At 51.0% G+C, this 280733-nt stretch overlaps 4 protein-coding genes across 10 annotated transcripts; 1 reads left to right on the top strand and 3 right to left on the bottom strand.

The window, feature by feature from the left end:
• Nucleotides 1-660: 660 nt before the first annotated feature.
• Nucleotides 661-24064, bottom strand: KLHL12 (kelch like family member 12). The gene is given in 13 exon segments (XM_075775723.1): nt 661-2253; nt 2597-2783; nt 5821-5919; nt 7117-7275; nt 8513-8708; nt 9651-9757; nt 12166-12280; nt 14103-14252; nt 16829-17046; nt 17850-18003; nt 23530-23727; nt 23980-24024; nt 24026-24064. Coding segments are annotated over 13 exon segments (1794 nt in total). The 3' UTR covers nt 661-2126.
• Nucleotides 24065-48964: 24900 nt separating this feature from the next.
• On the bottom strand, nt 48965-200199 carry LGR6 (leucine rich repeat containing G protein-coupled receptor 6). 3 transcript variants are annotated; one of them, XM_075775859.1, is made up of 18 exons: nt 199757-200199; nt 144407-144478; nt 133751-133822; nt 121635-121706; nt 98182-98397; nt 88621-88692; nt 74456-74524; nt 72911-72982; nt 71624-71695; nt 70407-70475; nt 69376-69447; nt 66299-66364; nt 63752-63823; nt 62064-62135; nt 61218-61343; nt 58944-59104; nt 53403-53483; nt 48965-51548 (listed from the first exon to the last, which is right to left on the bottom strand). In XM_075775859.1, exons 1-18 carry the CDS (start codon nt 200119-200121, stop codon nt 50311-50313), a joined length of 3039 nt encoding a protein of 1012 aa, XP_075631974.1. In that variant the 5' UTR covers nt 200122-200199; the 3' UTR covers nt 48965-50310. The 3 variants fall into 3 exon arrangements, with proteins under 3 accessions (XP_075631974.1, XP_075631976.1, XP_075631975.1); XM_075775861.1 differs by lacking the exon at nt 98182-98397; XM_075775860.1 differs by lacking the exons at nt 70407-70475; nt 71624-71695.
• A 9522-nt stretch (nt 200200-209721) lies between these two features.
• Nucleotides 209722-245335, bottom strand: LOC104633534 (receptor-type tyrosine-protein phosphatase V-like). Of its 2 annotated transcripts, XM_075775744.1 has the most exons (39): nt 244792-245335; nt 243606-243669; nt 241089-241355; nt 239781-240050; nt 238960-239226; nt 237199-237471; nt 236291-236551; nt 235445-235717; nt 234703-234972; nt 233862-234131; nt 233151-233423; nt 232581-232853; nt 231848-232117; nt 231199-231471; nt 230132-230404; nt 229339-229611; nt 228196-228465; nt 227459-227737; nt 227089-227223; nt 226778-226988; nt 224382-224449; nt 224096-224222; nt 223720-223767; nt 223190-223283; nt 222174-222264; nt 220970-221046; nt 220014-220148; nt 219335-219457; nt 218687-218847; nt 218192-218327; nt 217508-217587; nt 216651-216738; nt 216060-216150; nt 215431-215507; nt 214936-215070; nt 214297-214419; nt 213613-213770; nt 212810-212945; nt 209722-210367 (listed from the first exon to the last, which is right to left on the bottom strand). In XM_075775744.1, exons 1-39 carry the CDS (start codon nt 244864-244866, stop codon nt 210308-210310), a joined length of 6828 nt encoding a protein of 2275 aa, XP_075631859.1. In that variant the 5' UTR covers nt 244867-245335; the 3' UTR covers nt 209722-210307. The 2 variants fall into 2 exon arrangements, 1 of the variants encoding a protein (XP_075631859.1); XR_012838901.1 differs by lacking the exons at nt 209722-210367; nt 212810-212945; nt 213613-213770; ... (5 more) ...; nt 217508-217587; nt 218192-218327 and adding an exon at nt 220571-220628 and having other exon boundaries at nt 218821-218847.
• An 18501-nt stretch (nt 245336-263836) lies between these two features.
• On the top strand, nt 263837-274265 carry PTPN7 (protein tyrosine phosphatase non-receptor type 7). Of its 4 annotated transcripts, none has more exons than XM_075776006.1 (10): nt 263837-263963; nt 265408-265636; nt 266077-266260; nt 266708-266792; nt 267490-267566; nt 270338-270475; nt 271338-271448; nt 272065-272222; nt 273061-273174; nt 273721-274265. In XM_075776006.1, exons 2-10 carry the CDS (start codon nt 265506-265508, stop codon nt 273812-273814), a joined length of 1092 nt encoding a protein of 363 aa, XP_075632121.1. In that variant the 5' UTR covers nt 263837-263963; nt 265408-265505; the 3' UTR covers nt 273815-274265. The 4 variants fall into 4 exon arrangements, with proteins under 4 accessions (XP_075632121.1, XP_075632124.1, XP_075632123.1 ...); XM_075776007.1 differs by having other exon boundaries at nt 263924-263963; nt 265480-265636; nt 273721-273961; XM_075776009.1 differs by lacking the exon at nt 270338-270475 and having other exon boundaries at nt 273721-273961.
• Nucleotides 274266-280733: the final 6468 nt, after the last annotated feature.

A 280733-nucleotide genomic window follows, 5' to 3' on the forward strand; every position in this document is an offset into this window, starting at 1 on the left:
CAAATGATGTATGAAATCAGTGAGTGCTTCCTTGTGACTACTGTATTCTCCCAAACGGGGCCTTTTACCTTTTTGGTTCCTCACATACTTCTCGCTGGCTGAAGAGTGATAGAGTTGTTCATGCTGAGGGAGATGGGTCAGGAGAGGTTACCTGAAATCCAGAGTAACGGCTGAGGTGTTTGGGGGGGACCAGGCAGTGGGGAGCACATCCAGTCATCGAAGGCTGCTGGGCAGGACGCTGCAGTTTACCTTGAAATCAACAGAAGGTTTGGGAGAGGTATTTCTTAGCTACACCATCGACAGACGAATCAATACTGGGCTCCATTCATCCCACGTTTCCACAGTGGACAAAGGAGCTGTTATTTTTCACAACTGCGGGCTCTATTATAACAGTATTATTGCGGCCTCTTCCTCCTCTCTGCTGCCACACTCTTCTCAAGCAGATCTTGCAACGAAGTCAGCCCCAGTTAGCAAGTCCTCCAGGCCTGACAGGTTTTTGTGCCGTGGATCTCAGCAGTTGTTTTTTACTACCACGCCGAAGCGGCAGGGCAGAGGCACAGCTGAAGGTGGCTGCCTGGCCTAACATGGGGTTGTACAGAACCCACCACCCAGTAGTCAGACAAATGCCTTCAGGGTAGAGAACAGAAGTGAAATTCCCACTGGCTCAGGAAATATTTTATTCTTTATATTTTCATTAAAAAATAAACATAGGAAACAAAACCACAGAACACTTGTGTGATAGAAACAAACGCAGAAGGTCAGAGCATTGGCTGAAAGTGCATAATTAAGTCATGCTACCACGTCCCTGATCCCACCCTGTCCCCCAAGCAAGGAGTCAGCAGTAAGCTCAACGAGCAGCACTACACAGAGCCCAGGCACTGCGGGGGCCAAGCTGACGGCAGAGGAGAGCCCGTGCTCCCACAAACACAGCAAGGCAGGAGACATGCTGAGGAGAGAGTGCGCTAGCGAGCCAGCGATGAAGCTCTCACTCGGGGTTCACGGGGCAGGCGAAGGATAGCTAGTGTAAGAGGGTGTGGAGTTACAAGGCAGGGGAATAAACAGCCGAGAACAAAAGGGCAAAACGGAAGCCTGGATGTCACTCCAAAATGGCCCTGGAAGCAGAAAAATCCTAGATAAATCGAAAATCAACACAATGAACTTGACTGAAAAGCTGACGTGGGTGCGTCGGACAGAGGTCTGTCCAGGGACGAACCCCAGTCGCTCACCAGCAAGATCTACGTGGACAGGAGCAAGTGTGTCCCTGCTTTCAGGGCCTCAGCCTCTGCAAGGCGACCTCCCCACAGGGGTGGGAGCAAAGGCACCGCTGCATCACAGCAAGGCTCCTGCTGCCAGAAACTGCGGCGCTTTGCAGCTGGGTCTGTCAAGCTTTTTGAGGGAAATACGATGTGATGAACCTTGCTGAGCCCTCTGATCAGAGCACAAATGCTGCAGACCTGCTTCTACACGAGGCAATGAGCTTTTCCCCCTGCAGCCTCAGGCTTTTGGGTCTCAGTAGTTGACAGCTTTAATCTGCGACTCCTTTTGTGTGCAGACCTGTGAGGAACCTGCAGACGCAGCTACAGTGCAGGACCCCTTTATACATGCTCACTCAATTTGGCTCTGCACTGCTGTGCGCTTGAGGAGCATGTTTCAACATTCAGTATGTACAAGATGATTTGAAGCTGGAACATAAGAGCAGCTGGATTCACCCTCACACATCCACATGGCTGAGAGCAACCGGAGGACCTGTGCGGTCCTGCAGTGACTGAAGAGACCACCCAGTTGTATGTACATGTCCTTGGAAGCATTCACCAGGCTGGCTGACGCCAAGGCTGGGGCATCTCTGCTCTGCCGATAGACTGAGCCACAGGAACAGCAGAGAACGTAGCTTCTCCTGACCCACTTCACCACCTTTCTCCAGCTTCACACAGAGCCCCCGATTTCAAATGACTGCTGAGAGAATACGTTTATGCACATGCTCTATCAAAAGCAGCACAGAAAGCTGCTGTTCTGGTGCCTATTTCCACAGCATCCACAACTCTCAAGAACAGTCACTGCAAATCACTTGGGACTCTTCCACCAGCCGAGACTTTTTAGGATGATGTTCTTTGTAAGTTCCCTCCAGATCACTTCTCCCGAAGGACGCAGACTCCAGCGTCACAGCGCTGCATTCCCAGGGAGGTTACCACTTCCCAGTTGTCAATGATGGGATCATAGCACTCGATGCTGCTCAGCAGTGAGTTGCCATCGTATCTGCAAGGACAGAAAGTGACAGGTGAGGGACGCCGCTGAAGGAAGAGGCTGAGGCGTTCAGAGTGCTTCCTGGGAGGGTGTACAGCAGGAGCGGCCTGAAATAAAACCACTGCATCAGGCTCCCTTTTGCTGCTCTCCTGCCTGTCTCGGCCCTGGACCACCACACTGCCTATTTAGGGTGGGCACAGTGACCCTGTGGGCTGCCTCCTCTCATAAAGCTTGAAATGTAAATGTGAGGAGAGGCCACCTGAAACAGGGCAGCAGGCTGCGTCACCTAGACTCACTTGTTCCAGGAAACAGACACGCAGGGCATCTCCCTCGCCAGCCCAGGGCAGCCGCTTACCCAGCGATCGCATACAGCCTTCCCCGCAGCACGGTGGCCCCCACGTAGCAGCGGGGGGTTGTCATGCTTGTTACAGTTGTCCAGGAATCAGTGCGAATATTATAGGCTTCCACGGAGGAGAGATGTGCCGTCCCATCAAACCCACCGACCACATAAATATGGTCATTCAGCAGAGCCACGCCAGCCCCTGGAGAGAGAGAAGGCAGCACGGTTACACCCGTGAGCGACAGAGTCAGCACCGTGCAGGGGCTTGCTCGAACACGGCTGAACTAGGTCAGGTCCTCCCTCTGCAGGGGACACTTCCTTATGCTTGTATCTCCCACAACAGAGCTGTCACAACCCAGTGTCTTCTGTTGTCGTTGTCTCCAATACGATAGATGAAAACCTGTAACTCTACCGAATGCTGCTGAATCTCTGGCATAAGGGGGACTGAGCAACACTGCAGCCAGGGCAGCAGCACCACGAGATGTTCTCCTTGGCTGAAAGACAACCCGAGCCCCTGAACAGACCGGCACAAGACTCGCTCTGCTGGCGGGTAGCCGGCTGGGACTCTGTCACCACAGAGACAGGTTTCTCCAATGTTTCTGGCTCCCTGGTGTCACCCAGCCCCTGGCTGCTACAAGGAGAATGATGCTGCTCCATGGGGAGCTGGAGGAGGGATTTCTTTGACATTGGGAAATGAAATCTTTGACCAGGGAAATGAAAACGGCTGTCCACTGCACAGTCACAGACGCATAAGTGGCCAAAGCATCTGTCTGAACAGCTGTTCTCACCTGCCCCAGTAAAAGCAGTCACTAATACAGTTGGCCCAACTGGGAATTTATGACAACAGCAGAAAATAAACCTCTACCAGCCTCTGTTCCTCATCTGCAGCCCCCTTCAGGTAAAGCACCAAAGAACGCAGTAAGATAACAATGCACGTAGTGGCCTTAGGTGCATTTGCCAACAGCTGCTGCTGTTTCAAGCTGCATCTCGAAAGCAGAGTGAACCTTGTCGCTGTTACCATCAACATGCTGCACTGATGAATATCCCGAAGGAAACAAGCCAGCTACCCTGCAGCTCCTGGGCAGGGTTCAATTTGTTTCTTCTGCAAACAGGGTAGAAGAGACTTTCTGTTCCACTAAACCCAACCTCACTTTCACTGTCTGTCCTTGCCGAGAGCACCAAAACCACTGGGAATGGCCAGGCTGCCCCGATGGCGTCTCTGATAGCTTCAGTGAGGAAGACTTTGGCTGAGAAGAGAGACCAGACCAAGGCCTAATCAGGGAGGTTGGGTCTAGCAGTGCAATATGGCCATGATTTCTGAGGGGTGGCCTGCCTCCAGAATTTGTCCTAAGAGATGAAGAGAAAGAAGGCAGCGACAATCTCTGTGAATAAAGGCAAGATTACTTTTAATCCTGGTCTTTCTTGGAATGCAAAGACTCGCATACAGACAGTTCTATAAAGTGTGTCAAAGCCTTGGGGCAAAAGAAGTCCTACAGGGTCCGAGGTCATCCGGATGGATGGACTGGAACTGGTACCAGCATGGAGGTTGGAAGTGCAACTGGTATCTAAGCTACTAGTAGTTCGGGGTGTTTGTACCACAGCATGGCAGCACAAAAACCTGGGCCAAAAAATATTCTTGGGCACATCCCCATTTCAGACTTCAGTGCTCCAGGTCACAGCACTGAGGAGGGAACCAGGCTGAGCCAGTGGTGGCCAAGAGCCTCACAACATTCCTGCTTGCTGGTGGCACTGAGGAGCCTGCTCCACGGGTGGAGCCACTGCTACCAAAAGCCTCTGAGTCTTGTGGAAGGCTAGGATGGGCCTGGGAAATGCTTCCTATAAAAGGCTTTCCCCTTGAACCCTTTGCTTTTGGTCTTGCCAGAAGCCATCTTCTCTGGTGCATACAACAGACCCCTAGGGGAAAGCCGTCTCATCCTTAAGCTTTCTAGAGATCCACGGATAGGTCTCGCATGTTGCCTCTGATGTAGGAATACCCACAGATTTTATCGCGTGTTTGTATGTGGGGTCTTCCTGGATGCGGAAAGCGATCAACTTCTACATCAAATCTATTCTTGGCATATGGGAAATACTTTCCAACCCACACTTAACAGGAATAGCCCTGTCACAGGAGTAAATATTTAAAGCTTGGGGTTTTGGTGAAGGCCACTGCAGGCACAAGAGAGCTTAAATGTTTTTAGAACAGAGACCAGTTTTAATTGCGTAACCAGCACTTGTACCTAAATGAGACCATTGCAGCAGAGAACAAACAGAAGGAATGTGCCTAGGCTAATTGTAAAGGACATTTATTGAAAGAACTAGAGAAAAAGCAACTTCAAAAGGGATTTCAAAAAGGGCCTGTAAGCACAGCAGAACTACTCTATCGAGAACCACAAAGCTGTAGAGACCCCGAGCATCCTGCCCATCCAGATGGGCTGAGCAAGGCTACGGCTGCTGGCCAGCCTGGCCATGAAGATCTGGGGGAGGTGGCCTGAGGCACAGCGTAAGAGCCGAGGGCCAACATTTGAGCACGCAGGAGCTGCACAAGCGCCACAGGAACTCCTTCAAGAAATGAAGGAGAGCTGAGACAGAGAGTTACTCCAAAAGTGGGATTTGAACTATATTTTTCTCCTAGATACAGCTGCCAAACGTAAAGCTCAGATAGGGCGCCAAGCAGGAAAGAAACTAAATTGGTGGCGGGTAATTAATGTTGCTGCACTGTGTTTCAAGTCATTAGCGTTAGCCTGTTGCAGCATGACACCGCTCTGGCAGCGCTGCTCTCTGTGTTAGTGCTGCCCCAGGAGCCAGAGTGCAGGTGAAGGAGGGTCTGCCAGAGCACTCCTGCCTTTGCCATGTCCTGCGCAGCTGACAAGCACCAACTTCGCAAACTGTCCCATTATCTTGCACTACGGTCTGCGGTTTGTTCCTTGCTAGCTTTTCTCCAAGCTGTGTGCTGTTCCTAGTTATGGAAGTCACACAGGACTTCCTCTCCCTCCCTGTAACCTATAAACCCCCCCAAACATTCCTCTCTACACATTTTGGCATGGGATGGAGACATCAGGCATGGGAAAATAAATCTTTCTCTTGGGGAGTTAGGTCAGCGTGTCCTAAAATCATCCCAGTGAGCCAAACCACTCACTGGGGCCAGTCAACATCCTCCAGGGCAGCAGGACAAGCCAGCAGTGACTGCTTCCTCAGCGCAGCACAAAACGTTTTGACCTCAAGGCACTGTGGGCTCTTACCTGAGCGCTTAGTGGCCATTGGGGTGACATTCGTCCAGTGTCCAGTGTGGGGATCATACCTCTCTACAGAATTCAGTATGTTCAGCCCATCATAGCCACCTGAAACAAAATACAGGAGCAAACCATGGGTCTGACTTCCAGAAAATGTTTTCTGCGTAGAGAGCACTAACATGTCTGGTTCATCCTCAGTACAGCGCTGCACTGCAATCAGCACAACTCACAGCGCGCCTGGGCCGGCAGAACAAAGAGGATCTCTGCAGCTCACAGTGTCAGACTGGAGCCAGCTCAGAGCAAGCTCTGCCCTGCACTGTGCAGGGCTGTGCTGGGAGAGCATCATCTCTCCAAACCAGTACAACCAGGTTAGCACCGCACTGCCCAAAGTGGCCTCTGAGCACGCTGATGCCAATGTTGATGTCGTCCCACTAAAGCAGGTGTACGGCTTCCAGGCCTGGTGCTGGCTCAGGGTCTGTGTACTGCAGCCACCAGCTGATGCTGTGAGGCTACTCAGAGTAGGCAGGGATGTCTCAAAGAGCTGTTTCACGAGAGGATACCAAGAAATCTTATTGTGCAGCTTCAGCAAAGGAGCAGCGTGCTAGCATCTGCCTCGTGGGACAGCATGAGGAAGAGGAATTTGGGAGACGGAAGCACAACCCATAAACCAGCGTCCAATATCTGTGACTTCCCGGAACAGGACTGCAACAAATGTGGGTACAGTGCTGGACCTGCCTCTTCTGGGGCCCAGAAAGTCTATCAACAGGACAAGCTTACTGAAGTCTTCAGAGTGATTTGCCCTCAAGCACTCTCACCGTATTCACGGCTGGTGTAGGTCTCTGAAAATGAAACGACTGCTACAGAAAGGAGCCGGAACACATACAGCTCGGGACACATTTCTGGAGCACTACAGCCAACACTGCTTTGTGTGAAGCAGATGCACCCTCTGTCCTGTGGCTACTTGCTTCATCTCTAGGGCTTCTTAGCCACTGCCTAGTCCCTGCAAACCTCAGCAGGCACTGCTCATCCCCCGCGCTTCGGCCGTCCCTCAGCTGTAGGCTGATTGCGTCCAAGCTGTTTGTGACAGTGTTTACTGTAGGTATGTGGCAGCTCCATCGCGATGGGAATGGTGAGAACAGGCTGCAGTTGCTGGCAGAGCTGTGCGGCGCCCACCGCAGTGAGCTTAAATCTTCTCTTCTAACCTGGACATGACATAGTTGGTGCTCCCCACAGACAGTGTCTGCACTGTCATTTCTATAAAGAGCATGTATTTGCAGAATACTTAGAGGTCCTAAGGGCACCTACCGAGGCAGTAGATAACTCCATTAGCTACAACAAGCCCTGCTCCTTCCCGTGCCGTCTGCATGTCTCCCAGCATACTCCACTGATCAATGTTCGGGTCGTATCGTTCCATACTGGTGTGACGTCGGCTTCCATCAAACCCACCGGAAACATAGATCATGTCTGCAACGTTAGACAGAAGTTGGACTCAGCAAGCCAAGTATTGAGCATGCACATGGAGCAAGAAAGCCCTCACAAACAGAGCAAGCCTACAACGTGGACTGCAAAATACAGAAACAATTACAGATCTTGGCACATCTGAAGCCAAGACAAACCCAGAGTCCTCACCCTAGCTCACTGCATTAGCCTGCTCACAGACCCAACAAACTAAACAAACATAAAACCCATCTGGCCCTTAAATCTGCTTCATGCTGATGGATGAAAGAGAACATGTGCACCCAGTTATTTTTTTCGTGCTGCAGAACCTACTGAAACACTGCCTTGCCCAAACCCTGCCTATCACTAGCATCCCGAAGTAAATGTTTACAAGGTAGTAAACACACAGGTAGCAAAAGGAAAGAAGATCCAAAAGACACGTCTGGACCATCAAGATCAGTCCCTTATACTGAATAACCTAATTTATGCAACGCTTTCACAAGTCTGTCATCTTCAAAGCAACTGCATTTTAAACAGAATTTTCATTAAGAAAATAATCTATTAAGAGAATAGATTATCAATCTAAATAAATAATATTTAACCAATATTAATTATTAAGAAGACATTCTAATATAAGCATTAAAGCACCGAATATTCATTAGAGTAACTGCTATTTTAATGGCTAGAAAACATCCTCTCATTCCACACCAAATTTTTCCTGGCCTGTTTATAACCATTCGTTCTTATTCAATTCTTATATTGCCCATTTCCTTCTCATGCCAAGTTATACTCCTAGAGAACAATCATATCCCCTCTCGGCCTTTGCGTTGCCAGCGTAAGCAAGCTGAAGTGCTCTGGTTTGCTCAGTAAAGTAGTTTTCCAAGTCTGTCCTGAGAATCCTTCTCTGCACATGCTCCAGTTTCAGCCTCTCTCCAGTGCCGGATGGTTATTGCTGTACTTGGGGTCCTGTGCTCAGTAATACACAACACTGTCACCACCCCGAGAGCTTCCCACTTCATAATCCCTCACAGAGTTCCTTTCCCTCAATGCACAGACACATGCTGTAAGAATGAAGCGGAGGCAGAGCTCCTCTCAGGATACGTGGGCAAGTTTTCCATTTCTACATCCAAATGATGATAAGACAGAATTTCAGACTCACCTCCTCCCTCGGAGCCATCCCACTCTGCACATACCAGCTCAGGGCATTTCAGGGCGAGGACTGAACAGGCTGTACTGCCCCGTCCGTACAGCGAGCAGGACATACCTCCAAGGGTTGTGGCTCCCGCCAGGCCTCGCCGTACGTTCATCGGAGCCACGGAGTACCAGATACCATCCTCATCTGATGTATAATCCAAGCATTCCACCGAGCTGAGACGAGAGCGACCGTCGTAGCCCCCAATCACATAGATCCGATCATGCAGGGACACTGTAGCAACGTAGCGCCTCTTACGGGTGATGCTCTAAAACAGTAAAAAGAATAAAAAGGTCAAGGAGAGGAAATAACACGATGGAGACCAACCGCTCTTCTTCCACCCTCTTTTGCTGCTCTTGATTTAACGGATACAGGTCTGGCTAAAATAATGCTCTAACGACTCCGTCTGCCTTTCTTTGCCTGTACTCTGTCTCTACCATGCTCTCTTCTCATGGCCAGACCTCTCTGCACTCAAATATTTTGCATTAAATGCCATTTATCTTATGCCGCTACTGAATCTTTGATGCATCTCGGGGGTTTGCGTGCCTCCCACTGGCTCCCTGCAGAGACTGTTAATGGGAAAATGTGGAGGCTCGGAATATCTGGTGAAAATACCTGAAGCTTTAAGCCTCCAAAAAAAGAACAGAATTTTGGGACACCAGGTGATACAGGGTCTTCTGTGATTAGCAATATTAAAGAAAAGGCAGTTCTCCACCATTTCACACAGATAGAGGTGATTTTAAATTTGCGTAGAAATAGTCCTCAGTGCAGGAATTCTCTTCCTTACTATCTCCTGTTATGCTCAAAAACAATGAAACCAGAGACATCATGCAGCCTGGCTGAAAGCAGGACTGGTTATACTATTCCTATTGACATTTCAATTATCATCACTAACCTTAAAGCTTAACACCTCTTCAATAAGAAAAATGATAGCTCTCACTCCCACAACAAAGATGTGGGTCTCTGTAGGCTCATCTGACTAGAAATATGACAACCACCTCTTACACAAAGCTTACTTAGCAAATCTACAAACGTGAAATGGTTTCAGCATTCGCTATGTAAACCTCAGCAACTCTAAAGAATTTATGGCAGAAATTCTAAGCAGAATGCAAAAGACAGCCCACGGCGGAACGTTATATAGCTGATGCCACAGGATCAGTGTTTGGTCACAGCCTGTTCAACCCAGTGGTGGTCAAGCATGGTCGCTTACTGGCAAGAAACTCCACTCCTGAGTTTTCGGGTCGTATTTCTCCACAACATCAATAGGTGACTGCTGGCTGCCAAAGCCGCCGATCACAAGCAGGACTTCATTAGCTCCTACAGCAAAGAGGGAGAGCAAAGTCAAGTCAGTCCCTTCACAACCAAAGGGCCACCTCAAGAGAATCACCTCAGGAATCTCAGAGCCTTCCTTGGTGCCTTAGTCACCTCAAATCCCTGTTTCCATCACCACTCTGAAGCTGGCACCTAACGCTGATACAGTCACCCCAACTCCTTCTATCCTCGGTGGGGAGGAAGATAGAAACTCTTCAGGGTGCGTGGCAGGAAGACTAACAACTCAGGCGTTAGGAGCTGTGTGCTGTTCCTCCTCATGTTAGAGGGACTCTGAGGAGACAAGCTGGCTAAGTTAGGTGCTGAAGGTGGCTCGATAGCATCTTCTTTGGTATTCTTTTCTTTTTTTTTTTTCCAAACCTCATACCAGCCCATGAAAGCTGAAGGAGGATGGCTGCCTCCCTGCAGCCTCCTCACAAAATAGGGCATTCTCCCCTCATTCGCAAATGACATCCAGACCAGGTGGTACCTTTGTTCACCGTTTCACTGAGAAACAAGTCAGGCTGACTGAAGCCTGAAAAATTAATGAAGTATTTTCAGAGGAATTGTCTCTTAAGTCTTATGTATTTTATTTCAAAGTTGCCTTCCCTCTACTTTCTTTTGTCTGAGATTGTCTGAATTATTCTTATTTTCTCCTGAAGAGTTAAATAAAACTTGCGACCTGGAGACTTTTAACTTCCCTTGTAACGATTGCCTTAATGGCAGGTTTCTATCATAGTTTTAAAAATAGATGAGCATCCCCTGAATCCCCTGGACCCTTTCTGCAACAGGGAGTTTTACTAGAGTTTTGAACTGTCCAGCTTTTCATTGCAGAACGACTGAACACCGAGCAACAAAGTTTAACAAGACCCTGTCCGTCACAAAGCAAAACAGCTGCCACCTCAGATGAAGGAGAATAATATCAAAAATAACTGGGAAAGTCTGACAAAAGAGCTCCAACAACAACTTGGAAAGCCTCCTGTACAGTAGGACAGCTAAAAGTGCAATCGTTTCAGTTTATCCCACAGAAAGTTAATACACAACTTCTTCACAGTTTATAAGTGACACAGGATAAGAGCACTGCTGGTAGCAGATGGTACTGAATCAACTGAAAAAGGTAGGGCTGAATCCAGATAAGCTGTAGCAATAAGGTGCACAGTTTTTGCCTGTATAATTAAACAATAAAAGTTTTGTGATGTCTCCTTTATCAGGTGAAGCATTTCAACTAAGAACAAAATGAAATGTGTCTTTCTAAAATGACAGGTTGAGCTCAACTGCATGTCATTGAGACTGATGTAGGATGCTCCCCCCAAAAACACGCTGTGGCCTGGACCATGCTGGAGGTCAAACCACATCATAGTAACATTCCCTTCGGGCCAAAAAGTCTAAGCAATGTACCTCTCTGACAAACCTAATCTGCCCTCCTCCTTTAGTGGATAAACTGCTTTCTGTCCCTTAAAACAGTGTTAGTAACAGGAAATGGCCGTGAAGGGTTTTTCTGGGTCCCTCTCCGCTACACAAGCGGCAGCCCTGGAGAGAACGCGGGGAGATTTGCTGGCAGGAAAAGTGGTCAGTGGCAGCACCCTGCGAGCGCGCCCGGGATAAAGCCATGGCGGAGACAGTCCAGAGACGTGAGTATGAAAATTAGAGAAGGGGCATGAGGTGAGGAACAGCCACAGTCATGAGGAAGCCAGTAAAATACTCTTCCTTCTTTTGCAGGTCAGTCCTCCTGTTTATGTTGCTCTCAGTGCTTACAGCCCTAAGCCAAGCATTTTCCCAACAATTCAGTGACTGTGCTTGGTGGGAGTTACTGAAAGAAAGGAAGAAATCATTTATGGTTGGACTTGATGATCTTAAAGGGCTTTTCCAACCTAAATGACTCTATGATTTATTTGCCTTAACAAGGCTAGGGAGAAAAAACCCAGAAGGACCTCTGAAAGTAAAGAGGGACCTCACCATCTCCCTCCTTGTGCCTTCCCCTCCAAGATTCCCTGTTGAAAATTTATCTTCACTGTAACACAGCCGTCTCTCACCTCGCAGCTCTTTTTGCTTCTGACACTGATACCTGCCTTTTTAGACAGGAAGAAACTCTTCCCACACTTCTTGGACAGCTGCATGCTGAGACAAACATATCTGGAGGCACCGACAACTCAGGAAACTGGTTTTATGGTTACAGCAGAGGCCTGGGATTAAAGGCAACCACCTAGTCCCTGCGCTGACACTAAGCAATTGTGCTCTGAAAAACTGTGCCTCTGTCCTTCACCCCAGTCCCCTTTCTGTACCACTGGGGACTGTGGACTGACAACTTACTACTGGGAAGCACTTCAGTGCCATTACAAGGCACTAAACATGATGTATAATACAACCTGTCGATGCCCCAGACAGGACTTCTCGGTGTCCCTCCCTTTGCTGCTCACCTAGACGTGCTCTTGTCCTGGGTCCTTGCATCTGACTCCGGAGCTCGGGCCGAAGGTGAAATTTCTTAGCTTCATCGACGAGGTCTCTGCACTGCAGACTGCATCGTATAAAAGGCTGAGGAAAAACATGAGTCACGGGTACATGCAATGTATTTTAAGATCCCTCATAAGAGCTGTTCTAAAGCCAACACTTGTCAGTTCAGACAGCATTAAAATGACTTGTGTGCAGGCTGTGGCTAGTAGTGTCCTGGTGCAAATACTGCACGCAAGGAAATGCAAAGACGGCTTAAGACTGGACCGCAGCTGAAAAGATATGGCTCAGTTCTCATGCAAAGTCTGGCACTGCAGGTTCCACAATGAAAATAATTATATTGGAAAACTAAGGAAAAGCCACCTCTGCTACATTTGAGCCAGCAGAAGTACATCTGAGACGAGAGGCTGGCAGTGAAATTACACTCGATATCAGTTTGGCTGGACCTGCCCCACATAATCCACTCTCAGCATGCACCTGCCATCAAAGAAGAAACAAGGAGCACTGCACAACAAAGCAGTTTGGCTGGATCCTTGTGCACATGGGACATGGAGCTATGAAAATATTACAGAAGCAGTGAGGTCTTCTTTAAAAGAAGCAAGTGGCACTGCAGCCCACGGACAGTCTCATCTCCTCCTTGCATAATGCCGTGTAATTCCCCTCCCTGGCTGAGGGCCTGGACCAACCTCCCCTGAATGCTCAGTGTTCAGTTCCCTGTGGGTGGTAGGTGCTACATGCTGCTACAATAAGTAAAGATTTATTTTTATGAGTTCTTGGTGTTTGAGCAAGAAGGCCAGGGTGTTCAGAGCAGATGATACCACACAGGGCCACCACTCCATGCTGTCCCAAGATGATGATGTCCCACCAGTGTGTGTCACCTCCAGTCTGGAGAGGCCATCTGTGCAGTAAGAAAGCTGCATACAGAAAGTGTATACACACTATCTTAGGCTGGTTTTGGAACAGATCTAATTTTTTCGGTACCAGTCCCTTCCACATTACCTTCAATTTCAGTCTAAGGTGGACCATAACAATCTGACTAAACACATTTTAGCCCTGGCACAACTTAACTGCCTATTAGCTGCCCTTACTTAAGAACATCCGTAAAGGCAGCTACATCACGTTAGAGATGAATGTTGCTAAATCAGCCATTTCTGTACATAGAGAACTCTGGCATTCCACATTCAGCACTTGTCAGGTGACAAGGGCTAGTAACCACCGATCACCTCACCATCAAACAAGAATGCTGGTTTGAACTTCTCTGTGCCTTCCTCTCAAACCTAGCATGGGGTCAGCATCAATTCTTGTTTGGAATTAAACCTCCATTGCAAAAGCTTCACTAGCTCTTATCATCATCTGCTTTTTGGTTTCCCTCTGCAACACCACACACAGAGCAGCAGCATTAGATAAGGCTCCGAGTTGTGTGGTGGCCCTGGACACACACAGCTGCTGTCCTTCTCATTCAAAAGGTACCCGCTTGTCATCTGCACCTAAAACAACTTCTGAGGAGCCACTTTCTCCCTAGGATCGCGTGACAGCGGCTGTCAGCCTAACGAAGGAGGCCTGCTAGCACTTATGAATGAAAGGCAGAAAGCGCTTCTTAGAAACTATAACAGATGACAACACAAAGGTGCCACACGTATCAGGAGACAACCGGCTAATTGCTCTGGATGGGGCACCCTCCCAGCTGAAAAGCAGGATGTTGTAACTGCTGGCACAGCAAACTACTTCTCAGTGGGCACTCCAGCTGAACAGGGACAACTCCATAGTGCCAGCATCAAAACGTATCAGCAGAGAAAGCGGCTTTCAACATGTTCTGTTAGGACAGCAGGAGTCAAACGCGGCAATCACACACACACACACGCTGGCTCCCAGCTGTTCCGTGTCCACGGACCCGTGCTGCCGATACCTCAGTGTCGATGACATCTGTGATGTAGCGGGGGGTGAGAAGCGGCATGCGCACGTACTGCAGCAGTTCTGGCAGTGATGCTTCCCGCTCCTTTTTTGAGTGCTTCACCCAGTTTATAACTGCTTCAAAAACCGGCTCTTCAGAGTCCACCTGGAAAGAGGAGAGACACACTGATCAGACCACAGGATAGTATTTCAGCAACTGCTGTGGAACAGACAACTTCCAGGCTGTTGACACTGCTTCACAGCTAGCAAGAGAGCAGGGCATTTCAAGTAAGAGTTTGTCATGGAAAATCCCAGGAGATGTATTTACAAGCACTATGAAACTCCCTCATTTCCTTTTCCTTAAAGCTGCATTTGTTTTTTCCTTACAGCTGGGATCAACAATTGGCAGGACGAGTGCCAGAAAAGCAAACTTTATGGTAGGCAGCAGAGCCAGATGCTGGAATCCACCACTTTGGAGAGAGCCCAGTGACAGGCTGTAACTTGCAGGGCAGCTCCCCCGACTTCTCAGCAGAGCAGGAGTTACGGTCCTGCAAAACGCAGAGTAGCAGCATAAAGATGATCAGAATCATGTTTCCTTTTTACAGAGCAGTGTTTCGCTTAACCCCCTGCAGCCCCATGCCCACGCACTGCCCCTTTAACACCTGAGCCACACCAGGTACATTTATGGGTTTTTTTTATTTCAATCCACATTTAAGAAACTATAAACAACCGGATTTCACAGTGGAGAACCCCAGAGTGTGAATGTTACTGTTCTGACTAGTTTCTCTCGCTCTCTCCATTTAGGACCAGCACATGCTGGTGCTTACACCACTTCCAGAGATTATTACACTGAGTAAACCATCTAAATTTGATACTTTCAGAGAACCTCAGGTGCTTTGGACATCTATGACTACTGAAAGAAATGTAAAAAGCTTTATAATATATTATTTAGGCTTGGTTTTCTTTTTGCATGTCTTCAGGTCATCCAACATAAAGGCAAATCAGACATGAGTTTACTATCATGAGGTCTGTTAACTGTTATTAAAAATGAAGATAAAAGGAGATACTGTAAGAAGACCACTGAGCCTTCCCACCAATATATGACTTGTACACTTTGAAGTTCAGTTTGAAGCTGTCTGTTGCAGAATGTTCTGAAGCAGGGAGCCACAGAGGTTAATTACGTAAGGCAATTCTTCCAAGCCACTGATTTATGTTTGTTACAGTTTAATTTGAAATGGCCTCTTTCTATCTGAATGACAGGGGAAGGACAATTAGAGCTCACAAAAGGAAAGCAGAGCACTTTATTGTTTCCAATTTTCCCCACCTCCTCCTCAAATGCAATAATCCCACACCCTTTTATCCCCTCCTGAATTGACTGTCCCCTGACATATTCAACAGTTCCGTTGTTCGTTTCTGTTTTCTGATAAACAATGAGTAACACTAAACACAGTATCACCCTCTGATGCAGTACATCACCTCTGCACTGGCACAGAACCGCTCAATCTGCTTCATTCACCTTCTGAAGGTGTTACGATGACCGCACACCTCACTGTGTGTCTGCAAGGCCTGAATCGGTCCTTCCAATCCACAACAAATTTTACTTTGCCTGTGTGGATCATCTGATTAGTCTGGCTGGGTCGTTCTTGAGTTCCTCATTATTTCCTCTTCAGTGTCCAGAAGTGTTATGTCAGTACTTGCCACAACCCACGCAAGCTCAAACCCTCACAGCATTAAAGCTGCAGCTTGTTAAACACCAAACACACTCAGCCTTTCTCCACTGCTGATCTCGGCCTGTGCCAGGGTCTTTTACTGCTATCTTGCATGCTCTTTGTCAAGCAGACTTATTAACAAGAGGATGTTGGCTTGGCTGAAGGCCACTTTCAAGGCAGACTTTCATGGCATACATCAAGAATTCTCCTCTGGCTACCCCTGTATTGGCTTTTCAGGAATTCCATCAGAAATATCACTTACACTGGTTCGCTTCTAAGAGCTCATGTTACTGTGAACTCTGAACAGTGATCACTTCAATCACTTCTTTTGAACAGAAGCAAACATCGACTCTTGACAAAGTCCATCTCAATAAAAAAACCCCACCACAAGTCCCCTCCCCATTATCAAGGAATGTTCAACTTATTTCAGTTCTCAAGAACATAGATATTCCTAGGAAATTTGGAAAAAAATATTTGACAGGTTCCAGCCAAACAGTAAAACCTCCAGAAACCAACCTGAAGGGAACAAAATCTGCATATAACTCCCTGGAGTCAGAGTACCCTGCACCATCTGCATTCTGCTGCTTGTACAAGTGGAGGACACCCAAATGCCTGGGATGACACATGCATTCCTTGTGCTGCTGAGTAGCATGGAAAGGTCTACAAATAGAAGTTAAAGTCTTGGGGATAGTTCTGAAATGTAGGCATTGAGACAACTTGTCTTTGTAACCTCTGAAAGCTCCTCCAGGGAAAGGAGGAGACAAGGGAACAAGAACTCTGCAGAGGTAACTGCCTGTGATTGCCTTCCTTGCAGGAAACGCTCATGTGACAACAAATTCTTACACAGAAACTATATGTTACTGATCAAATGGAGATTACACTACTAAAAAAATTAGAAGCAGCTTCTTGGAAATTAAATTTCAAATTCAGGAACTGCATGAGAAGTCCACCCTAGACCTATGGACTAATTTCTGACTGGTGTCAATGTTTTACTTCAATGCTTTGCACAGTAACAGTACTTTTCAGGTTTTACCTGAATTTCATCACACTTGATGAGCTTTTCAACCTCTTCTTGATTTAAGAGGATAAACTCTTCATGCTGAACCACCTCTGGAAAATGTTTCTGGCTGAAGACCTCTGCAGCTTGCATTAGATCAACACAATTGTGTGTCTCAGCAAAATCCCGAATGCCCAAACAATTTGATGGATCCAGCTGGCTTTCTAGAAACTCACAGCAAGCTTGTTTCACACCTACGGAAAATTGGAGGGGTGAATGAGCACTGCATGCTTACTATCAATCCACTGCTTTGGAAAGGGCTTCAGAAAAGAAAGTTCTAAACAATAATGAAAATCCAACTCAAGTAACAAACTTAAAAACACCACAGAAACACATACATGCAAATATTTCTTTGGAGGGATGTGAAAACACTAAGCAGTACACCATGTGTTTGGGCTGTTTTGATCTCTGGCTATTCTATTTAAAAGCAGAATTTAAATAAATCTGATTCTAGGAAAAAACTCAAATGTGAGTTGTCCTCAGCTTCACCGATTATAAACAAAAAGTGTATATGCTAGTGCATATGACTACCAGATTTCTAGGTTATCTCCAATGTCTTTTTGATAGTTGCCTGGGATTTGGGATAGTTGCCTGGGATACCTCCACAGGTGCACGTACAATGACATCAGCCAGTTTGTTACGACCCAGACATACTATGATGGCAGGTCAAACGACATCAAAGGTTTGCTTATTATCATAAGTTGACTGAGCTGTAACATTAACGTGCTATACAGCCCACAACTCCTCCTGTGAATTCTCATGCAGAAATACAGTAGCCCAAAGCATGGAACAATAACCTGTTTCATCATCTTTTTTTCCACCCAAGGCAGTTCTTCTACCAATAAGACCACAGTACACAAGACAACAGAAGAAGTTTGACATAAGCACTTATAAATATCATGCCTCCTACGATCTGTCTTCCTTTTACAGAAGGTCAGACAAACCAAATCTCCAAACAGCAGCAACTGGGCAATTTGTGCTGACACTTGGCAATTACCTTTCAGCTGAAGCAGACACGCTGCTGGGAGCAATTCTTGGACATTTTCTACTGTCACATGAACGGTTTCTGTATACACAAAGTCTAGCAGGATTTCCATGGTGGAAGCTGTCAGTCCCTGGATATCTACATAGGGTTTATCTTTCTCCGAGAGCTGTAGATTAGAAGGGAGACAAAGGTTTATTTTTCAGCAACATGATCAAAAAGCCAACAACGCTCAGCAGCTTTTAAAACTGTGATGCAGCAGAGAGGTTTCAACAGAGATTTGCCCTTTCCCTTCTGGTGCTCACTGAAAGAATAAGAAGGAGGGAATTTCCCCACACACTTCATTTACAAGGTGAGTAAAAGAGAGAAAGTTCATTATGGATTGGGAGGACAGTCAAACTGCGTTGTAAAATGAGCAAGCTAAGATTAGAGATAGCAGAAATTACATGTGTCATTTGTGCAAGACAACTAAACTCTCTCCTCCCTGCAGTAACTCCAAGCTTTGCTACTAGGAGCAGCCTGGGGGGGGGGGGTCCTCCCTAGGCTGGATGTGTATGAAACACTGCAGGTTACATGGAGTCCCCATCTCCCCACTCCACTCTAAAACCAAATAAAAATCTTTCCTAACTGTTCAATTCCTGATCCATTCTGCAAGCTTATGGTGAAGGTCCCTAAAAAGAATGACTACTTGTAGGCCAGAAATGTCAGAGTTAAAGGTTAAATGTAGGTTTATCTTAAACATTTGAAAGTAAAATGATAGTACATACCATACTGTAGTACTTACACAATCCTGACTTTGTCCCCTGACTGTTTTATCACCTTTAAGATACATCATTGTGGAATAATTATTTTTTCCAAGGAATGTTGCCCTCTCAACAGTCAGTCTTTGGGAACAGTAAATTCTGCAAATCCACCAAATTTGCACCTCTATAGGTACAAAACTGAGATTTCACAAAGCATCAGCTTTGTAGTTTAACACATCCATCACGAAGCTGCTGGTGCAGCATCTGATGATTCACGAACAACGGGCTAGCGGTTGGAACTAGCAGTTGGAACTCACTAATCACGCCCTGCACATAGCTGCAAGCTCTTGTCAGCATGAATGGACCTCAGCAGAAGATCTCCGTGCAGCATGCTGCAAACCCAACCTTTTTTCCCATTTAATTTTGAAGAAGTATCAGCATCAGTGCAACCATGATTCACATGAAAGCCCTTGACTTTTCTTGCAAAAATGAGACTGAAGTTGGTTACAGACAGATTGAGCAGAGACTCAGTGAACAGAAAGCATGATCAAAGCATGATCACTTGGCTTAGAATCTACCACAGTTGGGGAAAAAGATGATACAGAAGTACAGAAAATAAGAGCAGTCGAGGATATTCCTACAGAGGCATTTGATGACACAGCAGCAGAAGGGAAGAAATGTCTCTGCTGAGACTGAGCCATTTCTATGATGCAGAGAGATACACTTCACAGTAGAGAAGAGAAACACAGGACGTAATGGTGATACTCAAAGTAATCTAAGGGAAGAAGCCCTTCAAGTCTGTTGACACAGTGAACAAACTTTATGGCATCCAGAGTCAGAAAGGAACAGCAAATTACCTTGTCTGACCTGCTGTATGACGGGCCATGCATCACCTTTAGAAGCTGAAATGACTTCCTAACTTGGGCTAGACCAAACATTCCCAAAACAAGACTGAGCTGTTTGGTACAACGGATAAAGGACACAGATGTCACCAAAGGTCGGAACATTCCTATGATTCCAACAAGCAAATGGAGATTTAGACTATACATACTTAGAAGAAAGAGGATAAGAAGATGACAGATTTCAAGGGCACTGGACCTCCTGGTAATGGATTACACTGCATCAGGTAGAAGCTATGGACATCTGTTCTTCACAGATTGGCCTGGAACTAGTAAAGGAGCTTCTGTCCCCACAACCAATATCCAATAATCACCCATGCACACACTCTCTTTAAACTGTTGACGAAAAAACAAACCATGGGGACAACACTAACTTTATAGAGATGATCACCTCCTGCTTCCCTTGTACTTCTGCTACAGTCCACTACGTGACTGTTGTTTGGCTCAGAATTTACTCGTGCTAAGATTGCTTGGAAGGAAGAAAATATTTCAACTAACTTCACATGCTGTGATGCAGAGTTACTTGGGATCCTACCTTCATCATCACACCTTAAAGAAGAATCTCAGAGTGGAGACAACTTGATTCTGAACATCCCATGAGGACTCTCAGCTGCATATGCAGTGTTCAAGAACTGTACACAGTTCTTAGTGCTGCGCTGTTGGGACAGAGTCCCTCTTTTTATCAATACGTCCACTCGTTGGACTCAGAAGCAATGCAAAATTATGTCATATGATGCTAATCAAAACACAGTACAAGCAGCTTTCCTTTCACAGGTGCTTAGTGGAACGAGACAGAACTCTGCAGCTCTGCTGTCAGAATTTCCTGTAATTTGTCCCCTTTGTTGTTTACTATCGAGTTCTGCTAACCAACAGGAAGTAAAGCAGTAAGGGATTGATACTCCCTGATACAACCCCATCTCTAACACTTCAGAAAAAGTATGCAGCAGTACAGATCCAGAAATCAACTGGAGCATCAAGGAAAACACATTCCCATAGTTAAGAGGAGTCACTTGGAGACATCAGTTTTACCCCAGGATGCCTGAGCTGCTGAAAGCCTTAAGGCAGGGGTTGCAGGTCATAGGTCTGTTGTGAAACATAATGTTGCTGTCTCCCATTCCACCCATAAATCATGCAACTCACTCCACAGAAGAATGGGTCTAAAACTTTGGAATCACTTTCTATCCAAGGCCACTTCTTGGTTTTGCCTTCACTAATGCAGATACATAAAAGTGTATTGTAATAAATCCCTCCAATTTCTTCTCACATGTAGGGGAAAACAAATGGTGGCACGACACGGCTATGTGACTCACTGCATCCTGGAAGGTGTTCACAGTACAGTGAGGATGACCATGTAAGAACCTGGAAACCAAAGTTGTTTATTTTCAGAGTAATATTTCTCCATGTTTTAGGGGAAAAAAAGCCCTTTGATTTCTAGAACATACCCTCCAAGAGAAGACAGACTAGTCGAGCCAATGATCAGCTCTTAACACATCCTGAGTTATGCTAACTTGTCCAAACAAAGACAGAAATGCCAGTGCAAAACTAGGATCCAGGGGAGCATTTGCTAAAAGTGCTCTTCAATTTTCACTAAAAGGAAGAGCCCTGTAGGTAAAACTGATGGGCGTTTCAGTTTTCCCACACTATGCAGCACAGGGGCAGAGAAAAGTGTTGTCAAAAGCCAGTGGTTCAACAGGTGATCAGTGACTCCTCCTCATTCAGGAAAACAGGAACAGAAAATGGGAAGAAATTAATACTAAGTAAGAATGAGACCTTTTCAAAATAGATGTTAAAGTCAGAAGTGAGAGAAGGAAGGAAACTAAAGACACAGGGATTGACAAATGCAGTTCTTTATGATAATCTCTGATGACGGTCTTGGTGCTACACTGGCCACGCACAGATGTAACATCATGAGTGACACCAGGCATAACCCAGGGATCAGTTCTGAACAAAACCTCATGTAGCCCAAGTCTGACAAAAGCCACACATTACAGCTAGCCAAGCAGTCCCCAGATTTGCAGGGGGCGAGTGATGAAATGCAAAGGAAGCCCTCACAGAGACTGTTAGTCCATGATGCAATCCGGCATTTTGAGTTCCCTCAAGTAACAGCCATGGCCAAAACACTCTGTACCCACAAGTGTTTGGAGAGCGACCAAACGCTGTCCCGTTACACTCACCAACATAGTTGTCACTGACACACATAGGAAGCAGGTCCAATTTGAGGCTTACCAAGCTGTCATTTCCTGGAAAGAATGCTCTCCCACAAATAGTCAGTAATTGCGTGTGACACTTGGCAGGTTTGTCATTTTGGGGTTTCCATCCAAAAAAGCAAATTTGGAAGAAATACAAACTAAGCAAAAGAAGTAAAAACCCTTAAAGCAGCGGCTTGGGAGTGTGAGAGATCGAGCAATCATGCCCACTGGGCACTGGATGCACATATTTTTCTAGGAAGAATTATATCTATGAATTAAGGTCGCTACAACGTTACAGTTAAAATGAGAGTATAAAGAAGAAAGGAGAGACGATCTCAGCTCAGATCCAAAGTATGCCAATCTTCAGCCTTTGTTAGCAGCCACAAAGAATGTTCTGTAGTGCACAGAGTCATCAGATCTCTGTGGGCTCCCTGATAAAGTCCAGGAAGTCAAAAGCATTGACAGGAACGTAGGGACACACACAAAGAAGCAGAGACGATCTGCTATACTGCTGTGCACCCTGAAGCTATTGGTGAACAGAGAAGTTCAGCCTCTAGGGACTGAATTTGCTTTGTGTATATTTTTTAATTACATTCCCTTTATGCAGAGAAAGAGCATAAACCTGACAAATTTACAAATTTCATAAAGATATGGACAGAAAATATATTGGTACGTGGTCAGTCCACATATGTTTTTTCCTGGTTGCTTTGCACAGGGCTATAAAAACTGAGACACCTGCTCACCCGACACAGCACGGAAAGAAAGAGAAGTAGGCACACAGACAGCTCTACCAGTGTTCATTGCTGGATAAAACAAAGAAGAAAATTACTCCCTCCTGCAAGGACTACTGGGCTAGCAGGGAGGTCTTTAGGACCATAGAGCTACTTAGTCATTTTTCTCCCTGCTAATGGGGAAGAAAGCATCTTCCATAAAAAAAAGCCACTAGGATGGATTCAAACTTATGAAAGACAAAGCCAGGCAAAGCATCTCATATTTAATAATACGTATGAGTGCTAGCTTTAGCTCAAATATTACCTGCCAGTGATGCAGAAAAATAGCATGCAGGTTTTGCGAGTCAGTACAGTACGTGCTGTGAGAGCAAAGGTCCTCACAAGCGAGATTTGCCGAGTACAGCAACAGGGGCTTACGGTCTCCCCCCCCAACCCCACTGCTGGAGGTTGCATCCTCTTCGCAAGAGCAGCAGCACAACCCAACACGTACCAGCTGATCAGCCAGCACAAAACAGAGACCAGAACACGAGTTAAATACCCTCCATTTCAGTTTTAAAGGGCTGCTCTAATTCACCACCCGGTCTAAGGTGCACGCAACGGCTCTCACAGTGTTGCACCAAGGCTGGTACCCTTGACAAGAAAGGTGCCCAGAAGCATGAAAACCATAACCCACTGCTAGAAAAATCAGTAAACATATCAGAGCCTTCTGGTTTGCCAGCTCAGCCTGGCAGCTCGCTGGTGCACACGTTGGTCATGCAGCAGACAATGATTCAGGACCACGGCTTCAACTGCAGCCTCTAACTCCCACCATGCCGCGATAAAGGGCTCTGGGGCCACCATGAGGAGACCTACAATCACCACGAAGGGATCCAGGGCCACCAGGAGATGATCCAGAGGGCTCCAGGCCCACCACAAGGGGCTCCTGGGCCACCACGAGGGGCTCCAGAGAGACCCAGTGCCACCACGGGGGGACTCTGGGCCACCACGAGGGGATCCTGGGCCACCATGAGGGGATCCCGGGCCAGCTGCTGAGCAGCTTGACAGAGAGCAGCCTGAGCATTGGGCGGCCCTGCCTCCTCCACCCGCCGAGCACCCAGGGCCGGCGGCAGCCCGCGGTCTCGGGGTGCACCGACCTCGCTGGTGAACATGGCGCAGAAGTAGTCGCTGCAGGCGGCCAGGACGATGCGGTGGGCCGGGAAGTCCTTGTGCTCCACGCGCAGGGTGACGTCGCAGAGCGTGTTGCTCTTCCGCAGGGCGTTCATGGCGTTGAGGATGGACTTGGCGTGCGAGTTGGTCATGATGTCCTTGGGGGGGGCCATGGCGCCCGGCACCTGCGGGCACAGCCAGCACGGCCACATGTCACGGCCCGCCCGCCGCGCCGCCAGGGGGCGCCCTCCCGCCGCGCCGCACCGCCCCTCCCTCCCTCCCTCTCTGTCTCTCCCACCCTCTCTTCCTCCCTGCCCCGCCCGGGTCGCCCCCGCCCTGCGCCGCGCCGGCCACCACAGGCCTCCCGCAGCCCCGCGGCGCGGCTTCCCCGCCGAAACGCGGCGCCGCCAAGCCCGGGGCGGCTCGGCCGCACTCACCGCCGCGGGGAGAGGTCCCGGCCCGCACACCTCGCCTCCCCCCCTCCCTTCCCTCTCCCCGCGCGGCGCGCTCTGATGGCGTCATTGCGCCGCCGCGCTACCCCGCCCCGAGGTGCCTCGCGGTTGCCGGGCAACGGGGCTCCTGCCGCCGCCCCGGCCCGGCCGGGCCCCGCGTCCCCCCCCCCCCCCCCCCCGCCCCCGCCCCGGCAGCGCCGCGATCCGCCGCCTCGACTGCACGGAAGCGGGAGGAAGCGGGAGGAAGCGGTGCTGAGCGTGAGCCCGGCGGGGCGGGTGCCTGGGCCCGCAGCGGCAGGAGCGGCTTGGGCTTGCTCAGGTCGGGGGAAGTTCGAGTGAAATATTAGAGTTTAATTGACCGTTGTCTCGGTGGGGGTGGGCCTGGAGGCGCGGGCAGGTTTCCTCACAAAGTGCCGGACACGGGTCATGCTCTGCCTTCCCATTTTGTCACTCCTCGAGGGCGAACACCCGGGAATTGGCCCTGCTGGGACTTCTGGAGCCAAACCAGGAGCGAGGCCCCAGAATACTGCTTTAAAATCCCAGGATTGTTAAACGAGTGCTATTTTTGAGCTCATCCCACACACCCAGCTCACGATCTCTGGGAGGTTGCCTCCAGCTGACAGCCCGGAGCTCGTGGTGGCTGCCGCCTCCGCTCCCCCCCTGCCCTCAACTCATTTCCCTCCTGTCAGGTGCTGGGGATGCATTTTAAAATCTGAAGCTATACATACAGTCAGTCAGTATAGAGTCATCGTTAGTGACCTGAGATAAATTCTCAGCTAAATGTAGAACAAATTCTGAGTTAAGAAACCTGTACATGGAGGTTCAGATACTACCTCGGCCTGGAGGTTGATCATTAATCCACAAACTTCCTCCTCAGAGAGGCAGGGTCAGTCTGTTTTGAGGCTGCATGTGGAACAAGAGTTTGGAGGATTTGTTGGACCTTAGTTGTACTAGTCTAGCAAGCAAAGGATTGGCAAGATCTAGCAGCTGGAGATGAGAAATCTCAGGAGGGCAGTTAAGCACTGCCTTCAGAGCTGGCAGATACTCTGCTGTGTAGGATCTTTAAATCAGCATGCACTGCCTCTTTCTCCGGATCCAGTTCAAGCAGAAATTATTGTACTGGAGGCAGGTACCAGTAAGTGAAATTTTGTGCCAGACTACATCATCATACAATCCTCTCGGAGCTTAAAATCAAAAGGATGTTTGACCAGAGTGTCAGAACAGACTCAGTTCACGAGAGATGCAACCTGGAATAATGGAGATAAAAAGCATATGCCCGCACAGCGCTTACCTTCATGCTATGCGCTTCTCATCTCCCAACAGACACATCAAATCAGTCTCTGCATCTACCTCGTGTTGATTTTCCAAGGATATATAAAATCTCTGACAGTATTGAAGACCTGATTAAAAAAATCCATGACTCCCTTTATTTTTTCAAGATGTTCTTTTACAGCCGGGAAAATCTAAGGTAGCCACAGTAAAAATTGCATATTGAAATCAAACTTTATATCACAAAGGATGAAAAATATTGCACGGAAAGTACTGTTATACTGTATCTTTATGAAATAGGTACACATTCTTAGTTTTTGAATGTTGACAGGTATATTGAGTTGCTCTCCACATTAATGTTCTTCATATAGTTTTCCTTTTAAGTACATGTTTTAAAATAGGAAAAAGGATTTAAAATAGAGAAAATAAAAACCATCAACTTTGTAAATGTGTAAACAAGAGCAAGGTACATTGTCGGGCTAAGAAATAGTGTACAAATAAACTTACCACAGTAATGCTGTTTCAGAATAAGCTAATATTTGTAGAGCAGAGGCTTCGAAAATGAACGTGTCATCCCAGTGTGTGAGAATGTGCTTCCATCACACAACGGTAGAACACGTGGCAAGAATGCACCATGCTCTCACAGATACCCACAATGCACTTGGACAAGGCCCTGAGCAACCACATGTAATGTGGTGTTCCCTCTGCTTTGAGTGGGGTGGGACTAGGGACCTCCAGAGGTCTCTAGACCTCTGATCTAAATTGTGCTTTGAGTCTATGTTAATGTCCAGAGAGCTAAATTCCTTGACCTGACTTGATGGGATTTGTCCTGTCCTCGGAGTGTCCCCTGGGATTCCATAAAAGGTCCCATCTAGAACAGTATGGGGAAGAAACTTAGGAGAGACTTATCCATAGGCTTCCTTTTGCGTGGCTCCCTTAGACCTCTTGCCACTGGGACAGTGCCCGGTGAGTGGGAGGAGACACATGTGTTGTGCCATATTTGAAGAGGCAGTTGAGATGTGGTGGGATGGGGCCTGACACTGAAGTAGTGTTGGTGGTCTGCGTGGCTTGACTTTTGGGGTAGATGGTGCTGAACCTCACGTGTGGCAGACCTGTTCAGGCCAGCCAGGGCCTGGCTCCTTGTGCCCCCAGGACTACCCCGCCTGACCGAAACACAGCCCTCCTGGTGGCTGAGGTGTTCTCCCATCACTGTGCTAGGATGGCAGAGAAGCAGTTTCCCAGCAGATGCACTGGCTTGGCTCACCAGAGCTGCAGTATGTCCTAGCTCAGGATCTTCTGCACAAGCCATGCTGGGAAAGCTGCTGTTACGCTGCTGCTTACATGCAAAACAAATCTAGTTTGCCACAGAATTAATATACAGAGACTGTCTCAGGTCATGTAGGTGAAGTACGCTAGGACGAGATCCCCATGAAGCCCAACATCTCAGGCTGTGCTCCAGCCTTTCTTCTCTAAAACCTACTCAGTTTTTCTCCTTAGAAAGCCATTTCACTTGGGACCAACAGTGCAGAGCCCAAATTCCCAGCCTGAGACACTTTGCATTTACTGTTTCTTGTGGATCGTGGTTGAAATCTCTCCTGTCCCTTCCTTACTGTCATGTACATCACAGTGCTAAAAGTTTTCAGAGCTGTCATTCACAGATTCACAGATTGGTCGGGGTTGGAAGGGACCTCTGGAGATCATCTAGTCCAACCCCCCTGCTAGAGCAGGATCACCCAGAGCAGGTCGCACAGGATCGTGTCCAGGCAGGTTTTGAATCTCTCCAGAGAAGGAGACTCCACAACCTCTCTGGGCAGCCTGTCCCAGTGCTCGGTCACCCTCAGAGGGACGAAGTTTTTCCTCATGTTCAGATGGAACTTCCTGTGTTCCAGTTTGTGCCCGTTGCCCCTTGTCCTGTCGCTGGGCACCACAGAGAAGAGTTTGGCCCTCTAGACACCCACCCTTTAGATAGTTATAAGCATTGATCGGATCCTCTCTCAGTGTTCTCCAGGCTAAACAGCCCCAGTTTTCTCAGCCTTTCCTCATACGAGAGATGCTCCGGTCCCCTCATCATCCTCACAGCCCTCGGCTGGACTCTCTCCAGTAGTTCCCTGTCTGTCTTGTACTGGGGAGCCCAGAACTGGACACAATATTCCAGATGTGGCCTCAGCAGGGCAGAGCGGAGGGGGAGGAGAACCTCCCTTGACCTGCTGGCCACGCTCTTCTCAATGCACCCCAGGACACCATTGGCCTTCTTGGCCACGAGGGCACGCTGCTGGTCATGGAGAGCTTGTTGTCCACCAGGACTGCCAGGTCCTTCTCTGCAGTGCTGCTTCCCAGCAGGTCAACCCCTAACCGGTACTGGTGCCTGGGGTTATTCCTCCCTGGGTGCAGGACCCTATGCTTGCCCTTGTTGAATCTCATATGGTTCCTCTGCCCAACTCTAGTCTGTCCAGATCTCGCTGAATGGCAGCACAGCCTTTCAGTGTGTCGGCCACTCCTCCCAGCGAATTTGCTGAGGGTGCACTCTGTCCCCTCGTCCAGGTCACTGCCCACCAGAGTAATCTGAGAAACGCAGTTCTTCCACAATTGGCTGTGTGTTTTGGGAAAACAACTGATGTGGCTGAGATGAGCATAACTCCATTGTAGGGAGGCCCAGGGATTTCAGGGAACAGATAAATGGATTTTGGAAGAGCTGAGAGTGCATTGAAGACAGGTTGGACAGAGCCATGCTGGACTTGTCTGCCTCCATATACACCAAGAGCTTGCAGTGAGTGTGAGTCGCAGGCACTGGTCTGAGGTGTCAGAGATGTGCAAGAACTCTAGAGAGACAAAATAGATGTGCCCAGGACAGATCAATAAGAGTTTAGGCTAAGTACGGGCAAAACATTACAAACCAATTTTGATTTGGGAACAAACTGATCTTATTTGAAATACCTCTTAAGTTATAAAAAGTCTTTTAGAGGATTAAATGCAACAGAGCTGATATACTGTTAAACATCAGACTGGTGTCTTTCATTGTTTATTCTCAGAGAAAATATTTTATGTTAAACATTCTTTTGATTCCCCACACCCTCTCCAGTTTTGCATACCAGATCTTCAAAAAAACCAAAAAACAAACCCCAAACAAATCCAAAAATGCAGCATTTTTGTTCTTAAGAGCTTCCATTTTTTTCTGGACTCTCATAACTTTGGTCCCACGGTGGACAAATTCATCATGCTTGCTGGGCACACAGAATTGTTTTGTTGTTGTGGGAGGAGGAATGATTTGGGGAAGGCAGAGGAAGAAACATTGGAACTGGGCTGACTGTGAGTGACAGAAGCCACCACCAGATTTTGGAACACTCTCTAGAGGATAATCCTCTACTAGCTAGAGGCATGCAAAGTGCCTACTGGCTTCAGCTAGGCATTGCATTGAGCTGCTCATCTGAGGACACGTGAGTCTATTTTCAATCCTTCTGCTGCAGTTTCTAGGAGAAAAATCCAGTCTCTGCATTTTGGTTCTTGTTACAAGCCCTGGATTAAGAAATGTCTCTATTCTTTTCCAGTCCAGCTGCCTGATGGATGTTCTTCAGTTGAAAACACGGCAAGGTTTGCAGGAAGAGGTGATTTCTTATATCGGAGCAACTGACATTCCTGGAGAAACAGGCCAGTGTTTGGGCACTCAAGTTCTCCTTCAAGCCCAGAGCAGAAGCAGGCCACTCCAGATTCTTCTTCAGCAGTGGTTTACCAGTTTGGGATGGGCAAGTTTATTGTGGCTGTGATCATGGAAGAACCAGACTCTTTGATCCTCCACTTCTTGCATGATGATTTACAATCTGGCTTTACTATGGAGCAAGCCAACTGGATCCCTGGGTGAGAAACTCATGCTCGCTGTCAGGGGAGTGGTGGAAAAGGGAACCAGACTGGGCTCTGCCTTCAAGAGGTAGCAGGGTTGTGGCTGTCACTGTTGTGATCCATGTTCATTCATAGCTCTCCCTAAAGATTCCACAATACCTTCCACTATTCCTTTCATGCTCTCTCTGTTTCAATACAAAATACTACAAAAGTCAGTGAAGAAAACATGACCACCCCCCTCTACTTTTCTTCTTTTCATGGAAGCAGTTTTGTCATCATTTTTCATGTCTGGAAGAGTCTCACTGAAGCTGTGAAGAGAGCTGGGAGCCATCCGGATGGTAACGTATCAGTACAGCAGCACAAGGTCACTTCCCTGGATATTGGCCAGCCTGGATACACCTGAGGGAAATGTAAATATAAATAATATTAACAACAACAACAACAACAACAATAATAATAATACGACTGAGAAAGCTTAGTAAAAAGACTGCCACTGTCCTTCTGGGGCAGCATGTCTTTTCAGGACTGCTATGTGAAATCTGTGGAAGGGAGACTTCCAATGAGCCTCTGGTGATATTTCATAAATGTAGATCCAGAGGAAGAACCTCAGGCATGGGCCTTAAAAGTCATTGGTGCCTTAGGCTTGGGAGTCCAACAGGAGCCCTCCTGCTAGACAAGTGTAAGGTCTTTGTCAAGGCTGGGATGGTTTCCATGATCTGAACTTTTCAAACGTCCATAAGGACATGCTCAGGTCTGGCAGGAGAGGTTGTGTGTGTGTGGGCACTAATAGCATGAACAGGGAGGGCAGAGGGCAAGGATACATGACTCAGTCTAGGGCAGATGTGTTGTTGGAGGTGATGGTCACTGTCTGCAGCCCTGAGAAGCAGTCAGAAAGATGCACGTCCCCTGACTGAGCAGAGATCCCCACACTGTCATCTCAGAGCTTTGCCTTCTCTGGTTAGAGAAGCAACAATTCAGGGCAAGACTTATGTCAGGGACATCTCCAAGAGAAGCTGCACCTGACCCATCATGGCTGGCTGTCTTCTAGGGTTGCCCCACATCTTCCTTTGCTGACATTGTTTTCTGTAGGGGACCGATAGCTGGCAGGGAGTCAGTGTTGGCCTGGCTCACTGATGGACCATGACAGATGATCAGTTTTGGATTGTTGCAGTCTGTAATCATGGAAAGATTCATAGCAGATTAATTTTTTTCTCCTGCATGAACTGCAGAGTGGTGTTATCTTCAGCTGTTCTAGCCCTTCCCCTGAAACTGGAATCAATAGTGGAAATCCTGTGATTATGATTGTCTTCTCTCTGCTCTTCATGGCATAAAATGGGGGCTGTGGTCCAATGAATGCAGACTTAACAGGGAAAATACTCGCAAATCCAACATCACTCAGACAGTTTAAGTCAAATCTCTGATCCTCCCCCAAGACACCATTACATAACCATTACGTAAACTGTCTCAAAAAATCTATGAAATGCCTCTTGTAAAAATACCCCACCTCCATCATGGAGCTATTGTGAAAACACACCAAAGAGACCAAAAATACTGCCAAGGAGCTATCAAGAGTAAGCCCAAATCCCCACAAAGGAGCCATTGTAAATAGAACCATAAAAAATTGAGGGATCATTGTATAAATCCCTTCAAAAGGCCCCATGAGAATGCTTCCAAAAATCACACAAAAGATTTTTAATACTGGATGCTTCATGGGATTTTTTTGTTGTTTTTTTTTATGGTCCTTTTAATGGGCTGTTAATGGCTACGCTTTGACATTACAGATCACTTCCAAAATGGCTTCTATGTGCTGTTATTTGGGGCAATTTTAGAATCACCAAGATATTCACAGTAAATCCATATGGTTTAACTCTAGGGCAGCTTCACAACTGCCTTGACGATTTTCACGATTGTTTCATCAGTAATGCCCTATGGGATCACTGAGACATTTGATAAATTGCTTTGGTGGGGCTTTGGATCTATATATTTTCAAAACTGCTTTTGGCTGTGGTTTCTGGTGTGCTGGATCTGCAGTTCAGAATTTTTTCCAGCTTTCAGAAGAGTCACAGAGTGGTTCCTGGGCTGGGGCTTTGGATGATTTTTCAAATTCTTCTTGGCTCTGTCCCTTAGGTGACATCTTTGAGACAATTTAAAATGACTTTTGAATATCAAGGTTCCAGCGTTGGGGAGTGTCTTCAGGAATATTGTAAGAAATGTCTCACAAGTGTGATCTGAGAAGCGCGTTAAAAAGCACCCGATGACATCTTATGCTCATCTTCAAAATGTCACGTGTCTGTGGGGTGTGATTTAGATGTTTGTTGGATGTGATCTGTCAGGTACTTTCAGAATGGTCCGTGAGCCCATGTGCAAATGAGTACAGCATCTTCTACAGACATTGATAAGGATGCTACAGTGGTTAAGTTACGAGGTTGTGGTATAGTGATAGGCATAAAGATGCAGCAAGGTGCGTTACTGCAGAAATGTCCACACACCACATGAGGGCAGAGTAGGTCCAAGTCTGCTCTAGCTGAGCTACAAAGAAAGGATCTTCCTAGCTTCGGTGTTGCAAGAACGATATAGATCTGTGCGTGTGTATGTGACAGTGGCTGGAAAGATCCCTGGTATTTCTTCTGAAGTACCCAAGTAGGAGCTAATGGTTCCTCTTGGCTTACCAGCCCAAGCAGGGAAATATTTGAGCGTTGTCAGGTTGTGTCTGATATAAGGTTACTCAGCGCTTTATCCAGTCTAGATCTGAAACGTCAAAGGGTCACTGTTTTGACATCTGAACATGGTAGCATGTATGGCACACAGGCTATACCATCCACTAAGTGGGATGGCTGTGGAAGCGTGTCCTTTCAGCTGTGAGAGTCCTGTGTCCCTGACCTTGCCCCAAGGTTGAATTCCCAGGCATCAGCAGTAGAAAGTCTGCACGCCACAAGGGAGTGGTGATCCCCAACAGCACCAAGCAGTACTGTGGGCGCAGGATCTGGAAACTGTTCCTGTGCCTAGGGCTAGACACAGTGCTCTTGCCGCTCACCGAGGAGCCCACCTGCTGGCTGTCACAGCATGCACTGGAGGTGCTGCCACTGGGAATGGTCTCCCTTCACCTTCTGCCACACATTTAATACCTGATCCTGTTTCCTAACCCATTTTACCTGACTTTGCTCCCAATGGCCATGCAATTTTACCTTAGGGGACATCTACTCACATCTGCACTACTGGTGGCTGGGCACTGAGTGGAGACCATGGCTTTGATGGCTTGTGAGGAAGTGACTGTGAGACCCAACACATCTCTGCCTCTCTCTTGCCTTCATCTGTAGAGAGTGGGTTTTCACCCAAATCAAGACCTTCAGTTTCACACACAACCTTCAGTCTTTACCTCTTCCCTAGAATACCATGACACGTGTATAATCTGTGCTCTTTCTCTTTTCCTTGGTGTATCTAAAAGGCTAAAACAAGAGGACCAGAGTGGAAGTAGTGCACAGAACATCCCCAGCTTGCCCAGCACTCCTTGGAGGGGTCTGGTACGTGCTGCCCAGGAGATGTCTGTCCCCAGATGGGAGGACACACAGAAAATAATTAGATCCTGCAGTTGTGAGAGTTTTTTGCCCCCCTTCCCCTGCTACTGAGCTTCATTCTTCTGGTGTTAGGGTTAGCCAGTATGATGAGGGTCCTGGTGCAGTTGATGCAGGGGTCCCATGATTTTGTGAGGCTTCAGACAGGGATCTCATAGGCCAGAAGATGAGGTGGGAAAAAGCAGAAAGAACCTCACCATAAGGTCTAACGGTCATTTCATTTTTGGTGAAAGTGCTGGGCAGGCCAGCAGGTGATGGATCTGCTAGTTATGCATAAGGAAGAGCTGTTTGGGAATGTGATGGTTGATGGCACCTTCGGCTGCTGGAGTCACGACTTGGTGGATTTGAGAGAAGTGAGAAATGCAAGCAGCAGAGTAACAGCTCTGATGCCGGGAAGTCAGATTTTGGCAAATCAGGGGTTAGGTGAGATTGCAATGGAGGCTGCCCTCAGAGGGCAAAGCCACCCAGGAAAGCTGCTAAATTTTCAAGAATAACCTCCCCAAACAGAAGAAGGGCCCCACGTGATCTGCAGGAAGTCAAGCAAGCATGGCAGGAGGCCACATGGATGAACAGGGAACTCATGACTAAGCTCAAATTAAAAAAAAAAAAAAAAAAAAGTGAAAGAAGGGTTGGGGTGTCCAGAAGAAACATAGACACATTGCTTAAATGTGCAGGGGTGGAGTTAGGAAACAATGTCCCACTGCTGAATGGGTTGGCTGTCCTGTTGACAAAGGATATAGAAAAAGCCCCAGGCTTCACTGGCATGGCCTCCCTGGTCTCCCTGCCTAGTGGCAGAGTTCGACAGAGAGAGGTGCGTTAGAAGAAGATAAAATTACAGGTCATTTAAGGAAACTGGACATACACGACCCTGTGAGACCAGACAGGATGTGCCTGAGGGCACTGAGGGAGTTGGCTGATGTCATTGCAAGGCCATTCTACATCATCTTTGAAAAACCTTGGCAGCTGGGGAAGGATCCTGATGACTGCCATGAAAGAGGCAAATGTCACACCCATCTTCAAAAAGGGCAAGAAGGCAGATCCAGGAAATGACAGGTCTATCAGCCTCACCTCAGTCCCTGGAAAGTTTTGGAGCAGATCCTCCTCGAAACCATGTCCAAAGATATGAAGGCACACAAAGGACAAGAAGGTAACTGGGAACAGTCAGTGGTGGCTTTACTAAAGGCAAGTCTTCTCAATCACCTTCCAAGTTTCCCATACATACTTGTAGCGATGCTGCTGCAATCAAGGTCAACCACATACTGGACTGCATTAGTAAAAGTGCAGCTAGCATGTGGAGGGAAGTGTTTGTTCATCACTATTTGGTACTTAGGAGGTCGCACCTGAAGAACTGTGTCCATTTTGACATCCCCCCGATAAGACAGACATACACATATTGGAGAGTCCAGATGAGGCAGTCAGGGGCTGAATCACAGCACACATGAGGAGAGGCTGAGAGAGCTGGGTTTCAGCTTGGAGGAGAGAAGTTGAAGGCAAGATCTTGCTGTCTGCAGCCACCTAATGTGTGACCATGTCAGAGGTGCACAATGAAAAGGTCGCGGACACAAATTTCAGCAAGGGAAGTTCTGCTGCAAAATTTTTCCACATTTGAGTGGTGCAGCCCTGGAGCAGGTACCAGGGAGCTGGTGGGATCCTCATCCTTGATGGGTTTCAGAACTTAACTGGACAAAGTGCTGAGCAACCTGATCTTGCTTTGGGGTTAGTCCTGCTTTGTGTAGGGAGTTATACTGGAGCCTTCCAGAGGGTTGGTCTGACCAAAATTATTTTAGGTTTCTTTCATCTCTCTGCATACAGGGCTAGTTTAATCTAAACATCTAGTTTAATCTAAACATCCTATTGAAGACCATAAAACCTCCAGCATTTATTTTTAATTTTTGTATGTTATATTATAGGGAGAGGTGTGTTATATTTAAGTTTTCTCTGTCTAGAAACTCTTGTGGACAGTTTGGTTGCTGTTATAACATATCTGGCATAGTATAAATTATTTCAAAATCATAAGTTGACATTAAGAGATTTTCTGTTTGGTGGTGTTCTGTTTACTAACATGTCTTCATGTTTTGTCTACAGGCTTTTTTGTGTAGGGGTAGTGCTGCAGAATCTTTATGTAGTTCACCAGACCAAGGTGAAACTTCCTTTAGCTGTGTTTTGCAACTCAGAATGCTTTACAATGTTGTTTCTAAACCAGTCTGTGTTTTGATGTTAGATAACAAGGTTCAGGGCATATGGAACTACGTCAGTTCAAATTTTATCTGTTCATTAACCAAAAGGCCTAGATGGAAGTGAAGGAAAACTGAAAAGGCAGATGTCTCCATGACTATGCACACTGACGAAAAAGCTGATGCTTTGAGAATCTTGCCTAGATATGTGCAAATTTTTTCTGTAAAGACTTCTCTGTTGATATTGCATTCTGGACACCTGTTTTCTCTAGAATAAAAAGATAATACCCACCTATCTCAAGTATAGGTTTAAATATGACAGCCATAAGGCTTTTTCTTTTTACTGTAATAATGCAGTGGGGCTGTTGATGTGCTTTGAATGATGTGGTTGCTGGGGTGGGAAATGGATAGGAGGCCTTTTATGCAGGAAAGATTGCTGCCATAATGTGCTTTAAAGTTTTATGGAGCTATGTTTCTATAAGCCATATTTTGTGTCCGTGAAGTTCTTGTGAATAAGAGATCATGCTGAAGAGGAAAAATGAACTCACCAGAAAATGAAAGTTCCTCAATATTATGGACTGCCAGAAATGTAATGGAATTTATTTCTTTTTTTCTTTTTTTTTTTTTTTTTTAAGTCCTCAAGGTCCATCACCTGTATGTGTGCACCCAGAGGCCCTAAGCTTTGCCAGACAGGTTGAACATGCCTGTCTTTAATGGCTGTCTTGCTTGTGGGGTTGGCCTGCAGGTCTGAACCTCTCCTGTCTGATGCAAGGAGATGCATTGAGAAAGGCTGCAAGAGGCTTAGACTCTTTCCAGAAAGATTATTGTCACCTTGAAAGTTACCTGTGCCTCACTGTGGCCCTAACTTCAAAGTGATCCATAAAAGATGGCAACATGATCTGGGAAGGGTCATGCAATATGCTTTGCAGTCATATCAGCTGTGCTGGATGCAAGGAATATTTCTGCTGGTGGGATGGACAATCTGGGGCACAGGACTCAGGTAGCAGTGGACCCATGGTGCAGTCTGGGATTTTTCTGGCTGGCGAGAGGCAGAACCACACTGGAGAGGACAGAGAGTAGATGCACCAAGCTTGCTGGGAAGAGTGTGTGCACCCAGCAGGAGCTACCTGGGTGCTTTGAGTTAGCTGAGGTCCAATTATTTTTTTTTTCTTTCCCTTTTAAATCTGGAAACTCTCCAGCCTGCACCGAAACGGCCCAAACTCACTAAGTCTGGTAAGATGAATCTCATCCAGCTAAGCAGCCATTATTTAACCTCTCCTTTCCCCATTTCTGACTGAGTTCTAACCTCTGGTAAGATTTGTTTTGTTTTGTTTTGTTTAAGAAATTTTCACTGGAGCAAAAATGTCATGTGAAAAGGGCATTTTCAGCTTGGAAGGATTTGTTTCTGGAAGGTGAATTGCATCTCACCCTATAGTATGCACATGGTGAAGAGAGCTGTAATTTCTGCCTTCCTTTTAAGCATGTGGGAGGCATTAAGTGGTGAGGGTTGGTTCCCTGGACACAGTGTTTGGAACACAAACCATCAGTTTAGGATGAAGAACTTTATATGCTGATTTTTTCCTCTTTTTCACTTGGTTGATACAATTCACTTTGCTATAAACTCCCAAGGCTTTGTTAACAGCAGTCATTAAGGACTGCTATGAAGGAGAAAAAGGGACTTTGAGGATGGATTTTTACTCCTGATCACAGCTGAGACAATGGCATACCTGATATTTCACATGGAGGAAGCTGCTGCTAAGTACTGGCAAAAAGATGTCTGATGATGGGAAATCTCAGAAGCCAACTGCAGGCATTTGAGGGAGGTAAGTCAAAGGCTTTAGTTAAGTTAGAGATGGAAATATGTCCTGCCAGAGCTGCTGTGTAGAGGGAAGTAGGATTCTATGAGTGACCTGGGGGCAGGATTTAGCATCCGTTACTTGTCATCTGGAACACAGACCTCACGAGGTCTGCTGCTCAAACACCTCTTCCTACAACGTACCTCTCCAGACTTCTGTGGCTTTGCTCTCTGCCCCCCTCTCCTGATCCTGACTGCTAAATATATCTGTGGGCTGTCTGCAGATAAGGGAGATTAGGAGATACTGAATTGCCAAGTGTCTGCGTGGTACAACTTCTCTGATGCAAAATCTTTCTACTGTTTCTTGCTCATGTGGGAGTATGAACAAAGTGATGATGCAGCATGTGCCGATGTCTGACTGTGGCTTCTTGCCTTTGTGTTTTGCTGTTCTTTGAAGACTGAGATTTTCAGATAAATCCGAAGGAGAAGGGGCTCTCCAAAAATCCCAACCTCAATGCACCATTTCAGCATAGGTCTGGAGGACAGATGAGGGATCCTGCTGTCCAGTATGTGATGGGAGTGAAAGCCAAAGGACCGTTGCTGTGCTTCAGCCACAGGAACAGTCAGCACTGCAATTGACGGGACCATCTCAGCCTCTGTTTGACGGGCAGGTGCTCCCCTGGGAACTGCAGGTTCTCTTCACATTGACCAAGCTGCAGCCTTGTCAGCATTCCTATCATTGCTCATGCTCTCTGTAAAGCATGCAAGGCCTCAGCCTGTGTGCCCTTATGGCATGGATCTCCTCAGCCTGTTCCACTAATGCTTCTGCCTCAAACAGGCTCTGGCAGGATGGACTTCACAGTCAGATCAAGACCCTTGTCCCCCTGCAAGCCTCAGGGGCTCTGGGATGTTCCTGATTCACCAGCATTTGTCAAAAGAGAGTGTTGGACTCTTCAAAGCTTTGCTCACTTGACTTACACCTGGCAGCTTCAGATCTGCAGCACAGTTTTATTTCTGTTTTCTTATAATTTATTTTATTTTGCATGGGGTAATGAAGAGGTGTATGTAGGAATCGGTTAACAGAAACAAGATTGAGATGAAACAGGAAGAGAAGTGGTGCAGCGAAGTGGAGATAGAGAGGTGGTGGTGGGTGAAGGATATGAACAACCAGCCAGTCACAGCAAGGCAGAGAAAGGCCAGCCAAGATGTAGAAACTGGACTGGAAACTGCTTTGCCTTCTTGTCTTTTTTCCCTTTGTGCCTAATGTAACTGAACATGTGTGTGTCCAGAGTGAAATTCACTTCACTCTGTTCCTCAGATGTCTTCAATGTGGTGGCAAAAGGAAATGTGAAACTCTGACTATGTAACTTTTCCAAACTAGAAGTTAAAAAAAACCCCAACAAACAGAGGAAAAATAAAGATCTAAATGTGAGAGTGGGAGAAGAAGGAAGAGAAGAGGTGGGTTGGAGGAGGTGGGAGAGGAAAATAATTCAGTTATTTTACTTGATTGATTCAATTGGCAAAAAAAATCAGGAAAAACCCAAAAAATTAAAAGCATAAAAGGCTTTTTCCTGAGGGCTTGGAGCTAAAACAACTGCAGAATTTTTGGTGCAATTGTTTTTCTGTTAACTGGCTCCGTTATGGTGGGGCAGCAAAGCAAAGGAGAGGAAGAGCCTGGCTGTGAAACACTGTGTAGGAACAAGGACTCCTTTTGGGCACCCCTTTAACCTCAATGGCAAATTTGGATTCACCTTTGCATCTGCTTTTTCCTTGAGGATTAGGGGCACTGTAGCTGGGTTGCTGAAGGCTGTAGTTTCCTGAACAGCTGATAGTATGAAAAGTTAGCGCTGCCACCAAAACAATTCATCTGGCTCCATCCTCCTGTCTTCCCCGGTTCAGGAAATCACCCATAATGAAAATAGCCTGTTTCTGCTGTTGTTCAGAATTAACCTCGAAGAGTTCCTAGGTGGTGTGGAGCAGCTGCTGGATTTTATCGCTGGACTGGCAGCAATTTAGGATCAGTTCTTTCCACACATCATGGTGTAAACATGAATGTAGGATGTTTTTGAGAGGAGGAGCTAGATTTTGCCTCTACTCACAAAGTTCCTGGCCCTTTACTCTCTCCTACATCTTGGTGGGGAAAGTTATAGTAATAAGTTTTAAAAAGTATGTTTGGTTATATGCAAACAACAGGTCCCCCCAGTGTTTCTGGTCAAGTGTTATGCTAGGACGAGGCCACCCGTGCATCTCCCCCTGCTTCCCTCCTGTCCCTCTGCAATGTGATAGGAAAACCTGGACATGCAGGCTGCGAGTGTGCCATGGTGCATAAGGAGGTCCCCAAGCTGGACAATGGGACAATCAGGACCATTGGTCGTGTCTTACAGGCTCCAAGTTTTCTTTGTCTCTGAGGCTATCCCAGGCTGCTGGATAAGGAAGGGAGACAATACCTCAAAGAATCCAGTCTCTCCCCAAGCAAAGAAAATAGTGTCATCAGGAAAAGGGGAAAATGCATGTTTAGTTTGTAGATGGCTTTGCTGTCAACTTGATTTACACTTTAGGAAAATCAGCTAATTACTTTAAAGAAATAGATCTTATAATATTTATGTGTGATGCTGACTGGTTGGCCAATCCCCTCTGGTTTTAGGTTGTTGTCTTTGATGTGGTGTTAGTAATTACCTTCAAACACAGTGCTTTATTCCTTATGAAGAATGTGCCCCTCGTGTCCCCTGGTGGGTCTTGCTTTTTATTTTGTATTTTATTTTATTTCAGAACACTTTGAAATAAAATAAATTAAAAATGGATTCTGATTGTCCTGATTGTCACCATCCACTTGTGATGATACTCATAAATGAATGAGCCGTTGCTTAATACTGTCAAAGGAAGTACTTTGGCAGCCTGGCATTTCTGCTTTTTTATTTTTGGGTGATGGAAACTGCATCGAGTAATGAAAGAGCATGTTTGATTTTTTTTAATGGGGAAAAGATGTCCCATTACTCTCCATGTTGTGGACACCAATATGCCTGTCTAGAGCATGCCTTGTTTCTCTTCCTTGGAGTTATGACCTGTTATGGTATTAGCAATAGTTCAAAGTAGGTGACATTCATTGCATGATATACATGAAGAGCACTGCTGCATCCCAGCCTTTACCCAGCCATTGCCACACTGCGCACTCAATAATGAAGTTGTAAATCCAAAGACAGTTATTTCAGCATGTTGAATAAATGTCTTAATTGCTTGCTGTTAAGTCCCGGAACAATCTTCTTGCCATAGACTTGATTCCTTGTATTGTTCTCACAGCAAAACTGGCACCTTTCAACTGTCAACTGAAGCTTTACATGTTCCTCAGCTTGTCATGTGCTCCTACATAAACATTAGATCTGACTTTGGACACTGAATGTGTCTATGACTCTCTGCTGTCTTAAAGGAAAAAAAAATGGCAAAATGCTATCAGATGATTCAGGACAGGATGCTGTAATTTAAAGTAAGCTGTTCTGTTTCCTGTTTCTTATGATTTCCTAACATTGAAGTTCCACCAGTATAGCTCCCTTTACAAGTTAATGCATTCTTGTAAATGAGATATTGCCATCACTGGATTTTGATGCTTCACAGTGCTGAGATACCAGTCATGGCAAGTGGAACCGGACTTACTGACCTGCTCTGGATGCCAGAAAAAGTCCAACGTTTTGGCCAAAGAAAGACATGTATCATGGGTTGACCTGGGAGGTGAGAACCACAGCTCTGGAAAGAACATAAGATTGCCATGTTTTGTGTCCTCTCACTAACAGACAGTGTTGGATGCTGTAGAGAAATCCCTAATCCCCTCAGTCTGTGCCGAGAAGGCTGGTTTACTGCTCTGCACTAAGGCTGGGAATAAGCCCAGCTCTACACACTGCAGCAGCAAATAATTTTCTTCATTTCTGAGAATGATGCACAAGGCAGTTTAGGATGGCAGTTGCAGGACTTTGGGGTGAGGTAAGGTGTTTTTATATAGAAATAAGTGAATAATGTACACATATTCATGGTTACTGGATCTTTGTGTGTGTATGCATGCACATGCCTGAAATCAAATATACATAAAATAGCATTTGCAGATTACACAAGACAGAGCAGCCCATGTAGAGTCTTTTCTTGACCATGAATAGCCTTACGTAGGAATAGAAATAATGCCACACATCAGTACAGGCTGGAGGCCAACTGGCTGGGAAGCAGCTCTGCAGAAAGGACCTGGGGGTCTGGGTGGACGACAAGCTGATCATGAACCAGCAATGCACCGTTATGGCAAGGAAAGCCACCAGCATCCTGGGCTGCATTTGGAAAGCCTTGCCATCAGATGGAGGGAAGCGATCCTTCTCCTCTACTCAGCACTGGTGAGGCCACATCTGGTGTATTGTGTCCATATCTGGATTCCCCAGTACAAGAAAGGCATGAACTTAGAATCATAGGATCATAGAACCATAGAATGGTTTGGGTTGGAAGGGACCTTAAAGACCATCTAGTCCCAACCCCCTGCCATGGGCAGGGACACCCTCCGCTAGCCTAGGTTGCCCAAAGCCCCATCCAACCTGGCCTTGAACACTGCCAGGGAGCCAGGGGCAGCCACAGCTTCTCTGGGCAACCTGTGCCAGGGCCTCAGCACCCTCACAGGGAAGAATTTCTTCCTAACATCTAGTCTAAATCTCCCCTCCTTGGGCTTCAGGCCATTCCCCTTGTCCTGTCACTCCCTGCCCTTGTCACCAGCCCCTCTCCAGCTTTCCTGGAGCCCCTTTAGGGACTGGAAGGGGCTCTAAGGTCTCCCCGCAGCCTTCTCTTCTCCAGGCTGAACAAGCCCAACTCTCTCAGCCTGTCTCCATAGCAGAGGTGCTCCAGCCCTCGGATCATCTCTGTGGCCTCCTCTGGACTCACTCCAACAGCTCCGTGTCCTTCTTGTCCTGGGGACCCCAGAGCTGAATGCAGCACTGCAGGGGAGGTCTCACCAGAGCGGAGCAGAGGGGCAGAATCCCCTCCCTCGACCTGCTGGTCACTGGAGAGAGTCCAGTGAAGGGCCACAAAAATTGTTAAAGGCCTGGAGCATCTCTCATATGAAAAGAAGCTCAGAGAGCTGGGATGTTTAGCCTGGAGAACAGAAGGCTAAGGGAGATCTTGCCAAAGTGTATAGATACCTGATGGGAAGGAATGAAGAAGAGAGAGTCAGACTCTTGTCAGTGGTGCCCAGTGACAGGACAAGAGGCAATGGGCACAATTTGAGGCACAGAAAATTCCATTTGAAAATCACCTCCTACATTTTTACTGTGAGAGTGGTCAAACACTGGAATAGATTGTCCAAAGGGATTGTTGAGTCTCCATCCGTGGAGTTATTAAAAATCTGACTGGACACAAGCTGCTGTAGCTGACACTGCTTGAGTAAGGAGGTAGGACTAGGTGAACTTGAGAAGCCCCTTCCAACTTCAGTGATTCTGATTCTGTGATTTTGTGATTATTCTTGATGCAGATTTGGAATAGTGTGGAATTATTCTTAAGAATAAGCGATAAGAATTATATAAATACTTCACCTTTAAAAGCAGACTATGCCTGATAGGTTCTTACCCGCACCTAGAACAACTAATATAAAAAAAGTATGATATTTAATAGTGATATTATTAAAATTTAGGAGAAGATAAATGACAGGTGCCCTTGAACAGGCAGAAGAAGCTTATCTGGAGTATAAAGAGGGAAAGAAGATGATGATTTGGAAGTACTTGCCAAGAAAGACAAATTGATACAAAAATACAAAAACTTCTGGGTGGATTTGAATTCAGATGCCCTCTTGTGATGGGATTCAATAGAGGAGAAGTGTAAGACATGCTAATTAATCTCACTCAGATTTACTGTCGTGAATAGTTTATGGCACTGGAAGCTGAGAGAATAAAAATGTTCCCCTAGCTTGCAGTTCAGCACAGCATATTCACACTGAGGCCTTACTAGCAGTCATACAAATCCCAGTTGTTCATTTCCAATCATAAGTAAATACCAAAGTGCTTCAGAAAACATCTCTTTCTGCATCTTTAAGCACCTGTGCATTGTTAATGTCTGTCCCCTGGGAGCCCTTTAGGATAGGAGATGATAGTGACCATTACTCAGAGACCCTCTGCCCCAGCAAAGCCTGAATTCTTTAAGCCCTGGGGGTCTCGGGGGAGGTGCCACAGAAGAGGTCAAGGTGTTTGACTCAGTTTATGACTGGCCAGTATTTGAGCGTGATTCTTCTTCCTCACTAAATGCAAGGAGGTTACTCCAGTTTTGAGGCATTCAGGAAGCTGGAGCTTTTTTCTTTTTTTCCAGGTTGGCTTTTCACATTGGGAACTCAGCTTTTCCTGTGAATTTTCCCAAGGGTCAACTTGACACTTGCTTGTACAATGACATCCTAGATAGATCTGAAGAGAAGACAATGAGCAAGGATCTCAAGTGTATTGGTATACCTTGAAGCATAATTGGAGAGTCTTTCATCCAAGGTTTAAGAAATCTCTTAGCAGAATACTTCCCAGAATAGTAGTGGGAGCATGTGCTGGCATTCCCAGAGGAATCAGAAGAAACTGTTAATTCCCCAACCCCTTGCAAGCCTGCTCCCTCTGCACCATGGTCCTGCCTGTCACCTTTCAAAGCGGTGCCTCTCCCTCCCCTGGGTATGGGAAGCATGCAGCTGGAAGCAAGGTGGATTGCAGACAGATCTGTGGCTTTGACTGCATTCCTAGGAACACCCAGTTACCAGACTCATGCCTGAAGGCTGTAAAGTGCTTAGGACAGCCAGCTCTCCGCTGCACGAAAGCAGTGTGGCCTTTATGCAGCAGAGGAGTGAGGCAGTTGCTCTGTGGTCTGCCCTGGCTCCCTGCTCTTTTTGGGGTTGTCGTGGTTTAACTCCAGTTGGCGACTGAGCACTACGTGACCGCTTGCTCTCTCCCCCCGAGGTGAGATGGGGGGAGAGAATAAGAAGAGTAAAAGTGAGAAAACTCGTGGGTTGAGATAAAGACAGTTTAATAGGTAAAGCAGAAGTTGTGCATGCAAGCAAAGCAAGACAAGGAATTCATTCACCGCTTCCCATCGGCAGGCAGGTCTTCAGCCATCCCAGGAAAGCAGGGTTACATCACATGTAATGGTTAGTTGGGAAGACAAATGCCACCACTCCGAACATGTACCCTGCCTCCTTCCTCTTCCCCCAGCCCCTTATAAGCTGAGCATGACATCATATAGTATGGAATATCCCTTTGGTCAGTTGGGGTCAGCTGTCCTGGCTGTGTCCCCTCCCAACTTCTTGTGCACCCCCAGCCCACCCACTGGTGGGGTGGTGTGAGAAGCAGGAAAGTGTAAGCACTGCTCAGTGGTAACAAAAACATCTCTGTATTGTCAACGCTGTTTCCAGCACAAATCCAAATCATAGCCCCATAGTAGCTGCTCTGAAGAAAATTAACTCTATCCCAGACAAAACCAGCACAGAGATCAAACCCAGTGTCTCTTGTAGTTGAGAATCCTCTGTGAGGTTGTCCATCAGATCTCCTCTTTTTCTGTGTCAATCTGCCCATCTTTGATGGTTCCATCTGGAAACTCTGACAGACACCATAGAATGCAGCAGATACAAAGGCAACCTACACCATGGTCAGTGGAGATCGAAGATCACAATGCCTTTCACTTTGAGAACAAAAGCCAAGATGTTTGGTGTCCCTGATGCGCCAGCTCTGGACTGTCTGTGCCTACACCAGCCAGCATCCCCTTTCTGGGGTCTGTGATGGAAGGAAGAGCTGTGTCGCAGGGCTGGGAGCACAGTGTCCATATGAAGAAAGGTTGGGTCTGGATGGCAGGGGAAAGATCACAGCAGGAATTAGAGTTAACAAAATATTCACAGACAAAAAGTTGAGATTTAATGCATCAGGTTTGCTTCCAGGAGCTCAAACCAGCAAATTTTGTGGGAATGAGAGAGCCTGGAAGTTCCCAATCAGATCTTGAACAGTAATGGTTCTTGGAGCATGTTTGATAGAGATTGTCTGAAAATGTGAATATGGTTTTGTATCACTGGAGAGTAGGGAAAAGGCATCAACCCTTTGGTAGCTCAGGGTATAACCTGAAACTGCTGAGGTCAGCTGCCAGACCTGACGTGTGGTCTATCTCAGTCTTGAAAATGAGCTTGCATTCTCCAACATGTCTCTGCTTTTCTCTGACCTCCTTGGCTAGTACCAGATATTGCAATCCCATGCAGAGCTTGCTTCTCATCGTTTGCATTCTCGTGGCTGTGGCAGTGTTGCCATCCCAGGCATTCCAAAGCATGGCCCAGGCTTCCAGAAATCACAACATTGGTGGAAAAAACAATCAGATAGAAAAAATAATACTGTAGGGTGCTTGCTTCACTGGCTTTATTTCAGAGGAGTTGCACATCTACAGCTGTGAGGGCTGGACAAATGAAACATTGACATGTGAGAGTGCCTACAAACTATCTCTACATTGTCCTGTTAGACAATGCTTCCGGGTCCCTCAAGGCCAAAATCATCCCTGAAACATGCTGTCTTTCCCCTTCAGGGTGTCCTGGCAGTGCCTCGCTGACATGGAGGGGAAACCTCAAAGGTGCCCTGCCCTGACAATGGCTTCCAGAGCAGCTCCGCGTGTCAGCCAGCGACCCAGAGGGCCTTTGCTTGGAATAGGCCACATCAGCCAAGATGTAACCCACAGGGCAGTGTGGACTTGTTCTCCTCCCTTTCAACATGTCCCACCACCTCTGTGCCCTCTTGCTCACTCAGGCTGTTGCAAGCAGTGCCTGCAAAGTGTGTGGCCATCAGCCCCTGGAAACCTCTGGTGTGTCGAGGGGGGGGTGAGCACCACAACTGAGTGGGGGGATTGCCAACCCAGTCTATCACACTGATAGAGCTGCAGCCTTACCGCATTGGGACTCATGGCCCATCTCCACTTGTCCAGCCACGAGGTGCAACTTGCTGGCTCCTGTCTGGGGCTATTGGCAGCCAAACCCCTTCCAGCCAGGAGCAATCTTGCTACAGGGAGGGGGGGCCAGACTTAAACTTCTCTCTTACTCTCTTAGTTGCATACATCCCCTTCCAAAGGCTGGAATCTAGGAGAGCCCTGTCTCCAGTGAAAGAGCTCACAATGCCTCAGAGACCTCTGATCGCTGTTGGGAGAACCATGCTAACACTTGGTGGCCTTGAAGAGGATCATCTGGAGGGGAGGTATGCAGACAGTGTGATATCTCACTGCCAAAACTTAGTCCAGGAGGCAGAAGAGCAGCCTCATGAGTTCTTGCTTGTTGAGGATGGGGAGGAAGAACTTCCCACTGTTCTGGGCTAGCTGAAGTCATTTCACACCTGTTGTTTGACCAGCAGTGGTTTACATAGGCCAAGCTGACTCCTGATTGCCCATGGGACTGGGTTATCCAGGCTGGATATGTTGCCTGTGGACCAGCGGGGTTACCCTCAGTTACCTAACGACTGGCAGGGGACTGAGCTGCCCGAAGGTGGTCAGCCTGGCACCGGTAAGGGCCAAACCAGCTGCAAAGGAGGAGATGGAGTGGTGTAGGTTTGCTTTTCCTTTCATTTTTGATAATTATTTAATTTGGTGTTTGGTTGGGTGGAAAGCCACCTGTACACTGTTAGAGATGTGATGAAAGGCACTTTAATGAGCATTTGCCAGCAAGTTGATGCTCTGGATTCATGGCCTGCAATAGCAGAGAGAAGGATGCTGGTTCTGTTTCCTGCACCTCTGCAGATCCACAAGCTCACACTGTTTCTCAGGCACCTCTGTGAGCCAGGACAGGACGTGCTCTGTGTTTATAGTGCCTTCTTTTATCTTGCTAATCTTACCAGGGCCACAGCTCAGAGAGGGCTTCAGGGTCCATTTGCTCTAAATGGGCTCTGAGGGGCTCCACGTGGCTCTGGGGAAGCAGAGGGGACAGATCTTTTCCCTGCTCCACAACAAGCTTATACTCAGTTGAGCAAGGAGACTAGCCTGTGCAGAAGTACCGTGAGGAGGGGCTCTGAGCCAGAGGAGAGCTGGCTCTGCAGGGTAGAAGAGAGGGTGCTGACTGGTGCATTGCACGTGATCTGTACCCAGCAGCTTTCTTCTCTTTGAGGCAGACAGTTCCTGGGCTGCCATGAGATGGCTTGAAGGGGTGACTGTTTCACCAGAGCTTCCCTGGAGGCAGCCTACAGACCCTCGATGGGAAAAGGTTCCACCATGAACAGCAGTGAAGTCCTTCTGTGCTTTACAGCTTGTCTGCTTTCTGGACTCAAAGCCCTTTGGCGTGGCCTGGTGCTCTTTCAGTCCCTCCTTCCCCAGAGATGCCCTGCAGCCGTCCTTGGCATAGGCAGTGTCCCTCTCACAGGGGACACCCTCCAGGCATGTGCCTGAAGACACAAGTGAGGTAGAAGACAAGGGCGAAGCAGGGATTACGGATGAGCAGGGGGCAATGGTCAGAACAGGCAGCATCTACTGTGGATGCCCTGAAGGATGGAGGGAGGTGCCGCAGGCCCCAGCTGGGCTGCACTGGGCTGTGCTGTAGCAGAGACAAGACCAGCAGGGCTGCTGGCCATGGCTTCATCTGTGAGAGAAGAGGTGGGAAGTCCCATATTGACTACTAGGGGTCCACATGCTCCGGAGGGCTTTTACCCAGTCCTGCAGTGAAGTTTTCCACAGCTTCCTGGGGAAATGCTATTGCTCTTGGGAAGGACAGTGCCTGCGCCTGCGTCAGCCCTGTCATTACCTCACACTTTTCCTGGGTTGGGCACTCTCAGATGCTCTTTCTCTTCTTCATCCAGCTCCAGAGATGATGAGTATGAGCCCTGGAAAACTGGCTGTGCCAGACTCCTACCAGTCTTGAACTCAGACTCACCTGTTCCTCTGTGTTCAGTACCATGAAGGATGTCTGTAACACTGTTTGCTCATTGGTCTACCCCATGGTGGTCACCACCTGAGACATGTATGACAACATCACAGCGGGATGTGCCCAGCTAGGCTGACTGTATAAGGGACAGGCAGGTTGGATGAGGGCTGCAATTCATGTAATGCCAAGAGGAAGCTGTTGGCTCTACACCACAGTCTCTCCAGCCATGGCAGCCTGTCTATGCACACTGACGTGTGTGTAGGAAGTATGCATAACAGCCATACATTTTGGGAACTCTATCTACCTGCTGGGACAACTGGGGATTCAATTTATGCTACGTTGACCATGCAGCATCCTGCTTTTGTTATCCCAAGTACTGCTCGGCTCCTGCTACCATGATGTTGTGTGATTGTTCCTTGATGGCCCAGTGCCCATGGAGACCTCATGCACTCCATCATTGGGGACAGCTGCCTGTCAAGAGGTCCTTTGGATACCTTAATGCATGCTAGCATGGCATGAAAACTCCCCACAGCAGTGCTGTGCAGGGGTTTTCAGGCAACAGAGCGTTGCAGTTAGTCTGTGACTTGCAATGATTCTCATTGCATCAATGTCAGTGGGGTTTATTTTGGGGTGTCTTATAACTAGGGATTTCCTTATGGATTTAGGATACATACTGGGAAATTTGGATTTATGCTGGGGATGTATAATCCCACTTCTGAAGGAGCATTTTTGCAAATCAAACTAGGTATGAGTCTTTCCTAGTCATGTGCACATGAGCAGCTGTAAGGAAATGGAAGAAAATGGCTCCATGTTTTTAATAAGCCAAGCATGAGAACTGATTTTAAGCATCTGTAGGATATCAGAAGTCTAGATCAGGATTCAAGCATTACAACAGGGCTAATTTTTTGTAGTTCCCACCCAGAGTGCATAGCAGAGCTTTGGATTTGTCACTAAATTTGGGGTTCCCATCTAATCTTTGGATCTCATTCCTCTGATTTCCTGCTGATCTCTCAAGTTTTTCTTCTTGAGATGAGACTGCAGGGCTCACATGAAGAGAAGGGAAGCAGAGCTAGTCTCTGGCTGGGAGTCTCTCTTTGCATGGGAGATCCTATATATGATGACCCTAAACTTTTATGCAGCAGACTCTGTCCTGCTTATGAACCTGGACACTAGATGCAGCCGAGCAGCAGATCAGGGGTGCAACCAGGTGAGTCTGGTCCATGGGGTCTGGAGGTGGACACTGGTGATGTAATTCTGCTGCATAAAGGCAGGCAGTTTGGCTCTTCCCTCTGAAGAAGAGGGGTGGGGAGGATGGCACGAGCTCATCTGGACACAATGCAGTTTCTCAGGCCTTGCTCAGGCAATACAGGCAACATCCAAGCAGCAGCAGCCTGGTTTGGCCGAGAGAGGCAGCCAGCCAGCCACTGAATGAACCAACAAGGTGCTTTTCACATGCAAGAGGACAGAAGCCAGCCACTGGTCAGCAACGCGGCTCATTTATTATCTCACAAGAATGAACGACTTTTAACAGCTGCAGTAATGTCAGCAGAACCAAAGCTTTGCCCAGGACCTGAGCTCTGACCACAGGCTCCCTGCTGCGTTGGGCGGCAGTGGGAGGGTTTGTGATGGAGAGGATGGATTTGGGAGATCCCTGAGCTGCAGAGAGTGAATTTGAGACTGTTCCCAGTGGCCTGTGTCCTCCTGATGCCATCATCCCACAAGGCTGATCGCTGTTTCCTCCTTCTACACGAGCTGCCCTTGAAATAGGGGAGGGAAAATGCAGCCCCCAAAACAGCTATTCTGCGTGGAGGACATGTACCCAAGAACCAACAGCCTCTTTCAGCAGTGAGGTTTGGGGGCAGTGGGGGAGCCAGACCCCATTTCCACTAAGCCTGATCAGGAGCCAGGTGGCTGTAGGCAGGAGTGGCCCAGGTGTGCTGCAGTGTGCAATGGTGGAGGCAGCGATGAAGGTGGAGGGAGCCCGGTGTTCCCTTGGGCACCCTGGCCAGGCACTGCCGAGTGGCCTGAGGCAAAGCACATACATTTCTCTGGGGAGGTGTTTGGATTTGGCTGCCTCAGGGTTCAGAGACCCCTTGTTAGACACTGTGGGCCAGACTGAAAGATCCCCAGCTCCTGGTATTATCTGAATGTGGGGGTCCTGCCCAACCCATGAGGCTCCCAGTGAATAGAGCGAGGCCTCCCAAAACGGAAGCGGTCCAAACCTCAGGTGCACACACGGATACACTGCTTTTAACCCACTTCCTCTGCTCTTCCAGTTGATGGCGTAGGGTGGACACAAGCCCATTTCCAAGGGTCTGTGGGACCTGCGGAGGACGCTGGAGGACAAGGCCTGAGGTCCCTATGGGTGGCCATGTCATTGCAGTCAGCCATTAGCATGCATTTCTGCCAGAGGGCTGTTGCTTGCTAAGATGTCTCTGCCTTGAGAAGACGTTTGGCTTTGCTGCAGGCTCCTCCCGGCTTACGATGATGTAGGATGACAAGAAGGATGGTCTCCTTGACCCATCTCCTGAGCTGGTGGGGCTCTCTCCCAGGCAGTCCCTAGCAGGGGAAACACTCATGCAGGGGGTTTATCTCCTCCATGGCCAGCCCTGAGTATCTGGAGCTCAGTCAGAGCCCTTCCAGGCGAGTGGCAGCTGGCAGAGTGGTGCCGGTTGCCCAGGCAGATATGATGGGGGGGTGAGGGTAGACGGGTTGTACTGGTGCTTTACATGGAGCAGCCTGCTGTCACCTTGCTGGCCACCCGGCGCTGGGGCTGGCCCTCAGTGTGTGTTGTGGGGCTGTTCGGCATGGCTACTCAGAGGAGGTTTATAAGTGAGATGTGTAGGGTGGCGTGGGTGGGGAGGGGAAGAAGGCTATCCGGAGGCTGCTGCCGGATGGATCTCGGCTCTCTGAAGCGATCAGCACCTCACTGTCATTGAGGCAAGGACAATGCTCAGAGAAGCCCCTCTCCTTTCCCCTCGTGCCCACCATTTGCTGGCAGGGGACAAGTGTCATGGAGGGGAAGCTGTAGCTGTCGAGGATGGGGTGTACTCCCAGGGAATCAGGTGTCTCAAATATGTGGTCAATGTCGGAGAAGCTCACCAGAGCCTGGGTGGAGTCATAGGAGCTTTTCTCCATGTCATCGACCCCGCAGGACTGGGGGTATCTTCCCTTGTCCTGGCCCTTCTGCCGCAGCAGGCGGAGGTCATCTCTGAAGTGGGGGTTGAAGAGCAGGTAGAGCAAAGGGTTCAGGCAGGCAGGGAGGGGCAGGACCACAAGGAGGACAGATTTGATGACCTCTGGGGTGATGAGGAAGAGGTTGAGTGTGGAGGAAAAGGTGAGGAGGGCCACTGGGCAGTAGAGGAGGCAGTTGGTGAAGATCAGCCAGGCCACGTGCTTGACCATGGCACAGTCCCAGACAGCGCTGAACTCCCCCTTCAGCAGATTGCAGTAGAGTCGGATGTAGGTGCCCGTGATAGTCAGGAAGCAGAACATGTTTGTCATCACCAAGGCCACAGTGAAGCCCAGGGTGGCGGGTTTCCCATCCGGGATGGGATACGGGAGACAGAGAGGGGATGCTCCATATTCCCCAATGGAGAAGAGAGGGAGGACGGCAGCCACAGAGGACAGCAACAGGCAGCAAAAGGCAGCAGCCTTGACCTTGCCTAAGGAGGGTGACTTTCCATAGCCCCGCACACAGGAGACTGAAATGCTGCACTGCACGGCTGCCAACGTCAGCAGAAAGATGGCAGCCTCGGAGGCAAACACCGACAGGAACCCTGTCACCCTGCAGCCTGCGCCGGTCTCCCATCTGGCACCATATTTGGCAAACTGGCCGTAGGTCAGGGCATCAACGAGAGCCAGCATACTGCAGTAAATGCCAGTCAACATGTTGGCTCCAGCTATGGAGCCGATGATGAACTTAACTGGAGAGAGGTAGCTGGGAGAGGCAAAGACAGCCAGAATGACCAGCCCATTGCAGAGCACTGAGACCAGAACGATGACCCAGACTCCCAGGCGGATGATCCAGCTCTCAAACAAGTTATCACAAGGCTTGAAGGGACCTGGAAGAAAACAAAACACAAAGTTATACCCAGAATATACCACTCTGCTCTAGTGGTGCTGCTCGGAGCAGTGGCCAGGTCCCAGCCCTCTCCTGGTCCCACCTGCCCCCTGTCTATTGAATGTCGAGGGCTGGAAAGGAGCATACAACATTGTCTGCCCTCTTCTGCAGCACGACTGCAGCAATGCTGCCTCTTGGCTCTGTCCCAGCCCCCCTGTGCTCCTGTCCGCACACTGAGGTGGCACGCTGACCTCTCAGATCTTGTCCAGGGCAGAAATGAGGTGCAGGGAGAGGTCATATGCAAAATGTGAGAAATGGCACACTTCTCAGAGCTCCTAAAATGTAAAAAAGTCTGACATTGCCACCCCATGATGTGGCAAAACCTTTTTGCTCTCATGTCCCACCTGCCCTATGCTGTTCAATGGGGCAGAGTCTGAGCTCAGGGTGGGCCTTTTTCCAAAGGAACTCATGACCATAATGCCCTACATTTCTGTGGGACTCCACACCCACAAACACTCCTGGCACCAGCCTGGCATTTGGGCCGCTCTGCCATTAGCTGCTCCTTCTCATTGTATCCCCTGGGATCTTGGAGTTAGTGGTGTGGAGACGTGTGAGAGATGGCAGGGTGCTGTATCCAGCTCTGACATTGCCAACCTCTGCCCTTATATTCAAGACCTTGGCTAAGCAGTGTCCTATTGTTTCTGCATGAATGACCTCTGCACGCAGGGGATGGCCAAGATGAGATAAGTGTTAGAGCGGGAGGGAGAAACAGCAGGCGAGGAGGCAGTTCGGGTGGCAGGGAAGGGATGGGCAAGGAGAACATGGGAGGATGTCAGGAGAAAGAATGGTGGAGGATGGACATGAGGAGGAGTGAGTAAGGGTGGGTCATGGGGAGGTAAAAAGGGGACTGGTCGTGGATGCTGTTTGCCAAAGGAAAGAGAAGAGAGTGGGGAGAGACGGTGTGATGAGAGAGAGTTGCCTCTGGGAGGGATTTGGATATTACAGTGAGGGGCTCAGGGCAGGAGCTCAGCAAAACCAGAAGCAGGATGGGTCAAGTTTTAGGTGGTAGAGAGCAAAAGAAATTAGAGGAAATTAAGAAATCTTGTTCAGCTCAAAGGGGTTGGAGGTCTTTGGCTGGCTTTCCTCAGAAAGCAAGGCATGCCGTCTGCTAAAATCTTGTTCCTTCTTGTCTCTTTTGCAGCAAACTCAGTGGGAAAAGTGGCGAAAACTCCATTTCTGCCAGTGTCCCACAGCTGCCTGGATGGAGCCAGGCTTCTCCAGCCTCCAGCTGTGCTTGTGTAGGACACCACTGAGCTGTGAACGGGACAAAATCAGAAGGCAGCTTCCTGGTGTTCCAGCCAGCCTGTGCCCGCTGGCATATTTTTGATGGAAGTAAGGAGAAAGTGGCTGGGTGCAGCCCAGCACCTCCCTTCTCTCCCTTTCTCAGGAAACAAAGTACCCCTGCAGTTTGCAGTGATCAGGAGATCAGGGACAAGGTCTTGCCATGCCATATTCTGGGTTGGCTGGGACAAAGCAAAGTCTAAGTCTTGCATGGGAACAGGAACTTTTTGAGAGCCAGAGTCTGACTGTGGGCAGGTTGGTGGATGGAGGAGCTGGTGATACCTGGGACTCCTGGACAGGGATACCATGACCTTGTCCTCTCCTCATAGGAGGGCAGCTACAACTGAGTGGGAGAAGGAAGCTCCTCAATTGTCCCCAGTTTGGCCAAAGCCCAACCATTCAGGCTTCTGATCTGCATGCCTGTGAGACACCGCAGGAAGGGTTGTGGGGGCCCGGGGATTAGAGAACCTCAAAGGATCCCAGCTGTGTTCAAAGGGTTTCCCTGGCTGCTCACCAGGGCTTGGCGTGCACTGAATAGTGGGGTGCAGCTTTGATTCCTCAAGGTCTGGCTGGAGGTCATCTGCATCTAGGTCATCTGGGGAGAAAACAACGAGAAATGGTGCTCAAAGAACAAGTAGGGCCATCAGGACTAGCTGGGCCAGAAGCTTTTCCCACTGCCTGTCCTCAATGCAGACCTTCCCAGCCATTCCCAGCCCACAAGTTCAAAGTAGCTGCTGGTGTCCAGTTTGTCCCCTGCAGTCACGGCTGTAGAGGGAGAAGGTCTTGAAAACATTGGCGGCCAACCCCTCTGTTTTTAGGTTACTCCCAACACTTGAAGTGTAATAGCCCCAAATCCCAGAGCTGTGTGACTGCAGATCCCTCCTCCCAGCGTGCTTTATTAAAAATAAAGAAATACTTCAGCCTATGTGGTCACAGAAGACAAAGCCTTCAAATGCATCTTCTAAATGCAAGCTTTCTGGGCAGGCCTTGTCCAACGTTAGTTCATCAACAAGGACTTTGGAGCTTTGTTCAAAGAGAGCTGTTAGCCTCTACTTGCAGCACAAATTCTTTGTCAGCAACCACCACCACCACCAAACAGTTCAGAAGCAAAAAGACAAGAGAAACCAACATTTATTACTTTATGTCCTATGATTTCTTGGGACTGTGGTGCCTCATTTTTCACCCTGGAGATTCCCAGTCTTGGATTTGCTTAAAGGCAGACTGATTGCCCATGTCTGCAGACTTTGGATCCATGGGGTTTATGCAACCCGACTGCACCGCCCTCAGAGATCGGCCTGTTGGGCCAGCATCTCCATCATGCTGGCAGCTACACCCTGAGCCAGGCTTGGTCTCTCTAAGGGTCAGGCAGAGACTCTCTGGCTGAATGAGAAGTTGCTGGAGGAGAATGGGGCTGAGACCTCAGCTGTGTTTTTGATGGCCTGTAGGTGTAGGCCATCACCAAGGAGAATGGCATCCTCTTAATCTAATCCAAGACGTGCTTTTCTGCTTTGTTCCTTGTTCCTCTTCTCAAACTACCGCTGATTCACAGTGCTGGGACACAGTGAGGACAGCTGTTGTCCCGCTGCACCTTCCCCACCCATGGCACCTGCATGGCCTTCTGCTCCCACATGAGATCTCTGGAGGGGTTTCTGCAGGCGGGAGGAAGGGGAGAAGAGGTGTTTTGTACTTGTCACAGCCCAACAGCCAGGGAGCTGGATCTGTGGCTGTGGGATGAACGCTCCCTTGGATGATATGGACTGATGCTGGTGCCCAGGTGGGCGCCTGGCAGCTGAGACACTGGCCAGGAAAGCAAGTTTGCACAGTGCTGAAGATATGGGATTTCGTTGCCTAATCTGCTTAGAAATGGTGCCTCTCATGAGGTCTGCTTCCCGCCTGTGTTAGAAAATACAACTAGGATTATTTGATTAAAGAATGATGACAAATAATGTGCTATCTTTAGTGCCTCCTGAGAAGTATTGTGGCTTTCTCAGCTTCAGTGAGCTTTGGAAAAAAAATGCCATTTTTTTTCAATCTGTCTGTATAAGAGTTGAAATATTACTGCTGCTTTGGAGTCTGGCAAGAAAACACTCACAGTGGGATGGAAAAATATTTCCTCCTTGTATTTTATAGTCTTATAAATCTCCAGTGTCTTTTCCATCCACAGTGCAGAGGCTGTGATGTGCAGTCACGATAGTCAAATCAATGCAGAGACTTGCACTTTCTGTGCCCCCCTGCCACCCAACCCATGGAAATGTTAAAGTGTAATCTGCTCCCATCCCTTGGCTCTTCAAAGGACCAGAATGCACAAAGGCTGGTTTTAGGCATAGATTAAACATCTGCATGAAGTGAAGGAGCAATGTTTTGTTTTGCCTGGACTACTGAGCTAGCTGTGAATTGCAAAGCAATCCTTGGCCAGCACGGTGGGATTCAAAGCAGAAAATGTACCTCTCTCTGCTGGAAATCAGTACTTCTCCCAGCCTGGGAACTGTAGAGAAAAATGGTTGTTGTGTTCTAGCAAGGCAGACTGCATTGTTTTTGAAGGAGCCCTTATTTATTTGAATTTTGCTAAGGTGCCTCCACTTTCTGAGGCCTTATGGACAAAACCCACTTTGCTAGTAGTGCCCTTTCCATGGAAAATGGTTCCCAGCTGTCTGTACCAACACCAAAGTGGGAGGAAGAGGAGGAGAATTGCTGGAGGAGGGGTAGAACAAAGAACATCGGGCTGGATGCTTCTTCCCCTTTTGTACTGTCTCCCTTAGCCAGGGCAGTCGCCACGTGGGGTTTGCAGATACTTGGTCTCTCCCTCAGAGTTAGGGCATGGGTGGCTGCAAGTGGCCCCAGGCAGGTGCTTTTTGGGGGACTCGAGTAGCCTTCTTGAATGACAGAAGCAGTAAAAATGTAGCTCTAAGGGCCCTCCTGGACTTGCTGGATGGTTGCAAAAGTTAGTCAGCTTTACAAGCTAATGGGGGTGCTGGACTGGGTAAAGCAGTGTCCTATTGTCAAGGATAATCATACAAGTGAGTTCTCTTCTCACTTTCTATAGCTTTGTTCCATTATTGCAAACATGTGCTTGTAAGTAAATACATCCCTTTCTATCCTCAAACCAATGACCCCGAAGTGGGTGCTGGAACTGTGGTGGAAGTGCCCCGTGGCAACGGTAGTACTTGCACTTTGCCTGTCCTCCCCCTGCAGCCCATTTTGGGAGGGTGGCAGGAGCCACATGCGGCGAGTGTTGCGTGGATGTCCTGTGTGACAAGCCCCGGAGCCATCTTTGGGCTGCTGCCCAGCCAGACAGGATGGGCTTGGGGCAGGGGGTATCTGCTAAACGCTGCCAATTATAATTCAAAAAGGCATACCCCAAGCACCAAAAATTTTGGAAATATTTGTCATGACAAGGTGACAGAGTGATGAGACATGCACTAACCACACTCCTTTGGGCCTTGGGTGGCTGTTACTCAGATGAGAATGGACACACTTGGGTGGTGTCTGGGGGGTTGCTGCACATCTGGGGCCCTGGGAGGATGGGAGAGAGCTGAGCTGGCCCCGGGATCCGTGGCACCATGTGCACTCTGTGGCTGATCCCTTGGGTGCTGGGCTCAGCTGAGGGATGGGTGGTGGATGCGGGAGTGGGACATGCTGTGGGAGGCAGCATTGCCTGGCTGCTGGAGCAGCGCTGTGCCACCAGGGAACCATTTCTCGCCCCTACGTGTCTGCCTGGGACAAGTCGCCTTTCACCACCCGGCTGTGAGGTTCTGCGACTTGTTTGTAAAGGGCTCTGCAGTCCCTTGCTGGAAGCACTACACAAGGCTGAGAGGACATGGCCATCTGGAAGCATGCCCCATCCCTCTCACAAGTTCTCCCACAGCATCCAAGTGCCCTGACAAGCCTGGCTGTACACTGCAGGGACAGAGCCCCAAGTTATTTTCTGTTAACGAGACCGCTTTATCTCTTGCATGGAAGGAATGTTGGGGAGCTTTTTTCCTCTTTAATGAGGAAGTGTTACAAGATTCATATAGCACAGTTAAATACCGCTGGTGGCCACCAGAAAGGAAGCACTGGGAACAGAAATAAAGCAACAATTAATTAAGTAAAATAGCACTATCACAAAACCCTCATCATCAAGACTAGACCACGCATTGCTGAATGGTAAGGAGAGTCATCTGCAAAAGCTGCACATAGTAAGGAAAGACATTCTTGTGCATTTCATGTTTGCACCTCTGTGGTTTGATATTTCAAGACAAACCCAGTGCTTTAACATCTGAAAATGTGAGCCTTTATGAGCTGCTAATGGTCTCATCTGGCACATCTTAGAATCAGTCAGCATTCCCCTCTGGTCCTAATATCTCATGAGGCTGAGACTGGCTTGGAGGCCTGGGAGCCTGTGGGAGGTATTGGTCTGCTGACAGGGCCAGGAGGGAGTATCCTTTGAGACATCAAATATCTTAGTGCCCAGCAAGAGCAGGTCTGTAAGCACTACTATGGGGCCTGGCCGCAAACCAGGTCTTTTCACAGATGCTGTAATTTGCTGGGCAAACACCCCAACTGTATGCACAAAGACTGTTAAAGTATGGGCTGCATTAATGATGGAAAAACTGACCCAGCTGAGAAGAAATTCCTGCAGCAATGACCGTAACATATGGCTCCTCTGTACTCTCTGCCCAGTGTAACCACCAAGTCTACCATGCTTCCAGGAGCCACATCATGCTGGTAGGAAACACACTTGCTAGCCTCTGGCTGGACTTTTTGTATTGCTAAAGCTTATTCTTAGTCTGTGAAGGATCAGGGCAGGGCAGATGGCAGGAGCAGGGACACAGTACTCGTGACTCACTTGCTGGCTGTGTCATAAAGTGTTTGGGTGATCCTGCCTCCTATCACTGCTGTGACTGCTCTGGGTCAGTATCTGCCTCCAGATCGAGTCTTGCCTGCTTAGGATGCAGGAGGAGATTCTGCAGAGCCCCTAGTGATGGTGCATGGTGCTCCCGGGAGCAGGTGGGTCAAGTGCTCCTCAGGGACTAACCCTCTCCCCATCTCCTGCAGGCACACAGCACCATGTGGTTTTGCCTACAAGGCGTTTCAGACCTTGGAAGTGTATGTGGCCTCTGTATTTACAGAAACATCTAAACAAACGCAGCATCTGAACTGTGTCCTGAAATGCTGTTTTCACTCTCCAGCAGTTACAGAGGAAGCAAAGGGACTCATGCTTTTCTTCACATTATTCTGAGATTCTCTTGCAAAGGGATCACACCAGCTTTCCGCCTGGAGCTGCTGTTGTGCTGTGAGTCTGTGGGTGCTGGAGGTGTGCTTTGCGCACTCCTCTGCTGGCCTCGTGCAACACATTTCATGCAGAAGTGCATTTTGAAGCACAGAATAAATTGACTCTTGAAAAGAAAGCACTGCTCGTCTTTAACTGTGGAGCCACTTCTGCCCTGCATGGACTAGACCCTGTGCTGAGCTCATCATATTCCCCAAACATGTCCTTTTGTTCATACCTAACCCTGACCTTTGCTGTAGTATCAGGGTATGTGCACAAATGTAGCACAGACACAGGTGTGTCTACCTCCAGCCAGCTGCACATTCCAGTTCTTTGAGTTCTTTCTCTTACTGAGATTAATCCTAGGGTCCATCCTCTGTATGTTGTAGCAGCAAAGACTGATGTGCTGCCAAAGGCTCCGTGCTGCCCAGAAGTCTAATGGCCGAGCCCAGAAGCTGTCCCATGTAACCTCAGTCACCTTTCATGGCTTGGGTAGCCTCCCTCTGCAGTCAGCAAGGCCAAATTAGTAAATGTGTCCATGCTGTTGAGGACTGCTAGATCTTGCTCTTAGATGGTGAAGGTTTGGATGTGCCAGCTAAGCTTTTTCTCCAATGCAGTGACACTAATTGAAGTCCATTCACAGCGACTGGCCACCAGAGCTGGAGAAGGATCACTCTGCCTTCCCTGAAGCAGGTGTAACTCCATGGCTGGCAATGGGACCACTCCTGCAAATGCAGGATTGCATCCTAACTCGCAGCATGGCCCTGCCCATGGATTGATCACCATTCAGCTGAGTTTACTTACAGTGATTATCAGCATGACCTGGAAACAATTCCATGGTCCTCTTGTGGGGGTCCTCCTCCTCAGGGCTCATGTCTTCTGCCTCCCATTGGCTGGACATCTTGAAGAAGCTGCTGCAGCTTCCATAGGCACAGCACTGGTAGGCATAAGGTACCTCGAGGACTCTGCAAAGGGGCAAAGCAGAACTTTTAGGTGCGTCGCCTCCATGACCTGACTCTCCATTGCTTTGCGCTTTTTGCTTAATTTGCACATGTGACAAAAGCCACTCTATCAAGGTGATGGTTACATTGGAGCAGGACTTTGCTCTGGTGAAGGACTCCATGTATGACAGAGTGTGGAGCGAAGTCACCCCATGGTGTCTCTGCAGTGCCACACTTTTGGTGCTTAAGACACTATCTGTCAATAGGATCTTGTCAAACAGCAGGTTTAGAAATGGCACTAAAGTTCCTGGATAATTCCTAAAAACCTTTCTGCAGTTCTCCCTTGGCTGAATTAGCCTCTCTTTCCCGTGCCCTCTGGCAATGTGCCATGTGCTGTGCATTTGGAGTCTTTATTTTTTTACCCCAAGGCCATTTTTTGCTGGGCATTCCTTATTTTGTCCAAGGTAAGAAGCTTCCCGAGAGCTGGTGCACATGCAAGGTTCTCTTGCTTGTTGCTGAAGGTCAGAGATGCACCTCCAAACTCCAGTTCCATGAATGTGGCTCAGGGAAATCTCAGGTCTCTCAAGTGCAGGAAGTTATTATAATATGACTGATTTCTACTTGAAAGGAGAATTGTTAGTTGTTAATTATATCATGTATTACAAGGTTAATTAAACAGCAGCTGAACATCATCTGGAGGAAAGACCAGGCTATCAGTCAGCAGCTGCATTTTCTTCAAAGACAGCAAACTCCTACTTCTTTGCTGGAAGTCAGGAAAACTGCGATGAAGGCAGAGGAACCTCAGGTTTTCCAGACAATTAAGGTTTCTGACAAGATCAGTAAATATGGTGAAATTCTATATTCTAAAAATATGCTTTTGTTTTAAGTTCCCAAACATTTCTGGCTGAGCCCTGGGAGGCTATGGAAACTCTGTATACAAGCTTGCTTCCTGTTACAAGCTCCAAATTAAATCCTATTATTGAAAGGTGGTAGGGAGGTACAGATGCCCCCAGGATGGCTAAGAACTGTTCTCAGATAATTCCTCCAGACACATGCCCCGAGAATAAGACTACTTAATGGCAGTACCCCCAAATTTAGGAAATGTTAATGGGTCCATTGCCTGGCGTGGTTCAATGAACCAGTCCTGCAGACTCAGTCTCTCTGGTGCAAATCCAAATCATCTCCACACATGTCAATGGAATTAGTTTAGAGGAGGAATGCCCCTGGATGTGCTGAACTTGACCCTCTCTGAAAAGGGACTGCCATTTTGGGTGTGGAAAGCCCTCCAGAAGCTTCCCCTGCTGTTTGGAAAGCAGTCGTGCAGCAGATCCCAGATACGATCAGTCAAAAAAGTCAGAAAAGAAAGCGCTGCAGGCACCACCACTGCTGAGGCAGACCAAAGCGAGAGCTCCACACTTTTCATTGGACCTGAGCTATTAAGCCCAACATTGGTGTAGTGGCCTGTGAGCCCAGCAGTGGGTGTCTAAATTTGAGAAGCTCCAGCCTTGGGAACCTGTACTGGATGAATGGGAGCATCGGCTCACGCGTCCTTGGCAGCAAGGGAACTACCTGGGAGACCCAAGCAAGAGATGGCTTCACTTCAGAGGAATTTGAGTCATCTGGACCATGGGCCCCTCAGCCAGAGGGCAGGTGCCATGCTGGAGACCCACCACTAAGGGAGAGTCAGGAGAGCCAGAGCCTGCAGTGCGGCACTGCGCTCCGAGCCGTTTGCAGCCTCATCTTGCTCAGTTTGACCCCTTCAGGCTATTCATTAATCCATAGCAGACAAGACACGGCCACACAAACAGAGTTTACTGAAGGAAAGCTGGATGTCATTAGCTAGGACTGGCTTCTGGGAATGTTTTCCATTGAGAGGAGCCCTGAGCTGGGCCCGCTCCATGCTTTCCACTTGTGTGTGTGTGTTTGGGGTGGGGGCAGCGGGCCTGGGAGCGCATCACCGCTCTCCTGTGGAAGACTTTAAAAGATGAGGCGTGTTAGCAGCAGATGAAGCTTCCTCAACCTATTGGCCTGAAAGGATGGAGGAAAGCATGAGATAAACAAGGAAAGCAGGAGGCTGATTGCTATAAATACAGGCAGTGCTGAGCGCCAGACGCGAAAGAGCCAACACCACCAGTACCTCATTTTGGGGAAGCTCTCCTTGGTGAAGGGCTCAGAGAGAGCTGGGTTGCCTTGGAGCTTCAGATGCGTCAGTCCACCCAAACCATCCAGAGGCAGCATGACCAGCTGGTTATCAGTCAAGTCCCTGATGAAGGGAAAGCAGAGAGGAAGACCACAGTGAGGGTTTTACTGCTAGTGGTGTCTCAGCCAAGCAGAGGCTCGGAGAGCCATGTTGTCTGCCTCAAATGTGATGCTGAAATGGGGCTGGGTGCTGCATGGGGACCAGGATCCACTGGAGATAAACAGAGATAATACTGCAATCCCTGGGGAAAATGAGGGGGAGGGGTTAATACCTACGCTGAAAGCTCTGGGTGGTATCTACCTCCTTGTGCACATATCTGCCCCATGCATCTCTTCCCCCACCACTTCCTCCACAATAGGTCAGGTATGACTGCAGCTCCCATCCCATAGAGTACTCAAGAGTCTTAGTGATGGGGCTGAGGACTGGGGACCCCTCCAGAGCCAGCAAAGATGGTCTGCAATGACTCTCGCTGAAACAGTCTATCATGCTGATCTTTCAGAAAGGCATCTAAGGCAGGTATGAAAGCATCAGAAAGTGGAGGTTTAAGTGTTCAGGGTGAGAGTATCTTGAAGATGGCCCCTTCTGTACTTTCATCACCCCTTTCCTATAGATAGGAAACCTTGGGATTTGGTCTGCCCACATCAGTGCTGAGACATGCACATCAGCACTGCAGCCTTCTGGTGTCTAAATGCCAGGTGTCCTGGTAGCTTGGGGAGTCAGTCTGAGGTCCTCAGATACCTGCTGGCCATAGCCCACTGTGAAAGAAATATCACTGCAACTTACAGCTTGGTGAGTGAGTGCAAGGTCACAAAGGCTTCAGGGTGAATAAACTGGATGTAATTCCAGCTCAGGTCTCTGCAAGGCAAGGACATGCCAGTAAGAGGGGTTCAGAGCAAGGCAGTGAAGCTGCTGACAACCAGCCTGATCAAGAGGTTTGTTGCAAGTAAATGTAGGATCAGTAGCCCTTGGTCAGCAGCAAGTTCTGACTCATTGCAACTCCTGGGAGGCAAATACGTTTGGGTCTATATATGGGTGGTTTCTAACAGAGGGCACAAGAGTTTGCCTTGCAGGAGCTCCTCTACTGAGACCAATGGGAAAGGTTTCTTTTAGGGTTCATCTCTGTAAATTTGGAGCTTTAATGCTAACATGCTGAACCTCAGAGCATTAGGCAAGTTACGCCTTAGTGCCAGAGCATCCCTGATGTGGTCACGCTGCTGGGTGCCCAGACGAGGGCAAATAGGGTCAGGAGCTGTGTGGAAGGTGCACCAAGGTCATCTTAGAGTGTCTGTCATCTATAGTTGTCTGGGTTTTGGGGAGGATTCCCTGAGGCTCCTCAACAAGCTTTGCTTCCATCTGAGCTACAGGGCTCATCTCCCTCTGTCACCAGCAGAAAGGAACCTGCATATCAAGAAGCATTTCTTCTCCTAAGGCTGACTACATGACCAATCTCCTACATGTATCTATATCTCTCCAGCTCTGAAGGGAGCCAGCAGTGCCTGCCCAGATGTGTGCAGAAGGCTAAAGTTGTGTGAGTTGAATCCTTCCCACAGGAACCCAGAACATACTCAAAGGAAAATGCTAGAGCTTACACGCTCAGCTGTATGTTTATGTGACTATAGTGTGGCAGCAGCGTGCTCGTATTTGCATGCTTGTCTGTAGTGTTACATGTAACACATGAGCATTCCTGTGCAGTTATGGTCATGGTGTACATGACACTCATGGGATCTCTAGGAATGCTGGCCTATTAAATGACATTCAAATTGCTGTACCACGGAAAAAAGCTTTTATGCTATTCAGTTCACTTCCACACAGAACAGTAAATAAAGACCATCAGCACTTGGAGGGCTCTTCCCACACATCACAGGGAGAATCATGCCCTGCGAAGCCTTACTAGCTTCTCAAAAGTGCCAAGGACTTAAGTGGGCAGTCTTCTGCAAGGTCACTATGTGTGTATGACATGTGCACGCTTGTGTGCACTTAATACGTCTAACATATGCTTTTCAGTTGTGGGGAGACAGTCCCAAATCGAATGGGATGTTCTGCACGGATGTTCCAGGAGTGCACGGCCCAGGACTAGCACGTGTAAGGAAAGAGGTGCTGGAGCTTATGCACACTGTCATAAATCCCTGCCACGAGTCCATGTCTGCATGGGCATTTAGGAGGCAGGTGTCCATAATGTGTGCTGTGCAACATACGAGTTGCAGCCTGTGGTGAGAGCATGTGGTGTGGAGTGTTTGCACACCTGGCAGGTAATGACTTTATTTACAGGGAGTGTCTGCATGCAGAAGGAAAGTCAGGGAAAAGGCTTGTGCCCTGTTATTTTGTAAGGGGAAGTGGAAAAGGGACTGGACAGCAAAGCCTCTCAGCAGAGGGAGTGGGGCTGGGAAGCTCCACATCACCCTGGCTGGGTGCTCATTGTTCCCCTTTGCCCAGCAAAAAGCCCAGTCATTCCCCCGCCAGACAAGACTTACATGGAGCGCAGGGCCATCAGCTGCACAAAGGTGTCTGCTCTGATTTCATGGATCCTGTTGTGCTGGAGACCACTGAAAAAACAGAAACTGGTTTGAGAAAATAGCTGAAGGCAGCATTTGTACTTTGTAGGATCTTTGTCCCATGGCAGCAGATGCAAACTGTCACAGTGGAAGTCGTCATTCAAGCTTGGGACACCTACTCTTATTTCAAGGGGTAAACAGGATGAACAACAAAACAGCTCAAAGCCATTCCCTCCTACGGGCAGCTCCAGGGCTCAGACAGCCTCTCCTGCACAGTAAAGTGCCATTGATGTGCAGTGGTTAAAGCTGCCCCATTATCTCCAAAGCCACACTGACTTCTCACTCTGCTCCACTGTGAGCCTGAAAACGCTTCATCCAGAGCAAGAGGAGAACTTGGATCTGCTAAGTCAGCAAACAGCTCTGTGTGACCTTTCAGGAAGGACTATACGGTGCTGCCCTTTGCCTTCGTGATGACAAAGGGGGTTTGAGGGCTGAAGGCATCTCAGCTTTTCATGAAGTACCATGATGTCTTGCTGAATCCACCATCCACACCCTGCATGTGCATTTTCATAAAGTGCCTCAGCCCCTGCACACCTGCCTTCCAGCAGCCTCCTGCACTCACCAGGGTAGGGAGCAGGGTAAGAGCTGGCATGGTGTTTGCCAACTGACCTATACACTCCCCATGCCCCTGGAGAGACACCCAGAACTGATCCAAGCATCCACTTTGTGGGAAGCATTCACATTTTTTCAGTTTTCTTTCCCCTAGTATGGAACAATGGTGAATTTTTTTTTTTAAATTCCTATGAAATGCCCATCATGAATTCCTAGACCTGCAGAAGTGGTCTCCTCGATGTGTGACCTTCTGCAAGGGGAGACAGTCACTGCCTAGTGCTCTACCTATAACAACTCCCCAGGGCGTTTGTTGGGTAGCTAACCTGCCTTTAAACTCAGAAATGATCTTGGCTCATCTCACAAAAGGACCTGCACGTGATGGCTGTAATGTCTCAGCTGGTATTTGGCCACACATTCATGTTTCAGAGACAGGGGCTTTAGGCTCTCTTATCTGCTCTACTGCTGGTTTCTCAATGCCCCATGTAGCAAAGAAGGCATTGCTCCTACTTCGAGCTAAGATTTCAAGTGAGGGCCATGGGAAGCTCCGTGCACAATTTTGGGGGTCTCACTGAGTGGGAGAGTTGGAGCTTGGGAAGAAGGGGTATTGGAGCAAGCTAGTGAAAAATAATTCAAGGATGTTTAGCTGCGAGGGACCACCTGTATGTTGCAGGTAAAAACCTGCACATTGGCAGTTACAGCAGAGCAACTGGCACACCTAAGTTGTTTGCATGCCAGGCTGTACCACCACGCACCACCAGACTTGTTTCCAACATATTTCCCAGCAGGAATGCTGATGCCTGGTGGGGGTGGGGATTACAGGATGATAACTTTGGGCTTAAGGGACCAAATACTCATTCTGTAAGAAAACGTTAATTTTACATTAAGAAGACGTTAAGAGTCTGTGTGACTTAAGTACCCTGAAAGAGGGATTTACTGCGCTTTTATATTAATGTTGAGCCTGAATTTAGCACATCATAAAATATTATAAGAAATTTAGGCACAATGCATGAAACTACAGGTCTGGAATTCTGAAAGTTTGTCCTTTTTTTGGATATCTTTTCTATTTTTTTCAAACATTTTGCTGGACGTACTTTAAATAAAAAGATATCCAGCTCTAACTCTGTCCTCAGAGCTCCCGAACAGGCAGCAAAGGCTATGTAACTAATTTTCATGTGGTTTCACACAGTGTCCTGACGTCCAGTTTTGCTAAGGCTGGATGAACTGGTCTGGCCATCCAGGTTGGTGTGCTGCAAAGAACAGGGACAACCTTTCCAATGTATTTTTGTGGGAATGCTGCTCCCACACACCCATTCTTCCAGGTTGCAGAATTCTATAAAAAATGATGGAGTCTTTTTTTTTTTTTCTCAAAAAAGGCCAAGAACTTCTGTTAGATTTGAAGTGCAGGGCTAGATCTCCACGCACTGAACTGAATGTGAATAACTTTATCTCAGAGCAACAGAGGTGCCTCCCAGGGCCTAGAGGAGACCCAATTCAAGTGCTACACATGAGGGAAGCATCAATCTTCTCTACGGAGGAGCTAGCCCTCAGAAGCGTGCCCATGGCATAGGACCTGTCCTTGAAGCAGAAGACATTTATGGTATAGATAAACCCCATTCTTGATTCGCTCATACTGGGACTTGAGTTAGTGAAGTGAAATTCAGTGCTGTCGCATCCTACTTCTGTTTGCTGTAGCTGGGACCTCTGAAAAGACCTGGATTAATTAAGCTCCTATGCACAGGGGACAGGGGCAAAGAGTGGAGCTCTGGTTCATTTGCAGTCCAAATAGTGAGTTATAACACTCAGCTTTCCCAGTGCTGGGTGAAGGTTGAGTTTTGTGTGTGGGAACTGCCTCTCTCCCTGAAAAAGCCCTTTTCCCCCAGAGCATGGTGCAAGCGAGGGCATCTCTTTACTCACAGCTCCTCCAGCCGCTGACACCGGTGGAAACTGGGCAGATCTTCGATTTGGTTGTGTGACAGTTCTCTGCAGGGGAAGGACCAGTACAGTAGTGTTAGGAGATCAAAAGCAAGTGCCCGTGAGGCCTCCCTCGGAAAGCAGATATTGCTGGAGAGGAGGATGACCTGACTTCCATTTTGCACAGCTGCAGAGAGCAGTAACCCCAGGTGAGGGGGATCTCCACTCTGCACACACCTGACGCTTGCTCTGAGCATCTTTGTGCAAGGCAAGGATTTCTCAGTGGTTTACCTACTCACCCAGCCCCAGCCCAGCTCCCTCCAGCACAAGCTGCGGACTGACAGAGCTGCTTCTACAGCTGGGGTGGGCTTTTCCTCCCCAGCCCCAAGTCAGCTGTGAAATGCATCCGTGCCAGCTTCTGCCATGCTGGCAGAAAATGCTTTTCTGTGGGCAAAGGAGAGAGGTGTTTGCGCCAGAGCTCCCATCCTGCTGCTGTGGATGGGAGAGCTCACAAAAGCTGCAGATGTGCTTGCAGAGCCTGGGGAGGTTTTGGCCGGCAGAGCAGCCAGCCAGCTGCCTTGCCTCCTTCCTGGCACGGCAAACCCAACGCCCCAGTGCCTGCTCTCCATTCAGCCTCTCCTGGCTTCTCCCTAGGCTTATGGAAGGGGTCACTGGCAGGGATTTAGTACAGGACATTGCAGACTGTGAAAACCTCTGGTCCCCATTCTTTCAAGTGCTGTCACTTGAAAGCACTTCCCAGCAAACTCCTGTTCCCACTGCTTCATGCCCTGGTGTCATGTCAGCATCCAGGGAAGAGTGACTTGGTAGTCAGAGGAAAACCTATCCTGGCACAGCTTAATGTGAATTTATTAAAACTGAAATGGGCTGGGTAAGGAGTAATGCTTGAACTCAGCTCTTTCCCCCACCAGCAGAGGCTGGATTTGTGGTTGTTCAAGGGAAATTTGCCCCAGGGTAAAGTTTTGTATGTGGCCTCTCCGCTGATTTTCCAAAATCAGTTTCCATCTTTCTGCCAATAAGTTGCTGCTAAAACATTTCAATTATTTATTTTTTTGCCAATCCCCTCTCCACCAGTTTTCCATGGTGGGGAGGAGGAAGGAGGGAAAAGCAAGCAAAAGTTTTGTGCTTGGCTCTGGAGACTGTCACCCGGTATGCAGAAAGAGTCACTTTTCCCTGGTCCCTGTGTCAGTCCACTGGGCTTGACAGGGCAGTGTCTTGGCTAGACAGTGATAAAAGGAGAACGCAGCCCCAGGAGTTATTTCTGGTTCCTCCAGAGTGAGAGTAACCAGATGCAGCCCAGTATCTACCAGCAAAGCAGCCCCAGCCACTGATGTTGTGTTGTGGACACACGAGGATGAAGGTAATGGTGGCATCAAGGGACTTCAGCTCTGCTCAGGGAAGTTTCATCTATTTCTGCTTGAGAGGAAAGACAAATCTGCACCCTGAGCAGAAGCTCTGGACAAAAGCAGCACGATGATGTCAGGTTGAAAGCTCAAGCTCAGCAAGGCTGCCCTGCCCATGCACAGACCGGCGTTGAAGCACGGCTGCAAGCCTCATGCCCCTGTGGTGGCTCTTACAGCCCCTGTGCAAGATCTCTGCAGAAAAACCTGCATTGTGGTGTGAGCAGAAGGAGGTCAGAAACGTGGTGTTAACTGTATCATCTGTGTTCAGATGTGTCACAATCGTAATGTCAACCTGCCCAACTGCCAAGAGGCTGGCAAAGCGGGGGAATGCAGTGAGAAAAAGCACTAGCTCTGTGGGGACAGAAGGCCAACACATTTCAAAAGCGAGAGAGATGTAACCATGCACAAACATTGGCCCTCATACCCTCTCTCCAAACTCTAAAGCAATGCAATTAATGATGTCAGTAAAATTAACTGGGAAGAAGGAACAAGGAACAAGGTGGGGTGTCCCAATAAAACTCACAAACAAGGAGGGGTCAGGCATGAAGAACAGACTCTGCTGTGAAAGTTTACAGTCTGATAACTTGCAAACATAAACAGAGTGCTTGGGACCCTGTAGCCTGGGCCATTCCAAAGGGTACACTTTGGTGGCAAGATGTCCATTGAACTGGTCCAGATGTTCCCTACAGGGACAGCTGGAGCCAGGATGCTGTGATCTGCTAAGTTACAAATGGTGTTATTTTATTTTTATGTTTTTCTCATTTCCAATTTCTGTGATCAAGAATTCACTCCTGTTGCTTTCCTGGAACAAACTTGTTTTCATTTTCAGCTTGCTTGTATAAAGACTGATGAGAGGCAAGCAGGAGGCTTGCCCTAAGGCTGCAAAATTGTGTAAATCTGGTTCATGACTCATTTCCTGAGGATGTCTTCGACTGCAGACAAGGTTGGGGATCTCAGGAATGAGGGGTGTGATTCCTGAGAAGATGCAGCAGTTTTTCAGAGATGCTGATTTCATCATGTACCAAGTTAAAGAAAAAAGCACATTCCCCCACTCAGCATCATTCAGTGCCTTGCCAGGCAGGTAGAGCCAAAGCAACTTAGAGACTCTAGCAAAACCCTGACCTGCCACTGCTGCACCATGTGAGGGCCCATGGCCATGTGGCCTTGCAGGTCTCCATCAGGTCACGCCTGTCCCCTCCCGGGATGTGAACGGGATCCTTCCTCCAGATAATGGCATTTGCTGGTGCTCCAACTGCAGTAAGCCAACACTGGGGCAGAGCGTCATGTGAATGTGATTTACCCCTGGCTTTTGTGCTGTGTATACGTAGGAGCTCTGAAATGCTGCTGCTGTTCTTACCCACTGCCCTTTGCACCCTCCTTGCATGGGGCAGACAGTTGCCACTGGTGTGGAGCAAGGAGGAGGCAAATGCGGATGTGCCTTATTGCTTGCAGCCCTGAGTCCAGACCATCACGCTGGGATGAAGCAAGTAAGTTCAAGAACATGCAGAGCTAAAGTAGTGCCTAAGAAGGTGGTGTTTTCTACATGGAAAAGACCACAGGATGGTTTTCTGTAGCTGATACCTTCCCTAAGCTAGGGAGAGCCAGTTTCTGATGGCACTTTTCTACAGACCAAGCAGGACAGAGAAACATGTTACTCACAGGACTCGGAGGCTGGGCAGCTGCTGGCACATCCCTCTGGGGAGTAAATGGATGCCTGCCCGAGTCAAGGTCCTACAGGAATGGAGGAGAGAGAAGAAATAGTGTTACTAAGAGCCAGGACACAGACTCTGTGACCCACAAGCCCAGCTGCTGGTCCCACATGGTGGCAGGAGAGACAATATCGATGGGAGAACAAGAAATCTGGAGAGAAACAAAAACTGACTTGGAAACGGGCACTGCTGCTGGACCTGGTAAAGGTGAATGTGCCTATAAGAAATTCTGGGACACTGCTGAGTACTGAATTCACTGCTGTCCTTGGCCACGTCAAGGGCAGGTGGCAGTGCCCTCCGTGGCACGCTCTGCTGTCCCAGTTCTCCATTGTCCAGACTGGTGATCCACCTGGAGCCATAACTGCTTCAGAAGCCCATGTATGGGGGATGGTGTGTCTCTGAGGCAAGGCATGGCCAGGTCACACTCCTGGGCTGGGGTGCTCAGCCGTGCTCCCAGTTTGGGCACAGCACGTGGACCAGTGCCCTACAGAGGAGAGCTGCGGGTGGCCAGAGACAGCGTGTCCTCCAAGCTCCTGATTTCCTGGGTCTGGTGGTGTGAGGATGGGACCAGACCAGTTCCAGGAGCCCCCAGCCTGGGTGGCAGATGTTTCCTGCACTGCACTGTGCTGCCATTGCTGGTCCTAGGACGGGCAGAGACACTGGGTCTCAGCAGACCATGCTGAAGCACTGCACCCAAAGGCTTGTTCCTTTACAGACACAGAAGGGAAGGAAAAAAAAAAAAATCAAAAAAAGATTGGAGCACACTCAACAGTACCGAGAGAGCAACTCACAGAGAGGAAAGCTGCTTTCAGGAGCCACAGGGGTGAAACGAAGCAGAGAGGTGAGTGACCAGGGAGAGGCAGAGCTGAAGACAACCAACTGCACAGCACTGTGAAAGTTGTCCTCGCTGAAACAGCCTGGACCACCTTGAAGGAGGAAGAGCACAAATAGCAGGGTAAAAAGGAGAGAGTTGCCACTCACAAAACTTCTAGGCTGGTGGTGCCTTTAAGGTCTGGAAATTCTCTGATGTCTGTTGCACCATTGAGCGACCTACAGAGAAATGAGGGTAATGTGAGGTGGACAGAGGACCCAGAAGCAAGTGCAGCTGCCCAAGGTCCCAGACCCATCAGCCATGGTGGCAAATCGGCTTCCTTGACACCCAAGTGTGGTGATCAGAGACCCAGATCCAAAGCTGCCCCTCTCATCAGCGTATCGCTGCTGGCTGGGTGGTGGAGCAGATGTCTCATGTAATGCAGATGCAGTGAGCTGGAATTGGGCATTTCTGTGCAAAGAGATTCGGCAAGCTCAGACCCTCCCCCAACCACTGACATTCTTGGCATGATCTCTACCCAAATTAAATAAAAAACCACCAACAATTACTGTGGGGAATGTAAGCAGGGTATTCCACCCAAACCTCCCCGAGTCTATGCATTTGGATCTAAAGAATGCACAAGTATTTGAAGGATTTATGTTATTTGCCTAAGTGTGTGTTCCTGCAGTGAGAGGCTGTGTGAGGCTTATAAACAGAGATTTTGAGGTTGCCTCTGCCTCAATATTTAGTGCTGTGCCACAACAGGTTAGCTGAAAAGACAGCCAGTCCAGGCCAGCCAACGTGGAGCAGCTGTTGTGGTCTAGATGGTGCCCACCACATGTTGGTGGCCCTGCAACAGGCTTAGGGCCATACATATGAGGGAAGCACTGTCACTGCTGGCTGCCCAGTAAGATTATTTGTGCCATTGCATTGGCATTATGGGACGTGTTCCTCCACTTCTCCCATCTTATGGAGGAAGGCAGATGCCTTCAGTGTCCTTGTGTTTGGGCAACTACACAACAGTGCAGGGTTTCCTTGAGCAGCATACAGCAAAAGTTGTGGCACTTGTGAGTGTGGTCTTTGCTGGTGCTGATGCAGCTGTGGAGGCCCTAGAAGACTCCAGTGCCTGTTAGCTGGGTGGGCAGGAGGAATGAGTTGCTCCCTCCAAAATGCCCTTCTCAAAATTATTCTTCCTCAGCAGAAAACATCTGCAGTGTCTACTCCTTGGCTCACTGCCTTTGGGGCTGGCCAGAAGAGTGGCATCATGGTCTTCTATTGGCACAAGGGCTCTAGAAAAGGGGAAGGGAGAAGGCCAATAAGGTGTCCAGCTCCCAGGGCTTGGAGCTTGCATGTGTTACCTCTCTGAGGATGTGCTTGGTGAACTTACAGAGTGTGGAGCTTTGGCAAGTACTGAAAAGCAGACTGTCCGACGAATTGGATGGGATTGTCATAAAAATGGCTGCAAAGGAAATGGTAACTGGTCAGATTCTGCTGTGCATGAAGACAAGATGCTATTACAGGTCAAGAGCCTTGGAGCAACTAGTATTAAGCTATGTAGGAGGTCCTGGCTATCCTGTGAGGAACCCTTGTTTTCCAGATAACCCCAGGCTCTCACACTAGCCTGTTTTGGCTGAACATTGGTATCACTGAGGTCTCCTGTTACTCTGAAAGGGCCATTTAGAGTCCTGCTGAACCAGGCAGGCTAGAAAGATGCAAAGCCCTCTTTCAAGCCTGCTATAGTGCTGTAACCCTGCTGAGAAACACCTTGTGCTTGATAACACCTCCTCTGATCTTACATATCCACAGCACCAACATCTTTCCTACTTGTAAAATAGAGAGAAATTAACTCTTCTAGGATCCAACCAGTTTTAGGAGTTGAATCACCTCCTACAAGAAGCACTTTTTCCCCACTGGCTGTGAGAGACTTTGGATGGGCAGATCCAATGGAGACATGAGTATTCTGGATGTGTCCCACTCCCACATCACTCCAAGGATGGTGCCCAAGGAAGATGGGGATGAGGCTGGTTTGTTTTGACTGGAGCAGTGACTATTTTCACCCAGCGTCACTATGGCTTTCCAAAGTGTTGGTATTTCTATAACTTAAGTCCCAGACTGGCCAAGCAGAGCTTTTGTCACTTGCCATGATTTCCAATATCAGTGTGGTTCAGGGAAGAACTGTCCAAAAATCTCTACTTGTCCCTGGGTCAGAGGGGAAATGAGCTGACAGCTGGGTGTATTTATCTGCAGAATTTTACGTCCGTGGGTCTGGGGCAGACACATAATAATCTGGTGTCCCAGCTCCCCGACACACATAGCTACTGCTGTAGCTGGCTAGCAGCTTTTCTAAACACGAGGAATAAACACAGGCAGATGTCAAACAGGGCTTAAAAAATCCTGTTATGCACAGCAAGATTTCCATGCAGACCACCCATATATTGTTCCTTCATTGTTATCAGCCTGTACTGCAGCAAAGTTCAGATGCGGAGAAAGGAGAACCCATGGCAAAAAACCTGAGGTGTAGCTGAGAAGGAGCTAATTTCAGCTTGTGTTGGCCCATATACAACATCAAATTTCAGTCATGCTGACAACTGTCAGAAATCCCAAACAAAGACATAATGAAATACCCCTTTCTGGGGGATATAAGGATTTAGGAAACATTGATTAATTTTCTTACATTGTTTGGAGGAGGGGATTCCCAACAAATGCATTCTCTGGAATAGCTTTGATGTTGTTGTTATGAAAACCCCTGTTGGGAGAAACAAAAATCTTGATATTAATCAATGAGAAAGACTTGGAGATATCTTCCGTCCTCAACATTTTTAAAGGCAGAGAGCCTTCAAAACACACATAAAATAGGAGGTGTAGGCTCTGTTCCAGCTGTAGCATCATCCCAGCAAGTGAAGAAGGTCTGTCTTTTGGCAGGACAAAGCCCTCATTCTGCTGTATTTACTCTGTGTATAGGTTGGTGCTCCATATGTCACTCCACTGAACCCACCAAGAATACAAGGACTTAAGGTTTGACATTTTACAGGTCAGGAAACAGGAGCAAACAAAATAGTCTTATTTTACACCCTCCAGGAATTACAATTTTTATGGATGGTCTCCATTACAGCTGTTATCCAGAGTGCAGCCTACCATGAATTATTGGCCCATGTGACTTTAAAGTATTTGTAGATCTAGCTGTGATATTTTTGGTTAAGCTTGAGAAAATTGCTGTCAGCAAACTTTTGCAGCAGAAGAGAGCTCTGTGGCCAGTCTGACCTCCTGTACATCAACGGTAGACATGGGATCCTGTGTCCAGGATCAAGACCAGACTCTGGGTGATGCCCAAGTTGTTTAATCCCAGAAGAGTCTGTGTGACTGATTAGTTGGATAGCTGTTTGAATTTTGCCTCTTATTTAGTGATGGGCATTTCAAAAGTCATCTCAAAGTGGATTAAGGATCTGATTCTCATTTTAAATGTAAGAGTCTGGTCTGAGCAGATAAATCTCCTGAGAATTCTTCCATTAAAAGAAAAAAAGCAGTGTCAGATTTTTACTCCAAACCTCCCAGAAGCACCAAAGCAGCTTGGTGCTTGTCCCACCCCAGCCTATCACCAGTGTGACACAGTCTTAGGGTCCGCAGGAACTGTGGATCCACATCAACTCGACTTGACCCCATCTTGGGGCTTCTACCTTCATGGGTGTTAAGTGGGATGGTTTCTCATTTTTACTGTCTCCTAGGCTGACCAGTTAGAGAAGAGAGAGCTAGCTGCTAAAATGGTCATAAACTTTTGTAACTCCCTATTATACATTTGTCCAAAGTAAGATCAAATGGTTTCTGCACGTCAGAGGAGGTGGCACAGGGCCTGCAGAATTAACACAGATAACTCCATGGTTGTGGTCCCAAGCTGAGGAATGGACAGTAGAAGTAGCTGGAGATCACATGGACTTTGTGTCCCTAAGATGCCACAGGAGAATGAAGAGCTACAGGAGGAACCTGTTCCAAGCCTGATGGGCGATCTCCCACTCCCCTCCACCAGCTGTGGTGCAGAGGCTGATGGTGATTAGAGCTGATGGAAATTGAGAGGATAAACTGCTTTTATGTGCATGGCCGAGAGGGCTGGGAAAGACGAAAGGCCTGGATCGAGTGCTCTCCTCAAGTCAGAGCACACATGACGCTTTATTGGTCACTCTTTGTTGGGGAATGTTTTTGAAAAGGAATACATAGAAAATCTCACAGCTCCTGCAGTCGGCCCAGCGTCCTGATAGCCCCAGGGAATTCCAGCAGCTCATTGTAGTTTAGATCCCTGAAAGACAGAGAAAGGAAAAAACATTCATTAATGTTGTTGCAGGAACTCAACTGAGTGTATCTGTGCTTTGAAGGCATGGAAACTTGGTTGTTAAGCAAGGGAGACAGGTTTTTCCTACCGTGCCGATCCAGCCACTGCCTGGAAACAAAATCTCACACATTCCTCCAGCAGGAATACTCCCTGCTAGGAGCACTGTCAGGCGAGAGCCTGTCCAAGCCATGGCTGCTGCCGTCTGGACTCATTCCCCTCAAAGTCCCTCCATGCCCAGCACTGGACTGTGCTGCTGCTTCACATCTTTCCCAGGAACTCACCCCTAGGGGCTTTGTGGGCCCCATGAGAGGGCTTCTCCGGCCCACCTTGCGCTGCGGCGCTTGTCCTGGGGACTCCAGATCTCCCTGCCACTGGGACATGCTGAGACTGGGACCAGTGGGAAGAGTGGCCTATGGGAAGGCCTAGGTCTTCTGATGGTTGGGGTGAACCCCCCATTGGAAACCATAAGCCAGAAGTGGGAGTGATGTGCAGGAGGTGTTGACACTGCTGAGCATTAAGTTTAATTTGCAGTATAATAAATTAAGTAAAATATAATATGTTGGTCATAATGACAAGTGTAGAGTTTACCTGCCCTGACTTGGCAACCAGAAAAGACATCTGAGCCTGAACGAAACCTTGTGGGCTGTATTTGTTCTCCAAGGATGGCCTGGTACCTCTGGAAAATGATTTATTGGAGCTATGGAGCACTGCTGGCAGCCTGGGAGGAGCAGCCCTCTGAAGGTACCGATCCTGCTCTTGACTGGAGGGGGCCCATGGAGACTGGCTGGGCTTTAGATGTGTAGCACTCCTCCTCTAGTGTGCTCAACATTCTCCTTTGAGTTCCAGCCGAAATGGTAACATTTGACCCCATCCTGGCCATCCCGCAGACCAAGACACTGAAGTCTGAAAACCACGGGACTGCTTCCTACCTGCATGAAACTCACTAAGTTTTAAGTGGTAGATACTTTGGAACATGAGGGTAATTACTGGCTCCTGGAGATTACTGTATAATTACACTTAATGGACCTCAAAGTAATTACCATGTAACCTGGATTGTGGTTTACGGAACAGAAATAACCATGCATTTACACAGCAATGAGTTGCTGTCCAATTACCTTGTAATTCTCATCCTCTGGGCCCAGGCATGGTAATTATGTTATGATCTCTCTTGGCCCCCCTCTCCCTTACACAGTCTTCTCTTTTACCAGCGTCCTTGCTTGGGAATTACTCCACAGCACCGTCTCAGCTTTGCCCTGGAGGCATTTACACAGTAAATCAACCCAGAGAGTCTCTCCAAATTGGTCTTCCCTTGCGCCTTCCAGGACTCCAGGCTTATATGACTTTACGTCCTAGGGAATACTTATCAGGGAATTACAAGATAGGGGACAAAAACCAGAAGAAAAACATGGAATGAGGTTGTCATGAGTGGATTTTGTCTTGTGTAGCCCTGACAAGGTCCATATCAGACCTCGTTGCTGGATTCCCTCTGCAGCCTGGGGGATGCGACAGGTCCTGCTGTGGCCGGGTTTGTCTCCCTGCACCAAGGGCTGTTTTCTCTCCTCCACTTACTGAGGGAGTCTGGCTGCCCGCACTACCTGTATGAATTTGAGCAAATGAATCCTGCTCCTGTAGGACCTGCCTCGCAAGGTCTGTAAAGGGTTCACACACTCTAATAATTGCCAGTGCTGGCAATCAGCAGGAGAGGAGCTGGTGACAAGACCACAAGCTATGCCTCCCCGCCGTGTCCAACCTGCAATGCAGTGGCAGAGTCCTGGTGCACGCGAAGCTGCTGCACGCATCCCCAGGGCCCAGGAGTGAAACAGGAGTGATGTGTTCCCTCCTCACACCAGCTCACATCTATTGGGTATGAGAGCTCTGCATCTCCGTAAGACCTTGCTCTGACACTCTCAGTTCTCATCTGGGTCCAAGCACATCAGTGATTTTTCCCAGTTTTCTCTGCTTGAGCCCCAAATGATCTGTTTAAGAATAAATAGCCCAACACATGACTGCTCACACGCCTCGCTCTTTGGAAGGCGCATGTAGCTTGTAATCAGCTGCTTGGATGCTCTTAGCCAGTTTCTGTTGATGGTACCTGTCAGGCATCCATCACTGTCATTACTGTCATCCTCACATTATACAGGCTCTGTTACGTGGGGCAGGACTTTTACAATGCACATCCCTTCACGGAAGCTCAGGGAGGTGCAAGACTGGATTTCCAAAGAGAACAAGCAATTCGAAGTGCAGACAGGACACTGCTGGGCATTTTGAAAGCATCAGTCAAATCCCATTACCCTTCAGATCACTGCACTGAATTAAATCAGAGGGCATTAGCAGCCTAAGTTGACTGACAGTCCCAAATCTCTATCTGCAAGGTGCTTAATACCTTTAAAAGTCTCACCCTGCGGTGACTTTCCAAGGTTACAGCGAGGTTGCACAGCAGTGCAGGAAGCTCCAGAGGTCACTCAAGGCCGGGTGTCTGCCTGTGCCACTTCCCTCCCTTGTACCCCAATCTGGAGGCTGGGATGAGCCTGCGTGATGCCCAGGGACCGACCCTGGAGGAGAGGCACTATGAGCCCTGTCCCCAGATGACACTCAGCCCACCACCGTTGTGTCACCAATGCTGGGGGAAGCTCTGTGCAATGGTGTGGGGTTGAGTTTCTCCCCAGCGATACCCAACGTGTCTGTGAGCAGCTGACAGATGGAAAATATTGCCCAACAGAGAGGAGGCTTGGCTCACCTGTGATTCACTAACAGAAAAAGGGATCTTAAATCTGTACCCAATATTATTTACAAGGAATAATTCAGCGTGCTGTAATATTTGCTCCTGTCTTTCTGTAAAAATGCATTTCCTTTCCAGCCTGTGTCTCTTCCAGGCAGGTTGGTCTTTCATCAGCAGATGAACATTTTGTTTGTACCTCCGTGTGTGTGCAAGTATGTACAGGACCAGTTCTTCCTGAGCGAACACACACCTTTCCCAGCCCTGGCAGCATCTCAGTGCCTCCCTCCCCCCTGCACTTGACAGATACAAAGAGCATTGTGTTCAGCAGCTCCCTCTGGGTAAAAAAGCCATCTCTGAATGCTGGCACATACTGGGCTTGTTGGAAAGTGGAAATGCAACCAGGTGTAGTCATGCTGCTCCAGCCTGGTTGCCAGCAACCCCAGCCTGTTCGGGAGAGACAATGTGCCCGTGCTCGCTCGTGCCCGTGCTCGCTCCTGCCGGTGCTTCCTGGGTTTTGGTGGGGTGAGCCTCCCTCCTGGAAAACAAACCCAACTGTGCTCGTTAACGGCTCCCCTGAGTGATGCTTGCAGCCGACTGCTGTTGATCCGTGTGCTGCTCACACCGCCCTGACTTGCCTCCAGCACTGCCCTATGCCAAGCCCTGCCGATTTCGGGGGGTTCATCTGGTTGGAGGAGGCTGGAAGAAGCCAGTACCTGAGATGGTCCCCAGGTGTCATCTCTTCCCTGCAGTGCGGCAGGTCTCCCCAAAGCCCAGACCCAAACCAGGACACAAGGGTGGCTTCCCTCTCCCTTCTCCTTCCTTCCCAGAAATTGAGTTGGGTTCTGGTTCAAGCAATGACCCAGAAACAGCCTCTGATCCTCACAGCGGGGGCCAGTGGGGACGTTTCTGCTCATTTAGTGAAATTCAGTCCTCGGGTCTTTCCACAGATGTCTGATATCAGCAGAGCTCCATCCATCCCAGATATTGCTTCTCTCTGCCTGTTCTCCCATGATGAATCTGTGCCCGGTGGTGGATCTCCAGAGCTTCTTTCTCAGTGTAGAGTCAAGGCAGATGGGAAGGTGCCTGGTCTCAGTGGGTCAGGGAGGATTTTGCATTTTGACTTCAGTGGCAACCGAATTTCCTCCACTGTACATCATCTACAAACCCTTTCCAAGGGATAGGTGGATACAGGGCATGGATGTGCTGTAGTAAACACCTTTCTCTCCCTGCTTTATCTGAGCTGCTTGGGCAATGCTTTGCTGGTCCCATCTCCACACTCTGACACTTTCCCACTGCTTCCAACTTTGGGACGATGTGGGGAAAGCTGCAAAAAGCCAAACTTGCTGCCAGGTGACACTATCCCCACTGCGCTGCTGTGGCACATGGGCTGTGGTGGCTGTGGGGCTGGCCAGGGAGGCCTCTTGGCCCAATGGAGCTGGACCTGGCGCTGCTGGGATCTCAGCTGCCTCAGCTCTGGGGTCGGCCCCAAAGCTTTGCACACTACATATGGGGTCTCTCAGCTGTGAGGTGCTGCGCTTTTTGGCACACCTGGGAAAGCGGACCCAATGCCAGCATTACCTGGTGGAAGGATGCCAACACACCATGGCCATGGCTATGCCAAAAGAATAAGGAAGCCTCATAGCAGAAAAAGGAATAATGGGCATGGTATAAGGAAGAGAGTTTTACTCATTATCAAGAACTTTTGGAAGCAAAATCACCCAGGTTCAGAAATGATGTGCAAGAGAAATGACTATAAAAATCCCTTTCCTTAGCTGGGCTCCAAGTTACCAGCTCCAGGCATCACAGTGGGATATCGAAGGGAGCCTTGTCTGTTCTTCTAGTTAAAATGAAAGCCTCTTAAAGGTCACCTGGTCTGCCCAAGACAGAATGAACTGGCTGGCTTTCCATTGTTGTTATTTCTAGACTGAGCCTATAGCTTCATATTTGGAAGATCTTAACCAACCCTGTTGTTTATTTAGAAATAAAGGTAAATTGACATCAAAGGCACAGTTATTTTGGGCTTTAACTGCCAGGGTGATTTGAAGCTGACAACATGCAGCCTGGAACTATTAATATTTTCAGTTGGGCCAAAAGGAGAGAAGGAGGGGAAAGAGTCTCAGGTCAATTTTCTGCCTGTTAGGGACTATTAGTGGTTCCACACAGGAAGCCAAAAAAAATTATATAGTACTATAAATTCTTCCATAAGCCACAAAACACCACAAATTTGCAGCTAATAAACCTGAAGATGCAGTATGATTAGAAGCTGGAGATGGGACATTTGCTGACTATTTCAGTCCCAGTGTAGTTCGAGATGTTACTGCCCTGGAGGGAGACTTTGTGCAGCCTCCGATAAGGACTTGCATTTCCACCTGTCCTGTGCTGGCATCTAATCAAGCTGCCAGTAAATGTAATTACCACTGCTGCTAGTTGTGCTGGTGACTGTGGCCAAATCAAGCACTAGAAATGATTTAATTGGTAGTCTGAAAGCCCAAGGGGCCTGTCGTGACCATATAGCTTGACCTCTTGCCCGGCACCAGCCAGCTTTGCCCAGATGCCTTGTATCAAGGTTATGGCTTGTGGTTGAGCTTGACTTGGGAAGAGCTGCTTGGTTAGTCTGGAGTATGAAAAGTAATTGTGCCATTAGGTGCCATATTTCTGTTGTGCAGCAGCAACATAAACCCTGCTCTCCTGGTAGCAACTAACATGTGTGGTGAGTGTGTGCCCTTCCCCAGCACGATCTGGATGATGAAATACAGCAAGTGCCTGTAATAAGTGAAAGGAGGGGAGGGGCATGCACAAGGACCCAGGGTACATGTCTGACTCCAGCCAGCCTGGAGCTGTGTGCCCAGCCCCTAAACAGAGACGTGCAGGAGGGGGATGCTCAAGTGTGCGTAGGAGGGAGAAATGACCTATCATGGGATTCATCTGACAGGGTCAATGTTTTAATTTGGGAGATTAATCAGGTCCTAGAAAGGCTCATTTCTGGCAAATTATAAGGAGAAGCCAGGCTGTGATGGAGTGCAACAGAGTTCATGGGTGTCCCAAAGGAGCAGAGATGGGTCCCCACACCGCGGGAAGGTTGTCAGGTACTAACGGTACCTGATTTCTGCCAGGAGCAAGCAGCAACCTCTGCACAAGCATTCATTCTGACAGCCTGGCCTGGAAACATCCCAGCCTCTCACTTACACAGTGCTGCACCATTTTACAGGGTGTATGTGGCACTGAAAGGTCTATTGCTAGGGCAGGGGGGACCTGTGTGTAGGTCACGCCTTGTACGCCTGCAGCCGCCGATCCTTCCTTGCATAGCTCTGTTCTCCATTTAAAAGCACAGCAGTGCCCAGAATGTGTCTGTTCCAACCAGTATTTCTGTCTGTTCTCTAACTGACGAAGGTACCAGATTAAATATGTTTTCAATTCCGTTTGATTTATTTAACAAGGTTGAAATAAGCCTTTGAGAACAGGATCTCGTGGGGGGTCCTGGGAGCACAGGCGCTGCCATGCACATATCATTTACAAGACACAAAAGGAGCTGACCGCAAAGCAGAGCAGTGGGGACCTCAGTCGCTGGGATGCACAGACAATAACCACGGAGCTGATGACTCAGGCAGGGGAGGCACAGAGAAGGCGGTTGTACTTTGCCAGGCAGGGCAAGAAGGCAGGCTCTAGGAAGCCTGGTCTACAGCAGAGCATTTCTGAACTGCGGGAAGGAAGCTGGGGACCTCTACCTACCCCCCAAGGTGCACAAGTTGCTGGTGATCGGCCCCCTGCAGTGTGCTGCTGCTGGAAGGAGGGAGCGTGGGGTGGGGGCAGAGCTTCTGTGCATCAGCACAGCCATGGTGAAAACATGCCTGCAGCTTGCCTCTGCTGCCATTTCTGCTGCCTGAAGCATCTGTTCTTCCTTTTCACAGGCAATCAATTCACTCTCACACATTTCTGGAGGCAGAGGCTTCCCTGCTCTTGCACAGGCAGCTGCTCTCACTCAGCTGCTCTGTGAAAGCGTCTGTGTCTGAGGGGAAGGCTTCAAGCAAAATGAAGCCCAAGGAGCCAGAGGAGTTGGGGACGCCTGACAGGTCACAGCAAGCATGTCTGGAGTCTTGGGGGCTGGAGGTTTTGGGGAGACTCAGTGCTGTCTGTCACTGCAAGATCAGCAGCTCCAGGGAGTGGAGATCCAGGCTGGAGAGCTGGCAGGGTGCAAAAGCCGTAGTGTGAGGATTTGGTGGGCAAAGGGAGAATAGGTGGAGTCCTGCGAAGGAGGTGAACCTTACAGTGGAGCCATTACCCATGGAAAAACGCAGTGGCTCCAGAACTACCTTTTCATCTCAACTGCCTTCACTTCCTGTCTTTTTTCTTTATAATCTTGCAAAATATCATGTCTGCTTAGGGTCATGTTGGGCCAAAGCTCAGAGCCCAGTTGGAAGGTACCTGGCTGCTTCAGAGTCTGAGCTGCATCTGTGAGGACACATTTCTGGCCGTCCAGGCTTCTGCTCATGGGGGGAGAAGATGCAGCAAACTGGGACCAATTGGCCCAAGGAGACCACAGGAGGGAAGCGTCTGGTCCCCACATTCCCAGACAGTGCTTTGTGCATGTGCCAATTCAGTTTGACAGGTGGCTTGCTTTGTTTGGAGAAGTCACCTTCCATTTACATGACAATCAGAGCAGGTAATGAACTCTATAGCTCTGTTCTTGGACCAGACACAAGGACCCCTGAGACCATGCCCTGAGTTGTGGTCTCTCTTTCAAAAAAGCCACCTGCCCCTTCGTTTCTCTATCCCCTGAATCTGGGTACCCAAGCCTCTGCTGAAGTCCCCTCCCTTCTCTGGCAGGGCAGGTGGGACCACAGAGCCACGCTGCCTCTGATGATCTGCCCAGGGACCCACGATGACACACAGCAGGGTTGGAGCATCAGGATGCTGAGGAAGGAACAGAGCAGCTCAGCACACCACACAGGACATCCTTGGAGGAGTCAAAACCATCAGCTACTTTCGGAATTGCACAGACTGGGATCAGCATCAAGAGACTGTACAAAAGGTTTCAAACTAAACATGCTGATGGAGACAAATGCCACTTGAGGAGCAAGGTAGCACTTGGCAGACAGTTTTCCAGGAGAACAACAAAGCCTGCCTGGCCCTAAAAGGGTTAAAAAGCCTTTTTATGAGCTGTGGTAGAGATATTTCCCATTTCCTTCTTCCTGCCTTCATTGCCCGAGGTGTACTTTATATTAATTTTCTTTTTTTTTTTCCCCCCAAAGAAAATCCAACTCTCTGGAGGAGTCGGTAGGTTCCAGTTCTGCTCTGCATTTACAGACTTGACTAATTACCCGGATAATAGGGCAGCGCGCTGTGAAAGCCTGTGGTAAGGGCATTTCCTGTGAGACAAGGTTAGGCAGATAAAACGCCTGGAGCCAGAGGGTTTTGGATTCAGCCCTTCTGGGAGACATTTTTAATTTATTAGCGCTATTTTTTAAAAATAAATTAATAGGTTTTTAAATTAATGGAGATTTTCTCTTTCCAAGTGATTTATCTCCTTTGACGAGCAGAGGAGCTGGCAGGGATGTGGATGGGGAGGGAAGTCAGAGAGATAGGAAGCAGCGGGGTCATCTCAGGCAGAGGGGATGGGCGAGGGCTGCGGGGCCTCTCTGAACTGCTTCCCCATCACGTCTGTGTCAAAGACGGGCCGGAGATGCCCGAACAGTCAGAGGAACAGCACTTTTGGGGCAGATCATTGCTATTTTGTTCATAGCCTGAAGGCCTTCAGCATTTTGGGTCGGTGCTGAGGAGCAGCCGTTCGCTTCCCATCTCTGCCTCTGCCCCGGGAACCACCTTAGCCCTGCTGCTGGGTGGGGACACAGGACGCTGCCAAGACACTCTCTGCCAATGTCAGGGTCTTGTCTGGCTGTGTGTGTCAGGGCACCAAGGAGCCCTGGTCCCTATTTTCAGTTCAGCCCATGCTCCATTTGTACAGGGGACTCGGCCATGTCTATGGACAGGACCACTGGAAAGGCCATAGCTCTTGCTTTTGCATTTCTCCCTTTGCCTCAGCAGCTCAAAACTGAGCCCTGAGCAGGTGTTGGGGGATATGTGGTGGCCTTTGTGATGGGGGACCTGCACGTACCCATGCGGGGGTGCTGCTCAGCGCTGCCAGCCCACCCATGCCCGAGAGTCATGGGACAGCGTGGACCTGTGGAGCCGCTGCTGTCACCTGCCTGCCCCGTACCGGGGGCCCTAAGGACTTGCCTCAGTGGGTCTCCTTGCCATGTGTGTGTGGCAGCCGGCACTCAGGACCACACACCTCCTCTCCCTGCTTGGGCAAAACAGTCCTGATGGGAGAAAAACCACTTTCAAAGCAGAGCTCCCAGCCCAGGGGTGTTTTCAGTGAGGTGCTACTGTTTTGGTGGAAGATATGGGAAGATCCTCTCCACCCCTACAGCTGCACTTTCTGCTTGCTGTCTAGGGTCTGTCCTGCTCTGCCATGGGGACACCAGCAATGCTGAGGGCTCCCCAACACCAGTCAAGCGAGGAAATGCTAAACGATGGTTTATGTGTGCTGGTGTTTGGAGCTAGGACTTGGGCACCAGCTGTGAAATTCAGCTTCCATTATTATCTCCCATGGCTATCTGTGAAGTGCAGTACACACACGCACACATATCTCTGTCTCTATCTCTATCTCTATCTCTATCTCTATCTCTATCTCTATCTCTATCTCTATCTATCTCTATCTCTATCATCTCTATATATTTGGCTGCATAATTTCAGGTCACCTACCCCTTCCATCCCTTCACCCTGCAGAGATCAGTGACTCGGAGCTTGGCCATCTGGAGGTATTTTATGCATTCACCTTCCCCTCCAGGTCTGATCCATGAAACATTTGTATTTCAAGGAAGCAAAGGGCTAAGTTCAGCATTATCACAACCTATCTGATGAGATCAAAGTCAAGCACTACAAGGCATGAGGCAATTATTCATCAGTCTTTAGATTGCATTCAGACTGGCTGCAAAGCTCAAGGACCTTAGGACACCTGCCAGCTTTCCAGGCGAAGGCAGTAAGGAAGAAACCTGGGCACAAGACCAGTGTCACTGTGGAAATCCATGTCCCAGGGATCCCCCCCATGTCCCCTCACATGGCGGTGGGGACACTTGGCTCCTGTATTAGCATCATGCAAGCCTTTGGATGGCATTTTTTCCTTGCTGCTCCTCTGAAAACACAGCCCTCTCTCCTCTAGCGCTGTGCCCCCAGTCCCCAGTACAAGGTCTGAATGTTTCCAAGGATCAACCTCTGTCATTGCAGTGATGCTCCTGGCTGCAGTTGACTTCTCTTTACATCAACTTTTCCATAAACATCCCTACTTATCAGGCTTATGCCATGGAGCAGGTATAATCTAATACCCGCCCCCCCCCCCCCCCCCCCCCCCCCCCTTCTCTCCACATTGTTAGATTGATAAATTAAACCAACATAATCAGGAAATGTAAAAGTTAGGATCCTCCATCCAAACGGCAGGAACCCGGCTATGCTGCCTGATGTTTTACAGCACACATTAAACAGCCTGAAGAGCAATATACCACAGAGCAGGTTGTACAAGGCAAAGCAGGAGCAGCGAGGTGACGTGAAGAGCAGTGTGGCTGAAATCTCAGCTTTTGCCATGCCTCACTCCTACTTTTTGCAAAAGATGGTGCTTCCCCTTGACTTTTCTCCTTCGTTTCACTGCCCCACTCCTCACACAAAGCCCTCTTGGGATTGCCCCACCCCACCACACCAGGCCATTTGCTGTGGTTCCACCACCCCCCTTGGCCACAGGTCTTCCCCTCTGGGCATGCCTATGGGTTATGGTTGTCCTTTCCTTGGTATTTAAAGTCTCTGTGCCCAGCTGTCCCTGCTCTGCTCACGGGCAGTGCTGACTCTGCTCTGCATCTCCTATGGGCACCCCCTGAGCTTACACCTTATTTAAAGCATCTAGTCCATTACCCAAAGGGACTACAGGAAGAACATGTCACATAATGACATTTACACTCTTATTTACTCTGTGTCTTTGGGAGAGGGCTAAAAAATGCCAAGTATCATCCACTTTGACCATCTAATACCTGGTTTCATGGCTCAGCCATGCTTCGGGTTTCTTCCCACAGCCCTGCAGGGTTGCTCTGTGCAATCTCTCAGGCTTATGGGAACTGTTGAGGGAATCTCACTAGGTTTCAAGGCTGTTTCGAAACCTTATTGGGAATCTGGCCAGAGCAGCTCTGACTTGCTTCCAGCCTGCCTGCCCAGGTTTTCTTCCCAGGAAGAAGAGGCTGGGGGGGCTGGTGGACAGCCAGATTTTGCCCTGGCAGAGAAAATTTTCTTGGACCCGCTTTCTCCAGCTACATGCTGGTGTTTCACCACTTGAGACCTGGCAGGTGTTGCACATCTACCTGCCTCCTCATCAGCGTGGAAAACAGAGCTGCTCTTGCTCTGTACCTGGCAGAGCTGACTTGGGCACAGTAGCTGCAAGTCAATGCAGGGGAAACACAAAGTCCTTCATCTGGCTTCACTCTACCTCTTTCTAGATTTTCTGCCCTCCTGAAATATCAGGGCCAAGCCCTCTCCAAGAACAGAGATGCTTCACTGGGATCTGTTTTTGCAGAAATGATAGGATCTGGGGTAGGCATGCGGTGTGGTTGTGCATGGGCAGCTTGCACACTGTTGAGACCTGCATGGAGCCCTGGGTGCTGTTTCTCTTAAATTTTTGCCTGCATTTGATAAAAAAAAGAAGTTTCTCTGTCTAGCTGAATAAGAGAAGAAACACTTCCCTTAGGGTAACAGAAGTTTCTGCACCTAAAACTTCCTAGGCTTTTCTGAAAAGCCCAAACCAAATTTTTTCATCTCAACTTCTACAGTTCTTCAGCTCTGTTTTATAATCAGCATCTGGCCACAAATACACATTTTAGGAACCCGGGAGAAGTTTCTGTCTTCACCAACTCTTACCATCCTGCTGCCTTCCAGGAGGTAACGCCCACGGGGTAACTGAGAGCACAGTTTGGCCTCCACAAGCCAAGAAAATGTGCTAAGTGCTGTCAACAGAATGTAATCATAATTTGAGTTAAAGGGTATGTGCGGAGACTGTAATAGTCTCCACATGCACAGGAGCTGAGAGGTGGTAGGTAGATGCAGGTCTAGCAGCTTGGCTGGGCTGTTGCAGCCAAATGCTCAGCTGTTTTTTGCCACAAAGCTTGGCGAGATTTGGTCAGCAGGGCAGATGAATGCTGGAGATTAACATGAGGAGGACAATGCATTCCTCAAAAATCAGTGACTTGAAATACTTTATGGCCTGGAAGTGAGAATTAGATGCTCAGGCAAAGAGGAGCAAAAGCCAGCTCGCTCTCTCTTGAGGACACTCCTTCAGTGTGATCAGACGTGGAGGAGAGTCTGGAGATCTTGCCCACAGCACTGACCTTGCAGCTGCAGACAGCTCGTGGAGGATGGAGGCTGTGGGACACTCACATGCACAAGTCTGGGCCATCAGAGCCTGGACACAGGCAGAGCCCTGCTCCAAGGGGACAATCCCTGGAGCTTGAATGCTCCCAGGACTGCCTGGTCATTAGGGACAGGACTTCCACTGCTGCAGCCCTGCAGAGAGCCACATCCCCACAGTGCTATGGAATCCTGTCCCTGCGGGGACTGAGAGCAAGAGAGGGAGATGCTGAGCTCCCCTGAATCCCCTGATGCTGAGTGGCATCTCAGATGGGCTACAAAAGGCAAAGAAAATGCTACAGCGGGAGGAGAGAGGAAGAGAGGGAAAAAGAGCTTTCAGCACAAGTATCTGTGGAAACTGAATTATCTCCCAAGGCAATGGAAGCCCCGTAGTCTTTCACACCATAAATAAGGGGCCATCTTCTTCTGTACAGCTCCATCCTGCTTGGGATCGGCAGCATGGTGGCTGTAACCACCTTGGCTGAAGAATAAGGTTGCCCTGATGTAGGCTGTGATGTTGCTGCAGCGTCTGCCTGGGTATAGCCCAAACAGGGTTTTCTTTCATCAACAAGTCCTCCACTCTTTTCTGCAACTTGCCTGCCTATGTGCTGCCTGGATGCCACGGCTCTGCCTCTGCCTGAGCCCCCCCAGAGATGACTGGGGAGAAAGCCAAGGTGGGGAGACCAGAGGGAGAGTCACCAGAGGAGACCCTCTAGCAGCCTCCCTTCCCGCATCATCCCTGGCATGGTTCAACCTCTCCCCAGACAGGTCTTTCTGGGTGTTCCCAGAATGTGGCAGTCTGAAAGTAGGAGACAATGCGTGCCACCGTCCTGCCCCCGAGTGTGTCTGGGGACCAAGGGCTTGCCTGCTGCTGCCACTCTCACCCCATCGCTGCTGCTGGTGCCGTGCTGGGCACAGAGGGGCACTGTCTCCTTGAGTGGCACTTGAATGCTGGTAAGCGTCACCTCTTTCTGCCATGACTCAGACCCCCTAGTTCTCCCTGGCAAGGAGTGAGGGCCTGACTCTGACCCCAAGGCCTGCATGAAGGGACATGTTCCTGCAGAACTGAAGGCAACAGGCACTTCTTCCAGTCTGTCACAGCCTTGATTTATTTGCTTGCTTGTTTATGTTTCCTCCTAGGCCAATGCACAGCACATTAGGTCCAAGCAATTCATACTGCTGTCAAAGGCACAGTGTGTGCATGGCAAGGCCAGCAGATTTAACTGTCTTTTTCAGAGTGACCCATCTGCTGCTAACGAAGATGTGTCCTGGAGGAGAGTTCGTTCCTGCTTCCTGTCTTCTCCTGTGGTCTCCTGACAGATTGCTGACCCGGCCATACCAAGAACATGGTGCAAGATGAAGTCAGCTGGCTATAGATGATGCCAGGTAATGTAAGACCATCTTGAAAAGAGATATTCCACAGATCCCTGAGGGTTTTGCCAGCCTTGAACTCAATCCAGCCCCTCATTTTGGTGGAGTCAGGTGTTCAGGAGTCTTTGGGACCACATGCATGTGGTGAGTAGGTGGTGGCACTCCCTGAGCAGGGCATGTATGCGGGCTCTCTGGATTGTACCAGGATTAGACTTGTGTCCAGGGCCTCAGAGCCCCCTCCCAGCCCCCTCCTACCCACACGCACAGACCCTCTGCTGCAGCAGCACAGCCAGACCAGCTTGCACAGACGCAGGGAGAAAGTCCAGTCTGCCACCACCCCAGGAAGCATCATGCCCTGGGCATCTACTTGCTGGGCTGGTGCCTGGAGCCAGCTCTGCTGCTGCCCTCAGTGCGTGGTGACGAGTGAACATGCAGTGGGGCTGACCCAGACACACCAGACCTTTCCCACGGGCTGTGCTGGAGGGAATGAACACACATGAGCTCTTTAGGACAGAGAAGAAATCAGGTGACTCACAGGGTTTCCAAGCTGTGCAGCCCATCAAAGCCGTTGGCTCCCAGGCTTTGGATCCGGTTGTTGTGTAGGTGCCTGTGGACAAAACAGAGATGGTCAGTGGAGGTGCAACCTGAGCTTTTCCTGCCAGTCTGAGCCGTGGCCCAGGGACATCCTGCAATCTAAGCACAGCCTAGGCTGGGATCATGAGGGGTGTTATAAGGTCCTCTCTCTTGTCACACAAGATACATGCTGGGTGCTATAGTGCTTGTAGAGCAGCTTCAGAGCTCCTGTATCTCACAAGAAATTCAGGCTGATGTAGGAGATTCCCTGAGACCTCCACTTTCATAGCTGCTGGGTGACTTTGAATGAACATGCTTAAGCAAGAAGCTTCAAGAAACACCCTAGATCTCACCTTACATTGGGCCCAACCCTACAATGTGCCATGTGGCTTCAACAGTTGTTCATGGGCACTGGGTACTATCTAAGGACACAGTTGTATTTGGACTCCTAAGAGCCTTAGTAGCAGCAAGAAAACTTTGAATTCAAAATCATCCTGTAAGTCACAGTTTATTATCTTGCAAAAAATTGAAAATGCTGCCAGTTCCTGTATTGGCTCCAGTTTGATTGCAATGAAAGTTGTCTTCAGTTTAATGCTTCAGAGTGTCTGGCTGAAGTGCAGGGGCCATGCAACAGACTGATGCACATTCTCTACACTAAGGTAACAACTTTTTCTCTGTTCCCCTTCATCCTGGTGCTACATGCCATGAACACCTAGTGCTTAAGGGCTCTGGAGCCCCCAGCTTAATGTTGGTGCTGGAGAGCCATGTGCTGGGATCCCCTGCAAAGCTACCTGGGGTATTTTTGCCTTGGAAGCTCCATAGGTGATGAGTTCTGGAGTCCCATCTGCTGGGTTCTCTGTTTCCATGGGCCCCTTACTCCCATGTCTCAGTTTTTGGCAAATCCCAGACCTTAATTCCTGGATTCTTCCTCTCCGATTGTCAGAGATTGTGTGGGTGTTTGCACATCTGAGTATTTTTGCCGTCCAGCTTCCTTTACAGCTGGTGGGAGCCGCGTGGCTAATTGTGCATCTTTCTCTGAAATCCCACTCAAGGGCAGGTTGAAGTCCGTATAGAGAGATCTTGTGAGCAGCCTGAGGAAAGTCTGCTGAAAAACAGGAGAAGACAACCCACTGCTGCCCAGCCTGCACTTCTACCAGCTGCGCTTAAGCACATTAGTGATGTCCATGCTTGCACTGGGATGATCTGTGCAGAGAAATGCCCACCGAGGAGGTAAGGTCCGCTGGGGCAGGATACCCTCTTTGCTCTCTCTCAGGGTAGGTTTCCCCATTTTACTGTTCAAATTCTCCTTTAAGAGAGTCCTGTGTGATGAATCTGCTGCTACACCACATGCCTTTGGGGTCCTTTTCTCCCTTGCCCATGCTCAGGGACGCACCAGCCTTTGTCCAACACTGCTGCCTCCTTCCAAGAGCCTGGGGGAGACTCCATGCTGGCAGGTGGATCAATGACTTTTTATTTATTTGTTGCTTGATCTAAATCTGTCTCAGCTTGAAAAATCCCTTACTCCACCTGGATTCAAGTGCAAGCTATTTGGCTGAGCACAGGCAGCTCCCACTGCCAAATATTCTAGGGTAAAACAGGAGGGAGCTGGGAGTGGAGAACAGTCAGGCTCTAGGGCAGTTTGGTAGGGGCTTGCAAAACAGAAACCAGCCCGAGATGGATGTTTGTCACTGGGAGGAGAACATACAAACATTTCAGAGGAAGGGGAAGGGAGGGGAAAGATGTGTGATAAAATGTTTGTTCGTTTGAACAAATGGGGAAAAAGAAAAGGATATTGCCTGCAAGTAAACTTCGTTTGATTGTGACTCTTAGAGGAGAAAAGAAGCTGAGATCAAAATCAGAATCTTACAGGAGATATTTGTCTTTGTCACAAGAACAGAAGTTCAAGTCCAGGTGGTTTCCTCTATCAAAGGTTATCGGATAGCTTCAGATCATCTTGCCCTCACTTCACTTGGCACTTCCAGCGGAAGATGGTGCCAACCATTTTGGGTCCCTTTGAGCACTGGGACTCCTGGATCTGGAGTCACTCTGTAATTGCAGCAAGAGGTACCACAGGAACCCCTTGCCCCACACCTCTGTCTGCTGCGAGAGCATGGCATGGGAAGCAGGGAAATGCAGAATGCCACGTGAGCTCCCTGGAGCTTTGTCAGGGTGGTACAACAGGACACCTTGTCTAAGCTCAGGCATGCTGAGCAGCTGGCTGCTATCACTCAAGTCAGGCAAGGGTACAGAATAGGAAAGCAATCACCTGCGGTGTTTATATTTGGCTGTAAAGTGCTTTGTTTGGAGGCAGAGTAACGAAAATCATCAGAAGGAAGCTCTTTGTTGGTGAGAAAATTATGAGCAACTGAAAAAGAGAGTTATAAAAAAATTTGCCATCCAAGCTGAACTCTAGAGTTGTTACCCAACCACATGGCAATAATAGAAACAAGAGAGTTGGAAAGGTAAACACTTGAAAAGATGTTCCTTTCTTCCATCCTGCCTTTTTTTCCTCCTCTGGTAAACAAATTTTAACAAGTTGAATTGCAACATCCCCAGTGTTTGTCAATTTGAGCTCAACCCACACGACGTTATATTCTGCCCTGTAAATTACAGCTGGTTTGATAGCAGCTCGAGATACTTGGTTCTGGGCTATAAACAACCCACTTGTGATGCAAAAACATGAGAAGTCTTTAAGCTCTTGCCATTCCTCTTGCAGTTAGCATCCACCACCGTCCTCAGTAAGAGCAACGGGCTTTAAGATCTGTGTTATCTCCCTTTGCAGGTAGTACCATGGAGTGAGGCTGGTTTTGGGCAATCATCCATGAGAGTAGCTTTGCCCAGGAAGGAGCGGGACAGTCATTGCTTTTTTGTGGACTGGCATGTAGACTGCTTTTCAGTTATGCACCTCCATTAGAAAACAGTGCTCTCTTTGCAAAAGCAATTGTCACAACTGACCTCTGGCAGGATGGCAGTCAATTTGCCCATGTGCTCCTGCAGCAGCACAAGTGTCATGAGACAGGCTCGCTCCTCTGCTGTGCCAGGTGAACCCATGCTATGCCTTGCTGAAAGGCAGTGTAAATTACAGTGGTTGCAGAATACCAAATGGCCACAATCCCCCCAGACAGGCTAGGGAGAGATGCTTCATCTTGGTTGCTGTCTCAAGTGATGAGACTTTAGAAACATGCCAGGGAAAAAACCCCAAAACAATCCTACAATCCCCCCCCCAAAAAAAAAGCACAACATTTTCTAGAAGGAATATTTTCTGTCCTTGCCAACAATTTCTTATCACAAAAGGGACATAAATTATATTTTTCCAAATCGTCCCTGAAGCATTCCTAGTAGATTTCATTTCATTTCATTTCATTTCACTCCTTTTTCCATATATTTTTCCAGTGTATTAAAAGTTCCTGGAGAACAGTTTTGTACTGAAGTGAGAGACAGTCCAACCCAGGCATTAGCACTGTGAGCTCCAACTCTGGAAACGTCACCTCCAAGGGGACAGGGCATCTCCATCATTTCTCTTACACACAAAGGAAAGCAGGCTGCGCTAGTGTGCTAAATACTGGTTCAGTAAAGGTGCTTGTCTGGATGAACAAGAGAGTAGACTGTGAGGAAAGGGAAGTGATATTACATCTGCATCGTGCACTGGTGCAACTGCCTGTGGAAGGGTAAATGTATTTCTGGTACCCACATTTTTAACTGGATGCTGATAATTTGGAATGGGTGCAGAGAAGAACAATAAAAATGATCCAAGGGCTGGAAAAAACTAGAATGAAGACTTAGAGAACTCAATCTGTTTAGCTTATTGAAAATAAGATCAAGGGGATGAGTGCAGTGTAATGTATAGGATTCTTCCTGGTTAGAAAAGGGGTACTAAAATGGTTCTGTGATTTAGTGGAGAAAAGAATAATAAGAACAAATGTCTGAAGTCAAAGCCAAAGAAAATTCAAATGGGAAATATGAGCTTTTTTTTTTTTTTTTTTTTGTTAACACTAAGGATGATTAACCACTGGAACAAACTACAAAGAGAAGTGGTGGATTCTCCATTGCTTTTATTTCTAATGACTTCATTTTTTGTTCTCAAAAAGGACAAATGCAAACATTTTCCATCAGTTATTTGCATTAGATGATTTGAACTAAGTTCAAATCTGACATGATATGAATTTTCCCACTGGACCAGCCATTGCCATGATGGATTTCCAGCTCTGTTGTGGCACAATTGTCCTCTTCCTCAATTTGGCCATGGGTAAGTACAGAAACCTAAATCATAAATGGTGCAAATTCCATGGATCATTTCTGGCAGTGAAGGACTAGCATGAGACTTTCCTGGTGAAGAATAAAGCTCAATCAGGAGTTACATTGTCAGGAGTGTGTTGGAGGGCTGTTCACTTCTTCCTCAAGTGCTGGAGAGAGACACTCACTTTTGCCAAGGCAGCATGCTCAGTCCACAGGGAGAAAAGACATTTTTGCAAATTGAAAGGCCCGTGAATGGGACCCAGATGTTCCAGGCAATATTGTTCTTAGTAATAATGAATTGCACATGCCTGGCACTCCCTGCCAACACCGAGGTTCCCAAGAACTTCTCAGAGAGAGACTTGTTAACTCCTTTGTACAGGTGAAGGTTGGTCGATGAAAAGTTCAACATTAGCTGGCAATGTGCACTTGCAGCCCAGAAAGCCAACTGTGTCCTGGGCTGCGTCAAAAGCAGCAGGTCAAAGGAGGTGATTCTGCCCCTCTACTCCACTTTTGTGAGACCCCCCTGCCGTGCTGCATCCAGCTCGGGGGTCCCCAGGACAAGAAGGACACAGAGCTGTTGGAGAGAGTCCAGAGGAGGCCACGAAGATGATCTGAGGGCTGGAGCACCTCTGCTATGGAGACAGGCTGAGAGAGTTGGGCTTGTTCAGCCTGGAGAAGAGAAGGCTCCAGGGAGACCTTAGAGCCCCTTCCAGTCCCTAAAGGGGCTCCAGGAAAGCTGGAGAGGGGCTGGTGACAAGGGCAGGGAGTGACAGGCCAAGGGGAATGGCCTGAAGCTGCAGGAGGGGAGATGGAGATGAGATCTGAGGCAGAAATTCTTCCCTGTGAGGGTGCTGAGGCCCTGGCACAGGTTGCCCAGAGAAGCTGTGGCTGCCCCTGGCTCCCTGGCAGTGTTCAAGGCCAGGCTGGATGGGGCTTTGGGCAACCTGGGCTAGTGGAGGGTGTCCCTGCCCATGGCAGGGGGGTTGGAACTAGGTGGGCTTTGGGGTCCCTTCCAACCCAAACCAGTCTGGGATTCTATGCACAGGTTCATCCTAACACTGATCTAACAGACTGGGGTTTGTCACACCGGGGAGCTCTGAGTCCCACAGATGTCAGCTGAAACTACTGGTGCTCAGCTCCCCTGGAAAACAGAGATGAGAGGTTTGATGTTTGCTCCTAGGCAGGGAGAGCACTGAAAATCAGTGGGCCCTTTTGAAAGTTTTGGCCAGAGTAACATTCAGAACAAGGACCAGAGAACCCAGGAGTCTTGGAAACTAGTGTTCTCCTCTAGTCACCAAATCATGCTGTTAGAGAGTCATGTCTTTACATGATAAAAACTGTAAGAAAGATAAATTCTACTAAATATCCTTCATTTACTGTCTTCAGATCTCAACACATTCAGCTGAAAGGTCTTGCTGGGTGACCTAGGAGGGAATCACTTGCGGGTGAGTGGCTTGTCCTCGACAATATAACATCAGCTAAATTCAGGTTGCATGAATGTAAAGTGCTGGGTGTGGGGAGAGACAGGAAACCAGTCTTATATGAGCATGTGCAGTAATTGGCTTTAAAATATCTACAGGAAGGAAGTTTTGGTGTTTAGTAGCTGTCAAAAAAGCAAATAAAATGATAAGGATGACTAGAAAAAAGAAAATGGGCTACAGAATGGCATGATGCCATTTTATAAACTGGCACTAATTCTTGTCTTTGCTACGGTGTGTGGTTCTGGTCTCTCCATCTCAAAGGTGTAGAGGAGCAAACAAGTGTGATATGTAGACTAACTTCTGATTTCAAAACAGCCAACTGGATAGGGACTGGAAAAGCCACAATGAGGGAAGGGTATGAGAGACAGTAACAAATACAGAGATGGCACAGAGGAGGTAGAGGCAGAGTGCAAGAATTAGAAGGCGTTAAGCAAAACTAACATTGTGGCATGAAAACGTCTTTCCCAGAGTCCTTGTTTTCAAAAGACTTGTGTGCAGGTAGACCAGAATTAGGGCCAGATAAGAGGAGTGGAGCATCTTTTTTGCATTATGGGGCCAAGTTAACTCCCTGGCTCCAAGCTCACAGCATGTAAGGCAGCAGATGCTGGGTCCTTTTGACAGTGGGATGTGCAGCATTGCAGGAATGTTTGTGTCAGTGGGGTTTCCAGGAGCTAAGGCTCCTTGTGGACCAAAACAGAGAAGGATCTGGGGTTTGACCTCATTTGCTCTAACTTAAGGGATTCCCTGCCACGTGATGAAACTAAAACTACCCAAAGGCTTTCTCTAGCCAGGTCAGTCATTACATGGCTGCAGAGCAAACCTCTCTCCTGCCTGGCCTGTTTAGGAGAGGTCACTTTGAGTCGGTGTCCCATCCACATCCTAGCATCTCTGCTGAGAGTGCTCACAGCTCCTTTGCTGCCACCAGGAAAGAAGGGAACTGCAGCCCCTTGCAGAAATGTGGCAGCAAGGACACATCTGAGGCATTGCAGGAATTCCTGGCTACAGTTCCCAATTCGTCCAGGTGAGATTTTACTGCAGGACTAGTGGAGCCATCTGAGGACCAGGGCTGAAAGAGATGCTGTGAGTCTTGGTTTGAGAGTTGACTTTCTGCTGAATTCAGCCGACAGAAGAGATGAGGGACACTAATGAGAACTGCTGTCATGCACTTTATCAGCCTGTCAGCACAGCAGCATGGGGGTTTCAAATTCTCGCTTCTAAATGAAAAATCTTTTATGCCTGAGAACGAAGATGCTTTTTGTAAAAACCCCTTTGGTTGATACAAATAATTAGCTGAAAAATATTCAGGACTATTTCTGCTTGTAGATACTAAGACACACTCTGTCCTGAATAGATCAGACTTGGAGGTGACATCTTCAGTATCTTCCCATGAACCACCCTGACTGAACAAGCCATCTCCCTTCTGCCATCAGCAGCACAGTGCCAACATCACAGCACATGAAGCCCTTGTTATCAAAGTTGGGGAAACGATGGTGCCAATTACTGAGACGCATAGATTTCATGATGAGTGATTTACAGGAAGCTCTGCTTACTGAATACCCTGCAGCCCTAGTTAGAAACCTGCAGCAGCAGCAATAGATGGGAGTAAGATCAGGGAATTCCTCAACAGAGGTGTAATTTATTAGCAGAGACTGAACCCCGTGACTTATTCCAGATTGAGGCTCGTATATTCTGATGTTGGTGCTTTGTGTCAGTGCACGATGATCACCCACATCTCTCCCAAAGGCCCAAGGTGTGTGGAGGGGGAAAAGCGCATCTCTGCACCTGGGAAGGTCAAGCCCTCATCTGTGGTCAGCTGTGTCCATGAGTATTAATCAGGCTGTATATGGGAGATTCCCCTGTGCTCCTCCACATCTGCCCTTGACTCTCCTCCCCGAGGTGCTCACTTTCATACCTCTCAGGCTAGAAGTTTCCCAATGTTTATGGTAGCAGCCAGCTGTTCTCCATCCACGTGCAAATTTGGACACTTGCAGAGGAATGTGCATATGTATTATCTGCATCCTGGTAGGGAAACTCTCCTTGAAAACTTTACTGCCTAGCTTGGCTAGATTTTGGGAGCGTTTGCTTCTCAACTTGGAGGGTGAGTCTGAAGCAGGGAAACATCCCTGGTAGGGGTGCAGGAAGAACACTGGGTGACGTTCCACTGGCTGTGTGCTGACAAGGGTATGCATGGAAGCATGGGCGAGATTTATGGGGCCAGTTCTACCAAACACTTGCAATCCCACAAAAATTTAGCATCGTGTCCCACAGCGCCTGGCAGGATCACACGTGTTCCGTTCCAATTGTCTGTGGTGGGACGTTATTCTCTCCCTTGTGACCTAATGGTCAATGACTTTTATTTCTTGAGCTTGCCTGTTTAATTAAGGAGTTGCTTCCCACCCAAAGTATGGGATAAGCCAGAATGAAAGCAGCACGCTTTTGAGACTGAAATAAAAATGCAAATGTCAGCTCACCCTCCATGCTAGCTATTAAAACTTAATAAAGTGGTTGCATTATGATGGTCATAGGATGCCTTGTAGAATGAGCACTATTGCGGGTGAAAACTACTTATTTGACATCTCTCAAGTCACTTTTAGCATTTCTTTTAAATAAGCCTTTATGCTTTGTCTAAACAGCTGAATTTGGTGCTTAATAAAACTCTGCACTGTGCTTTTTCTAAGCACTTTCTATGCTAGATGGCTTCAGTAAACACTTTAATTTTGAAAGCAAAATAATTGCTAAACTTTCACCAGGGCACCACAAGCTGAGGTTACTTAATACCCTGGTATCAATACGTATTACCAAACTAAAAGGTAGCATTTCATGTAGATACAGGAGCTCTGAAGTAATTGGCAATCACACCTGAACTTGCTAATCAACATCAAAAAAGTAATGACTAGCTAATTTGCACATGTGAAATTCCTTTTAAAAGCTAGATAATATGCAAGCCTCTGCTGATAAAAAGGACGCACCTCCTGCTGCAGCTTTCTGATTACAGGCTACACAGTGTTTTAACGTGTCTTATTGCCGATGGAGTAAATGTTTCTGGACCAGGTACACTCTGAGAGCAGCACCGGCCTCTACATCGCTCTAAACACTGTCAGTAAAATGTTTAAAATGCAAACTGGACAACAACGTGCACCATGAGGTTGTAGTCACCACAAAGAATAGTTGATCTGCATATATAACACAGTCATGCAAATAAGCACTCACAGGCTTGGACAAGGTGTTGAGATTAAACTTTTTGTTTGAAATCATATTTGGTCAAAAATATTTTCTTGGCCTGTTTTCCAGGGGGAAAAAAAAACAACCCCACAAAAGAACCAAAAAGCTTTTTTACCTGACTGCAAGTTGTTCCAATTTTTTTTTTTTTTTTTTTTCATGTTGATAGAAATTCCTGTAGTTTTAACACAGGGATTGGAGGAGGAAATAGAAATGAGAAGCTTTTTGTTGCTTGAATCTTCAGGGGAAAAATATCTGCTTTTTGTTTCCAAATACTGATTTATTTATTTTTTTAATTCAAAGCATTTTTTGAAAGTGATACCTTTTTGGCTCTTCAGTGAAAATTATGGAAAACATGAAAAAAATCAAAAGTGGCAATTTTAGCATTTCATACCAAACGGTGGGGATTCCTTGGCTCTCGTGAACAAAATCTCTGCCTGCTGCCCCCACAGCAAAAAGCTGCTCCTGGGGAGCAACCAGCAGGTCTTCCCGTGGGAGGAGGACCCTGTTTGCCAGGCACAGTCAGCACCTTGTCCCAGCTGGAGGACGCCGCGGCTGCGAGGGAGTAACAAGCAGAGAAGGCTTACAGCACCACGAGGCTGCTGAGGTTCTGGAAGGCGTAATCAGGGATGTGCCAGATCTGGTTGAGAGCCAGGGTCATGGCTTGCAGCGCGGGCAGGTGGTTCAGAGCTTGGACAGGGATCTCCGTCAGGGCATTATCGTCCAGCCACAGGTGACGCAAGGAGAGCAGCCCCTCAAAGCTCTTCTCGGGCACCACAGAGATAAGGTTTGCATCCAGGCGTCTGAGTGGGAAAGAAAGAGGGTGGGGATAAGTGAGAGATGGATCTAGCATTGCTTTATGTGCCCGCAGTGTTATGCAAAGGGAGTTTTGATGCCAAGGCGGGATGGATTGATGGCCAGGGAGATTGGATCAGGCTGTAAATAGTGATTAGCATAAGGAGGTCTCAGTGCAAGGCTCCTGCCCGTGCTTGGAGACGTCTGACCGCTGCCAAGGATGATCCCTTCTTGATGGTCATTTAGTGCTGCCAACTGATGGCAGCTTCTTAAACAAAGTGGTTGAGCTAAGTCCTTTCACACAGACTCACCAGATGGCCACTGGCCAGCTGTGGCTTGCAGGCACCCCCCTTAAAAATGAGCATCAAAGGTGCATCCCTTGGAGCCAGGCTTGCCGTGGATCTGCCTGAGCCGGTCTGCGGAGGCACAGCCTTTTTTGGGGTACCCCACAGCCCGCTCAGACCCACTGCTGTGGGATGTGCAGGACAGCCAAACCGTGTGGCCAAAGCCCCATTCCAGAAGAAAAGGATTTTTCTGGAAATGCGAAATATGTGGCAGCCCTGCCTTGGGTCCTGCGTTTGATCCAAACAGGCAGAGCTACCTGCAAAAGCACCGCAAACCAGTCAGACCATATGTCACAACACAGGAATTAAGCTCATGCTCTCTGTATTGCACATGTTCAGGCCTTTCTTTCTCCTTGATTTGCCAATTTATCTTTTTTTTTTTCTATCATCATGGAAGCCTTAAGGCAGTTGAATTTGAGGTTTAATTTGGTGAGAAACTTTAATTTTTAAGACTTGTTTTTGTTCCAAAATAGAATGAGAAGCCAAAAAATATTAAGCTTATTATGAAAAAAATGTTTAAAAGTTAGGTTTGGGAATCATCTGTCTTAAAGATCTCTTATTTCAACAATGGTGAGCAGGATACAATGTGTTATCTGTAGATTTTAAAATCAAAACATAAGAGGAAAACACTTCAAATTTGGATGAAATACCAGGAACCAATTATACCAAAGAGAAAGCAAATTCTGATTTCCATCCATGGCCAACAGAGCTTATTTTATTTTTCCAAGCTATCTAAAGGAAAGATCTCTGAATTCAAATTGCAAAGAGAAAGCACTTTGTCTCTTATCAAAGCATGAGAGAAGGAAGTTAACAGAACTGCCATGGCCCAGCCCTCAAATCAACGATCCTCCATAAAGGAATGTGGTATAGAAATTAGTATTTTTGACTACATAAAGAAATATTTTTGACGAAAGTTGGAGACTGGAGCAGACCTCCAGTCACTGTTCCCCGCCGCCCAGCACTAGACCCTTGTCTAAAGAGCACAGACATTTTCTAGTTCACAAACCACTTCCCAGCACCCTGCAATAAACTTTTAGTTTGCACAGAGCAGGAAAGACGCCAGGTGAAAGCTGTGGCCTCTGCAGTGGGGTAGGGGTGGTATTTCCTGGGTGGAATTCTCAGATGATCCTGGGAAATAGACCTTTTCTTATGCTACAGAGAGAAGTATTTCCTGCACTGGCTGATCTGACCTGGATGGACAAAGCTGGAGATTTGTAACTGGTTGAGAAGTGCAGTCAAACCTTCCAGAGATCTCCCTTGGACAACTGTCCTTTAGATGCAGCGCACAAGTCTTGATTCAACATCAACTCAAACTGAAATGATATTTTGAGGTGTATTAAATAACTATTTCATTATTTCCATTTTGCCACATTAATGTATTTTTCCAAATTGCAATACTATTGCATTGCTGCAAAGCAGCATTTTCTGGTGCAAGGCTGTTCAGCTGAGAGTTTTTCAGCCAGCCGTATTAATTCCTCTGTGGATGAAAAAAGCACGTCACACCCCAAGCTGAACTCAGTTGCCACAGGATTTGCATCTTTGCTCAGAGGGTTGACACAAGACAGTGTCTGTTTTACTCTTGAAGAGGGTGGGCATGTTGCAAGTTCTGCCTCAATTTACCTCCTGTCACCAAGACTACAAACAAATCAGAGCATAGCATCATTCATCTTCCCGAGAAGACAAATCCAAAGAACAAAGAGCAGAAAAGCAAACCCTGCAGCAGCTCAGGGTAAGAGTAAAGACTCTATTTGAAAATTTTCATCAAAATGTTTTGGGAAGAACAACAACTTTTTGACCAAAATTAAAGCTTGTGTGGGAAATGTTAATCTTTGCTTAATTTTTCCATTCCTTCTTCAGCATAAGAATTCTGTTAGTTTTTGGCATCATAATCTGCTTTCAAAAAAAAAAAAAAAGTACTGCTTACTTTTCACAGAGACATTCTTTCATCCAAATCCCTATATGTTTACTGAAAATTGTTTTAAAGTGAATGCTCTGTTTCAAGTTTAATTAATTAAAGAACAGACAAGGAAAATATCCGCTGAGAATAGTTATCGTTTTTCAAAACCAAATTAAGCTTTCAGAAATGGAGATGCTAAAACAGAGCCAAGGGCTGGTACACCAGGCTGAGCTGTCCAAGACAGGGACAGTTCATGTCAAGGCAGCGAGGTGGACCCCATGACTGTCCAGCTTTATGTCCTACTTTGGTCATGAACTCCTGGGCGAAGCCACCTGAGCAACAAGGGAGTTTGCCTTCAGTGTGACGGTGCCCCAAGGTGTTGGGGAAACCGCTACCGTTGATGAATTTGCTCCACGACTATTTAGCATATGCTCAGGAAAGGCACTTTTTTTACATCCATGGTCCATAGGTATGGGAGAAGTGACAGTGAGGTAGCATGGGTCCTTGGTGGATTTTTTTTTTAGGTACTCGGGCACCTCCCTGTCTGTGGATCCCTATGGTTAAGTACAGGGGCAATAATTGAGATTCATCTAAGGTGTTTGTTAACACTCCTGGATGGCCACTAGCTTTGGACATGCTGCAGCTCCAAGCCAGGCTCTGCTCCGTGTCTCCACACTCTGCCGAAAATGAGAGGTCACCTCTGCAAGACTCAAACGAACCCCAAGTCTTCTGTCTCCTCGCCTTTGCAGGGGCTGCCTTGTGGCAACGTGGCCTGTTGTGATGAGTGTGGCTGCTGTCCATGAGACACTGTCTGGAGGGCAGCATGCTCAGGCAGTGTTGGTGAGCTCCAGCCATGTAATTACTGCTTTAATCTGCTTCAGAGTGTGAAAATCAGACTGCAGCCAGATCCCTCAGTGCCGTGAAAGGGAGACTTTCTGCTGGTTGCAATGAGCTGGACAAAGGCCTGAGCAACTTCAAAAACAGGAGCTTGCTTGGACCACAGCACAGCAAGATGCACCTATCTGGAGCTAGTGAAGTTAAAATTAGAAAAAAGGAAGTGTCCAGGTGAAGGCATTTCACATGCAGCATAATGGGCAGGGTTCCTTATGTGCCTTTGCAGCATCGACAAGGGAAGAGGGAACATGGACTGAGTGATGGCTGCGTTCCTGGTACCAAAAGGTCTCTGGGTTGTTTAATTGCTCCTCAGGGAGCTGCTGGCTCTTTCTGGAATAGAGGTGCATTCTTTCTAATAAAAGCTGTGCATGTGGGGATTGCTAATTGCTATGGCTTTCAGACAGCTCTCCACTCTCTTCTGGAAGGAGAAAAGCTGAAGTTCTTGGCACAGAGTTGTTAGTAATTATATCAATTATACTAAACAAAAACCAACCCAACAGTTGTCTCCTTTCTTCAGTGTGTGACTCCGGCTCTGTAAGTGTTTTGTGTTGTGATTTATACCTAAGATAATTGGGCCGATTAGTGGGTAAATGGGACAGCGCAGGCTGGGGCTGGCTCCTCACCTTCTACGGAGATGTTTTAGTCTTTATTTCACCAAATCACTCAGTTGGTTTTCCTTGCAAGCATTAACCCGTTTGTTGCTTACAGAGGAAGATGACTCTTTCACAGAACTGCTGGATGGCTTAGAAGTGGGACTTCAGCTCAGGCCTGCTGTTGAGCAGTGCTGTAGGTCTGGAGAGCGGATGACACACAGTGGTCTCCAGATGTCTGCATGGACAAGATTTCCAAGTGACTTCACAGGCTCAAGTGAGGCGCTGCAGAACACCATCCTGTCCATGGCAGGCAAAAGGAGCTGATTTTAAAAGTGGGACGTTCAAGAATAATGGCATATGAAAATCACCAGCTACTTGGAAGTCTCAGCTTCTGGCTTTAGATCTGCATCTACTGCTGATAATTATGGGGCATTTCTATGACTTCAACATGACACTTAATTAAGATTCCTAAAAGTGCCTGGAATCACCTCAGATTTTACTCCATTTTCTGTTTTAGGGACTACAGGGATGGGCAGAGAGGGAGCTGCCTGGGAAGAACATCAAAAGTCCCATGGCTTTTGGTCTGAGGCATTGCCTATGTCATTGCTTGTGCCTGTGCTGAGCCATTGTGAGATGAGCAGGTCAGCATCAAATGCAAGTACATCTGAGCCCCACCAGCTGGTGCCTTTGCTGCTGCTGTAGCCAGTAGGCAGCTCTGGGAGCCAAAGGAACTTGTGTGGGGTGGGAAAGGGAAGTCTTTCCTTAGGCAGGACAGTGTCAGGTAGGCTTCATGTGGGTGCAGGATTAAGAGCCCAGCATGCCTTTGAAGAGCCACTTCATTGCTTTAAGCATTGTCTGTATCCTCATAAAGGAGGAATCGCTTGCCTTCTTGCCAGAAGCAGTCCAGAGATGATGCTAGGATTAAAATAATTCCTAGAAGGAACCAAGCAGGTAGGGAAGTCCTTTTCTAATAAGAAAAGGTGAAGAGTGGGAGATTCCTCCCTCCTAGTATGCAGAAGATAACCCAATGAATCAGTGCAGCCATTCAGGAGGTCCAGGTGGTGGTGGGGCTATGTGCAGTTGCCAGTGCAGCGACTGCCATAAGTTTTGTATTAATTCTGACGGGTCAAGCTATAATCTGAGATCTTTGGATTCCTGTGCCACAGACCCAGTGGTTTCTAAGAATTGTCTTGTTCCAAGAAATGCTTCCAGAGCATTTCAGAGGGTGTACAAGTGCTTTTCATCTGTAAGCACATGCATCCTGCTGTCCGTAAGATGACTGGCAGAAATGTGCAGAAGTGGATAACTAGAAACAGTCTCTCTGTTCCCTAACAGATGTGGTGCAAATCTCAGGCTATGATTGGCAGAAGCAACTTTGCCCATATCTTTCCAGTTCCTTCTGGCTATGGAACATTTACGGGGGTAGCTGCAGCCTGGAAACCAATAAAAATGCACAATGCCATTCTGTCAGGAAATATCCCAGCTTTTGCTGCTGTTCTTCCTTCCTTGCACACAACAGAGCCAATAATAGCTGGCTGTCTGGAGGCCTTAAACTGTCTGCAGTAACCGGTCTGCAGTATAGACTCTGTGATGATCCTCCACTGCCCGCAGCCCAGTCACAACAGAACAGTGGGACCTCAAGCTTCAACCCATCCTTCCAGCATTTTTTGCAACATATTGGGCTATTATTTCCCTTGAAAAAGTTGGAGAAAACTTGCCACCAAAGATCATATGCAGCATTGGGTGGTACTGAGCTGGGCTGTTCTCCCTCCAAACCGGCGAGCTTTTCTACATCTTGATTATCTGTCAACAGCAGAATATAGGACATAAAGAAAGGATGGAATGGAGCTGCGACCCTCAAAGGAGTGAGGCCTGACCCGGCAGCAGTGGGAGGAGGAGCTGGTTGCCCACCCAACCCTGAGATAACTCCTTTCTCGGGGAGTGAGGTGCTTGCTGTCTTCCCTGGCCCCAGCGTGCATGTGTGTCAGCTGAACAGAGCTGATCTCACCAGAAACGTCTAATTGGTGCCTTCAGGCAATCATGTCTCTCTTCCTGTCTGAGTTTATCTTGAAAGGGTCGATTGAGTTACCTCCTATCCCATAATAGGATCTAAGTTCCTTGTAGTAACATAAGAAGGAGATGATGTCACTGCAGCTAAACTTCTCTGATAACTTACTAATGACTGGGGCCAACACCTCAGCTCCTTTCTCAGGCAGAACTCCCAGACGCACTGAGTCAGTACCTGGCTGGTGAGCTCCCAGGGAACTCGCCGTGCAAGGAGCTGAGGGTGCAGCAAGGGAGGACAGCTCCGGAGTCTTGCAAAATACCCTGCTCAAAGGCAGTCTGTCCCCCTCTGCCATGCTCCCTTGCAAGGCAGCTCCACGCGTGCTGCTCTTTCTGCCAGGCACAGCACCTGAAGGGGCCTGGGCACACAGATGCAGGATGTTCTGGGTCCCTGAGCCTGCCCAAATAACCAGGTGAGGATCAAGGGCTTCTTCCATCAACTGATACCAACTGGGAGAGGAGAAAGGCAGCCAGGGACTGCAGTGCTAACCTGGAAGGTGAGAAACTGGGTTCAATTTCTGCTCTGCCTGTCATGTCCCTGTGGTCATAATGTACTGCAGATACAGTGGGAGATGGACCCGTTGGAGCAGGTCCAGAGGATGCCACAAAAATGACCAGAGGGTTGGAGCACCTCTGCTATGGAGACAGGCTGAGAGAGTTGGGGTTGTTCAGCCTGGAGAAGAGAAGGCTCCAGGGACACCTTATTGCAGCCTTTCAATACTTAAAGGGGGCTTATAAGAAAGGTGGGGACAATGTTTTTAGTAGGGCCTGTAGTTATAGGACAAGGGGTAATGGTTTTAAACTAAAAGAGGGTAGATTCAGACTAGATAGATAGAAGGAAGAAATTTTTTTATGATGAGGGTGGTGAGGCACTGGCACAAGTTGCGCAGAGAGGTGGTAGATGCCCCTTGCCTGGAAACATTCAAGGTCAGGCTGGATGGGGCTCTAAGCAACCTTATCTAGTTGAAGATGTCCCTGGTCATTGCAGGGGGGTTGGACTAGATGACCTTTAAATGTCCCTTCTTTGTGATTCTGTGATTCTATGATTCTATGAATGACACATTACTGAATAGGTAGAACATTGCCTTGTAGGCCTGCTCCAACACCTGGGCTCTCTTCCCCCACTACAGAAGTGCTCACAGCCCTCAAAAAAGACTTGCAAGAGTTCTCTAGCTCCATTTCCAGACTAAAAACTCTTGTGAAAACCATCTTGGGCAGTGAATGAAGGTTCAAGACACGAACATGTTCCTAGTTGGCTGTGGAACAGGTTCTGGTGGAAAAGTTTGCAGGGCTCTGTTTGGACTGCAATGAGTCTTCACTCCTGACTTAATGGAACATGTATCTCTGGGAAGCCCATGAGGGATGCTCAGGAAATGAAATCAGTGCAATACCTACACTCCACACAAAGTGCCTTTGGTACAGACAAGAGGGCTTTGTTATCCCCAGTTGCAGACACCTCCAAAACCCCTCAGGTCAGAACCGTGCAGGAAGGATTGCCAAAATCTCTGTGCAGCTATAGAAACTGCTGACAGTTGGGCAGCTGCACTCCACTGCTGCACCAGCTCCCTGACCAGCCCTCTCCCTGGGCGCCTGGCATTGCCCCCCGTGCCCATGGTGCCAAGCATGGGGAGATGGAGACGGTATGGAAAGAAGCCAGAGGCCAAGCAGAGTGGCTCAAGGGCCCACCAAGCAGTGTGAGTCCTACATATTTGCTGGGAAGCATAGTGTTTGTCAAGCACACAAGAGAGAAGGGAGAGCAATTCTTGGGGACAGAAGGAACAGGACACACTTCTCTCTGTGGAGAGGGGCTCTGAACAGGTCGTGGTGCCCCAAGAGACACTCAGGGCCTAGCATGTGCTGGGACATAAGAGCCAGGTCACACTTTGAATGTTTGGGGACCAGGGCCAGACCAGATGCATCACAAGGTCCCTGTCTGGCAGTGGGGACCTGCAGGGGTGTCACAGATGCATTTATGTCTACCTTGCTCCATCCGCTCTCCACTTGTGAGCTGACATGGAGATAGGGCTCCAGATGTCCGGTTTGGGGTGTTTGACTCAGGCAATCATTGCTAGACCAGTGGTTATTTTGTTTTGATGGACACTTGGGTGGGGGCTTCCTCCTGTTGAGGTGCTGGACTGTACCCTGGTGTTTGAATGCCTCCTTGTGCTGGGTGAGCACCCATAGGATCCCCTGTGACCTTCCAATATAACCAGCTTTGTTTTAGAAATTAAATAACCCTCACCCTTGTAGCTCATAGACTATTCTGGGGAAAAGCGCTGGCCTTTGATGGTCATGCATGTGGTGCATCACTTCTCACTGAACACACGCAACCCACAGAAAGCCAGATGTTGTCCTGGAGTGGAGTCCACAACAGCTCTCCATCTCACCAGGGCCTGAGTCCCTCTGGGCTTAGCCCCTGCACAAGTTACCAGGCTGTTTTAAACAGCATGGCAGCCACGAGCCCTCCGGAGCCAACACAGGGATCTGTGGGACTGTCCCCTAGCCCATCTCTGGCTGAGGGGGTCCTCTGTAGACCAGACACAGCAGTTTTTGAGCCACACCACAGCTGCAGGGCATCAGAAAGCTCTTCTGCTCTTTCTGGAAGCTGGGGTTGCTTTTGAGGTGTAACACTGATTTGTGAAAACAGGACATAGTCTGGCTGGGATTTGGAGCTGGCTGTCCAATGCCCCTGGTTCTGCCATGGGCTCAGTGTGACCCTGGCCAAGTCGCTTGGCTCTTCTTTGCTTCCTCCTTCCTCTGTACGGAGGGAACAGTAGCTTTGCCCGCCACTGCAAGGGGTTGTGAAGGGAGCTGCTTCCCTTCAAGAGCAATTAGCACTGCAGATGGCTGTTAGGAGAGAGATTGCTTGGGCCATCTACAGCCTCAGCCAGCAGGGACCACACAGATCATCACACTGAGCTCCTACTGCCAAAGATTCCACGTCTGATAGGGCCTGTCATGCGCAGGCTGGTTTCTGCTGCTCCTAAAATTTGGTTTATGCACATCACATCACTTGGCTAAAAAGTGCCTTGGTGTTTACCCTACCAACACAGCTAGTGATTCCTATGCCTTACCTCATAAGGTGACACAGTTCTGTACTTTTCATCCCTGAGTCCCACTAGCTTGACCATGCTCCCATCTACCATACTGTGGGAGGAACTTGAAGTTCACAGGGTTATGAAAGAGTCAGAGAGTTAAAGACGAGAGCAGACTAATGTGTCTTGCTTAGAGGACTAAATGCTGCATAGATGGGTGCCAGTTTAAATATGATGTTCATTTCTCGCTTGCCTTCCTATCTCCAATTTACCTGAAGCTTCTCTGTGGTTCATCAGGAGTGCTTACACATTCAATGCATGTAACATCTGGGACCCATCTTCCTTTTGCACTGACACATCTACTGTATGTAACATCTGGGACCCATCTTCCCTGCTATGTGGTTGTATCTACTGTATATAACATCTGGGACCCATTGTCCATCTTCTCTATTGAATCGTCACTAGGGAAATGCAGCATGCCCTGGATACTTATGTGCATAAGTGAGTGAGTTCAGGTTCATGAGTCCCCATAATAAAGGTCAATAGAAAACACATTGGAACTTACTAGATGACTCATATGCAAGAATGTGTGTGTGTAGATTGTGGATGTGAGCTGTGGATATTATTTCTTTAGTATCTACAATGTTCTAGGCACTGGGAGGGCCGTCAAGACAGCATGTACCTCTTCCTGAAAGTTATTTCAGCCAGAGATGGGAACTGACAGTGCGTGTGAGAGCGGTATGAAGGTGGAATTAAGTTTCTGTGTTTGTCAGAGTCTCTTCTGAGTGATGTTTGCTTATTGAAAGGCGGCTACCGCAGTCATTGCAGTGTGAGCAGGGAAAGGCAGGAACAATATAGATAGACAAGCAACCACAAGTTTCAGCTTAGTGTGAATGATCTCTTGATCATTTATCCAAAAGGAGCTCCTGGTTGCCACGCTGGATTGCTAGCACTAGATTGCTACCTCCCTGCTCTCCAGGGACAGGAAAAACACATCTCACCCAACCGTATTCACCCAGAACTTGAAACCAATTTTAGGGTCTTTCCATAGCCAGAAGAGAAAACCAGAGTCCTGCAGAGAGTGATTCATCCCCCCAGACGGTGCTCTGAGATAACAGCAATGATTCACCCTCTGGAGATGCTGATCATTTTCCACTGCTGACTAGCTGAGATGAGTAATATCTAGACGGCTACAGTCAGAGGAGACAAATCCACCTGGTCTGCCTGAGGGAGACGTGGGCACAGCAGAAGCTTACCTGAAGGGAAGGAAGGTTGTGTAGCGAGACCATGGAGGATGACTCAGAATAATTTGATTTCCTTCCTGGTGGTATCTTAGGATGTCCCACCATGAAGGAAGGATCTAACACTCCAGTCATAGCAGAGGCACAAAGACACCAGCCTCCTGGTCCCAGCCACTCGGCTTCCCAACTACAAACCTGGCCCAGGCTGCTCTGTTGTGATGCCAAATGCCAGCGTGGCTGATCCCGCTGCTGTTCTTTGAGGGCTGCAAAGGGGAGGCAGTGAAGCTGCTTGTTGGGTCCTCCCAAGAACACAGTGACCAAACCAGTTTTTGCCCCTATAAAGAGGGTGATGCATTTTCTGCCAAGTGGATTTGCCAATGGCTTTTGCAAATGTATTATTGCTCATCATTGCAGTAAAAATGCTAGTGCTCTTCAAAGGTACTGGGGAATACTCCATAAACAACATGGGAAGACAAGCTGAATGGCAGAGAAAGCTGCTGGAATAAGAAATAAGGTCCAGCCACACACTTTGTTTTCCAGTCTGGGATACTCTTGAACCCAGACCAGGGATTTGGATCAGGCCAGTATAAGCAGAGAAACAACTCCAAAATCTGATTCTTGAACTGGATTTGTATTTTAATGCAGCTTTTTCTCCTCAAACCTGGTCTGATATTGCCAAGCTATTGCTGCCAGTCCTAGTGACAAGCACAGATCTTCAGTGACAGCTCAGACTCAGTGGAGAAAAGAGCTAGCATGTGGCAGGTTGGATGACAGCCTGTGGTCCATGGAACCAGAAAAATCTTGTCTGCTCAAAGTCTATGCCAAAAAGCAGTAGCTCCTCTAAATTTGGCTTATCATTGCTGAACTAATTTGTGAGATGTGGCCACAAAGGACGAGAGCCTCAGTCCCTTCCAGGGACATCAGCCCACCTGAATTCAAAGAAAGAAAACACAACTGTAGTATTTCCTCACTGTCTGTGCACTGGCTCAACTACACAAACTACAGGGGTCACCTTACCATTTTCAGGTCAATATCAAATTGTGCACACTACACCTGGGAGGAAGGATCATGGCACATGGAGCCAGAGAGCCTCCTGCTTCCATACAGCCCATGAGGAATACTAACAGCAGCCAAACTTCAGCAACGACTCACTACACCATGGCTTCATCACTGCATGAACGTTACCTGCAGTACCTCCAGATGTGTGGCACGGCTAACTGTAGTGTTCACTTGGATGTGGCCTTGGCCCCTCCCAGACTTTCATTTTTGTAGAAATACCATTAAACACTTGAAATGCCAAAGTGGAGACCAGACTTCTGAAAACAGGAATGGGGACAAAACTCCACTGACTTAGCTGTGCTCCTCTCCAGAGCTGGCTGCTAAGAAGAGGTGACTCAGGGAAAAGAGGGGATTTCAGAGATGGGGCAGGAAGGTTTTGAGCAGCAAGCGTCCTCTAGAGTGGAAGGAACTTCTATAGCATATTGTCTGCACTGTGACACTTGTTCTGGACTTGGTTTCCTGCCACAGGCATGCTTTCTGCTGCAAAGTGGTCTGTAACAGGTGAAATTCAAGCTCCTGTGCTCTCAGAAGCAGCAATCACCAAGAAAGCACTTGCGGTTGCTTTGTTTCAGTCCATCTTCAGAGTCATCATTAAGAACTACCTCACTGCTCTTCCCTGACTTCTTTTTCATTGTGCTCCAGAAAGACCCTGTGGCCAATAAATCAAGTTACAGGACTGAGGTGGTCTTGCCACAAGACAACTTCTATGCCAACAGATTGTAAGTCACTGCTATGTTATGTTGACTTTATAGATTTCTGTTTTTTCCATAGCTTTTATCCTCTAAACACCCAATGGAAACACCACCTTTCTTCTTAAACCTTACTGCATCACATGTGATTTATAGAGAAGAATATTGCTGTTAACAGCAAACTGTCAAATCTCAAATAGATCAAAGAAACGAAACGAGGAATGAATTGACTGAGCTCTTCAGGCCATGCTGATTCCAAAGTAATTTTTTTCTTCCTTATGTCATAAGAATTTATATGCTTGTGAGAATCTGATCAGGTGGGAAGAGCTTTCCTCCTTTGTCTACATCAAAGTCCACACGCTCTCAAATTGCTATAAGTCATTCTTTGCATTTTAATCTCCGGCCATAAGTATAAAAATAATTACCTGCCGTGAGGGACAGGGGATGAAGTAGTCTTTATTGCATTTCCGTAAGACTCCAAAAGGTTCCTGCTAAAGATATCAGAGAAGTGGCAAACCAATGGCTTGGAGGAGCTGGATTATTTTACTTGGAGTTAAAATTAACCTGTATGCAGGGACTGTACATGTCAGGCTGATTTAGCACTAAGAGATTATGAGTCAAGTAAAGCTGGAGTGAAATCAGAATATAACAGGAAATTATATTTTTAGAAAACATGAAAATGCTTGCAATATTTTTAAGAACAACGTATATGGCACGGTTTGTCCTCCAGGTTGCATCCTATCAGCTTATGAAGACATCAGATCCTTCTGCAGGACAGATGTGAAGAGGACAAACACTGCTGTCATATAAGCATCTGAAATGGCAAGGTGATGTTAGCAGGACCAGTGCTGATGGGACTGGAGTCCTCCTCAAGGAGACTGTGACTGACTTCAGCTGGGAACAACAGATTTGTGGCAGAGTGGCAAGTGAATCCTGCAAATATTTCAGAGGGATGCAGTGAACAAAGACGGTGAGGGAGAACGGAGAACTAAAATGAGAGTGAGGACAGGATTGCAGGGAATGGGACCTATTGGGCTGTTGTCCAGCACCTGCGTATGGTTGCAGTGGTGATGGCTAACTGTGTACTGGGTCTATTAGCCACCAGGTAGCGGGAAATGGTTTGCTCTAGGTGACTGACACATGCTGACATGGAGGGAAAGTCTCTTGCTTATCTGCAGTTGCTTCCCTGACATGCTGCACACAGGAGGAGTCGCGGAGAGACAGAAGACAGATGGACACACAGTCACAGGTTTTTCTCCTGGGCCCCTTTGCTTTACCAAACGCACCATCAGGCCAACAGCAAGACAGTCAATCCTTTTGGGATACAGGGCTCATGAACTACCCACAAGGACTGAAGCCAGTGCTTGCTAGCATTATGGTGCATCTCGCAAGAGAAGACGAGAAAACTCAAAGTACATTGCGGAAAGGAGGCAAGAAGAGCCTGATCTCCTTAGGAAGGGAAGTGCTGCTGCTGCTATTGGGGAAAGGGAACATCGCAGAGCGGGGAGTGGGGCGTGACTGAGAGAGGGATTGATGGCAGAGGAGGAGGTGAATGCAATGGGGAGATTTTTCAAAAAGTGGCTGGGAGCCATTCTCCAAGTCTTGCGTGCCACAATTGGTTTCTGTGCTTGCAAATGCAAGGGTGAAGTGGGGTATGGGCTCAGTGTGCTGGAGGCTGCTGGGGCACCAACAGCTGTGGGGGAATCTCATGGTCAAGGCTGGTCCAAGGCCCTGATTGTTGCTGATCTTGGATGAGGCAGAAATATCTGAAAATTACTTTATTGGATCAAATGGGCTTTACAGACCTTTAGGCAAGATACCAGACTTCTAATTCCCTTTTATCCCAAATTTTAGTATTGACGGACTATGATTTACATGCTCTCTCTCCTCTGGAGCAGAGTTACCAACTGTTTAGGTGTTTCTGGACAAATCCCTGCACATGCAGGCCAGGGGATGGGCTAGAGCTGTGGTTAACTCCCTGATTCACATGCCATGCTCCAGGTACCAAGGACTTAATGAGGACACCAATTTTGATACACAGGTGGGTATCACAGCTAGAAGTCATCTCAACTATTCTCAGATGTCTCCTTTTGAACCGTGTGTCCCTCTCCAGCTGTGAAAGGAGAGGACCAGGCACCGCTGTGAGTGATCTGTCTCCAATGGTGGGTGCCTGCTTTCCAGGAGATGAGTTTCTCCCCTGCTGCATCAGCTTCTCTCTCTTGACTAAAGGGTGCTGCTCAAACGCATGGAGATGAGCTCAGCTGGAGCCTTCCACACTGCTGATGCCCCACTGGGGGTTAGTTGAGTTTATGTGTATCAGTGTCTCCATGCCAGCTATGTCCATACTCTTGCAGTCTGGGGTCTACAGGAGGTGACATGCAGCCACATGTCTCTGTGGGAGGAGAAATGAGCTACCATGCCACAGGAGATAAACGAGTGGATGACTTTATCCAGCAAGAACTGTGACTCTGGAAGCTTTGTGCCTGGTGTGTCCTACTGGGTCAGAAAACCTGCTACCGTCCCAGGGATGCCCAAAGTCTCTCAAAATCCCAGCAATTACCTACCAGTGCAGTTCCTCCTCAGTCTGGAGGAGCGAACCCCAAGGAAATGCAGAGCTCTGGGATTCATGTCCATAGGCTAGAAATCAGATCGCCATGCTGAAAGCACAGGTTGATACTGTGGACCTGAACTACAGTGGTAACTTTGGGAAAGCTGCACTGAGACATTTAGAAATCTTATCTTCCTGGAGTCCCTGGCCTCAAAGCCAGGTGAGAGAAGCTGATAACTGTCCTGAGGCCACCATGTAGCCACCCATACTGGAAAAGCTCTGACACTCTTCTGGTTGGCACAAATCTCCCCTTCCCCCTTCAAACTGCTGTAGGCAACACCCACCTGATGAGTCAGACACACGCCAAGTACCTTCTCAAAGTGCTGATCTGCAAGAAACTCCAGAAAGAGCCAGCCATTCTCATCACTTTCCATAAGTATTTGAAAAAGAAAACCCAAGAGTTTATCTTGATCTCTTAATCCATCAGGTTTCTTTTCTCTTTGCTTTCTCTACCTCTGCAAGCCTGGTAATTATAATTTATAGCACCTGCTCACTTTGAAATACCTTGGACTCCTTCTGCCTGGCAGAGGAACAGACACAGTGCCCATCTGCTTTAGGTAAGTGCTCACAAACCACAAAGTCGTTAATTAGACTGACACACGACTCTTCCAGAATACACATGGTATGTTGTTACTGCACCTATAAACCACTGGTAACCAGATACTCTGCCAGAGGATCACAACTGGAACAGAGCATTACGTAAAGCCTTGGCACCCCTTGCAGGGCTCAGAGCATTGCCATCAGGTGTGCGTGTTCTCTTTAATCCTCCCCACTGGGCTTCCCAACATGCTTCCCAGATAAAGCAAGGCTGCCGGGAAGCAGCTCCTTCACACTTGGTAGGAGGTTCAGTCTCCAGAGCTTTGTATTCTCCTCTTTTGAAATCCAAATTCCTCTTTGTATTCATCTAGTGATCCCCGCCAAGGTCTCCTTCCTGACAGCTCAGGCTCCAGGCAGTGATGCCTCCACATCCTGTAGCTGACAGGGAGCAGGGCAGGTCTGATTCTGGCCCCACGGGCATGGCTGCAGCTTCAGAGGACCTGTGCTGAGGGGTGTTTGTAAGGACAGGTGTGTCTGATGTGGATGGGGATATTTGGGTGGATTTGACACTTGCCTCTTCAGGCTGGCTGGCATCCACAGGGCAGAGTGAATCACAAACAGCTCTGGTCGGGAAATGCTGAACCCCCACAGTGGATGCCTCCCTCTGCAGGGAGGAGTGGCCGAGACCGCATGAAGTCCCTGATGAGTGATACTCGGTGATACACAGTAAGCCAACCTGGAGCAGTCAAGCTTTGGATCAGCACATGAAATGATGGGGAATGGGTGTCCTAGACCTATGGATGCCCTTGACACAGAGTCATAACTCTGTGTCCCATACACTCTGAGAGTGAATGGCTGGAAACCTCCACCTGGTTTGCCAGTCTTCCCAGCACCTGTGTTAGAGTTTGCAGGAGGAAGCCCTGTTAGTGTGTTTGAAATATTATTATCCAAAACTCAGGACTGCATCTTCCTCAATTAGAAAAGGTATGAGGGGATCACATAGGGAACATCCTCTTGGAGAGCATCCACAGGGAACATTCTGACGCTCCCATCTCACCTAAACTTGCATGAATTTAAAGTCAGTTTTTTGGAATGCCACCTGGCCCATCAAAGACTGGAACTTCAGTAACTTAGGTTTCCTGAGAGCCGGTATGCCTCATCTAGGTTAGTTAAAATTAGTGTCCTCCCATCACTGGTTCCTGCACCACAACACATCTTTTGTGGGTGACACCGCACCTAACATGGAAAATCCTGCAACGCCTGAAGCTCATGGGTTGGCAGCTTTGAGAAGGCTCCTTGCCTGAAGACAGAGCCTCAGCCAGATCAGAAGGGAAGAGCAGGGGGAGGCCCACAGAAGGAGACCAGTACACTTGGCCAGTGTTTCTTCTTCCTTGTTTCTGGTCTTCTAAAGACAGGTGTGAGAGCAGGAGCCAGGCCATGTTAACAGAGAGAGGTGCTGCTTCCTCTCCCTGGAGGTGGAGTCCTTTGTTCAGGCTGCCACAAGAAAAGCTGTGTGGGAAGGCATGCAGGGTGCATGTACAATGCAAGAGGGCTCCAAAGTGGAACAGACTTTCCTGGGGGCGAGGTGCTCTGGAGAGTAGAGTTCATGCCCTGACTGTGCCACAGAGTCTCTGATCATTCTGGACAGGAGGCTCCTACTTCCCTGTGAATCACCCCCCAATAAAAAAGTGGAATAACTTTCCTTCTGCTCTCTGAATGACAATGTTTATTGGAGTTTCTTTCTGCCTGGACTTTCCTCCCCTTGAGCATGTATGTACAAGTTGATCTCCTCTTGGTAGAGACTCCCAAACTTGCTGCAGAGGAAGCCTAGATGGTACCATGACCTCACAGCATGCATCTTGCAGAGCCTGAGGAGTGTCTGGTTGCCTGCACTGTCTGGCACTCTTAGCCAGCAAGCAGAGAGACTTCAGTACAGGTCTGAATATGTCTCATGTCTGGGACCCCAGCCTGAACCCCAGCAGTGCAGCAAGGGACCCAGCAATTCAATTCCAAGTGCTACCAAGGCTTGGGTGCATGTGTTCTATCTCAGTGGGCATCCTCTCTGAATGCTCAAAAGGCATTCAGACAGCTGCTACCTTTGGAGACAACTGGAGTTTAGTAATCATTATTTTTTGCTTTCCTATTTCAGAGACTCCACTGACACAGTAGGGTTCTGCTACATTTCAGCTCTAACTTGGTGCTGTGCAGGCAGTAAATACCAACCTCCCTCTGTCCTACAGTGGCTGGAATCATCCCCTTCTGTCCCACTTGTTTGGCCACCTCATCCCTTGAAGGGGGGCCTACTAAGTCCTACTGGTAGAGCTACGCTCAAAACAATTGTTCTCAGCGTCCACTTAGTTTGGCTGCTTCTGTTGTAAACCTGAGAAAAGACTTGTGCATTGTGAAGTCTGTTCTTCCTCTCCTGTGCCAGCTTGTCCGTAAGAGATACATACTTTCCCTTCAAATCCTGCCTGAATCCCAGAATGACAGACATGGACATCAAATGCAAATATCTGAAAGAGCAAAAAAATAACCAGCACACAATTCCTTTCTGTCTAGTACAGATGTCTGTTCCACCCCACTCCTGGTGACTCCCATTTTCACCCCCCTTTTCAGCCGTCCTGCCTGCTTAGCATGTGTTCCCAACTGGCAAAGCAGATAGTTAATATTCCACAAAGTGCCATAGAAGTCTGGTAACTCATGAACTGTCATGATGTGCCATAAAGCCATTTCCCCTTCTGAATGGAAAATAATAGTTTCTGGGCAACGTGAGTACACTGGGTCTCAAATAGCCTGACCAGTAATGCTTGGAAACCATGCTGTGGGTAACCTATGGGTGTTCCATGCTGGCTAATTTTTTGGCACCGTGTACACAGGAGTCTCATAAACTTGTGGAAAATGACTCAGATATTTGAAAAAGAGGAAAACAAAATACCTCTAATAGAGACCTGTACTGGAGGCTCTTGGCCTGAGGCTAGTAACTACATTTGGAGAAGTCATGGCAGCACCAATGAGAACCAAGCAGAGCATCTTAGATCTGTATCTGCCTTAAGACATAGTAACTGTCCACGCTGTGCCTCTCCTGGTTTTCAAATCAGTTCTCATTTATCTTTATGGAACATTTCCTTCTTTGAATGGAGAGAAAAGGAAAAGGTGGCTACAGAAAAGCATCTGTAAACATAAGCTTGAAGGAGAATTGCAAGACTCTGCAAGCACTGGCTTCTCCCTCGGGGGAGCAGCACAGGATAGAGACCCAGGATGAAAGCAGGTCATGCTTTCACCAGCCTGAGACACAGCAGTGGTACAATCTGGTAACACACACTGTATATCTTCAGCAATGTCCCCATCCACCCAGAGCAGGGCTGTACCTCACAGCCATGCTGGACTTAGTTACCAAACATGGTTCTTGGGCCTTCGCCCTGCCCAAGGGTTCTCTGTTGCACAGTTTCTGTATAAAGAGGAGAAAGTGCAAATCATCTTTTTCTGCATGTGCCCTCTGCACTTTCAAGCGGCCAAAGTAAAGACACAGACAAGGCTGGTGCAGCGCGAAGATGAGGCGGAGCTGGCTTGTGCCGGTCCTCTCAGAGAAAAACTGTCTGTGGAGAGCAACTACCTTGGAGAATAACCACCCCCTGTACCCTCGTACTGAGGGCAGGTTTTACTGCAGCCTGTTGGTGATCTGTGATCAGGGTCTTTCTGATCTGAGAGGCACCTTCTGCCCATCCTTTAACCAGGTGGCTCAGACAGAGAAGAGGCCTCCACCATATGGGACACTTCGGAAACTTTTGCTTCCCTCCAGTTTGAAGAGTCAGATCGAGCCTTAGGGGCACAGCATGGAAAAGCAACTGTAGGGGACTTGACTGATCTCTTATGGCTTTACCCTGAATTCTCGTAAGCACAGAAAGAACAGGATGGGTGAGGTGGGTTCACAGATGTGAGACCTACAGAAGATACTACTGTTTTGCTGCTTACTTTTTGTTACAGAAACCTCTCTCCTGGAGGTTTAATCTTTCACATGGTCTGTCCCAAATACTTCCTCTCCTGGGGACTGGTGGTTATACTGACTCTGCCTTTTCAGAGTCTCGAATGAGGCATGGCAACACCTTAATGTGGCAAGTGGAGCCAGGACGCCTAGGTCCTACTCCTGACTTTGCTGTTGCCCTAGGGAAGATCACTTTGCCTTCCCATGCTCGTGTTGTTCTTGGCAGTGCAGTGCAAACCCCAACAGTGAGAGAACTCTCTGGAAAGAGAGTTCTGAGTGTGCAGCTAGAGATGACTATGTGCAGGTGTTGTTATCCTAACGGGGAAAGATCTGCAGCATTTTGCCCCACAGTTTGCTGTGTCTACCAATTCCCACTAATTTGCTGCCCGTGGCTTAGCTAATCCCTTTCCAGTTTCTCTGATCAGGTGAGATGTGATGAAGAAGATCCAGACCAACCCCAGCAGGTCCCACCTTCCTGACCTGGCGAGCAGGATACCTGCTGGCTCAGGGGGAGAGGTGTTGCCAACAGCAGATCTGCTGCAAGGGATTGTGCTGTTTTCCCAATGGACATCTCTTATTTTCTGATACTCCCTGACGGTGCTCAAAGCTGGGCCTCCCAAAAGGGGTGTTTAAGTAAATAGTCACCTGTGTAGAGATGGTCCAGAAGCCCTGGGCAGTTTGTGACCATGAGAATGTGTATCCAGGCTCCCTCAGCTGGAGGGGCACTTTAGGCTTCATCCCATGAAATGCTTATTTTCCCAGCAGGAGCCTTCCTTTGAACTTAATTACTCTCACTGTGCCTGGTGCTGGTGGATAAGCTGTGGGTCTGGCTGGTACAGTCAGGAGCATTGGATGGAACAGTCCTGCAGGCCAGAAGTTGTTGTCCCCTCTCCCATCCCGAACCCAGGTCTTGTCAGGTCTAACAGGTTTTTTCTTTTTTTAAGAAAGAGACAGGAGTGGGAGGCCACTGTCTCAGTCACTCCTGTGCAAAGTTTGTGTCTGGGACAGGAATTCGGGTCTGATGAGAGGCTGGGAAGGGAACCTGAGCCCTCAGAGGTGGAGGTGGGGAAGGCTCAGAAGAGGTAGCCCTAGTCTGGGGGGATGAGGACAGGTATCCTAAAAACAGATGGTGAGGAGAGGAGGGGTGAAGGAGCCCAGAGGGATTGGACATGGGTGCTTGTGCACTGCTGGGAAAAAAGACCTGGCTGAACTACCAGGGGTGAGGGCCTGAGGGGAGCTCTGAGAGAGGATTAACAGCCCAGACAGGTTGGTCCAAAGGGCCAAGGCTGCTGGGGGAAGGCAGGAGGTCCCTGACCAGTCACCTCGGACCCTGGACAGGAGCCTGCCAGCTGGGGCAGCATGATCTGGGGGCAAATGGGACACAACTGGCTACAGCAATCTCCTCCCACCCTGAGCCTTAAATGAAGCCCAAAAGTACTGTGAGCAGCTTCTTGGAGCATTTTGCATTTCTCATGTGCCATGTGGTATTTCAGTGGGGGCTGTTGGCTGAGGGGATGGAGTGTGTGGACCTCTTAGCACTAGCCAAGGTGGCCATCCATCAGTGGTGTGTGCCCCAGGCCAGATGGCCTGAGCAGCAGCAGTGCCTGCAGGCAGTTGAACCTTCATAAACAAAGGTTGGTTCTATCCAACTACGTGCTCTGGTGGCACTGGTTGTCACATACTTTCATGGGCACAGGAGAGACAAGCTGAGGGAGGAAAGGGGATTTCCTGGGGCAGCCCCATTGCAGCGACCTTCCATGTCATGTTTCCCTTGAAAAGGAAGTCACTTAGAAAACAACCTAATCTCCAAATCCCCAGAGTGGGGGGGTCTTTACTCTGGCACTGGTGGTGATTGAGAGCTGGCTGAATGGCAGAGCCCAGAGGGTTGTGATAAGCAGTGCAGAGTCCACTTGGAGGCCTGTAGGTGATGGTGTACCCAAGGGTCAGTACTGGGTCCGGTCTTGTTCAACATACTCATCAGTGACCTGGACGAGGGGACAGAGTGCACCCTCAGCAAGTTTGCTGATGATACTAAGTTGGGAGGAGTGGCTGACACACTGAAAGGCTGTGCTGCCATTCAGCGAGATCTGGACAGGCTGAAGAGTTGGGTGGAGAGAAACCAAATGAAATTCAACAAGGACAAGCATAGGGTCCTGCATCCTGGGAAGAACAACCTCAGGCACCAGTACAGGTTAGGAGTTGACCTGCTGGGAAGCAGCACTGCAGAGAAGGACCTGGCAGTCCTGGTGGACAACAAGCTCTCCATGACCAGCAGCGTGCCCTTGTGGCCAAGAAGGCCAATGGTGTCCTGGGGTGCATTGAGAAGAGCGTGGCCAGCAGGTCGAGGGAGGTTCTCCTCCCCCCTCTGCTCTGCCCTGCTGAGGCCACATCTGGAATATTGTGTCCAGTTCTGGGCTCCCCAGTTCAAGACAGACAGGGAACTACTGGAGAGAGTCCAGCGGAGGGCTGTGAGGATGATGAGGGGACTGGAGCATGTCTTGTATGAGGAAAGGCTGAGAGATCTGGGTCTGGTTAGCCTGGAGAAGAGAAGACTGAGAGAGGATCTATCAATACTTCTAACTCTCTAAAGGGTGGATGTCAAGAGGATGGGGCAAAACTCTTCTCTATGGTGCCCAGTGACAGGACAAGGGGCAACGGGCACAAACTGGAACACAGGAAGTTCCATCTGAACATGAAGAAAAACTTCGTCCCTCTGAGGGTGACCGAGCACTGGGACAGGCTGCCCAGAGAGGTTGTGGAGTCTCCTTCTCTGGAGAGATTCAAAACCCACCTGGGCACGATCCTGTGCAACCTGCTCGAGGTGATCCTGCTCTAGCAGGGGGGTTGGACTAGATGATCTCCAGAGGTCCCTTCCATCCCTGACCAGTCTGGGATTCTGTGATTCTGTGATGTGAACACATTTTAATAGCAGCCACAACCATGTGCCAATGAAGTTTCAGCAACAAATGTTTCAAATCTCTCCTAGCAGAAAGAACATTCATATCCTGCACAGCCAACACTCCCATCCCATTGCAAATCAATATTTACAGAAACTCCTACTTGGTGCTGGGACGGCCACACATGGAGAACTGTGCCCTGTTTTAGGCTGCCCAGTGTAAGAAGGACGAAGAGGAATCAGACGGGTCCAGTGGAGGGCTGGCAACTGAATCATGGTCCCAGAGCACTTGCCCCATCAGTAGAGGTGGACAGAGCTGGGTTGGTTTTACCTAGCAGAGAAGAGGCTAAGAGGACATTTGCTAGCGACCCACAACTAAAGATGATGGAGTCAAGCTCTTCTGGATGGTTCCAAGTGATCAAAGAAAGAGTAATGACCACAAATTACAGGCCAGGAGTTTTAGATTGGACTTGAGGAAAGGCTTCTTCCCCAGGAAGAACAGCCCCAGGCCAGGTCACCAGCGAGGGAGGAATCTCCATGATTGGAGGGTTTCAAGGCTTGGACAGACAAAGCTGCAACTGCCCCAAGCAGGAGGCTGGCCTGGAGACCCCCAGAAACTGCGTCCAGCCAACATTTCTGTGATAAAAAGACACAGTAAGACTAGGATTGAAGTTAAGGATTAGGGATAAGGTTAGTTTTTCAGCAGTTCAGCCCCATTCAGAATGCTCTTACAAGCTTCGGTAGTGCTGCTAACACCAGGGCAATAACGAAACAGACCTTCCCTAAATTCGGGAGCACTACCAGGATCCGATTGAAAGTGTGTTCATACTCAGGAAAACTGCAAATATTTCAGTGATGTGTGATTTTTAGTGAATACAGTAGCACAAACCTGCTGCGGATATAGTTACTTTAAAGGAAAAGCACAATCGCAGCCTCAGCTTCTCATGGCTGAATCACTAAAAGTGTTTTAAACATTTCTACCTTGATGTAACTAACTTCTATCTAGGTAAAACAGCTCAACGCACATGTTGACACCCCAGAGTGCCCTCTATGCTCGCTGGCATGTCTCTTCCCCACCGTGGTCCACAGTGGAGAGGACGCAGCCCCTTCTGGGTGGATATTTTCAAGGGTTCCTTGAAATGTGCATTGGTGCTGGTGGCCTTTTCATCATGACACACACATGGGGAGCTGTAATTTCAACATCCTTTACCAAGACAGTGTTCCTTCCTTGAAAACTGCCCTCCCCTCCCTTCTATGCTAAGTGACAGTAATCTTTGCTTTAATTGGAAAAGAAAAGGAAGAAGGGACAGAACATCCTTGACGAAGGAACTAATGACTCAAATGCTGGGAAGCCCGGGGTCCCCAAGGGACTGTGCAGCTCACAGCATTGATTTTTAATGACTTACAGAGATTGGAGGTTTGGAAGATCTCTCAGTGCCTCTGCAGGGATGCGACTCAGCTGATTGTTCTGCAACATCCTATAATTAGAAAAAAGAAAACTTTGTTAAAGAAAAAAAAAAAAAAAGCCTGACAAAAAATGGAGGATGTTGCTGCTTGTTTCTGAAGCTGTCCTGGACTCTCATTGGAAAACTAGAGGGGTTGGAAAGCACCATGCTGGTCACCTAGGGCTCCTAAGCAAGCTTGCAGCCTGCCGGCAGGTGAGCTGCAATCCAGGGTGGCCCAGGATCCTGCAGCAGAGGGTCCTGGGGGTGAGTTTGGTGCTGCAAGGGGGGAACCACTGGGAGGATGTGACCATAAAGGGGCCTCTCCACTGCACACATGCATGTTAATCCAGAGTAATGCTAGTGCTTTCAGGTGAGTTGTCCCGTATTTATACTTGTGTAAGACATCCTTCTCCCAGAGTGCATCAGTGGTGGTTACCTCTGCAGGGTCTATGGAAACTAGCCTGTGGGCAGGTTTCTTATTCAACTTGTGGGAGAGTTGCAAACACAATGGATGAGGAACCACTCCATAGCTGTTTGCTGAGGGGCTTTGCAGCATTGGCACGACTTGCAGCAGTAACTCCCAGGGGCTTCAGAGAGAGCAGGTGACTGGAGCTGTTGGGCTGAATGAGCAGGACCCAGGAAGACTTCTCAAAAATGGAAGCGAGCGTAGGGCATGGAGAAGGGCCATGAACACTGAGGTAACGACACAAGTGATTGGAGAGGAGGAGACACTGAGTGCTCCTGCCCCAGGGATGGGTGTCTGACTGGCTATAGTGATTCAGGCAGGGTCAGAACTGGACCCCAGGTGTATTTCTGACCTGGTCAACCGCTATCCTCTCACTGACCTCCTGGAGCACCACACGTGAATTTACTGGTTTTGTCATCTCTGCATCTCTGGAAAGGCTAAGTTTTTTACTCTAGACCAGCCTCTGTCCTGAACCTACTTGTTCTTTCCAGAACTGGGACATCATGGGCACATGCTCCTCTGGATAAGAGACACATCCCAGCATGGTAACTGGGCTGAGGAAAGTGCCTAAAGAAAGGAATGTTTTATATATACGCAGTTTCTATTTCCAAAACCTTCAAGGAGTAGTTGGAGATGACATGAAAAGGGAAATGCTGCTTAGGGGGCTGTCATAACTTCTATCAGTGTCAAGGGGACAGAGCATGGCCTTAGTAGTGAGGGGCAGCCCAAAGAGTACTGATGCATGCAAGACACTTTCCCATTGCTGCGAATGCTAGCTTTACTGCTGAGGATTCAGAGGTCTGTCACGAAAGGAGAGTTGGATAAAGACAATTGTAGAGATATTTTTTTAAAAAGGGAAGCAATAGGCTACACAACTCTTCAATTTCTTGAAGAAAATGGGAACTTACCATTAAATTATTTGTATGCATACAGAAGAAAAAGCAGGGAAACAAGCAACTGTCAGTAGTGGCTAGTGAAAAATGAGTGGTGCCAAAACAATCTAGTTTTTTCTATACAGGGTAAAAGGCCATGAGAATGGACAGGAAAGCATAGACATCATCTACTATGATTTTAGCTTTACTTTTCTAAGGTGTTAAATGCTGGCATGCATTGCAGGAGAGAAGACATGTTTGATGTGGTACAAAAAGGCAGCAGAGAGGCCATACTCAAATTAATAAAAGGTTCCCTCTCAAATGAAGAACACGTTTAAGTATCTACAGCATCTCTCCTGGAGATACCACTTGGCATTGCAAAGACCCAAATGATAGCTCGGAGGGGAAGGTTGTTACCTCTGCTGACAACATGCGGCTGCACAAGGCACCCTGCACATACGAGGAGGGGTGCAGAAATCAGATGGTGTGGGACAGCAGCTTGAAAATGCAGGATGCTGCAGGGAGGCCAAGAGAAAGGCTCTGTGCATGGACAGGGATAATCAGCTGCACAAATACAGCTGGGTGCAGGCTTGCAGCCCTGCTAAAACTGCCTGGGGCTGGTGGGGATCCCGGGAGATCCAAGGCAAGACAGACTTGCTCTTGGGAGAGTGCAGAGACCCTGTGAGGGTGGCTACATGGGGTTGTGAGGAGCAGAACAGCAGCTGTGATGCTTCTGCTCCTCCTGCTGCTGCGCAGGCTTTGGCCAGGCCACGCTCTCCCATCTGGGACCTGCCCTGCAGGACATGGGGCAGCAGGAGAGTAGCTAGAGGACAATGGGCAGAAGGATGAGGAAATGCCAGATCCTCACCTGTGGGGAGACGTGAATAGAAATTACAGGGGTGGCAGAAGAATGCAATTGGGATAATTCGGTCTAGAAGAGAAAAGGCTCAGGAGGCAGCGTGGGAATGTCGGGCAGAGATGTGCAGGGAGCTCACACACCACTCCTCACCGGTGGGGCAGGGCAAGGCTGGGCATGTTTGAAGTGGGTCCCTCTGCCCATGCCCTCCTCCTGCATCTCCTGCGCAGAGCTGGTCCATGGGCAGCACAAGTGGCCCCAGGTGTCCTGGTGCATGCAAGGGGCAGCCTGAGCCTCGGACACTCCGGCGGTCTCCGATCCCTGCTCCATCAGCTCCTAATTCTCCTCTAATCACTCTGTTGTACTCTGCTTCCACTGTCTTGCCATTCTCAAAATGCTTCCCCTCTTCACCTTCCCGGGTGATCTTCTCACTGCCTGCTCGGCGTGGACACGGGCCAAGTGCAGGGAGCACAGAGCACCACGAGCTTCCTCACTGCTGCACCCAGAGCCAGTTCCCACAGGGTGCGCGCCGCAAGGCTGGTGGGACCCTCTGAGATGAATGTCACCCGTGGAGGGTCATGTGGCTGGTGTGAACTGTGCCCTGACAAGTCCATAATCATTGGCCCTGGTTCTCCTTCCACGCTTGTGAAAGGGGAATGTAAGCCCCACTGATCGATCCCATGGCTGCTGTCTGCTCATCCAGGTGAACGGACAACTGTCACACTAGGACCAGCATAACTCCTGGGGCTCCTGGTCCTGCCTATGGGTTTGTTTCTGCAGCCAAGGTGTGCTGGGGAGATAAGACACTGGGTCCTACAGCCCAGTGAAGAAGTACAACAATTCAGGTTTATTAAAAATCAAGAAGATGCACAGTTGAACACAGAGTGATTCAGAATGCTTTAGGAATCGCTACTGGGGATTTGGTGGGACACCCCTTGGATCTTGGTGGCTCTATGAAATCTGAGCTCAGTGTTCAGAGCTGATCAGTGGAAGTATCTGGAGTCAATATTAAAGCAAAACCCATTGTCATACTACTGCTGGATCCTGCTGCCTCCCATCTATTACAAGTCCCTTCTCCAACCAGTAACACAGACTGAGAGACTTTCCAGACCACCATCAGTGTGGACTGGTTCCAAAACAAAGCCATTTTAGTGCAGGCAAATGATATTTAGGAAGATGCTTCAGAGACCTGTCAAACCACTGGAGTGCTGGACAGTGCTATTTTTCACAGCAGCAGGGCAGCTAGAGAAGTTTTTGGATGCTGGGACTGGAACAAGATGCAGTGCTTCTTCACATTGCACATAATTACTCCAATAACTCATCATCAGAGCATGATACAGAGAGGCCAAAAATAGTTCCAAACAGGGTTAGATAATTTTCTAGGGACAGGGCCACCATGGTATTGAACAAGGAGTTCTTCATTCAGCTTCAAGCTTAGGAAAGCCCCAGCTCTGCTCACTAGGAGCTCAGGTTTGAGCAGGAAAAAACATGCTGCATTTACCACTGGATGTCCCAGGATGACTTTTCTTACAGTCTGGTATTAAGGACAACCCCTGTCAGGCCCCTGGTCACTGCAGTCAATCCTTATATGTCATGTTAAACCATTTTTGCATTTTATTTATTTTTTTTCCATAAAAGGCCCTTTCAGCAACAACATATAGCATGATTTTGGCAAGAGCTCAAATAATTGTACCAAAACCTGGGGGATGATGTCAAGGAGAATACTACTATACAAGGAGAATACACTAGCAGAAGCACATCTCCTTGCTGTGGCATCTTGTTCCTAGGGCTGCTCTGTACTGGGGTGCTCAGGTGCTGCTGCAGAAGGAGGATGGCAAAAGGGTTCAGAGGACAGCAAGGCAGCTGGAGGGCTAGGACAAGGTCACAGGGTCCTTCTCTGTGTAAGTGGTGGCATTTCCCCTTTTGGGATGCTGGTCTTGTATAAGATGGAGGGAGGAGGACAGTGCTGTAGCTCACTGAGGAGAGCACCCACAGCTAGAGCCCGGGGCTTCAGGCCAACTCCAAGGATGGCCAATATGTTCTGCATTAAGGACTCACTGCGCGACTTATGTGAACAACATTGCAAAGAGGGAACAACTCTGCAAACCCGTCATCTCCTGACTGCATGTCCCTGAAAGCCTCGAGCATGCCCTGTCCCCTCCTTGCATTCATGCTCCCCCAGGAAAGGAAGCTGCATTCCAGGGTGTGTGCATGGAGGATGGTGCAGGGATCTGCATCAGGACCCTAGGTATGCTGCAGGGTGAGTGACTGAGGGACAGTCTGTGAACAAGATCACAGCAACCCTGAGATCCCAGATCACACTGGCCATAGCCTTTCTCCATCAGCATCTCTTTGCTTCTGCCTCTCCATCAGCTCCTGGCTCCAATTTAAACTTCCTGGACTTCATTACCTTTCCTACTGCAAGCTGCTGCTTCACAGCAGCCTGGAGACAACCTTAGTCAGAGCATGACTTCTTGTGCCTATGGAGCAATCTCACCACCTACTGATCCTTATGCCCACTCTGGTTGGTGCAGTTTCTCAATTGCTGACTGCAATTTTCTGTCTTCAAGCAGCTGCATCAATGAGTAAAGTTCTACAGGACTGCACTGGTTGATGAACCACTATCAAATGCAGCACCAGGCCTTCTGAACAAGCTGAGGACTTTGATGAAGATGACAAGCAAAGACCATTCAGGCCAGCAAGTGCTCAAAACCAGGTCTGGATAGTGCACTGTCACCTTGGATTGGCACTCATCAGGTGACCATACTGGAGCTTGCAGACACTGGCAGACATGGACACACAATCTACTATCCATAGCAGTCTGATTGGAACCAGCATAAATCACAACTCTTCAGAGGTCACGTTTTATTTTCAGAAGTAGGAGGATTGTTTGTTGCCAGACACCATGCCTGAACGACCAGAAAAATGCTGGGATCAGGTCCCATCACACCAGGATCCTTGCACAAGACAGTCTCAGCAGACTTACAGCCCTCAGAGGTACAGGCCTGTGCATGATAAAATGTCCCCATCTTGGGAGGCTGAAGTGATTCAGCCACCACAGTCAAAGGGTTGTTACTGCTTGAGGCAACTGTGCCTGGAGCCTGTGCATAGGGATTAAAAACATTCCAACCTCTGCACGATCCTCTTCCCTCCCCATGGGAGCGTCTCTTGGATGTGCACACCATTCCTTTTGTCTCAAAGCCATATCTGTTCTGCACAGACTTGGGGCTGTCAAAGAGGTAGGGTCTGTCTTGGGATTCCTGAAGTGTCCCAAGCCACCTGCAAACCTGCCATCCTGGGGCAACATGGCTTTTTTGGTGATGTTTTTTCTGTGTCTGTTCACAAGCCAGGCTAGTCAGTGCCTACCCTGGACCACCTGAGATGCTCCGATTGCAGCTCAGGGGGGAAGAGAAGGATGGACCAGTGGGGGTGGCCATTGGGTAGGGTCCATCCGGCCAGGAGATGTGGCATGTGCAGAGCAAGGTCACTCTTGTCAGCCTCACTACAGCCGACCTGTTGATGGAGACCAGCCATGGGCAGCACCGGGGCAGTGTGTGGGTGGGAGCGGCTGTGGGCAGCACTGGGTCAACATGCTTGTGCAGGCAGGTGCTGGGCAGCCCTCACGCCACTGTCTGTGCAGGCTGGCTGGGGGCAGTGCTGGGTCTGCACGCTCACGCAGGCTGGTTGAGGCTTGTTGAGGAACGGAGCAGCAGGGTGGGCCACCCCAGCTGGCTGCTGCGGCTGCAGGGTCTGCAGCCAAGAGGATGCACCCAGGCATTTTGCCCTCCACATTTTGGGGTGAGGCAGGCTCACGTTGTGGTTGTACTTGGAGTCTTTCCTTGCAAAGTTTGGTGTGGGATTCCTTCTTGGCTAGTAAGTGCTGCTGCTGCAGCATGTTCAGCCAGGAAAGTAAGAGGCCTGGCAATCCTGCTTGTGCAGCAGAGCATTTGATGAGGGATGCATGTGCGAAGGTGGGATGTGGTGTGAAGCTGTGGCAACAGAAGCTCAGCCACATGGCCAGCTGGGATGGATGCTTCCTGGCTGATGGAGCTCCAGCCAGGGCACTCAGAGGTGAGGGGCATCCAGGCAGCTCATGGGGAGGTCTGGAAGGATGGGGAAGTTTCCAGTTTTCCAGAGGCTCTGATTAAGCAGCATCTTCTGCCACTGTGGAAAGCTCCAAGGCTGGGAAAGCATGGACTAAGGAGTTAATTTTGCAAGGGAAGGACTTTGGCAGGGGAGACAAACCAGTCTATGGAGCTGGTTTCTAATGATCCTGGGCACTGAAGGACGGACCCAGGAGCATCACCCTCCGTGGGGAAGGTGTGGGTTGGCCACGCTGCAGAGCAGAGCCCCTGGGAGAGATGCATTTGCAAAGTCTGTGCAAAGGGATGTACCCATCAGTTGAGAACTCAGAGCACAGCTACTGCTGCTGAGCATCCGTTGCTGTCAGTCTACACTCATCTGAGGGGAGCCGAGGAGGCCACATCTCACCTTGCCTTTGGTTGGGGGCTGGCTCAAGGCTTGGTGCATGAAGATCTCAGCATATTTCCCTGTGTCACAAAGTTTTATTGGTAATGGTGCAGCCTGGCTCTTCACTTGCTCTCTTTCAAGTCTCCACACACCTGCTTCCCTGGGTGTACGCCTGCGTGGTTTCTGCACAGGCCTATCTTCATGGCCGCTTTCCAGGTGGTTTTTGTGTAGTGAAGCAACTGGAGGAGGCAGAGGGAAGAATCTGGTCCTGCTTCCAGTAGCTCTGGGATTCACTCCGAGGGCAGGGAGAGGACCATCTGCACAGGCAGGTTTGTGGAGGAATTCCCAGGGTGTTTCCCATCCTTTTTTAAACATAAACTAATTCTCTGGATAGACCAGGAAAGCACCAGGCCCCTTGACAGCCCAAGATGCATGCTAGAGTTTACTTGTGGACATGCACATGACCACAATTAGCTCTAAGGACCTAGTACATTAAAATTAAATTATGAAAATTGTCACCACCCCCAGATACCAGCCTGTCTCCTCAGGGGACACTGCTGTCACCAGAGGTAAGATCTCTGATCCTGCTGTGGGTCAGCTCCTGAATACCTGCAGGCTTCAGCTGGTCATGTTTGGGGCAGCCATTCCCAACTCCAGCCATGCCTGTCACCTGTCAAACCTCAGCCAACCTGTGACAGAGCATCCACACCTGTAGACGCAATCTATCCTGAATATCTCTGGTGCCACCTGCTCCAAAACCTGCAAGTCCTGTCTCCGGATATGGAGAATATGTATTTTCTTCATTATTGCAGTAGCTGCTTGTCCTTAAAGGTTTATGTCCATCCTCATTCACATCTCCTTCAGGTTAAGTAACCTCAGCTGACTCATTGTTCCTTTAGTTCATCACCAGACCACTGATCCTTCTCACTATTTTTAAATAAAGCAATTTGTTTTTCTACTTCACTGGGCTGTAGGACCCAGTGTCTTATCTCCCCAGCACACCTTGGCTGCAGAAACAAACCCATAGGCAGGACCAGGAGCCCCAGGAGTTATGCTGGTCCTAGTGTGACAGTTGTCCGTTCACCTGGATGAGCAGACAGCAGCCATGGGATCGATCAGTGGGGCTTACATTCCCCTTTCACAAGCGTGGAAGGAGAACCAGGGCCAATGATTATGGACTTGTCAGGGCACAGTTCACACCAGCCACATGACCCTCCACGGGTGACATTCATCTCAGAGGGTCCCACCAGCCTTGCGGCGCGCACCCTGTGGGAACTGGCTCTGGGTGCAGCAGTGAGGAAGCTCGTGGTGCTCTGTGCTCCCTGCACTTGGCCCGTGTCCACGCCGAGCAGGCAGTGAGAAGATCACCCGGGAAGGTGAAGAGGGGAAGCATTTTGAGAATGGCAAGACAGTGGAAGCAGAGTACAACAGAGTGATTAGAGGAGAATTAGGAGCTGATGGAGCAGGGATCGGAGACCGCCGGAGTGTCCGAGGCTCAGGCTGCCCCTTGCATGCACCAGGACACCTGGGGCCACTTGTGCTGCCCATGGACCAGCTCTGCGCAGGAGATGCAGGAGGAGGGCATGGGCAGAGGGACCCACTTCAAACATGCCCAGCCTTGCCCTGCCCCACCGGTGAGGAGTGGTGTGTGAGCTCCCTGCACATCTCTGCCCGACATTCCCACGCTGCCTCCTGAGCCTTTTCTCTTCTAGACCGAATTATCCCAATTGCATTCTTCTGCCACCCCTGTAATTTCTATTCACGTCTCCCCACAGGTGAGGATCTGGCATTTCCTCATCCTTCTGCCCATTGTCCTCTAGCTACTCTCCTGCTGCCCCATGTCCTGCAGGGCAGGTCCCAGATGGGAGAGCGTGGCCTGGCCAAAGCCTGCGCAGCAGCAGGAGGAGCAGAAGCATCACAGCTGCTGTCTGGGTGCAGGTCGGTATCCAACCCAGCAGCCTGTCTCGTAGCCTTTGCTGGCTGTCATAGCCCAGCACCCCCAGGGAAGCTCAGTGTATAGCATGAAGGACTCCACGAGTCCTCTTCTGTCTTGATTTTCAACAGAGCCAGAATGGTTAAGTATAAGCTTGACGGTTTACCTCTATCTAAAGCGAGGAGACAGGACTTTCCTCCCAGTTCTGTCTTTTAATATCTGACATCCCAGCATGTCTCTGATCTTTCCTGCCTCATGAACTCTTCAGATTCCCTCTCCAGATACCTCCTTCAAGATCTGTGGGTTTTTGGTGGAGATTAAAGTGCAGAGAAAAAGCACATGAATGTGGGAGTGTTTATACTGGTCCTAAATGAGCAAGGATCGGGACAGGGAGCAGTGTGGTGAGCAGCTCAGGTCACTGTGAAATGCAGTGCTCTGCACAGTGTAGCTTCATGGCGGCCCCATAGGACATGGACATAGCTGGGGCCAAACTGATGCTCCTCAGTTCCCTGGCACACTTCTGTATGCTGCATGAGGCACACCAGTTTACACCAATTTACAGCTGGTTACCCCCTTCCATATTTGTGTGGCAGTTCCCATTAGTTGAACTTGCTCTTCTCAGTTTCAAAGTGCCAGGTCACATGGAGATCTTGGAGCAGCCAGCTCGCCAGGGTGGTCTTGCCCTCAGCAGACTTGAATGGGGTAGGAGAAGAGCGAACTGAGACATGGCTTGGGAAGAGGGCGAGGATTTTTGGTCACTCCCAGGGTGCAAGGAGCAGGGTCAGTCGGCCCCATGGTCCCTCTCCAGGCTCTGCTCTCCACCCCGACCACAACCAGACTCTGAGGGAAGGTGCAAGGTGCTCTGCAATGGGCTGGGAAGGGACACCCTGCTTCCAATCTGAGTTCCTGCCATGGCTTTTCCAGCCAGTAAAATGTCAATAACACTACCTTTCCCTACAGGAGGTTTTGGTGATTTTATTGTGCTGACAATGAGGTTGTGGTGCTGCTGTGGAAGGCACCCTGCACTCACACTCCTGTCCTGAGGAAGTCAGAGGGGAGGCAGAGTGGCCCATGACTCTTCAGCAAACCAGTGCCAGGAAGGACACTTGTTCCTCCTGCTCCCTGGGGAGATGGAGCAGATCCTGCTGAGCTGCTGCAGAGTCACCAGCCCCAACCAGGTCACTGCTGCAGTGACCTCAAGGATCTGAATCACAAACTGAAGGAAACACATGGTGGCCTTCACCTGCCTTCTTCAGCACCTTGTACTTTTCCTCAGTCTTTTCTCAGCAGAGGAAATCAGTGAGGGTCCCCATCCTTGCCAAGAGCCCTCCCAATGTGATTAAGCTTTATGCTCCTAAGGTCTGTCCTGTTCCAGCAAATTCCCAGGGACTTCACTGCTGGCCTCACTCTCATGGTGACAGAGAAATAGATGAGAGTGAATAGTTGCTGCTCCTGCAGGGTACAGGGACCCGCAACTGCATCCCCCAAAGACCTCACTCCTGCGGTGCCCACTGTATTGTTACAGAAAGCAGTCAGGGCATGTCGTATAGCAAGAGCCCACGACAGCCCAACATACCCCTGCGAACAAGCCAGGAAGGCATCAGAGTCTCTGAAAAGTGAAATGTGCCCAGTGAAATGGGGGCTGTCAGTGCTCCTGCTTTTAGGAAGCAGGGACTTCTTTAAATAAGAGGCCCACAGCAGGGCCTGGATGGGTGAGTCGCTGTGAGCATCAACCCTTCCTTCCCTGGCCTTGGAGCTGGGCTAGTCCTCTGCATACATCCATGGGAAAGGTCGGGGGGGTTAAAGTAAATTTAAGGCGGGCCTGCAGCCAGAGGGGTTGTCATGCCAGCCCACGTGCTGCCCTGTGTCACTGGGCACGGCCTGGCTGAGAGCAAGGCAGGTTGTCCTGAAGCACGGGGACACCCACTTCAGCTCTCACAAGACAGCCTGGAGCAAGCTTCTCCATGGAATCATTTCCTGGCTGGAAATGCTCTGATCCTTCAAGCCTCTCCTTACAATGGGGTCACTTGTGAATGTGTCCCTCCTGGTGCTGCCCCATGGTGAAACACGATGGGTGTCCGTGAGCCCGTCTGCACGCGGGCGGCGGGGCAGAGAGAGCGTGCTCCTTTCCTTACTGCAACCCATGGGGAGCGTGCTGGCTCCGGAAGGGAGGCATCGCTCTTGTACTCTGCATCAGTGGTTACCTGGGCCTGACACAAATAGAAATTGATCAAAAGCGGCTTTAAAGCTCCCGTGTTCATGGAGTAGAAAGTTCCTCTTGTTGAAATTGGGTGGGAGAGCTGCGGTTTTTCCTCAGTTCCTTTGATTTGCTGCCTAATGCAGGGGATGGATAAATCTCTAAGCCCTGAGATTTAGGGCAGGATTCATACTTTACATCTTCAGAAGACGTAGTAAACAGCCCTATACTCTCTAATCCTGGGAGCAGGTTTGTACCTGCTCGCTCTGTATAAACTGGACCAGCTACAACAATTTCACATTGTGGCTGAGTTCAAAACATCCCCTTGGGGATGAAATGTTTATTGCAGGAGATTTTTAAGATGGTTGCTGAAAGGGAGAAAGGGACTCCCACCTCTATACCCTGCACAACTGTCACATGGGTCCAAAAAACAGTGTGACTGCACGAGCAGTGAGACACCCGGGCCCGTAGGAAAATACTCTGGGGAGGAACTTGCTGGTAACCTTTGTCACTTAGACCTTCTCCACTGGACAGTCAGAGGTGGGTGGCCTGCCCACAGTGACGAGGAGGCCTTCATTTACCAGGGCTGGCAGTTCCCAGGCATGGCCCGATGGCTGCAGCGCTCCTGGGTCCAGCTGCACATGCCCCCGCTGCCCTTGTGGGCAGGCTGAAGTCAGGCTGTCCAATGATCCCACCCTGCCCACGGGCAGGTCACTCCAGAGCCTTGCAGAAGCCTCCTGGCCCAGGCAGAACTTTGCAGCAAAGGCAGGATGGTTGCAAAGAGGCAGCTGAGCTGGGCAGAGCACAGGAACTTTCCACGGCACCTGCCAGAGTGCAGATATCTGGACAGTTGGGTTGCTCCAACCCAGCCCCAAGACTCTGCAGCAGAGCAGATGGGGGCCAGTTTGGGGCCTGGACACCACATTTGGGGGGATACCACATTAGGGCATTTGGTGGGTTTTATGCAAAATGTGAACATCTGTAGATTCTCCTGTGGTGCATTTTCACACAGCATGGAGGGCCCTGTCCTGGAGGTAACATGCTCATGGTTTGCTGTAGCAGAAGCGAGGAAGCAGTGCAGGGGTGCAGGTGGTCCTTGGGGTGGGACATGGCTCCCCACTCACCAAGGGGTGTGTTAGCCAGCATCAGTTTAACAACTGACACGCAGCGCCTTGTAACTTTGCATCCCCCTCTGGATGGCTGCAAGTCCCCATGCATGGCCAGTGCCGAGGGGCTGGGGGTGGTGGGGGTGGTGGCTTTGCAGAGGGGAGTGAGTTACTTACAGAATCTTCAGGCTGTAGAGGCCAGAGAAAGCTTCCCCTGGGATCCTGGAGATCTGGTTTCCAGAGAGGCGTCTGCAGCGAAAAGAAGAGCCAGTAATGTGTCAACATCCTTGTAATGACAGTCCTTTGTCTGTAGAGGCTTAACAATTCATGCATCTCGCCACGGTTCCCCTGGGGAGGAGGCTGGAACACCTGCAAGCTGAGCCGTGGTGGTGTGCTTGGGCAACCTTTGCATATCATCCCTTCTTACAGCTTGGGGAACAGGCAAAGAAAATAATAGCTTATTACTCCTGCCAGACCTGAATCCAGCGTTTTCAGCATCCAGTGTTAGCTCATGGTTCAAGTCATTCCCTGGATACCTGCACAGGCTGCCTGTGAGATGGACCTCTGCTCGAGCGTGCTGACCAACCTCAGAAAACCTGCTCCACACCAGATGCCTGGCAGTGAGGATGGAGCAGGGGGAGAGCCACTTTCTGCTCATGCATGGTACTGTGAGGACTATCCCTAAATCATGGACCCCTATCTGCCCCTTTTGTCTGCATGTGGTCTGTTTCTGCATCCTGCAGGTTCTCCTTTAACCTCTCCATCACAGCTTGATGCCACTTAATTTGCTTCTGCGCCCTCATTCCCAGCCTGATTTGACCTGTGTGATCACAGCTAAGGCCCAGCTCCTTCAACACAGGAGAGTTTAGTATCACTACTGTGATGGGAGACTGGGGAAGGGGATGGAGATGGCGAGTATCATGTAGGTGCCACAGTAGAGCCAACTCATGTGAGTATGGTTTCCAAAACCAGAACAGAAAAGTCAAAAGTGATTCTTGGACAAGTTATAGCTGGAGAAAACCGTAGGAGGGAAGATGAGGATAGGGACAGTGCAGCCTGGGAAGATTGATGAGTGAAGATGAATGTGAAGGGATGGGACAGTAAGACAAAGTGAAGAGCAGCATCACAAAGGAAAGTGGGACCATTTGGGACACAGAGCAAAGAGCGGGGAACAATGTTCAGAACTGGCTGAAAGAATTTATCCAAGGAAACTTGTGGGATTCGCCACTGTACAGCATCATCTGATCAGAATACTCAAATTTTATCAAGGCCCAGAACAGGCTGGGTCATTAACAGCTATTTGGATATTTCACTGACATTGGAAACTGCATCACTGTCACCATGACTTTCACTGATGAGGACAGTGGTCCTGAGAGACCATGGTGGGAGCCTGTGGTGAAGCCAGGAGTGAAGTCCAGGACTCTTGAGTCTAGGCTTGACCTTAGGAGAATCTGTTTCTCCCATGAGGACAGTCATGAACCAAGTTCCATTGCCCATCAGCCAGAAATCATGAAGACAGGTTCAAGAACCTGATTAAGACCCCAAATTACTACTGCATTTGTGCTTTACTTTCTGATCCCCAAGTAGTCAAACAGAGGTCAAGGTTGGTCTTCTCCATAGTGACAGGGTAAGAAACTTGTTGTCCGCTTGACTTGGAGTGGAATATTGCATCTCCCACAAGGAGACAGTGAACATCATTTCTGACCAGGCTCATCTTCACTCTCCCAGAAAGTCCAAACTGGGCCCACAAGGTTGGACACAGATGCTGGCAAGCTTGTCGTATTCATTTAGCATTGACAAAGCTTATTTCTTTTTAGATGTTTTGTCTGCAAAGGAGACAGGTGTCAAGGATGAGCAGTGTAATCCTGGCTGGAAGCAGAGTGCATTGCAGTGAGGACTCTGCAAAGGTCATGGAGAGCATCTGAGCTGTTTTGGGGAGCCACACTCACTGGTGGCAGAGCAGGCATGTGCGGGTGCCCGAGCTCTCTCCCTCCTTGTCTCTCCCTTCGGGAATCTAGAGAAAATTGCAGCCATAATTAGGCCTCCGACAGCATAAACAGCACAGGGTCGTCTCTTTAATGTGTGTGAACAGGTCATAACCTGCCTCTCTGCAGTGTGCAAGCCGCCTGGCAGGCTGGGCTATTTGTCATTTGGGGGCTGTGATTTGGGGTAATTGCTCCTTTTGATTGCTGATTTCCACATGGGAGGGAGTGTTGTCCGGAGACTGGAGTGCTCGCCTGGAGGGGAGGTGTTCCTGCACGGCATCCTCAGCCTGCTCCCAGCATCCATCCTACTAGGCTGTGCTTGCTCTACAGGGGGCTGTCTGTCCTCACCTCCCTGGAGCTCCTGTCTGCCCCCATGCCTTCACTGGCAGCAGTCTACATGTATTCACAGTTAAATGTGCTTCTCGACTCGTTTCCTGCCAGCTCTGCACCTTTATGTTCACTTTCCTGGGTGTTTGAGTGTTTGCCAGGTCCCTAAATGGATCTGGGACCTCCAGGATTAGGAAGAGAGGAGTGTGGAGCTTGGCTGGAGCCCAGGCTGGGGCTCCTGGCCTCAGAACAGGGTGGCAGGGAGCCCCGTGTGCTGGTGGGATGTCTGCTGAGCCAGCTCGTGGCATCACAGCACCATGGGCAAAACAGAACACGAGGGGAAAAAAAAAACCCTGCAGGACATGCCCTGGTTTCACTGGGCACCATCTCTGGGTGAATTTAGAGGCACAAGGCATTCCCCCATCCCAGGAAAGGCAGCCATGCCTCCCTGTTGCTGCTGCCTCTGTGCACAACACTGAGTCTATGCCATGTCCCTGGCTCACCCCTGGCCTCTGGCTCTTCTCTCTCTGTCTTTACCTCCTCCCCGCTGCCAGTGGAGCCCAATTCCTTTCCCCAGGATGTAGAGGTCTATGCTGAGCCAAGGAGCAGGCACAAAGGGAGGCACGAGCCACAACCACTTCACTCAATTCACCTCCCAGGGCAATTGCCAGTGCTGCTGGGGTCCAAGATGGGCTCTGCTTACTTGTATGCATGCAGAGGCTGGGAGGTGGAAGATGTCTGTCTTTGTGGACACAGGCTGAGGTTTCACTTTCCTGGAGGGATACATGGCGGGGATGTGCACACAGGGTCTACAGGTGTGGGCTTTGGAGGTTTGCTATACCTCCCAGGACAGGAGTTGCATGATGCTGTGAGTGGTAGCCAGGTGCCCCAGGCAAGGCAGCACGGCTGTCCCATCTCTCCGAGAGTAGGTCAGGAATGGGTAGGTCTTTTGGGGTGTCCTATCCAGCAGGAGGAGTGGCCACTGGGAAGAGATGCCCATGTCATTAGCTCCTGTGCCAGTTCATGTAAGAGACGCAAGACACAAAAGACTCCTTGTGTGTGACCCTTCCTCTGTCCATGGTCACTTGGCAATCTCCCTAATGCTTGGTTCCCTCTGCTCTTCTCACTCAAACTCTTCAGAAATCTCCCAGCCTGGGAGACAGGCATCCATTGAATATATTTCCAGAAGCCAGATCCCACAGGAAATCCACTGAAATGGTCCCTTCCTTTCCGTTTAAAAGGAAACAATAACATTTGAAGTGACGCTGCCAGTGTGACTTCCCCTGAAACAGTTCTTAATTTGCTCTTTCTATGGAGAAGACTGAAGCAAATAACTCCACTAAGAAGGACTGAGAAGTGGCATTCCCTTGTGCCTTAAGCACACAGGAGGGAAGAGGAGCTGCTCTTGCAGGGGTGAATGTCTGGTCCGCAGAACACGAGCTCTGCTCCAGGCCTGCTCAGGTCTCTCTTTAGGATAGGCAGACTTGATTCAGCCGCATGCCTTGCCATCCTGGAGCTTACACTGTGAGACAGGGTTGGGAGAAAGGGAAAGCTCTGGATTTAAAGTGACTGATGGAAGAGCGAGAGCAGAGGCAGGTGGAAGAGGAGGGTGGAAGCTGGAGTTGGCTGGCTTGCTTTGGAAAGCTCTCATGTTCGGTGGATTTTAGATTCTACACTCCCCCCTCCTCCTTCCCCACTCCCGTGATTTCTGGGAACATTCCTCCAGGCTTTGATCTGCATTCCCAATACACTCCAAGTTGGAACAAACTCATGGTTTACCACCTCCTGGTTGCTGCAGTTCAGTTACCACAGGCTCCCACCCCCTCCTGTATCTTGGGCTTCTTGGTCATGCTACAACTTCCATGGCACACCCAAAGGCTGTTTGTTGGGCATGATCGCTCATGCCATGTGCTCAGGCAACACGATGATGCTCTTATCATTCACATTAGGAGGCAGGAACATTGCCCATTGGCAGGACAGGACAAACATGTGTGTCCATATCCCAGTGGAATTTTCCCCTTGCCAGATCTTTATTGAGCATGTCAGCCTCCCCCTTTGATCTCCTGCTCTGGTTCATTTCTCAAGCACTAACACTGTCAAGGCAGAATCTGAGCCCAGATAAACTCTTCATGCTCCTGTCTAAACAGTGTCATCATGCCAAGACTGTGCCATCCCCTGGGCACACAGGGGACCAAGGGCCCCATGTTCTGCTGGAGTTTGTTCTTGTGCTGGTGCAAAACAGGAATGAAGCCAATGAAGTCATGCAAGTGAAAACATGGCACATTTGAGAAAAGAGCCAGGGTTGGACTCTCCCTTCCCACAGAGGAATCTGCAGCTGGTCCTAGTCTGGTATCACCTGGAGCTGTCTCTAACATGGTCTTTACTGCCTTACTCCATCCCTGAGGAGGAGACTATGCAGGCCTGTTTCTAACTCTGCTCTCCGTACCCCCACCAAATGCCTGTTCCAACTCGATAGATTGATGGCATTCGTTTCTTTTGTTTATGGTCCTCAAGCCAGTTTTCAACCCACACGAATGTTCATATGCAAGCTAGTTTGGATTCATTTGCCAAGTAAGATTTAATAAGACACAACTCCTTAATGAACAACCCAATACAGGACACTGAATGCCTTCACTCCATCCCCTTATAAAATGTCAAGGTTTTCAGGGGAGATTTGTTCCCCCAAAACCTTCAGAGCAGTTCTGACTTTTGACTCTAGTCTGGGTGTCCCACTTGGGGTACCCCAGAACAGAGTTAGTCGTGTGGAAGGCACTTTTCAGGAAGATAGGGGCCAGCTGTCCTCACTTGCAAGGATTTTTCAATTGCTGAACACTATCCCTAGCCTAAATGGAGTAGAAAAAGAACTGAAATCTCTGAAATCTCTCACATTTTGAATTTTACTTGGGCCTCTGCAATAACTTGGCTTCATTTTTCAAAGTGCATGATGGAGAACCCCTTAGAAACCCTTCTCTCCTGCCCCCACCTGCACCTTAGCTAACATCTGCCTCCATGGCATACCAGATTGCCCAGGGATGATCTTTGGAAGACTTCATCGGAGGAATTATCCTTTAACCCTCTCTATGCTTTTGCCCACCCACTGAATTGATGACCAGTGCCATCCTCTGCCAAGGACTAATGTCAACCAGGAGGACAGAAAGTCCTGGATGAACCAGGGCTAGTCCCCTTGTTGCTAACTGGTTGCATCCTGGTGCCTTCTCAGACACAGGAGCTAAGCAGCATCCTGGGGGAACCATGGTGTCCAAACATTCAGAGGAGCTGCAGCTCCTCACCTACAGCCATCTGAAAATGGAGAGCTATGTCAAGGTAAGGCAGCTACCAAGGGAGCAGTGATGCTGCCTCCAACTCTCAGCATGGCAAAGCAAGGTCATGGCCCTATAAGCATTTGTCTTTCTACCAGAGAACTCTGTGGCCTGCTATGTCATGGAAACCCACCAAAGCTGCTCTCCTAGGAGTACTCTAGTCCAGACATGTTACTGCACTGCTTCAGGAAAGGCTTTCCACCCGGGACCCAGCAAACTTGAACATTGCCCAGAAATGTCAGCATCCCCTTACACAGCAGAGCTATCACTCCAGAAGGAATCATGCCCCAAAGCCATCATTACGGCAGTGCTGCCTGTTACATGAATGAGATTTCCTTGGAGTGAAACCCTGTGCTGGACAATATCCCCAAAGATGGACGTTTCTGATGTCTGGGAGCTGATGTGGGTAGTGGTGGGTACTCCAGCACCAGGCAGGGGCACACTGCAGCAGTGCTGCTGCTCCATAACCCCTGACGGCTCCACTGGCCCTTGCACCCGCATGGGAAGAGGAATGAGAAGGGGGTGCAGGGGAGGAGAAGAGGACCACTGTGTTCACATTCCCAGCACACACCCTTGTATTTTATTTCATTTTGCTTTTACGCTGTTTCTTGGCCTCCAGTCCCTTGAGTGGCAAGAGCTGCCTGGGAAGGGGAACCAACAGCCTGCAAGGGGAGGCCACGGTGTGGGTCCTGAGCCTGCTGTGCCTTCATCGATGCAGAGGCACGGCACTCCCCGTGATGGTGAGTCCCTCTGCCCTCTGGGCCTGAGAAGAGGCAGGTGAAAGAGCCAGTGGCTGGGAAGGGGTCTGATCTTGCCGCTGTGCCCCGAAGCAAGAGGTGAATGGCAATGAACACCTGCCTTTGGCTGCAGTTTCTCTTCTTGGCACCAAGTGCTTGTGTTTGGATTCAAAGCGCGGTAACAAAGCCCTTGCCGGCGAACACATTTCAACATGTTATTATTCCCAGGCTGGCTTTCAAGATCCTCTTTCTATTCCTTCTGTACTGATTGCTCTTGTTTCTCTTGGCTCCCAGCTCTGGCTTTTCAGGCTTCATTAACTGGAATTTATTAGCAACTTTAAACAATCTCCCTGCTGCCAAAAAGAGAGAAAGAAAGAAAGAAAAGAAGGGGAAAAAAAAGGAAGAAACAAAGACGAGACACACTAAACTCCGGGCTGCTCCCTGCCTGTGTGAGGCCCAGGTCTGAACACCTCTATCACTGGAGGCTTGCTTTGGAGGGACGGACCGGTGAGTGCCTGGGCTGGGACCGTGCCTGCTCACGGCGCAGCCTCTCCTGTTTGTACTCTGTTTCCCCGCTGGAGCTGGAGGCTGGCGGTGACAGAGGAGAGCGCTGATGGAGAGCCGTCAGAGAGGAGTCCTTGGTGGCGTTGCCTCTTTAAAGCTGGCTGAATCTGGTCTCTTGGCAGCCTCCAAGCATGAGTGCTAATTGCATCCGCAACACCTTCCTGAGCAGCTTGCAGTAAACATTAATGACTAACAGGTCCCAGCACACCTGAGAGGCCCGTTCTCGTCGCTGAATGGATGGGTAAATAGAGGCACTGGCAGGGAAAATCACTTTACCAAGACCACACAGTGAGCAAGCACTTGGAGCTGGAGCAGTCCCGGTGCCCTCAGCTGTGCCCTAACCACAGCATTGCCTCCAGTCCCTTGTGCGACGTGGCCACTTGGTCTCCAGAGGGGAGCTGAGCCAGTGCAGAAATGTCTGTGGGTTACAGCCTGGGTGTACATCATGGTGTGGCTTGGGTGATTGCTTCACTGTCCTCAAGACCCTCATGTGCCACCCTGCTCTCACTTGTTCCTCGGGTGCCCCCACCCAGCATGGGTGCATGCAGAGGATTAACATACTTGGGGCTCAGGTGGATCCAGCAACCTGGATTCGCAGTGCTCCACAGCAGCCTGAAGGATGTGCAACAAGGCACATTTGTCCTCAAGTGCCCATGGGACACATATGCTTCATATATATTCATTTTTGCAGCTTTCTTTCCCCCTCCCATTTTTCCTGCTCCTCAGTTGAACCCCAGCTCCATGCACAAGCTGAGTCTTGAGTCCAGCTGACTCTGACTTTCATGAAACTTCACCTTCATGAGGAGCCTGAGACAGTGCTCAGAGGCACAGAAGGAGGAGGAATGGTAAAAGGTGTGAAATACCAGCCCTCCTCCAAGCCGCTGTGACCCTGGGCTGCTGGGACTAGATCTATCAAGAGAACAGATTGGCCGCAGCAGAGCAGGAGAGGAGAACTCTGAGGAGCTCGGGGAGGAGGCAGAGGAACATGGACTTTCTCTGACTGTCAGAGAAGATGAGGGTTACAGATTGCATTCATATGTGTTCGAGGACCAGGGCTGTCAGGAGTTTCTGGGATGTTTCTGAACATTAGACCAAGGTAAAAATGTCCCTAAAATATAAAAGTTTCCAGGGGACCTGAAAAGGAGATTTGAAAATCTGTGTTGAATTTGGCAAATATTTTTGGCTGAGGACCCTGTGATGTTTTTTTCAGAATGTTCAAGCATCTTTTTAAAGGCATCTTTGCAATAAAGCAAAGTATTCATTCAAATGGTATTTGAAATACTACATTCTTTTCAAGTTTGACCCAAAGTAAAAGTGTAAAGGTTAAGAAGTAACCTGAAAATGAAACAAACTTTTCTCTTTCAGGTTAAAAGAACTTCTTTGGGTTGACCAAAGCCCCAGAACATCAGTTTTGGTTCACCTTGAATTGAATTATTCAAGTTTTATCTTCAGTTGCTCCAGTCTGTTACTCACTCAGTTTATCAAGAATGTAACAGGGAACATAGCAGCGTACGAGGCAGGCTGGGGCTGTAAGGTCACCCAAAATCCCTGGAGATGAGAAACCTGCTGAAAGGTTTCCATCTAACTGAAGACAGGCACTTGCAGCAAGGATGGGCTGCAGCAAAGTCCTCTTCATTGTCAACCCTTCTCTGCCTGGAGGGCAGGCAAGTTGCATTACTGGTTGATGACAGCCCTATAAATAATGTACACATTGTCCCTGTCTAGATGTTGTAGTTGAATCACTTTTATTTCCTGGTAATATATAAAATTCCTTCCTTGCTTGATTTCATATAAATGAATTGTTTTCTATAAATGGGATTACTCTCTTATTGCTATCAAATTCAAGTAGGAACTTGGGTATGCATAGATATGTAACACTGCACTTTCCATTTCTTCTCCTAACTGTGATGTTTTTTCCTAGTCAAAATACCTTTGCTTTCCAAATGAGGAATTGTGGCATTTTGAACCTCTAGCAAAATGTTCTCTAACAACTTCCAATTATTTTTCAGATTTTCCTGTTTAAATTTTTCCTCTTCGTCTGTGTCATTCATAATTATTTTTGGCTGTGGGAAGCTGGCTCCTTTGGAGCCTATGAATATTTATTCATTGCTGGTTGAGACTGTTCTGTTTGTACATGACATGTAATCAGGACATGCTTGCTTGCAGCAAGACAACTGTGAATTGCATACAACAGAGCATGGTCTCTGTGTGAAAAGATGTACTACCCCCAGTGAATGCTTTGGATGTCCACACTTCAACACAGATGTTGACAAAATGGAAAGAGAAAGGGTGCAAGATGGATGCAAGGTCTTGAAAACCCCACCTTCATGGGGAGCTCGAGCTCCAAAGCTAAAGAATGAAAAATAATGACTCCTGCTCAGTCTGTAAATGCCTAATGGGGAGGGGAGTTTGGGTAGCTGGGGTCCTTACAGGCCTAATGAACAGAAACTAAAGACAGATAAAGACGAGTTGCAAGACCGCTTGAAATTAAAAACCTATAGTATGATTTTATAATGACAAGATTTGACCTGTTGTGGGAATAATGAACATCAGTATCTTGTCTGGTCTCTTCAGTCAAGACTGAATATTCAGAGAAATAAGTTTGTCTTTGCATGTGTGTGTCCACATGCGTATGTACACTCACCTGCAAACTCTTTTCTAAATGCACAGACAGGACTTTCTGCTCTTGATGGTGGTGCCTGAGCATGGCACACCATTGCACAGTGCAGAGGCTGACGTCAGTGAGGTGTTAGGCAGGTCAGCACCACAGTCTATGCACATCACTAACGTAACACTGTCATACTGGATGCTGATGATTCAGGGTTGCTCCACTGCAGAAAATGTGGACTAGTACATCTGGGAGATGAAAATGCCTCCTTTCAGGGTAGTGCAAACACCTGTTCTATAGGAAATTATGACATTTTGGAAAATGCCTTTTTTGAATATTCAGTGCCTTTGTTGGTGCCATGCATGGCGGTGGCTGCAAGAACTGATTCAGTAAAGTCAAAGTGTTTCATTTAGACAGATTAAGCTGAAGTAAGTGTTATATACACAGTAAGTTTACAACACACATATCAAATGCAGCACTAATATTCGTATTTCATGCAATGTAATAATAGTGTTTTGAAGAAACTGCGTTTTCCAACAGAAGCTATTGTGTTGAAAGGAGCAACAGGATGAGAATAATTGGAGGTATTTCCCATGGTCAAGTGGAATAAGACCATACATGTGCAATTTACCCGTGCAGAAATGGCCAACCTCAATATTCTGTCCACCAGACTCCCATTTCTGGGGCTCCCAAGGGATTCCAGTGATTTCTAATGCTGGTGGTTAATTTTCACACTTTCAGAAGCGGGGTCACTCCTTCACTGACACACAGTCACACGTCGGTCTCTGGGGACTGCGATTGCTGCTGTGTCCAAGTGTGCCTTGGCCACAGTACACATTGGTGCACAATGGGACACCTCAGCCTCTGGGGCAAATTTATTTTACTTCAATAGCCCAGGCTCATTGCCCTCTCAATTGCAAAGTGCCCAGCAGCTAATGTGTCTCTGGGCTGCAGGAGGCTGTGAGGGGGACCCTGTGTGGAGAAGGGTGAATGAAGCTCCATGTGTGCTGGCTCTGCTCCCGGGTACAGTGTTGATTTTTGCATAATGGATTGGGTCCTCTTTTATTGTGGCTTTTGGCACATGCACCATCTCAGCCTAATGGTACTGACCTCAGTCAACCCCTAAACTAGAGTAGCAAATAAACCTTTTCCAAACATGCAGCCTCCTTCCATCTCAGCCTGTAGCCACAGTGATAGCACTGGGGGTTGCCACCAGAGCCACAGGCACCGTCTCTAGTGTCCCCCCTGCCACCCCGACCATGCTCTGCCCGGTGCGGCTGCTCCATACTTACAGCTCCTCCAGGAAGCGCAGGTGACGGAGGGTGCTGGGCTGCAGCCGGCTGATGTTGTTCATGCTCAGATCTCTGGTGGGGAAGAAAGACATAAGTCTCTGATCAGTCATGCTGTGGTTGGCACAGAATAAGTCCCAATGCCAGGCTCTGTGTCCTCTCTCTGCTAAGAGGGAATATGAGAAGACCCTGAAAACAGCATTTCAGCATTAGCATCTTATCACAGCCCAGGCTCTGCCTGCAAAGGGATGGAGAGCAGTAACCAGAGAGAGACATTTGCTCCTTCAGGGTGGTCTGAGCTTCTCCAGGTTATGGAGCAAGTTAGCACATTTCCTAACAGCATGAGCAGTATTAGTGTCTCACAATTTTTGGAAAGTGAACAGGAAGCCCAGTGATGCTGGAGTAGGACAGTATGTCCTTGGGCCCAAAAGGATCTTTCTGTGACCACTGGTCGTGCCAGACACCACAGGGAGCGTTTCCAGTGCGTGGATAGACAGCTGCCTTTGAGAAGAGTGTGAGCCATGGAAGGAGGGGTACATCCTATTGGACAGACTTGCTCCAAAGTTGAAAAACTAGAGAACAACGCCAGAAACAAAGGACAGAGCTTGGCTCTGTGGGTGACAAACTCTGAGTTTATGGAGTGGAAGGAGTCTGTCTGATGGTGCTTGTCTCAGTCTTTGCCATCTCCAGCTAAAGGCTCACCTCCTGTCTGCTTAGGATCTGACAGACCGTCCCAGAGGAGGCTGTGCCGTTGACCCAAGGGGTCCAGGGGGTGTGCTGAGTCTTAGCACATCACAGAGTCACTGGGAGCTGCCCACTGCAGAGCTGTCATTGTCTTAGGATGTAAGAGTAGCAGCAAATGGTGCATTAGACAAGCTGGTAGTGGAAAAAAACAAGGATGTTTCAGGGCTTCTATATTGGGTTTGTGTGGCAAAGTTTTGGTAGTGGGGGGGCTACAGGGGTGGCTTCTGTGAGAAGCTGCCAGAAGCTTCCCCTGTGCCTGATAGAGCCAATGCCAGCCAGCTCCAAGACGGACCCGCTGCTGGCCAAGGCCAAGCCAATCAGCAACGGTGGTAGTACCTCTGGGATAACGTATTTAAGAAGGAAAAAAACAACCTTAGGAGCTTTGGCAGCCGGAGAGAGGAGTGAGAAGATGTAAGAAACTCTGCAGACACCAAGGTCAGTGCAGAAGGAGGGGCAGGAGGTGCTCCAGGTGCCGGAGCAGAGATCCCCCTGCAGCCCGTGGTAAAGACCATGGTGAAACAGGCTGTTCCCCTGCAGCCCATGGAGGAAGGATGAGGGGGTGTAGAGATTCCACCTGCAGCCCGTGGAGGACCCCACACCGGAGCAGGTGGAGACACCTGAAGGAGGCTGTGACCCCGTGGGAAGCCCACGCTGGAGCAAGTTCCTGGCAGGACCAGTGGATCCGTGGAGAGAGGAGCCCACTCCAGAGCAGGTTTGCTGGCAGGACTTGTGACCCCGTGGGGGACCCATGCTGGAGCAGTTTGCTCCTGAAGGTCTGCACCCCATGGGAGAGACCCACGCTGGAGCAGTTCATGAAGGACTGTAGCCCATGGGAAGGTCATGAAGGACTGTCTCCCATGAGAGGGACTCCATGCTGGAGCAGGGGAACGATGAGAGGAGTCCTCCCCCTGAGGATGAAGAAGCGGCAGAAACACCGTGTGATGAACTGACCGTAACCTCCATTCCCCATCCCCCTGTGCAGCTGTGGGGGAGGAGGGAGAGAAATGGGGAGTGAAGTTGAGCTCGGGAAGGAAGGAGGGGTGGGGGGAGGTGTTTTAAGATTTGGTTTTATTTCTCATTGCTCTACTCTGTTTTGCTTGGTAATAAATTAGATAATTTTTTTTTCTAAGTTGAGTCTGTTTTGCCCGTGACGATAATTAGTGAGTGATCTCTCTCTGTCCTTATCTTGACCCACCAGCCTTTCATTATACCTTTTCTCCCCTGTCTAGTTAAGGAGGGGAGTGATAGAGCGGCTCTGGCAGGCACCTGGCCTCCAGACGCGGTCAACCCACCACAGTTCCAAGGCTCTTCAGGAGGTCTGATACTTGATAGCTGCAACCCTGCCCTTGTGAGCAGCTGCACATGAAGAAAACCACGCTTGTTACTGTCGTGGTTTAACCCGGCAGGCAGCTAAAACAACCACACAACCATTCACTAACCCCCCACCCCTTAACAGTTTATGAGAGAAAAGGAAGTAAAGAAGAAGAATACAAATAATAATGATAAAAGAATATACAAATAGCACAATTGCTCACCACCTGCAGACCACCGATGCCCAGCTAGTTCCTCAGCTGCAATCTAAACCCCTGGCCAGCTCCCCCTGAGCACGATGTCATATGGCATGGAATGCCCCTTTGGCCAGTTTGGGTCAGCTGTCCTGGCTGTGTCCCCTCCCAGCTCCTTGTGCACCCCCAGCCTCCTCACTGGCAGGGCAGTGTGAGAAGCCAAAAAGTCCTTGACTTGGTGTAAACATTGCCAAGCAACAACAAAAATATCCGTATGTTATCAACATTATTCTCATCCTGAATCCAAAACACAGCACTATACCTGCTACTAGGAAGAAAATTAACTCTATCCCAGCCAAAACGAGGACAGTTACCCAAGTCTAGAGCAAGCTGTGAGCATTGATTTTTGCAACTATGAGGAAAGATGAGGCTGAATTAAAAGCTGGCATGGTTAAAACCGATGGGAATAGACGGGACATATCCCACACCGAGCAACACAATCCTAGTCAAATGTCATCTGAGGCACTGGGTAGACTCGTGTGAGGCAGAAGGGGCTATTTTTGTTCATTGTGTGTAGACAGGACACCGCTGGGCTCCTTTGGACCGCTTAGACTAAATGGCAGAGGCGGACAGGTGTCTCTCTTGGAATGTGAGAGTAAGGAGGCACAACATAAAATAAAGGCATTTTACTTTACTCTTTCTTTCTGTAAATCTCACAGACTTGTGAGCCTAAGGAAGGATGTGTCCTCCTCCCCTCCCACTCCCCACTCCCCCATCAGTGGGAATCTTGGTGCTGGACAAACGCATGGAGGAAGGAGGCTTGTGCCAAGGACAAGGGCTGAAGCAGGAAAGAGAAAGTCCCTCAGCACAACCCAGCCATACTAAAGGGACCTCTCTGAGCTGGCTGCCCTCTGCACAGCACACTGTCATTTAACTGAGAGCCCAAGCTGTGAGACTGCCAGTCACGTATCAAATACCCTGGAGCATCACAGGATGGCTTTGAGCTCTGGGTACGAAATCGCTTCTGTGGAAAACAGGTTTATTGAAAAAAATTACTCAAATTCCTTTGTATTCTTCAGTGTGAAAATTCCCAAGTTCTGCAAGCAAAGGGGCTTAAAAAGTTTGGGAGTGTAAACTTCTTCATTTTGTACCGTTTTCCAGAAAAAACCACCACCACTTTCTGACCAGATCTATTTGACATTGGTGGAGGCAGGTTGCACCTAGGGAGAGTCTAAAGCCTGCCTTAGCATCTGGAGATGTGTCCTGTGACAAAACTGTGCAGTTCCATGAGCCCTATTTGAAGATACTCCTGGCAAAGTTTGGGGTTTTTCTTTATAACTTTCTCTTCTCCAAAGAAGTGGTGGAAAAATCCCCAAAAGACCTATGAGAATTCAAAATTCTCTTTTCAGAATGAATGCAAAAATAAAGTTATCGTCTGCATTGTTCTGTGTGCAATGCTGCATTCTATGTTTGGATGATCCTGGGATACAATAGAAGGGTTAAAATATTATTTTGTGCTGCTTCTATTTTTATTTTTAAATCCCTAAGGGCAGTTGCTACTTAGCACCCATTAAAACATCTTTTTTTCCTACATCAAAGTGTCTCCTGTTTATGTTGTAATGAATCAGTCTGATGTTTTGACATGTTGTGAAACAACATAAAAATAACGAAAAATAACATAAAATGAACGGCTATGAAACAAAACACAGATCTGAAATATCCAAGATCTCCTTGAAACTCTGAGGCATATTCCCTAAGTTGCCTTCTGCTGGCAGTGTAGGGAATACTCCTTGCTCACCACAGGAGACAGTTTTCAAACCTCGTTGAAATGCATTTTGGGTGCCCAGCCCTCTCCTAGGCATGATGGGGACAGCCACCTGTCCCATGGGCGGGGGGTTGCAGGGATGCGCAGACCCATCAGTCCTACCCCGCAGCACGGCAATATGTTGCTGGTGGTAATGGGGAGGTCAAACATGTTTTGACCCCTTCTTTCCTCCCCCTTGATCCATATCCTGAAGAGGAAGAAAACACACTGGTTTCTGAAGAAATCTTCCAAAAGGCAGAGAAGAATAATATTATCCCATCCCTGTGACAGCCTCACAGCTCCACCTCGCATGGCTTTTCTTTAAATGCCCTGCACCCCATCTGTCTCTCTCTCTCGCAGCCATGGGACTTCTGGCCATGGACATGTCTGAGGGAAGGGGCTCTCTCCCACTATCTCTTGGGGCAGTGAAGAAAAATCCAGCCCTGATTTCCAAGGCTATTACATGGGGAACATTTTGGGTCATTTTATTTAAAACTCCCTGATGTTTTGGGTGTTTGGATGCTCTGATGGTTTCCAGTTCTCCAGGTCTTGAGCGCAACAGATCTACACTCACAATACTGAAAGGGGGAGGCCCACAGTGCAGACCATGGTAGTGGTCTGCTAGCTAATGAACAGCAAGGCAAATATGGTGCTAACAACTCGGCTTTACTGCTACCTGTCCAGCGAGATATCCCATAGGGCCCCCACACCAGCTCCTCTACAGCAGTGGACATCACACCTGGCTGCTATGGTAGAGTTCCTGGACTGGCCATGAGGACAGCATGGAGGGGATGGTGCAAGGACAGATGGTGTGAAGGAAGAACGAGTTCCTCCAAGGGCTGGAAATGAACTTCCTGAGCACAGTCCTGGAGCCAGTGATTTTGCTAGCCACAAAAATACGAGATGTTTCTCCACAGGCTGTCCATGCTTGTGTGAAAGCTGAGGCACAGGATTCTTGTCTAAAGTGTTGTGGGAGTAAATATTTGACTTATTACTCATATAAAGATGTTGTTGACTTGTTGCTGTGTTTTCCCAAGCTCATGCTTTTCCTCTTAGTAAGGTTTCTTGTGTTGTGTACATCCCCAGTGCATGCAAGAGTGGAAATGCTTCCTGTCAGAGTAATTGGAGAAGCTATTTATCTCTTCAAGTGCCTGGGCGTGGTTACTTCAGTCAGTCACATTTAGTTAATTTTATAAGGAACCCATGGTATCTGAACCTTGTTGGATTTTTTTATTTTTTCAGCAACATCTGGCAGAAGATTAGGGATTCATGGACTAAATGGATTAGGGACTCCTGAGAAAGCTGACCTTTCTCAGCTCTGTCAATGACTTCGACCTTCCCAAAATAGCTCTCTCTTTTAAGTGACTAGCATCCAGTAGAGTAAAACAAACGTTGGGTCACTCATATCTAAGCGTGGCTGTTGTCATCTGCACTGGAGAAACCACTACAAAGATGGGGATTGTACCATACCAGGCATTATAGAAATGAACAAAGAACATAATTCAGATCCCAAAGTCCCTTAAACTCTAAAAGAAATCAGAAATGTAGGAGAGGAAATCAGGTGCTGCAGCTTCACCCAGGCTTGCAATGTAGGACCAGCTGAGGAACTGTCCAGATTCTTGCCTTTGAGTTCATGCGACCACACTGCATTGGTGCACTGGGACAAGTCGTCCCTCTCCTGTCCCAGAGCTCCCCTGTTCCTCTTTCCCCAGTGACTGGCCTGTCTGTCCTCTCTGCAAGTTACCAAATAAAAGCAGGAAACCTTCTGCAGTCAAATCATTGTGCATGGCTATGGTCTGAAATGCTGACAGTAAAGTGAACTACTCCACTATTCCCAGAACTGAAACTGTTCTGGTATCACCCCCATTTACTCATGAAGCAATGTCTTTTAAGGCCTCTTGCATTAAGTGTTGAAATTACCTATGCTTTCAAATGGCACTGCACCAAAGCCATCATGGCTATAATTAGTGTGATTTAACATCCCCCCCTTCCCCAACTAATTCTAAACATTTATCGTAAGCATTTCTAACTTGTACCTGCAGGAAAACTGAGACACAGTTCATGGAAACTGAGCTCATGTGATTCAGCCTCAGACCTTACAACTCCTCTGGCCCTCGAGGGGTTCCTTAAATTATTTGCTTTGATGTCACCTTCTTTCATGAACAACCTTTGATTATTCACTGATTAGCTGATCTTCCTTACCAAAAAATGATGTGACACACACCATGTTTTGAGTACCCCAGTAGGACAGTCTGCCATGCTCTCTACCAATGCTACGAGAGGGTTTCCACAGTGTTTTAGTTCAGGGATGATATGAGCTTTAAAGATCAAAGGAATTTATCTCCGGCATAATTGCTTGGGCAGGTGGGATGCAGGCTGTGGGGCTGGTGATCTGAAACATGGAGCCATGGATGTCCCTGCAGGGAGCAGCACAGTCCCAGCAGACACTGTCCAGCTCTGGTGAAGGCACTTGGAGGACCTTGTAGAAGTTCGTGCTCTTAGGCCAAAAGGGAAGGTTTTTACACTACAATATGTGGGTCTGCATGAAGGGCACCCTGTGATACTTGCACAAGATAGGCTTAAGCAATATCCCCAGGATGTACCTCTCTGGACAGTGGGATTGATGTGTCTCACACAAACTCAAGGTGTCTAAAATCTGCCCACAAAACTGAGGAGAGATGACCCCTGCCCATCACTCCCAAAGCTCCTGATATACTTCTTCCCAGACTATAAGCAAAGTATTTCCCCAGAGATGCACTCTAATGTGAATTAACACAAGCAGAAGTCAACAGACCTAAAGCAAAACAGGTTGAAGCCACACTGGAGTAACACAATGAGATTGTGGCTGCTCAGTCAGGAGAGTCTGAAGGTGAAATCTGCAGTGATCTGCAGTTTTGGCTGAGACCAAGCACATAACCTTGAGAGCCAGATGTGCATCTGGCTCAAGATCTGCAAAGTGCACGACTGGCAGAGAGAAGGTGCTCTCCTGGAAGCAATGACAGGTCTAGGAGATTTTCTCCAGAAAGAGCAGCTCCTAGCTATGGCTGGGAGAAGACATTCCCCAGCCATCTCTCTCTGTACTCCAAAGCAGCATAAAGTCTGGTCACTAGCTTCAGTCCCCCAAGGTGCTCTCCATGGGTCCCTCTGTCACTCAGCATGACAAGAAGCCTGTGTCCTCCTGTCATGAGAGCAGGGGGAAGTAGCTGCCTTCAAGCAGATCTTTGATCTACAAGGTTTCTGCAAGTTCAGGATGTGGTTCAAGGGGCAGACCTTCAGGGAGTCAGCAGCGGGGTACTTTATGGGATTTTGGCTTCTTTCATATCTCAGTGAAATCCCATGCATGTGGCAACAGCTGGAAGTGATGACAGACATTGCCCAAGCCACTGGACAGGATTTTCAGTATTTAGGGAAATTGACGTTGTGCTCCTCTTTTGTAAGGAGGCAAGGTCACCCCAAAGAACATATCTGACTGCTATCCTCAGGTTTTGAGCCTGCAGGAAGCTACTAAGAATCTCAAATGGTGACTATCTTCTCAAACCCTAAAATTCTCCACTATATGACTATCTTCTCATTTTTCATCATGTTCAGGATATTTATGTCCAGAATGGACTCAGCCTAGCTCCTCTCAGTGTTGGTGCTGAACACATGGATTCCTGGACAGTAAAAAAGACCTTCCTTACACTCAAACAGTTGAGCAGAAATTTTTATGACTGTGGGGAGAAGCTAATGACCTGGTATCCTCTTGATGAATTAATTGCACAATTACTGCATTAAGGCCTCCCAGTCCAGCAGTCTGATTTCTGGGGGAACTGTACAAACCAGACCAAAATTCCTATCCTTATCCTGGAAAGGTCCAACACTAGACCTGTTCTTGCAAGACATGAGAACTCTTGTCTCTCTGAAATCATCAGGAGAGGAGCAGTGTCTCTACCTCTCTTCTGGCCACTCTCATTAGCATCCAGTGAAAAACGCACAATTACACCACCTTTAGAAAAGAAGCCCAAAGGCAATAAATGATGGGTTTAGAAATTCTTCAGATTATACTAGAGTGATTCATAAAGGTTCTTGTTATCTCCTTTCCTCTTTATCTTGAAATCTCCGAGGTCACCACAAAATGCCTGAATTGCTTGGGGTAAAGCTGGGGTTGATGATATAGAGTGGTACTTGGAACCATAGAGCCAGCTGAAATTTTTCCTAAAAGCCTGCAGGTTGAAAACTACGCTAAAGGTAGTCTCCATAAAGAAAAGGAGAAAGGGAAGATAAAGAGATCAAAGCAGTAAGAGCTCATTTGCATTACACCATATCTGGAGGCACCAGCCCGGCTTCAATCCCATATCACTGCAATAGGCAAGAGCAGAACGTGTTTCTACTCCCACCTCTCCATGTTTGAAAATAGATCAGTCATCTTAGATCATCCCCCATGTGCAGGCCCTATCCGAGATCTCCACAATGTTTCAATAATAAAGACTCAGCCAAGGCCAGTTTGCCAGGGTGAGATTAAGCCCATCCCTGCACCAGCAGGTCTTCAGAAGTCTGGTCTGTGCGGTGAACAGCAGTGACCTACGGCAAGTACAAATCTCATACCACTCTGGCTACTCCGCTTCCAGCTCCTCCCGTAGCTGCCCTGCCTTTGCACCGTGTTATGTGCCCTCCACACATGAGACCAGAATGGGGCTGAGCAGAGGAGTAATGCATTTCTGCCCATGGGAATGGCTGATGTGAGAACAAGAAGAAATAAGTTTTAGAAACCACCTGCCTGGTCAGGGCTGTCAGTGAATACCATCTCATCCCAGGGCCCACAGGCTCTGCCAAGGGGAAGGGCTCTCCCTTGACAGCAGAGGAGCAAGGAAGGCGTGGGGTGCACAGCCAAGGGTAGGGAGAAGGGCAGATCATGTGGCAGAATCGGCTACAGCCACGTGGAAGAGATGCGGCTGAGAAGCAACAAGGAGCTGCCTCCAGAAGTCATTGTGCCATGGGACAGAGATGAAACTTGGCTCAGAACATGAGGGCATTTTTTTCCAAAAAGGCAAAATGTGAATCTTGCTAAGCGTGCTCCTAAAGATTTTTCTCATGGGCTCACTGTCCTAGTTGCCAGAGGAAAGTCTGTTTGGCCATAGAAGGGGAAAACACTTGTGCTGTGACAAGAGAGGGAGAAGATGGCTTGCCTTGCTGGATATAGCTCTTATGAGCATGATGGGCATTGACATCTGGTCTACAGTTGTGCAAGTGCCCTGGTGCTTCCAGTGCCCGTTAGCACAGAGCTGCTTCGACTGGTGTAGGGGTGTCTCATACACCAAACTGAGGGGGAGGCTGATGGAGCCTCCTCCCAGCCCCTCTGCTTTCACCTTCCAGACAGACCTGTCAGTGCAGCCGGCTGCCTTGGGTCGGATGCTGGGCAAGGACTCTATTTTCCATTTCTGATGCCGTTCTGCAAGTTCATGTTTTTGGTGATTCCCATGAAACAGAAGTACAGAAAGTATTGTTTTGGGTTGATCAAAATAATAAAAAAAGTGTTGTGGGTTTTTTTTTCCTCCAGTTGTGACATTAAAAAAATTATCCCAGAAAGGACATTCTAAACCAGAAGTCATTTGAAAAGAAAAATACTTTCTGTCCTGGAAGTGTTCAAGCAGGACTTCTCAGCCTCTTTAAAACTTACTACGTTTTTGCCTCACATAATAGGATTCAGAGTCAGCCAGTGTTGGAGCTGCGTCAACATGAACTTCTTCCTTAGCGTGAGCATTTCAAAACCAAAACAATCTCTAAACTAAAAAGAAATACTGGGGCATGAATGAGAGCAAGGAACAATTTTTTTAAAGCAAGAAAAATGAGATTGCAAGCAAATGTCCTTTCTGCCCACTGTGTCCTTTGGAGCAGCCACAGCCCAGCCACGTCCTGACTTTTAGCTACCCAATGGTCTCCACTAGCTGCCTGGAAAGACCCTCAGATTCCCCTGTGTTCTGAGTGTGCGTTTGTTCCCTGCTCTTCTCCAGGTCTTTTCTGGGCTCCAGCTCCCCACTCGCTGGGCTCTTTGGGAACAGACCTAGTCACTCCCATGGAAAGTGAAACCTCTCACCCTGCCGGAGTAGGTGTCCTCTTAACACCCAGAACAGCTACCAGAGAAAGGCAAACCCAGAAGCATCTTCCTCTTTGCTGCCCAGCCAAAGACTTTTGACAAAGAAAATGAGCAGTAAACAGCAAACAAATGTAATTGGTGCATCTGTCACATTCCCCACGCAAATGTCCTTGAAATCAACTGAGTCATTGAAATATTGTGCTTTCAAGTTGGCATCTTCTGCTTTGATTAAGGCAAGATATTTATGAAGACAAATGTTGTGCTGAGAAACTCTTACCAGCTCTGGTCTGGCACACTAGCCACACTTCCCTGAGGACTGGCTGGGGGGCACGGTGCTGTGTCCTCGGAAGAGCAATGCAGAAGGTAGAAAGCGGGTCAAGGCAAGTCAAGGATGGTTGTAAGCCACAAGGCTGTTCCAAGGAGCCAGAAACTCCATGGCAGAGGCACTTGCCAGCAGACTGGAGCTGTTCTGCAACCCGCAGTGCCTGAGAAGGTAGCTTGTTCATTACAGTCTGCCCTGCCTGCTCCAGGCTCCTGCCCAGCACCTTCGGGAAGACCTCTGTGGGCAGTTTACACTGATGTGCAATGTGCACAGGAATGTTTTTTCTTCAGGGCAGTAATGGGCTTTGCAGCCCCCCTGTGCCACTTGCACAGTTAACATGGGAGGAAGCAGCAGGAGCACAATGGTCGAACCCCACATGGTTGGAGCCCACATGGTGGGAACAGAAGTGAATTGCTACAGAGATATTCCTGGAAGAGTAAACGATCCACCTGGAAAGCATGGCTTGTTGGACTGTACCAAAAAAAGCAGACACTGAAGGAGCAGACAGATCATAGGAGAGGGAACAGGGTCTAAGGAACTGGGTCAGTGTAGAGGTGAAGAACTCCTCTCTTGGCAAAGAGATGTGTGAGGAGAGGTGTGACAGAGAAGATGATGCTGGTTTGGTGCACTAGGAGGATGTATGTTTTAGCTGGTAAAGAATTTTGTAGAGTCCCCCTATAAAGACATAAGACAAAGATAACAAATTAATGGAGGCTAAATCTACCTGTAACTATTCAGGGTGATTTTCTAATGCTACATCTCGCTCAAGGGTGCCTAAACCGCTGATTCCTAGGACCTGGGGCATGGGGGTCCAACCAGGTTGAATGCAATGCAGAAGAAGAGGTTCTTGAAAGTCTTCTTGTTGCTCCCGGTGGCTCTTGGTGAGTTTTTACGAGCAAACGTCTAAGCGTGACAGCCTGACTGTGCCGGATGCCAGCTTTCAGCTGGCTTGCTTTCCTTTTGGGCCAGCACATGTGGAAGCTCCCGTGGCCCAAGGGCTTTCTGGGTATGTCCATGGCTGGGACTGGCTTTTGGACTACCAGCTTGGTACCCAGGGCTGGTTCAGAGCACTTGCTGTGAGCTCTAGTTCTCCTTTAAGGAGCAGGCTGGGTGAAGTTAGTGTGGTGTTCACACACATGCCATAGACATGCTTCCAACTTCATACCAGGAGCACATGCAACCACTGCCATCCACATCCTTCCTTTGATTGCACAATGTCCGCACAAAGCATGTGTGGCCCCACATATCCTGGAAAAGTATCAGCTGGAAGTCTAAGGAGAGGCAGCATTTGGTTAGGGGAAAAAAGCTCTCTGAATATTGAATTCCACCTTTGCTTGAGAGTTGAAAGCCCTGCTGGATTCCCTCTAGGGTGCCCACAGTTAATTTGAGCATGAGAGGCTCCTGCACATCTGGCCCAAAGCAGCCGCCTCTGTCCTGTTCCTTTTCATTGCACGCATCTTCCCTCTGCTGCCAACTTCTAACCCCCCAGGGTTGTCCAGGAATCCCTGACAGCTGATGCCCATTGTCTCCAGCCCCGCTCCATTTACTTTCAGACCCACTGAAAGGAGATGGCGCAGCCCAAGGCTGGCGGGCAGGAAATCGATAGCCTGCCATTGACCAGAAGTGTGTGTAAACATACTGGTTTCTTTCACACTGAGAGGATCTGGCAGCACACAGTTATTCCTGTTCGTTCTCTGGCTAGCAAGAAATCAGAGAAAGAATCTGGCAGGCTGTATGGTCACAGACGGTGTGTGACTTCTACCTGAGCAGGGAGCAAAAGCTGCCGAGATGGGGAAGAACTGCTGCAAGGCACTACTGGAAGAGCGCTGGGCCAGGCTGCCTCTCCCCTTGCAAGTCGTATCTCGAGGGGGGGCATTACACCAGTTCATGTATGGAGCAGAATCTGATCCCAACATGCTGATACTAGCAAATAAAGCAGTACACATGAACTAGAGGGTTGGAGGAGAAGCACTACTGAATCTCTGTGGAGTTTATGTCTGTCACTAACTGGAAGAAGCAGGCAAAATTTGGAAATATTTTACAGAGGACAAATTCTAGATATATTTTTTAGTTGAAAATGTCAGAATGGCTGATCGAAATGCTTTACGCTGACATCAAAACATTTCATTCACTAAAAGCCAAGCCATGACAACGCAATATTTAATGACAGACAGCACCTGCACATATTAACCTGAGGCTGAATTTGGAATAATCAGAAGTAAAATGAAACTTCAATTGAAACAAAATCCTTCACTTCAGATTCAAACGTCTCCAATATGTTCTCATTCAAAAATTTTGACCACATCTGCATGTTGCCTGGAAACTTTTGCGTTTGATGAAGAACAGTTTTTGCTCTAGGAAACCGTTTCTCAGAGAAAAACCTGGTATCCCTGCACATTGTCAGTGGATCCTTTTGCTGCTCATGAGCAAGCTACCAGCATGGGACACTGCAGGGTGCCAGGCACTGCCACTGTGGGAAAGGTCTGCAGCCCCATGGGAACCCTGGTCTTGGTGCTGGGCTGTGCTTAGACACAGGAGACATTGCCTGAATAGCCGTTCCCCATCTCCCCCTGATGGAAAGATGACGAGTTTCTGTATGTCACTGGCACAGTGCTTTGAAGCCATCTGTGTTGTCTCTTGGGCTGTGCCTGCCCCGATATGAAAACCCATGTGTTAGGACAGAGAGGTGGCTCAAGTGTCAGGGAGAGACCAATGCACAAACAAAGAGCTGGCAGAGGGAGTAGGGCTTGGCATTTGGAGACTTTTGCATGGGCTTCCTCCCCTTGCATGTGACCTCTTGGACTTGCCAAATGTTGATGTCAGTGCTGCAGCTACGCATCATCCTCTCAAAGAACAGGAATCCAGTTACTAGGGTATCAAGGCTTGTACCTGATTTGGCACTTCTGGACAATCCTCTAAAATTCCTGGAAAAGCACAAGAGGTTTGCTGGCAAGAAATGATAGGAAAAGCTTCGATGAGAAGCCCGTGTCTTCCTGCCTGTGATTACTTGGAGCAGACTTTTAGCTCCAGTGATATCTGATTTCTCTTACCCAGAAGGTGAAAAAAGATCTTAGGTCAGAGGAAAATGAGCACTTAATGTGCCAGATGCAAGCTGATGGCTTTATGCCCAAATCCTTGACCTCATGGTGAGGGAGTACTTCTCTAATACTTGTTAGAAAGCTCTGTGAAGATGAAGTATGCAGATCTTCAAGAGTGGGATTTATCCAGGGAAGATGACTGTGTTGGGGACAGAGGCTCTCCCATTAGCACAACCTGGCCAAGAGATGAGGAGAAGCCCCATCTCCATTTTGGTTGTGTGTAGCACAATGCCCTACAGCGGCATCTTTGCACCACCATGCTGCAGCCGACCCTGAACTCTCCCTGTCCCCAAGATCTTGTTTACCACAGTGACTGCCATGGTCTGCTGAACCCAGCCAAGCTGCTTTCCAGACTCAGGAAGGACCCCTTGTACCTTGTTTTGCCTTAAGCGCTACTTGCACCTGTGTAGATTCCTGCTACCCTCATAAGTGCTTTCCTGTGGGGTGGTCAGGATTGCAGCTCAGGTCCCAGCAAGGTCTGGACCACTACGAAGAGCTCAATAGGGCTGTAAGTACGGAGTGCATGTGAGGCATATGCATGAACTTGTGACAAGCACATCTGCACTGAGAAATACCAGTCTCAACCTGTAAGCAGACACAGAAGTGATGAGCATGGCCCTCTGGTCTCTAAACTGCTGCTCAAAGGCTAGGAGCTGTGTCAGCCTGGGAACTGGCAGGAGGGACCAAGGGATGCAGTGCTCTGTCTTGGGAAACAGTCCCTAGAAACACTCAAGCACTGGCCCTTCCCACATTTGGTTTGGAAATACTGTGCTGCAGAAGTCTGTGTTTAAATGGCACTTTCTAAACACTCCCAGCCACTGTGACCAACCAGCAAAGACAATTCAGTGTCATAAACAACCAAAAGAGCCAAGGCTGTGTTCCCATGCCTGAAATGGGTGGAAGGCTCAGTTCTGGCGTCTCTGACACTGCTCTAGCCAGCTCTGGTGCCGGCTGTGTTGCAACACTGGCCAACAGACATGAGAAGGTGGGCTGCTCTGAATGTTCCCATTGGCCTTGTGGGGCACTGTGAGGCAAAGTTTCTCCTCAAACATCACTGCCCTGCTCTTACAAGTGCTGCTTTCAGAGCCACCCCGTGAACCAGAGCTTGAGCTTGCACCTGGAGAGTGGCAACATCAGGGGAGCTGGGATCAGCTGGGAAACCAACCCCTGATACCAGAGTGCTGATTTAGTGGCAGCACTCTACCTTTCCCGGCTACCCTGATTTCAAGCAGAACAAGCTATAGCTTTTCTTTTTGGCCTACGTGACTCATATTATAAGAAGGACACAGCTCTTGTACTGCCTGGCTTCGATTTAAAATGGGTCAAAAATCTCTTAATCCAGCTACAAATCTGTATGTGAGGCATTGGGCTGGCTCTCACTGTAGGTTTTTGTTCATAGGCACCAGTCACCTGGGTGCAGTGAGCACAACGCTTGTCCAGTACAGCAAGTGCGTGCCCTGCACAGGCACCAGCAGTGTCAGGGAACGAGTGCCCTTTGCATCCCCAGGCTTTGCCACAGCTGAGGCTGAGGGTGCCCAGCATTTGCTGCTGCCAGGTCATGCTAGCATTAGGAATCGTGTGCTTGTCCTCTCTGCTTGGAGCAGAGAACCCTAAAAAGCTGGGGGACTCCTATGCTTCCCTGGTGCTCAGCTCTCTGCTGGCTCCTGTGATGGGCTGCTGGGGTGCTGGCAGCAGGCAGATGTGTTGACTTCAGTCATTCGACAGCTGCCAGAGAAAAACACTGTTTTAGCTGTGTGTTATCTCCAGATTTTCACCTGTGCCTTCAATGCTGGGGTCCAGCTGCCAGCACTGCTGTACCATGAGGGATTAGGTGGGGTTGGTCTGTCCAGGCTCAGCCCCCTCCAGAGCTGGATCCAAACAGCAACTACTTCATCCAGCCAACTGGGACCTTGTCTGCACTGACCCACAGTCATCTAAACAGGGACCCTGCAGCACCCTTGCATTCACCTTGGCTTCCAGCCACCACACTAGGGATCTTCTGTGGGTCCCGTGTTGTATCTGCCCACCCTGCAGATGGATGTGGATGTCTGAGATACCACAGGCTACCTCAGATTGCACTTAGGGCCCCTCTGTGGGGAACTGCATCCAGCCTCAAAAGACTTTGGCAAATCTTTGGCCAAAGAGCGACAGTTGTGTTCAGCTCAGAGTTGGCAGAGACTTCTGAGCTGTCTCTCTTGTCTTTCATACGCTTTGGACCCCAGCAGACAGGTCAGCAGGGTGCTCCTCCAAGCAGAATGATTGAGACATGAGAGAAGGGGGGAGAGTTGTGAGGGAATAACAACCCTGTGCCTGTGCATTTTCTCATGGATTCAAGTGCCCTGCTATGCTCTAAAGGCTTGTTCACCACCAGGGAGGTGTATCCCAAGGATACAGGATGCTCCTAATTGCCTGCCCTGTCCAGAGGGGAGCTGCCCATTGAAATGATGCAGCAGAACCTCCCTTGCACTTTGCTTTTTTAATCTGGTTTGTGGCACTACTTTAGTCACAACTGTGAGAAGCTGTTGTCGAGATAGAGGGTTACCTGCGCAGGTTCAGATTTTCAAAGAAACTTAAGTAAGGCCCTGGAAATTGCAAACAGTATTAATAGGACATCTGCAGAGTGCCTGCCTCGAGAGGAGAAAATCATGTTGTAACCTAACACCAGCTTAGTAATAAGACATTGTCCAGGCTTTGCTTTTCAGCTCCTCTTGGAGATGGTGTGCTCTGTGCCAAAACAAGTCAGAGAAGGAACCATCACGTCATGACAAGGCTGAATACATTTAGTGCACTCAAGCAGGAACGGAAGGCAATAATTCACTCCTGAGCAGGACTAGCTTGGGATGGTCTGGCACTGCAGATGATTTATATTTCAAGTTGGGCTTGGCAGGTGCTTTTATGGAACATAAGTTTGGTTTTCTATTGTATTCAACCTGTCCCAAAAATAGTTTAAGCCATTCTGCTTTGTGGCATGGTCAATTATAAACCATCTCAGCTGGGAAAGAAGTGCACAAAATTGCCCTATTCTATTTGCTGGGAGTTGGGTAGTGCTAGGTGCTGCTGGAGACACGATACTGCTATTGATCAGAGATGGCCAGCCTCTTCAACATCCTGCACCCAAATATCTGGGAGGATTGGCAGAAACACTGAGGCCTGAGAGAGGATCTTAATCCTCTCCTGCCCCATCCCTCTCCCCTGCTCTCCAGCCCCCTCTTCTACGATGCCAACGTGTGGTCCGAGAATTAAAAGACCAGCTGAGACCACGTGCTCCCAGCGCTGTGGCGGGAGGGCAGACACGTTCTTGCAGTGGGGCTGTCCTGGCATGGGTGTCCATGATTGGCTTAGCAGAACTGGCCATGATGGGCTGCAACATGCTGTCTGCATCGACCCTGCGGCATCGGCTCATGCAAGGTGATGGCCAGCGCTAACAATCCTGAAGCCTGGTGCTGGCCACCCAGTGTGTGAGGCAGGGAAGGGCATGAGGGGGGGCTGGCACACCCCCCCAGCCCTGTCTTCACAGTGTGGCTTCACCACTTGGCTCTGGAAATTGGATCCCTACCTTGGGCCCCGTTAGAGAAGGCTTTGATGCCAGAGCTATGGGGAAGGACAAGCCTCTGCTGGTGCCCAGGCCAGCATTAAATGTTTTGCCTTCCTCATGAGACTGTAAGTAAAGAAAAATCTCAAAAGAAATTGTTCCTACAAATGTTCCTGCCTTCCCTTTTTTTTGAGTAGGAGGATGGATTTGGACAGAGTGAGAAGGGAAATACCACCTTACTCAAGGAAGCAGAATGGGCTCTGGGGTGGGATTCACAGGTGACACCAGCTATTGCCCTGTCTCAGTACCAATGGCTGACCTCGTTCATGGGGAGGGAGTCAGGAAAAGTGAAAACCCCAGAATCTGAGATAAGTCAGAAGCATAAATAAAACTTAAAATAGCTTTTATATGTATCATTTATGTCCTGTATCTAGGGCTTTACAAAAACTGAGAGGCACTGGTCTTCCTGCTGGTACTAGGACGGAAAACCACAAGACTGATGTTACGTGCAGGGATAGGATATTGGGACATGGGACATGGACTCTGTTGGCTTTGCCCCACCACCCAGGCACCAGAGCTTTTGGAGTGCACAGACTAGGGCTGGGATTATGCATGTCCCCATCATGTTCCCCACCCTGATGCTCCCACCCTGTCTCTGGGCTGGGATGGGAGAAGCAATGTCCATGGAGCACAGGGAGTGGGCTGCTGCTCATATAGTCTACCTGGCTGTCTCCATCTGAGAGACATTGTCTGTTGGCAATGTCTGTGCAAGGGGTGTGTTAAAGGCCCCCCCAAACAGGTAATCTTGAAATTTCTTGTTAATTTTCTAACTAGCTCATGCAATGACCTAAGGGTGTCCAAGGACATAAACTCAGATAGCTGGAAAATTCAGCAACCCAAAGAGGACGTGACACCATTGTGCAGCTGCAACCAGTGGACCCATATTGGGTAAAACCAACCATTTACTAAAGACGAGCCACCTGCCTGGAGCAGTCAGGACTCTAAGCAATGAGGCAGCCTGAAGTTGTTGTGGATCCCAAGAAAATGGCCTTTCACAGCAAAAAGGATGATGAAGTGTCAGCATAGCTAGTGCAGCATTGCCTGCTACACCCACATCAAGAAGGGATTGCAAAACTGCCATGCGGACAGCTGCAAGTTGCAAAAGTGTTTCTTCCAGCTGCAAGTGAATACCTTCTCACCCCCACATAGCTCACAAGACCTCACCTTTTGCATCAACTTTCCGCTGGCCTCGCCATGCACCTACGCACTTGTGTGATCTGGCGTGAGATGCTGCATGCCCATGTTCTAATGCACTATCAAAGGCATCAGGGAGACGGTTTTATTCTTACTGTTAGGGTAAATGAAAAAGGGTTGGGACATTGTTATGCTCTGAATAAGGGGAAGGGGGGGTCACCAACCAGACATGGTTGAGAAACCTGGCAAAAGAAGTGTCAAAGCAGGTGGGGCAAGCTGCGCCCAGAGGCAGAAAACAGTCACAGCCCAAGGATTCAGGTTCTGGCTCAGATCTGTGAATGGAGCTGGTGCTCAGAAGGCAAACCTTGCCTGTCGCAAGCACACCGCACTTGGGTCCCTCCCTATCTCCGCTTTGCTGACAAGGCAGGACAATGGAGGCAGTTCCTGAAGCAAAGGAAGTTCAAATTCCTCCAGCCAATTACCTCATGGCAGTAAATCTTCCACCTCTCTTTCCCAGTCATTGGTGAAGCCTGTCTATTGTCTGGGGAGCCCGTCTGTCTGCCCCAGCACAAAAGGGAGAACAATCAGTGGGCTTGAGTAACATCTGATGTATTAAAAGACAGAAGAATAAAGCAGGGAAAGGGCCAAGGATTGCTGGGTGGAGAGGAGATCTCCAAGAGGCTGCTCTGACACGTGGATGTCTGGCTTGCAGAGGCATCCAGCCTTGCCTGTCTGGGGCAGGTGGCATTCAGTCTGGATGCTGGTCAGGGTGGTGCTGGGGACCACTCTGTGAGGAGATTTTCAGAGAGGGGTTGCTGCTGGCCTGGAAGGGAATTGCTACCTACAGCATTGTCCAAATCCTGTCCACGCACCCTAAAGCTTTCCTCCCCATGTGGTCAAGCTGCCCAGTGCTCTGGGAGCAGAGTGGAAAACAGTCCCTGAGTGCTGGTAGATCATCATGGTGGGTGTCGGTGAACACCTCCTGGTCCATTCTGCTGCCCCTCCACACTGCCACACTGCTCTTCATCAGAAAGAAAATATCCTGTGCTACCAAGATCCAGGCTGATGGAGAACAATGTGTCTGTCTTATTGCCATCAGCCCTGATGGTCCTGAGAAGGGCATGAAGCCTGCATGTTCTCTGGTTGATTAGGGGTCCACAGATGTCAAAGGAGTTGCTCCTCTCCAGCCTTGCTGCTTGATGCCCTCACCTGACTTGCCAGAGCCAGATATGAGCAGCCTCACCCTTCCTTTAGACAGCCCAAGGCACTGCTCTACCTGGGAAAGACCAAGGTCCTCGGGGATTGTTGTAGTTTAACCCGGCAGGCAGCTAAAACAACCACACAGCCATTTGCTCACTCCTCCCATCCACTTTTCAAAAAGAAAAAGGTAAAACTCATGGCTTGAGATAAAGACAGTTTAATAAGACAGGAAAGGAAGAGAATAATAATAATAATGAAGATGACAAAAGAATATACAAAACAAGTGATGCACAGCACAATTGCTCACCAGCCGGAACTCATGCTCAGCTAGTTCCTGAGCTGCGCTGCCTCCCAGCCAGCTTCCCCAGTTATATACAGAGCATGATGTCATATCGTATAAAATATCCCTTTGGCCAGTTTGGGTCAGCTGCCCTCACTGTGTTCCTTCCCAGCCTTTGCGTTGGCAGGGCAGTATGAGAAGCTGAAAAGTCCTTGACTGCTTGGCAACAACTAAAACATCAGTGTGTGATCAACATTATCCTCATCCTAAATCCAAAACACAGCACTATACCAGCTGCTGGCAAGAAAATTAACTCCGTCCCTGACGAAACCAGGGCAGGGATAAAATATGAATCCAGTCCCTGCTTAATTGACAGGACACTGTTTGCCTGCTGTATCCTGTGCAACATCTGTGCGAGAAACGAGAAGCAGCTGCAGTAACGTCTGCTTTCTGAGGCTTTTTCAGCAGCCTGGAAGAACCAGGAGCTGCACCTGTGAACTGCTGAAGCTGAACTGCTTCACAGTTTTAGTCCCTCCATCTGCAGTCCTCTCTCTCTCAAGCCAAGTAATGGCTAGATTCCCAATCCCAGTCTTGCTAGACAAAATTACTGGAAGTAAGAGAAAGAAGACTTATTGTAAAAGAAGGATTTCCCTAAAGTAAAATGCAAGCTCTGATGAAACAAGAGAGAGTGCCCAGAGTTGTGCAGATCATGAGACGATTGAGGATAACCAAGTGAGAAGCAGACGTCAAGCTTGTTGGCAGCCTTAGTGCTGGAGGGCATCCCATCTGGCTGACATCTGACCACCACCTCTTCCTGCCACTGCTGCTGCACCAGGTCTGCTCTGATGACCACCAGATGCATAGCAAGTGCTTTGAGGGCTGAGTGCATGGGAGAAGGAAAGCAGCTGCTGCAGAGCTCTGGACAGGTAATGTGACATCCCCTGCAGAGCCTCTCTGTGTGCAAGAGGTGGAGGTTGGCCACAGGACCATGAAGCAGTTGCAAAGCAATCCACTGATGTCAGGACAGCACGGTATGCTTCTCTGATTTGTCTCCCAACTTTGCTGCAATCTCCTCTCTGCTCCATGCTTTTGGGACCCTGTTGCCTGCAGTAGGCACCTCTTGTCCTTTGCAGCCCCACTGCAGTATCGTGATTCTTTTTTCTCCGTTTCCTCTGGGACGGCTAAGTACCTTGCCAAGTGATGTTATCAGGTACTTTTTGCACAGCCTGGGCTAGAGTGGTTTTCACCTGTAGCCCAGCAGGAAAGCAGAGAAAGGGGCAACAGAGAGGAGCTGGATGCTGCTATGTGGAGACACAGAAAGGCTCTGGCTGCACGCTCAGCCTCACATGACTCCTCTGCCTTGTTTAAATGGAGCTGACCTTGGACACTGAGATTGAGGCATTTGTGTGGGTAATCTAGGGAATACTTTGTGTTTTGACTGCCTTCCCACTCAGGATGTGGCCATGCTCCTTGGGGTATGGGCAGACACCTTATCATGGTTGCAATGGTTGCTGGCAGCCTGATCCTGCATAAACCATCTTCAGAGCCATGGTCTGCCTTGCTCCAGGTCCCTGTGGTTCTTGCTCTGCCTTTAGGGTGGAAGGAAGAATCTCTGGATGACAGTGAGACAAGAAGCATCCCCCCATAGCCCACGCTGGTCCAGCACTCCCATCCAACTCCAGTTGGATGGAGTTGTTTTTAAAACTTGCTTTTATCTCATGCAGTTCAATTGTGCAAAATGTTCCTGGAGGAAATCAGTGATTGTGTAATTTGTCCCCTGCATTTTGGACTCAGCTTTGGGATCAGTAGCCTGTTGTTGCCCCAACAGACTGAGGCACAGAGAGAGACAAAGTCTTCTTCTACATTATACCTTAGAGCTGGCACAACTCCCATGACCCACTGATCTGTTGAACATTGTAGCTGCAGAGTGATGTGCTAACCCAGACTATTGTGGAGAATGATGGATGATGGCTGACAGAGGAAGGGAGACCTCCACTCTTGTTAGCAGACCCCACAGGTGCTGTGCAGATGTGCTCTTCCAAGCCAGCTGTGCCCATTCATTATCTTGAGCTGCTCCTCATTGCCAAAGGTCAGCTGTCCTGCAGGGTCCTCGGAGTGGTCCCCACACTGCTTCTGGCAGTTGGCAGGGCTAGTTCAAGCTATCTTTGATGGACCTGTTTTTGTGAAGTGGGGCTGGGAGTGTGTCCGCAACCTCTCCATTTGTCAGTGCCCCAAGCAGAAGAGGGGCGCAGAGGTGGGTGTCCCCATCTGGCACTGCTCATTGCAGCAGGGACGTCACTTCTCAACGCTTGAGATGTGAGAGGCAGCCTGGGCTGGAGATGGGGATCTGGCAGTAGAATTAGGCAATCCAAACATCATGAACCCTGAGCAGCGACTGAGCTTCTCGCATGGAAACCAGCGTCATGCCCAGAGGACAGCACAGACGTGGACTGTCAGCTGTCAGTGGAAATTTTTGAAATATTGTCTCTGATGGAGAACTGCAGCCTTGTGCCTGCTCTGGTCCCTGCTTGCAGAACCAATCCCTGATATTGGAAACTGAGCTCTGCCATCATGGGATGTGTCTCTCAGCTGTCTAGAGTGGCGGTGGTGGCAGATCAGGAAAAGGGCACAAACTACTGCGCGGACTGGTGGGAGGTGCAGTCCGCAGCCACGTATGAATGTTGTTGCAAAGCTCTTTTACAACGTTAATCCCATTATTTAGCAGGTTTATATATCTCAAACAGAAGCAGCAAGGCATGGAAGAAGGAAGGAAGAACATCCTGAACACAGTTACTTGGCACTGGCTGCTACGGATAACTCGTAAGTCCATCAAGAGCATGGGGAGAGGTGCCCACTGCACAGAAGGTGCATGGGAGGAATCACAGCGTGACATGCTGTGATCACAGCTTGGGGGCTGTGAGTGATCACAGGGTATTGTCTTTATACATTGTCCTGGAGCGGAGCCTGCTGCAGGGAGCAACCACCTTTGCTCACAGCTGTCAGGGGTCCTGGTGCTCGGGCATAATTTTTAAGGGGACTTCTGCTTGGCAATACAAAGGAAACCCAGAAGGCACTGGGCATAATGAGCCCTGAATCACCCTGACTACAGTACTGAGATTTCTGGTGCAGATCTGCCTATTCAGCCTCTGAAAAAAGTCTGGAGTAGCTCTACTAACTTAATACCCCAATAATACTTGGATGCCAGCAGTGTTCTGGGTTTCCCTGCTCCGTCAGATAGTATGTTCCTACCTCCTTGTTATATCCACCTGCATCAGTGCATTCCTGTCACAATAGTGCTAGCAATTCCAGTCTTGCTTTCGACACCAGAGATGTCCATCTCCGGCCTTCAAATGCCCCATATGCTTGCAGAATGAAGCAACCATTAATTTATCTTAAGGAGACATCAGATTTTCAAGGCAACCACCTCAGTGCACTCCAGTTCCCTTCCAGCGATTGCTGCAATGTAGGTTCCAAATACATCCATCCAGTCTCCAAAAGTCAACCTGATTTTAACAACCAGATGTAAAAAGCATCATCCTGATAGTTGCTACCCACTCCCCACAGAGGAACTTCAGATCAAAAGCTGTGTGGGTACAGGATTTGCAGTATCAGGTCCTGGAGTCAGGCTGCAAGTGATGGAGCTTGGTCTGGAAGAAGCTGCTCAGTGACAGGAGACTGGGCTTCCTGGGCACAGAGGGGTGAGTGTGGGATTTTTGAGCAAGGCTGGTGGTGTTTGTTCTGCAGTGCACAGGGGAACAGGCCCCAGCGTGTGTTCTTGGTAAATAAATGAGATTACATCAAGAATACACCCAACTCCTATAATTTACTTTTCATCCTAACAAAACCAACCCTTCATGACTCTGAATGTTGTCAACTTGCTTGGGCTAAAGGTTTAACAATGAAGAATATTGGGTTTCTTTTATTTGTCTTCTGCATTTTGAACATTTAGAGGCCTGGGAAAGGAGCTGGTATTAGCTACAAGCTCTAAGGAGTGTAAAGGTTTGACATCACCACCAGTCACACGTGTGCTGCCTTCTGTGCTCCCATAATTGACACCTGCCCAGATCCTTGCCAACCAATCTTCCAAAAAGTAACCTGGGATACCGATATTTGGCTTCGTGAAGACAATTGCTGGCACTTCCTAATGCCTGGTGAGGATGGGAGGTGGGAAGTCAACACCTAGGGCTGCTGCTGTGGTACCCTCACACCAAACAAAGGACACTCAGCCAGTCTTTGACATCTGACACATCTTTCTCTTCCCTCCTCTTCAGCCTGCCATATTTCAGCCATGCTGCAAGCAATATTTCTCAAAGCCAGGAAGCTCCTTGGAACTAACATAAATGCAAACAGTCCTTGTGCTTGGTGCCCAGAATTTTCACTCTGTTTGCTTTTTCCCTGTTAAATGAAGAGCCCTAAGAGAAGCACCACTGCCTTCCCTGCCGCCACATGCAAGAGTCAGGCAGCTCTTGATATGCCACACGTGGAGTCCAATGACCATGTCCTACCACGCGGAGGGTGTGCCTGTATCTACTGCAATATATGTGTCTACATATACTGCACAAGCAGGTAGGCTGGGGAGGGCTGGTAGCAGGGACAGAGGTTTGGAAGTGTTTGACCACCCTGATTTCAGCTGTGCCACTGTCTCTCCACAGGACACTCAAATGGTCCCTTCCCTTCACTGGGCCCCTGATACTCCTGGAAAACAAGGAAAAGTGAGCTTTACCACTTGCAAAGACCTGGGAGCTGAATCACAAAACCAACCACACAGCAAAATGCTATGACGAGAGCACGTCACTGCATGCTGCCCAGTCACCCCCAGCATGTGTACATTGGCTCAGAAGCCTCTTGACAGCAGTGGAGAAGATAGCACCAAGCCCGGATCTGTGGAGTGATGCTCCCTGTGGCTGCTCTGCAGAGAGAGATTCCATCAGGCAGAGGCACAAAGCAGCTCCCTTCCCGCAGGTGCTTGCAGGATGGCTTTGCATGCCTTCAGTTGGCACCCTAGCTTAGCCCACGGCTGCTTCTGCTCTCAGGCCACACTGCCCTATTCCCAATTTCTGCTCGAATGCCAGCTGATGGGTGTCATATCTCCTTATCTCCCTCTCCAAACTTGTCTCCATGTCCAGGCTCCCCCCCATCTGCACAGCTGGCTGCCCTTGTCTCCATGGTTGGAGAGGAGTATCTGCTGGGCAGCTTACAGACTGCGTTCCCCCATACAAACCCAGGATTTTGTTTTTCTACTTAGATGCACTAGACAAAAATGCCGCAGCTTTGCTGTTGAGCTTCCAGCTCTCTCCATGCCCACCCATGCAGGGCCCTGCAAAAGCACCGTTGCCCTGACCAGAGCACCTTTTAGTATTGCCACCACCAGGGGCAACTGTTATTGATGTTGTGTTGCACAGCCAGCTTTTGATATAGACAAAAAAAGTCTAAGGAGGAAGAAAATTAAAATATCACCCTTGGTTTGCTGCTGAGGAGTTACTTTGTGTTAAGAAAGGTCCATGCTTCCATGATTCTATGATTCTATGAAGATCTGAACAGATATCTTGAGACATGGCAAATTTGTGGCAAGTTACCCAGACTGTCCTCTGTCCTACCAGACATTCACACCAATGTTTACAAGGGGAAAGAGCTTGGCCCATTGGGTGTGGTGAGCAATCATTGCCTACTGCTCTGCTCACTTTTTGCTGTGCTGGAGTACCCAGTGATGAACTTATTGCAGAGATGGTGAAAAGGTTTTTGACTGACATTTGCTTTGCCAAATATACTCGTGGAATGACAATGCAAGACTTGGCAAATCGATGTCAGTTTTCCAATTATTTGTGGAGGCAAAGGCTGCAAAACTCTGAAAGTATTCAAAGGTCTATTTCCACAAAATCCCTTGAAATATGTTATACTTCATCCCAGCTGACACAGGTAAATAGATTGAATTGCTTGAAATCAGTTCAGACAAAACACTGTCTTCAACTGAGAAAAAATACTCCTGTTTTTCAACTTGTGAGAACAGTTTGAGTATTTTCTTCTAAGAATTTTTTTCTTGTTTCCTACAGTTTGTCCATCTCCACTTACAAAGACCACCAGCCAGGAATCAGAATGGACCTGGTCAAAGGCCAGCTAATCTGATCAAGGCTGCCTGAAATATTCCCAATATATTTTTTCAGAATAAAAGCAAAGCTTGAGACACAATATTTGCTTTCCTAAAATATGTGTTTTCCACATGGAAAACAACTTTCCATCATTAATGTATTTATCACATCACAGTCACCCCAGGTGTCCAGTTAGGAAAACTGTTAGCAGGATTATCTGAGCTACAGGTCCAAGTAGGTGCCTCCCATTATACAGTTCAGTGTCACTGTGAAGTCAAATATAGTTTTGTTTGACCCAGCCAAGTGCTTTGACTGAGCATTGGAGGATGCCAGTCAATTCATCATGATTCAACTTTCCCAGTGGAAACTTGAGATGTTCTGGCAAACATTGCAATGTTCTGAAGGAAATGTTCAACTTGAGGACAAAATGCATTTTTCCATTGAAACAAAAAACAACAAAACAACCCTAAACCAGAAACTTCCCTCTCCCATTGAGCAGCTTCTGCACAGAAGTCACTGCGGCACTCGCCTGGGAAAACCCTGCCAGGAGCTGCTTGTTTGGGAGCCAGATTTTCAGAAGAGTTTATATTCCTTGTAGGCACCTCAGTACAGTCTGGATTTCATAAGGAAGCAGCACCAGCAGTACCTGTCAACACAATGGCTCAGTTTTTGAGCACCCCAGCACCAAATATACTGAGCACACAAAACTGACCCAGATGGTGGTGTGGTTTAGCCCCAGCCGGTAACTGAGCACCACGCAGCCGCTCAATAATCCTTACCCCCTCACGGGGATGGGGAGGAGAATGAAAAAACCCCTCATGGGTTGAGATAAAGACAGTTTAATAGGATAACAAAGGGACAGAATAATAATAATAACAACAACAACAATAATAATAATGATGATGATGGTAATAAAACGAGTGATGCACAAATGCAATTGCTCACCACATGTAGAACAAAAAAACCCAACCCCAACAACCTGATGCCTAGTCTGTTTCCAAGCAGCAATCCCACCTCCCGGCTCGCTCCCCCAGTTATATCTGGATCATGACGTTATATGGCAGGGAATGTCCCTTTGGCCAGTCTGGGTCAGCTGTCCTGGCTGTGCTCTCCCAGATTCTTGTGCACCTGGCAGGGCCTGAGAAGCTGAAAAGTCCTTGACTTAGTGTAAACACTGCAACTACCCAGCAATAACTAAAAACTTCTGTGTGTTATCAACATTATTCTCATCCTAAATCCAAAACATAGCACTATACTGGCTACTAGAAAGAAAATTAACTCTATCTCAGCTGAAACCAGGACAGATGGAGATCCTTCAGAGAGACCTGGGTCTCTCTGGCCCAGGATGGACCGGGAAGAAGTAAACAGGAGACATGGTTCCTGGGAAGTTACTGTTATTTTGGCAAGACAAGAAGAGTCAGGGAAGTGGTAGTAGAAGTTGACATAACTACTCCGTGTCATTTTCACGATGGGGCCAGTGACCATTGGTTTTGTAATCATTTCACTAGCAGTTCCCACATAGTCAGAGCACGTTGCACCCACAACAGGCTTGAAAAGCCCCTCTGAAGTAAAATTTTTCCACAAAGGTGCTTCACAGTGTGGGAACTGCTCTGAGCAGAGGCAGGAAGAAAAGCCTGATAAAATGAACATTTTCCTAAGCTCCCAAGTCAAAAGCATGTGAAACTGGCTGGGGCAGTAAAGCAAGACCTGCTGGAGTAACCAAGAGAAGCAGAGATTCAAGACTGGTGCAAAAAACTGATTCATGGATATTACAGATCTATTTTCTCGTTCTTGTGCTGTCTCTTTTCTAAGCTCTGGATCCTGAACCTATGAGACTACATACGTCACTGCAGTTTGGAATGAAGGTAGTCCTGACCTCTGATCATCCCTTTGGACTTCAGTGGACCTACCACACAGTTTTAGAGACTAGATCTGGTGCAGCTTCCCTCCCATTCCTGAACACTGCTTAACAAACAACTGTCTTTTTGATCTCGCTGAGGACCAAGCCGACACCTTCATCAATCCACCTGCACTGCCTCCATGAACTCTTTCTCATATGGTCATGACATCCATGCAGCCCACTGGTGTGTGTACACAAGTAGTAGTTTGTCCCTGTGTTTCTCAAAACTGAATTTTGCCTGTTTTGTTCTCCTGGCAAAGCTCTGTCATCTGGCAGAGGCACAGGTTCCTGTGTACTCTCCCAGTCCTCGGTTCCTCCCGCCTTCTGCTCTGAAAATGCCCACTGAGTCTTCTTTCATTTCATTTCTCCTGACCAGTCATCAGTTTGTATCAACTGAATTTCTTTAAGAGTTTGATGGGGGCTTATCTTGGAGACTTTCTGGAAACTCAGGAACTAATTTCTGTTGGAGCAGATGCCTATTGCCAACTTCAATGCATGGTTTCCACTTCTCAGACCCTCCTCCTTTTGTCTCCTACCCTATCTGCCCTCTATCATTTTATCTACTAATTCTGTTCCTTACGTCTAGCTTCACTTCTGATGGGCTGAAGGGTCTGTGATTCCCTGGATTGCCCCTGAAGATTGCCACTTTTCAAAAGTTGGTGTTGCATTTGTCCCCTTGCATTTTTCAGATAGAAAAACTAGTTTAAACACTGGCCTAAACAGGATGGTTGGTAGGTCAGTAATCTCAAATTTGGATGCCTTTAGAAGCTGTGTAGTGTATCATCTGGTTCTGACAATTTTCCTTATTCGCCTTACCCATTAATTCTCAGATTTGTCCACACTGAAAATGGCTTTGAGGGAAGCACCCAGAGCCTGTTCTCAGGGAACAACAAAGAAAATTAATTGATTTTATGGTGATGGCCCTGTGTTTGAGCAGCTCTTCCCATCTCTGCTACCTTTTGGCCTGTCACATTGCCTGCTTCTTGTGTGTTGGAAATAGTTTATGTTATTATTAGCGGCTGGTGTTACATTGCAAAGCTAATTAGTTATTAAATTTTGTCTGGATCACTCGCCCCATTTCCCAGTTATGTGAGGGGGGATGAGGGACTGGCTCTCCTTGCACAATCTTTAGCCCTTTGGAATGAGGGGATAACATTATTCATTTCTGACTTTGCCTCCATCAGTATGCCATCAGAAGTAGTGCCATCCCAGTCATGATCTCAGGAGGAAAGGTCATTGGCATTACCAGCCTTACATGAATTAGAAAACAAGCATGTGTTATGCCAATACAATACTTGACTATGGAGACACAATGCTGCTCCCCTCCACCCTCCCTTTGGGCAGATGACCACACTGGCCCTGGGATCCAGATTTGGGTTGCTTTATCCATTGTCAGAGCCAACATAAAAGCACTTGGAGAACACCTCTGAAAGCCAGCCAGAGGGTTTGTACATCCCTCAGCTTCGCCACAGATGTCCTCAAATTCTTTTTGTGTGCAAGTAGGATGGCTTATTTCCATCATACATCAAGGTTTTGGAAATCAGGTAAGACAGTTTTGAGAAAAGACATCCATTACTCTTGATCTTGAAAATTAGATTGCAGAGAATGTCTTTACAAAACTGCAACTCAGAGACATCTGAAGTTTGGCAAGAGAATCCTCAGAAGATAAAACGAAAATGATCTTTTGGACCAGAGACAGACATAGTATTTGATCATGCCCTTTGGCCTATCTAATGCTGCAGTTACCTTGCAAAATTTTTAATTATGTTTTTTAGAGATTTACTAGATTCCTTTGTAATAGTACTCTTGGACAACAGCATTATTTTTTTCACAGGGCAGGAACCAACCTGAGCAGCTTGTAAAATCAGTCGCGGAGTATTTGAGTTGTCACAAACTCATATGCCAAATTAGAGAGGTGCAATTCTGAAAGGTCTTCCATTGAATTCCTGGGCTGCTTCACCTCCCCAGAGGCAATGGAAATGAACTCTGAGAAATCACAGACTTGGCCACACCAAAGACAGTTACTAGGTTTCAGCGCTTTCTTAGCTTCATTAGCTTTTATCACCAATAAATTAAAGACTTCACCAAATGAACTTCCATTCCCGGGCTTATTAAAGAGGGAAATGTTTGAATATCACCACTTCAGTTTAGATGCCTACAATGCACATGTCTATGTCTGAGCTAGACTTTGGATTCCCTTTATAGTCCCATGAAGAGAAACAAGTCCTTTCACTGTGTGAATCATACAGCCTATTTTAGGTATGCATTTTAGGTGGAGATAAATCACACCCTGGTTGCTGAGGAAATACATGATAGTTGTAAACAGGTTTTTATAATTGTCCCATTCATAATACACACATACCCTTCCCATCAGTTCATTGTTAAAACAGATGTTTCTCATTGTGCTAGAGGAGTAGTGGTAGCTCAGTTAAAGACCTTTCAACCACAGCTTCCTCCCTACACAAGCTATTTTTAGTGACTGACTTTAGTTCAGTTCAAGAGAATTAGCTGCTATTGATGAGCTATCTGCAGCAGAGCCACTCCTGTCCAGCCAGGGCAGGAACACCGAGGGGGCTAAAGTACCATGACTACAAGACTCAACCATTGTTAACCCACTTTGTTTCCTGATTATCATCTTCCCTTTCACCCTCTTGCATTTTGTCCTGTTGGGAAGATGGGGAAAGCAGGCTTTGGATTAAAAGCACAACTAACCAGCTCTGGTCTTCAGTCCTGGAGATCAGTTTTAAAACCACCTGGAGTTTGCCAATGTAACCCTAAAGATGATTTTGCCTACTCATAGCTCATAGTCTTTGACTGAAGCAAGGTACTCACACAATATGCAAATATGAGATTGCTTACTCTGGCTAGGACATAGCTGTAAGTCCATAAGGGGCTGTTCAGTTCAAGGTCAAAGCAAGCCATGTTTCTGACACAGTAGGTCGTTCAGGTATTATATGCTTCTCACCATATTCTTTTTGACTGGCCTGCCATGGCTGGGGACACCTGGGAGTGTGTTATGTATGCTGAATCTCGGAAATATATCAAGGCTGTAGAACTAGTGATGCACCTGCATCTTAAACTGCACAAGCTCTTTCTTTAGCTTACATTTTTTGATGTAAGCTTACATTTCCTACCTTCAGGGAATCAGAACAGCTTTTTTTTGCCTCATTAGCTTAATTAAGACAATACACCTTCTACCCCAGCATCTACCCTCCTACTATTAAGGAAGCAGCTCAGCTTTTCTTAACTTCTAGACCTGCTGCCTACTGTGATTTCTGACTGAAAGCCTCAGATGCATCCATGTTTTGGAAAGAAATTATCCTATTGAGAACAAAAGAGTTATTCACTGTTGCATATTCACTTAAGGTAGTGGGTAAATAAAGAAAATAAACTAGATTCTGGGATGATGGTTAGGCTTATACTGTCTGAACGAATGGGGATATTTTATCCTGCTTGCACAATTTCCATACCATTCCTCCATTCGTTTATCTGTACAGCTGTCTGGACTGACAAGGTGAGGTCTATCAATGATTTCACTCTCAGTTGCACTGAATTACAAAGGACCAGATTTCTCAGCTAGGTGAGACTGTGCACTGGGATTACAGTCCCTTCTGGAAAAATCAAAGGAAGTCTTTAAAGCCCAGCCAGATTTTCATTGTTGGGAGTCTCCAACTCCATCAAAAGGAGATACAGTCTAGACAAAACACCTACAAACTTCACTCCCATCTAAAAACGTAACTGTTGCTTTTGTGGGGAGCCATTCACAATTTCTGCTCAGATCAACCCAATAAATTACATCTTTACTGCTTCGAGTTCTTCTACTGTTTCATGAATCCCCATGAAGAGACATTTGAAAAAGCGCTCCCCTCCTTATAATCTAGGTTGGTGACCCTCCAGAGTATCAAATCCAAGAAATACTGGATTCTGAGGAAATTCACAGACAGCATTTATTTGGTTTGGGAGCTATCCACATTGGAGAACTCCTGGAGAGCCACTGAAAATCTCATAGAAATCTTCCATCCAGCAGACACTGAGAAATCTAGACCACACCATGGTAGATCGGTATGGTGTCTCTATGTCCTGAGAAACCCTCCTCCAATAATGCTATACCTATGTGATAAATAATGAGATGTCTGTATAGCTATCCTGAAAGCTTCCTACACTCAGCTGTCAACAGCTCCTCAAAACTCTGCCTATGCATCCCTTAATGCTTCCTGCTTTGAGCACCGATCAGCCTTTTCCTACACCATAGACCTTATTTCTTTCTGGAAAAAGTACTGTTTCCATTTTGTTCTGGTTTCAGTGGTTGCTTCAGTGGAGAGGCTCGAACCCTAGTGAGCCCTGACAGCGGAACCCCACAGCACACTCTGAGAGCGTCAGACAGGTTCTTGTAGTTTCTTTTCCTTTCCAGCTTCTTGTAAAGATGAACACAGTAGAGACATTTAAAACAGTTGGAAATGAGGAAGGCGAACTGCCAGCTGCCTACCTGAGCAGTCTCTGCTAGCAAAGCTGGTGCTCAGCCATGCCTTTCAGATGACAGGCATCAGGCCAACATAGATAGACTTAATGAAATCATGGGGTGGTCATTTTCTGCCCTGAGCACATGCATTAACCAGGGAGCCATGCTCTATAGTCAGAATGAGTGTAACATAAGCAAAAGCATTAAGTCCCACAGATAAAATCACATCTGGGGAATAGCCCTGACACAATCACAGTCCACTGAGGAAATCACAGCAGTGACTCATTCTGTTGTCTCCAGGATAAATTCGGATGAGACGGAGAATGAGATGGGAACACAGAGCTGCAGCAGATCCGCCCAGTCTTGAGGCTGCCAAAGTGGTCCCTGTGGTTGACAGGTCTCGAGCCTCCGTGTTGGGCTAGCCCACTATATCCGTGGTTTCCAGGGCTTGCACCTCCCTTACCAGAGAGCACGCCAGACAGGCAAGTCCCAACTCCATGCGGGATGGGTGCAGAGTGGCATGAGAGCAGAATTCCCTTTCCACTGGATGCACACTGATAATAGATGACGTTGCCCTGTCACCTTGGTCACAGGTTGTTGTTCTGCCTTCCCTCCAGTAAACCCTGCTCCAGACCCGCAGGACCGTGGCATCTACCAGCTGGGTGAGCTGGTGGATGTCACAGGTCTGTTCATCTCTGTCTGCAAGTGCTGACACTGGGACAGCACTTACCTCCATCCCACGAGATTCGCAACGTTGCCATTCTGGGAACTTACTCCTAGATGGGTGCAAGAGACACAACTGATTTATACTGAGGAAACTCACAGACAGCATTAAGTCAGAGAGAATTTTTTTGGGGGGGGGAGGGAAACAGAAGCTTTCGACAACAGAAATCAGTTTGACTGCTTACACTGGGTGGAAGTTTGAAAGCTTGTGTTTTGACATCCCTGCTGGTTGCTGTGGTGTGAACAGTGAAGTGACCCTCAAGCAGAGTGTTTCTAATCCCTTTTTTTTGACAGATGTGATCCAGTGCAAATCCACTTGGCTGCAGTACCTGGAAGCTGGTGGATGTGGAGGATTAAGAAGCAGGTAAATGCCAAAGAGTTGGAGAATAGTACCTAGAATTACTAAATCACCAAAGACAATGCAGATGAGATGGGTTCATATATTTAGATCAGTCTCCACATTCTTGTAGGAGGCAGTAGAGCCAGAGGAATGCAGAGCCTGCACACATCAGTAAAAAACGAATTGTTCCATTGTGACACTTAATGGGAAGGTTCATTAATTACAAGGAGTTTTTTATACTGTGGGGGTTTACCCTGGAAATGGCCAAACTCTATGGGCAGGCCCAACGTTCCCTGATGCTCTCCCACATTGGGAAATCATGAGCAGAGCTTGTGCAAACCTCCCACCTCTGGTGGCCATATGCTGGACCAATGCCTGAGTGCTCAGTGCTGGTTTTACTCAGCTCTTCTCAGTGCTGGTGCCTTGAGCAGCAGATGGGGCTCCCACCCTGCCCCTTCCCTGGTCCTGCTAGAGGGCAAGCTCTGTGGGACGGCCGGAGGGACAGAACAGGGGTGGGAGGCAGGACCGCAGTGTCAGGTAGTCTGTGCCTAATCCATACATTCACCTGGACAAAGGACTGGGACCTCCTTGCTGGGGCTGTGGTAACGTGTCTGCATATGCATAATGCCACATGCATCTGGTCTGGGTCTCCAGAGTCCTGGCCATCTTCTACCCAGTGCTTGAGGGGTACTGCCCCAAGTACAGCCAGAATGAGGGGACCTGCAGGGGCTCTGAGCTGGAGAGAGCTGCCAAGGACCCTCCCCTCTGCAGGATCAGGCTGCTCCTGCTGTTCACTCCCTCCTCCCCACAGTTCCAGGTAGGGAACTGACCCAGATGTTGCTCCATATGAAGGAGAGAGGACACCCCCCCACCAGCTACTGTTGCTCCCAGCTCCCTGGCAGATGCAAGATGTGGGAACCTTTGCATGCTGGCAGTGGATGCTGCTCCAGTGGAAAGCCCTGAGTGCCAGCCCTGCTCCTTCCCTTTTAAGATACGGATCAATTGAAAGGATGACCCCGGCATCTGTGGCCTGGTCTCCTGGGAGAAAGGCAGTGAAGTGCGTGGGCTACGTCTGGAAATCAGATGCCCTGAGGGTGACTCAGTGGCACTCCCTCTGCTTAGGCACCAAAGTATCATCTGTCCTGTCCAGACAAGCTGCACCAGCATGAGCAATAACTAAAAGCCGGCAATATCCCAAGATGACAATATTGGAGAGCCTGGTGCTGCTGGGATCCATCTGCCGGAAACAGCCCTTTCTCAGGAAACATGTGGTGGGCACCGTTTGAGGAATTCGATGTGCTCAGTGAAACACCTTCCCCAGCATGGAGAAGGCCAGCGAAGGGGAGGTGCAGGGACCATGGCAGGCTCCAAGCTGATGAGGGCTACACCTTCTCCAGCCCCACCACTCCAAAGTCCACAGGGCAAACAGAGCTCTGTTCACACCTGCTGTATGTGAAGTGGGGAAGTCCCAGGTAGCACCTGGCCAAGGAAATGTTAAATGCCAGGCACACAGCACATCCATCACTACAGGAACCACCCAGCTGGCTGAGACAAGGAGGGAGGGCACGCTCCCCATGAGCTCCTGCTACGTTGGCCACAGTTGCCTCACTGGGTAAAGACTCCTGTGGCCATCACTCAGCCCTGAGATCCCTGGCGGCTCATTTCCCAACAGTTGGCTTCCCTGGTCTCTGTTCCCTGAGCAGGCAGTGAACGTGCCTGGCATCTCTAACAGCTCTACAGTGCAGGACCTTTGCCAAGCTCTGATCCTCCTCTGAGGAAGGGCTTCTGACAGACAACTTGTGGCTGTCAAGGTGACCTGCCAAGTATGGCTGTCATGGTCTGTTCCTTCATCAGGCCCAGCTCTGGCAAGGCTGACCTCAGCTGCTCTGAAAATTTGCAGTCTGTATCTGCTTGAGCTTTGGGGCACCTCCAGTGCCCAACATGCTAATGTCGGTGCAACTCCAGGGCAAAGACAGATCTCCTCTCAGGTCTGCTTGATGATGCATGGCTTGGGTGTACAGCAACATATCTGCTAGTGCTCTCTCTCCTGAAGGTCTTAATCTCACAACAAAGCAACCTGGAGCTCTGCTTCAGGCTACGGAGACCAGTGGTCCCAGCCCTGGAAGTCTGTGGCTTATCCAAGACCTAGGCTAGCCAAGGAATGGTCAACTTTGAAACAAGCAGGATTGTGAGAGAAATAATGGGTGAGAGGGTAGAAAGCTGCTCCAGTACAGCCATAGGACTCCTTCATGTGCTAGGAAGAATTGCGGCCCTGCAGCTAGGACAGATCATCCCCCCGCCAAGATAAGTCATAGGACAGCAGAAAGCTTTTCTAGGTCTAATCGTGAACCTGGTGGGTCTGGTGAAAGTACAAACTGTAGCAGGGAACAGGAGCAGCTAGGACAGCCCAAGGCACCTTTGAAACCTTCTGAAGTCTGACCTCAGACAGAAGACTTCCCAGACGTTCCCTCACATCTGCCAGGCAGAAGAATGTGATAACTAGACATTAATTATTTTGTGAACCTTTAGAAAAATCATTGTATGGATGGGCCCTGCCCTAGAAGGCATGTGCTGTAACCAGTTGTGTGGGACTGTGGGAAAGACTGTGGGACTGGAGCTACAGGATATAAATATTGTTTTCCTGCCTCCAAAAAGTTGTAATATGGTCAGGGAGGAGGTCACATAACTGATGAACAACATTACAGAAATAACAGAAATTACAGATATAAAGTGAATAAACTGGATTGAGTTGTCAGAATTGGATTGATTTATCAAGATTTAGCAGAATTCTGCCCACAACAGCAACAATGATCTACACCATGATCTAGAAGATCAAGACCAACAATGGGATTAAATAAAGGATGATTTTAATCTGGCTGTGGCCATGAATTCATGCAGTGATAACAAGATCTGGGAACACAGCCTTGACCTACACACCAGCCTGCAAAAACCTGCCAGAGAGAAGTACAAGCGAGTGGATGCTGGAGTCTGGCAAATCAGCGGAGGTGTGAACTGGTTCTGGCTGGGCTGGAGTTAATTTTCTTCATAGCAGCCCATAGAGTGCAGTGTTTTGGATCTGTGACTACGCTGATGTCGTGGTTTAGCCCTGGCTGGCAACTAAGCACCACACAGCCGCTTGCTCACTCCCCCCTGGCAGGACAGGGGAGAGAATCGGAAGAGTGAAAGTGAGAGAACTCGTGGGTTGAGATAAAAACAGTTTAATAGGACGAACACAAAAAGGATAATAGTAGTAGTAGTGGTAGTAGTAGTAGTAGTAATAATAATAATAATAATAATGATAATACAAAACAAGTGATGAACAACACAATTTCTTACCACCTGAAGTCAATGCTATGCACACCTCCCAGCTGCCCAGCCTCCCAGCCCACACGCACAAGCAAAACAAGCAAGGAATTCATTCACCACTTCCCATCACAGGCAGGTGTTCAGCCATCTCCAGGAAAACATGGCTCCGTCACACATAATGGTGACTTGGGAAGACAAATGCCATTGCTCTGAACACTGCTGCGCAAGACCCCCAGCTACCACACCAGCCCCCCAGCTGCCAAACCAGACCCCCAGCTGGCCAGTTAGAAATGGGACATGACATCGCATGGTATGGAATATCCCTTTGGGTCAGCTGCCCTGGCTGTGTCCCCTCCCAGCTTCTCCGGCCCCCTCACCTTCTCATTGGCAGGGCAGTATGAGAAGCTGAAAAGTCCTTGGCTGCTTGGCAACAACTAAAACATCAGTCTGTGATCAACATTATCCTCATCCTAAATCCAAACCACAGCACTACACCAGCTGTCAGAGAATTAACTCTATCCCTGCCGAAACAAGCACAGTTGATAACACACCAGTGTTCTGGCTATTGCTGAAGAGAGCTTGCACAGCATCTTTTTCTCACTCTGCCCCCCCCCCCCCTCCAGGAGTAGCCTGGGGACATGGAAGACGTTGGGAGGGAACACAACTGGGACAGCTGATCTGAACTGATCAAAAGGATATCCCATACCATATGACATCATGGTCAGCAATAAAAACTACGGGGAAAGGAGGAGGAAGGGGAGACATTTGTGGTTATGACATTTGTCTTCCCAAGTAACCGTTATGGGTGATGGAGCCCTGCTTTCCTGGAAGTGGCTCAGCACCTGCCTGCGGATGGGAAGTGGTGAATTATTTCTTTGTTTTGCTTTGCTTGCACACCCAGATTTGCTTTACCTATTAAATTGTCTTTACCCTGACCCATGAAGTTTTTCACTTTTGCCCTTCTGATTCTCTCCCCCATCCCACCGGGGAGAGTGAGCGAGACGCTGCATGGGTACTGATCTGCTGGTCAGAATCAACCCCCATAAGCTGTCATGCAGGGAAGCTCTCTGGGGCAATGCGCAGTCAGTTCCTATATTTATTGCAACTCATCCAGTCTCTTGCACTTTTCTCCGGATGGCAACACTGCAGCCAGAGTGAGAACTGCATTATAATGTTTTCTGATCACCTCTTCTGAGAAATCCCAGACCATACCATCTCTTCTTTTTCTTGGACTGTAGCACAATCATCCTCAACCAACCTGGTCTGCCTTCCTTGTTGGACAACCTTATCATCCTGCTGTTAAGTCCCTGATCCTGGGCTGCCTGCAAGGAAAGACCCCAGGACATAGAGGGAGAGACTCTGCTCCCCATCTGCTTCATCAGGGAGTATTTCCTGCTCCTATAGTCTCACAGATAGATGTGGGCTCTATTACTGCCCTGAAACATTTGAGTTTCCCACCTGATTTGTTACCCTTTCCCAGCCATGGCTTTATTAGCCAGCACCGTTCTGAGTTGTGGTTTATCCTTCCTCTTTGAGCTGAATCTTACTGTGGAGCAAGCTGACAGCCAGCGAGCTCAATAAATAATGTTCCTGTCCACACACAACCCAGACCCCTGGGCCAGAGGCAACATTCTACATCTCTTTGGAGGTAGCAGAAATGGTCCCTGGAGAAGGCACTGTGTAGGGTGAGAGAGATGGATAAACTGGTGGGAGACATTCATTCCCTCTTGCAGGAAACTGTAATGAGCAAGGAGCAAAAAACAGCAGTTGTTGACACTGTCAAATGGAGAATAGCATTTTTATCAGAATTGAAAACTGCTGGTGGTTCTCAGCCAGTTTTGGCTAAAAATTATCTGTGTTCAGACCAAAGTCTTCCCAAAATGAAATATTATGGCTGAAAGCTTTTGAAAAATGCCTTTTGGACTTCTGGCCTTTTCATGCGGAAATTTCAAAGACAGCAACCGTGAAATCTCAGCCAGCAGAAACTGAGGGTCCAACCCAAGGGATCCATCTTGGTTATGGGGACACATGGCAGTCAGGATCCTGCCGGTCTTTCCTCCTACTGATGCAGCCCACGCGGGCAGACTTCCCTGTGGTACCAGTGCTGGAGTAAGTGATACAATGCATTCATTTCTGAATCCTTTCCCAGAGAACTACTGATCCTGCCAGCATCCTCCCTACCGTAAACCAGAAAAGCCTGGGTCTCTGCGGCTAGCAAGCATCCAAGCCCTGCCTCCCAAGACAGTGCGTGATTTAAGGACGAAGACTCTCTGAGCATTTATGACAGCAGAGGAGAAGAGCTTCTGCATGCTGTTTGTAGCAGCTTGGCTTCTTGGCTGAAACTCACAGCCCAAGGTAAGAGATGAATACCAGCTGCATTCCTCACCATGCTAGCTGCCTTCTAAGGGCAACAAGATGCCTGCAGGGATTCGGGCTGAGGTGCTCTCCAGCCAAACGCAGCAATGGCCTGGCAGGGCATTGGGAGCTCCTCTGGTGGGACAGGCTGCGTTTCGGAGATGCCGAGAGTTGGCTCATCTCAGAGCGATCCTGAGCAGCTAGCGGGTTTCCATTAACTGCAGCAGACTCTATGGTGTCACCAGGAAGCCACAACACATTAGAGCGTGACAGCTCTTCCCTTGTCTCATTCTCTGGTGGGTGGTCCCTGCGCACCAAGAAAAGCCTTTCTTTTGCTGTCAAGTGGGTAACAAGAGTCTTCCTGTCTCCAGCACACATTGCTGCTGGAGTGCCTGGCCGCATGGTTCACACTAAAGTGGTGGTGAGTCACCGTCGCTCCCAACTGCTGGGGAAAAAGCTCCACTTATCAGTGCAATTGGGAAAGAGCGGGGCAGGGCTGGGGAGCTGAACCCTCCTGCCGAGGAGCCAGATCTCACTTGTGGGAGTTTAGCAACGGACAAACTGCTGTGGATGGACCTGACTCATCACCCCCCCATGGGAGCCAGCCTTTGCTCCATGGCCCCTGTGGTTCAGGTAGATGCCCTGCTCCTGCTTCTGCATGCCTGATTTCACAAGGCACATGGAGTAACAAGGCAGGGGCAATATTTGACCAGAAGAATACAAAAATTCCCAGGAATCCAGCATGCGTGGGATGTCTTGGTCAGAAAGTTTGGCCACGGGGCAAACTGACAGGAAGAGGAGTGGATGAAGCAGGAGTACAACAGCCTACAAGATGGGGAAACCTGAGTCCCAGAGCCCAGCATTCACAGAGCCCAGCAGAGACCTGCCCAGGGATGCACAGCACGGTCCTCAGGGCTCCTCCAGTTTGCCAGACCGGGGCACAGGGACTGGCTCAGGCCAGTCATTAGACGCACGGCTGGTTCACAGCCCTTTCAAAGATTTTTGGCACACATCTTATCAGGGAAAATGTTTTGATGTCTGGATATTTAGATGCCTGGGATGATCCCTTGCTCCAGGGGCACCTTTGGTAGTTCAGGGCTGTTGAAAAAATCTGCCTGTCTTTACTTAGTGGAGAGTTTTGCTTGACAATCCTCAGTTACATGGCTGTGCCCAAGTCCCATGGCTCTCCTCTCCAAACAGCATCTGCTCTGCTGCTGAGGTTTGGTTTCGTGTGAATGTAGCACCTAGCATAAGCTTCTGGACATCTCCTGGGAAAGATTTTTTTTTAAGACTCTCAAGCTGATTCTGGAGTCAAAGTGGCCCTGGCTAGCACTCCAGATCATCCTCTGCTCCTTCCAAGACCACCAGGCATAGTTATAACACTAAGGCTTTACGAATCCTTCCTTGCAGGGGTTTTGAATCTTCCCTTTTTGTACCAGCCAGAAACAGCATCAGGTGAGAAGGAAGCTCCTTTGCAAAAGTGCTGTAGCTGGTGACATCCCAGAGGACTACCAGCAAGGAGCTATCTCCTGCACATTCATCTCTGGCAGTTTTTCCATGCCCTTATGGCAAGAGTCTGTCCAGGAGAAGCTGCCCTGCTGCACATCGTGCTGGGCACTGAAGTGCTGCCACAGAAACAGCAAGAGAGAAGCTTAAGGAGACTGTGAAAGAGCCTGCGTGTACACTAGCCTTGCACACAGCATTATTCACCATCCCATCTCATAGCCACAGTCGAAACGAAGCCTCTTCCAGGCTAAAGCATGAAGCTGCCTGCTGCTCACGTAACACTGCAGTAGAATGGAGGCCTGGATGCTTGAATGGAGTCTCTGGGTACATCGGAGCAGTCAGTTCAATCTGCTCCCTGGCTTGCTCCGGGGAACAGCTCCAACAGGGCAGGTTTGGCTCTCGCTGAAGCTCATCAGCTAAAATCCAGTGCCACATCAGATCTAGCCTATGCCAGCCAGAGCCAGCATTGCTACCCAGGAAAGGAGAAAACCTCCTTCAGGGAGGGGTCCAGTTCTAGCAAAACATTCCTTCCCCCTTCCACCTGCCTCCCGTGCCTCTGGTTCAGCTCTTCAGCAAGACCAGCCGAGAGCAGACCTGCCTCTGCACTCTCATAGGTGATAGCCCCTGAAGCAGAAGAGCCAAGGCCTTTTCCCAAAATCTTTGAAGTCAGTGGAAAAACTCAGGCTGATTTTGCTTGGGCTTTCAAAACTGATGGAACTCAGAGCAGATTAAATCCTCCCCCCACCTTCCCCAGGAGAGGCAGCTGGAGCTGCACGCCAGGGTGAAACGTGACGCTTTGCAGAGCTGGTGACACAGGAGGAAACCACCACCCGTGCTGTGCTGGGGAGTCACACTTCAGCGCCTGCCTTAAGTCCCCCCCTTGTTAATGAGATGTGAGTGCAGAACAGGGCAGGAGAAACAATCTGAGCCTGATGGCAAAGGCTGTGCAGAGCCATAGACCCTATGAAGGATCAGAGCTGATCCCTGAATTCCCTCATGCTCTGCTCCCAGGCTGCTCAGGGAGAGTTGATGGCTGGAAAGAGGACGATGAGCTCAGGATGCTGGATCTGGCCCCGTCTCTGCTGGAGTGCAGGAGGATCAACCTGCACACGAGCTGTCCCCGCAGCTCAGTGACACTGGGAGTTTGCTTCAGTTTCCACCCCACCTCTAAGCCCTGCTAAGAGTCCTGTACTTCTCATACCGGGTGGCTCAAGCACCAGGGACTTATTTTGTGATGGCTACAGTCTGCCTGGCAGCAATTGGAGTGTGTCAGAAAGAATGGTGAAAATGCCTGATGTCATCTTTTCTGCAAAAACTGCTCTGGAATAGTTCCTCCTGGAAATACCTTGGATTTGGGAATCATGCCTACAGACAGGACTTCTTCCATAAAAGCCCCAGAGCTGTCAGTGCAGGGGAGCCAGCCGGCTCTGCTTCCCCCATGTAGACAAACTCTAACTGCAAGCTGAAATTTCCTTAAGACATATCTCGTATTTCAGGATCTTTTGGTGCTACTTTCATCTCCAATCCACATATTGTAGCCCTATAATAATAATAACAGTAATAATAATAGTAATAATAATAGCAATAATAATAATACCTTTTGTATGTACATGGCACCTTTCATCCAAGGATCTAAGTCACAATTACAGCCCCACACATTCCTGTATATTACAGCCCTATAATTCTAAGACTGCTCAAGTATCCAGACTTCAAAGGGAATGTGGATTTCCCCTCCAGCCAAGTCACAGTGCCCAGCACGCTGGAGACGTTTCAAAGGTGTTCCGAAGGTGCCTTGGCAGTAGCCGGAGATAGTCAGAAGAGCCAGAGGAGCTCTCTGAAGCTGAAAGGAACCTTCGTGGATTCTTTCTCCCTCTCTGCCAGCCTCCCTCCAGTCTCCCTGGAAAGTCAGTGCAGCCCTGGGATGAGGATGATGCTCCCTGAGACCTCTGTGTCTCTGCAGTGGGAGGTGAGAAGACAGGAACGGTGTTGAAAGGAAAAACAAGTGACGGTACAAGCTCAGCCAGGTGACTTTCCAGGTCAGGCAGAACCCACAGCGTTTCGGTCAAAAGTAAATTCACAGAAAAATTACGCTCCACTGAAAAAAGAAGGGGGAGAGATGGTGGAACATTTCCTCCTAAGATCTTTTTTTAAAAGGGTTTAAAGATTTTCAAGTTACACAAAAATGAAACAACGTATTCTTTTTGGGGGCAAAGCAAAATGTTTCAGGGATACCCAGAGCAAACATGTTTTGTTTTGATTTGGTTTAGTTGTAATTGCATGGGAAACCTGAAAAAAACCCAAATCTATTTGTTTAACCCAAGCCAATCTTTCCCCTCCTTTTTTGGTTTAGCCAAAGAGCTGAAATATAGCTGTTATGTACCCCCGTATATTCAGGAAGAAGTATGCTAAAAAGAAGGTGGTTTCCTATAGAGAACAGATTAAAGAATCGGGGTTTACAGAAGCTCTGGCCAAGCTGCAGTTTACCAGCTGGGTTCACTTCCTCTACGGAGTTCACGGGTGCTGCCCACGAGCTTCTGAGCAGCTGCTGGATGCGGCTCCAGAGGAGTATTTCAGTAGCTGCACTGACTTGTGGCTGCATCCGTAAGCGAGCAGTGATGAGGTCAGTGGACATGAAAGGCAGGCTACAAATCTGAGTTTAGCATTGCTTTTCTTCATGTTGTGGCTGAACAAATGTAAAGCTCAAGAATTTTTTAATGAACTTTTAAAAGGTATTTTAGCTCGAGCGGTCCAGACATGTGGCTGAAAAGTGCTGAGAGTCTCCAACGCTTCCATAGCACTGTTTTAATCAGTTGATCTCAAAGCGCATTACAGAAGGGTTTTTTATTAGTCCTTTAAAGACAGGGAGACTGAGGCATAGGAAAAAGAGAGGACTTGTTTGGGGTAAACCATAAGGCTGGGACAGAGCTAAAAAACAATCCAGGTTTCTCGTGCTGCACTCCAGTCCTCTGTATCTCCCACCTCCACCGTACAAGGGAGTCTTTGTTCCCAAAAGTACAAGTCTTTGTATCCCCCCATCTAGGAGAAGCCTCTCCTCAAAGCATCTGCAAGATGGTCAGTGGAAAGTCGTCCCCCAGAAAAGGAGCGGGTCTACCTCATGGTATCACCAGATGAGCCAGAGCACCTCACGGAGGAGCGGGGCAGTTTGCACAGCATGCACTAGCTCATCTCAGACACACCACACTAACCAGCATAGGCTGCAACACGTTTCCTCTCCCCCTTCAGTAAATCAAGGCTTCCAGCATTCATGCTTTTGTCACTAATAAATCTTGTGCTGTCTTACACCACATGAAAGCACAACAATACATTAACCAACAGGCACTTCCCTGTGCAGAACTGCAGCTGCAAACACAACCTGCAGCACAAGAACCTGCTGTTTTGGCCCTGAGCTGAAGAGAAGTTAAAGACAGCATGTATAGCAAGGCTGTCCCTGCGCTCAGTAAAGCCCCACATGCTGTTGCCAGAGCACATGTAAAACCGCTCTGTGCAACAGGCACCTCATTAATCTGTGGTACTCATTGCCACAGGAAACCGGTGCCACAGGAAACCTATAATCAAGGTCTTCTCTTGGTTGTGATACCTTTGGTTCTGGAACCTGACCCTAAAGGTATGTCTCTGTCCTTTGGTAGCTGGGGTACATGCTGCTCAGGCAGGTGATCTCCCAGTCTTGGGACAGAGCCTTGGGACAATATCCGGGACAACAGCTTGGAACAATATCTGACAATTCCCATGCCCCTATGTACAGGGAGGAGAAAGCCTTACAGTGCAGCTATGTGATCTGCACCTCATTCTTCCCTTGGGAGATGCTGACTGAGCAGCAGCAGAAGCCCCGTATTCATGTCCATGGTCAGACTGGCTCAGAGTGCTGCCTGGGAAGTCAACGAAGTGCTCATGCAGCTATTGCCTTTCTCAGCTCCCAGGTACTGGGAAGCCGGTGGGGACACTGCCAGATGTGCAGCTGCAGAAACAGGGGCAAAGCAAAATTGCAGACATTGTTCCCTGCAGCCAGAATTTCTTCTCCTGTTTTCTGGGAAGATAGAAGATTAATTCCTGTATAAAAGTGCAAATGCCTTTCCTGCTGGTTTGACGCATGCAAAGATGAAAATTTTCTTTACTAAGGTTAAGAAATGCACAGAATTGGGAATTGTCTTGAAGTTGCAAAATGCATTTACACCCAGAGTCATCCCTACACCAGAAAACCTCCTCAGGAAGCTGACCTGTGCCTTCAGATCCTGCAGGTCCCTGAGATACCTGGTGCTTGGCCACATCATCACACTGCCAGCAGCCGCTGTGGCCTTGGCTCGACTCACTGCTCTGTGCACAAGGCACTGGCCGCATTGGGAGGTGGCACTGGGCAGGGGGAATGTCCCAGGGGCTGGTGGTCTGTAGGGCTCAGTGTCACAGTACAAAACCTTTCAACACATGTGGGGCATCCTCCCTATATCCCTCCCTGCCCCCATACCTGCACCCCCTTGCTCTCCCACCCCTTATTCGGCAGAGGAGACCACATTGCCACTCCCCTTCCACCCCTGTGGCATGCACAGCCCTGATGGGATGACAAGCAGTGCTTGGGCTTCACCTTCCCTTTCAACGAAGGGGAATGTTACTAATTGGTGCCCCGCGGGGATGTTCAGTGCTGGAAACTATCTTGTCTCCCCAGGGTCTCTTTGTAGTGGGACCTGTGGCTGCTCACAAGAAGAGACAAGAGGTCCCTTGAGCAGGTCCTACCCTTACAGGTGTGTCTGACTCGCTCCACTCCCATGGGGGCTGCTTTTCATTTCCAAATGCTTCAAAGAGGTTTAAACAGCTACAGAAAGGACTGCAAACAAGGCAAATGGAAATGGAGAGCTGCTGATACCTTGGGAGACTCCTCTCTCATCCCATGGAGGGGAGGAGACTGGAGACCTGCCCTCCTTCATCTCTGTCAGCAAAGCCTGTGCTGGTGGATCTGGGAAAGGTTTTGCATTACCCCTCCCTGAATCCTTGATGCATCCCTGCAAGACTGGAGGCACTATCTGAGCTTCGCTGTGTCCTCCCCTCGCTCCCACTGGCACAGCTCCTGCCTCCACTCGGGCTGGAGACTGGCTCTGTTTTGACTTGGTTGCAACACTATACGCTTGTGCTTTGTCCTGTTCTTCTTCATGAAGGCTGTTTCTGATCTCTCTTCAGCTTCTACCAAATTCAAGTCCTTCTCCAAGACTTCGGGCTCCTCTCAGTTTTGACAGTCCTCCCCTGTCCCTTCCCACCACTTTTCAGAGCACTGCTGTGGTGATCTCTGTCCTGGCCCCAGCTCCTCTTTGGCTCCCCACAGCCTCTCCTGGCTCCTGGCACCCAGGCAGGACTCTGTGCTGCCTGCAGGGAGCTCAGCATTGGGCTGCCCTTGGTGCCCTGCTCCCCACCCAGAGCTATATCCTTATGGTGCATGAAGGTGGCTCATGTTCCCGTCTCAGGGTCCCCAAGGAGCTGGGCCCATGTTGGATGCCTTCTGAGCTGTCTCAGAGCAGCCAAGAGGATGAGTGCCCATCTGTCCCGTGGGCAGCGGGCTCGCTGAGACCCAGCCCAGCTCCTCCGAAGAAGGACCTGGGGGAGCAGCTTGTTCCACAGCAGTGTAGGCATTTTGGCACCCGGGTTGAAGTGTCTGGGGTCAAAGGCAGCAGCACCCACTGCCCTGCTGTTGGCAGAGGGTGTTCTCCCCTTGAGAGGGGGTGATGGGGGTCCCTCAGCCCCCACTGCAGTGAGCTGGGAAGCTCTGCACTTCCCTTTCTCTCCTCCACCCTCCTGCTGCTCCCTGACCCAGGCAGGTGCAGAGGGGGAGAGGCATTTGGAGCTCCATTGCTGCCTTTTGGCACCAGAGCCTCTGCCAGAATCAAAGAGCTTTTCAAAGAAAACCCTAAACTCCTTTAATCGCCAGCTAGAGCTCCTCCCGCACAGATCTAAGGGCCATGAGCTCAGTGTTTTCATTGCCCTGGGCAGATTTATGAGCTTATTCTTCAAGGAAGGGAGGGAGAGAGGGGAGGCTGTGGCATATTACTTAGCCTGGGGGGCGGGCAGGGAGGAGAGGGGGGAGGATGGAGGAAGGCATTTGCAGTGGAAGTGCATGATGTTGCAGAAAGCCGGGCTCTGCTGCGGCCGCTGCTCTCAGGCATGGTGGAGTGACGAAGCGGGATCAGATGTGAGCGAGGACCAGCCTGCTGTGGCTGAAGTGCAGAGGATGTGGCAGGTGAGCAGCAGCTCCCTCCCACCCAAGAACCCTGCACAGTTGTGCCAGCTGGAAGGGAGCATGCGGACACGGTGTGCCTGCTGCCGCCCAGCCCCGCTTACTCTAACAGATGGGACCAGCAGTGGGGCACCCCCCAAAGTGTGAGCGGGAGGGACTGGTCTCCTCCAGGCCCAACCGAGCTGCCCTGGTTGCAGTTTGCAGAGTGAAGAAGGAGGGAGGAGGCTTGCTGGCAGTCACATGTGGCTATCCCCCCCGGAGCACAGCCCCATCCCCGTGCACTTTTGCTCTAACCACTCCGCCGTGCCGCCTTCCCCACCGCGCTCCTCGTCTGTACACCTGCTCCCTTCTTGCCAGAGAACGTAGCGCTCGCTGCCAGCTGTGAAGCAAGTGCAGTAAAGGTCTGGCTGCTCCCTCTCCCGAGGCAGCCCTGGGCACCAGTTATTGGCTTTGGGAAGGGGCAGATCCCACATCTTGCCTCCTGCAGCCCTACTCAGACAGTACCCCACCAAGGAGTGGACACCAGCTCACACCCAGCGCCCCAGACACCCTGCTGCCACATCCCAACAGAGGATGCCTCTTTCATTTTGAACTGAGATATTGGGAAGGTCTCAGCCATGACCTGTGGTACTAAAGCCACAACCCTCCACCTCCTCACCCTCAGCACTGCCTGTTGTAGATGGAAGGATTTGGGGGCTGCAGCCCTTGTTCGTGGACCAGTGGCTCTCTGGAGAGCACAGCATCCCGTGAATCCCAACAGTACCCTTATTGGGATAGCAGCAGCCAAGCAAAGCAAAACACTGCTAGACCCAAAGCGTTTCTAGTTCATGATATCAAGATGTAAAAGGGAGCAGAGCTTATGGCAGAGAAGGGGGCTGGGAGATGATGAGGCAGAAGGAGATAGAAAGAGCTGTCATGAACCTGAAAGTTTCACCTCACTGGAAATTCAAAGACTTCAAAATTTCCTTTCTCTTGAACCCAGAACAAAGAGTCAACGTGTCAATATTTAGTACAGAACAACAACAAAAAAAATCAATATATTGTGTTTTAGAAACATCAAGATGCTTTGCTTTGATAGTTTTGGAGTCCTGCAATGTGAACATTAAATTGCCTACAGGTAAACGTAACACCAACAGGTGAAAATATGTAAATGGAAACATTTTTTTAAGAAGCCACCATGAAGTGAAAACCTTGAAATAATCTCTCTTGATTCAACTTGTTACTACATTTCTCTCATTCACAGTCCCATGAACAGCAATCCATTTTCATTAAGCTTTTCCTTTTCAATGAAATGAGGTATTGCTTGGAAAAATCATCCCACCAAATGTGCTCTTCAGGCAGCTCTAGGACTGACTTCACTATCAACGGTTCTGCAATTCTGGCTTTGCCAGTCCCCCCGGGACACTGGCTCCCTCACCACCACTTTGTCTGCTCGCTGGGGGTTCAGCATATTCCCACTGCCCTGCCCTGAGCCTCGAGCCCAGGCACACCACCATGCAGCATCTGCAGCGTCAGGCTCATGACAGTAATGCAGGGATGAAGGCCCTCTGCTTTCTGATGCTAAACCAGCAGCACTCCAAGCACCGCCATGGGCCAAGGAACTGGGAAATTTCAGTTGTTGGCTGGAGTGAGAGTTACACGATGCCTAGGGGGATACAAAAGGCCATTTGGAAGCACATACTCAGTATCTGTGGTTTTTCCAGGTTGCGTTTTAGTTTCTCTCACAAGCCATTCCCAAGTTGTGCCTGATCCCAAATCTGTTCAGTTTGGTTTTCTCCTCATTACAAGCTGGGGAGCACGGGGCAGGAATTACACTGCTTCTGGTTAGCTTTCATCTGCCTTCTCCAGAAGGGAAGCACCAGCCAGAGTCAGTGTCAGACTCATTGCCAGCAGCTCTCCCCAATACCTGGGACTCAGGCAGATCTTGGTTTGGCTCAGCCTACTTGGGTATCCCAATGTGTCGGCGTTCATTAATTCTGGGCGACACTCCCCCATGGGATCTTCATTGCAACATGCCAGCAAAAAGCCACTGTCAGCCACAGGAGACCCTGAGGTGATAATTGGGGTGCTAGGTAGTTGGAGTTGAACTCAGGAGTCCTGACCTTAAAGCCCCCTTGAAATCCTGCTGGCAAGGATGCAATAAGGATGCAGAACATGCCTGTGTCCTTGTGGAGTGCCTATACAGAGTCAGCAAGCTCTGCAGATGGTCTTTGTAGGGCCTTTTTGGAGGAAACCAAATCCCTGAGGGTGAGAAACTCTTGTTATCCCTGATATTTTAGGGGTGGGAAAAAAAAAGTGCCTCAAAGCTGTTAAATGGTGAACATAAACCCGTGAACTCACTGCAGAGTGTGTGTCAGAGCCCAGCTCCTCTAGTGCCTCTCACCAGCCATATGTCCCACATCTGGGACCCCAAGCTCATAAACGTTTCCCCTTGCTCCTGCTATGGCTGCTGTTCTCCCAGGTGTGCCGGGCATTTCCGAGGGTGAGACTGTGGACTTCCGGCTGTATGGGGCAGGAGTGGCATTTCCCATTAGTCTTCCAGCAGGAAAGAAGATCAAGCAGAGAGCGAGCCCTTCATCCTCACCAGGACCTGAGGCTGACTTGGGAAATCCGGTACTCTGTTGTGGCTTGAGAAGTGGAAGGGTCTGGAAGCTCTTTGGGGTGAGTCTGCACCTTTGTGTTGTGTTTCGATGGGTCCTGGCACAATGTTTGGGATCCTGTGGTGACCATGGCATGAGGAAGAGGCTGTGGATGGGCACTGGCACTGGGCAAGCATCAGCCACGGGATGGTGACTCACTGCTCTTTGCAAAATTACCTGGGGCAGGAGAGCAGGGATGCCCCCCCCCGGAAGGATTTAATTTATACCTTGCATTGGGATTTTGTGCTGTCTGTATTTTTGGCTGCTCCCTCTGTCTCCCCAGGGTGTGTCACCTAACACCCAAAGGTGCACAGCAATCCCTGTCATCCCTGCAGGACATCCCATCTCCTTGTCAGCTCCCTGCAAGCCCAGCCATACCTGGAACACCAACACCCCTCCCTGCAACTGTGATGCCTGCCCAGGCTCCCACGGATTAGCCACTGGTCCTGTCCCTCTTGGGATGCATCCCATTTTCGGGGGACTGCAGTGGGGGCTGTCCTCCTTTTCCCAAGGTGGGGACTGCAGAGGGGCAGACTCTGGGGCAGTCAGTTAGGGAGGGTTTCAGGCTGAGTGGAAGCTCCTTTCAGCATTGCTGCTTATCTTGCTCCAGGAGTCAGCTTTAGCTCTGTAGTCAGACTTCAAACCCTGCTGGCTCACCTACCCAGAGGTCTGTGGGTGCTTAGAAAATGCAAATATAAAGAGTTATCATCCACTCACTCTTCCCCTGCACTGGATGCAGCATTGTATGACCAGGTAAGTGTCTGCCTACCTTCATGTCTGAGCATCCTTGCCTCCTGGGGATCCGTATCACAGGTCCGTGTGGCACCTGATCCCAAAGGCAGGTCAGAGGAGAGCATGGGTGATGTGGGGCCCCCAGACTCCCAGTGGGATGCTAAATTCCATTCAACAGCTCAGAATGTCTCTGCAAGGTGAGAACAGCCCTGACGGCTCATGATCCCATTCACTTCAATGTAAACTGCGAGGGGAATGAGAAGCTTTGTCTGGGCAGCCTCCTGAGATGCCTGGTGATATCCAGGAGCAGCCAGACTCTCTGCTGCTCTTTCTCCCCCCCCCCCCCCCCCCCCCCCCCAAATCCAGCTGTGACAGCAACAGCCTGACAACCCTGTCTTGTGCCCCAGGTCTTTGCTGACTTTCCAGGACAGAGCAACAGCATTGCATGCAGTGAGTTGTGCAGGGGCTGCGTGGCTTCACTGCAAGGTGTGCATGGGGCCTGGGACAAGGACACAGCGGTCACCAATGCTTCTGGGGATGGGGCACAGAGCAGGGGTAGAGCCTGACCCCTCCATGGTGCTGTGGGGACCTGGGACACTGAGGAAGGGGGGGGTGTGGCTCCTCCAGCTGATCTTTGAGCCACGGTGCTCCTGATGTCTGGTCCTGCATGTCCTTCATCCTTATCTCTTCCACTGCTGGTGTCCTCGTTACCCTGCATGCTCCCCTCTCCCACATCACAATACTCTCTGCTCCACCCGTGACCCTGCACTGCTCATACAAGTAGGTTTAATCAGTCTTCACAAGAGAAGGAGAAACGGAGGAATGTTATTGCTGTTTTTCACTACCGACTGGGAGTGGGTAGAGAAGATGGAGCCAAACTCTTCCTGGAGTTGTGCAGGGAAAGGATGAGAGGTAACAGGAACAAGCTGGACCATGGGAAATTGCAATTAGATCTTAAAAAAAAAACATGCAGAAAGAGTGATGGAATCTTAAAGATACTCCAAACCTTACTAGACAAGGTCCTGACCAACCTCACAAGCTGGACCTGTGTTGAGCAGGAGTGTGGATCAGAGACCTCCAAAGGTGTCTTCCTGCCTAAGATATTTTAGGGTTCTGGGCAATCCTTCCAGCTCCCTTAGTCCAGGCTGGGGATAAGGCACTGCAAGATGTGTAACTTCCAGACTATAGGTGTGCAGGTTGGCCAGGGCATGTGTGTGCTGTCTGGCCAGCTGACCTGAATGTGTGACCATGACACTACTGCTGTTGCCTTTCCATCTTTGGGAGGGTGTCCTCTGCTGAGTACAGGCACTTCATTTATTCGAGCCCCTATTTCCTGTCAGCTATGGCTGGACAGGTCAGTGAGTCCCTAGGAGGGACCTGGGAGGCATCAACAACATGGTGTCATTTTTGATGAAACAGGAGCAGCCTGAGCAAATTGAGAGTATCCTTCACCCCCCCAACAGCCAGGGGCTGGAGGGGAGAGGGAGGTCAGGATGCCATCCTGGGGCAGAGGGCTGTGCTGAGCACCTGCACCCAACCACAGCCCCGATCCCAGTGCTCAGGCAGTGGGTGACGGGCACAGGGACAGCCGGGGACTGAACTCCCTCAGCCCATATGATGTGGCACTTCCATACCCTGAGGAATCTGAGGTGGGGTCGCTCAACCAGGTCACACGCAGGGTTTGCAGTGGTGCCAGGGATGGAAGCTAAGCTAATACTCTTGAGTACCAAGTGGCTCCTCCCATTTTCCTGTCTTTCTTCGTGCCCCTTTGTGCAGTCTCCTCTCTGCTGCTCAGGAACCTTCCCCTTTGCAGCTCCACTCTCCTTCTGCACTCTCAGCTTACTGCTGTCCTGTCCAGAGAGCTCCAGCCCATCGCTGTTGCCAGCCCCAAAAGCAACTCTCTTACATATGGTGCTGGCCATGGAAGACAGAGGCGCGATATTTGACACGCTGCTGTCAGGGCTTACTGGCATATCAGTTAAAGGTTAAATCTGCTCTCTGAATAGCTCAACTCTTCTGGGTTGATACAGGCCCTAGAGTCCCTGGACGTAGCTGAACAGAAGAGGGTATGCCGACCTTTAGTGTTTCATGACTGGAGTCTAAGATCAGGCTAAGACACAGTTCACCCCCCCAAATATGTCACACACTAAGAAGCTCTTTGCCAGCCCTCGTGTGATGAGCCAGGCAGGATGGTCTGCGCTGCGCCAGAGATATGGGCTGTTAGAGCCGGTATGAGCCCTGGCTGAGTTCAGGCTGTAGGAGCAATGCAGACAGCAGGGACCTGTCGCCTAGCATGGACAACCCCCAGCTGAGCGGGCTGCCTGGGGTTCTCTCCAGGGCTGCCAACGAGACACCAGCATGTCTGAGTGCCTACTGGAGAGGCGCCCCTGGGAAGAGGTGACCCACAACTGCAAGCTCACCAGTGGCACCCCCATTGGAAAAGTCCGGGTTTGGATGGGTGGGATCAGGTTCGAGTTCAGGGAGGTGCAAGAGTGAGCAAGGACAGGGTTCTTGGAGAGAGACAGGCATGGTGGAGGCACAGCATTGTCAGGATGGGGCATGAATGTGAGCTCATTAGTGGTGAGGCAGTGTCTAATCAGAGGTTATTACGAGGATCCTTTATTTTGCACCTGAGGGAGTCCTGCTCTCTACAGAAAGGAGTACCAGTAATTTGCTTAGAAGACAGGGCATGGAGCAAAGGAGCTGGAAAGTTTTGGGAGCAGCTGCCCTTCAGCTCCATGCTCCTCGTTGCCATTACAGCGCTGCTTTTCAGCCCTTGCAGCTCTCCAAATAAATTTCGGCATTTCTTTACATATCTGAATGTGGATTTAAAGCCTGAATTTACAAGAAGAGCTTAGATCTCTGTCGAATATCCATACTTTCTACACAATTTATGCTGATTTGCTTTGAAAAACCAGCCCTGACTGCACACCTTATATCTGAGAAACTAACCTTACCTGACTTGCTGAAGGTAGCACAAGAAGGCAATATCAGAAACGGGAGAAAACCCAGCTCTCCAGTCGTCCTCCAATAATTCCTAGTTCACCCTGCCTTCCTACCTCTGTGCCATTAGTTGTTAATTCACCAGCAGTGTTTAACAGAATAGCAGCGAATGCGCTGTTTTTCCCCAAAGCGGTCCAGCCCTAAGGCGAGGAGGAAAACCCTGCACCCTCCGACCCACCCCCCACCCCCCGGCTGACCCCACGCGTTCTGCCCCCGGAGGTGCCTCCAGCCGGGTGTCCCCGCAGGGTGACGGGCGGTGTGTGTGGGGGGGGGACGGGACGGCGTGGCCGGGACCCCTCCGCCAACGGCTGCCGTTGGCGCCACCGTGTGCGCGAGGCTGCCGGTGCAGCATCCCCGGGAGAGTCGAGCCGAGCCGAGCCGTGCCGTGCCGTGCCGTGCCGAGCCGTCCCGTGCCGCGCCGTGCCGAGCCGAGCCGTGCCGAGCGGCCGGACACGCTCCCGAGCGGCGGCTGCCGCGGGGCTGTCCCGGGGGCCGGCTCCCAGCCAAACCCAGAGTCACCTGCCGCAGGCCAGGAGCAGCTTTAAGCACCCGCCTGCTGCGGTCTGCGCTGGATCCGTCGCCCAGGGCTCTGTGTCCCTGCTCCGGTCAGGATAAATGGGGCAACGAGAACCGTTTAACATCGAGATGCCCCTTGGTTCAGGCAGCGGAGCTCTCTGCGGCGCCCATCCCAGGGGACAACTCCGCAGAGATGATGGGCAGCGCGTTCTCTGCGGAGTCGGAGCCACGGGTGCTCTGATTGCGATGACTCCGCAGGTGGAGTGGGTGCCTGACAGGGCTGCCACTTGTCCTTGCACTAGCATCAGTGTTGCAAAGCTCTGCAGCCTCCCACGCTTAGAGCCCGCGTGTTTTTAACCACCTCCATCAGGACATGCTCAAGAGCTACAGGGACTTTTCACTTAGCAGCTGCTGGCTCCAAACAGCCCCAGTGTGTGTGTGGGGCGGAGGGGACAGCTCTATATGGGACACACCTCGTGACAAATGCTCTGGGGTTCTCTCTCCCAGGGAAATACAGCTTGCATTACACAGTTCTCTCATCTTTCATGCTTTGCAGCGGAAATTGTCCTTTCCTGTCATATTTCTTTCTCAGCTGACCCAACTCTGGACATCCAATGGTTGGCACAAGACATAAAGCAATGTGCTTCTCAGGCAAGCAGGATGAGCAGAGACGCTCTTACCCAGCTGTGGCAGCTTTGACCTGGCTTTGCAAAGCCCTTCCTGAACAGATTAAGGTGCTTATCTTTAACAGCATCTCAGGGCAATCCAGGAACACCAGAAAACCAGCAACACAGTCTGTATGCTACCCCTGGACACAAGCCCCCTCTCAGCACCATGAGCACAAAGCGAACATCCCCAGCACTGCCTGGGGGCTACCAGTTGTCCTCAACAACTATGGTACACATGGCTTTCCCTTGGCAGCTCCTTAGCTGCATCCCTCGCTGGGAAAGCCAAGGTCCTTACCAGCCCACTTGCCACACAGCTGAGGTTGGTGGCTGCAGCACTTTCTGTGAATAAATGGACCAAGCATCTTCCCTAGGACCAACCTGTCTCCCTGAGAGAGGTGTTTCCTCTCCTGGTCAAACCCTGAAATCCTTCCATGGAGTCCCTTGTTCACCCTGGGGACATCCTCAGTCATGACTAGTCAGATGGCACCACTGAGACCATCTCTGGGGCTAAAAACAAACCCACCAGTCCCTATAGTAGTTTAACTCTTTGGGATATTAATACCAGAAAGGATGGGAAACAGTCATATAATTAAGAATTTCTAAATAAATAAAATAAAATAAAATAAACCCCCCAAAACAAAAAAACCTACCAAAGCTCCCACACTTCTTGTAAGACTTTAATATTCATTTTAAAGAGGCACCTTGGACACTGCTGGTGGCCAGCTCAATCCAAACCCCCAAAAGCCATGACTTATCACATCTATTGAAATGTTTGACAGAAGGATCCCAGAGCAGTTTGCACTAATTGCTCAGTATAAATACTCCATTATGTTCTCAGACAATCAGAATCTACCCAGCAAATCAGCTCCTCTGATCCACTGTAATCAAGAAGCAAAGCATGCATAACATCGCAATATAAACAGCATTTGCAGAGGGGCGCAGGGAGGAGGGGGAGCTGGCTTAGCTTGGCAGGTCCTGGAGTAATAGCTGCCTTTTTTGTTGTTGTTTTGTTTCTAATTTCCAGAGGAAATTTAATTTCAGGAAAACGTGGCACAAACTTCCAAGCTGGAGGAAAGCTACAGCTGACGAAGGGGTCCAAAGCAAGCAAAGGAAACAGTGAGGGCTGTACTTACAGGTAAGCTGTTAGAGGGCTCAGGTTGGCAGGGACCTCCGAAAGCCCCAGCTCGGAGCAATCCACCGAGAGCATGATGCCATCCTCTTCGCAGTGGCACTGAGGTGGGCACGAGGGCGCAGCACCTTGCTCTGCAGGCAGTGCCTGGAAGCGGGCAGAGGAGGCCAGAAGAACGCCCCAGAAGAAGAGTTTGTCCATCCTTGCCTTGGCTGCAGCTGCGGGGACCGTGCGAGGTGCCGCCGGCTCACCCCGACCCCGGGGCTGAGCTGGATGGAGGGGAGCGATCCCGCTGCCTCGCACGCAGTGGGCAGGGTATCTGCTGCAGGTCAGAGTGTGGAAAGGATGCAGCCAGGGAAGGGAAGGCATTGTTGAATGATCTTGGTTATTGGGTTTCAAGGGCTGGGCAGGGGCGTGAGACGCTCCAATGGGAGGAGTTAAACTTTCTACTCTTTCCCTCTCTCTCTCTTAGAGCTGGCAGGAATTTCATTCAAAGGGAAGAAGGGGGGGGGGGGGGGGAGAAGAAAAAAAAAAAAAAAAAGAAACCTCAACAAATAAAGACCTGTTCATAGCTCCAGGACCTGTGCTTGTTTTGTAACACTGTTTTTGTGAGATAGCAGGGCAGGGGAAGGCAGAGCTGGCTCCGGCAGGGCAGAGGAGTATAAATAGGGAGGCAGAGTACCCAACCAGCACTTCAAGGGCTCCAGACTTTGGGACGCTGAAATACAACCCCAGATAAAGGGCTCTGTGTGTCTGTGCTGGCTGCTAAACCCAGCAGCAACTGGAAAGTCAGGGTGCAGCTGGGGAGAAGGGAGTGAGGAGCTCACAACGAGTTGTTTGCTGGGAGCGACCGTGCCCAGCGCTGTAGGTCTGTCTGTCCTGCGGTCTGACCCTCACTCAGGAGCAGCCCTGTTCCTATCCCATGCACGGGGCAGGGCCTGGGTGAGAGATGCAGAAAGATGGAGCAGCAGTGTTGTGGTGCTGAGCTCAGTGGGGGACCTCTCCAGAGCGCTCTCCGGGACAGTGGGATGTGTTGCTCTTGCCACGCTGCTTGCGCGGCTTGCTTAGTTTTGACCAGATCAAGGTCAGCTGCATGTGTGAACTGTGTTTGCAGGAGCTGTGCTGCATTGAGGCCAGGAGCAGGTGTCTGCTTTCTCCAAGAGCTCTTTTAACCTTGAGTAAAGTGGTCAGAGGTCAAAGTAGAGAGGCTGTTGAGTGGGGGCTTGAAGCCACATCATCTGGAGCTCTGTCATGCAGAAGGGAGCAGGTCTGGCTTAGCCAGGGAGTACTGCCTGTGCCAGCCCAGCCCACGGCCTGGGAATGTCCTGAAACATGTGGCATGTGTATCAAAACAGGACTTCTGGTTGCTGGGATGTAGAGGAGCTACTGAGTTCTGGGGCAGCAGAAGCACCTGCTTAGAAAAGGGTGCTGGATCTGCAACGGGAGAGGGCTGCCAAGGCCAGCTCTGCGTGGCCTCTCTGCTCCTCCCTCCGGATTGCGGCCACTGGCCGTTCAGAGTCAGTGTGATGGCCCTGGCTGGGGTGATTGCTGTCCTCCCATGGCGGTCGGTTTGGTGATAGGGGCTGAGTCTGGGCCCACAGCTTGAACCGTGCTGCGTCTCCCTGCACAGGGCCATACATCTTGTCTGTAATGGGGACGGCAGCTGAACGTGGGTCTCTCACACTACAGAAAGACAGCTGACCACTGGGCTTGAGGTGGATCTGGATTCCCATCAGAGCTGGTGTGTTCCTCCCTCTGCCTCCCCTCCAGCTATGGCTGGAGGAAGGGAATGGGGCAGAGAAAAAGGCCCAGGTTTGGGTGGCTGCAGAGTGCACCCACAAAGTCACCCGTCTGGCTGCGGCCATGCCGTGGTGAGATGCCACATGGCTGAAGCACAGACTGGGAGACAATTTTCATGGCCCCATTTCCTCTGAAAGTGCTTTTCATTCTGGCAAAAGAGTCTCCTAATTGATACACCCATTATCTCAGGATAAAAGAGGTGGGAGAGTTATCTGGTGAGCCTGCAAAGTGGGAGACTTAAAAACCTCCAGCTAACCCAGGGCTGAGGTGCCTTGAGGCCTTTGAGTTGAAGTGGGTATCTATCTCGTCCAAAAAAAAAAACCTGCTCAAGGTTGAGCTCAGGGTTCAGGGCTGATGCACAGACCCTGGCTGAGGGCTCCGGGCATGGGTGATGCAGGATCTGAAAACATTTCATTTGCAAAGTCCAGTCAGATCCTGCAATTTCAGGACTGGAATCCTATCACTGCTGAAGTCAGTGGAAACTTTGAGTGCAGAGGAGTGAGGGTTTTGGTCTAGGAGCAGGAACTGATTTAATTGGAATTAAGTCACTTACACCATAAGCAATTCTGGAGATGTCATGAATCAAATGTCTGCAATGTGTTTTGACAGCTCCAAATGTAAAACACTGTGGGGATGGAGGAGGGCTTGGTGGGGAAATGGGAAGCCCTCCTTAGAGAGAGGGTTCCTCCTTGGGTTCCTTGACAAGCTTCCCCTCCGGCTCTGACATGGGGCTTTAGCACAGCCCGAAATGGCTGGATTTGCTCTGACAGCAGCTAGGAATTTGGTGTAGGTCTGGAGAAAACGTCAGGCCTATCGCTCTGCTCCTGGCTGCAACAGCAGCTTTCATCTACCTTTTCCCCATCTCTCTCTCTCTCCAGCCTAACCAGTCAGACACCAACTGCATTGCGAGCTCCTGACAATTCTCAGTGAATTCTCCTTGGGGATCCAGAGCTCTGGCTGCGCTATTGCTGGCTCTACTATTAATAGAACTCTTAAAAAGATCACACTGAAGAGATTCCTATTGAAAACTGCCATTCCACTGAAATAGAGCCATTTCCTCAGGAAGGCACTGACTGCAATGATATTTTTCACATTGTTTTTGGAGCAACACAGCCTGAAGTTGGAGGGCTTTGCTCTGTGTGTCTCACTTTGCTTTGACTTTTCTGTTTGCTTTTTTTTGCAACTTGGCTGTGGTGTTTCATTTCCATGTCTCATTTCTTTGAGACCTGATAATAGACGTTAATATTCAAAGTGTTCACTTATTTCAGCGTGTTGTCTGGCTCCTGGCAAAATCAAGAGTCTGGACATCAAGTCGTTTGGACCAGAGAGCTTTGATGTTTCCATGGAAAACCTGGAATTTCCAAATAAGTCCCTCTGGGGTGGAAGTGTCACTTTTCATCCGGCTCTCACTGAAATTGCAGCTTGCTGCAAGTAGTGCGGGCTGCACTGTGCCTTTATTAAAGGCACCGGGAGCTGCAGATCCAGTCATTCCTATTAATGCAAGTGGATGTTTTCCTGCAAGGCTCACATGTGTTTGGGTGTTGTCCTCTAGTGGCAGGCTGCGGTTTGGGGAGACGAGATAAGGTGAGCACTGCTCCACAGCAAGCTGAGCAGCACCTTCTGCTCACCCGAGCTGCTCAAGTGCTGCAGCTGCCCCAGCCGGGCTCCCAGCACGGTCTGTTGCACCCCCCCGTTCGCAGAGACCTGCTTTTAACAGATGGAGCTGAGACTCTGGCATCAAACACCGGGAGGTTTTTGCTGAGCATGACACCTTGGCACCTCCGGATGGCAGGTGACATCCCAGGTGATATTTTTCCTGCTGCCTCCACAGCACATTGCTAACAAGTCTTCCTACAGCTGGATTAAAAGCAGGAAAAAAAAACTTGGGAAAATTTAGAGTACAGTCTAAGTGGGGAACAGGGTCCAGCTCATGTGAGCTACTGCAAGCACAATTACTGCCTCTGGTCATCAGAGGCAGGGGAGAGGCAGGGGTGGTGGGAAAGGGCTGCGTTATTCATGCTAGCATAACACGCTCGAGGTGGTCTGGCTCTGGATCTCAGTCTTGGACCTGAGGGGAGCTGGGACTCTGGGTACCAGAGCTGGCCAAATCCTCTCTGTGGACCAAAAATTAAATGCCGAACAAGCTTTGGGCTGTGGACTGTGGCTGGCAAGGCTTTTTAGAGTTGTTGGAGTTTAAAGGATAACAAAGTTGTTGTGGAGATATAGCAAAGGTAGGGCTGCAGCTAAACTCTTACAACAGGCACTGATGTCCCCTCCTGCAGAGCCAAAATGACTCTGTGGGCCCAGACAGGACAACTTGTTGGACTTTGACCTCGTCACTCAGCAATGCTCTTCCTGCAGAGTGGAGGGAGGTGATGGGCAGTGCAGTGCTGTCGCTCCTCCCAAGGTGCTGCTGATGCCCTGGACATCCAGCCAGGGACCTTCCCAAGCTGGAAGACAGGTTGTGCTAGACGAGCCAAAGGGCTGGAGGTTGTTTATTCCTGTCCTCTGCATGTGCCAGCGCCCCAAGTGTGTGTCTTCAGCCCTGCTCCCATGGGACAGCTGCTTGTGCCCTCTTTTTATTCCCTTCTGGACTTTAGCGGGTTCAGGATCACCCCAGTAGAATTCCAGTTTGGCCGTTGATCTCCAAGGACAACCAGTCCCTACTACAGACCAGGGGGACGCTGACTGTTTTTCACTGCCAAGGTCACAGCAAGAACCCAGACCCCACTGTGCCGCACACTGGAGAGGACGACAGAGAGGCAGTCACTCCAGAAGGGGAAGGAGGAGAAGCAGAGAGCCCCAGGCAGTCTCACCAAGCACAGGGACACTGGAGAAAAACAGGCATCACCAGGACTGGCCTGTGTGTACCAGGGCACGTGCTGATCCACCTCATCTATGACACCTCTGTGGAGGGGACACTCCTGGGACATGATCGCTCTATAAGATAAGCCCTCCAGACTTTCTTGCCATCCCTGGCTCCTCCTGGAGCTGGTCCTCCAGGCTCTGAGGAGAGCAGGATGCGACCCAAACCAGCAGGGATTGGCTCAGTGCAGTGGGAGCCAAGAGTCTGGTGCTTTGGATGTGTCTGTAAGCCCCGGGCATACCCTGGGGAGCCATTTGAGGTCAGGCTCAGGGGCAAAGGCCAGAGGAATGTTCCCTGTGCCCCTGCTCCCATCGGGGCCATCCAAAGGCTGAAATACCACAGTCAGGCTGCGGGTGAGTCTGGGCCCAGCAAGGGCTCTCAGAGGCTTTCCAAAATGTAAATGCAAATGCTTGCAAACAAGCAGAAAGCCGCAGTGCCCAGCATGCTGTTCCATCTGTGCTACCTGGTAGCAGTAAGGGCTGGTGCCAATGAAGTCACACAGAGTGGAACAGGGACGGTTCCTCCCTCATGCCCAGGGCACAGGATAGCACAAGTCTCAGCTGCACTTTAACTCTTTGCTCTGGGAGGCACTGCTTGCAAAAAGCCATGGGGCAGCCTGGTGGCTCTGTGCCCTGCAGAGAAGAGGGACAGAGGTGCAGAGCTAGGTAGAAGACCTGTTAGGTGGACCAGACACCTGGTTCAGTGTCCTACATGCACGAAGACCTTCCCTTTTGAAGTCCCTGCATCATCTGGGTCAGGGAGCCAAAGCCATGGCAAGCCCAGCACATGCAACAGCAGGGTGTTGAAGAGGGAACCTCAGCTCTGGTCCTACTTGTCTGTCCCAGGAGAAATTCCCCTTCCAGCTCAGACCTGCCCTGAATCTATCTGGCCGCAGAACTTCTGCTCTCCGGGAGGTGGCTGGCAGCAGTAGCTGATGAGAGTTGATGCTGGACATCCTGGGGAGGAACAGGCTGCAAACATCCTGCTCCCTGGTACTAGTACAGCTGAGGTGGAAGAGACAGTGATCAGTGGGCATCCCCACACCATGGCACCACACAGCCTGGCGCCAGCTTGGCTGGCCATGGGCTCCCTGTGGTGGGAGCAATGCCCTGTTACTGTGTTGGGTGAAGACGTGGCAGCTGCTGGACTCTCTGTGCCCTGGAGGGAGCAGAGGACAGGGAGAGCCTAGGGCAGAGAGTCACCACTGGTGAGTGGAGAATCTGTGCGATCAAGCAGCTGTGGCACTCCAGCAGTCACCAGCAAGCTCCCCTGGCTGCGGTTCTGCAGGAGATGTGAGGGTTGGGTATCCCTGGCTCTCCCATCACTTGGCAATGCTGACCCAGCCTGCCCCTGCTCTGGAAGCCATGGGAAGGCAGGGAAGGAGGTGTGAAGGGGGGGTCCGAATATACATGGTCCTGCTCATCTCCAGGGTCTTGACCTCTGCACGGGGGCTGATGGAGGAGGGTGGTGGCTGGATGCTGCCAGACTGGAGCAGGCTAAATATGAAGAACAACATGACATGGTCCAGAACTCGCTGGGCGGCCCGCGCTGGAGGCTTGTTTTGTTTTACTGTTTTGTTGTCTCTCTCTCCCCCTCTGGGTTTTGTGGCTCTGAGCTGCAGGGCTGGAAAATTATTCATCCAAACCACAGCTCCCACGACACCCTCTGTAAGCATCTGTGGCTCCAGACTCCGCTGCAGCAGTGGGTGGGAGGTCGTAAATTCATCATCGTCACCAAGTCAGCCTCCTGTTAGACTGGATGTGAAACACAGAGCAGCGGGCTGTGCCACAGACACAGCCATACCGAACTCACTGGGTGAAACCTGTCAGCCCATTGGCATGACAAATCCTTGTCCCATTGATGAGAAGGTCCCTTCATACCTGCCAGAGCAGCTGCAGATGTCTGCAGGTTCATCTTGGCTGCTGGCTCTGCTGAAAACACTGTTGTGTTGTGCTAGCCAGATGTGAGGGCTGTGGGATCACTTGCTCCTGGACTGGAAGCTCTGCAGACAGCAACATGCGACCTCCACCATGGCTTTCACTTGCTTCCTTACGACTGGAGCCAGTGCTCCTCACAACTCTGTGCTGTGAGCCCTGGGTCCATGCATCAGCCCTACCTGGGTGTGTGTAGCTGTGCCCGATGGCTGGGACCACCGTCTCTGTGCATGGACACGCAGAAGACCCATGAGCACTTTCCTAAGGGGCTGTAGAAAAATCCTGGTGCAGCAGCCCATCTGTCAAGGTGGATGGGTAGTGCTGTGCTGAACTGAGCCCTGCTGGGATGAGAGGTGGGGTGGGGTGGGTGCCAGCAGAACTCACTCCCCATCTTGCTCAGTCACTGCCATCAGCAAAGGATGAACTGGGGGGTGGCCAAGTCATCTCATGTGGATGTGGTCCTGCTCTTCTCCACGAAAGGCAAGAGCCCACAAGCAGTCCCTGGAATACTGTCCCCATCTGAGGCCTCTCTCCTGTGCCACAAGCTGTAGAGCCAGACCTAGACCCTCTCCATGGGGAATACGGCTTTGAGCAAAGCCCCAGGCATAATGACTCTGCAAGCCACAGGGTAGCTCTGATTGATTGCAGAAAAACAGAAAAGATGGGGAATTCCTGTCTCTCCTTATCCTTGGCAGCTGCGCCTTTCTGAGGATGCAGTCCTGGCCAGGCTGTTGGGAGACCCCAATAGCTGTGCTTGGCAGAGTAAGGGAGGGCTTGTCTGTGCAGAACTCCAGGCTACTGTGGGGTGACAAACAGCCAAAGGAGCAACGATGACCTGGTAATCCTGCTTCTGGACCCCTCACAAGGCTCCTGCTACCTCGTGGCAATGGTTCCTCCTTTACATCTTCACTATCACTGCAGCTGACCCCACTTCCCAGGTCACGGTGCTCTGCATATATTCCTGAAATCTTCTGAGACTAAGAACATTAGGTGTTTTACATATCATAAACCATCTTGGGATATACAGATAAAATGCTTCTTGGTGTTCAGTGGAGACTGCACGCTTTGAACAAGAGCCTATTGGAGACCAAGTTAAAGCTCACATCTCCACACACCTTTGAGATGTCACCACACTCAGCGTCTGGGGTTTCTGGGCCATGCACAGCAAATGCGAGTCTCAGGCTGTGTCCAACAGCACCAGCAGGGAGATGTCAGACTTTGATCCAGGTTGTTTCATTTCTCCCGTTTGAGGGGATGAGCACCAGACCTTTTCCTGCACAGGGACCTCTGCCTTCATGAGCTTTGGAGGTCAGCTGTGCTGAGGCTAAGGCAGTGAGGACTCTGACAAGTGGATGGACTTTGGCTTCTGGTGTGGAAGTACCAGCACTGTCACTGTCCTTGTAGGGATTTGTTAGAGGACTGTGGACTTGCAGGTCCCAACAGACAGGCTACTGTCTTGTAGCCCAGGAATTATTTTTAAGGCTGGCTGGAGCTGGAGGGTGAACGCTGGACACCAGAGTTGTTTCTGATAGACATCTAAGAAGGGTGATTCTATGTGCATGTGGCAGCAGGACACATGGTCTTTGAGACAGCACCTTCTTGGGGGCTGTTGGGATAAACCCCTCAACACCGGTGTGATCCTGTGCTGCTGCTGGGCAGGTCTAACCCTCACCAGCCTATCAACCCAAAATTCTTGACAGTCACTCTTTGGAGCAGATCTGATTTTGCAGCTTGCTTGCTTTTATGTCAGGCCTCCAGCATGCACTGGTGTGTTCTCGCGTGGTGCCCCAGAAGATGATGGCAGGTGGCTGCTGCTACAAACTGCACACACCTCATGAGCAGCAAACAGCTTGACCCCACCAATCCTGCTTACTGGGCTGGGGGGGCTGTCACTGGGAGCAAACGTTTCCTTACTGCGACACTTATGAATCCTGCAGCAGAAGCACAGTTTAGGAGTTACCAGGTCAGGGTGAATGAGGGTGGTCATGGGCTACTCAGGATGCTCTGACGTGTGGTGAAGGGAGCACTGCACACACAGAGTGCCCAGGGTGGGGGGAACAGTGGGGGGAAAAACAGCCTTGTATGGGGCCAAGGCTTGCACCATCTTGGTTTCCTTTATCCCATGAGTGCTGCATCATGATGCTGGGAGCGGAGCAGGGAATGGAGGGAAGGAGGAGATGGCAAAGGGGACTGAGCAGCAGAGAAGCCCCACCTGCACTATGGAAGATATATTGTGTGCATGGAGAAGCTGCTCCTACCCAGCTGTGCGCTGCCTGTTTCTACATGTGGGCAGTGGGTGCAAAGGGCAAGGGGCAGGTTCCCACCCCTGCCTGAACACATGGCTGGCAGCTGCACTGGTGCGTGGTGGGGACAGGAGTTGGGTGGGCGCAGCAACTGCCAAGGAGAAAAATGTTATCTGGGAGGAGGGGGTCAAACCCAGTTGCAACTGAGGCATCATCCCAGTGCTAGGATGGCTGATGGTTGCCCATGCTTAGGTGCTCTGCGTGTCCCACTCTGGGGTGCAGACAGCAGCATCCTTGTTTTGGAAGAGGGAGAAGCTGTCTGTACATAGGGGCAGTAGGACGAGTGGTCCCAGCCTGGGGCTGTCTACTCCTTGCAGAAGGTCTTGAGACCTCCTCATCGCAGTTGTTGTGCCTCCTCACCCAAGGCAGCTCCCGCAGGGCATGGTATTGTGGGTAGGAGTGTGGGCCCAGACTGGGACAGGGGTCTTTGAGGCTGTACCATAACAACATGCTGCCTGAAAGGGTGAAGGAGGGTAAGCAGGTTCCCAGATAGGTTTTTTCTACCCCAGGAATATGATCATGAAATCATGCTTTTTTTTTTTTTAACTCTTCCTTCTGACCTGCACTTGGAGCTCAACCATCCAAGTCGCTACTTGCAATTTCAGCCTGCGCATGGCCATCCCTGCTTGCAGGGCAGTGGTGTCCCTACATGTGACAACCCAGCTCCTGGAGCAGCAACCAGTGCTCTGCAGTAAGCCACAGGGTTGCCAGCTGCTTGCCAGAATGTCAGCTGGACCAGGTGGCTTTGCCCTGGTCCTTGGCTCTTGTGAGCCAGCAGATTCATAACTTCAAGCCCAGGCTTCATCAGTAAATATGTCTCTTCCTCATGAAGCTGTGAGTGGGTTGGAGGCTCACTGCAGAAGTGTTGCCTCAGTAACAGGAGCAGATGACAGTGAGCAGAAGCTGCTGTGTGCATTGGGCTGCAGTACCTGGACTGACCAAGGGTACCCCATCCTCTGCCCATGGCTAGGGACACAGCTGCTCGTTTGGGAACAGCTGCTGTGCTGCAGCAGGGGAAGGCTTCGGCATCGCTGAGACCCCACAAAAGCCAACCCACCCTTATGAGTGCACTCTTTCCTAGGGCTGTTTATTGTTTGTACCTAAGACTGGTCCTTCAGCTGAGATAAGCCAGCTCCCACCACGCTCTGCCCACAGTGGTGTCTGAGACCTCAGCACACCTTGCACCCGTGATTGTACAGAGAACATGGTGCCCAGTGCTCACGTTAGACCTCAGCAGCCTGTGGGTGCCTGGGCTGCCCAGGAACAAGCCCAGGGCTGCCCCTTCTGTGCTGAGGGACAAGGCACCACAGAACCCCACCACTGGTGCTGCATAATGCAGTGGGGTTAACAAACCTTCCAGGCACCAGAAATCCCAGGACATGGCCAAAGCAGGGGAGCATCCCACACAGCCCCTCACCATGTCTGCACCGAGGGGCTGCACCAGTGCATGGCACGACAGCACTGCCCATCTGCTCAGGAGACCCCATGTCACTGCTAACACCATGTAGGAAGCGTTGGTGGCAGTGCCGCAGTGGGTCCTCTCTCGCTGCTCTGTGCCAGGACCCCCATGGTGCTCTCACCCCAGCTCCTGGCTCTGGACAGGGTCCCGCAGAGGTGGAGGGCAGGACGGTGCCAGGTAGTGCCGAGCGGTGCTAGGGCTGTTTCTGTGCGATGATGTCGCGGATGCAGGTGTACAGGAACATGTACTGGTCCTGCAAAAGAGAAAGGGAGGTCTGGAGTCAGGTTTCTGACAGACACCTGCTGGCTGCAGGACTAACCCTGCCATTTGCCTTAAAAGGTCCTAATTAACTAACAGCATCTGATGGTAGAGCAGGATTTGCTGTCCCAAGTGGTCCGCGTTTGTCCTGTGTCACCAGAGTTGCCCAGAAAGGAAGAATTAGGCCTGGAGCTGTAGTTACACCATGTTTGTTTCCTCCTGCTTCATCATCCCCACTCAGAACACCTGAAGGCAAATTGCACTGCGGCATGAGAGGAACAACGTCATCGGACTTCCTCAAAGTGCCCCAGCAGCTTTTGGATGTGCCATGGTGTTTGCATCCAAAACAAGACTGAAGAGCAACTCCAGTGATAATGCAGAGCACGGAGCAGGGAGAGCTCTGCCCTGCTGGAGTGCACAGGGTCTGTGGTCCTGAGGTCAGGAGGGAAGACCTCTGGAGCAGGAGTTTCCCTTGGAGGTAGTCTCAGCGTACCTGAGTCAAGGGCTGACAGCAGATGAGGGCAGATCTCTGCAAGCTCTCAGAGGCAGACAACAAGATCTGGGTGGTTTTAGCCCAGTTGCATCGTTTCTCTATTTTTAAGATCACTAGATGACCTTTGAGGTCCCTTCCAACCCTAACCATTCTATGATTCTATGAAAATGATCCACCAGCACCAAATGTGGGTCCAGAGGTCTCAAGTCCACTGTGGATTTGATATGGGGTTCTGCTTAAACGCCAAGCTGCTCCAAAATGATGCCAGGCTACAAAACACCCAGGACTGACCACCACCGCGGCAAGGCTCTGGGAAAGACAAGGTGTGAGAAAGGTGAATGAGGTGGCACGCAATGCACAAAGCTGAAGGGCAGGGCCAGCCTGCAAATGCTGCGGGTTGAAATCACATGGCAGCCAGGAAGGGGGGATTAGGGCCCCCGCACAGCTCGCTAATGCGCTGGCTAAGCTGCAAGTCACGAGTTGCCTCCTCCCCTGCCAGCGGTGGGTTTAGGCCCACTGAAGGGCCGCGAAAGCCACAGATCACACAATGGCTGCGGTTCCAGGTCACCAGAGCGTGTCTTCTGTGAGCTTGGCCCAATTGTGAAATCTGGAGTGACAGCCCAGGACTGATTCAGGCCAGGCACGCTCGGTGCCTGGCTAAATGCAAGAGCCCAGAGACACGCGCCGCGCAGCAGCTGGGGGTGCTTAAATACCCGGCAGTTATCCACGTACAATCCCTCAGAGGTTCTTCTTCCCCCTTGTTTGGTACTAAACCCCCAAAAAATCAGCTGATGCCCATGGATTGACAGCAGCATGTCCCTGGCAGGGATAAAGGGGTCCCGGCAAGCCCCTGCAGTGATGGAGGAGGCCGGCAGCCGCGTGGCAGTGGCGTGGGGCTGGAGGGCTGCCCTGCCTGTCCTCCGCTGGCCGTGGCGGGATCAGAGCGACCACTGCTTGTGGCAAGGTGCGGAGGCAGCTGCCTCCACTGCCCCCCCTCAGTGGGGCAGTGGCTTTTGATCAGCGCTTGCTGTGCCTTTATGGGCACATTGTGTCTCTGCTCGGCAAGACCGCTGCTGAAATACAAAGGAGCTCTGAAGCAGGGGCAGCAGATGCCTTGCCCTCCTCTGGCTCTCACCATGTGCATGGCTCAGATTAATTAAGAATGCGATTAGCTGCTCGCAGGCAGCTCTGCAGCTGGGAAGCCCTGGAGAGATCTGCCCTAATTCTGCTGTCCCCTGTGGGGAGGGTTTCCAGGAATGCTGAATCAGCTCGTTCAGTGGTCAAAGCAAATGAAAGCGCTGTCCAGAGGGCATCTGTGCCACCAGTGCCCATCAGGAGCAGCACACTGCAGGCCTGCGAGGCTGGGCTGGCATGGCACGGCACGGCTGCGGCAGCATCAGACAGTGCCACAGCCTGTACAGCTGCAGGGCAGCTGCAAATGTGGCAGGGTGTCCCACCGACCCCCTCGCAGGCAGCCCCAACCCTGGCAGCAGGCAGGGACTGGGAGCAGGCGCTGGGCATGGGGGATGCGGCAGGGAAAGGCACCAGACGCAGGGAAACCTGGCAGATTCTGGGTACCCAGGCTGACAGCCGTGTCAGAGGCTGGTGTGAGCAGGCAGGCTCATCATGCAGGATGAAACCAGTACTTCACGTTTTCCAGGGCAGAATGGGAAGAGTGCAAGGCACTTATCATGAGCTCACATGCAATTTAACCTATTTTAACTCCAGAACTGAGGAGATGGAAAGCCCTTCCCTGGGAAAAGACAATGCCCTTAGCCCTTGGTGGCTGGCAGAGGAAGCATGGAATAAATCCCTGTGTAGGCTGGACAGGCTCCCAGGTGGCAGGTAGCACCTGGGGAGTGGGCAGCATGCTGCCAGCTCCAGGCAGCTCAGCATAAATGTCCTGTTCTGCCCAGCCCACCACCCTTCCTCTTTCCCACCTACCAGAGTTGGCGTCATGAGACAGCAGCTCCTTGTCAGCTGGAGGGTCACCCCGTAGACATCCACGATTCTCTCAGCTTTTATCTGGTGCAAGAGGCAATCCAGGGAGATCAGCATTCCCATTTGGCTCACACCATTGCTGCAAGGGACAATGGAGGGTGAGGTGACTGATGCCACGCCAGGCTGAGCTGAACCTCTTTGGAAGTGGGCACCAGCCCAAGAAGTCAGAGGACCCATGAGAAAACATGCAGCAACTGAGTACGGTGGGGATAGGGGACTGTGAGCACTGGTCTAGGAGTTAGGAAGCCCTGTGCTGACCAGGGGGATGGGACCCCAAAGCGCCTGTTGAAGGAGCCTGGAGACCCAGCCCGCCCTGCCCTGCTGAGCTGTGCATCCCTCACCCAAGCCAGCTCTGCTGATGTGCTGGCTGTGTTGGCTCCTGTGGAACTTTGAGCTCTCCCTGGCTGCAAGCAGGTGAGGACATCAGGGCTGCTCCCAAGATCCTAGCAGTCAGCCGAGAGCTGGCCTGGGCACCTCAGCCCAGGAGTGCCTGCTCCATGCACACTGGCCCCTGGGCCAGCCCTGTTTGCCCTCCCTTCTCCCAAGCGCTTGGCAGAGCACTGCTTCACCTGACCTCCCAGGCTCAGAGCTTCCCTGGCTCCCACTGACCTACTCTCAACATGCCCCAAAGCCTTGGGGTCCTTGGTGGAGTGTACAGGCTTGTTGGTGGCCATGCCAAAGCACTGGTACCTGGTGGGTACCAGCTCTGTGAGGCTGCCCATGGATGGAGCAGTAACATGATGTACCTGCAGTGCAGCAGGAGAGGACCGGCTCTCTTCCGGTGGGGCATGCACCGCCTGACAGCAGTGAGGAGCTCTACCAGGCTCTGGACATCTGGCTGTTTCTTGCTGCTCCAGAGCGTGTATAGGAACCGTTGTACCTGCCTCTCCTTTGCTTTCTTCTCCTGGTGAGACAAAGAGTTGACATGGCTGTTGGGGAGGGATGGGTGAGTTTGGATGCAGAGGGGTCCCAGCTCTCCAATCCTGAGGCTGTCAGATATTTTCCCAAGTAACTAGCTTCTGTAAAGCTGTCCAGACAGTCTCTGCTGGGGCACTGCCCATCACCCATGCAGGGGTTGTGGTGCCTCTGGCAACCTGCTCTCCTTCCCCATGGCACCCCGACCTGCCTCGTGAGAGGGAGACTGATAACTGTGTGGGCCTTTTCACAGAGGGTCAGAAAAACCTATCAATCAGCAAGGGGTGGGGGAAGCCTCTAAGCCTCTCCTGTGCATCTCCTATGTTCACTCAGCAGATGTTCTTCTGGATGTCGCAATCTAGATTCCCTCCTGCATTTGTGGACTGCTGGCTCTCTGTTCTTGCAGCTCGAACAAGTCTCCATGGACCTTTCAGCCCTTGCCCCTACAGACCCGTTTGCTAGCAGTGAAGAACATCTCAGGCAGTCGGAGCCACACCAGCCCTGTCAACACATACATGTTTCATTTTGAGCTGGATACACCTCCATCCGGAGACAAGCTTCTCTGTGCCACACTGGATGGTCAACATCTTTGTGCAGAGAGAGTCTCCTTCCAGGGGCCAGCACGCCTCACTTGGGACCTGTGTGCAACAGCAAGTTTGGCTTCATGTTGATGGCTGCCATGTTTCAGATCAGTCACCATCACAGGGGTCTGTGATGGGATTGGACCAGAGCATCCCGAATATCACTGCATGTCATTTCCTCCCCTGGCTAAACCCTGGGAGAGTTTTCGGAAACAACAGCAGATTCCAGCCAGCTTCCCTGTTAACACAGAGCTGCTTGGGAATCAGAATCTGCTCAGCAAACACCCTCCACCTCAGATGGAGCTGCTGTCCTTGGGGACCATGGAGATGCAGCTTGAAGAGCACCAGCTGAGTCAAGGTCCATGGATCTCATGGTGGGCAGCCAGAACCTGTCTCCCATGACAAGCAGTGGGAGCACTTTGACACAGGAAAAGTTCAGCCTTAGCTAAGCTGGATTTGCACCCAGGTGTCAGGAGGCAGTGAGGAGAGTTCAAGTTTCAAAGCTATGCTAGCTTCCAGCTCCATTACACAGATCCCTGCTCTGCCATGGCACAGGCAGGCATGGTGCCTTACCTCCCCCTTCTCCTGCCATGGCAGAAGTGTTAGGATGGTGTGAACATCTTGTTCCCACACCAGGGTCCAGAAGTCCTCCATGGTCAACTTGTCAGGCCCCTGGACAGCCAGGTACTCCCTGTTGGAGCTGCAGCCCTGAGTGGGGAACAAGAACATCACTCTCCTGCTGGACAGGGTGGCACAGGTACCCCGTCAGCCCAGGTGGCTGCAGGAGAGGCCAGGCAAAGAAGGGAAGCTCAGCAGGTCAGGAGGCAAAGAGAGAGGACAAAGCACCGAGGGAAGGAAGTGAGGACAGCCCAAACTGGGCAGGTGAGGGAAGGCACATCCTCAATCCCCACAGTACCTCTTGTCCACACAAGATCACAGCAGCAGTGACCAGTGGAGCAGTGCAGGAACCAGCAGGGAGCAGGAGCATGGTGAGGAAAGGGGAGCATCACCTGCTGCCTGTGGGACCCAGGCATGGGGGTGGTCATTACTGCTGGAGGTAAGACTCACCGGGACATGCCACACCTGCAGGAGACCTGAGAAAGGGCCCTGTTCCAGCAGAGAAAACTTCACTCTGGAGCGATCGTCTGCAAAATACGTGGGAGATGGAGGGATCCAGGTCAGACTTGTGCTCACACAGCTCCTGCAGACCGACTGCGCAGCCACACAAATCCAACCCCCCCATTCACCATTTCTCTGTAAAGGTGCTCCCCTCTGCAGTGGTCTTGTTCAGCTCATGGATGTTGGTACCCTAAAGACAGGTCTCTATCCCAACCTCCTACTCAAAGCAGATACGTGTTGTGCAGGTTGCTCAGTGTCTTGGGCAATGGAGATCTGCATATCTCCAAGGATGGAGAGCCTGAAGATGCTCTGGGCTCCTGCTCCAGTGTTTGGCCACCTTCATGGGAACTCTTTTTTCCTCATACTGAGTTGGATTCTCTTCCAAATTATCCCCATTGCCTCTTGTCCTTCCATGGTGCATCTCTGAGAAGACTACATTTTCTCTGTGCCCTCCCAGCAGGTAACTGAAGATAGCAATAAGACCTCTCCTTTGCCTTCTCTCCTCTGAGCTGAACAAACCCACCTATGCTCAACGCAGGTACAGGATGGAAGAGGATGCAAGGTGTCACAGCACTTACATGGGAGGATGCTAGAAGAGGGTCGTGACTGCTGGTTGCCTGAAGATGGTGTTGCAGAGCTGGCTTCTTCCTTGACAACCTCTAGGAGGGTCTGCCAGAATGAAAGAGAGTGGAGGAAGCAGTAAGCAGGGAAGGGTCAGGAGGAGCAGGAGGAACTGGGGAGTCCTGAGGACATCTGGCCTTGGCAGAGGAGTGGTTATAGCTGCACATGCAGAAGCCTTAGCAGGGGTGCTATGTGACCACCTCTGGGGTGGGCTGCCAGGTCTGCTCCATGCTGTCAGGAGATGGCTGCATCTCTCTGTAGAGAATGGTGTTCAGATAGATCCCTACCCTGCATGGGGAAAGGAGGGGGTCATGGACAGACCCTGATGAGTGCAGGATGCGTGAGGGAGCTATGTGCCTGTGGACACCATGCCATGGAGAGGAAACACTGCCAGGACATCCAGGCACGTGGAAACTGGGGCATGGGACTCACTCAGGAGGCACTTCTTGGGTGTCCCCCAGCCTGACCAGGTGCAATTGCTCCCCAGGTCCCCCCAGTGCACACAGCCATGGCAGCACTCCCTGCACCCTGCCCAGGACAGCTCTCACCTCGTACTCCCTCAGGAAGCCCACATGGGACTTGGCCGCCTTCTGGGCGTAGTGCTGAGCAAAGCTTTTCAGTGGGATGGGGCAGGACCTGGGGAGAGAAACTGGGGGTAAGGGTGAGGTTGAGCAAACTCAGCAGCATCCAGGCTGCGTCTGCAGTAGGTGGACAGGCCTGTAGGCAGACCTTCGCCCCTCAAATGCTGGGGCCCTTGCAGGCCCCCAGCACAGCTTTGGCCCATGCCAACCTGCTCTCCCCTAGACAACAGCATGTCTTAGGTGTGGCAAAGCCCAGGGCCTGTTCCCAAGATGCAGCAAGGACAAGGGCATCCTGTTCTGCATGAGGGAGGACACAATTTGACCATAAAGAGTTATGTGACCTCCTGATGTAGCCTCAGAGACAACAATGTAGGTGGGCAAAGCCATGCCTAGCCTGACCCAGCTCCCTCCTCTTGGCCTCCATTAGAATGGACTTCCCAAGGCCATCCAGCTGCCATGAGCCCCTCCAGTTTGAACCCATCTCTAGGGCATCCCTGTGGGTTGGAAAATCAGGGGCTGATCAAAATGCCTTTCCCAGGACAGCTCTGCAGCTCTTTGGCATTGGTGTAGCCCCGGAGGCTGGCACTGCAGGAAAGGAAGATGTGGTGCCCCAAGCCCTCCCAGTGTGCCCAGTGGCTCATACCTAGTTCTGGGCTGGGCTCCCCATGCTGCAGGGAACAACCAGCCTTGGGCTGACCCCTCTCAAAACACTGGGTGGGACAGCTGGCTGGGCTTCCTCGTCCTTCTGTCCTGGAGCCAAGGCTCAAGCTAGGGTCAGGGTCCCTGGTGGGTAGAGTGGCAGGTAAAATGCAGCAGGTTCTTACCTCTCAGTTCCCGATAAACCCAGGAGTGGTTCCTCCAAGATCTTGTCCAGGATACAGCTGTGCAGGAAAATATACTGGGACTGGAAGGCAAAGGCAGACAGCAATGTAGAGCTTTGTACCACGCAGGCAGCATGAAAGGGTGGGAATGGCACTGCATAGTGGGCAGAGGATGTCTTACATTCATGCCCCAGAAGTCCTACATTCATCCCCAAAAGGTCCTGGCTACTTCAATCTCAGAGCCCCTGTATTCCTCCACTGGGTGAGTCTGTCTGTGCTGAAGGGTAGTACTGACACTTTGTCCCAACCCCGAGTACTAGCAATATTAGATTGCCTGTGGAGCATCACAGGCCAACAACACGGTGTGGGTTAAGAATTGCCTGCAAAGGGCCTGATCCTGTTCCTAGGTGCTCGCTCTGGGGTGTTGCTGAGCCTCCTGGGAGGGCTCTGAGACTGTATATGTTGCTGCTGAGGGTCTGGCAGGGTATGACCTGCTGGAGACCCCCACAGAAGAGCAATTTCCACTCCAGCTGAGCTGGTGCTTGGAGTGGCACTGTGACGCAGTGTCAGGTTGGGGACCAGCCTGGGGGTGCTGGGGCTGGCTGGCCAGCTCATCTGTTTGCCAGCCCGGCTAGCTTTTATGCCATGGAGCAAGGGGCTGGGGGGAAGAGGGAGCAGAGGTCTTACCAGGGTCTGAATCATCAGGTAACGGTTCATCCGCAAGGTGTAAACAACACCAAAAGTGTCCACCACCTTCTCCTGCTTCATCTGCTGCAGCAGCCGGTCCAGGGCAATGAAGGTGCCAGTGCGGCCCACCCCGGCGCTGAGAGCACAGGCAGCAAGGGTTAAACACTGCGTGACCCCACAGCCATGGGCTCCCCTCCTGCTGCTAGACATGGCTCCCAGCACCCTGGGGCACTGGTCCCAGCACAGCATGGGGCTGAGGAGCCTTCACACTTCCCTGGGTTGGTGCTGACCATCTCCAGCCACCCTGGCCCCTGGGATTGGGGGGCAGGCAGCAAGCAGACCTGTAATCCCCAGCAGCCAAGCAGGAGACTCTCTACAGACCAGCTGTGTCTCCTGGGCACTGCTTTCCCTCCCAGTTTGTGTATGAGGAGGACCCTTGCCTCCCTTGCCCTCTCCCATTGTTCCCTCCTGCCACCCCCCGGAGCAGAGCCTCACCTGCAGTGCACAAGGGTCGGCCCCGCGTCCTTGGTGCTCTGGATGTGCTCCCGCACCAGCTCTCTGAAGGTCATAATAGAAGTCGTGGACTCCGGGATCCCATGGTCAGGCCACGCCGTGTAGTGCAGGTGGGACACGTGCCGCTCTGCCCGGAGACCTTCCTGCCAGGGAGGATGTTGGTGATCAGCATACAGCCCGCCAGGACAGGGGCATGCATGCACCCCACAGCCCTGGGAGCACCCAGGGACTTGGGGACACCCGACTCAGCTGCAAGGAAGAGCCAACGTCAGGTCTGCTGCACTGCCTGGTGGCTCCTGCTCTCCTGTCCTCCCCCACGGTCCCCTGCCATGGGGAGGCACGTGGAGGTGGCAAGGAGGAGACCTGCCTTTGACTGCCAGGGAACGTGCCCTTGAAGCTGCAGGCTGTGTCCCAGTGCAGGGACATGGAAAGAAGAGAGCAAGGGTGGACAGCAAGGGTGATACACGTTGACAGTGACTGATTGCTCTGCAGGGGATTGGGTCTTTGAACCCCGCTAATGGCAGGGAAAGGAAATTATACCACCATCACCAAGGAGAAACACCACTGCATCCCATGCAAACTCCCAGCCCTTGGCAGGTCCCTAGCCCATCCTCTTGGGTCCTCACTCACGTGCCACAGTTTGAACTCGCGCATGGTCCACTCCTCGGAGCTGCTCTGCGTCAGCAGGTGGACCCGGACCTGCCCGTAGGAGACTGGGGCACATTCAGATGGCCAGTAGTGATCACAGAGGACCTAGAACACAGGAAAGACGGGGTCCCAGTGAGGCCAGTGAGGGCCCAGGTCCCACTGGGTGACCTCCTGGGTCCCTGGGAGCATCTGGAGAGCAGCAGCTGTGTGGGGAGCAGGCAGGGATGCTTCCCTGGCCCACCAGGAGCTTTGTATGGCACTCCCCCACCTCCCCTTTGTTTGGATCTCAGCCTCCTCCAGAGAAAAGGACCTGTGTGGGTCTCATCATCCCTGGAGACTGGAGGAACAGCCTGTGTGACATGTCTCATCCAGAGGCAAGTGGTAATTTCAGACAGTGCAGAAACATCTGAGGGTAATGGGCATGGCTCCAGCTAAGCTCCACTTCTGGTCCTTCCTACCCCAAGCTAACACTGAGCTGCACATCAGCCTCTGTTCCCTCTCAGATGGCCTGTTGGGGAAGCTGTGTGGCCTGTGCTCACCCTGGAGGCACATCTGAGCAGGGGTTGGCGGAGGACACAAACCCAGCCCTGGGCTCAGCTCACACGACCACATCTGGGCTTGGATGGGGCTGGCACATAGAAGCCCAGTAGTGCCGACTTACCCGCCCGTTCTCCATGCACACTGTCAGCATGATGATGTTGCAGACGTTCTGCTCCCACACCAGCCTCCAGAAGTCCTCTATTGTTTTCTTCAGGGGCCCCTGGGTGGCAATGAACTCCTGCTGGGATGTGTAGCCCTGAGCAAGAGGCAGACAGGAGTTGGCAAATTGCTGAGGCAGGTGGATCCTGCCCTGAGACAGAGTCAGTGCCTGATCTGCTTTTGCGGTAGACGGAGAAATGCCCGTTGCCCTTAGCCCATGCGGACACAGTTCCCAGGCAGCTGATCTCAGAAGCAGCTAATTTCACAGGAAGCATGTGCTGCCCAACACATGCTCTCTACACATTTAGAATAAAGACGTGACCCCTGCCGTTTCCCTCCAAGTAGTTCCTCATTGAGCCTAACCAGGGGAAGACAGATCTGGGTCTTGTGCTCCCCAGTCATTGCTGGAGGTAGGGTGAGCATGCAAGGTCTCAGGCTGCTTCTTTGCCCCTTTGACACACACATGCCCCGCGGATCCACACAACCGCGCGTGCATGCTGTGTGTGCCCTGCCTGTTACCTGGGAAAATCTCCCGGATGGGGGATGTGGGCACAGCTCCAGGGTTGTTCAAATGCAGCTGCACAGACCAGAAGGAGAAAGAGCAGACAGACAGACAGGGCAGTAAGCTGGGAGAGGATGGGAAGAGGGTAGTCCTCAAGAAGAAAGCAGGAAGCCTTGCCAGTCTCCCCACACTCATACCTCCACATTCAGAGCACTTGCGTCTGACAATCTCCATCAATCCCTGCTAAAAGGGCAACTATGCCTCTCCACCTGACCCCCAACTCCTTGCCAGTCTGTGCCAGCTGTGACTTCAGTGGCAGCTCTTGCCTACCAGCCCTCACAACCTCAATCCAGGCTGAGTTTCTCTGACGGTGCCCCGTGGCCACGTCTCTGTGCAGAAGGCAAGTGAGCACTCACAGGCATGAAGTTGGCATTGATGTAGTCTGAGTGTGGATCCTCCCCCAGCTGGCTCAGTTTGACCCGAGAGTGATCATCTGAAAAAGACCATACACACATGGTCCTGCAAGGCAGCCCTTCACCAAGACATGGTGTCCTGGTTTTGGCAGGGATAGACTTAATTTTCTTTCTAGCAGCTGGTACAATGCTGTGATTTTGATTTAGGATGAGGATAATGTTGATCACACACTGATGTTTTAGCTGTTGCCAAGCAGTCAAGGACTTTTCAGCTTCTCATACTGCCCTGCCAACGGGAAGGGGGGGGGCGGAGCAAGAAGCTGGGAGGGGACACAGCCAGGGCAGCTGACCCAAACTGGCTAAAGGGATATTCCATACCATACAACATCCCATACAACATCATGTTCTGTATATAACTAGGGAGTGGGCCAGAAGGAGGGGCAGGTCAGGGTCTTGTGGAGCATCGACTTCGGGTGATGAGAAATTGTGCTGTTCATCACTTGTTTTGTATATATTATTATTATTATTATTATTATTATCATCATCATCATCATCATCTTCCTTTTTTATTTTTGTTTTTATTTTGTCCTATTAAACTGTTTTTATCTCAATCAATTAGTTTTTTGTTCCTTTTCCATTTTCAATTCTGTCCCCCATCCCACTGGGAGGGGGGAGTGAGCGAACAGCTGTGTGGTGGTTTTAGCTGCCTGCCAGGTTAAACCACAACACATGGCCATCTCCTCTTCCCCTAGGTAACACATCAGGAGAAGCCCCAGCAGCTCTGCTAGCTCTGGAGTGGAGGCTCTGTTCCTGGCCAGGCACCTTCTCCCAGGAGAGGTGAGCACTGCCTGCCAGCTGGGTTAGCAGGGGGGTAAGAAAGCAGAGCTGGTATCATGAGGCTCATTGGAGAAGCCATGGGACACTCATGGTCCCCCTTTGGTCTCCAGCTGGGACCCATCCCTGAGCTGGGCTCAGCCACCACCTGCCTGGCAGCCTCCTGGAGGAGCTGAGGATGCTGGCTCAGCCCTGGCTCAACCCCTAAGCCTTGAGTCTCCAACAGGAAAATGAAAACTGAGGCCCACTTCAAGACTCCTTCTTCTCCCAGGAGAGGAGCCAGGCACCGTGAACCCTGCAGTGATGCAAGGTGAGCCTGTCCCTGTGCATTGCAGTGTGAACTCCCACCCTGGATGCTGGGGACAGCACTTACAGGGCAGCACATGGGGATATCTGTTCTTGGAGACATTTGCTGGTAGCTCGGCCTCCACCTTCGGCTGCTCCTTCCCAACTTCCTTCAGCTCCTGTAGGACAGGGGAGAAGATAAGCACAAATGTCTCTCTGGAGAGCTCCTGGTCAACCCAACTCCCTGCTCATGGCCAAGGGCTCTGTCAGGTGGTTCAAGAAGGTCACCTTTGCACAGGGAACTGCTCTACCCTCCCTCAGTATGGCCTGTGAACTCTGAGCCATAGGTGGCTTTTCCCAGCACCTTTCCCAACAGCACTGTTTGTATTTAAAAGAAAACAAGCCCAAGAACAAGTATTGAGGAAAAAAAACTTCTCAGAAATCAGAAATCTACCAAGAAGCTCCGAGCATTTTGTGCTGAGAAAACAGAAACATCTTGTGCTGCAAAACCAGAAATATCTTGTGCTGCTTCTGCCTCTGTCCTCACTCAGAAGGCCAGATAAGGATGATCTGAGGAGGGTCTAAAATTGCCAACGGGACTTTCAAAGATGCTGGCAGCAGAACAATTCAGAGCCTGCAGGTGCTGGCAGTGGGACCCAGTGAAGGCAGCCTGAGGTGAATTTCACAGTCTGGCCCTATAGCTCTCAGAGTGCTCCTCAACCTTCCTTTTGGCTGCAGGCTCTTTCTAACACTGTCAAGGTGGATCTCATTGCAACAGCACTCAGCATCTTCACCTCCAGTCCAGGCCTGGGGCCCTTTGCTTTGTTCACCAGCAGCTGTGGACAGTGCTAGTTCACCTCACACCACAGACAACATGTATTTCTACCAGAACTTGAACAAAACAGGTTTTGAGCAAAGGAATTGCCTGATCACTTGGTCCATCCAATCTATGGCCTCCAAGACTGCCTAGTAGGGTGGTTGGATTGCTAGAGAGATGGGTTACTGTCCTTGGAGATGAGGAGTCCGTACAGGCCACCCAACAGCTAGGGCATGAGCTACCTAGAGGGGAAATTAAGTCTCATCTCTTGTAGAGTCTCATCTCACCTCAAACTCCTGGAAAAAAGCGTGGTTAGCACTTGCTGTCTTCATCTCATAGTACTGCTTGAAGTTCTGTATGGGAATTGGCCGATGGACATGTCTGCATGAAATGAAGTCCAGAGGAAAACTTGCCTTAGCTATTGGGAGGTCTGGCAGGCCAGTCAGGTGGCCAATGAGACAGCCCAGCTTGTGACCTGCAGTACCTGGATGCACACACACAGGGATGGTTTATTGCCCACGTCATTGCCCAGGGAAGTGGGTCCAACAGAGCATTGTTTAAATACTGGGAGGGATTTCAGGATAATGAGGATATTCTCCTACTGCAGAAGTCTTGCAGAGGAGGTGTGGACAATGCATTGACCCAGATTTGAGCTGGGCAATAAATACTGAACATAGGAAAGCCTAAGTTTTAAAAAATAACTGAGGGAGAGGAGACAGAGTGGGATATTTCCTGAGTCAAAGCAGGAGAAAGAAATCGGTGAAGGACTCTGGGACTTGCAGTGGGGCATGCAGAGAGGGAAGACTCCAGCACTCACCTCAAGCTGTAGGTCACCATTTCCTGGGGCAGGCTACTCTTCTTGGTTCTAGAATCAGAGCATGGAAGATGTTACAGGGACAGATGCTGTGAGGGTACTGCGTACTGCTGGCTCTTGGAGCACTTGTGAGCAGACAGCTTGCATCCAGCACACTGCTGTGCACACGTGTAGGGTTCTGTGAATTAATTGCACACAAGCAGCTCCCCTCTCCCCTCTGCTTTTTGCTTCTGTGCTTGCCAGGCACAACTCCACTAGCGGGTGTCCTGCTTTGCCTAAATCTCTGTTTATACCCTCTCACTGCTCTTCTTCCTGGCCTGGCAATGAAGGTTGGGTTTCTCAGCCTGCACCCACTGTGTAAGAGATGGCTCACCCTCACCTCTTTGCTCTGAGCTGTTTCCAGTAGACCAAAGCAAAAATAGCTGCAAGTGTTAAAAGAAATCCCACGATGATTCCAGCGATTATTGGCATTGAGAGTGGACCTGTGCCTGCACCGGATCCAGCAGCTGGAATACAAAAGTGAGAGAACGGACAGAAGATCCAGTAAATGGCTGCGTTTTTTTATTGTATTTGCCACCGCCTACGATCACCCTCTGGCTTGCCAAGGTTGTTAATTATCTCTAATCTACACAGCCAGGTAGGGAAGATGGCATTCTCCATCTTACCTGAGAACATGGTGAACGTCACTGCAGGGGCTACTGGGTCGTATTTTGTGAAGGCAGCGACGCTGAACCTAGGGAAAAGCAGAGTCCTGTTATCAGGGGCAATCTAAACTGAGCACAGCACCCACACAGCCAGCAGCAGGAAGACCCAAGGGAATGGGACAGCTGCCTCTGTTTTGAAATGCTGTATTGGAAGAAGCTGGTTTTCTGTTAGGGATTTAGAAAAAGCGTGGAAATGGTCCTTCCTCCCTTTTATGCCTCTTTGAGAAGTTTGTTGCACTTGGGAGAACATGAGAAAATATTCAGAAAGGACAAACAGGAAACAGCTCTCCTCCAAAGGGTTATTTGCAGAGACAAGTAACAAGTTTCTGCTCTCATATAGGACACAAATAGGGAAAGATGACAATAAGTAGGGAAAATCAAACTGGGTTGAGCCACTGTCTTAGTTCACATCAACCCATTAACTGGGTTGACTTGAAAGCGCTGAACCTGCGTAACAGTTTGAAACAGGGGCACCTCAGCTGGGAGGGCTGAGCACTGACCCAGACCCTTCCTTATGCACACACAAGTGGCTGGTGCATCCTCGTCCCTGTGGAGATCTGCCCTGCGTCCTCGTCCCGGCAGTGTGCACACCAAGCCTCACAGCTCCCTGCAGAGCCGACTTCTGAGCAGGTAACTTGGAAGGGTAGGTCTTCTTGTGCCCTAAGTGCAAGCTAAGGCTTTCAAACATAGCTTTAGATTTTAGCAGCCAAGAGTTTGTGGAGCTTAGTGTGAGTCCCCTCCGGCAGCACCCCAGACCCAGCTGCCAGAGCAAAGACCTCTTTGGAATCTGAGCCCGCAGATGCCATGGCATGAGAGATAAGGGCTTGGGGATAAATAACTCACTAAAAGACAGGAAACAAGGGCTGGCTTTCAGAGTGGAGGTGGGCTGTCAGAGGTATCTGCTTTCCACCAGTGACTAATGATTAACTAGAAAAGCAGCACAGAGTACTGAGGATACACGTTGTTTAGGGCAGCCAAAATGAAAGCAAGCTGTGAAGAGCTGCAAAAGGATCTTCTAGTCCTGAGTAACTGGGCAGTTAAGTACATATTTTTGAATCATGGTAGGTGGACTAATGACAGCCTGATGGCTCTGAATTAGCTGCTGCCCTGCGGGAGGTAGGTGTTGGAATGAAAATGGCAGCAGGGAGGGCAGATGTACACTCTCAGACTGGCTGGACAGTATTGGAGGGGTGGAGGAGTATCCCTGCATCCTTGTGCTGCTGTTGAATTCCCCTCGAGGCTGGTGGCAGATCGTGGTCTGAGCCAACGCGTTGTAACGCAGACCCAGCTTGCGCCCAGGCTGTCTCAGCGGGAGCAGAAGGCCAGATCGGAGGCTGCTGGGTTACCTTGCCGTGCCTGAGGGTAAGTCAGGCAGGAGCCGTTAGCAATAAAGAATAGGTGGCCTTGATGGTTAATCAATCTCAAACCTTCTGAATCAATTGGAGAGATGGGAATGCATCATCATGCAGTTCTGCTGCCAGGTGTGACAATGCAGACCCCATGGAGAGCCCGAAGAGCTGTTTGCTCTTGATGATCCTACTCTGTGTGGCATTTCCATGGGAATGGCTCTCTGGAAACTCTCTTTTTTTTCCCAGAAGCAGCCATTTCCCTCAGCCCTGATGCAGCCCAGCGTTAACACCAATCTCTGTTCTGTGCCAGTGCTGCCCCAAACAGCAGTTTCAGTTAAAACCCCCCATTTGGCAACATGTAAATCTAAAGTGACTCTGTAAGAATCAGTGTAAGTTTTTCATGCAAGCACAGAGTCTGCACATAGCAAAAGTAAAGAAAGTGAAGCAGAAGAAAAGCAGAAAGGAAAGCAGGTCCAAACCCAACAACAGGGACCTTGACTCCACTCGCCACAAAACTTAAGGGCAGATCTAATTCTCGCTTTACTCGTAGGGGAAAGTGAAGCGTTCTCTCATGCACACGCTGTCTCATAGTCTTTCTTTCTCTTTTCCCAACACTGTCAGCAACTTCTATCACTAGTCAGCCACCCTTGCTGTACGTTTCTTTAAGTTGAAATGGGATAACCTTCCGGATTCTGGGGGATCGCTTTGTCAGAGAAATGCCTGGGGAAACAGTCCCTGTTTGATGAAATTATGAGCTGCTAAATTAACAGAGGACTGACTAAAGATATGATTCTTTGATTGTAGTAGAAAACCTGTTTTACCATCAATTATTTAAAGGTACCCTATAACAAACTATATATGTTTGTACATTCATGTTCCTGGATTCTACCTACTGTCAAATAAAACTCTGAATTTATGAATATTGTGATGTGGCACCTTGCAGGGGCACATGTGGTCCCTTTTCTCCTCCAGCCCTTTCCCCTCAGGAGGGATGTTGACATCTCTCACCTGTACTGTTCGTTGGCTTTCAACTTCCCGTTGCACGTTGCCCTGGACTGGCCGCACTCCTCTGTTCCCATCGGCACTCGCCAGGTTTCGGGGGAGCTCCTGGGGCTCGAGTGGAAGGGATTGGGGATTAGCACAGCCAAGTAGGAGTCCTCTGTCCCATAATAGTGGTCATACCACGTGCTGGACATGCTTTCCTGGGTGGGCCTCAGTACTGAAGGGGAACGTACAAGGTGACAGTCCCAAAGTGACGTCCAGGGGACCTGCTGTCCTCTAGGGAGCCACTGCAGATTGGGATGTGCAGGGGCACTTACGTGAATCGTTTGTGGTAGCAATGACACCATAATACTTGATCTGTCCGTTCTCCTCGCTGAACAGGTCAGATGAAATGATAACTGTAGAGCTGGCCTCCACCTGGAAGATGTCTGCTTGCAGAGGTGGAGGCAGGGCTGGAAAAGGAACCAGTAAGCACAGCCTGTTAGTGTGTCCCTGCTCCTACAGACCCACCACACATTGCTCAGCCTGTGACTGGTCCCAGCATCACTGCCCAGAGCCCTGACCCACTGCAGTTCAGTGCAGGACCACATGGGGCTCACAGGCATCCGAAAGAGTCCCAGGTTTAAGTAGCAACACTGGGTGTCTTCTGGGGTCTGTGGCAAGGTTGTGGGGAAGAAGGGGACTCACCCTCTACTGTTGTGTTGCAGAGCAGCGTCACAGCCTGGCTCCTCATTGTGTTCATGCCCACTGTGCTCACAACAATTCGGTATGACGAGTTTGGCCCCAGCCCCTCTAGACTGGCCTCGCTCGTAGGGATGCTCATGACATACTTGGAGGTGGGCGGTCCATTAGAGAGTCTCTCTGTCACCACCTCATAAGCCTCCACATCTCCAGGAGAGCTGGTCCAGTTCAAGTACAGGCTCCTTGACTCCGGTAGGCATTGCACATCCTCCACTGGGTTTGGCTCTGCAAAGGAGACATGGCAGGCTCTGAACTCTGGATTAGAGAAATCCCAACCTCAGCCCAAGTGCCAGCCCAGAGCCACTATGTTCCTCTACTGCCTGTCCCTAGGTCAATGAGAGAGGAACAGAGCTGGACATCTGTGACCTGGGAGCCTTCTGTGCCAAGTGCCACAGGAGAAGGCGAATGGGACCTGAGCAGATGTCTTATAGGAGAAGCAGACCAATGGAGATGTCTGCAGAGTCTGCTTTGCTTCACAGGTAGCCAGACCACAAGATGACGGGAAATCTCTGTGATGGGGCTAGCTTAGGGAGCTGATGGCTACCAGAGGGTCACCTTGCTGGTTTTCCTTAGCTCCCACCATGAAGACTTCCCATGCTTCTGTTGACCGCCAAGGGCTAATCCAGGTGTTTCTCCCCCTTCCAGCCTGCGCTCCCCCCATCCCCATGGCAGAGCATACCCACCCATCGGCACCACCAAGGGTTTGGTGCTGCTCCAGTAAGGCCCGGCCACGCAGCTCAGGGAGACAGAGTAGTTCCTGCCTGGGATCAGCCCCTGGAGCAGGTGCTGGACTTGCCCTCTGCTGAGGGTGTGCCGCCAGGGCAGCGTGCCGTTCCTGGGATCCCGCAGCCACAGCTGGCAGTCGTCCTGCTGTCCAGAGACACTGCCCCAGGAGATAAGCATCGTGTTGTTCCCTTCAGCCACCGCAGAGAGATTTTTGGGAACTGAGGGGGCTACAATGAAAACCACACCAGGGAGAGTTACTGGCCTGCATGTACTGTCTTCCATCCTATAGAGATACAAGTAGAAGATGGGTAACATGCAAGGAAACTTCGTATGTTCAGTGATAACATTTCTGCAGCTGCTGGCTGCCGCTACCAGAAATGATCTTTAAATGGCAATTGGAGGACATGCAGAGTGAGGAGCACAAGAAGATGGAGTCTTCCTCCTGCTAATTAGGAAGTTTTATTAGAGACCTGCCTGAAGGGCTCTGCACATGACTCCCACTGCCCTGCCAGGGGCTGGCTGAGCGTGGGAGCAGAGACCTCTGGATTCCCCAAGTAAAGTGGGGACAAGCACATGAAAAGGCTTATTGTGCTTATCTGCAATTTCCACATTCCTTAAAAAAAAAAAAAAAATCCCAGCCTCCCCTTATCCACCATGCCAGGAATTTTCTGAGTGCCTGGGAGAAAGGCAGAGGGGATGGTGGGGTGTCCTCTCCTGGCTGAAAGGCCTCGTGGTCTCCCAGGCTGTGGGTATCTTCCACCAGAGCAGCACCACTGCCATGGGATCCATTGCTCTTGTTTGGTCACCCATGCCTGGAGGAGCCAACCTGTGTGGATGGCAGGGCCACAAATTGGAGGTCTGCTGCCTGAAACAGCACCCATGGCTGCCAGGCTGTCCTATGGGCAGCAGTATTCCCCTGGTCTCCCTTCCACTGAGGGCTGGCACAGCCCATGACCCCATTGCTACGGTGGTACCTACAGCTTCCAGGCAGCAGTCCTAGCCATGTCCCTGCCCCTTCCCACTGCAGGGGCTGAGCATACCCAGCTGGGGAAGGCTGCACCTTGTGCATGATGCAAAGACCTCCAGCTCTTGCCACTTACTTGTCCAGTCGCTGATGTTCCCTGCGGAGGCTGTGTAGGGCCCCGCCACGGACACCACTTCCAGCAGGTATTTGTGTCCTGGAGCCAGGCCAGAAAAGGTGAATTTGCTGGTGCCTTTCCCAACAGATACATTGGCTGCCACAATACCTGATCCCGAATGATACAGGAGGAGCCTGTAACTGTCTTGTCCTTGGGGCTCGGCTCGCCAGGATGCACTCAGCCTGTTGGGATACCCCTGGTTCGTCATGTACACATTGCGAGGTGCCAGGGGGTCTGGAGAAACAGGATGGGAGACATGTCAGTGAAGGGTCTGAGGACATCATTGCCTGAGTATCTTGGCAGTGTCATCAGAAGAGATGCACTATACAGGACAGGGTACATCGTCTGGGCTGGATGGCTGCATCCACCAGCCTGGAGGCAGCTAAAAGCATCTTCTGCAAGCTTCAAGCAGTTCCTGTCTGAGCAGAGACAGCCCTGTCCCAGATGGAGATGGGTGAGGAGGGAGCAGTCAGTCAGCTAGAGGGGAGGGGAAGGTGAATGCCCTGACTGCTGCTCCCCTCTCTGTGCCTCTCCTCTGCAGCACAGTCCCCAGAACTTCAGCCAGCCTAATCCAGGCTGGTGGAGCTGATGGTGAGGGTGGGCAGAGCCCTGCTCACTGCCATGGCACTGACATGCCCTTGGGTTCAGGCAGGGCTCAGGGTCTGCCATGAAGGTCAGCAGGACCATGTCCTTCGCAATGAGCTTTCGTGACTGCCCTGCAAGGCACACATCACCCTCAACACAGGGTACTTACACGTCCAGTTGCTGACATTCCCTGCAGGTGTCTGGTAGGGCCCCGCCATAGACAACACCTCCAGCACATACTTGCTTCCTGGGGCCAATCCCGTGAAGGTGAAGTTGTGGGTGTCTCTCCCAAGAGATGTCGTAGCTGCCACGGTGCCCAGCCATGTGTGGTACAGGGTCAGTGCGTAGCCGTCTCGCCCCCCGGCCGCAGCTCCCCAGGACGCACTCAGCTTGTCAGGGTGCCCCGTGCTCAGCAAGCGCACGGCGGCTGGTGGCAGCGGGCCTGGGGAATCACCAGACCTGATGTTAGGGACTGGAGACCATGCAGAAGGAAACAGACACTTGACAGCACACTGTGCAGCAGGACAGATGCTCCCTGAGGGCTGGGACTTGTAGACACTCTCTGGCGCACTCCTCCTCACTTTTCTATTTTCCCTCCCCATCCCACTTCACCTTTTGTGGTCCCTCACATGCCAACCCTCCTTCATCCAGGTCTCCCTCGTCCCAGTAGCCCAGCTGGAGCATCACTGCGTGCACACGTGTCCTCCAGCACCCAGCTGGCGTGAAGCTGCCTGGGCAGGGCTGGCACAGCATTTATACTCTGTCCAGCCCTAAAATCTTTCTGTGTGGGGAGAAATGCTGGACTAGTCCATATCCAGAGCAAAGACCCATTCTCCTGGGAGGACTGGATTAGCCTCTTGTATTGTGACGATTCATTTCATAAACTTTTATGTAATGTGGTTACTACCTGCTGGAGGAGACTCAGCGAGGGTGTGAGTGCTCCTGTAGACAGGGAGATGGGGCAGCATGGGCAGGGGGATGTCCCCATGTGGGCACAGGTGGGCAGCCTTGCATGTCATCACCATGTACTTGCGTAAGTCTACAGTTGACCATCCATGTGCCCACAAGGGTAACAGTGTGCCCCTGCACTAACCGCTGTGTGTTGCACCCACGCACACATGTGTGCACATCTCCAAAGGCACTAGGTCACCTGTAAACCTCCCAGGCTTCCTCAGGACCGCCCAGTGGTGCAACATCTCTCACCCCTCTGCAGGGGACATTCCTCTGCGCACTCACGTGTCCAGCCACTGATGTTGGGTGCTGCTGCCTGGTATGGTCCAGCCGTAGCACTGGCTTCCAGGGAGTACTCGTATCCTGGGGTCAGAGCCATGAAGGTGAAGTTGTGGGTGTCTCTCCTGAGTGAGGCTGTAGCTGCCACGGTGCCCAGCTGCGTGTGGTACAGGGTCAGTGCGTAGCCATCTCGCCCCCCAGCCGCGGGTCCCCAGGATGCGCTCAGCCTGTCGGGGTGCCCCGTGCTCAGCCAGTGCACAGCAGCTGGGGGCAACGGGCCTGGGGAGGAAAAGCAAGTCACTGCCAGGAGCCATGTCTGGGCTGAGGGAAAGGAGAAGCTCCATGTCTGTGCCAAGCCTGTGCAGCGGGAGGTGGGTCAGCCCTGCAAGGTCCTGAGGGCTGGCTTTGCCCTTGACTCCTCCCTGGTGCTGCCTAAGCCTGTGGATGGCTGTGGATGGCTACCAGGGACCTGGGTGGCCAGGCCACAGGGTCGTGCACAGACTCCCTGTGCTGCATCCAGCTGGGCACGAGCACTGGGTGCTTGCGTGGGTAGGAGAGGAAGGCAAGATCTGGCTGCACCAGTATGGCCTCTGATTTGAACTGGGAAGGCGCAGACCTGGAGGATACCTGGCTGCAAGGACAGCATCATACTCACGTGTGCAGTGGGTGAGGTTGGGGGTGCTGGTGTGGAAGGGCCCAGCTGTGGCCCTCACTGCCACGCTGTAGCGGGTGCCAGGGCTCAGGTTCCTGAAAATGTGACTCCTGGCATCCCCACCCAGCACCATGCGCCCAACACGACTGCTGGAGGCTGTGTCATAGACATCCACCACGTAGCCTTCTGCTCCTCGCCCTGTTGCTGCCCAGGAGGCCTGCAGTGCGGAGGCAGAGGGGCTGCCCAGGCTGAGGTTGGCGGGGGCCAAGGGGTCTGAAAAGCAAGAGGGACACAGTCAGCCCCTGCGTGCCACCACCTGCTGCTCAGTGCTATGAGCCGGCTGCTTTGCACAGTGGTTCCTCGTGCTCTGGCAGTGCTGGACTCAAGCCCCCAGCTCCCACTGAGCGGTGGGCAGGCTGGCCACCAGAGAATCTTCCAGAGAGAAGCACGGGGACAAATGGGCAGACAGTGCACGTGGCTCTGAGCGCAATATCCCCAGGGTTTTCAGCTGGACATGGCAGCGGAAATACTCAGGGCCTCTGAGGTGGGTAGGAGGGATTGGGTCTGTGTTGGGGAAGGTGCGAGGACAATGAGCAGAAAGGTGGGACAACTATGTAGAAGCTAGGGGCACAGCAGGGATGGTTTGGGATGGGAAAGGTGGCGTTGGGTGCTCTACAAGGCTCAGATGGAGGCTCTGGGGCACAGTGGAGTGCTGTGTCCAACCCATCAGACTCACGTGTCCATTGGGTGACGTTGGTGGAGGAGGCTTCGAATGAGCCTTTCACAGCAGTGACCTGCACAGCAAACCTGCTGCCTGCCTCCAAGTGAGTCCAGCTGATGTTCTGTGCATCCGGACTCAAGGTCTGGACCCGCTCCCTGCTCTGGGTGCTGAGGCTATACAGAATAACACGGTAGTGGTCCCTCCTGCCGGGGGGCTTGTTCCAGCACGTGTAAAGCTCTGAGGAGCTGCCTGGGTTGGTAAGGCTCAGGTTTGTCGGTGCAGCAGGAACTGCGAGAAAAGACAGACACATGAGTCAGAAAATAAAAGATCCAGTTCTGAATATGCAGCCATCTCCAGGGAGGAGTCTTGCTTTCCCCAGGCAGCCAGAAGCAACTGGCCAGCAATCTCTCTGTGCCTACATGGAACAAGAAGGCTGCAAGGGGCAGGAGATGGTACCTGATGCAGGCCAGTGTCACTGGCTAGGGTGCCCTCCTCTCCCTGGATGCCAACATTGATCCCTATCCCATTCTGGAGCTCCTCACAGTGCTCCCACCCAAGTCACCTGTGGGTGGTATGGATGCTTACCTGTGCAGCCAGTGACATTCTTGGGGAGGGAGCGATAGGGTCCAGCTACTGCCCAGATCCCAACAAGGTAGCAAGTTCCTGGTGCCAGCTGTGCCAGGGTGACATTGGTGCTGTCTTTCCCTGCTTCCAAGTTCCTTGCTGGTGAAGAAGAGCCCTCCTCATGCATGGTGAGCAGGTATCCATCCCTCTGCCCAGGAGGGGTCTCCCACTGCACGGTCAGAGCCCAGGCAGTGCTGACAGGGATTGCCAACAGGGAAATAGGAGGTAGTGGGACTGCGGGAGAGAAAGAGTGTTACAGGGGACAAACCTGGGATGCTCAGGACTGACTCTGGGAATGAAGGTGGGAGCTGCAGCACTGTGAGCATCTAACATGCTGTCTACAGACTGCTGAGAGCAGTGGGTTGCTCCCAGGTCAAAGCTGCGCCCTGTGTCCCAGGTGATAACAGTGCATCACTACCACAGTCTGAGACCCTCCTGTCCCAAAGTGCTGGGCCAGGCTCACAGCACGCCCCATTGAGCTGCTGGTCTTGGGATGAGGGTCCCAACAAGAGAGGCAGCATCCTGAATAGGAGACAGGCACCAGTGGGGTTGTGGGGACGTGGTCTCAGTGCCCTCCTGCAGAACAGCCCTGGTACCCCCCTCTTGGTCCTCGGCCCCTCACCAGGCTGGGCACCAGGGATGGGGATGAGTGCAGAGGAGCTGTGTTCCTACCAGTGTAGCCGATGGCAGTCTGAGAGGAGGTGCGATGAGGCCCAGCCTGAGAAATGATCTCCACACGGTATCGGGACCCTGGCTCCAGCCCCTCCAGGTCAAGCTGGGTGACTCCACGGGGGACAGACACATTCCTGATGATGGACAGGGACTCAGCCACTGAGAGCTGTACCAAGTGGTCCCTGCCACCGCCTGACTCTGCCCAGCTCACATGTAGCTCCTGGGGTCTCTGGCCCGGTTGTACACTCACGTTAGCCAGAGACAGTGGATCTAGGGGGAAACACAGCATGGAGATCCATGAGATGGTGGAGGAAAGCAACCGAAGAAACCAGGACACAGCCTGCACAGGGCTAAAGGAGAAGTGGTGGCAGCTGACTGTCAGATCTCCTGTTGTCCTGGAGGACATGCAAGTTGTCCATCCATGTTCCCAAAGCACTGCTAGCAGGCAAGTGCTGTACTGAGAAGAGAGCATTTGGCTCTCCAGTGGGCTGCTCTGCTTCATGGACAGGGAGCAGCAAGCCCAGACAGGTATCTGTGCTTCCTCTCTTGCATCCCTCTCCCACCAGTCCCAGGCTGGCCTTGAGAATGCAAGTGGTCTTGGCAAAAGGTTCAGCTTGACTGGGGAAAGCCTGAGCTGGGGAAAAGGGTCTTTTTTGGGACCCAGAAGCCCGCACACAGCACCTAACTCATGACATGTGCTCCAATTCCCAGGGGCAGGGAGCATGCAGGTCTCACCGGAGCCCTCCCTCCACCCGGAGGACACATCCATGACACTGCCAGTCTTGCAGGCAGTGACAGGATAAGCAATCCCTGCAGGAGGCTGGGGACACTTCTCACTCACATGTCCACTCAGTGGCAAAGTGTGACGAGGATCTGTATGGGCCAGCAAGTACGGTCACCTTCAGGAAGTACTGAATGCCAGGAGAGAGCCCCAGGAACGTGAAGTTGTGGGTGTTTGGCCCCACTGAGATGTTCCTCTGCATTGGATGGCTCTTGCTGTAGAGCTGGAGGTGGAACTGGTCCACATCACCAGCAGTCTTGTCCCAGAAGGCAGAGAGTCCCAGCGGGCGTCGGGTGTTGGTCAGGGTCACGCCGGCTGGAGCCAGGGGGTCTGAGAGAGGAGAGACATCCAGGCAGTAAGAGGCAGTCAAGGCGGACCTGCTGCGGTGAGGAGTGGGGGGCCTGCACGTGCTTGTACTGGGCACCCTCCACCACCTGTTCCTGGTGGGCTCAGGTCAGAAATCAGCCCTGGCATATCAAACCCCAGAACAGCCTGAGGTTCTGCTCCACAACAAACATGGGGGCAAGTCCCCCCCTTTACTGTTGTGTGACATTTGGAAAAGTTTTCTGTTCAGTGATGGGTTTCTCCTGCACTGAAGACCCTTTTACTTCCAATCTGGCTGAATGTGGCTCTGGTTATCCTTCCACTCTTTGTCTATGCATCCCTGCCCCTGGTTCCCCCACCTCCCCATACATGGTCCACACTCTGCCTTGCTTCCATGCTGCAAGCTTTCTGCTCTCGTTGGCAGGCCATTTGCAGGTTGCAATTTGCAGTAGGGTTGAGGTAGGGGTATCGCACTCACACGTCCAGTCTGTGGCCGATTGCACAGGGGATCTGTAAGGTCCAGCCATAGCAGCCATCTCCAGTGTATACTGTCGCCCAGGGACCAGGTCCTCAAAGGTGACATTTGTCCAGTTCTTCCCCACAGTTATGTTCCTGACCTGCTCCTGGGACTTGGTTTCCCAGAGGGTGCCTGTGTAGCCGGTGCTGCCAGCGGGAGCTGCTCTCCAGGAGGCCTGCAGAGAGCTGCTGTGGCCCTGATTGCTGAGGGTCAGCTGCTCCAGGGGCAAAGGATCTAGGAAAGGAAAGGTCTAGAGTCAGAGCTGCACCCAGACTGGGGTCACCTGGCAGAAGTGCAACCCTGAATGTGCTGGGATTGGACCCCCTTCCCTGGGAAAACCCACATGCAGGTGCCCTGGTCACCCACGGGGTCTGAGCAGGCCACTGTCCCCCTGATGACACCCATACACCAGTTTGGCAGGGACTGGGCCAGCACAGATTTCAAACTGGCATGGTACAAGAGGACTGCTCTGGTGCTGGAGAAGGTGGTGGGTGGTGTGGTGTGGAGCAGGGTGGTGGAGAGGTGGTTCAAGGCAGATGCAGCCTGAGCAGTGCCATAGGTGGGTGGCCAAGGGAGGAAGAGGAGGGCACCGGGCTCTGGTGACCCTTGTGCCGGGCGATTGGGATACAGCCTAGGGTCAGAAACATCCAGCAGCACCTCTGCTTTCCTCCTGAGCCTTTTGCCCTTTTATTGCATGAAGCTGCAGAAGACCTGTGCTATCACATGCCCTGAGGCACGACATCGCAGAGAAAGGCAAAATCCAGTGGGAACGCCGGGGCTGGCTGTGGCGAGGGGTGTGGCACTCACATGTCCAGTTGATGATGCGCCGGGGTGAGGATGTGTAGGGGCCAGCCATGGTGCTGACCTCAAAGGTGTAGAGGGTCCCAGGGCGGAGGCCCTCATAAGTGAAGTTGGTGACACCTCTGAGCAGCGAGCTGTTCTTCATGGGGTGCTCCATGGGGCTGAGGGCCAGCACGTAGCCCTCTCCCATGGCCTCCTCCCAGCTGGCTAGTAGGCTGTAGGGGCTCCCCTGGCTGGACAGACTCACACCAGATGGTGCCAGTGGCTCTGCAAGGAACAAGGATGGGATTGTGCACTTCACTGCATGGGACAGTGCATCAGACAGCCAGATTGCTCCCACGACACTCTGCAGTGGTCCCCCCCATCAAACATGGGCAGCCAGGACTGCAGGGAGAGCCTTTTACTGCTCTTGGCACCAGGGTCTGGGTGAGTGCCTCCCCACACTGTTTGAGGCTCCAGTCCTTCCTTCCTGGAGTGGCAGCTCTGGGACAGCACCAGCCATGGCTCCACCAGTCACCCAGGGGGACTGGGCACAGGGAGGTGCTGCTCTGGGGGGACTGGTGGTGCTGCACTACCCACGAAACCAGCTGCTGTGAGCAAAGTGGGGGGGACCTGTCTTGAAGCCTGCCAACCACTGAGTCCAAAGGTTACTGAGTAGAATCTGGTCTCGATTCATGCCTGCAACTACTTGCCAAGGACCTCCAAGTCCACCCTCATGAGGAACTGTGGGGCAGCAGACTTTGGTACTCTGGCCCACATCCTGCTCTTGAGACCAGGTGCCACTGCACTGCACAGCCCCATCTCTGCCCCTGCTGCGCCCCCCTCCCCAGCCCACCAGCCTCCCTCCAGACATCAGCCCCTCCATCAGGTGGTGGACATGGCCTCGAAAGGAAATGCTCGGGCTTTCTGCTTACGTGTCCAGGCTGCTGTGCTGCGGGCTGATGCCCGGTAAGGCCCAGCCACTGCCGTCACCTGGACAGAGTATTGCTTCCCGGGGTTCAGCCCGTGGAAGGTGACGTGACTGTTGTCTCCACCGACGGAGATGTTCCTCGTCGGAGCGCCGTCCTCTCCCTCCTGCAGCGTCACCAGGTAGAAGTCCCTCTCACCCACTGGGGTGCTCCAGCGAGCCTGCAAGGAGCTCTGCTCCTCTGCACTGCTCAGGGTCACATTGCCAGGGCTCAGGGGGTCTGGAAGGGAATGGGATTGTGTGCGTCAGAATTATGGGGTGCTCTGGACCCCATACACCCCTGAACCTTGTTTCCTACTTCCTTATCTGCAGGGTTACATCCAGCCTTAGACATTGTTTTTGGGCGTGCTGTCTCCCTAGCACAACCATTCCTGGTCTAGTAGAGCCCAGACAAAGCTGGCAGCCCTGCTGGGAAATTCCTAAAAGTCCCCCTCCTCTCCATTCATGTCCCATCATGAGCTTGCTGATATTCCCAGGAACTGGCCTGGACCGGACTCCTGGCCGGATGCCCCTGGCTTGTGTGTCTGGCATCAAGGACTTTTGTTCAGCTGAGTAGATCAGAGCTGCAGACGGCAGCAGCAGGGATTGAGTCAGACTCACTTCATAGCATAAACAAACCAGCTGGGGGTGTGGAGGTCTTCCAAAATCCCAGCTGCAGAGACGGCTGTGAGCAAGCTCCAGCTTCCCAGACCGGCAGATGGAGCAGGGAAGAGCTGGAGACTTGTCACCTGGTGGCACCCAGGTCCTTCCAGCGTACGCCTGAGCAGTGTCTCTGCCTTGGGCCAGGGCTGGTCACTGGCCACAACAGCCCTGAGTTTGCAGCTTGGTGCCTCCATAATTTGTTGACCCTCACTAGAGAGGGCCAATGCTTTCTTGCCATTTGGCATGAGTCTTGCTCTGTCCAGGAGGCAAGGCTTGCTCTCTCCATTTCCCCCCTGGTGTTCCTTGGAACATCTGGGAGAGCAAGTCCGGGCCCAGAACTGTTTGCAGTGCTATGGACATGGTGTTGGCAGCAAACCAGGACTATGGTGGTGGAAGTTGCCCTCTCTCAGGGCCCTTGTCAGCCTGAGGCCAGAAGGTGGAAGAAGTTGGGTTGCATGGTGCAACTAGCTGGGGGCTGGGAGGGCTACCCTCAATCAACTTTGTGACCTGCCAGAGGCTGGCTTCCTTTGTGTTTGCACAGTACCCAGCACATTAGAGGCATCCACCAGGATGAGGTTATCAGGTGCTACCAAAATATAGCCTTGACAGGTGATATTGACAGTTTATAAAGAGCACCAAAGATCCACCTCCCTCCAAAAAACTCCAGTTCAAACCAGCTAAACTGCTATCCCTTTGCCCCGTGTTTTCTCTGCTGCTCTTGGACAGCCCTGAGGCACATGAGACCCCGGCCCCAGCTGCACTGAGCACCAGTGGGATCTGCTGCCCTTCCATCCTCCTCCTCAGGGAGAGGCCACAGGCCGATCCCAGTGCATCCCAGGGAGAAGCAGGCTAGCACTGGGAATTTACCTGCCCAGGGCACTCACTGGCCCCACTATCGCAGTGCCCCTGAGCTGGGTGCTGGAGCAGCTTTCAGCCAGGTCCAAGCAGAATTGCTCTCTGCACCCAGGGCTCTGGCAGGAGACCTTTGGATTGAGAGGCTGGACCAAAAGCAGGGAGAAAGCCAGGGCCACCGAGGTCCTCCCCCATCCCTGGCCATCCTACTCACATGTCCAAGCCGTGGCATTGGGTCCCTGCACAGTGTAGGGCCCGGCTGTGGCACTCAGCCCCAGCCAGTATTGGGTGCCTGGGTGGAGATGCTGGAAGGTGTAGTTGGTGAGGCCCCTCCTGGCTGACAGAGTCGTGGTCACCGTCTGGGTGAGGAGGTTGTGGAGCACGAGGTGCAGCCAGGCAGCCCCCGCAGCACCCACCCAGGAGGCGATGAGGCTGGTTGTGGAGCCTGGGCTGAGCTGCAGCTGGGTGGGGATGGAGGGAGCTGAGGAGAAAAGCAGGAGGCAGCGAGGTTCAGCACTGGGGCTGGGGCTTCCTGGACCTTCCTCTCTCCCCAGGGTCTCCTACCCCCACAGCTGCTCTCTGTGCTGGCATGGGGGCTGAAAGTCTGGCAGGGGTCTGCTGAGGGATGTCTCTCCCATGTCCCTTCCCAGGCAGGCTGAGGGGCTCTTGAGGTCCCTCCATACTGTCACACTACTTCAGGCTGCAGGGCAGAGGGGGTGGCAGCTCGGGTAATGCAAGATTTCTGCAGCTCCCACCAGCCAAGATCTTTTGCTAGCATCCCTAGGTTGCCCTTCTCCCATGGACATGGAGCACACAAGCAAGGCAGGACTGGGGTGCAAGGTTGTCGCCTTGGCCAAGCACACCGGGCTCATAGCAGGGATGTGAAAAACTCCCAGCTGTTCCCCATCCGACACAAACTTCCCATTTGAGCCTGGAGATCTCCTCCCCGTCTGCCCCAGCCCAGCCAGCACCCCTCCTGCCAAACTCTTTTTCCCGTCCCTTCCCTCTTGGGCAGGCACACTCATCACTCCCTACCTGTCCACTGGTGGATACTGGTGCTTGCCTGGCTGGATCCAGCCAGAGTGCTGACCTTCAAGGCATATTCACTGCCAGCCAGCAACCCGTCAAACAGGAATGTGGAGGCGTTTGGCAGGATGGACACATTTCTCACGAGCGTCTGGGAGTCGCTGTGGTAGAGGGCAAGGTGGTAGCCGTCTCGCTGCCCATGGGCGTGCACCCAGGAGGCGTGCAGCATGGCAGAGCTCCCACTGCTGCTCAGGCTCAGGTTGCGGACAGGTGAAGGACCTGCATTGAACATGGCACAGACTGTGTTGGCTGGTTGCTTGGTGATGCCTGACTTGCCAGGTTGCTCAAGGGCTGGTGGTCCAGTGCCTTCATCTGATGAGGTCCTGCCAGCCAGCTCCACAGGACCCAATTCCCCAAGCACAGCACCATCACCTCCCTGCCAGCTCACCAGTCTCCCACGGGTTGTGTGGGCTGCACCATCCCCTTTGGATGAGTCTTTGCACAGTCACTCTGAACTGGGTAGGGAGGCTCGGTCAGAGACAACGCACCAGGTGCATGCTGAGAAAGGTGAAGCCATCAGCTTACCTGTGAGCTCACCTGCTGCCAGGTCCTCTGTTCCTGCTGGCCCTGTAGGTCCTGCCACCTGCCTTCCCATGAGCACCAGCCCCTGCTCCCTGCAGCCACCGCTGCTGTCTGACACCATCCCTTCTGCTGGCCAACCCTCTCCCTTCAGCTCTACTCTCCTTTTCTAGGTTTTCCAGCTCCACCTGCACTGATTTACTCAAGAATCTTCTGGAGACATGCTGGCAAGGGCTGTCATCCTCACCTGAGCTGTGGGCTCACCAGCCCTGCCCACTTTCCCCAGTCCTTGGCAGCAGCCAGGGAGGACATAGAGCACGGTTGGTGGGTGAGCCAGTGATTGACAGAGATGTGCCAAAATCATGGAACTGATGCTACTTCCTTGTAGGTCTTTCTAGACCTCCAGGCATGACATTTTTCACCTCTCAGCTCTCTGCAGTAGACATCATAGGTGACCATCATTAGCTATATTTTTTCAGGAGAAGATATAGCATGAACCTTGCCCATGCAAGGTGCAGGGACAGGACCCTTCCTCCACTTGGATGAGGGAATGACCCCTGGGGCTCTGGGGACCAGGGAAAGACCCTAATCCTTGTGGAAGTGAAGAAAGACCCGACCTCCCCACGAACTCATGGGACTCCTCACAGACCTGTACGTTGCACCCTCCAAAGCAGCATGACGATCATTGGCACGACCACTGAGGCCCTTTGACTCTGCGGTCCCTGGGGAACCCCTTACTTGTCTGTGCTGTGACTGTCTGTCTGGTGGTCTCCATGCAGGCAAGCGTGGCTGTCACCTCAATCTCGTAGCGCATGCCAGGAGTCAACCCGTGGAACCAGAAGCTGGTGATGTTGGGTCCAGCAGATCCATTCTGCAGCGGTATGCCTGACCCCAGGGAGGAGAGGGCGAGCGAATATCCCTCGGCACCCCCCTCCGGCTCATCCCAGGACAGAAGGAGGGACTCCGACCGGCCACGGTCACTCACGCTGAGGTTCAGGAGGGTCCCTGCAGAGGCAAAGCCAAAACCCTCAACAGGGAGCTGTGGTGCTGCTGGGTGGCCAGCCTGCAGGGCTGGGCTCCCCATCCCACCCACTCTTGCTGCACACCTTGGCACAGGCCACCCAACCCCAAGGGCTCTGAACAGCCTTTGGAAAACACAAGAAGGTTCAGAACCCCCCATGGACTGGGGTCAAAGGCACCACGTGAAAGGGATGCTCCTAAGCATGGAACCTCTCTTCCATTGGAGAAAGACCAGAAGGCTTCAGGCCATCACATACTTTGTCCAGACAGCCCTGGTTTAGGGCAGAAAAGTTGCCCTGGCTGGGTATAATCCATTGCTTACCACCTTGGTTGGTGTGAGCCCCCAAAAAGATTGTGAAGAGCTCTGGGTTCCCAGTGAGGGAGCAGGATGGATATGGCGGTGGGGCCGTTATGCTCCCTACAATAGTCTCTGTGCGGGCTCTGACAGAGGAGAGGGCAAAGGCTGCTTTGAAGGGATCCAGGCACTGACTTCCCACTGTCCTGCCCGGTGCAGGACACAGGAAGGTGCGGTGACACAGGAAGAGCAGGACACTGTGTACGTGGCGGAAATGTGGGGCCAGATTTGCACAACCCCCTGCTGAGGTGTGTCCCTGCCTTGGCCTTGCTGCAGCAGCAAGGTCAGCACACTGCGGCTGCAGGGCCGGTGCCGTGGCATTCAGATGGAGAGCGTCTGGGGACAAGGAAGTGGCTTATGGGGCTTGGCCTAAATTGGTGGGTCAGTGGCCAGAACTGCTGTTGAATCCCTGCTCTTGGACTTGCTCAGGAACCACCTACACAAACAGGAGCCAGACAGAGCCTGTCTGTTGGGACCAAGCTGGCAACGTGACCCTTGCAGGCGCCATCTCTGCCTCCCCATGTCTCCACTAGCAGATTGTCACAGACTCCCCATCCCCAGCCTTGCTGTGAACTATCAGCTCTCTATTGCTTTCAGCCTTCGGGAAACACCAGAACAGCTCTAGTGCTAATAAGACACTTGTGTAATAATTAGCACTTAAAATTTATGACTTGCAACATTTGTAACAGGCTTACATGTGATCTGGCATGGCAAGAAAGCTTTAAACAAGCACAGCTGCTGCCCCAGAGGTCTGCCTGGGTGTTGCTTTTACACGGCAGAAGAGGAAGAGTGTGGGGTGAACCCCAGGGGCACCTTTGGGACCGTTCAGGTGTTGTGTGTGGCCTTCCCACAAAGCCGGACAGTTTCAGAACGACATGCAACATCTGTTTCATGCAATGCCATTGTTTGGAGCCTGCTGCCATCCTGAGAGCTCCACTCAGCAGATGAGTGCAAAAGGAATTGTGGAAGTTAGATGGACACAAGAGAGGAGCACGTAGTCACCCTGGGAAAGGTCTTCTCAGTGCCATCCCTGAGCAGTTCAAGTGCAGATTTAGGAACAGACTGCTCATGAAGGGTTATCTGAATCTAGCTGGGTTCCACAGGTCCAGGTGTCTACACCTAGGCCAGCTGCCCTGGGCTCCCCTTGCTGTCTACAGACACCAATTCGCAGCAGCTCATGGAGCGCAGGGCATGGCTAATGTCCTCCTGAAGACAGCCAGCAGGATTGTGCCATGTGAAGTTCAAACAGGGATGGCTTTTCACTGTGGGCTCTTTCTTATCTCATGAAGGTACGAGTTCCCCACCCATGTCTGTCTGCTTCTCCCAGGTTTCCAACAGACTGCATCGCCTGCCTCCATCTGTCACTTGGCAATCATCATCTTCATCTCTGCAGTACAAATGTACTAATATCTGAAATGGGCCAGAGGCAATCTCCAGCCCTGAGGCCCATGATCACAACGCTGCTCATGCTCTCATAGATAAGTTCTGCTAACCACATCACAGCCAGCCACGTCCAGGTACGCCCCATGCCCTGACTGGTGCCTGGAGATCATCTGGGAGTTTCCACTGGCATGGGGCTCCGTGCAGGGCACTTAAGGATCTGCAGCTGCTGAGCTCACTTGATGCTCATAGGAAGGAAAGAGCTTGGAGCCTTGTTCATCTTGCACACTGCACCCCAGAAGGCTGATGGCTGGAGGAGGATGGGGCTGACTTCCTCCCCTTACCTGGCCATGATTTGCAGCCTGCAGTAAGTCCAAAGCAGAGTATTTACAAAGATACTCTTTACTCCAAGAGACCTGGCCCAGAACATCTGCTCATCTCACCACTCCAGGCACCAAGACCACTCTCTGCAGCCTGGGAATGTCTTTGCTTTGACTTACCTCTGTCAATGCGTGCATCCTGTCCCTCCAACCCTGCCCATGCCGTCCGGTTGCATCCCTCACCCTGGGGATTGAAGGTGTCAAGTGAGAGAGGGGCAAGCTGAGGTGGTCTGAGCTGAGACCAACGCCTGGGAGAGGTGTCCTGTGCCAGGCCAGGGGTTGGGCTGGCCAGGGACAGGTCCCACCGTGCCATGGCATCTGGGGGCTGTGACTCTCTGAGGACTGTAACCCCATTTCTCAGCGGAGCCCAGGTCACTGCTCACATCGCCCTCCCCTAGCCAAGGCAGGGAGACAGACTCCGCAGACGAAGCTTGTGGGCTGCCCTGGCCTTCTGCAAGGGTCCTGGGACTGCAGACCAACATGGGGCCATGCCCACGGGGTAGACATCACACCAAAACAGCAGGGGAACAAGGGGAAGATTTGGGGAGGGAAGAAGCTCTGGACAAGCCCGGGCAATCTCATTCCCTCTACAGGCGTCCCCCCCTTCCCATGATCATGGAGGGGGGAGGATGAAGGGACCCCAGACCTCAGTCCAGCTGCCATCCCCCACAGGCTGCAATGCGAGGGCTTGGCCCAAGAGCTCCAGAGCATCCAGCACCCTCCACACCGCAGCGGGTGCTGAGCACTCTCACGGGACACTCGTCTCCCCACAGTCTGCTCGCGAGCAGGGTGTGCCCTGCTTTAGGTTGAGGCTAGTTCCCTCCACATTAAAGGAAATATCTCTGCCCACTCCCTGTCCCGCAACAAGCCACAGAGGAGCAATCATCTTTCTTTAGTTATTTCCCCCTCGGCTCTGCTGGCTGACTCATTTCTGGCACCCCCACCGACTGTGGTGCTTTTGGGAGTGTGTGCATGGAGGGGAGCGAAGGGGCTCCGTACCCCTGGGAAAAGCAGCCAGCCAATTCCTGGGGTGAGGAGCCGTGCAGCCATGGCAGCAGTAACACGCTTGGATCCCAGGCACTGGGGCGAGAGGGCATGGCGGGTGGGGGGGGGGGAAGCGGAGGAAAGAGCCAGCTCGTAATTGCAAACGTCGCTAATTTGGTGCAGCTGCATGGCTGGAGAGGCAGCCCAGAAATATGCCGTCATTCCTCAGCGGGGTAGGACTATGCAAAGCCCCTTGCTGCCAGCGAGGTTGGATCCAAGAGTCTGCATGGACAAACGGGGCGTTGAAGAGACAAGGGCTTACCTCTGCCAGGGTTCCCAGGAGACGTGGCACCCACAGGACAAGCAGCAGCAGCAGCAGCAGCAGTGGTGGTCTCATTGGGACCAGGGTGGCTGCAGATTAGAAGGATGACAAGTTGAGGGGGTAGCTTCTCAGCAGTGGCTGTCCCCAGCCAGCCCCTTCTCCCATGGCAGCGAGGGGCTGCCTCCCCACATGCTTTCCACACGCAGGTGACAGGATGACATCAGTGGGGACCGTCGTTGCATGCCAGTGCGTTGCACATCAGCCGTGCCAGCTGTCCTTGGGCAGGAGCAGAGCGCGCCTCCGGGCTGGGAGAAGTCCAGTGTGTGTGTGTGCCTCTCGCTGTGTGCATTTGCTATTGTTCCCGCGGATCTGTGTCCCTCTGCGGTGACTCTGCAGCTGTCCGTGTGCGAGCGTGTGCGTGCTGCGGCCAGAGAGCTGCTTGCCGGGGGGCTTGGAGGGGGGGCTCTGGCTGTGGCTGGGTCTCTGCACGGCTGGAGCCCGGTCTGGCCATCAGAAGGCGTTCTGCAGAGTTGTGGGAGTTGGTGCCGAGAGGGGAGGAGAGGGGAGGAGACAGGACAGGACAGATGGCGGCTCTGAGCTGGGAGGGAGTGCCCAAACCAGCCCCCAGCAAGGGGAGGAAGGGCGGACCGCAGCCTTCAGCAGCTGGGCTTGGGATGCTGGAGGGAGCACTGGCAGGAGTGCGGATCCGGGGTGCTGTGCACCTCGCAGCTGTCTCTGACTGGCGTGTTCGTGCACCTTTTAGCTCTGTATGAATGAATTTCTGCACCGGGCGCTGATGGGGAACGGGCGGTTTGGTCACGCTGGGTGAGGAGGGAGACGTGTGCCTCTGTGTGATGCACAGGGGCAGGCAGATTGGAGCTGGGGGCGTGCACGTATTGTGAGAGGTTCCTGCAGACTGCGTCCCTCAGGTGCAAAGATGCCTGGACCGCACTTTGCCCATTTGAGGGGTTGGCTGGGTCTGAGCTGTGCCCTTTCTGCTCATGGGTTGTACTCTGCAGTGCTGCCATGGGGAGCACGCCGTGCCCCCCAAGCTGTGTGCAGGGCTGTCGTGCAGTGCTGTGCTGTGTCTGTGCAATGTGTGGCAGGATGCCAGCTCTGATTCAGAGCGGAGATGCCATTGGCTTCACATCAGCGCTGGAGATCTGGGACAGTGCTGGAAGACGTTCAGTGATGCATCTATCCCGGAAGCCAGTGCAGCCTGTGTGGCCGTGGGAGTCTGTCCCAGTAGCCAGCACAGCCACCAACGGGGGCTATTCAAGCTCCGCTTGTTGCTGTGAGCCACTGAGCTGCCAGGGTGGGACACATCCCCCAGCTGGCCCCAGGACAGCAGATTCCCTCCCCCCAAAACTTGGATATTCATCAGGTGGGACCTGTGACAGACAGATCAGCCACCAGTGCCTGGGCAACGACATGGGAAAGCCCCAGCCCCTGCAGGTAACTGAGAAGTAAGGGGGACACAAGGGCCCCCATCTAGGACCCATTTCCAACCCCAGGTCCGTCCTCGAAATCTCCTGACAGCCCCCAGGCTGATGGGACCAGCTGGAAAAGGGGACAGAGCACATGAGTCCCCTTCCCTTTGCATGGGGGACAGTTAATTCCCCAGGTCCTGGCCAAATGGGACTGGTGCCAGAAGTCCTGCTCCGTGGTCACAGTCACGTCTCTGCAGAGGTCCAGTCCCTTGCCTGGAGCAGGCTGAGGGTAAAGGAGCCCTGGCCCTGCTGCTCAGCCAAGCAGTGAGAGCTTATTTATCACCTTCATGCCCTCTCTGAATGACTCAGGGGTCCCCCCAGCAGAAAGGCACAGCTCCACAACCAGAGACCCTTCGAGTCACTCTGTCCCCAGACCTGTCCTCCCCCTGGACCCTGGACATGGACATCAGGGTGGGAGTGGAAGGCAATGCCTTGGTTCCAGTGCAGGCTTTTTTAATGCTTGATACCGGCAGCTCCGGGGAGGGCTGAATGTCAAAAATGCAAGCGGTGCATCTGCTCAGCTGATGGAGGCCTAGGGTAAAACCTCTGGCTCTTAGGGTTCCCCTGATAAGCATTTGGAACTGAGGTCCACCAGCACCTGGGATGATGGGGATGACCCATCAGCCAGTGCCACAGACAGCTGCAGATGCCCATCACTGCTGCTGGACATCGGTGTGACGGGGGGGTAGCCATCCCCCAGAGAAACTGAGTGCAAGGTGTGTGCTCATGGATACTGGAGATGATGTCCTCCAGCCACTTAGATGGATGGGGAGGGAGTCCCCTCCATAAGCCGAGGCAGAGGGAGGTTCGGGGCTGGCTGCTGCCATCTCCAGAGGGCTGGGGACTGTTTTAAAAGGCCCCTTTCCAGAGCTGGGCAGCTGCAGCCAGCTGGGAGGAGGCTGGAGCTCCCCACAGCAGTGAGGGCTTGCCAGGTTTACTGGGGGCCCGGGGCGGGATCTGGGAGGTTACAGCTGGCTGGTCCCCAAATGTGTTTGCAAAGAGACTTTTGGTGGATGTCCCCATGTGGGTCTGTGGCGGGGTGCAGGCTGTCAGGCAATGCACCCTGCCACAGTAGCACCAGGAGAGGTGACCCAGTGTTGGATGGGGAGCATGGGGCTGTTTGCTGCTGTGAGCAGCCTAGAGGGTCGGGATGGCTGGGGCAGAGGCAGGGGAGGCCAGTGGCAGATGGGACTGTGTGGTGTCCCTGGAGTGTGGCAGGTGATGGCAGAGCTGAACTGGAGGAGCCCCGGGCTGATGAAGCAGGGGTTAGAGGTTAGGATGGAGGGCCTTGGTGGGCTGGGAATTGGGATCCAGGTGGATGGGGCAGGAGGGACCCTTGATCATCAAGGAAAACCCTGGGAATAGATTTTGCATCCGCCAGTGTCTGAGGCAGGTGACAGGAGGCAGTGTCCCCTGCAGTGGCACAGACAGGAGATTTTCCCAGGCTACAGAGTCAAGGTGAGGCTCCTCTAGCCTCAAAGCACACCAAAGAGCAGGTGAAGGCCAGCAAGAGGACAAACCCACTCACCGGAGTCCTGGGAAACTCCACCTGGGCTGAGTCTGCCCTGCTCAGCTGGGGATCAAGCTGAGCCTGTGTGTACTTGCTACCGCTGCCTGCCCGCAGCCTGAATGCTCCTGCCACCAGCCTCTCTGCAAAGCTGGTCCTCTCCACCTCCAACCACTCTGGCCCAATGGCATGGAGTTGCAAGGGAGGAAGGTGGGATGTGGCATCTCAGGAGCTTGCTGGAAAACAACTTCTGCTGCCACAGCCCTGTGTGGGGGTACAACTCCATCACCAAGGTAGTTTGTCCAGGCATTGGCTTGCCCAAGGACAAAAGGGTCTGTCCTGCCCCCCCTGGTCTCTTGGCTGTGGAGCTGAGCAGGGACTCCTGGAGCACAGTGTCTCCATCCCCCCCAGAGCCCGTTGCCATGCTGTGCCACTGTCCCACACCTCCCCGTCCAGGAGGAGCGGTGACCCCTGCCCAACATGAGGACAGGCTGTGGGGGATGCCCCAGCACCATGCCTTGCTGCCCACCGGGATGGGACTGACCTCTGGGCATGGACCTGGAGGTGTCCCTGCGGCTTTCCCAGCCTCCGCATGCTGCTGGTGGCCTGTCACGCTGGCACCCCACTGGCCATGGGGACACGTCCGTACCAGCCCCACTGATTTAAACCTGGGGACCCGGCAGTTGAGCTGCCTGAGCTCTGGGAGTTTGGGCTGTGCCTGCGGTGGAAACAGCCCAAAGTGCTGGTGGGAGCCAAACCCAGGCCCTGTCCCTGGCGCCGCGGGGCTCAGCAGCCTCCCAGACTGGACAGAAGCAGCTGCTCATTACGTCCCAGCGCTGCCCTCCCCGCGGCCACCCCGGTGACACCGTGCCACCACTGGTAAGGACAGAGAGAGAGCCTGCTTTCAGCTGGGGATGCCAGATCTCCCCTCCGGTCCCCCCGACAGTGAAGCCTTTGGCTGTGCCAGACCCAAAAACAACTGCAAAGGTTTCTCCACCCAGCAGCTGGAACCAGGCCTGGAAACTCAGGGGCTGCCGAGTCATCACATTTTCCGTGAAGCAGCAAAGGCTACCACAAGGAGCAGGGGGATGGGGGATGTCCTGCCTACCATAAGCACTTGAAAGCTATGCTGGCCAGAGCTGGGGTGGGACTGCGGGGTCTGTGCAACCAAGCCACCACCTCCTGCAAGGGTGAGAGCCTCAGGCTGGGAGGTTGTCCTTGCCTCAGGCTGTGGTGGGATCATCCAGTTTGGAGCAGAAACGGGAAAGGAGAACTCTGACAGCATGCCCATTGTAGTGGTGTCAGGTGTTGCTTACGCTGAGGGACAGTAGCCACAGTGCAGTGGCAAAGGTCTTGTCTGGCAAAGGCTCCAGGCAGTCTTCCCGTGCAGTGCCACCTTCAGACCAGAGCAGAGTCCAGCCCCAGTTTGCCTTTGTACTCCATGCACTGGCCTTTACTCCAGGTGCCCTGGGCACAGAGCTGGTGGCACAGGGCTTGTTTCTGCTGAGGCATCTCCCAGACCTGATCATGGTCTTCCACACCTGGGGAAAGCAGGGAACCTCCCTGGGAAGCACCAGCTGGGGTTGAGCAGGGTGGGCAGCAGAGTGCATGCCTGTGGCACCCCAGCGTCCCCGGTGTCACAGGGGCCGTGCGTGGTGACAGTCGGCGGGCAATGCTCCCGAGTCTGGGCACGGGCAGAGCCTGGCAATGTCCCCGCACGTGGCGGCCAGGGGACAGCAAGGACGCTGCCACTCCCCAAGGGGCTCAGCCTGCCAGGGCACAGCCATGGCCTGGATGTGCAGCCCCGCTGTCCCCGTGGCAGCTCTGCCATCCCTCCCTGGGCAGGACCCCTTGCATCTGACCTGACACCCTGTGACAACGTGATGCCCAGGGACCCCATGATATGGGGCACTGGTGCCACTGGGATTGGGCTGGGAGCAGCTCTGGGGCTCCTGCCCTGCCTTGGCCCTGCAGCAACATCCCATTGGTCCCTGTTCCTCTGATCCCTGTCTCTCCTTGTGCCCACCAGTGCTGTGAACAGCCCCAGGCCACGATTTCTCCCCTCTGCCACCTCTGATGCGCCGAGAGCTGCCCATGGCTGCGAGGGAGGAACGAGGGGAACAGGCTGCTCCCGGGGCAGAGCCTGCGGAGGATGCAGGTGCCGCTGGGACCTCTCTCTTTGCAAGGTTCACACGCCACCGTTCTCCAAACCTAAACCCTAGAGCACTGGGATGCTCTTCCTTCAACCCCTTGCAAGTGTTTAATCATTTCCACATGGAGCCCTGCCAGCGTCACTGCCTGCCTCTGCCCTGCGCTTTCAGACCTTGGAGATCTTCCCATGTTGCAGAGGGGAGGGCAGGCAGGCGGTGGGAGACGTCACCCCTTCTGCAGGGCAGAGCTGTGCCCTGGGCAGACACAATCGCTCCGGCCAGGCTGTGGAATGGTCAGGAGTCGCAGGAGTGACTCCTGTGCTTGGGTGATGCTCTGTGCCGGCCCCCCCCCAACCCCCCCGCTCCCCTGCTTGCTGCTGGAGACCTGGCAGCAGAGCCCGGTATGCCTGAGGGTGCGAACCAGGCACCTGAAGACCTGGGAAGAGCAGGGCTGCGGGTGACTCAGAGCACGCCCAAAGCCGGCTCAGCCGGGCAGACCTGCTCTACGCCCCCCGGGGTGTGGGTGCCGCTCCTGGGGCTGAGCAGGCTCAGGAGTCCCCTTCCCCTGGCTGGGGCAAGAAGCACCAGGTGGGGAGGGCTGATAGCAGCCTGGAGAGTGCCTGCCCCACACGTCCTGCAAGTAGGGCAGCACCTGGACGGCCCCCAAAACCACCCACCCCATCGCCAACAACCTGCGGAGCCCTGCAGGGCTCTGCTCCCACCCTGGGATGCAGTGCCAGCACAGGCTGACAGCAAACGTGCATGGTGCCACCAGGATGCCATGCTTGCAGAGCCAGGAAGCAGCCATGAAGCAGCTCCTGGTGCCCGCCCACACCTCACCATGCTGGGGAGCCCGAGCCCAAGATCTCCCCCTGCATAGGCACAGCCGCCTAACGCCAGGCTCTGCTTCTGGCCCAGCCATACACAGACACTGCCCATCCCCTGCCGCCCGCCCCGGGCTGTGGGATGGGGTTTGCCCATGCTGTGCCAGAGCACAGGAGGGTCCGTGCTCCTTTCTCCACCACGCACGTCCCGGCTTCGACCGCACAGCTGGGAAGAGAGAGGGACGCAAGGAGTGGGACCCGTACCTCTCCCGGTGGGCATCCCCGGCGTGGTCCACAGCCCGTCCCTGCGAGCCTGGCGCATGCGGTGTCAACTTGGCGCGCACACACTTGCTTGCCGTTTACTCCTGCTTGTGCACAGCCCTGGCGATCAAGTCTGGGCTGGTCCTGTGGGAAGGCCCGCCTGGGCTCGCCCAACGTCTCAGCTGCAGGATGCCAGGGAGGAGGGATCAGCTGGACAGAGATGTCTCCACAGCCCTGTGACGGCAGGGGTCTGCACACCAGGGAGGGTGGGAGACATGTGCCATGCCACAGGCTGGGCACGGCTCACGCCTCCCTGCACCTCTCTTGGGTTTGCACCACATGCCGCAGGACCAGCCCACGTTCTGGGGGCACTCTACGATGGGATTCTTGGAGACAGCAAGCATCCCTTCATGCTGCTGTTGCAAAGGGAGACAGGGAGTGCCCCAAGGCTGTGATGGAGCCAGCACAGACACCCAGACCCATGCTCCAGCCCTGAAGATGTCTGTGGGCTGTGATTGCTAAAGGATTTGCTGCCCTGAGCCCCACCAGACCAGTCACCATCCCGGGGTGAGAGTATCCTGGTCCCTCTCAGTCCTATATCCAGGGGGAGATGGAGAGGAGCTGGTGAGTTGGCTCAGGAGGTGCAGAGCATCCCAAGAGCTTGTCCAGGATGGCACTTATCCTCACCCTGGTGAGTGGGTGGCCAGCTGGTCCCTGGTGCAAGAAGAAGGGTCTTGCTAGTGGGTTCGGAGGAAAGCTGGGACCACGGGAGCAGGTCCCAAGGCACCCCCTGGCCCACCTTGATAAATGCAGCAGGAGGAGGTGCAAGAGCCATGGCAGTGAGCATGAGGACTCCTGTCTCCTGCAGTACCAGCTGAAAACAAGGCCTGGAGCTCATGTTTCTGGTCTCCTCGCAAGAGGCTGGCAGGATTAGCCCAGTTTAGCCGCACGTGGGAGTAGCGGGTTCCTACATCCACTGTGCGGTGCATGGGGGGACACCTCTGCATCTGACCCTTTCCAGTCCCACGAGGGTCACACATTTCAGCTGCCGCTCAGGGGGTTCAGCCTTCCCACCACGGGCACCCATCCCTCACCCACCCCCTTGGCTGGGCAAAGCTCTCTGCAGAGAAAAGGGAGAGGAAAGGTGATGCCGTCTCACTCCAAACCAGCCTGCCTGCGTGGCAGGGAGAGAAGGAAGCCCTGGACACTGCTGCCATGCTCAGCAGCTATGTGAAAACACAGCCTCCAAATTTGGAAAGCAGCTCAGTTTCCAAATACCGCCATGAACTGAAAAACTCACCTCAAAATGAAACCAGACCTGGCCCTCTGGTTCAAAGTTTCCTGTATAAAAACAAACCTGCCAAATGGCTGCACTTGCACACAAAAGGTTTTGGTTTAGGAGGAAAGTGTCTTTTCTGCAGGAATAAACACAAGGTCTGCCCATCCTCCATGCCCCCAGGCGGGAGGCCTGTCTGGCAGCTCAGGGCAAAGGCACGGCATTGTCCCATCTTGCTGCCTGGCTGCTTTCCCTCTCGCACATCCCCTGCGAGCAGACCTGCTGCCTGCAGCAACACCAACGCTGCCACCATACCGAGCTGCCGAGCAGCTTGCCCTGCAAGCACTGCACCCTGGCAGGCGGTGCCAGCTGAGGCTTTTCACACATGTCCCCATAGCTGTGACGCCTTGGAGGGTCCCAGGGCTTGGGGAAGGGCGCAGGATGGGGCTGTGCAAGGACAGAGCTGGTCCTTCAGCAGAGGGATCAACATCTGCCTGTGGCTCTCCTTGTACCCGGTCCCCAGGCCGCTGTGGTGTGGCACCCAGGGGTGCTCCCCTCTCTGCAGCATGGCTGCAGCCTTGGCAGCGTCTGCTTCTGCAGCTCCTTGGCTTCTCCCTGGCATCTCACGCAGCACCCGGAGCCAAACACAACACGAGTCTGTCTCTTCGGCTGTCAGTGGCGCCTGCTGGTTTCTGCGTCCAGTCCCCAAAAGAAGGCAGCTCTGCTTCTACACAGGAGCAGCTGGGGGACCCCCCACCCCAGCGCTGCTCCCCCCAGCTCAGCTGCAAGCCCTCCCGAGACCACCCTTCCCAGGTTGACGCACATTTGGGGCTGGCACAGCTGCAGCCTGGCTGCTCCCCAGAGTGCTGCTGTAGGTGGCATTCACCCATCGCAGAGGAAGCTGCTTCCTTGGCCACCGGTGCGGGTCTAGCGGGTGGCGATTGCTAAAGGCTTTACTGGCACAAGCTTGGCCTCACCAAGCGGGTGCTGCAGTTCTGGAGCAGGGGTGAGGCGGTTGCAGAGGGGTGCAGGACCAGCCTCCTCCGCCATCGCCTGCTGACAGTTTTGATCCAGATCCCTGTGAACTGTCTGTCCCTTCAGCCACAGCCTCTGCTGCTTCACTTGGATGGTGGGACCATTCATTGGGTCTTGCAAAGTGACACAGAGTTCAGCCTTGCCTCTCCAGGGGTCCCCAATCATGTGTCCACGCAGTTGAACATCCTTGATTGAGGGTTTGGGGGCATGGAGGGTCTGTGGGACTTGGAGACCTTCCCAGATGCCAGACTTGGAGAGCTGGTGCCTATCCAAAGCACTAGCAGAAGCTATTTTCACCCCTGAACTGAGATACACCAGCCCTGCCTCAGTTTACCATCCGTGCACCAGGAAACAGAGGTGCTCTGCTGCCAGAGGGGAGGGAGGGAGAAGAGGCGGCAGGCTGGTAAGGGGGACGCATCAAGCTTTTCTGGGCCTCCTCATCCCCCCCCTGGCCTGTCATTAGCAGCGTGTTTAGCATCTGGGCTGCGAAGCCACGCTGTCCTGCTTCTCCCGTGGGTGGTGCAGCTGGGCTGGGCTGGCTGCAGGGTCTGGGACGGACTGCCCCAAGGTTCGGGAGGGACCAGCCGGGCTGCTGTTCGGCTTGAGACGCTTGGCTGGGAGAGCCTAAAACAACAAACATTGCAGAATAAGGGAACGTTTCACTGCTTTTTCCTGGTCAAGTGGTTTCCTGTTTTCTAAGCAGCTCTTCCAACACCACTGGGGCAGAGGACTTGTCCGTGCAGAGCCTGGTCCCAGAGAAGACCCTCACTAGGGAAGCAAGTTCCTGCTGCTTGACATCTGGCAGAGAAAGAGGTCACAAAAGATTGGCTCTCGGATCAGCTGTGACCTTTACCGGAGACCTGCAGCAGGAGACAGTGTTATTCTTTTCCCCTCTGGGATGAAAGCATCCGTGAATGCGTGGTCTTACCTAGGTCAAAACAGGCTGGACACCGCTTGTTTACACAGCCTCGCTGGTATTTCTTATGGACAGCTTTCCATGGCCTGACAAACTCATCACATGCATGGTCACCCACTCGACATGCCCAGCCCTGTGCAGGGAGCACGGGGAGCTGCCAGGTGCAGCACTGCTCCCATGCACTCTGCTGTGAACAGGAATACCTCGCTGCTGCGGTTCATCCGGGATGCTGCTGAAGGCAGGGGACAAGGGCAGGACGCCCTGTGGCACGCCACTGCCTTATTTCCCAGGAGAGTGGAGCAAGTGTCTCCATCTCCATCACACCTACTCCTCCCAGGCCAGGCTCTGCACCCCAACTGTGTGTTGGGGTCCTGAGCAGAGCCCTGTACAATTTCAGTGTCATTCCAGCCTCGAGTCCATCCTTTCTCCCCCAGAGCCTGTCTGCAGCTGTGCACACAGGTAAGGTCACCCTGCCTGGTGATGCTGCCCACCCAGCACCCATCACTGCTCCTCTGCCCCAGCCCAGCCCCCCTGCCCACCTTCTCCCGCTTCTTCCCGCGCCTGTCGCTGACCTCCCCTCTGTCCTGGACGGTACCAGGGGGCAGTGGGACCATCCCACCAGGTCTCCAGGCAAATACCCAGATATTTTCTCAGTTGACAAATATCATCCTTCCCCTCCTTTGCTGAGCTTTATTAAAAAGAGGCTGTTGGCAGAGACTCTGCCCTGAAAACCAGCCGGTAAGTGTCGGCCCCTGGGGACTGTCTGACCCATGGACAAGAGGCAGGCAGAGAGGACGCCGACACACAGGGCGGTTGTCACTGCTTGAATCAGCCCTGGCTCCTTGAGGAAGACAGGATCCATCTGGAGCTCCTCAGGGTCCATCCTGGATCTTTACATCCTCAGCCGTCCCTGACCGCAACAGAAACATAAACCAGACCCTTGCAGGAATGGAGAATTAAGCAGACACAGGGGCTTCTGCCAGCACCCGTGGGCCCAGACCCAGCAGGATGTGGCCCAGCACACAGCATCTCCCCCCTGGCAGGAGCAGGCAGCAGGGCCCCTGCCCATCCGACCTCTGCAGAGTCCCCCCGGCTGGACACCAATTCCCCAAAGTGGAGCAACCCCAAAGCCCAGCTGAGGTGGCCCCACTGGTGACTCTCATGTCTGAGGAGAGGCTCAGGAGACCCACAGAAGAGGGGCAGGCAGAGCTGCCTGGGGGGCTGTGAGAGGAGGTGGAGATAGCTCCCGACAGGGGTGATGCCCACCAAGCGGGACATGATCTGCTGCAGTGTTTTGACACCAGGCTGGCTGGTGGTGTGGCAGGGTGGGGATGACCTGTCCCAGCTGAGAGCAGAGCTCCTGGCTTTGCACCCCTCTCCGCAGCCCCGTGGGTGTTCAGCCAGTGCTTCACCATCCTCTTCCTCACTTAACAGCAGCACAGATCCCTCCTGCCCTATCCTGGTATCACAGACCTGGGCCTCAGCACTGCATGCAGGCTCTGCTTTATAGAGGGGCCCACCCTTTCCCAAAATGCACACACAGTCCAGCAGCCCTTGTTAATAGGGCACAATGTCCCCCATAAACCAGAAGCGAGGTATGGGGGGAGAAGGATGGGCTGGTGGACCTGCCAACCAGGCACTGTGGCCATGACCTGCTGCTCTCCCACACGGTGGCAGACCCGGTGCCTTATTCAGGGTGACTGCAAACACTGCCCTGATGCCAGCCCCACGGCTTGACCCTGTCCCCACACCAGGAAGCAGCAGGGGAAGGGTGTTCAGCAGCCCTGGGTGATGGAGAGGTCTGCTGTCTGCCGCTGCAGCTCATCCAGTGCTGGCAAGGCGAGGCTTTCACAAGCAAAAAGCCCAACACCTATGCTGTGTCATGGGCTCTGGTGCCACCAGCTGCTGCCTTGATCTATCTTCCAGTGCTGAAAGCCCCATGGCTCCATCCTCTGCTACCTGCACTTGCTGGCAGGAAAGGTGTCCCCTGCCCCAGAGCATCTGGGGACCCTCCCTTGGCCACAACAGCAGAAGAAAAAAACCCTAAAAAGCTAGCAGTTTCTTAGCTTTTCCTCCAAATCTGGGGCATTTGTGGCTTTCAGCACCATGGCTTCCCCTCAGTGAGCCGACAGGAATATTTCTGATACCTGGAGCTGGGATACAACAGACACTGTGTACTGTGAGCTCCTGTGGCTCAGACCTATGGCCACACAGCTGCAGAGAGACCAAGGGCACTTGGGAGGCATAGCTCAGCAGGAGCAATGCATGGACCAACGTGGCGGCTTCCTGATTTTTTGGGGCCAGAAAGCACTATCCAAAACAGCTTTCAAGAGCAGACAGGCCCATGTACTCGCACGCATGCACGGCCCTGCCTTGGCGGGCGTCTGGCTGCGTGTTGGAGGAGCCGCACTGTGCAGTTGCTCATCGTCTCTGCATTGCTGCCCTCTGGCTGCCTCTGCACATCTATGGCGAGTCTTTCCTCTGGCTGGCGAGATGGGACCTGCCACGGCTGTCACGGGGCTCTGGCTCTTGCAAGATGCACCACGACTCAAGAACCTTCCTTTGGGAGCAGATCCACATGTTTTAGTGCACCATCAGCCAGGTGTGGGTGCTGACAACCTAGTGCCAAACTGCAGGATCGAGGACTTGAATTTAGAGGATTTGTCTTATTTGCACATGCAATGTATCTCACATGATCCTGGCTGCCCGTCTGTAGGACATGCCCTCCTGTTCTGAGACAGGATTGTCTCCATGGGGTTCAGAGCAAGGAAGCTGAATCTCTCTGTGCTCAAGGGGGATCTTGCAGGGTGCTGTATAGTAGAGATATGGCAGTGGATTTACATTCGCAGGGGGTAGCAAAGCTTTTCTGTGGGCTCTCCTGCCTTAAAAAGATACTTTAACAGTGTGCAGGAAAACAGAATGGAGAGCTCTGGAAAACACGGCTTTCGTTAAAAGATCTGACAGGCCTCAGCTCTACAGTTTGCCCAAGAAAAGAGGAAGAGGCCACCGGGGTGAGTTATGCAAGTATCTGCATGGAGAAAAGATGCCTCTTGTCCAGCAGCAGCAGCCGGCACACCAGCAGCTGGGAACTGGAGGAGCCAAGCTCTTGGGTCGGCTTCGCCCTGTACCACTGGTCTTTCAGACAACCCCAGCTCATCCCCACCTCCAAGACTCCATGCAGAAGCTGCTGGCGCATCCTCCCTGGCCTGCACTATGCAGCAGCAAGACCCTTTGACGCCAGGTAATGCATCCACAGGTCTATCTTGTGCTGGGGCTAGATGGTACAGTCAGCATCACATGCATGGGCTGTTTTTAGCGAGGTTAAGAAACTTAGCCCCCATGGAGTGACAAACTCAGCATCTGTTTCACTCGCTGCACCTATGTCTGCACCGGACGTTGGCTGAAACCAGGCTATTTTTAACCATCCCTGGTTTACTGTCTTGTTTCTAGCTGTTATCACGGGCTAGGAGAGGATCTGTGCACTCTTCGTGAAAAACTCACTGCCGATCCCAGACCAGATAAGCCTGCGGAAAGCCAGCACTGCTTCCCCTGAGCCCAATGGCGCGTGGGCGCAGGCTCTCTTGCAGCAAAAATGGAAGTGACTACTTTCTAACCGCTTCCTTTCTTTCTGGGTCTCTCTCTCCCTCCTGCCCCTCCTGACAAGTTCGTTTCCTGTTATTGATAACGGCCCCTGCACCCAGCCAGAGGTCACCGTGCTCTGTGCCCCTACACCATGAAAAAACAGCCCAGGGGCTGGAGACAGCAGGGCTGTGCAAAGCAAACCCAACCAAGCTTTGCTGGGGCAGGCAGCAAGGCTCAGTCCATGCCACTGGGTGCCAAGGTCCCTGCTGCTGCAGGGTGCAGCATGCCAAAGGACCCAGGATATGAACGACACAATTGGTATTCAGGATTTTCAGGCCTTTTTTTCCCTTTTTCATAGGCAGCTGCTTTCTCCTGTATGCTCTGGGGATGGAGAGTAGCTGGGGGAGGTTCTTGTTCCTGGGAGCCTTCTTCCTGCCTACGCACCTCGCAGTGTTTTGCAAGCAGGTGCTGTAGTCTGGAGCCTCCTGAGAAGACACGTGTGTCTCTCTTGGCCCAGGGCAAGCCACCGTTTGCTGCCACCCCAGCAGGCTTCCCATGCAAGGCAGACAGCTAGCTCCGCAGGGGAAACTGAGGCATGAAAAGGTTTCCAGGCAGCCTTTCCAAAAGCACAGTGCTCTCGGAGGCAGCCAGGGAACTACAGGACAAGCCTAAGTGACAAGATGCCGCTGCCAGTGCTGGGGCTGTGTCCCCTCATGGTGCAGCAGTGTGTCCTGGGCGGCCAAGTAGCCCCACGACTCTTGCTGTGCCTCTGTGGCTTCTCCTCTGGCATTTGTTGGACAAAGAGTCAAAGTCTCAGCACCTTGGAGATCTGGCGCCACATGCTGAATTAGATCCCCTCTACTCTCACCACTCAATTTAGGAGCAATCCTCCATACATGAAGTTAAAAATGAATGGGGAGAGCTTGTTCCCACATGGGGAGAGGAATAAACCACGCTGATATAAAGCACCTTCGTGCTAGAAGAGCAGCTTTCCCGGGGGGGCTGTTCCTTGTGCCCACACACCCCTCTTTAGCCCACAGCAGCAACAACTCTGCATCATTGCTAGCCCCACACAGATGGGGCTGGTGGTTCTCCTGCTTTGCCTCTGCCTTTCTTTTTGCAAAGTTGGAGGAAAGCTCAGCTAGTTTGCAAGAGATGTGGGAGAATATCTGATTCAAGACATCAACAGTCATTCAAAGAAGAAAAAACCCAAACCAGTTAAGCAAGAAATCCAGGTGACAAACCATCCTTTTGGTTCTCCTTGAGGAGAGGGGCGGGAGTGCAGGGGCTGGCATATCATCGGCGGATACCTTGAAAAAATGAAACAGCAATTGTGGAATTGCTTCCAGCCAGAACCAGGCAGCGACAGGAGCAAACTGCGCAGAACATCACCGGCAATGGGGATGAAGGTCATACGTCCGCTCCCTCCGTCTCTCCCTCCTCAGGACCAGCTCCATCCCAGCGCGATGCCCGAGGGTCCGGGCTCATGTGCGGTGCTCCTCTGCGGGCTCTGTGCTCCCTGCAGCCCTGCCGACATGGGCTGCGTGTGGCAGACGTTTTCAAGCCATGGCACAGAGCGCAGGCACTGTCCTTGGGAATGCGCTTACGCGGAGGAAGCTGGAGGAGCGAGACGTTGTCCTCTGGGAAAAGCAATCTGCAGAGGTGCTTCGCTCAGCTCCTGGGTCCCGGCTGTCCCCGGGCCAGCGGGCGTGTGACGCAGAGTCCCCCGATGCCGTGCCGTAACTGGGCTGTTCGCATCCCCCGTGGCTGGCTCTGTGGGATGGTCAGGCTAATTTCATAGTCCTCACACTGCCGGGAGCTGATCGGCTGGTTTTAACAGAGTCTGCTGAATCCTGAGGCAGCTGCTTCACCTTCAAGCCTATGAGTGATGTTTAGGCAGCGAAGGAGATGGGCTAATTTCCAAAACCCTGCAGGACATCCTGAGCTCCCAGTCGTGTCAGCGGGAGCAAGACCAGCCCTGTCTGAGTGCTGGACCCAAACGTGTTGGAGGCCCAGCGAGACGAGGCCATGGTGCGGTAGGCAATCTGGGGGGAGTAAGACCACGGGGCACCGTCTGCGTTTTGGGTGCTAGTTCACTGCCTGCCTGGACTCAGGTGACTTTGGGGCTACGCTGCTGTTTGGAGAGGGTGAGGAGAGGTGCTGGGGTGTGTGGGGCAAGGCAGGGTGGCTGGGAGAGCAGGTTCCTACTTGGGAGGCTGGAGGACAGAAATGGGAGTAAGGACTGGTTGGTCTTTAATGGGGAGAACAACTCCCAGTCTGAAGCTGGGAGTTGCTCTTTGCACGAAGGGAACTGACTATGAGGATATGGCCAGAGGATGCTCATGGTGCAAGATGACCTTAAAGCCAACCTAGTTCCACCCCCTGCCATGGGCAGGGACACTCTCCACTAGCCCAGGTTGCCCAAAGCCCCATCCAACCTGGCCTTGAACACTGCCAGGGAGCCAGGGGCAGCCACAGCTTCTCTGGGCAACCTGTGCCAGGGCCTCAGCACCCTCACAGGGAAGGATTTCTGCCTCGGATCTCACCTAAATCTCCCTTCTTTTAGTTTAAACCCATTCCCCCTTGTCCTGTCACTCCCTGCCCTTGTCACCAGCCCCTCTCCAGCTTTCCTGGAGCCCCTTTAGGGACTGGAAGGGGCTCTAAGGTCTCCCCGCAGCCTTCTCTTCTCCAGGCTGAACAACCCCAACTCTCTCAGCCTGCCTCCATAGCAGAGGTGCTCCAGCCCTTGGATCATCTCTGTGGCCTCCTCTGGACTCGCTCCAACAGCTCCCTGTCCTTCTTGTCCTGGGGACCCCCGAGCTGGATGCAGCACTGCAGGGGGGTGTCACCAGAGTGGAGCAGAGGGGCAGAATCCCCTCCCTCGACCTGCTGGTCACGCTGCTGGGGATGCAGCCCAGGACACGGTTGGCTTTCTGGGCTGTAAGCATGCATTGCCGGGTCGTGTTGAGCTTCTCGTCCCCCAACATCACCAAGTCCTCCTCCTCAGGGCTGCTCTTAATCCATTCTCCACCCAGCCTGTAGCTGTGCTTGGGATTGCCCTGACCCACGTGCAGGACCTTGCACTTGGCCTTACTGAACTTCATGTGGTTTGCACAGGCCCACCTCTCCAGCCTGTCAAGGTCCCTCTGAATGGCATGGTCTCTCTGTATAACCCAATGGAAGTGGAGTTGTAAAATGCAAGTGAACAACCAGAAAGTATCAGTCAGAGGTAAATCCAGATCTCCCTCCCCAAAGCACCAGCTCTGTAGGGTCCGCATGTCGTGCTGTGCTTGCTGAAAATAAAACCACAGCCATACATCCCCTTGAAGACCTCCAAGGCTCTGCTACAAACCTCTCCAGTCCCTATATCCCAACTCATGACCCTAATGTACAGGTGTCCTCAGACAGGGGACACATGGGATCCCATGCCTGGCATGATGCCACATCTCTGGGCACCTCACATTGGGCCACGGTGGATGGCTGATGTGGTGATAGCTGGGACCCTTCCCTCTGCATCTGCCCCTCCATCACCAGTCCTCTGCTGTCCCAGCACCACTCGGCATCACCGTCACCTCCCGAAACACAAATGCCCCATTTACCCACCTTGCTCACTGCACCCCTGAGGGATCCAGGCACTGACCCCACGCTGCCACCAAGGTGAGAGCAGAGATGAGTGCTGAGGGCAAAAGACGTTCCTGTTCTGGGCCCTGGCCCTTCCTGCCCTGCCAGGCAAGGGAGGGACGATGTCGAGGGGCACAGCTGTGGCCCTATGGGACCCACCCCAGAGCCACTTCCTTCAGTGTTGCTTCCCCCTATCCCCTTCTGGGCTTTGCCCTCTGGGGACTGCCCGGTTCCTCTTTGCCTGTGGCAGGTTGTGATAGAGGTGGCTGCCCTGGAGTCCTGGTCCTGCCCTGGCAGCAAACCATCCCTGGGTGGGGGTCTGCCCCCAGTCTGGACACCCTCTTCCCTCGAAGCCAGGCCCTGCTGCAGGTCCTCCATGGCCCCAGCAGCTCCTTCTTGTAGGACCCGGCAGCTGTCCCATACTCTGCACCCCAGGCCAGCCTGATGCATCCAGTGCAGAGCAACACATGGTGCAACATGGGACGAGCACAGCTGACCAGTGATGCAGGGCCCCTTGCCTTGTACTGCTGGCCAGAGCAGCTCCTCGCTTTTTGTCCTCTGTAGACCCAACCTGTGTCCATCAAGAGGAGCGGGGTGGCAGCATCATCTTCCAGGCTGGGGTGCAGAGGTGGCCAGAAGTACCGAGCACCTCTGGGACCTCACTACTCTGCAGAGGCCAGCGAGGTATTTGCATGCCCTTTGCCTGCATGAGTGGACACTGGTGTGTAAACAGGGATGCACGTGTGGGTGTGCATCCTGCCCATGTGTTCCTGTGGGCACACAGGCAGAAGTGCACGTGCCATTCCCAGACGGGCAGCAGACACGTGGGTGGGTGCAATGGGCTGTGGAGGGGAAAAGCTTGCTGCAGGAGTGACACTGAGAGATGAAAAGTACCCTGGGTCAAGTGGTGTGTTCCTGCTCTGTCTGTTCCTGGTCTCCCTCATGTCCAGTCTATCTCCACCAGAGGCTCACACCTCATTTTCCACCAGCACCTTGTCTTTCAAGCTCTGGGTCTCCACTGGGCTGTGGCTTCCCATGCTCTGTCTTCCCCAAATGCACCTCTGTTGTCATGTCTCAGCCTGCTGGTGCTTCAGCAGAGGGGAGGAACAAGATCCATGCTGGCCACTGGAAGTACACTGAGGTCCATTCGTGCACCATCAGATGCATGTAGGGGTCAGGAGGTTTCAGCAGTGCAGATTTTTCTGCCCCTCGGAGCCTGGGCCATGGCACATCCTAGCACCTCATCTGTGGTTCCCTCTTGCATTCCCTCCATCCTGGATGAGTGCCCATGGCCAGGACAGTCCCTTCAGTCTTCATCAGCATTTTCTAGATAAGAAAAAGCCAAAGGGGGTCAGGTGTGGTTCCCAGGGGCTCTGTCCTGGCTGTCCTTCTTGGTCCCAGTCAACAAAGGTACATGTGTGGCCCACGCACCTCTCCAGCCAGTGCTGCACATCCCAGGGACAGCCCGGTCTTGTGATGAGCTGGGATGGAAGTGGCCCGGGGCGGGGGGCTCCTCGGGGGTCCAGGAGCCAGTGGGGTGGCTGGGGGGAGAAGGCGATTGGGACGCGGGGTCTGTGGTGGCTGGCGGGGACGCAGTGGGAGCCACTGCAGCACAGCGGAGTGGGGGCAGAAGAGGAAGGAAGCGTGCAGTGTCTCTGTGCAGGGACCGGGCAATAACAAACAGGAAGAGCGGGAGGGCTGCCGCAGCGGGCATCGGTGGGAAGGATGTACAGTGCCCCACGGGCAGACCTGTCCTACCTGAGCCAGACCCTCCAGGGACCTTCACCCCAAATACACCCCCTTCCCTGCCCTGCTGGGGAGGGGGACACCACGTCTTCCCTCGAGGTGCCCAGGGACGGTCCCGGGTGCAGAGCAGCACCCACAGGGACATGGGTTAGGGGTGGCGTGAGGACCACACAGCGGGATGGGGAACAGCTGGTGCGCAGCCCAGGCAAGGGGATACGGCTAGCGTGGCAGGGACAGGAGGACTCATCCTGGCTCCCTGTGGGGCAGGTGGGGTCTGCTGTCCCCAGAGCAACACCGCTGCACCACATGAAGCATCCCACCTCGACCCACCTGCCAGCAGCACCAGCCTCACGGCCAGGTCTTGCCTGTCTCTCCACGTCCCATGGGCTGGCATCGGCACAGGCCACGGCCAGTCACAGAGGGCACTGAGCACACCTCACCGGCCCTGCCAGAGATGACTGTGGAGGCACCCTGGGATTTTGGAGGAGGCGGAGTTGTGCCCACAGGCACAGGACGGGGGTTCACCGGCGGGGAGCGGGGCTGGGGCTGCAGGCGGCCCAGCAGAGCCAAGCTGCGGCGATGTGGCCGGTATGTGTGTGGGCGGCAGGCAGGGTGGGGGAGAAGGAGGGAGAGGAAGCGGCAGAGGCAGCAGCTCCTTTGATAAGCAGCTTCCTGAACACTTTCAAACCGTGGTGTTAGACCAACACACGCGGCGCCTGCGGGCCTGTGCCGGGACCAACGGAGCCCACGCCGCGGGGCAGCAGGTAGGCAGCCCCCCAGCCTGTCCATGCCACCCGCTGGAGAGAGGACCCCCGCCGGGCAGTGCTGGGCCCTGGTGCCCACGGGTGGTGGGCACATGCTCGCTGCCGAGCAGCCCCGGGCAGGGCTGGGATGCTGGGCAGGGTGATGGGGACGCTCTCTCTGCAAATGCTGCAGCAGGGGCTCTTCCCAGGACCCTCCTGTCTGCCAGGGGCTTGGCTGGGGGCATCTCCCAGGTGTTTCCTGGCCGGTGCGTGAGGGACGGCTACTGGGGTTGGAGCCTGCTGCTGCCTCTGGCCAGGATCTCCCCTGGTGCTGCGGCTTCTGGGGAGCAGCCGCTCTCACCCTGCCTGGCCGGGGACACCCTGGCTGCACAGGCCCCTCAGGGTGCCCTGCGTGGGGCACAGGGATGGTGCGCGTGGCAGCAGCTGCATTGCCACCCCCAGAAATGCTGCAGGGCATCAGGGAGTCATGGGGAATAGCTCCTGCCCCAGCTGTGCTCCTGAATGGCATGGCCACAGTGCGGACCCAGTTCTCTGCAGGACCTCCCTGAGCTCATGCGGCACCTGGAACCCAACTCTTTGCACACTGAGAGCTCTGACTCCACAGCATCCCCTGCCCGTTTGGGTCCATCTCTTCCTCATGGAGGGAGGTGGGGATGAGATGGAGCCTCATCATCTCAGGGTGCTGCCTGCACCATGAGGGGCTCTGCCCAGACGTGAACCAGCATCACTTGCATCTCCCCGTCCCTGCCAGGGCCTGTCCCGGGGCTGGTGGCGGAGAGCCCTGGCACCATCCTCCATCTGGGCTACCCCATCACCTCTTGCTCAACCACCCAGATAAAGCAGTTTCCTCTTGACGGTTTCTGAGACCTGCAGGATGGAGGAGGCTGTCCCAGGGTCATCCCTCCCTCGCCAGAGCCATGAGGCTGTTGAGGGTGCCTGGCCCCATGTCTCCCAACAGCAGGAACTGGCCAGGCTCCTTGTGGTGCCTACAGCCCACCTCATCTCACCTGTCAAATGCTGCTGTGCTCATGTGGGTCCCAGCTCTCCCTCCTCCCCACCATGTCTCTAGGCCAAAGCAGGCATGCCGGGGAAGGACTGGAAACACATGGCAGCATGTGCTTCCCATGGAGGTGGAGAGCATCTCGGGCTCCCCCAAAACCAGACCACGCCCCGGCAGCTCAGGGCGTGGGCATCCTCCACTCAGTGCAAGCAGGTGTCATGTCCAGGGTCACCAGTCGGTGCCTGTGTGGGCTGCAGCGCTGCAGGCATGCTGGAGGGTGAACATGCTGGGAGCTCTCCTTATGCCACCTGCCTGGATGCAGGGCCTGAGCGTCCTGGTTCCAGGGCAGCTGAGGACCCAAAACCTGTGCCTTGCTTAGGGACCATCTGTCAGGGGATCCACCCAGCCTCATGGTATCTCTCAGATCTGCCTTGTCTTTTCCAGCCACTTCTGCTGTGATGGCTCCTTGATTCCTCCGGAGCTGAGGGTCCCCCACGTCTACTCCCTGTGCTTCAGGACAAGGGCTTTGTGGATGCCGCAGCATGGTACAAGCCTGCTTAGTGTGCTCCAGAGTTCATAACGGCAGCCTGACAGCCCGGGCAGCTGGGGCAGATATGGACAAGACAGACAAGCCCAGTCCGTCTGCTAAGAAGCATGTGCGTCTTCAGGAGAGGTGAGTGTGGCTGGATGGTGCCTGCAGCCCAAACCCTGTGCTGCCCATCTCAGCCCAGACAGCAGGTACCCAAGGCACTGCTCACCCCCCCCAGGCCTTGAGCCCCCCCAAACTTCCTTGCCCAATCCCAGCCCTGCCAGACCTCTGCCTGCCAACTTTTGCAGAGCGTGGAGGCAGCCCTGACTCCCCCCTCAGCCCAGCCTGGGCCAAATCTAGACCTTGCGGGCTTTCCAGCAAAAAGGCCAAATAACCAGTTAGTTCCTTGTTCCTCTACACCCTGGTCTTCTGGGGTCTCTACTTGGCTCCTTTCTTCATCCTACATTATTCCCTGCCTGGCTTCTGCTCGGTGTGGAGAGGTTTTAACTGATGATGTGGTGGGATGGGCTGCTCTCCTGTCCCGAGATGGCAGAGGGTCAGCCAGGGAACCCTTTGCCTCGCAGGAGGGGCTCCAATGTGTCACTGATGCTGGACATGAGTTCGTTGGGGAGTGTGGAGCCCATCCAGCCAGTCTGTACGCCTCGGGACATCACGCTGAAGTTCCTGAGGACGTCCAGCCACGTGCTGAGGAGAGAGGAGCTCCAGCAACGCGCCCAGAGCCTGACGCAGCTCCAGGAGGAGTTTTCGGTGCGATGCTCCTCTCCCCTCTCCCTCCTCACACAGGGGCTGGCAGTGGGGGGACTGGCAGGGGTGGATGTCTCCAAGGGAGACTCCAAACTCAGCTGTGCTCCACAGCACTGGTGGCAGGGAAGGTGATGTGGACAAACGGGGATGAGGGGTGCCCTGAGTATCCCCTGGTTGCCCGTTCCCTGGTGCACTCAAGTCCCCCTTGTGTCCCTGGAAAGCCTGTCCCTGCTCTCCCATGCCAAGCTCTTCTCCCTAGGTGGCCTCTCTGGAAGGTGTCCCACCACATCTGGGGTAAGGACAGGGCTCATCCCAGGAGCTGACATCTCTGGTGATGTTGCTAGATCCCTGGATGAGCCTCTCATTGCCTGGGGGCCCAGCTCTGCCACGATGAGGGGACACAAGCAGCAGCAACAAGGTTTTCCTCATAGACATTCTCTCCTCCTGCAGAAAATCCCACCCAACTTTGTCAGTCCGGAGGAGCTGGAGATCCCTGGACATGCCTCCAAGGACAGATACAAAACCATCCTCCCCAGTATGTGCCACTGCATCCCTTTGCCTCACATTTGCCCGGGTGCCACGTGCAGGGAAAGGTGTGGATGTGTGTGGGTGTGTGTGGGCGTGTGCGCACGGGTGTTTGTGCATGGGAGAGGGGTGACTCAGGGCAGCCCTGGCACTGGGGTGGGCACTTGGTGCTCTTGGTGTTCCTGCCACGCTTGTTCATGCTCCCCATGTTGGCGGAGCTGGGTGCTGTGTTGCAAGGGGTGTACACTGTGTTATGGGGTGGTATGTGGGGAGCTACTCCTTGGGGTGTGTTCCCAGGGTGTGCAGCACATAAGAGCCCAGCCTGGGTTGCTCCCTGAAACCATGCGGGCCTTACATGTTCCAAGGGCATGTTGCTGGGGGTATAAAGGCTGAGAACATTATAGGAGGACTTGTTTGGGCTCTAGTCAGGCACTGTGGGAAGGCCCTAGGGGGTCATCGCCTGGTGGGCAAGTTACCCCGCATGCTCAATCTGGTACAGGCAGGTTTGAGCATGGCTGGATGTATCCTGCCATGGTAGGGAGGGTGAAGTGGGGCAATAAGATGCCGAGGGAGGGTGCAGACAGCTCTGAGCATGGCATGGAGCTGGGAGGACTCAGTCTTCAGCTGCTGGAGCTGAGGCAGGGAGGACGGGCAGCGGCAGGCTCTGAAAAGACTGTCCCTGGGGCAATGCCTGCCATGTTTTTCAGATCCTGAGAGCCGGGTCTGTCTCAGGAGGGCAGGGAACCAGGAGGAAGACAGCTACATAAATGCCAACTACATCACGGTGAGTGCCCTCCCTGGTTGGAGAGCAGGTGATTTCCCAGTCCTGGAGCCCACAGCTCACAGGGCATCAGGCTGCAAAGTCCTCAGTGCTACAGGTGCCATGCTGGGACCCACATGCCAGGGCACTGACTGTCACTCACTGTCCTGTGCCTGCCCTGGGGCAGCAGTCTGAACTTGCCACCCCTTTCTGAGCTGGAGAGATGCGTCTCCACCTGCATGGGGCAGATGCACTGTCCCTTTTGGTGGGAAAGCCTCACAAGGTGGCTGCTCTCGGCTCCCGCTGCTTGGGCGGGTTGAGCACCCATATGGGCTGCCTCGCAGTGGCTTCTCCGTATCGCACGCACGCAGTAGTCATGGCAAGGCCACAGGAGGAGAGCCGTGTCAACACAGCATCGCAGCCCAGTTTAACCCTTACACATCCAGGAATTTCCTCTCCACTCAGTGGGTTTGTTGCAATTTCCCAAGAAGAAAGCTAACGAAGGGGAGGGCATGACTGAACTTTGACATCTGATGGGGTCCTTTGCCCGAGACTGAGAAATCCACAGACCAAGGGTGTTACTTCACCCTTGATTTATGATAATCATTCTCCTGTGCAAATGACCCCTTCCAGCCTGCGGTCTTACTTGTGCTGAACCATACATCACCCTAAAACAGGCTCTTGTGTCAGCCAGGCTCCACCTTTGCCTGGCTTGTAGGCTTCTTTCTGAGCAATTCATCTCATTTCAGCATCCTTCCCCTTGGGACAGGCCAGGGGCACTGGGAAGCAGAGGTGGATCTGCAGCCACCCTGGGTGTGTGGCAGCGAGGAGAGCGTGGAAATGTGGGACAGAAAAGTAGCCCACAAAAGTGCCCTCTGGTATGATGGACAGACCCCTACAAGGTGGTCTGAGGGTGCCGGTTGGAGGTGGAGGGCACTTAGTAGCATTTCTTATCTGATGGTGCTCATGGGTATGATACAAGAAGACAGCAGCGGTGTGAGCTGCCAGCATCCCATGGTGAGGGTCAAAGTCTGACTGTGGACACAGGAGCACCGTGCCTAGAACTGTTGGTAGGCTGGCTGGTCCAAATGAGGGTTTGAACATGGGCAGCAGAGGACTACTTTTAGACTAGTCTTTCTGAAGCAGCCTGGCAATATGTAGCTTCACGTCGAGTGACACCATCACCCTGTCCACATGCATCAGGGTGTACATGTGCATGTAGCATTCTCTCTGTCTCATACAAATGCTAACAAAAATGCACAAACACTGCCCATCCCTATTTCACACACATGTGCACACATATGCACACACACCTGAGCACACGTATAGCCACACATCCCTGTGTGGAGCTGGTATTTCCTGACACCTTTCTTCCACTTACCTCTCCAAGGGCATCACGGTGCAGGAATTTGTGGGCACATCAGCAAATTAGCAACCCAGCCTGCTTCTGGCATGCTTGGGAGGCACAGCGAGTCTGGAAGAGCTCTGTGGGTATCACATCAGTGCCCACCTGGGATTGAATGTTTTTCCTGCTGACTGTATCCCATGTTTTTGAGTACGAGGAGCAGGAGGGGGAAATTTCCAGTGTTGACACCACCAGGTCTTTCTTCAAGTCTTCTGAATGGAAAATCATGTTTCTAGGGGAAAAAAGAAAAAAAAAAAAAAAAAAGGAATCTAGAGGCATGAGAAAAGGGCTATACATAATGTTCCTGAAAACGTTCCTGCCCCTTGGCTGGGCCACTGCAACTTCTCGTGTGACCAAGCTGTTAACAGGATTGCTGGAAATCTGGATTAAATCACAGGGGTTTGAGTGCATTTTTAACTGAGGTATCTTTTGCCAAAGCCATAAAGCTCTGCCCGGAGTGCTGCGTACTCACTATTCCAAAAGCTGTGGGCACTGTGGGTGCCTCCCCCAGCATCCCCAGGGCATCCTCAGCTGGGTCCCTGACTCCTTGCTGTATTGCCAAATTGCATCTCCAGCTGGGAGCTGGAGTAGCAGGTTACTGACCCTGGGAGAAGGCTTTCCCACACCTCTGCCTCTGCCTGCCCTCCAGCTCCTGCCTGCTGCCACTGCATGCTCTCTCCTCTGCTGGGCCAGCAGCACTGCCCATGAGGCCATGGTGTGAAGCAGGAGCTGAGCAGGACTCAGAACACCTCCAAACTTTTCTATTTCTTTGGCAATTTTATACCGGGAGAGGAAGTGACCATGGAGGCAGAGAATGCTTGGAGCTGTGAAACAGAGCCTGGGGCAGAGGTAGGGCAAGGGCCTGTGCCAACCACCCCTCCAGGTATCCCCAGACCCAGCCTTCCCGCTGCTGGGCACTGCCATGTCCCCTCCTGAGCCTGGTGGGGAGCCAGGACTGGTGGGACCCAGCTGGGACTATCCCAGCTGCCAGCAGAGTGAAGCTTGATGATTTCTGCTTGTCCTTGGGGAAGTGCCTCCGGGGAGAAGTGCCCTCCCTGCATGAGCTGTGGCTCGTCAAGGCATCCATCACACTGGCTGTAGTTGCACCAATAACCTGGGGATGCTTGCAAGGAGCTTGGGTACGCATGTCTTGCTCCACAGGCGTGCTCCTGGCTTGTAGGACCAGGAGGATGGAGAGGATATCTCGTAGTTCCTGATCAGGTCTATAAAAGCGTTTCAAGGACAGATTTACTAGGAAATAGCCTGTGTGGCTCCACCTCTCACCTGTAGAGGAAGACGAGCACCACAAGAGCTGGGGTGGCCTGAAGACAGCCTCCCCTCATACATCAGGGTCCTCCCCAGTGTCACTGATGGACCATGTGCTTGGCAGGGCTATGCAGGGCAGCCCCGGGAGTACATTGCCACCCAGGGACCCATGCTGAACACTGTGACTGACTTCTGGGAGATGGTGTGGCAGGAGAAGGTGCCCCTCATCGTCATGATAACCAAGCTCCAGGAGCGCAAAGAGGTACCATTGTCCCTCCCCTGGCCTGGGGACAGCACCCCAGCCAGGAGCAAAGAGCGGGGTGATAACAACAGTAAAGGGTGATGCGAGACCAAACACGGGGTCTGAGCGCCCGCTTGCTTTCTCTGCTTTGCTGTCAGAGTGTACCCCTGATCGATCACACTTGGAGGAGAAGAGCCCCAGGGCTGCAGCCTTGGCCCCATCCACAGCAAAGCCTCTCCTCCTCACGTGGCCTCTTGTGCTCTGGGCATGCTTTGCCAGCTGGATAATAGGATAAAGAGCTTAGGGCAACCCCTGGGAGAGGGAGCAGAGGCAGTGGTCAGCAGTGTCCCTCTGGCCCCGAGCAGCTCTCCTCCGGGGCTGGGAGCTCTCAGCCGGTGGATCCAGGCTGGGATGGGAGCCGGCAGCACTGTGCCCTGCTTGGCTGCTGCCCTGTGCCTTGGCTGGGATCCCTGGCTCCCCGTCCAAGGAGCTCTGGCCTGGGGGAACTCACACTCTCTTTCCTGGCCGTGCCCTTCCTCCCTTCTCTCCCTGGCTGACGCAGCATCCCTACGCCCTCCACCAGGCAGGCTCGGTCCTCCTGGGTCTGGCAGGACATGGACTGGCCCAGGCACAGCTCCTGTGGGGCTGGGGAGAGCCGTGCAGCCCTGGGGCATGGGAAAGGCTGCAGGGGAAGCAGATGTGGGGAGAGGGATCTATCCTGTCCTTAGCCTGTGTTCTGTGTCATTTCACATCCACCTTCCCCGCCCCCTCACACCTCCCCATGTGATGCCCCTTCCCAAGAGCACTGAGCAAAGCATAGCTCACACGTCCCATGGGTGCCTTGAGCACCTCTGCAGCCACAAACCCTGCCTTGTTCTTTCAGAAATGTGTCCACTACTGGCCTGAGAAGGAGGGCACCTATGGCCCCTTCAGCATCTGCGTGCAGGGGGTGAGCGAGTGCGTGGAGTACGTGGTCCGGGATCTCTCCATCCAGGTGGGTTCAAGCTCCATCCTGGGGTCAGAGGGGGAACCCAGCAGGGTCTGGCAGTGCCCCTGACACCCCTGGGCTCTCTAGTGGGATGGCAACACTGTGTGACAGAGCAGAGGGTTCATGGCTCAGAGAGCTGGGTCTCATGAGCCCCCTGCCAGAGGAGGGGTCTGCAGAGCTCCTGCCTGCCCGAGAAGGCTGAAAGGGAGCAGGACCCAGCCCTGGAGGGGAGAGGAGAGGGGTCAACTGGGGAGAGCTGCTCTATTAGCCCTTTGCTGTTTGCACTTTGCCGTTGGGCTCTGCCCCATGGGCGTTCTGTAGTCACCCTGGGCTGACACTAGCCAAAAGGATCTTGCTGGCTTTGCCTGGACTGTGGGGACAGTATTGGGACACTCTGTATCTGTTCCCATCTTCTGGGATGGGACACTTCCCAGTGTCCCTGGCCCAGGGGTCTCTCCTGGGTGTCTGGCAGAGGCTTAAAGAGGGATTCGGGAGGGGAGCAGATGAGATGGTCACAGGCTGCCTGGCCTCTGCTTGAGCTGGACTCCATACCTTCATTTGGCCAAGCCCAGTGAGTCTGTGCTCCCATATCCTGATTTCTCTTTTTTCTGTGCTGAAAAAGCTTGAAGGTGAATGCCGCCAGGTCAAACACATCCTCTTTCCTTCCTGGCCGGACCAGCAGACGCCTGAGTCAGCCAAGCCCCTGCTGCACTTGGTGTCCAAGGTGGAAGAAACTCTGCAGGCTGCAGCCAGCCCAGGGCCCATTGTTGTGCACTGCAGGTAAGAGTTTTCCCCTCACCCGTGCCCCTGTGTGTACCTCACCTTGGGGTCAGTCTGCAAATGCCAGAGGGGAAAATCCCACATATGAATGCTCATGAGCTGGTCCCACTGTGGTGCAGAAATCCCAGGGCATGGCATCCCCATAGCAGACTTATTCAACCAGCAACTCCTGTGCTGAAATCAGGATGGTGGCATTAGTGTGGTGCATACTGCCACATAAAGAAATCTGGTTTGCCCCTGGGTCTGTGGACAGCAAGGTGGGAGCAGGAGAGCTCTGCAGTGTCAGATCCAGCCACCAGACCCACGGCAGAACCATGGCTCAGGGTCCTGCTTCCTCTGCCACTGAGCACAGCCTGCAGCTTGGCTGTGAAGCTGTTTTTCAGGAGAGCCCTCCTGGAGGAGGTGCCCTCTGTGTATTTTCTCCCACTGCTAAGTGCATTTGGGGACAGTGGAGCAGAGCACCCGGTTGTCCCTATGCAACACCCTTGGTGTGTAATGCTGCAGGCTGGGCCACCCCAGGGCAAACTGTTCGGTGCTGGTAGGGGAGGTGCAGGGCTGCAGAGACCCCTGTGCTGCGCAGGGACAGGGGGCACAGACTGGGTTTGTGCTTCCAGAGCGATCTCACCTGGGCCATGCAACACACCAAGACCCCCTTGCCATGGCAGAATGATGCCAGCCCACGTCTTCTGGTGCCTGGCTGAGAAAGACCAGGATCCCAGCATCGCTCTAGGGTGAAATCATGGGAGCAAACCAATCCAGGAGTATGTCCAGCTCGGACAGATTAAGGTCCAGGCAGTGGATGTTGTTGGTGCTCAACACAGCTGTGTCTGTCCCGCAGCGCCGGCGTCGGCCGGACGGGCTGCTTTATCGCTACCAGGATCGGGTGCCAGGAGCTGAAGGACAAGGGGGAGGTGGATATCCTGGGAATCGTGTGCCGTCTCCGCATGGACAGGTGGGTGCTCTGAGCAGCCTGCTCCTTGGAGGGTCCTTCTGGCTCCCAAGCCTGGGAGGAGGGATGTGGGAGGGACGTGGGGTCAAGCATTGCGACATGGGGACAATTTTTAATGGAAACCGGAAGGGTTGCTGAAAGATGCAGATGTGGTGACAGCAAACGATTGCCCAGTGCCGGGATGGTTCTGCTGTCAGGGCTATTGTAGCTTTGGGAAACTGAGGATGTGAGGGAGAGGAGAGCAGCTGTGAACCTGGCAGCCGGTCTGCTCCTTTCAGCTCAGCCACTAAATTCATAAACACTCAATTTTGCCAGTTTTCAAGGAGAAGTACCAGTAAAAATTAGAGCCAGATCAGTTGCTAATGTGCATTTTGAACAGCCCAGCAATACTTCCGAGCCCAAATACTATTTGGGCAGCTCTGGTGCTTGTTTCAGATGTACCTGGATGTGGTGGGTGAAGTAGGACTATTCATGCCCTGGGACCAGGGAGCCAGGGACAGGGCTGTGGGCTTCAGCGAGGTGTCAGCAGGACCTGCCTTTCCCTTGCAGAGGCGGGATGATCCAGACGAGCGAGCAGTACCAGTTCCTCCATCACACACTAGCGCTTTACGCTTCCCAGCTGCCGGAGGCGGGAGGCCACTAGTGCAGGGCTCCCACCGGGCTGCTGGCTCCCCGCTCCAACCTCTCCTGCACCAGACACGAGGAGACCTCCACCAAAACCCCTCCTGCTGCCGCTGACCCACAGAGCAGCAGCATGAGCATCCCTGGATGAGCACAGCCAAGCAAACCTATGGGGATCGTGGCCTTGCGGCCCTGGGGATGAGCAGGATTTGGTGGGTTCACATGAGAGATTCAGTGGGTGCTCGAGGTGGCCATTGCTGCTGGCTCGAGGCAGATTTCACCCCTGGAAAGAAGCTTTGGCTTTCAAAACGTGCAACGTTTTATCCTTAACCAGAAGAGCAAGCTGTGTGGAGAAACTGAAGCTGGGTGAGCAACAGTAGCACAGTTTGCCTTTTAGCTGCACAGAAATGTTTATCCTGTTAGATGCAGAGCTGGTACAATTACCCTGCAAATAAACAGAGCCTCTCTCCTGATTTTGTATCATCTGTTGGCAGAGGCTGCGCTGTGTGCAGGGCTGGGCTTGCTCCGAACACGTGCCGCAATGCTCTTCTTGCTAAAGATACACCTTGATGATTTAGTACAAAATGTGCACAGTTGGTTGCATCCATTACATGGCTTGGTTTCCTCTCCACCTTCAGCCAATACTTCTCAACAGCCTCAAAATAGGAGAGATTCAAAGAATCATAGAATGGTTTGGGTTGGAAGAGACCTCCCAGCCCATCCAGTCCCACCCCCTGCCATGGGCAGGGACACCCTCCACTAGCCCAGGTTGCCCAAAGCCCCATCCAACCTGGCCTTGAACACTGCCAGGGAGCCAGGGGCAGCCACAGCTTCTCTGGGCACCCTGTGCCAGGGCCTCAGCACCCTCACAGGGAAGAATTTCTGCCTCAGATCCCATCTCCATCTCCCCTCCTTGGGCTTCAGGCCATTCCCCTTGTCCTGTCACTCCCTGCCCTTGTCACCAGCCTCTCTCCAGCTTTCCTGGAGCCCCTTCAGGGACTGGAAGGGGCTCTAAGGTCTCCCCGCAGCCTTCTCTTCTCCAGGCTGAACAACTCCAACTCTCTCAGCCTAAGAGCATCTGCAGTTTTGCAAGCAATGTGTTCCCAATTGCCTTTTGTTACACGGGGGTGGGGGTTTTGCATTCTTGTTCTGAAATCAGAACAAAATAATATTTGGGTTTTGTTGGGGTTTTTGTTCACTGATAAATTCAGGGGGAAAAAAGGAAGAAGAGGGAGAAACATTTTGGCACGAAGCACAGAAATGGAAATATTCTGTAAAACATTTTGAAGCTTTTCCAAGCTGGCCTTCAGCTGAAGGGCATTGCACACCCTGTTGGGCAGTGGGGGCTGATAAGGAGCTTGGGGCTGCCTCGCCTGCGACTGCCCATACCCACGAGCCCTGACATGGCCTGCTGAGTGGGTGAGATCCAGGGAAAAAAGGGTCAATCCTCTTGCTGAGAGAGTCTGAGCTTGACTTGGCTCCCAGATCATCCCCAGATCAGAGGTCTGTGTGTGGAGCCCCCTCCACCACTCCGAGGGTCCCCAAAATGCAGCTGAACGGCTGCGCAATGGTTTTGCCCTCATGACCATTGCTCAAGCTCTGTGGCTCTCTTGGGAGGAGAAATGATTGAATAAAAAGAGAAGTTACATCCTGAACTCTGCAGTTCTCCTGACTTGTCATCAGTCCATCAGTCCAGGACGGGGGTTCCTCAGGCCCCCCCAGTATCCCATCTTCACTGCCGCTCTCCTGCCCCTCTCCATTTACTCTCTGTAAAAGCAGTAAGTGAGGAAGTGAAGCAGCCTTGTCCAGGGATGGGTACTGAGCCCAAGTCAGCTCCTTCTCCCTAATCTCACTGGGCATAAGTAGCAAACGCAGTGGCAGACCAGGTATGTCCCACTGTGCAAAAATACCCAATATGACAGAAATTAGCATGTCTTGCTGAGCCCTGGTAGTCCTTATTAGTGGTTCTCAATGTGTTTGCAGCCTCTCCAGATAGACTACTTGCCAGGGCACTTCCAATACCACAATAAAGCCATCCATGTTGAAACATCTGCTCACTGCAAGGAGCAAATTCTTTTGGGGAAATGTCTGAGAGAGTAGCTGGAAGAGTGACAAACAGTGAGAGACCCTCTGCTAGTACAGCCCCTTCCCATGGCACCACGAACAAACCCACTCCCTGGCCCTGCAGCAGGAAAACCCCCAGATCTGAAGTCATGTCCTTCTACCTTTGGTGTCTGGATTGCCCCAGCCAGCTCCCTGTTCGCCTGCCAGGTCAATCCTTCCTTGTGCCACTGAGCCTGCCCAGCTGGGCACTGCTGGGGAGACCTTGGTTTCTGCAGGGCTCCTGCTTCGTGCCTGGGCTCTTGGAGAGAGCGCAGAGCCTCCAAGAGAAACCTGAAGGTCAAAGCATGGCTCAGGACTTTGCGTTCTCAGTTAATGTTGCCTTTGATGTTGTCTCACAAGCCATTAATGGAAGTTTTAAGTTCGTCTGTGACAGATTTTAGTTGCCCACAGCGTCTTTTTTACATTTCTAAGTCTTTCCTCCCCATATTGCCATCAGGCAGGGGAACCTGAAGTCTGCAAACTGCACCAAGGCACGTTTTTTCCCCACGCTCCCTGGATAGCAGGACATGCACCATTTTTCTCATGCTTTTGGTTTATTATCAAGAGGAGAGTTGTTAGGACAGACTTGCAGTGAGAGCTGCGTTGAGGGTCTCCTGAGGCACGCAGGAGCAGTGCTGAGACCAACGGCCAGGCAGAGGGTGTTGTCACCCCCCCTCAGATTCCGTAGTGGGTGCTGGGAGTTTTGCAGTTCAGCTGTCTGATGCGTATTATGATCAGTTAAGCAGTTTTCCTGTCTTTCAATCTCAATTTCTACCAGCTCGTATCTGTTCAAGACACTTATCAGGCCATTATTGCTGCACTATCTGAGTATCTCTCCATCCTCCCTGTATTTATTTCCCAAGCACTCCTCAGGGCCTTGCTGGGCTATTGCCTGCATTATTGCAAAACCCCGTCCTGAGGCTCACCCGATGTCAGGGTGAAGCAGGGTGTTTGATCTGCTCTGGCTGTGCCAGGCTTATACCTGTGTCCTGGGAAATTGCTTCACCCTGTCCATAAAGACCATGGGGTGCCCAGCAGGCAAAGGAAAGGAATCACTCCAAAATCCCATGCCCCAAGCTAAGATTAAGGCCCTGAGCTTGGCCAGGGGTTTCAGCAGGGCTGAGATTGCTCCTGTTCCTCATTCCCCTCCTTTAAAACCCTCGCATGGACCCAGCTGCCGTGTTTCTTCTCATGGGGTTCCTGTGCTTTGCTGGACGTGCAACTCAACCGGGCAGGGAGCTGGTACTGGGGGCCCTGGGCTGCAGACTCCTGGGAACCATGTCCCTGGCAGGCCAGGTCCTGCCCAGGGTTAAGAAAGAGTCCTTTCTCCACATGACTCTAGTTTCGGCCTGGGGTTTCCCAGGCTGGTAATCCACTTCCTACCGTTGCGACAAGTCACCAGGCTGAAGGGAGTAAAAACCATGGTGACCATGTGGTGCACATTGCCATAGTAGCACACGCAGGCATTGCCAATGGCAAGGAGACCCAAGGTGCTCCAAATTCACTGCAGCTGACGGAGAGTGCCAGTGCATTGCATGGCGTTCCCATCAAACATAGCACACCACTGCAGGCTGCAGCAGGGCACCACTTCATCCATTCTTGGAAGAGCAGAGCATTGGGGTAGGATGTGCCAAAATCCAGCATTTTGGGTATTCAATAATAGCTCTCCACTCAGGCAAGCAATGTAACCAGAGATGAGTCTCCAACAGCGTCCTCATGGACTCCAAGTAATGAATGACCAAGCCATCACCAGGAAAGGAGAAATTTCAAGGCATGCTTTGACATTTCAAGGGCAGCGCTGGGGTCCCAGGAGCTCACAGAGGCCCCGTGAGAGCACCAGCAGAGGTGGGACCCTGCAGAGGACGAAGTCCACCCAGCAGCAACTCACCCAACACCTGAGGGATGGGTTGACCTGGTGGCTGGGAGCACCAGGGACACTGTTGGGCACAGGAGTGACATCATTTTGTGCTGGTCTTTGGAAACCCAGTGGTTAAACTGTGAGATGGGGGAACACAGAGAATAAACCATCCATTACCCCACATTAACATGGAGCACAACCCTGACAATTCAGTTCCTTTAAAGAACTTTGTTGAGCAACCACATCAAAACCTCCTGGGAATTTCAAATATGCTCTTGCCTGGAGAGGTCCTGGAGTGGTGCTGGCTCTTGCCCAAGAGGCTCTGCCCAGTCTCACACTCCCAGCATGGAGACCACGGGGTGACCAAATGGAGGACAGCGCTGCAGAGGTGGGTGCAGTTGCGGGGACCAGATCCGGTTCATGCACCCCTGCGCATGCTGCCACAGCTCCTCTGCAGGGAGCAGAGATTGGGACCCCCTGGTTCAAACCAGCGGGAAACTGCCAGACATCTCCAACCCTGCCAGGGCTGGTGTCAGACCCTTCCCTTGCTGGGGACAAGGGAAATGGGGATGGGCAGAGGGGGGGCCAGTACATGAAAAGGACCTTTTTTCGCTCATTTGCTCATGTGGCTCCTGGCGTGGATATGGAATCGCCCAGCTCCCATCTCTGCTGTGAGGGGTGTGTTTTGTTTGAGCACTGGATGGACAGTTTCTCTGGCAGGCACTGCAGTAACACACATGCTATCAGGAGGCAATCTCTAACAACCCAGGTGCCACAGGCGTTTTGGGTGGGAAGCTCCAAACTGGTGTAGGGACATTCCCTGGGCTGGAATCTGTTAAAAAAAAAAAAAAGAATCTTCAGTCGGAAATTACACACAAGAATTGGGGGACGGTGCATTTTTTACTGGTATGAGGAGGAGCTACAATGGAGTAATTACAAAAAAGCAACGATATTCCTGCTTCCTTAGGCCTCCCCTCGAAAGCACGGGGACCTTTAGCAGGCTGCAGCATCTCTGAAAACAAAATGGTTTCTGTCTCTGAAAACAAAGGCAGCTTTCCAGTGACTTACAGAACGTGATGGAAACTCTTTCCCACCATTAATTGTCATGGGCTCTGAGATACCCACTGTGAGGCAGATCCAACCACAGCTCAGTTTCTCTATTTTCTGTGCATTCACATTTGTCTCAGGCAGCCAGGCAGCCTCAGCAGTGAATTCAGCATCCTTGTCTCTCGTGGGAGTGTGAGCAACCTCCTCTGCACGTGGGTTCTCCCCAACAACTGCTGGAATAAAGTCCTGCCTCTTCACCGTGGTGTAAGGGAACTGCAAACGCCCCTGTGTGTCAGCCCTGACTTTAGGACTGGCTCAAATCCAGCCTGGATGAAACCGAGCCTTGTTGGCATTGCACAGCCGGTCCATGCATCCGGCAGCAGACTGCCCTGAGCGCTCAGCATCGATGTGGAAGGGCAAAGCAGAGAGAAAGCACAGCCAGCACAAGTACCTAGAGCACAGGAGCAGCTTAGCATCCCCTTGCAAACCAGCAGAGCTTAGCCGGGTGAAAATGAGGGAGTTTTGAGGCTGCAGGGCCCAACCTGATCCCTAAAGGCTGGTGTCACAGCAGGTTGTATAAACGTCTTACAGAAATATCCCTCGAGAAAGTCATGCCTTTGGATTATATCTCGTTCTGCATGGGGAAAATTGCTCGTCAGTTCTGGTGATACTGCTCTGGGCTCCCGGCTCTGCAGAGGTCTTGTCTTGAGAAGTCAAAGGGTAAAAATACGAAGGCACCTGCAGCCCATTACCTGGGGAAACTGAGGCTCAAGGGCAAAGTGCCAGGTCAAAGCCCAGCCTCCAAATCCACAAAACCAGTGACTGCCCCATGACTGAAAAGGAAACAGCAGGTAGAGGAAGTCCTCTTTGTGCCCATGAGGTCCCCTCGCACCACAGCGCACCTCCCGTGGGGCTGGACCTCCAGGTCACCCTCATCTCACCCTTTAGCGTCTGCTGAGTCTTGGGAGCTGGGGTCCCTGACACCGCTGGTGTCACACTGCCACATTGTCCTGCGGGACCACTTAGCAATTCCACACAGCCCCTTTCACCAGCCCTGAGGAAGGGGCACCCGTGGCAGAGGGGTGGCTCCTGCTGTGCCACCCAAACTGTCTTGGCCCCTGGCTGGGCACTTTTTTCCTGCGGTGGCCGTATCTCAGGCAGGTGATAAGAGGGGTCCGTGGTGTGGGCTGCAGTGGGGCTGCAGGGTAGGGGAGCAGCCCCACAGGCTGGCCCAGCCCTGCTGCCAGTGCCAGGGAGCCCTTTGGGACCCCTGGGTGCATGGGGGAGCTGGAATCCAGGGAAGGAGACACCTAAGGGTGCAGGATTGGGGGTCTGCCCAGCTGGCATGGTTGGAGGGGACAGGTGCTGGCTGCTGCAGAGGCTCAATGCCAGGGTGCAGGATATGTGCCAGCCAGTGCAGGGTGCCAGACACGTGCTGCCCGGTGCAGCCTGCCAGGTGCACGGATCACTGGGTGCAAAAGGGCACAGTGGGTGATGAGGGCGAGGGGGGTGCTGGGTGCAGAAGGCACAGGACTCAGGAAGGTTCAAGGGCTGCCGGGTGCAGGGGTAGGGCTGGGTGCAGGGTGCTGGGGGCACAGGGGTGCAGGCTGCAAGGGTACTGGGGGTGCAGGTATGCCAGGGAGGCAGGGGGTGTTAGGGGTGCTGGGGGGGTTGAAGGGCACACGGGTCCAGGGGTGCATGGTGCAGGGGTACCCCAGCACCATGCAAAAGTCCTGGGGTACTAAGGGTGCAGGGTGTAAGGCATGGTAAGTGCAGGGGAACTGGGGGTGCAAGGTGCATGGGTGCTGGGAGTGCAGGGGTGCTGGGTGCAGGGTGTAGAGGGGTGCTGCATGTCAGCATGCAGGGTGGGGGATTGCAGGGGTGCTAGGTGCAGTGGGTGCTGGGGGTGCAGCATGCATGTATGCTGGGAGTC

This window comes from Balearica regulorum, chromosome 25 (assembly GCF_011004875.1).
Source record: "Balearica regulorum gibbericeps isolate bBalReg1 chromosome 25, bBalReg1.pri, whole genome shotgun sequence".
Taxonomy (NCBI): Eukaryota; Metazoa; Chordata; class Aves; order Gruiformes; family Gruidae; genus Balearica; species Balearica regulorum.

Coding starts and splice junctions, on each gene's coding strand:
- LGR6 (XM_075775859.1), bottom strand. CDS start 200,121: ATGCCTTCCCTTCCCTGGCTGCATCCTTTCCACACTCTGACCTGCAGC. Junction 98,398..121,634: donor CTTCCAAACCTCCAATCTCT/GTAAGTCATTAA, acceptor TTTCCCACTCAG/ACGCCTGGATGCAAACCTTA. Junction 51,549..53,402: donor TCAGTGCACGCCAAGCCCTG/GTGAGCAGCCAG, acceptor GTTTTCTTCCAG/GTCCCTTCAAGCCTTGTGAT.
- LOC104633534 (XM_075775744.1), bottom strand. CDS start 244,866: ATGAGACCACCACTGCTGCTGCTGCTGCTGCTGCTTGTCCTGTGGGTG. Junction 227,738..228,195: donor ACCCTTGGTGGTGCCGATGG/GTGGGTATGCTC, acceptor TCTCCTTTGCAG/AGCCAAACCCAGTGGAGGAT. Junction 218,328..218,686: donor CCGACCCTTGTGCACTGCAG/GTGAGGCTCTGC, acceptor CTGTGCTCTCAG/CGCCGGGGTGGGCCGCACTG.
- PTPN7 (XM_075776006.1), top strand. CDS start 265,506: ATGGTACAAGCCTGCTTAGTGTGCTCCAGAGTTCATAACGGCAGCCTG. Junction 266,793..267,489: donor ATACAAAACCATCCTCCCCA/GTATGTGCCACT, acceptor CATGTTTTTCAG/ATCCTGAGAGCCGGGTCTGT. Junction 271,449..272,064: donor TCCGGGATCTCTCCATCCAG/GTGGGTTCAAGC, acceptor GTGCTGAAAAAG/CTTGAAGGTGAATGCCGCCA.